Source organism: Gasterosteus aculeatus, chromosome 16 (genome assembly GCF_964276395.1).
Source record: "Gasterosteus aculeatus chromosome 16, fGasAcu3.hap1.1, whole genome shotgun sequence".
Lineage (NCBI taxonomy): Eukaryota > Metazoa > Chordata > Actinopteri > Perciformes > Gasterosteidae > Gasterosteus > Gasterosteus aculeatus.
Window position 1 is genome coordinate 474,104 of NC_135704.1, and position 220,354 is coordinate 694,457.

The 220,354-nt window shown below is 43.0% G+C and overlaps 9 protein-coding genes, 3 long non-coding RNA genes and 1 pseudogene across 34 annotated transcripts; 9 read left to right on the forward strand and 4 right to left on the reverse strand.

The window, feature by feature from the left end:
• Positions 1-3,625: 3,625 nt before the first annotated feature.
• On the forward strand, positions 3,626-18,813 carry LOC120834221 (interleukin-10 receptor subunit beta). 4 transcript variants are annotated; one of them, XM_040202119.2, is made up of 8 exons: positions 3,647-3,998; positions 4,301-4,424; positions 9,306-9,484; positions 9,573-9,614; positions 13,263-13,417; positions 14,371-14,521; positions 15,234-15,373; positions 15,525-18,813. In XM_040202119.2, exons 1-8 carry the CDS (start codon positions 3,767-3,769, stop codon positions 15,702-15,704), a joined length of 1,203 nt encoding a protein of 400 aa, XP_040058053.2. In that variant the 5' UTR covers positions 3,647-3,766; the 3' UTR covers positions 15,705-18,813. The 4 variants fall into 4 exon arrangements, with proteins under 4 accessions (XP_040058054.2, XP_077947381.1, XP_040058053.2 ...); XM_040202118.2 differs by having other exon boundaries at positions 3,648-3,998; positions 15,231-15,373; XM_040202120.2 differs by lacking the exon at positions 9,573-9,614 and having other exon boundaries at positions 3,626-3,998; positions 15,231-15,373.
• A 3,021-nt stretch (positions 18,814-21,834) lies between these two features.
• LOC144388839 (general transcription factor II-I repeat domain-containing protein 2B-like) lies at positions 21,835-23,968 on the reverse strand (annotated as a pseudogene). The gene has a single exon (XR_013453108.1). The product of XR_013453108.1 is annotated as a general transcription factor II-I repeat domain-containing protein 2B-like (transcript).
• Positions 23,969-24,118: 150 nt separating this feature from the next.
• On the reverse strand, positions 24,119-25,634 carry LOC144388847 (E3 SUMO-protein ligase KIAA1586). The gene is given in 3 exon segments (XM_078091304.1): positions 24,119-24,439; positions 24,441-25,138; positions 25,607-25,634. Coding segments are annotated over 3 exon segments (1,047 nt in total).
• Positions 25,635-32,109: 6,475 nt separating this feature from the next.
• LOC120833748 (interferon alpha/beta receptor 1b) lies at positions 32,110-56,435 on the forward strand. Its single transcript, XM_040201167.2, has 8 exons — positions 32,110-32,267; positions 47,370-47,499; positions 48,287-48,489; positions 49,264-49,424; positions 53,405-53,558; positions 54,058-54,212; positions 54,416-54,573; positions 54,783-56,435. Exons 1-8 carry the CDS (start codon positions 32,213-32,215, stop codon positions 54,988-54,990), a joined length of 1,224 nt encoding a protein of 407 aa, XP_040057101.2. The 5' UTR covers positions 32,110-32,212; the 3' UTR covers positions 54,991-56,435.
• LOC144388840 (uncharacterized) lies at positions 32,690-44,634 on the forward strand. Its single transcript, XR_013453109.1, has 2 exons — positions 32,690-35,378; positions 44,397-44,634. It is a non-coding gene; the product is annotated as an uncharacterized LOC144388840 (long non-coding RNA).
• A 3,656-nt stretch (positions 56,436-60,091) lies between the features above and the next one.
• On the forward strand, positions 60,092-70,044 carry ifngr2 (interferon gamma receptor 2). 2 transcript variants are annotated; one of them, XM_040201169.2, is made up of 7 exons: positions 60,092-60,345; positions 61,383-61,497; positions 63,150-63,310; positions 64,008-64,153; positions 65,626-65,767; positions 65,943-66,094; positions 68,015-70,044. In XM_040201169.2, the coding sequence occupies exons 1-7, from the start codon at positions 60,306-60,308 to the stop codon at positions 68,120-68,122; spliced, it is 864 nt and encodes a 287-aa protein (XP_040057103.2). In that variant the 5' UTR covers positions 60,092-60,305; the 3' UTR covers positions 68,123-70,044. The 2 variants fall into 2 exon arrangements, with proteins under 2 accessions (XP_040057103.2, XP_077947382.1); XM_078091256.1 differs by having other exon boundaries at positions 60,119-60,345; positions 65,629-65,767.
• Positions 70,045-75,885: 5,841 nt separating this feature from the next.
• Positions 75,886-76,728, forward strand: LOC144388841 (uncharacterized). The gene is made up of 2 exons (XR_013453110.1): positions 75,886-76,098; positions 76,191-76,728. It is a non-coding gene; the product is annotated as an uncharacterized LOC144388841 (long non-coding RNA).
• Positions 76,729-82,935: 6,207 nt separating this feature from the next.
• Positions 82,936-88,494, forward strand: LOC120833936 (uncharacterized). Its single transcript, XR_005714402.2, has 4 exons — positions 82,936-83,016; positions 83,122-83,251; positions 85,266-85,358; positions 87,944-88,494. It is a non-coding gene; the product is annotated as an uncharacterized LOC120833936 (long non-coding RNA).
• Positions 88,495-92,468: 3,974 nt separating this feature from the next.
• rrp1 (ribosomal RNA processing 1) lies at positions 92,469-107,165 on the reverse strand. 2 transcript variants are annotated; one of them, XM_040201584.2, is made up of 16 exons: positions 106,769-107,165; positions 106,212-106,294; positions 105,468-105,525; positions 103,981-104,066; positions 101,795-101,856; positions 101,593-101,722; positions 100,936-101,000; positions 100,240-100,451; positions 99,834-99,937; positions 99,008-99,105; positions 98,896-98,915; positions 98,679-98,816; positions 96,763-97,886; positions 96,533-96,670; positions 94,814-94,877; positions 92,469-93,083 (listed from the first exon to the last, which is right to left on the reverse strand). In XM_040201584.2, the coding sequence occupies exons 1-16, from the start codon at positions 106,893-106,895 to the stop codon at positions 92,872-92,874; spliced, it is 2,721 nt and encodes a 906-aa protein (XP_040057518.2). In that variant the 5' UTR covers positions 106,896-107,165; the 3' UTR covers positions 92,469-92,871. The 2 variants fall into 2 exon arrangements, with proteins under 2 accessions (XP_040057518.2, XP_040057519.2); XM_040201585.2 differs by having other exon boundaries at positions 92,469-93,659; positions 106,769-107,159.
• A 566-nt stretch (positions 107,166-107,731) lies between these two features.
• slc37a1 (solute carrier family 37 member 1) lies at positions 107,732-142,059 on the forward strand. 6 transcript variants are annotated; one of them, XM_040201522.2, is made up of 22 exons: positions 107,732-107,860; positions 110,356-110,473; positions 111,313-111,542; positions 113,266-113,495; positions 118,335-118,416; positions 119,195-119,312; positions 119,860-119,938; positions 120,607-120,742; positions 120,824-120,900; positions 122,337-122,503; positions 124,135-124,187; positions 125,304-125,357; positions 126,945-127,067; positions 131,248-131,338; positions 134,495-134,557; positions 134,690-134,775; positions 135,063-135,111; positions 136,584-136,657; positions 136,748-136,826; positions 138,233-138,330; positions 139,400-139,464; positions 140,705-142,059. In XM_040201522.2, exons 4-22 carry the CDS (start codon positions 113,440-113,442, stop codon positions 140,718-140,720), a joined length of 1,566 nt encoding a protein of 521 aa, XP_040057456.1. In that variant the 5' UTR covers positions 107,732-107,860; positions 110,356-110,473; positions 111,313-111,542; positions 113,266-113,439; the 3' UTR covers positions 140,721-142,059. The 6 variants fall into 6 exon arrangements, with proteins under 6 accessions (XP_040057456.1, XP_077947385.1, XP_040057457.1 ...); XM_078091259.1 differs by lacking the exon at positions 119,195-119,312; XM_040201523.2 differs by lacking the exons at positions 107,732-107,860; positions 110,356-110,473 and having other exon boundaries at positions 111,381-111,542; positions 113,183-113,495.
• Positions 142,060-145,984: 3,925 nt separating this feature from the next.
• On the forward strand, positions 145,985-189,170 carry pde9aa (phosphodiesterase 9aa). Of its 11 annotated transcripts, none has more exons than XM_078091265.1 (21): positions 145,985-146,434; positions 150,179-150,249; positions 154,058-154,135; positions 155,493-155,536; positions 162,267-162,321; positions 163,310-163,380; positions 171,179-171,263; positions 171,381-171,422; positions 172,998-173,058; positions 174,157-174,231; positions 174,342-174,416; positions 178,303-178,389; positions 179,835-179,939; positions 183,034-183,116; positions 183,240-183,396; positions 186,626-186,739; positions 187,499-187,603; positions 188,085-188,213; positions 188,448-188,543; positions 188,629-188,692; positions 188,780-189,170. In XM_078091265.1, exons 1-20 carry the CDS (start codon positions 146,372-146,374, stop codon positions 188,677-188,679), a joined length of 1,647 nt encoding a protein of 548 aa, XP_077947391.1. In that variant the 5' UTR covers positions 145,985-146,371; the 3' UTR covers positions 188,680-188,692; positions 188,780-189,170. The 11 variants fall into 11 exon arrangements, with proteins under 11 accessions (XP_077947391.1, XP_077947390.1, XP_077947393.1 ...); XM_078091264.1 differs by having other exon boundaries at positions 188,783-189,170; XM_078091273.1 differs by lacking the exon at positions 145,985-146,434 and adding an exon at positions 148,510-148,625 and having other exon boundaries at positions 188,783-189,170.
• A 2,732-nt stretch (positions 189,171-191,902) lies between these two features.
• Positions 191,903-210,813, reverse strand: wdr4 (WD repeat domain 4). The gene is made up of 11 exons (XM_040202101.2): positions 210,638-210,813; positions 209,544-209,612; positions 209,247-209,393; positions 209,007-209,163; positions 207,950-208,062; positions 207,798-207,858; positions 206,555-206,644; positions 205,230-205,291; positions 194,436-194,622; positions 194,022-194,091; positions 191,903-192,267 (listed from the first exon to the last, which is right to left on the reverse strand). The coding sequence occupies exons 1-11, from the start codon at positions 210,733-210,735 to the stop codon at positions 192,089-192,091; spliced, it is 1,233 nt and encodes a 410-aa protein (XP_040058035.2). The 5' UTR covers positions 210,736-210,813; the 3' UTR covers positions 191,903-192,088.
• On the forward strand, positions 210,812-216,839 carry LOC120834205 (uncharacterized). 2 transcript variants are annotated; one of them, XM_040202089.2, is made up of 7 exons: positions 210,812-210,970; positions 211,164-211,230; positions 211,445-211,550; positions 212,877-213,959; positions 215,059-215,122; positions 216,167-216,291; positions 216,595-216,839. In XM_040202089.2, the coding sequence occupies exons 1-7, from the start codon at positions 210,867-210,869 to the stop codon at positions 216,624-216,626; spliced, it is 1,581 nt and encodes a 526-aa protein (XP_040058023.2). In that variant the 5' UTR covers positions 210,812-210,866; the 3' UTR covers positions 216,627-216,839. The 2 variants fall into 2 exon arrangements, with proteins under 2 accessions (XP_040058023.2, XP_040058026.2); XM_040202092.2 differs by having other exon boundaries at positions 210,830-210,970; positions 211,169-211,230.
• Positions 216,840-220,354: the final 3,515 nt, after the last annotated feature.

The following is a 220,354-nucleotide window of genomic DNA, read 5'->3' on the forward strand; positions in this document are numbered from 1 at the left end:
TGTGTTCTGGGCTCCATCATCACCCAGGACCTCAAGTGGGAGCTGAACATCTGCTCCATCGCCAAGAAGGCTCCGCAGAGGCAGCTGAAGAAATTGAGTTCATCCTCTAGTCCTCCATCACCATCTGGTACGCTGCTGTCACAGCCAAGGGCAGGCTGCAGCATGTCATCCGCTCTGCAGAGAGTGTGATCTGCTGCAATCAGCCGTCCCTCAGGACTTGTTCGCCTCCAGGACTCTGAAGTGAGCTAGAAAGATTGTACAACCTGTTTGTGTCCCTTCCATCCAGCAGGAGGCTGAGGCTATTTTTTCTTTTTTGCTACATACTGTTAGAACATCTTTAATGGATATTGTAGGATATTAGAAACAAATTGACGACCCGGTTCATAAAATTTATAAAATTGCATATAGTGTACACCAGAATACAGCCATTATTCTGAAACTGTGTAATTAATAAAGTAATGACAATATTGTAAAACCACTGTAATTCCGCAACTGTAATAGAATAATACCAATGTACAGTTATGATTGTATTTGATGTAATGTAATCAACTGGAATGCATGCATGTAATACTTGAACAACTGATATTGACTATGGGCCAATCGAAATCCGAGTTACATTGAACTCACCAGAAGACTCCCAGAGGTGTGGACACGAACTTTCACACCTTTAAGCATTGTTATAAATATATGTAGGAACCATTGTTCTCGAGTTCGCTGGTGGAGGCAACAAATGGGCACTAGGGATGGTCAAAAGGACTAACCTGGGGCCTGTTGGTTGCTGAGACCAGCGGCTCCTCAGCTGAGATGTTCTTTTTACCACAACACCATCTCTTTTATTAAATACATTTGATTTAACCTTTTGATCTGCGGTGACGTCTGTCCGTCCGGCGTTTCTTCATTTTTGAATACAACAATATTATGAATCAGTCTTTGTTGAAAGGACATTGCAGGGATGGAGCTACCCCCGCGGGTTCTGCTGGAAGTACGGATGGACACAGCTTAACAATATATTTTATTTTTATTCTGCAGTGAGTGCAGGTTCGGGCTTCCTTGCTCGCTCGCTCGCTCCCGTCTCTTTCCGGCTGGGCGTCTGGTCCAGTCCCTTGTGTCCGGCTGCTCACTGTTTCATAGGCGAGACAATCAGACAGTATCTTGTTCAGCTGTGCTTGTTAACTACTTAACTAACCGGCACGTTCCCTGAACCACTCCCCCGCTCTCTGCAGCTGAGCAAACCACACCCGCCACAACAGACATCTACCACAGTCTGTAATCAAACCTCTTCTTAAGAAACCTACTCTTGATCCAAAGGTTTTGGTTAACTGAAGACATACAGTACTACTGAAAAGTTTAGACATTTTCTCATTCAAATAAATAAGTGAGTCCAAACCTTTGACTAGTCCTATATCTCCGATCTTCCCTTCCTCTCTAAGATCTAGAGAAAGCAGTTGCGAATCATTTGTGTGACATTCTACATAACAATGGTTTGTTGGAGTGGTCTCAGGTCAGGATTTAGGGTGCATCATAGCACAGAAAGACCGGTGAAAATGACGCATGATAACTCAAGTCTTCTCTGCTGGCCGTAACAGAATCATAAAGTTATAGCTATTTTACTTGGATTTTTTGTAAATACACTACATGTATTATAATTATTTTCTCATTGCACATCTCCTGTCTGCCTTCCTAAGAAGAGCTTTTATCCAATCAGATTCAGCCCCCTGTATCTCTATGCGAGGCCTGGGGACCTCTAGGTACATTCTAAAAGAAAATCCTAATTTTATAGAAAATAACAAACAGTATCTGTAAATTAACAACCCAGTTGTTCATTTAAGCACTATGCTAATAATGACAAATGATATTTCTTTCTCATTTTTGTACAAAACAAATAATATTTATACAGTATTCTTACAGTATTTTTAATCTTAAAAATACAAGTTTATCTAAAATAAAAATAATTATCTGTAATTAAATATCTAGCCCCTTATAGTGTGTATATCCAACAATTTAACACTTGTTTGTCATTTTAAAGTAAATCATATTGGTTTTATACCAATGTGTACAGCTCTAATTCTGGATCTCGATTTAGCTATTGTTTTGTATTATAATAATGCAGTCTACTTTAAAACTCTGAAGTTGAAACTTTCAGGCATGTTGCACCTCTGGCTACATACTATCTGTGATGTCACAGTGACTAGACCCACATACAGGTTTCAACCTCAAGATGGCAGTGCAGCCTTATCCTTGTGCCATGTTTGATCATAATCATTTATCGTCAATAATGTTACAGTTCAAGGGTGTTGTTACACACCCTTGAACCTGGGGACGGATGCTAATTGCCGTCCTCTATGGATTTCTCCCAATTCTATCCCCAAAGAGGGTTTTTTGGGAGTTTTTTATCCTGTCAGGTAGTAGATGAGCAACTGAATGTAAGACAGCCGATTGAGACAAATGTCTTCAGTATTGGACCACATGGACTGTATTAGATCTCATGATGTAGTGTGATGAACTGTGATAATTTATGATGTGTTGTAATTAAAGTGTACTCATTATAAGATGAAGACAAACTATGCATGCTTTGTTATATTCACACATTGAGGCATAAAGCCAACGTATTGGAATGTGAGGGACAGATAAGGCCGAGAGGTTTCAGGTTACAGCTGCAGCTTCACACCTCGACGTGAAGGGGACAATCCAGGAGGAGAGACACTTTGAAGGAGAATCCAATGACATTCAAATGCACCCAAGAAGACACACCTCAGGAGTTTTCAAATTACCAAAGCGGGGAAAGGACTGTTAGAATTCTCCTGCAGCCGCTTTGATAAGTCACTTGCTCAGAGATTTCACAAAATATTCCACTGTTCGCATTGTATTTTACTATGTAACTGTATTCCTTATTACTTTGTTTAGTTATTAAATACTTTTTGATTTTTAAATTTCAGCAAGTTGACTCTTTTGATTCTTCATTTCCGGCCGGGACGAGAACAAAGGAGTGAGGCCTCCTTCGAGGGCTTTCCGAACCCTTAACAATACATTGGACTGGATCGTTTATTTCATATCCATTAATTAACGTTAATGTTGCTCTGGTATGTGCTTGCATTGTGTCCGCTCATTAAGAATCCACGTTTCCATACTGATGTTCACGTGTATTTTGTGTTGGAACACTGTGAAAACTAGAAAACACAAACAGCTTCATGTACAACAACAAAACGCTAATTTTCTGTATTTCATCATAACAACACGAATAACAGTACTTCAACGAGTCAACTGAATCAACTTCACCATGTTCGCCTGGTAGACCAGCAGTGGATTAAAAAACGGGAAAGAAAAGTTCGCTGCTATCACCCGCCTTTTCTGGTCCTTGACTTCCGTTTAAACATCCGGTTTCAGGCTATTTTACAAAACAAAAGCTTGTCTGTCACCACGCGCAAAGCATGTAAAATCAAGCAAACAATTATCAATTTAACACAAAGTAATCGAATATACAGTAAAAATTATATTATTATAATTGCAGAAATAACATTTAAACAACTAAACTTCAGGTGTTGTCATGGCAGCGTATGTGCCGGTCAGCGTCAGCTAGATGTATCACTTATTCTAGCATACAAATTTTCCATTCTTGTTGACCTTTACCGTGAAAATGTACATACTTCCGGCTTAGCTGCTGCGCTTTGTATTTTGTTTGATAGAATAAAAAGGGGATTAACGAAAATAAAAGTCGGTCGTTTTTTGATTTTGACAAAAGTCATGTTTACAGGACAGTTTTTGTTTCATGTTTTTTATTCACACCGGCCAACGGCCGGCTGATTCCTTTAAAGCTCCCGTTTCTGAGAAGGAAGGAGTTTCGTTTCGCGGAGTTCCCCTTCTTGTTCCAGTGAACGCAAACCAGGAAATACGTTCATTATATTGGAACACGCTGCGTATTGGCCCCACTTCATTAACTGACATGTCAGCTGCTGTTTGTACCTTCATCCTGACGTTTTTCACCGTACTCGGACCCACAGGTAATATCATATGCAATTGTCTGCTTGTGGTGAACCATTGACCTGAGCGTATACAAGCGTGTTATTACTGTACTGACGTGCTTGTAGACGGAGGAGATAGTGGTTGTTTGTTAGTCTCGGACTCTTGTCATCAAAGGGGTTTTTGTAAAGACTTTCAACTGCAACAACACGGACTAGAATAACGTGGGTGTTGACTCCATGACAATGGCAATCATAGACACAACATCCGTAGTTATTATCGAGTGGAGTTGAGTGATTATATTAACTTTGTATCCCATTCTTTGGGGATTTGGACTCTGCAGTTGTATCAGGAGTCCTGAGTCCACCCACAAATGTCCGCTTGACCTCCTATGACATGAATCTGTTGCTGGTATGGGATTCACCTGACGGTGCAGCCAGCGGCCTCGTCTACACAACTCAGTACAGGTGAGTCAACACAATCTAAGCACCAACACAACCTCCGTCAGGTGTTGGTGCTGCACACCTATCAACGCTGTGGATTGTTTTCATTAGCAATTATTAGATGGATCAATTTGTCCAGAAAATGAAAAAATAATTTCCTTTATTATCCTTCCTTTTTAGGGCTTAAGACATTGAGGTTGTCATATTAAAATGGTGTATTTTTGTACAGAAACCCAATTGGCCTTTTGCATTTAAGCTGTTGCACCAGGGTGTTACAGTGAAAAGTGTACTTACGTCACCCACATTTATTTTAATGATCTGACTAGCACCTTTAGGCATGTTCAAGAATATGTCAATAATCTATTACAAATCCATGAGGATTGAATAGTTCAAAGTCTCTGAGGTCATTTATTATTGTAAATTGGTTGGATTGGATGTCATCAAATTCATCTCAATTATTGAAAACCAATAATAATTAAAGCTACTAAGCAGCGTTGGACGGGTCCTCGCTACTCCGCACGTCGGGGCACTGGCCGGAGGGCTAGAAACCCAGCAAAGAACTCGTGCGGCCGTCGGACAGAGCGTCCGAGAGTCAGTCGTCGTTAACCGCGTGGAGCGACGCGAAATCTCATACATTACCAAACCTTCTCTTAAATCTCATTCACCAGCCTTCTAATCAATTTCAGATGGTATTTAAAGAGGAAACTATCAATAGTTAGATGATCATTTCACTTCAGACGGATAGTACACATCCCCAAGGTGTCACTCGGGACATTATGATGTACTAATTCAAAATCAAAGCCTCTCAAAATACCATATATGCGCCAATTTCCTTCAAATTCTCCATCACGAGACTACTTTTGGTCAATTTCAGGTTAGAATTAAAATGAAATCATCAATAGTTACATGATAATTTCACTTCAAACATCCCCAAGGTGTCATCCAGGGATAATCAGGACATTCTGATGTACAGTACTGTTCCAAAATGAAAGCCTCTCAAAATACCGTACATGAGCCCAAATCTTAATCACACAACTTCATCTGGTCAATTTCAGATTAGATTTAAAAGGAAAAATCGATAGCTATACAGTATTTCTACTTCAGGCAGAGAGTACACATCCCCAAGGTCTCAATCAGTGATAACCAGGACATTCTGATGTACCATTTTACAAATTAAAGCCACTCGAAATGCCACCTTCGCTTTTAATTGGATACTAGAAAATGTGACTTCCTTTTACCAGTAGGTGGTGCTATGACTTGATTCAACTTTACATCTCTTTCAGTCTCCTCAAACATGTGTAGATTGGAAATAATCTGATGTGGAGTAGAGTTACAACGGTTTAGTTGTTCTTGGCGAAGGATCGGCTTTGCCGATGCACCATCTCGCCACCGATTTTCAGAGGGATCAGATTAACCTGTGTGCAGGGTGTAAAAAAAAATTTGAATTTGAAAAGAATCGGGTTTAATCCCTAGGAGGAGTTCGGTCTTTTACAACTCTAGGAAATCATGAAAATAGGCCAAAAATAGGCCCAAAAGGCAGATTCTCAATGATTAATTGCAGCGCCCCCTATTCTTCAAATATTCTCAAAAAATTAGGGTCTTTTCAAGGGTTCAATGTTCACATGTGTTACACGTTTGGTGATGGCAGGCCAAATTATTTGGAAGTTATGAGTCTCGCCAGATTAAGCCACACCCCTTGCAAAGTTCATTAGCCCATATCTTCTCAAAACAAGACTATATCAACAAGATATTAATCTTGAGGCGGGGGGACATTGACCCAATAATGATCCACAGAAAATTTTGTGACAATTGCAGATAGCGTTTAGGAGAAATGGCCAAAAAGGTGTTAGGCGCATACCATGATTGACTTTTTTGTAGAGCACATTTGTGCCAAATTTCAAGTCAATCGGACATCGGGTGGGAAAACTGGCCTAGTGGGGTACTTTTTTACCTTTCTAGGGGGCGCTATGGAGACATTTCTTCGTACCCAAATGCGAGACCCACAAAATATCAAATTTTTCACCAATTCTGATATGCGTGCCAAACAACAACTTTTTGAATATGATAAGGGCCTGAAAAAGGGAAAATTCCTTAGAGAAAAAAATAAGAAGAATAATAATTCCTTGAAATACAATAGGTTCCTCTACAACAAGTCATAGTTAAATAAAAGGATAATTAAGGAATAAAGGAAGGTTGGTTTAGTAAAGTGGCTAGTGTAGTGAGTTTAATGGATTATTACATTTGTTGATATCTATTTGAATTGAGGCTTTAACAGACACATTTTTCAACTTTGGGTTGGTTTCAGATATAGAGCGGATTGTTTTGAAGATTGGTGGCTCAATCCCTGTGTCATCCTGTCCATGTCAAATTGTTCTTTGGCAACACACTCCTGATGGGCAGGTGGTAGCTTGAATGGTCCGTGTACCTTTTGATTGTCCCTTTTACTGTAAAAACCATAAAACGAAAACACTGTTTTCTCGTTTTAAACCAAAAGCGGTAAAACTGAAGTGGGCAGTCGTTTTCTTGTTTTTCGTTTAGAAACCAAAAACGGCTAGTTTTAGTTATCTAAAGTGGTTAGCTAATACGTCCTAGTATTATATATTCACGGGAGAAAAAGGACAGACCGCTATCGTCTCTTTGGTTTGGGAACTCACACTGGCCGCATGCACACAATAAACATCCTACCGACTTTGAGACACAGCTAATATGTGGAAAATAAATATCAGAGCCAAGAGCAGCGAGTGTGCGACAACAAACCACTTTGATTAAACTATATGTTTAATGATATTATTAGCCATACTGTATTATTACCTAAATTTTCAACGACCGTATTTTCCGCACTATAAAGGCGCACTTAAAAGCCTTTAATTTTCTCAAAAAACGACAGTGCGCCTTATAATCCGGGGCTCCTTATATATGGATCAATTGATTAATCGGTTGATCCATACTGGTTGTACACGGCGCTCAAGGCGCTCTGCCAAACATGCCAAAGCTCGGTCTACGACGGCGAGATGCTGAGCGGCGCTCAAGCACGTGAGATATGGAGCTTGTTTCAGGGCGCGTCGGAAAAACAAAGCTGTCGTTCTTGCCGAGCACTTAATGAGATTAAAGAGCGAGAGACGGCGCCCTTTTCTCTACAGTAGCTGAACCATCTTATCGGGGAAAATAAGTTATTCTAAAAGGAGCCCTTGGCAGGCGGCGTGGCTGGAGAGCAGCCGAAGATTTAAGGCGTGAATGGCGAGGGGGGCGGCGGGAGCGGCCGCACCTCGCAGCATCGATCGGACCCTGAAAGCACAGTCTCCACCTCCCCACATCCCCCCATCCACCCGCCCCGACGTCAAACGTTTGACTGCAGTATTTTATGCGCCTTATAATCCGGTGCGCCCTATACATCAAAAATGTTCTAAAACAGGTCATTCATTGAAGGTGCGCCTCATAATCCGGTGCGCTTTATAGTGCGGAAAATACGGTATATTGCATCAAACAGTGAACCAATGAGTATCGCTGTGTACATGGATGAATGAAAAATACACCTGCGTGTAGTCAACTACTGTTGCTAACCCACATCCCGTCGGACCCAGATTATTATTTATGTATATACCACTGGCATCGCAGATGGATTTCTAGCATACAAACGTTCTATTGCGTTGACTATGAAGCCAAATCCAGGTCAAAGGTTTTGTTAATTTGAAAAACATATGTGAACCATGTTTTGGTCTTGAACATTGAAAAATACAACAATGTATTCAAAATAAAAATAAGTGCACGAAAAGTATTTTCGGGTTGAATATAGTTTTGACTATTTGAATAAAATATTTTTTTCGTTCTTGTATTTATTATTTGATATTTTTCGGCTACGGATTTTATATTTTCAATTTCAGATTTTTTTTTCGCATTGACCTTCTTGTTTCACATTCACACTTTTGATCCTGATGTGGCGTAGGCGGCGGGGCATCAACTGGGAGGGGCATGTAGTCAATCGCAATAAGCAAATACACATTACACTGTAGACCAGGGGTGCCTAATAGGTAGATTGGCTGCCATTGAAAAAAAAAAAAGTCACTTGCGGCTACCACGCATGCGCAAGTGACCGCGGGAGCTAATGAAAAACTTGCTAACGCTAATTAATACTGACATTTTTTTATGGCGGCAAATCACTGTCAAAATTCGAGAGCGCAAATAGTTAATGCGCGCGCGTAAATCAAACATCTGCGAGCAAATCTCAAGCAAAAGTCTGTCTCGCGCGAGCAGTTGTTCTTTTTGACAGTAAGGAGGCGGAGCCAGTCACCATGCTATCTACATCTAATTGGTTACAATCGCCGTCTTTGGATTGGCTGGAGTGATGCATTCACACAACCATAGAAGCCCATTTCCGCACTAAAAGGGGATAGAAAGGCTAAATTATGAGATAAAACGTTGTCAAAACACAAACGACACCTCTCTGTAACCGTAGTGGACCTTAGATGACAACCAGCTACAACCATCATTTACCATTCAAAAGCAACCTAGTCTGACTCCAATCAGTCACCTGAGTGACCAAGAATGTGTGAAATGGTTGAGATTGCTTCTGATAGGCGAGAGGGTCGTCGTTTTTAATAGCAATTCATTTTGCGTTGTTGTTGGGTTTAGATTCCGCTACTGCTCGTTCGCCCGACTACTAGATTGAAAAGTAGCTTGCGAGCCAGTGAGTCGAGTGTGGACACCCTGCTGTAGACTGTGATGACCGGGCTGGTGACTCTATAGCAAGAATCACAGAAGAGTGGAGGAGAGTGCAAGAAAGCCCGGGCAAAACACAAGATTAAACACAACAGTTCAGAACAACAGGTTAAATTGAGGGAAATGTAAAAAATGCTGTCATTTTCAACACAGGTAGTCCATAATACAAGTACTGTATTCTGTCCACAGAGCCTACTTGTCAGACTACAGAGTGGGCTGTGTGAACATCTCCAGCCTTGAATGTGACTTGAGCCACCTCTCCAGCTCCATATCGGAGTATGGAAAGTATACTGGCAGAGTGCGGGCACAGTTGGGGACAGAGAGCTCCGCCTGGATGGAAAGTAACCAAATTACCTTGGACCAAGATAGTGAGTAAACTCCCTTTGTTATGGCTTGTTACTATAAAACTGCAAGATTATGTTTTTCCATCATTTACAAATAATTTGTTTTTCAAAGATCCTTCAAGAATCCTGCAAGAAATCCTTTTGAAGATGGCCTGTTAGTACTTAAACGATCCTCCTTAAAAGGTCATACCTTTATGTTCACACGTATACCAAATATTTATGTGAAAAAGGAAGTGGAGTTTCTTTCAGAACTTTTGCATCCCGATCAGAATCGCATATATGGAATTTCAATCCAGTTTTAGACTTTTTTTTCCCCTCACATAAAGTATGTGTGCGTCTCCCCTTGGTTTACAGCATAGGTCTCAAAACTCAAGGCCCGCCCAGGGGGGTCTAGTGCAGCCCGCCGGATGACTTTGCTATTGTTAGAATTACAGAAAGACATACATTGCATTTCTATAAAAGTAGTGGCTATTCCTTAAAAGTCCACTGGCGGTCACACTCTGAGTGAGCACATGCGTTAGACCAGGCAGTGTTAATTTTGGCAGCTATTTTTTATTTAGTCTTAGTCTTTAGACGATGCATATTAATTTTAGTCACATTTAGTCATTTTAATCCTTCTTAGTTGTAGTCTAGTTTTTGTCGATGAAAACTCGAATAAAATGTAATTGTTTTAGTCTAGTTTTAGTCACATTTAATAGCCATATTAAACTCATTTTCTTCCCTTCTCAGGCTCAGGGACCCCCTGTGTTGTGTCTACAACTGCATAATAGTCTAGCTTGCAGTACTTGGTTGTCCATTAGATGTCCCTCATAGGACAGGTCTATAGCAGGGGTCAGCAAACGTTTTGACTCGCGGGCCACAATGGGTTGTAAAATGTGACGGAGGAGCCGGGCCAAGAACAAATGGTTGAAGTGTTTGTGTGAGCTAATATAAATGACATGTGAAAAATCATTACATGAAAGGATTTGGATTTTAACAAATAGCAAAGCATTTATTTGCAAGGCAATTTAACAAATTGGCAAAGGTGTAACAACTTCATGAGGACCAGGGACCTAAACGCAACACTTAGTTGTCTTTGTCTGTTTACTTGCAATGCTTTTGACGTGGTCACCGGAAAATTCACGGTCCTTTATTGTTTCCACTGTCCCAACAAAAAAGACCTTAACGTCCTACAATTGCTGCAATACATTATTTTCTTGGCTTCAGAACCTGCAATGAGTTTATTACGTTAGACGTGTTTGGAGAAACCTGTAACGGAGCGTCTCATCCAGCCGAGGAAATGCTGCCTGCGGTCGCCAGAGAACAGAGCAGAAAGGTCCGACAGTCTGTTAAACGGGTCTTCATGTTTCTGTGAAGCAGCGCGGCTTCAGCCTGCTAACAGGCTGCTAAACCGAGACAGCTGAGCTAAACTAAGGAAGCTACATTCAAACTCGCCGAAGCGTAAAATAGTTGTCGCGGTGCGTAGTCGGTGCACAAGAACCACCGCTGCACCGATGCGAGCCGCGTTCTGGGTTCGTGGATGACGTCATCATGGAATCAGGAAACATTTATTAGCCAAAATATGTGACATGACGCGTTAATAACCGCCATACTTGTCTGTTGTCTGTCAGCTGCGTGCGAATTTAGGGGGGAAAAGTATTGTGACTTCGTCAACCACCAACATGTTCGTCTCGTCTCGTCTGGTTAACGAAAGTTAGAATAGATTTAGTCATAGTTGTTATTTTTTAAGATTGTTTTCGTCACGTCTTAGTCATGGAAAAAAGGTTTGTTAACGAAAAATTAGTAGTAATTAAATAGTTTTCGTCGACAAAATTAACACTGAGACCAGGAGGACCAGGTTGTTCACCAACGCCGTGCCAGTAGATCCCTTTCATTGAAAAGAAAAAACAAAATCACGTCTGACAGACGGAGAGGCTCGTGGCCTTTTCTATCCATTAGTTTTGCACTTCCGGTATGCAGCACTGTTGTACCGTTTGGTTACTGCTCAATAATATTATTATTATTATTCGGGCGACCTGCCCAAGCGGGAGGGGGGGTAGATCGAGTTGGATCGAAAAGTTTAGTGAAATGTAGCTTATGAGCCAAAAAAAGTGTGAGGACTCGTTAAACCTCATTCAAGTACTCTGTATCAGGCATATTTTAGCGCAGTTTCCACAGATGAACAAAATAAAATCTCAGTTACGTTAATGACAAAAGTGTTTTCTCGAACATGGCACGTCCTTTTCTGGACGATCCTGTTGATGAAGAAGCGCTATTACTTTGAATATTGATATATTGTCATTTCCAGATAACTACTTGTTTGAACGGTATTGTTTTGCTTTACAGTCCATCGAATATGTACATAATCTCACCCGTCCTCATATAACTAACGTCACTCATCGTGGACGTGCTCCCACATCCGAGCACATTCTTTGTGTAGTATTACGCTTTTTGCAAACGGCAGTTTACTTCACAACATTAGAATATTAGTAAAGCTGCTGCGAAACATGTGCGTCGCTCTGAAACATCTTTTAAGCGTTTTAGTTCCCTGGACACAAACCAGTGAGAGCCATTAAAGAGGAGTTCCATAGGATGCACATGAATAAAACACATTATAGGTTCAGTACCATTGTACCAGTTTTTACCAGCGATATTATTGTTGTGATTAAATAGGAGCAGGGGTGTGTATTTCAAGCCTGTGTGTAGTGCATTCTAACAAACAGTGTAAAAACTGGGAATTAGTAAAACGCATGTACGTTTAATGTGTGTACATTAAATATTAACTGACAACACTATATTGGAACTGGCAGCGATTTTCTCCCAGGTCGTTTCTGTCTTTTCTTTCTAATTATGGGTTCATACTCGCCTTACGCTTGCATTAATATTTCCAGCTCAATAGGGGTGAAGGTTGCCGATTTGTTTGTGGTTATTGCCATGGTAACTCGTAGTATCATGGTTCCATTGATGCTGCCTTCATACTGTGGTGGTGCACACGCTCAACCTACTCAGAGTTGATTGAACCAACTCCAAACAGCTGTTCTGAAACCGAAAACTCAGTTTCCCATCTAAACTCGGCCCTAAATCAACTCGGAGTTTAGGGTTTGACTCAGAGTTTGTTAAACCTCCTACTTGAAACGGACTCCTGATGTGCACCGGAAGGTTGTGCTGCTGTTCTCATCAGCCTCGCTCTATAGCATTATATTTTATTTTAGTCCTCGTGTTGTCTTGTCGTCCATTGGCGTACTGTCTGCTGTTACGCACCAACCGCCAAGTCAAATTCCTTGTATGTCTGACATATTATGGCAATAAATAATAATTTATTAATAATAAAGGGGAAGGCATCATTACAGATTTGTGTCAGCTGAGGATAATTAAGCCTCTCCCACCACCGTTCCCTGAACCACTCCTCCCATCCCCCATCCATAGGGAGCCCAATCATGCCCCGCCGGCCCAAAACCTTTTGAAATGTCTCTAGCTAACCTCTGAGGGGAGCGTATAAGTTGACTCGCCCCAAAAACCAAATGAAGGAGATGTGATCTGAAGCATAAGCGTCTATGGAGCAATGCAACATAGTTGTCAGACCTTTGGCAGAGCTAGTTATGCTACGAGTTACTTTGGTCAGTGTGTGTAGTTGGAGCTTTAAAAAAAAAGGAAAAAGTGGAGAGGTGGCAGGTGTCACACTGTTGGGTGAATTGAAAGTAGTAGAGCTTAAAGCACATTTGTGACAAGAAAATAAATAACTTTGCTGGCACACATTTTTTATTTCAAACCCATTTGCTTTTGACTGAAGCTTTGTTAACTCTGCTCTCTTCTTCCCCCTAAGCCATCATCAGTTCTCCCAACGTCTCTCTCTTCTCCAATGGGGCTGCTATTGAAGTCAGCATTAAAGATCCCGTGTTCGCAATCTCTGCACTCAGGAAGGCTTACCACTCTGCCACTTACAACATCACCTATTGGAAGGATGGCCAGATGGAGAAGGTAGGGCTGGGTAGTACACCAGTTTCAAACTTCCTCACGGTATACGATGTCATCGGTGCCTAGCCGTGACAGCTGTGTCGGTCTTTGACCGGCAGCACAATATATTGTTCACCGCTGAGAGCACAGCTACTTGACTTACGTGTATTGAGATGGAGTGATGGTTGTAACTTTATAACAATAACCCATGTTTCAGCTCATATTGCTCAGTTTGCCAGAAAGCTTTATCAAAAATCCCACCGGCATGTCGCGGTTCACCCCCACCCGTCACCTTTTTCATCCCTCATGAGTTTGCAGGTATGCACTCAAATCAGCTACACCCTTCAATATTTAAACAAAGTGTCACGAACGGAGTAAGCAGAGGCGGGACTCAAACAAAAAGGAACCAGGCACTTACAAGCACGAGATTCAGGAATGACGCGACAAGGGACAAAAGACACACACTGCCTAAATACTCTGGGAAGGTGTAGGTGATTGGATACAGGTGGTGGTGACACTGCAGACAATCACAGGGGATGACAGGACAAGGCAGGAAGTGAAGTTTGCCCAGGGACCGTGACACAAAGGGGATGGCTGCAGAGCCAAACCACGCAGTCTGATTTTCCAAATACAAATGTAATAGTTAATTCATGTTTGTAACATGTTGCTAGTTCATTTAAGATTTAAAGAATTAAATCGCAGGAAAAGTGACGGAAAACGGCGATGGGGAAATATTTCAAAGAGACAAGTGCCGACGCTGTACTGGGCTTTGGGCAGTGGTCTATCACGGATGGAAAGCCCAGTACAGGTGGTGGTAAAAGAAAGACGTGTCTAAGAAAGCTCTCTAAGCTATGTGGCAATTTGTAACTTCTTTTCTCATAAAAAATGTACCACACTCAAAAAAGGTTGAAAAACACTGCAGCTGCTCCAGGCCAGACCAGATCACACAAATGATCACTTCTCCACTCCTACTACAGGCAAGAAGCACGAGCAACATACAGCAGAATCGAGTGGTTCTCAGTGACCTGGACCCTTGGACCAAGTACTGCATCCAAGTCCAAATCAACACCAAGTTGAACCTCAATCCCAGCAAGCCCAACACAGCTGTTTGTGCGAGTACCACAACCGGTAAGTGTCCTTTACGGTGTAAATTTCTACAGTGAAGAAAAGATTACACCGTGAAATGTTGTCTGAAATTTCCTCTGCACCGCTTAACTTTCAATATGTGTGTTTGCTACAGAGTTAGTATGCTACAATAACTAAGGGAGATACATGTGTATTTGCATGATTCCTGCAATTTTAGAGTTATACCCACACGGTTGAATGCACTTATTGTCCCTTCGGACAAAAGCATCAGCCAAATAAAAGTTACATTGAGATCTTTGTATAAAACATTTGAATTTAATCGTGATGTTTCTATATGACCTTAATAATAAAGCGGGACCATCGAAGAGACGATTGTTGCTTGACATTGGTGCCATTGGGTCAGTTTCTGGTAAAATCAGATGAAAATCACAAGAAACTCCTTCAGCCTAGATGCCAGTAGTAGTCAACAGACAGCAGCCACAGACACCTGGGTGTTCGGCTCGGTCTTGCTATCTAGACCAGGGTAGAATATTTTTCCTGGCTGTTAATAGTATTGTTGACTTCTGACACCTAGGTGCTAGTAGCATATGCCTAAATAAAAACAAAAAACATAGCAGGTGCAATGAAGATATTGTGAGTGGAAGTGGACAAAACATTCAGCAGTTGGCACAATCAAAATGCTCCATGGAAAAACAAGTACATGGAAACACTAATTTCTTGGGCTACTCTTGCTTTGAATGTGCTGCTGAAGAAGAGGCTCCTTGGGTGGCAGCCATTGTGACGTTCGCCATCGTGGCAGTGACAGTGGCTCTGCTGGTGGTCGCAGTGGTGTATCGGAAACGCATTACCCATTTTTTCTGTCCAAAAGATTTACTGCCTGCGCACTTCAAAGAGGTGTGTATATATCGATCCTTCTGCATCGCATTGTGTGTGCAGAATTGTTGCTAATATAGTTGATAATTTTGCGTGTGATGTCCATAAAATTGCCATACTGATTCCCACTGCTAGTATTCATGCAGAATGTTTTTTCTTTTGTATTTTTCAGTACCTGCTGGCACCGCTCAACTCGGCCATGTACGTGGCTATGTGTAACTCTCGTCCACCTGACGAGATTTACAATCCGATCATCGTCACAGATGGCAGGACTGTAGAGGAAGGGCAGCCGCTGGAGGCAATAGGGAGAAGTTGCAGCAAACAGACTGACAGCACAGAGATAGAGGCATAGAGAAGCAGGGAAAGGATCCGTTCTTGCTTTACTTCAGAGATGTAATGCAACCAATTCTGTAGCAGGTCCATGTAGGTCCCAGAGCAGCAGTTAGACATTGACAAATTTGGTGCCACACCAAACAACGAGATGTCAACAAGCCAATTACATTCACGACTTTCAGTCAAGTCCTCCTCCCCTGAGGTCACAGACTTTTTACTCTTAGAGATCAATAAACTCTCTTGACCAGAAGAATAGCTCTTGTCTAAGTGCATAGGAGAAAAAAAACTGCAAACAAATGCAAGTGTCCCACGGTGGCCAAATTCAGACATTTCAAAGCAAACCGCAGGTGCAACATTAGGAAAGAACACTGAAAGCCACACACTCCGGACCTACACTCGATTCCTAAGCCTGCATCTCTATCTCTCTCCTCTTCATGTTTATTCTATGATTGACTTGTATTTATGGAAATGCACATTGGTTTCGCCAGCAGCTAGGTTTTTTTGTCGACTGTGTATAATTGTTGGAATGCATTAAGCATTCCAAGTATTGTTCTTCTATTCTTTATACCGCCATCTTCTTCTATTTCTTCCGTTGCACCTTTCAACTCCTTCACACTTTCAGTTATTAAAACTTAAGCTTGAATTTATATAAATCAGTAATCATGAATATTTCTTCACATGGTTTTCCAATGGAGATCGTGTTCAAATCCTCTTAAACTTCTTCAACTTTCAAATGTTGACAAAAGTCTCACTTGTTGATATCTATTCTACTTTTTTCATAATCACTGATTCTGTTTCACTAGTTCTTCGCTCCGTTTCTGAGTTTTACATGAGTGTGTATTGCATTTCTTAGAGCAGTGGTTCTCAACTGGTCTGGCTCCGGGACCCACCATCACCCCTTAATGACAAGCCGCGACCCAAATCGAGGAACATTCTCAACTTCTCAAATGTATTTAATGAAAATATGGTGCAGTTTGAACCTGAGATAGTATGGAGACAGAATACATATGCCAACACAAAAACAAGTTTAATGAAAAAACAAAACAGCCAGCTGGTAGCGATGCTAGAGAGGGAACTATTCCCCTTTAGACTAAATTAGCTAAAAAAAACAAAGTGTATCTTAAGGACACAAGGTATTACAACATACATAACGATCTTCAGCCATTTCAAACAAACTCAACAGCTTTCATGCACAAACAAAAAAGTTGAAAAAAGACACAAATGACCTAACTTTAACAGATCTATGACAAACACTATATCTTGAGGAGCAGCTTTTGCACAAATTCAAAATAAATTTAAAAAAAAGTGCAATTCAAAAGGATTCGGATATACAAAATGAATGTTTCTTGTGATTACCTCATCAGGAGGTAAATCCTGAAAAACATTGTGCTTTACAAAAAATTAAGCAGCACTCACTTCAACCTGAGGTGAAAACTGGCAAACTTGAGTCTGGAGGAATTTCTAATGGGAGAACTGGGGATGTTTTTTTCTCTTGGCAAGAGTCTCAAAGTCTGGAGTTATAGTTGACAAGGCCAGTCTGAGGTCATGCTCAATGTCCAGTCTATTCCTGTGTTTAGTCTTCCGCTGAACCAGAGCTGAGAAGCCACACTCACAGAGATAGGTATTGCTGAAGGGTAGCAGGACTTTTACTGCTCGAGTGGCGAGGGAAGGATACTCGCTGATCACGCTGCTGCACCAGAACTGGGAGAGGCTTACCTCCGCGTACGGTCACATGACAGCTCCATCAGCTGACTCTCCGTTGCTTGGCAATGTGACACTTTCTATGTCGATTCCAAACGGGTCACGTATCCAGTCGTTATCCCTGTTTCTCGGGAAAGTATTCATTAAACCGCTCCATAAGTTTATTCAGATGCGTCGTGATTGTTTTCTCCATTACATTCTTGTCTGCCGTGCCAGAATGGTTTGACCCAACCTGGCACATGCTGCTGAAAACATGGACGGACGAGTCGGCAAAAAACGACACTCCGCTGCATTAAAAAAGTCCCTTCAAAATAAAATCCCGGGATGATTTTTTTTTTTTTAATTATAATTTTTATTTTCCCAGGCAAAGGCCCGCGACCCATTAAACCAGTTGAGAATCACTGTCTTAGAATCTGGTTAAAAAAATATGGAACTTCTGTCCTCAGAGCCAAAGTATACACTTTTGAGGCTTCATTTCTCTGGATTAATGATGGCATGGTTGTGCTGATTGGATTAATGTGTTCATGGAATCCCAGAGTTCTTTAGTTTTGGTTTAAGGAGTGTTAAAGTGACACAACCTCTGCCAAAAGACCCATAGGCTCCCAGTGTTAATTTCGTCGACGAAAATTATGACGAAGATTTTTCGTTAACGAACCTTTTTTCCAAGACTAAGACGAGACTAAGACGTGACGAAAACGATCTTAAAAAATAAAAACTATGACTAAATCTATTCTAACTTTCGTTAACGAGACAAGACGAACATGGTGGTTGACGAAGTCACAATATCTTTTCCCCCCTAAATTCGCACGCAGCTAACAGACAACAGACAGGCAAAGTACGGCGGTTATTAACGCGTCATGATGACGTCATCCACGAACCCAACACGCTCGGTCGCATCGGTGCAGCGGTGGTTCTTGTGCACCGACTACGCACCGCGACGACTATTTTTTCGCTTCGGCGAGTTTGAATGTGGCTTCCTTAGTTTAGCTCAGGTGTCTCGGTTTAGCAGCCTGTTAGCAGGCTGAAGCCGCGCTGCTTCACAGAAACATGAAGACCCGTTTAACAGACTGTCGGACCTTTCTGCTCTGTTCTCTGGCGACGGCAGGCAGCATTTCCTCGGCTGGATGAGACGCTCCGTTACAGGTTTCTCCAAACACGTCTAACGTAATAAACTCATTGCAGGTTCTGAAGCCAAGAAAATAATGTATTGCAGCAATTGTAGGACGTTAAGGTCTTTTTTGTTGGGACAGTGGAAACAATAAAGGACCGTGAATTTTCCGGTGACCACGTCAAAAGCATTGCAAGTAAACAGACAAAGACAACTAAGTGTTGCGTTTAGGTCCCTGGTCCTCATGAAGTTGTTACACCTTTGCCAATTTGTTAAATTGCCTTGCAAATAAATGCTTTGCTATTTGTTAAAATCCAAATCCTTTCATGTAATGATTTTTCACATGTCATTTATATTAGCTCACACAAACACTTCAACCATTTGTTCTTGGCCCGGCTCCTCCGTCACATTTTACAACCCATTGTGGCCCGCGAGTCAAAACGTTTGCTGACCCCTGCTATAGACCTGTCCTATGAGGGACATCTAATGGACAACCAAGTACTGCAAGCTAGACTATTATGCAGTTGTAGACACAACACAGGGGGTCCCTGGGCCTGAGAAGGGAAGAAAATGAGTTTAATATGGCTATTAAATGTGACTAAAACTAGACTAAAACAATTACATTTTAGTCGAGTTTTCATCGACAAAAACTAGACTACAACTAAGAAGGATTAAAATGACTAAATGTGACTAATATGCATTTTTCGTCTAGAGACTAAGACTAAAAATAGCTGCCGAAATTAACACTGTAGGCTCCAATACAAATCTGCCGACATAAAAATTTCGGCAGATTTCTCAAAAAATCCAGAAGGTACACGTTTTGTAAACTGCGACAGGAGCCGTATTTATTACCGGCCAGACATAAAAATCCCATCCATGCGTTCGGTAGAGTCTTGGGTCTCGCAGAAACGTCTTATTTTTTTAGATAGCTGTTATAGTTTTGCGCTAGAGGACACTTGTTTGAGGTGTGGATTCTGTGTAACTCGCTGTCATGTCTCTGCCCTTTTCAGCAGTTCGATAATGAACCCAGGTGCGCCGTTGCCGTGGATACTCACACACACACGCTGCAGTATCTCTGTCTGTGACTCACAGCTGCTCCTATTACCTGATTAGTGGAGTCACATGACGCAGCTATGCTTTCTGTCAACAGACCAACATGATGAAGACACTCGCCCTCCCCCCTCCACCCTGACCTCTTCTCACTGTTAATCACTCAGTCAGTCTGTCTGTCTTCTCCTCCCCTCTCCATCTCTTCCTCACCACCCCTCCCTTCCTCACCGCCTCACCCTCCCTCCCTCTATCTACACCCCCCCACCCCACCCAATCCAATAATTTAAAAATAAAAGCCCCATGGAGGGAATTTTTACTGTAATGTTTGTGATGAGGCCTATTAATTAAAAACTTCTTAGTTTGAATAACAAACATTCTATCTCCCAACCCCCCCTCACCCAATTCAATCATTTCAAAATAAAAGCCTCAATGATTATCTGTACCTTAACCATGAAGCTCAGAATGAAGCGGTTTTGTTGAAATACGTATTGCTCTTTCAAATACTACTACAACCACTACGAAATATTACTAGTACTTCTAGTACTACAACTGATACTTCTACCATACTACTAGTATTTCTACTGCTATTAATACTACAACTACTACTAATGTTATTACAAATACTACTATGACTAGTAGTATTAGTATTCCAGCTGTTTTTACTGCTATTGATACTAAACCGACTTCTACTGCTAGTACTACTAATACCACAATTACAACTATAACTAATACAACTAGTAATATTACTACAAACAATTTAAAACCTCTTTTTATTCATCTCAGCTTTTGTTATTTCTGTATTTTTTTAAATTCATTTAAGCTCGAGCAACTGTATTTTTTTGAAATTGTATTGAAATTCAGCTTCCCCACTTCCTGTATTTTCAGCAGTTCTTTAAAATAATTTCAGCTTTTCTTATGGCTCTATAACAGGAATGTTTTAATATTCATTTCTGTATTTTTTGCAATTTTTCAAATGTGTTTCAGCTGTTTTCAGCAATTATTCTAAAATTTCTATTGAAATTCCTTTCAGCTTCTCCCATTTCTGTATTTTCAGCAATTTCAAATTAATTTCAGCTGTTCTAATATCTGTAATTTAAGCAAATGTATTAAAATTCCCTTCAACTTTCTGTATTTTCAGCAATTTTCTGAAGTTCATTTCAGCTTTTTGCATTCCAACGCATTTTCAGCAGGAAATGCATTTTCTAGTTGTTGTATCTTCTTTTGTTCACACCAGTGCTGTAGTGGTAAAATTAGAGGTGGGTAAACTCTGAATTTTGTGATCATACAGACCTCGACGCGATGCGAAGCAACGCAACACAAAGCGTCGCGACTCTGTAAGGCTGTCCTGGCTATATTGCATTATGTTATCAGTAAAAGTCATATACAATCAATGACAATGAATAAATGTGTTAGTAGTTTGTAGTTTATTAAATTTAAGAAAACAGTAAAGAAAAGTATGTCAACACAACACAACAAGACAATTGCTAGATTAAGAACTATCTACATATGGAGTCTCCTTTTTACAGTAGTGCCCAGAGGGCCTCCTTGTCCTCCACGTCAGGTCCTGCCTTGCAGGGGAGTGTTCTGGGGTTCATGGCTCCTCCGTGCTTCACCAGCCAGGACTTCACATAATGTGATGGATTGAACTTTGTGAGCGGGCCATTCAGGTTAATAAACATCAAGGACGACAATGTGCAGACTGCATCTCAGGGGGCACACTATGACGTTCATTAAGCTGTATCCCCTCTCACACTCAGCAGTGCTAACTGGAATAAGATGGTGTATATTCATGAGTGGTGCAAGGTTTTCTGGAATGATACTTGAGTTATCCTTGAAGTCCCTGAAGCCTTCAAGAATCTTTCTGTCATCAAGTCTGAACCTTTGGTCAAGTTGTTTCACATTGGATTCCCCATACGGTTCCTGTAGGGCAGGGGTGGGCAATTATTTTTCCCAGGGGGCCAAATGAGAAACTGAAAATATTTTGGAGGGCCAGGCCAAAATGCCGAACTCAATTATGCATAATGTACATTTTTTTCTATATTAAAAGCAGTAAATGGCATTGTTTTGACCGCTGGTAAGAGTGTATGTTATTATTTGGCAATTCAAAGGTGAGGTTAGCTTTAAAAAGTATAATTTATTCAAATATAATTTTCAAAATGTGAAACAAAATGTGAAACATTTGACTCATTTTCAGTCACATTAATAACAAAGGGCATTTTGAGTTTCATATACTATTGAAACAAGGATTTTCTTAGCTTTCTAAAGACATCACATCGTTAGTCCCAGTCCCAGTTTCGTAGCCTTTTGACTTTACATGCCTGTATTAAAACATTTTCAGAACTGTGCAAAAAAAGAAAAGAAACATATCAAGTGTCCCATTTCACTTGTTATATTCCCACATTTTAGTGTTCTTCAGTTTTTCTTTTCTCATTCAGTGTGAGAAATCCAGTCTCTGTGGAGCTGTAACAAGTCCATCAAAGTCAGGTTGAATGTCTGAGGTGGAGATGCGAAGCACAGCTGACAGATGTTCATCAGTGAGAGAGGATCTGTACCTGGATTTGGTAAACTTCATGACTGAGAATGTCTGTTCACATATGTAGGTGGATCCACAGAGAACCAACATCTTCTGAGCACGTCTCCTCATGTTTGGAAAGTTCTCCTTGAGAGCAGAGTAGAACTCTGGCAGTGATGCTGACTTAAAGTGCTCTTTCAGTAGTGAATCAGACTGCAGGTCAGTGAGTTCAAACTGAACATTAGTGGGTGCACTATCAACACTGCAGGTAAAGGGAGAGGAAACCAGCTGTATTTCATCCTCAACCTTTTTGAAATCTTGAAAACGCCTTGAAAATTCATCGCGCAGTGCTCCTAACATGGATGAGTACCTGTGCCGGTGATCAGATGATGGTTTGACTTCTTTCAGGGTTTTCATGTGTTTGAGATTGTTGCTGCCTAGTTGCCTTGAAATGATTGCAACTTTGTCATGAAGGCTTTCACATGGATGTGCATTTCATGAGCAAAAAGGCCCTCGACCTGCAGCTGTGTGTTCAGTTCATTCATCACTGCAGTCACATCAACAGCAAACGTTCAATCTGCCATCCGGTCCTTATCAGACAGCTCTGGGATGGTTTTGTCTTTCATCTCACAAAACTCTTTTATCTCTGATTTCAGAACTCAAAACCTTTTTAGCATTTTTCCCAGACTGAGCCATGTGGCAGCTGTGTGGTACCGGACATCACCATGTTCGCTCTCTTGCTCCTCCAATAGTGAAACAAACTGCCTGTGATTCAATGCTCGCGCTCCCATGAAATGAACTGTTGTTGTAACAACATCATCCACATGCCTAAGTTTAAGCACTGACTTACACAACGCTTGCTGATGAATAACAACAATACAATGTATGAACACCAATTTCTGCTCTGCGGTGAGTTCACTCACTTTATCTTGCATTCTTTTCAAAAGCCCAACATTCTTCCCAGTCAAATTTGGACATGCATCCGTGGTGAACCCTGCCAGTCTGTCCCATTGGAGTCCCGGTTTGTCCATGCATGCGTTTACCTCGGTGAACAGATCACTCCCCGCTGTGGTTCCTTTCATTGGCCGCATTGCTGCCAGCTCTTCCGTAAGCTTGAAGTCGCTCGTCATCCACCGGGAGATATGAGCAGCTGGGCCGTGTGACGGACGTCACAGCTCTCATCCAAAGCCAAAGAGAAAAGTTGAAGCTTCACACTTCTGTCACGGTGCGGCGGATTGTTTTAAACGCTTCTTTTTTCTCTGGGAACCAGTGCTGCAGACTCGACCACGCACTCTTTCACAAACTGCCCCTCAGAGAATGGCTTAGTGTTCTGGTCTGTTCTGGTCGCTGCATCTCTGGCTGCATGCAGCTTTGTAAAACAGCCGTGTGGTTTTTCTAGCTTTGCTAGTAAATCCGTTGATCCACGCTCGTTCGGCATCAGTCAAGTTTTTGTATTTATCGCCATGTTTGGTCTCGTAAAGCCGTTTAAAATCGTACTCTTTAAACACGGCGACATGCTCCCCACAAACCAAACACACAGGTTTACCTTTGACTTCCTTAAAGAAAGAAATAGTAGTCCATTTTTGTTTGAAACAGAGAGTTCAGGGGTGACCCGGAGGGACGACAGGTTGTCAATCACACGCATTTCACGTGCACAGTTGACGTGCACCGTGAGATTAAATGGGCTTCAAAATAAAAGCAATGCGGTTTTAGTTCGAAAATATGTTTTTTTTTCAAAATCATGTAGTCTTTCGCTGAATCATCCCGCGGGCCGTATTTGGCCCGCGGGCCGTACAATGCCCAGGTCTGCTGTAGGGGAACAGGCCAGTTTGCTGGATGAAGAATTTTGAAGTGGTCCGGCAATTCACTGTACTGGGCTTTGTTTTCAGCTGACACACTCTGTTGCCTAGATGAACCTGTAGTGAACAATCTGTCCTCCAGGTTCTCAATGAGGGAGTGAAGGAACTCTGATGAGTTTATCTGCCTTGCCCTTGGGGTGCTACTTAGGTGAATTCCATTAAACTCATGTTTTTCTGCAGCTTGAAGGGCCTCCTGCCTTCTGTCACCTGGACAGGTAATCATTGAGGAAACAATGCGAATTGTTCATCTCATTAATGTGTCTGCTCTTGTGAGGGTCTTTCCTCTTTCTTGCTAAATTTAGAGAGAGGTGGGAGATCTCCTCTAATGTGTCATACATTAGGGCTAAATCACATAGGAATTCCACCTGCTCCATTTTGGTCATAAGACCCCTGTACATAGCCTTGTCATTTTCATCTCTTGTGACATCCAATGAAGCAGCACTGAAGTGGTAATACAGGGCCTTGTAGGAATTCCATACAGCTTTCACAGTTCTGAAACTGCTGGCTGCCCATCTGACATCAAGGAACCCCCCCAATCTTTTGCAGATTGACTTCAAGTTGTTGTGCATGCTCAGCCAGTTCCCGGCAGTTTTTTGGTGACCTGTGGTACAGTGTGTACAGTTTGTCTAAGAAAGACTTGAAATGATTGACATTGTTAGTGTGCTTGACTGTGTCTCCAACAGCCAATTCCAGCCTATGGTTTAGGCAGTGCCACCCAATGAGATGTGGATACAGGAGTTGTAGACGTGCAGCTACCCCTGACTTCCTGCCCAGCATGGCACCTGCTCCATCACTGGAAAACGCAATGAAATTCTCTTTGATAAAATGTTCATCCATTCCCCAAGTCTGGAGGCACTAACTCTTAGTTATATTCTCAGCCGACTGGCTTTCCAGCTCCACCAAATCAAGAAAGATTACTGTGGGTACTTCACTTATAATGGATCTTAAATAAACAACCGGGGCTGTTTTCTTGCTTAGAGTTGTGGATTCATCAATTAAAACACTAAACCTTTGGTCTTCAGTTACTATGTGGTTCAGAATTTTCTTTTTCATTTCATCAGTTGTGTGGTCAATTATATTTTTTGCAGTATATCTGGAATGAAGAGTGATACCCATGTCAAGGCCATTTTCTTGCTGGAGCACCACAAGTTTGTGGTAGTCTGTTAATGGCCTGTTCTTCTTTGCCATGAAGTATGCTGTTCGAAACAGTGTCAGGCTGTCTTCTGTGCTTCACTCTCCACTTGTTTTTGCAAGGAAACAGCTATTGTGTGTTTTGTGTTCACTATGTCTTCGGCTGCCTTGTGGCTCTTTGATGTTGCGTGTTTGTACATTTTGCTTCTCAAGCATGATAGCTGATATTTGTGATCACCATTGTGACTGTATGTGACTTTAGTTGCTGTCCATTCATTGGAGAGACACATTCCTGTACACTCCAAGGCCTTTCACTTTTTTGCAAATTTTGCCTCCAAGAAATTCACCATTGATAATAAGCCATGGGTTAGCTTTTTTAAACTGTGTGTGTTGTTTTTCTGTCCAGATATGTGGGTGGCATCTGCTCTCTATTTCTCCTCTCACTGTGTCTTCAGTCTCAGATTCTTCTTCCTCTGTATCTCCCTCTACTTCAGATTCTAATTCAGATTCTCCACTCTCCATCTCTCCCGCCCCTGTTTCTTCTCTTACTCGTCTCTTACTATCTGTTTCTTCATCTCCTCCCTCCATTTCATCTTTCTCTGTCTCCCCTTTCTCTGTTTCTTCATTCTCTGTTGGTCTTCTTTCATTTCCTCCCCTTTCCTCTTCTCCACTCTTTGGTTCTCCACTGTCATGATTTCGTTCTCTCATCAGCCGTTCTCCTCTCTCTATTCGACCTGGTGTTTCTCCTCTCCCTGTGCTCTCTGCATCATTGCCTGTCCTATCACTGCCTGAAGAAATATGTTGAATTTAAGAGTTGTTGGGCTGAGAACACCAGTTAAGCAGCCTGTCAATTACACTGACAACATAAGTTAAAGGAACACTCATGTACTACCTATGTCATCATAAATAGCCTATACAGCAAGCAAGGCTCTGCCTCCCCTGTCATCATGGAAGTAAAAAACTAATATATTTGACTTTGACCGCGAAATTTGAAGATTCTATAGCTAAACTAAAACATTTCACTTAGCATTTCTCTTAGCTATGTCTAACTGGCTTGCACATAATCTGTTGACAATTTTTCAATGAATTAGCCTAATCTAGCCTACTCATTTTATTAGGCCTATTTAGATGGGACCGGGAAGGCTGGCTTGTTACCTGCATCATCGTATTTGAAAGCATGTTATTAATAGCGTTTGTCCCTGTCTTAATGCGATGTTGTGCGAACCAAAACAACGTTTAAAAACGTGAATTGATCTTCTTCAGTCTTACTTTGTACTTGAGGCCTTTTGCGGGCATCTGTGGGAGTGGGAGCACTCGATGGTCTCTTCAAATATCGTCTGATATCCATTGCTAATTACCGGCGGTAATCCATTCTGTAGTATCTTGGATGCTTCCGGTTCAAATGTCTGTCATGTTGTGATGAGATCATCAAGGTGCGCGTTTATGCGCAGAAGTAAATATGCACTAATAAAGATGGACGCATACAGCGCCGACTAAAAGAAACTCACTGGTACGTGTCGTACTTTTAAATGACAATTAAATGTCAGTGCACGCACACGAATATTACACATTCCGAACAGTAAGGCAGGCAGGCTAATCCACAACGTGTATGTGTTTACATACCTCCTGGATCCTGATTGGTGTCGCTGCCCTCGCCGCAAGGCACTGATTGGATGGTCACAGACCATAATACAGCGCAGATGAAAATGATTCAGACTACAGCGTTTATATGTTCAACAATAGGAAACGTAGTCTTAGCTGTTTTAAAATTACACAGGGTTTATTTCGGATTATTCCAACGGAAGAATACAAGGCGCACTTTACACTTTGAGGTGCGTAAAAGCCACTTAGAGGTGGGTAAACGCTATTTAGAGGTGCGTAAACGCTATTTCCAAAATTCCAGAGGTGCGTAAATGGCGTTTACCCTCCACTACAGCCCTGGTTCACACCAGTCACCTTTATCCATTACACATCCAATAGCTCCCATATCTTGTTTCCATTCACTAATGCACACACACACACACACACACACACACACACACACAAATAGACATTCCACTCATTCTCTAAACCTATGGAAAAACACCTTCATCCCCATCTACACACAGACATTTCCAGACACATATAGCACATATATACATGCACACGCAAGGACGTGCACAAAACTTGAAAGGGGTTTCTTTGCACATCTGAGGAAGGTTCTTGGACAAAAAGACTCAATGTTCTCAACCACATGAAGAAATGACAAACAGACACAAGCAAGAATAAGAACACAACAATTAAATAACATCTTCTTTGGACAAAGAGGCTTCTCCATTTTAATAATCCAAAATTGGTGAGATACAACTTTTTACCCGACACAAACACAACTAACTGCTGAAAAGGGTGAAGGTATGACGTGTCTTGCTTTTCATCAATTCGTGCAAAATGTTGTTTAAACCTGTCCCTTCATTTATTATGTGTATGTCTGATAAGATGAGTCAGCATTGCGCTGAGAAAGAGGTGGAGGATATGAGAGAAAGCCAAATACACTGAGATGGGAGAACGCAAATGAAACAAACTGCTGTCCCCAACAAGAACCCAGATGCAGAGACAGTCCCACAGCGTACCCCCCAGCCGCCCATAACTACCTTCAGGTGATAACAACAGATATAAATTAGTTTAATGTTTCTAGGCTAAATCCATTTAAGTGGGATAATAAAACAATCTAAGACAGAAATATTAAACTTCACACCTTAAATCCCAAAAGAATTTGAATGCTACTGTATAATTGCCTCGCAATCTTCCCTTGTGCTTCTCCGACTCTCAAATGCTAAACAGTTCACAAGTGTTTTGAACTGAATTAAATGTATAACCATCAATGATGAATTTAATTCATCAATCCATGATATGAGAGTCATTGATTCTACATCGTCACATGCGATAACAACTACTTGTTTGTGGCTCATTGGCCACTTGGCCGCAGCGATTTCCCGATCCGGTTCCCCGCCTCGCTCCCCCAACTCGACCAGTACCGGCCCCGAGACTCAGGCTCCCTCCCTCCCATCCCGTGGTCCTCTCCCACCCTTAGCCGGCGACTCCGGAGGTGTTCCGTGTCCCCGAGCCGGCGACAACTCCGGAGGTGTTCCGTGTCCCCCAGCCAAGAGACAACTCCGGAGGTGTTCCGTGTCCCCGAGCCGGCGACGACTCCGGAAGTTTCCCGTGTCCCCCAGCCAGCCACACCTTCAACACTCTTTGGATAAGAGAGTGCTATAAGGGAAAACACACCTTCAACACTCTTTGGAGTGTTGAAGGTGTGTTTTCCCTTATAGCACTCTCTTATCCTCACCAGGTGATAAGTACAGTACTGCTCATTGGTGCCTTTTTTGTCATTGATGATCCAATGATGTCTTTTACCCGGCATGTAAACATTAGCTGCGTCTCATTTTGTCAGCTGCATCCTTATGAGGCGGATGTCGCTCCGGCTGCGACTCCGCTGTTCTGTTCCATCCGCCTCCCCCGAACGTGGTCGAGGGATGGTACCCCCCCGTCAGCGGCAGGTGGCACCGGAAGGGCCGAATGTGGCCTGCGGGCTGGAGTTTGAGACCCCTAGATTAGGGTTAACAGCTATTTAACCCACGCAGCCACCAGGGGCCTCATTTATAAAACCTTGCATAGGACATGCGTACGCACAGAAATATTCAGACTTATAAAACTCCTATGCAGTTTTCCCTTAATAAATCACAATAACTTTTAAATGCAGCGCAGCTTTTGAGGCTTCATGTCACACCCATAATTGCCCATATATAGTCTGTAGAACGCCCACAAATTAATATTCATCGATTGCGAAATCATGGCAAACACTGAGAGGAAAACGAAGAAACGTAACTTCACTTAGTGTGAAGTCGAAATGATCATTGGGAGGTGGAAAGGAGAAGTAAACTGCTTTTTGGAGGGCACAGTATGAGCATCACTAATGCCAAAAAGGCACTTGAGTGGCAAAAGGTTGCAGAGCAACGCTGCAGCCTCACAACCTCGGACCGTGTCCGAAATAAAGAAAAAATGGTCTGACATCAAAGTGGATGGAAAAAAGCGTTTAGCGCGCCATCGCCAAGGTGTGTCTGCCACGGGTGAGGGAAAGGAGACACCGGAGCTGTCCCTTCTTTATGAGAGACTGTCGGCAATGATTGGGGATCGGGGACAGCATCTGGGCCAACATCGGCGTCAAGGGGTCGAGGCACGTTTGGAAGCTGTGCCACATTATGTAGCACCGCACATGCAGCACGATGTTGCACACCTTCTCAGGAGTAAACAATAACCTCCCTCCAGTGCAGTCGAGGCCGCGCCATCTGCCCTTAAACAGGCCGACGGTGTGCTACACTACAGCGCGAATCCTTCCATGTGCCACATCTTCTAAGAGAGCAAGATCAGCCATTTCGCATCATTACGCATTGTGACGGCATCATGGCATTTTATTACCGTCCATCTGATTGCATCTGACGAGCAACAGCTGTGTTTTGAGGATGAATTGCATAACATACCAATATTATTGAAGAACATTATTCACTTTTCTTTTTGAAAATGTTTCGATTTGTATTTCTGTTTGTTTTACGCTGCAGATCGATCAATCGGGTGTTTGTGTTATTTATAAGAGGCAGTATTGCCATTTCTTTTACAACAGTCTAGTTTTACACACTTTCACAGACGTTTGTGTGTTTCTTGCATTTGCAGACGGTTCTCATTTCACCCGTTTTGTGCGTACGCATGGGTCCGAGCTTGCGTAAAGGACCGCACATTTTTCCGTCAAGTTTGCTTTTTATAAATACCAATTATTGCGTAGAGAGCGGTGTACGCCTTCTTTTGTGCGTACGCAACGTTTATAAATGAGGCCCCAGGAGAACACACAGAGAGGCTGCTGTGAGGCGACTAGTTTAGTCATAGATAATAGATTTGCATAAATGTGGATTTAGGTATTTTACATCTCCTTTGAAAATGAAATATTTGTTTCATGGTCATTGTTCAAAAGGACGAAAGGAAACTAAAAAGATACGTAGACATACAGTGCATCCGGAAAGTATTCACAGCGCTTCACTTTTTCCACATTTTGTTATGTTACAGCCTTATTCCAAAATGGATTAAATTCTTTATTTTCCTCAACATTCTACACACAACAACCCATAATGACAAAGTGAAAACAGTTTTTTGCAAATTTGTTAAAAATAAGAAAGAAAACATAACATGTACATACGTATTCACAGCCTTTGCCATGACACTCAAAATTTAGCTCAGGTGCATCCTGTTTCCACTGATCATCCTTGAGATGTTTCTACAACTTGATTGGAGTCCACCTGTGCTAAATTCAGTTGATTGGACATGATTGAGAAAGGCACACAACTGTCTATATAAGGTATCACAGTTGACAGTGCATATCAGAGCATAACCAAGCCATGAAGTCCAAGGAATTAGCTGTAGACCTCCGAGACAGAATTGTATCGAGGCACAGATCTGGCGAAGGGTACAGAAAGATTTCTGCAGCATTGAAAGTCCCAATGAGCACAGTGGCCTCAATCATCCGGAAATGGAAGAAGTTTGGAACCACCAGGAGTCTTCCTAGAGTTGGCCGCCCAGCCAGACTGAGCGATCGGGGGAGAAGGGCCTTAGTCAGGGAAGAACCCGATGGTCACTCTGACAGAGCTCCAGCGTTGTTCTATGAAGAGAGGAGAACCTTCCAGAAGGACAACCATCTCTGCAGCACTCCACAAATCAGGCCTGTTTGGTAGAGAGGCCAGACGGAAGCCACTCCTCAGTAAAAAGCACATGACAGCCCGCCTGAAGGAATCTCAGACCATGAGAAACAAAATTCTCTGGTCTGATGAAACAAAGATTGAACTCTTTGGCCTGAATGCCAAGCGTCATGTCTGGAGGAAACCAGGCACTGCTCATCACCTGGCCAATACCATCGCTACAGTGAAGCATGGTGGTGGCAGCATCATGCTGTGGGGATGTTTTTCAGCGGGAGGAACTGGGAGACTGGTCAGGATTGAGGGAAAGATGAATGCAGCCATGTACAGAGACATCCTGGATGAAAACATGCTCCAAAGAGCACTGGACCTCAGACTGGGGCGACGGTTCATCTTCCAACAGGACAACGACCCAAAGCACACAGCCAAGATAACAAAGGAGTGGCTTCGGCACAACTCTGTGAATGTCCTTGAGTGGCCCAGCCAGAGCCCTGACTTGAGCCCGATTGAATAGCTCTGGAGAGATCTGAAAATGGCTGTGCACCGACGCTCCCCATCCAACCTGATGGAACTTGAGAGGTTCTGCAAAGAAGAATGGGAGAACCTGCACAGAAATAGGTGTGCCACGCTTGTGGAATCATACCCAAGAAGACTTGAGGCTGTAATTGCTGCCAAAGGTGCTTCAACAAAGTATTGAGCAAAGGCTGTGAATACTTATGTACATGTTGTGTTTTCGTTCTTTATTTTTAACAGATTTGCAAAAAACAGTTTTCACTTTGTCATTATGGGTTGTGTGTAGAATGTTGAGGAAAATAATTAATTTAATCCATTTTGGAATAAGGCTGTAACATAACAAGATGTGGAAAAAGTGAAGCGTTGTGAATACTTTCCGGATGCACTGTACACACAAACATAAGAACAAGATGCTCTTAATTGTAACTCTTTAATCTTTTTTCTTTTTTTCTGAAAAAGGTAATGAATGTGCTGTTGCTCAAAAGGTTCCTGTTATAATATAATTTGTATTTCTATAACAGACAGTGTTAATATCATGGCAGTGGGAAATGGTTTCATTTGATTATATATTTATACTCATTTGAGTATGCAGGGATTACTGCTGTATTCCCCTATCCACCACCTTTTTTGTTTAAAGTTTTTTAAAACAACGCAATTGAATGCAGAACATCATAAGATTAATTGCGATTCCAGATTGTAGTTGTTGCCCAGCACTATTATATTCAAACACTAAATTAGACTCAACAGAAAACAGTCCTGTCCAGAAGGTGGCGGTAGTGGGAACGTGAGGACCCCAACCGCATGACACCAAAAGAAGAAGAGAACCTTCCTCAGTGCGCCCGGAAGAAGCTCCGTTTTACTCTAGAGACGAGCCTGGACGGACACGGTAATGACTGCATGAGAAAACTGTCAGGACTTCGGGGGATTTAAAACATGTCCGCTGTTTTTTACGCCTTTCTTTTCCTCTGGTACTTCCAAACCAGCACTGGTAGGTTCTTCATTTTAACGTTCGTCGGTGTCTGTGTGTTACAACGTTAGCTGTTGTGTGTATTTACTGTGTATGACTCACCAGACGCTTGAATGTTAGTACACGTATATGCTGACAATTACGGTATTAAACACGGAACCGGAATAAAGGCTATTGGAATAGCAAATTCCGGACAATGATAGAAGTATGCGTGTACAGGACCTCTCTGACTACTCTTGTACAATATAAATATTTTTACTTTACAAATTTGGAGATTTTTCCAAAGAAAGTCATATTTTTAGTCATAGCTGTTATTCCACTTGTTTAATACCGTACATGTCAGCATATACGTGCACTACAATTCAAAAGTCTGCTCAGTTGAGCGCAGTTGTGTATGGCGAGCTACTAACAATTTCCTTAACTGCTAACGTTAACTTCGAGCTTATTTAATGTTACCTATGTAGCTTAAAGTATCTATACATTAACAAGACTGGTGAGCTGGCGGCGTATTGGCCTGTTATTAGCCTGCTGAATGTCTGTAGAAATCAACCAAGTCGCACAGTAATATGATCAACGTTAATACACTTGTATCCTCACGAAGTGCTCCGTTTTGCTGACATTTAAGCTTCACATAACAACAATGGCTGCGAACAACTATAAACGTGACACACACAACACATGGGGACGTTTTTTATCCTCTGATTGAAATGTGATTTTGATTATACAAAATGAAATAGAAAATGCATTTCCTGCAGAAAAATGCGTTGGAATGCTGAAAGCTAAAAGCTGAAATTGATTATAAATTGTTGAAAATACAGAAGTGAGAAAAACTGAAATTAATAAATAATTGCTAAAAATGCAGAAATGATAAAAGCTGAAATGAATTTTAAAAAATTGCTAAAAATACAGACATGGTACTATATTAGTCATAGTACTATGTGTAGTACAATTAGTGGTAGTTGTATTAATAGCATAAATACCACCACCTTTTGCTATAGTAGCGTGACCCGGTGATATTCTACGCACAAGAGACAGAATAAACTGGAGTCAGAGACTACTATTGTCACGGCTGGACAATGGCCCTGAACCCAAATGCACAACTCTGGAGACTGATTTCCGGGTCCGAAATCAATCGTTTTTAACAAAAAGGCAGCAACTGAAAATCACTCTTGGTAGAGGAAACGATAGGATCTAGAAAATAAACACTAGGCAGAAAAACGAAGACGAGCCTGGACAAGGTACAAAAAAATGTGCTAAAGCTTGACGGTGGACACTGGTACGCGCTGGTTCTCTGACATGGAACAAGACGAACTGGCACTGGCAGGCAGACAAACGGACCGGCACACAGGGGGAAGGAGCAAGTTGCCTGAAACGAGAAGGAAGGTCAATCTTCAAAATAACAGGAAATCACGAGACCAGCTGGTTAAGAGCCAAGAGCAGCGAGCGTGCAACAACAAACCACTTTGATTAAACTATATGTTTAATGATATTATTAGCCATACTGTATTATTACCTAAATTTTCAACGACCGTATTTTCCGCACTATAAGGCACACTTAAAAGCCTTTAATTTTCTCAAACGACAGTGCGCCTTATAATCCGGAGCTCCTTATATATGGATCAATTGGTTGATCCATACTGGTTGTACACGGCGCTCAAGGCGCTCTGCCAAACATGCCAAAGCTCGGTCTACGACGGCGAGATGCTGAGCGGCGCTCAAGCGCGTGAGATATGGAGCTTGTTTCAGGGCGCGTTGGACAAACAAAGCTGTCGTTCTTGCCGAGCACTTAATGAGATTACAGAGCGAGAGACGGCGCTCTTTTCTTTATAGTAGCTGAACCATCTTAACGGGGAAAATAAGTTATTCTAAAAGGAGCCCTTGGCAGGCGGCGTGGCTGGAGAGCAGCCGAAGATTTAAGGCGTGATTGGCGAGGGAAGCGGACGCACCTCGCAGCATCGATCGGACCCTGAAAGCACAGTCTCCACCTCCCCAACCCCCCCATCCACCCGCCCCAACGTCAAACGTTTGACTGCAGTATCTTATGCGCCTTATAATCTGGTGCGCCCTATACATCAAAAATGCTCTAAAACAGGTCATTCATTGAAGGTGCGTCTTATAATCCGTTACGCTTTATAGTGCAGAAAATAGGGTAGTAAGAGTAGGGTTGCAGTTCAGTTGCCGTGTCACTACTACTGGTAGTAATAGTATTTTTAGTACTACCACTAGTAGTAGTAAGAGTCAGTTTAGTATTAATACCAGTTGAAATACTACTAGTAGTGGTAGTAGAAATACTCAATACGTATTTCAACGAAACCGCTTTATCCCAAGCTTTTATGGTTAAGGTACAGATAATCATTGAGGCTTTTATTTTGAAATGATGGATTTGGGGGGAGGAGGGGTTGGGAGACAGAATGTTCGTCCTTCAAACTTAGAAGTTATTTATCAATAGGCCTCATCACACACATTACAGTAAGAATTCCCTCCATGGGGGTTTTATTTTGAGAGAGAGAGAGACACCCTTGCGTGCCTTTTCACGCCTCCTTGCGTGCTTGCGTGCGTCGACCCATTTTTCTAGACTAGCGTCAAAAGCTACACAAGCCTCATGCAGCCCGCAAGGCTGTGATTGGTCTGCTAACTACATCCTTTCTGGAGTCTCACATTTCCGATGTTTTTTTTCTGAGAGAATGAATCAGATTGAAGAGCTTTTGTCGGAAGAAATCCGTAAATATGACCATTTCTACAACACATTATTGGCGGATTATAAGGACGCGCGGATGGCCTCCCCGATTCATGGAGGGAGATCTCCGCAAACGTCGGTTTGCCGGTCGAGGGGTGCACAAAGTTGGGGACGAAAATACAGGACAAATGTGTCCGCGATGAAAAGCAGCAGTGGCGATGCACGGGCCACTATAGATAAATAAACAAACCAACCAACGACTTCCACACACAAAGACGGGACTCTCTAGGTCGTCTTCGACAAAAAACGTTACTCCACTTAGTGTTCTGGCGGTGAATTGCTCTGCAACACGCCTTTTTGAACCATGAATTGAAACAAGTGCGTCAACACGACTGCGCGAAAAGATGCAGAAGCATGCGCCAGCCTTAAGGAGTGGTCGGGGGGCGGCAAGCGAGGTGATAATCAAAAGTTATTTTCATGGGCTTAGTTGGGGGTTTGCTGTCTTGTCTTGATTTAAGAGTTAAGTAAGGGGGTAAGCAGGATCTGCCAAGCAGGCAGACACGAGTCTGACAGGATGGGGAGTCAGTTTCTGTCCTGGCTGAGGAATGTAAGGTCTGCGGGTCAACTAGAAGATTTACCAGCCAAAGGGGGTTAGAGACACACCAACACTATTCAACATACACACTCTGTTTACGATGTTTACGTTAAGTCAGGAGTCTGGACATTGGATGTGACCGGATCTTAGATGCGGGAGGTGGAAGGTCCTCCTCTACGCCAGTTTAGGGCCAATAGAAATATTTCCTTCTCTGTCTTTCAAGGGTTATAAAACATGATGTTCTTGCTGATGTTAGTTAGTTGTTCTTCCGGCCTGTGTGCTGCCTGAACTGCTCCTGCCTTTGCAAACGCAGCGCTGATACTTGACCTGTGATCTGACAAATAAATTTTCCAGAACGAGAGAAGTCATTCGGCTGAATTTTTGATAACCCCGACCAGGCTCCAAATCTTGAACACGTATTCTTACAATTTGGTGACCCCGACGTGATTTGCTGACCTGGACAAAGAAAGACGGGGACGTCCGTTTTCCGGACCGAGCCGAAAGGACCGGCGGCGTGGTTCAGCATTGACAACAGGCGCGCAAACAGAATCAGGTGAGCAGACAACCTTTTGTTCTAAATGAATAAAATGTCTGTGATTGGATACTTCTAAAAAGATTTGTTGTCAACTGCAGAATTCGTCTCTGTCCATTGACTGAATAAGGTCGTTATAAGACCATTAAATTTAAAACTAAATTTGAAAATTTCCTGTTGATCACATGTAAAGTATAAGCACATACTCACACTGAATTCAACGTTAGGGAAAGTGAATAAGTGTCCATAGGTTTAGGGATTTAGGTAAAAATATATATAATCTTAGTCGGTAGAAATCCAAGTTGCAATCCGTGTGGTACGTAGATACCTCTGGTAACTGCAGTCCCACGTTTGCATGCAGTGGACTGGCAGTTTAGAATAGTGTAGGGATTTAGGTTTAGGGACTTAGGTAAATACATGAAGAGTTTAAAAAGGAATGACGGGGCTCACTTGAGTTCCCTGAGGTCGACTCTTAGTCTGTAGAAATCCAAGTTACAATCCGTGTGGTACGTAGATACCTCTGGTAACTGCAGTCCCACGTTTGCATGCAGTGGACTGGCAGTTTAGACAGTGTAGGGGTTTAGGTTTAGGTTTAGGTTTAGGGACTTAGGTAAATATATGAGGAGTTTAAAAAGGAATGACGGGGCTCACTTGAGTTCCCTGAGGTCGACTCTTAGTCTGTAGAAATCCAAGTTACAATCCGTGTGGTACGTAGATACCTCTGGTGACTGGGGTCCCACGTTTGCATGCAGTGGGCTGGCAGTTTAGAATAGAGCAGGGATTTATGTTAATCTTAGTCTGTAGAAATCCAAGTTGCAATCCGTGTGGTACGTAGATACCTCTGGTCCTGCAGTCCTACTCGTGTGATTCTTGGACTGGCAGGTTAGAATATTAGATGAAGAAATAAGGACACAGGGAAAGATTTGTTGTTTTTCATACTGGGAAATGTGTGGGTGGTTGGTGTAACTCCTGGTGTTTTACCGAACCTGGAAGCTGTGCGTATCAGGACTTGAAAAAGGACTGAGAATCCGACAGTGAAAAGTGTTTGACCGGATTACACATCTGTGGGGATATGTATTAAAGGGTAAAAGGGAAAATCATAGTTAAATGATGGTGGTATAAATACGAGAGAAATAAAACAATACGAGTGAACTGGTGTTATAAGCCTCAACAATCGAGCGCTGTATTCCTCTAATACAGTAGAAGGTTCTTGATTGGGTTCACAGTATTGGGCATTGAGTCCTTTCTCTTGTGTTCAAAAACCACGTGTGAATAAATAAATAACCTGTGATGAAAATGGAGGAAACCATAACGATATGGGAGAGGTGTAAAGAAGGCACTCTGGGTTTTGCCCTATTTAAGACTTATAAGAGACATATGGATAAAACCCTAGAAAAAGATAGGAAATGTGTAACAAAAAAATATGTGAAGTGGGTTGCACAGATGCAGGAAAGAGGAATGTTTGGAAGGGAGATAGATTCTCAACCAACAGGCGAGCAGCTGCAGGACCATCTTAGGATGGCGAGAAGAGGAAAAGACCAAGCGCATGCGCTCCTTGCCGTTAAGGGGAGATTTTGTGGAAAAGAGAAGAAAAGTGCAGAAAAGGCAGATGAGTTCTTAGCGGACTGTAGAACATTTCTGGGAGAAATAAATGCGGTATTCGTGAGTAAGACGGCAATGCAGTTGCCGCAAACCAAAGCAGGAGAAGAGAAAGTGCATGAGACCGGTTGTAAATCTAGTGCGCCTCCTCCCTACTCGACAGGCCCATATGCGGAGGCTAATCGGTTGTTAAATGAACCACATCAGATGCCACTGAGGCAAGGGAAAGCTACTAATCCAGGAGAATCTCAGGTTTTGGTAGTTCAAAAAGGGTTGTTACAGGTAACCCCATATCCACATGAAGAGAATGATGGGGTGGAGAAGGTTTCTGCTTTTCTCTCAGAGACGGTACAATATTTGGAGGACAGGCCCCAGCCGGAGCCTGTCAATTGGAGTAATCCTAACACACCACAGGGTCACTCGACAGTCGTAAAGAAGCGGCAACCCGAGCACAGACCTATGACCTCATTTAATGTAGGGGGAGGAAGAGTTGCAGGAGAAGAAACTTTGTTAGTCAAAGCCCAGGCAGAGCGGCAATCAATCACCCGGCGTGGATAGGATGAGCGGGGGAGGCAGGTTGAGTCAGAGGAAGATGAGCCTGGCCCTGCAGATGATTGGGACGAGGAATTTCAGGAGCATGGAGCAGCGCTAGAGTCACAAAAACCACAGTCATCTACTCCGATGGAGCGCCATGAGACAGGGGTTAAGAGGTAATAGGAACAGATATTATCAGGGGAATGCAGCCAGAGCGAATGTGCATCAATGTAATGATTTGAAGTCAAAAATCAGACGGGATGCTCAGGCCTCTCATCAACTACCACTGTTAACGGCTATTTGTAGAGACGGAAGTGAAAAGACAACATATGCGCCACTCGCATTGTCAGACCTAAGCATGATGAAGCTCGCATTACCTAAAATAGAGAAGGGTGGTGCAGTGTGGATTCGTGGGTTCCTTGCTCAGTGTGCGGGTAGTGTTCCCGGTTTGGGGGATCTTAGAAGAATTTTTGTGGCGTGTGCCTCACTAGCTGACCTCCAGAAGTTAGAGGGGGAAGCCAGGACCTCTGACCTCCCTGACGGGGAGCCTCTGGCAAATTGGGTGTCAGTGCTCTGGCCAAAGCTCAGACTCCAATATCCTGTGAAGGTGGCTACCACAGAACTCACTTATGTTCCCCCACACGACAGTGAGGGTGGAAATAGTTATTTAAGGAGAGTCAGAGAATTATGGGACAACAAGTTAGGGGAAGATGTCATGGATGATCACAGAACCAAGCTTCTTTTTCGCGGCGCCATAGAGTCATCTGTCTCGGAGACAATGAAGACCCAACTAAGAGGAATAGTGGGGTTGTCTGACATGAATTTTGATGCTTGGTCCTCACAGATTAAACACTATGTGGACCGGAGCAGAGAAAAATATGATAAGGAAAAGGGTGAATTAAACAATATTCAGTTACAATTGGCGAAAGCACAGCTGGAGTAAAGCAGAGAGAAGGTGAACCAGGGCAAGAGTGAAGCCAAACAGATGACCCAAACAACAGCGCCATCTCAGGGGGAAGGGCCACCTCAATATGACCCTTATCCAGACCCCCCTCCCTTCCCATGTGCGCCAGCCTGCCAGCAGCCACAACAGGCCGTGTACACTCCTCCACAGGCTTACTATCCCCAACCTTATGCACCGCAACCACAACACATGATGGGGGCCCCACTGTACGGTGGCTTCAGGCAACCGAAAAGACAGTGGGTAGGGGGAAATCGTGGCCGAGTTCCAAACAATTTAGGGCAGTTTAGACAACGACAGAATACTTGTTTCAGCTGTGGGCAGCTTGGACATTGGTCCGACGCATGCCCCCATCCACCTCAGGGTCAGAGGCCTCAGTCCAACCCAGCTCAATACCCTTATGATATCTACCCACCACAAGCACCACATACACTACAACAGGGTAATAGCCTGCGGCATCAGGCCCCAGGTCATCAGCAAATGCCATAGGGGTGCCCAGATCCGACGGCTGACGGTAACCTGTTCCCAGAACCCATGGTGACTCTGACAATCAACGGAAGAGACATTTTGTGTTCCCAAAATATCATTATGCAAATGACGAAGGGATGTATCACTGTAACATTCCCGGATGGGACACAGCAACGATGTGCCACACCCCACTCTTATGGCCACCAGTTGCTGCAAGCTGAAGTTCAACAGACGCTGAATGCAGAGGTCTGGTGGGGGAGAGTGGAGGACTATGATGGAACTGTTCTGCATGAGACTGTCCGCCGTTGGGGCCCATGGTTCAAGGTATTACACCCGACTGAACCACCTGCGGATCCTCCTCATTGCACGATGAACTATTCGCTGTCTCCTGATGAGAACTATGACACCCTGTGGAGTGGACTTGAGTTTGAAAGCGAGGTCCATGGACATCCTGCTGTTAAGGTCCGAGAGATCTGTGTGGGGAAACAAGGTGTGGCAGCTGCGGTGGAACTAACCTCTGAGTTACAAGTTCTATATGCGCTACAAGAGACCTCTGCTCCTCACATCACCTTGCTCATCCAAAGCGGAGGAGAAGCCAAGAACATGGGGCCAATGGTTAAAGCGGGGGTTGATGCCACGGACTGGGTGCCCACTTAAAATGTTAACTTACATTACTCTCAGGCTAATGACATGTACCATATTGCACATACCTCAGAAGTAAAACTTATACCAGAGAAACACCTGCTAAGCCGCACACATGGTAGGGAAAATACTGACCATGAGAACACACAGCTCATGCTAGTTGATTTTCCTGATACATTTTGGACAAAAGGGGGAGCTGATGTGGGATTGATTCCAATGGCCCCAGTGGTAATTGAATTAAGAAACGGAACGGTCCCAATTTACCGTCCTCAGTACCCCTTAAGGGAGGAACAAATCGCAGGGATAGAAAAAACAATTGAAGTGTTGCTGCAGGCAGGTGTATTGGAGAGGACGGGGTCCCCCTGGAATACCCCGATTAACCCGGTCCCTAAACCCGGAAAGCCTGACTATAGAATGGTGCATGATTTGAGGCTCGTCAACAAAGTTGTAGTACCAACTCACTATGACACCCCAAATCCTTATACAATGTTAAATGCAATAGGCCCTGATAAAAGATGGTTCACCTGCATTGACCTGGCGAATGCTTTTTTCTGTGTCCCTCTAGCTGTGCGCTCGAGACAAATGTTTGCGTTTACGTATAAGGGGCGCCAATATACATATACGCGGTTATGATTTTTAACCATGTTCTGAAGACCATTTTGGCCGAGTTGGAACTACCAGAAGGAGTTGTTTTACTACAATATGTGGATGACATCCTGCTAGCAGGGACAAGTTCAGAAACGATTATGTCCGCTACCAGAACGGTTCTGCAGTGGTTACAGGAAAACGGCTTCAAAGTGTCTAAATCGAAATTGCAGATTGGGAGACAGAAGGTGAATTTTCTGTGGAGAATTGTGTCACCATCAGGGCAAGCTATGACTGACACACAGAAGTCGTCCATTTTGCAACATCCTCGGCCCACGACGGTTAGAGAAATGATGAAATTCTTAGGACTTGTAACATGGAGCTAGAATATTATACCTGATTTCTCGGTGCAGGTGGCTCCCTTGAGGGCGCTAATATTGGGTGCAGGCTATAAAAACTACTCAAAGCCTTTGGTGTGGACCCGGGAGGCGGAGACTGCATTTATTGCCACCAAGCAGGCTATGGCCAGCGCAGCCACGTTGCGCCCCCCTGACTACTCGAGACCCTTCCATCTAGATGTTGATGAAAAGAACGGATTTGTGAATTCCGTTCTGTTTCAAAAGGGGGAGGGTAACATAGATCGTAAGGTTTTGATGTATTATAGTGGCAAGCTGGATAACGTGGAAATAGGGCATCCCTCGTGTGTCAGAAACGTAGCTGCTATTGGAAGAGCGTTGATTGAAACGGCCCATATAACAATGGAACACCAGACTGTTGTGCACACATCGCATGGAATAGTTGCGTTCTTACAGTCAAACGCGTTCACACTTTCCACGGCAAGGCAATCAGTCATTGAAAATTAAGAGATAAGGTTGTGTAAGATTTAAATGAGGAATGAAGGTGATAAGGAATTAGGAGAGTTGTTGTATATATTGTCCATTTTTTGGATTAATGTTTGTAGTTTTTCGAGTTTTCTCCTAAATTCAGAGATGGGCGGTAAATTGTTGAGTGCTGCTATTGAGTGTATAGTGCACGATACACTTGATACAGTATCTTGATGATGGAAGCAAATGTCTGATCAAAGGAACATTTATAGCACCAGTACACGAAATATGGAAACTTGTTACAGACGGTCATCCTGTAATGTTCAACAAGTAGTACACCCTTACATTTGGACACGCTAACCATGAGAGGTTGGTGATCTATCAGTAATGAATGAATAGATTGGATCAAACTGAGCATGAGCTGAGTTGTATCTGCAAGTAACAGACATGTCTCCCACCCTCTGCTTTGCTTTTGGGCTGAAGAGCAATAAAAGTGGACATTAACACTGAAGGCTGGACTTGGAAGTTTCCAAGTTGAGGGCAAGAGGTATTTGTTGGTATGCGTTGATCCTTTTTCTAGGTGGGTGGAGGTGATCCCCACAACATCAGAAAGAGCAGCAGACGTAGTAAAATGGCTGACCAGAGAACTAATACCCAGATTTGGTATTCCAGAAGTCATACGATCGGATAATGGTTCACACTTCTCGAACGCTGAACTACAAGAAATAGAGAAAACGTTTGGGATCAAGCATAAATTTGGGGCAGTTTATCACCCTCAGTCTCAAGGGCTAGTTGAGAGAGCTAACAGAACCATAAAGGAAGGTTTGGCTAAAGTCTGTGCTAAAACGAAGCGGACGTGGGTGGCAGCCCTGCCGATAGTGCTGTATGGGATAAGATCATTTCCTAACTCTAAGTTAGGGATAAGCCCCCATGAGGTATTAACGGGAAGAAAGATGCCTTGTCCGTTAACAACCACTTTGCCTACCACTGTCAGCCCATTGCAGTACCAACATGTGGAAATATCTGACTATATGAGAATGTGTAATAATACTGTGATGAGTATCTCTCAACAGGTGACAGAGATCCTTTCTGAAGAAGAAGGAGAGTGTGCACCAGTGGAGGTGGATGACTGGGTACTACGTAAAGTAGCCAGATTCAGTTGGACTGATCCCCGCTTGGAAGGTCCATACAAAGTTGCAGAAGTAACCACGCTCTGTGTGATAGTGTGCCGAGAGGGGTACCTGATCAATACAAGTTAACGGATCAGATAGCGGCCGGATGGGAATCATTGTTCCCTTTTATAACTGTAAACAAAAATGTGGATCGACTAAATTATGTACATTTCAATATCCAGCGGCTCACCAATATGACAAGAGATGCTCTGGAAGGGGTGCACAGCCAACTATCGGCCACCTCATTGATGACTTACCAGAACCGGATGGCTTTGGATATGTTATTAGCTGAAAAAGGAGGAGTGTGTGCGATGTTTGGCCAAGCGTGCTGCACTTTTATCCCCAATAACACCGCCCCAGATGGATCCTTTACTAGACCATTACACGGACTAAGAGCCATGTCTGTTGAATTAGCTGAACACTCTGGTATAGACGGCACCGTCGGTAATTGGTTTGGTAAATACTTTGGACAATGGAAGGGCTTCTTACTGTCAGTTTTTCTGACCTTAGTAATCGCAATAGTGGTTTTTGTGGATGCTGCTGCATCCCCTTTATCAGACAACTATGTCTCCGACGCATCACCTCTGCAATAGATGCTAAAATACCCCTGCCATACCAGATGGCTTTGTTACATGAGAGGATCCAATTGTTAGGGCCGGAGGAGATTGGAGAGGAGATAGGTATGGTAAGAACCGACTTCGAGGGACCCGAAGAAGAAATCCTTTTAGGTTCAACATTCCTGTCCGCGTGATCTGCTAACTGTTGCACACATCATATATAGTGGATGCATACACGTAGATGGTGTGATATTTCTAGGCTAGGATGTATTCTGTGTCTATTATACTCGGTTTAGATTTTTTGTACTGTTTAGGGATTTCCATGACTGCTGCATTCACCCGTATTCACTGATATAGATATTTAGCGTTTAGATTGGTGGTTTCTTTTGGTTTTTTTTTTTGGTTTACATAATGAATTATGTAAAAAGGGGGAATTGATAATCAAAAGTTATTTTCATGGGCTTAGTTGGGGGTTTGCTGTCTTGTCTTGATTTAAGAGTTAAGTAAGGGGGTAAGCAGGATCTGCCAAGCAGGCAGACACGAGTCTGACAGGATGGGGAGTCAGTTTCTGTCCTGGCTGAGGAATGTAAGGTCTGCGGGTCAACTAGAAGATTTACCAGCCAAAGGGGGTTAGAGACACACCAACACTATTCAACATACACACTCTGTTTACGATGTTTACGTTAAGTCAGGAGTCTGGACATTGGATGTGACCGGATCTTAGATGCGGGAGGTGGAAGGTCCTCCTCTACGCCAGTTTAGGGCCAATAGAAATATTTCCTTCTCTGTCTTTCAAGGGTTATAAAACATGATGTTCTTGCTGATGTTAGTTAGTTGTTCTTCCGGCCTGTGTGCTGCCTGAACTGCTCCTGCCTTTGCAAACGCAGCGCTGATACTTGACCTGTGATCTGACAAATAAATTTTCCAGAACGAGAGAAGTCATTCGGCTGAATTTTTGATAACCCCGACCAGGCTCCAAATCTTGAACACGTATTCTTACAGAGGGGTTTCATGATGTTGGTCTGTTGACAGAAAGCATAGCTGCGTCATGTGACTCCCACTAATCAGCTATTCAGGCATCATTTTAACCTAAAATGAAGCCTGAAAAGTGTATATTGTGGCCGTGAGGGCAGGAGTGCCATGTTTTTTTTAAACCAGATTCTGATGCTGCCCCGCACTCTAAATGTCCAGCCCTCCCTCTAACCAACACAATACACACTAACTCTGTAACGGACCGAAAAACTAATGAAACATAATCAGTAAGTATGAAAAAAGTGGAATAGATATTAACAAGCTGTTTTTTATAAAATAGTTTACTTTCGTCAACGTTTTAAAGTTTAAATGTTGTCTGCAGGTGAAAGATTGGCGAAGCTGAAAAATCAGAAAGTTGAAGTTTAAGAGGATTTGAAAATTAACTCCATTGGAAAACCATGTTTAAAAAGTTTGATTTTAATTTATGTAAATTCAAGAGCTAGAAAGCTGAAAAGACATAGTGCCTCTCTCCCGAATGAATATTTGAACAGTTTTAATAGCTGAAAGTTTGAAGGAGTTGAAAGGGGGCGCGGAAGAAATAGACTAAGTGGAATAAAGATTTGAAGAACAATACTTGGAATGCTTCAAAGCATTCCAACAATTCTTATTACTTAGTACTATATAGCTTAAATATTTTAGTTTATAAAAGGGCTGAAATTGGCCAATTTAGCACCTACAACATGAAGACTTAAATGCACCATTATTCATTCTAGACCTACACCAAATGCTGTGGCGTGCTGAATACTTTTGCTGCTTTAAATATAGTTTTTGATTCAAATACGTAGGTACTTTTACTTAGGGGGGTCATATTGTGAAAATTTCACTTTGGTAGTGCTTCCACTGTTGTGGAATATTTCAATAAAAGCTCTGTAGAAGAGAATGATTTGTCTGATTAAAACAGAGTCTTGATGAATGATCAAAGTTGCAAAATGTCCATTTATTGCTTGCAAGCAGGAGGTCAAATACACAGGCACGTATCACGGTGCTCTGTGGAAATGGCGTCCCCGAGCAGTAACAACGCTGAGTTTTTATACACATGTGAAGGACATTCTCCGTGCCAGTTACGAGAAGCTGCAAAGCAGGTTGAGATAAGAACCCAGGTGAAGCTGAGGGTAGCACACACACACACAAGATCCTCCTCAGTGGCCAGTACAAATCATAATTAATTGACATAAAAGTAAAACTTGGATCCGGAACTTTCGTACCGAATAAGATATGAACCAAGGCCATGAACAGAAGTCCTTTGTTTTGAAGCTTCTATGAGATCGAGTCGACCGCCCTCCCTTCTCAGCGCACAGCTGCAAACTAACATTTTGTATCATGCTGCTCTTTGCACATCAGGGTCAAATACAGGACACTTGAGACACGGCTTTAGCACAAAACAATGTTATAACATATTTTTACCATGCGTTAATGCGGCTGTCTGGCATGTCGACCAACCCCAAAACGCTGATTCCTGTAATGAATTACAACTAATAAATACAGCTTTTTGGGATGTTCTGAGGTTTGCCGACATCATCAGACCGATGGGGAGCCTCCCTTACATGGCCTTGCCCCCACCACATTCCTCCAACACGGCAAATCACTCAACTTGTGATGTAAATCTCTGATAAACGAGCTAGCAGCATGAAGCCGACTCAACCCTCAGAAGTCGGCCACGCAGTTCCGCACATCTCTCTACATGGCGTCCCAGGCTGAGCAGGTACAAGAAGCAAAAGGATTCATTTCATATAGGAAGACCATGTCCTGGCAATGGTTTGCCCAAATAATTCACTAAATTTAAACGAACCAGAACAGGATTATCGAACAAACACGGACCTGGTTGAAACTACTACAACTTGAATTATAAAATATGCAAATTACTCAAAATTGTGCACTTGGCGGTGCTACGCCGTTTTACCAAACGTAATGCTTTTGATTATTTTCTATCACAACAGTTTTCCGGATTTAATGACAGAACTTTGTATATCAACGTGTAAAAGGCCCTTGCAGTTGTTAAAGTATTTCAACCAGGAATTGAATTGAATAGAATCTATTTCTATTAGGATTCAAACAAAAATCCCAATGGCTGACTTCCAAACGGGTTTAGATAATGTTTCCAAGATAGTTATTTAAAGGCTGTAATGTCATATGTTTTCACAGAATGGAAATTTCTTTATATGGTGCAGTATGCGTTAAGAACATACGCAACAAATCTGGTGTTGCTAGGTGAGCTGGATTGAAAGATCTTTGATCGACTTTTTATTACACTACATTACATGTCATTTAGCTGACGCTTTTATCCAAAGCGACTTACAATAAGTGCATTGAACCATAGGGGTACAAACTCAGAAGAACAAGAAACAACGTGCAATCTCCTCAAATAACCCAATTTACAATTTGCTATAGATGAGTGGCGTTACAAGTACAATTTAAGTGCTACAATTTGTTAGTCTTTTAGTCGAGGTGGAGTCTGAAGAGGTGTGTGTGTGTGTGTGTGGCTTTTGATGGGCTCGATCCAATGATTCTTTAAAAGGAATGTGCTAATGATCAGACCAGTGTCTAAACTCATTCAAAATTCGTTTTTCACAAAATTTAAAATGGAAGAAAATTATTGCATGCTGAGCTTAGCCGTCACAGAGCCTTTTTTGTAGAATTGGTGGAGTCGGTCACGTGTTGAATTTCAAGTAAATGCTGGGTGAGGGTTGTTGCCAGTCTAACTGGGGTCGCTAGAGAGATTGTTCTGCCAAGCCTGACATGTCTGCTAAATACGGTAATTATACCAAATATGCGCCCAATGTTTTAAAAATAAAAAAAGAATAATCCTTACAATTTCAATTGGTCCTTGCGGGACCGACGTGGCGGGCTGCTCCGGCCCCGATACCATTAGACTGCTTAGTTAAAATATAAGGTGTTGTGTTTATTAAATATTGTTGTTGTGATATGTGCTGTGCTTGTTGTTTCAGTCAGAGCTGAGCTGAAACACCCCAAAAACTTGGCCATGATTACCTTGAACACCAATTACATGCTGACCTGGGATTGGGACCAGAGTTCATCAGAGAGTGGCGCTGTCAACTTCACCACACAATACGTGGCGTAAGACTTACTCACTCAAACATACATACACACATACATTAGGGTTGTCATCCCAATGTAGCATGTAGCATAACATGCTTTCGTTGAGGTGCTGAATCATCACCGTGCTGCATATTCTGCATTTGATAGACTTTTTTTATTTTACTTAGTGTGAAATGCTCACACACATAGTGATTCACAACAACTGCCGCTTCTCTTTCCTCCACTTTTTGAGCTCTTTTTTTTCTCTGGGACTCTCGAATGGTGTAATAATCGCCACACAACGTTTCGATAAAGAAAATGGTTGCCTTCAGTTTTAATAATCGGTTCCTTGCTGGAAATATTATTGGGTACAAAAACACAAATATTGACATTTATATTATTATTTATCAACTTTTGAGGCTCAAGGGGGGGGGGGTGTAACACCCCATGGCCCTTTATTGGCCAGGCGCTCCTGCTCTGAACACATGGATAATGCCCCCAGCACAAGTCACTCATCTTCTTTACCCAATAAGCTTCACAGAGACAGTGGTATAAAAAGGGTCCATCACGTCTAATTGTGTGTGAGTTATGGCACGTAGCGTCTCAGCTGGTATGATGAGGTCTGAAAGAACTAAAGCCTTTACTGACTAAATGTGAATCCCAGCCAGCAGCTTCTCATTGCTTAAAGAGTGTGAATGATGGATCAAGTCTTCTCTTGATTGGCTTTTGTTACTTCAGAATTGCTTGTAAGCAGATGGGAATTAAATATTTGGTTCAATATTTTAGTTTTGATTTTTTGCCTTCCACTTGTGTCTCATTCCCTCAGGAAGTACAGGCTGACTTCTAAACGACTGTCGAAAAAAAAAAGTCCGGTTTGGATCACGGCGTGTGAGAAGACTTGGCGTAGGTCATGTGACCTTACAAAGTTCAGTCTGTACTATCTGGGCATCTATGTACTTCGTGTACAAGCCAACGTGAACGGGGATGTTTCCGCCTGGGAGCAGAAGGAATTCTGCCCTGATACAGATGGTAAGAGTCAAGGAGACAGCGAGTGGAGGGAGAACATTTCCCCTCTGAATGTTCGTGCATGTATTTAAAGACTTTTTTTTTTTTTTCACACGACCCTATAGCGACTGATGTCGGGGGGGAGGGGTGCACCACAAACTCCATAACAGGCTTTCACTGAGTGTGCAACCACAAACTGATCAGGGGAGGTAACCTTTGTGTAGTGTAATGCAGCTCTGAACTATCAAAACCACAGTGTAGAGTTAAGATCATGTGAGTAGCATATGATAGGACATAAAATAAGGATTTAAAAGGCTATAAAATCACTACGATACACAGTACGAACACAGAAAATAAGGTTACACTAAATGAATTACTATTTTTAAAAGTCTGACTCCCCATTTCAATTCTCAAAGAACCAGAAATGTCAGCAAAGGCGGATTTTTATCACCACCCTAAAAAATTATTTCAACCTTCCCAGTCGGGGGGGGGGGACCCTGGTTTACACCTCTAGTAGATTGCCATGACTTGGTCAGTTGAAAAGTAGCTTGCAGACAGAAAAGGTGTGGTTACCCCTGCGTTAGACCTGTTTGAAAATTACGGGGCCCCGAGCCCACCCCCCCTCCGAACTACAACAACTTTGGGTCATGTGATGAACAGTTTTAGGCCTGTCCCCCAAATGTTCCCATTGGTGAAGATGTGTGATGACGCACCTCCTAAGCCAATAGTAATCAATTGAATCATTAAAATGTTTCCTAATAAAATACCCTGATCTATCCATGTCTCTGCTCCTGGTAGCTGATTTGGGTCCTCCAAACAAAGTGGATCTGTCTCCTGCTGGAAGTGACCTGGACGTTTTTATCTCTGATCCTGTGACCAGCACCAACATCTCCATGAAGGAAAATCATCCCGAGCTGTATTACCACGTTGTTTACTGGGAACGCTCTGCAGGGCAACAGGTGGGGAACTCCGACCCACAAAGGCCTCACTTTACACCCACACTTCCACAGCAGATCTCTTTAATATCAATTGATACTCTCACTGATCCACACACATGTTTTTCAGTCCAATGTCTGAGTTAAGACACACGTTAGATCCCTGAGACTGCAGCAGCTTCTTTTTTCTGTTCTGCAAATTCAGCAGTGTTTTGTTGGTTTTGAGCTGGTAGGCATTTCCTGTCTCTGCTTGTCAGGCAGGTGTCTCTTGCATAAGCAACCACGAGTTCCTTTATGGTGCCATGATTTCCGGCCAGTTGCTATTAATTATGTGTTGAAACATGTTTTCTGAGGAAGATGCAGGTTGCTTGTACATCCTAAAATGAACCGTTTAATGCAGAGACACCCTGTATTTTAGGAGCGTTGGCACTTGTCCTATCCCCCTTACTGTTTTTGATGGTAACGCAGATGGAAAAGAGAAATCATTAGTTTTTAAGTAATTGGAAAGAGCTCCACCATTACTTGTTTAAATACAGACATGCATCAATAATTATAACCCATTAATATAGATTTACCATAAATATAGTATTTGAAGTTGGCCCGTTGTGCATAGTAAGTATGTTTATGGTAGTTAATATATTTTGCACTACGCCCACTGCCCAGTAAGCAGCTCAGAGGAGGAGGGTCATGAGCCACATTCCCTCTCTGAGCCATATAGCCGGTCTGAACAAATGCTTACAGAGAAGTATACAAATATTTACGATGGATTATGGAACCGCTGGGTCTCCGCAGGCAGGTAGTTCGCCTCATGACATGTAGCTTTTATAAAACTAATTTGCAAACTATATCAAAGCATCTGTTTCCGAACGTTTCTGCCATTTCAGTATTTGAGGTCAAAGTTCCATTCTTTGTCCTCTGTCATGAAAATGTGACTGGTTGAAAGATTGTAGTCCAAGCTTTACAAGCATATATAACTCGGTGATATTCTGTGACGGTTACCCTCTGTTGCTGGCTTTATGTATAATAATATTTAACCCTTAGATGCACGAGTGACTGGACCCTACACTCTTCCATAAGTGGGTCAAAAATGACCCATATTAGAATATATGTGTTTTTATGCCATTTTTTGTCATTTTGGTTAAGAATAATCACTAATATAATATTTAGTATTATATTTAGGACCACAGAAGAATGATTTCATGTCTGAACTGCATTCAGTGAAGTCTCATCACTGAATGCAGTTCAGACAAACTACCCGTTTCTGGCTGTGATCATTGCACACAGGTACATTGCATTTCCCACACCTATTGTTGACTTTGCGATCTTTGTTACTTGGGCAGATCTGACACTTCTTTCTCTTTGGTTGGCCCTGTCTGCTTCCTTCCTGTGGCTGGGTTGTGGCTTTTGTCACCCCACACCTTTCCATTGCTTCAAGAATTGGGGTTTGCAGTTGGGGGCAGCCTTCCAGTCGACTCCTCATGTGTGGTGTGACAAGCTCCTTTGAGAGCTCTTTGAGGAAGAGCCGTCGTGCATTGAATTCTGGGTGCTGAGCCGTGAAAAAGGTGTAGGCATTCAGGGTGGCGATGTCAATTATGTTGTACCACAGCACCATGGGCCACCTCTGTGTTTGGCGCTTGCAGGTGTAGGTGCCAACCATCTGGTCAGTGGTATCTACACCTCCTTTTGTCTTGTTGTAATATGTGATCACTTCTGTTTTTTTCTTCCTGCTATTTTCATCCACTTCTTTGTCGTGGTGCATCGTGCTTAGGAGCACAACCGCTTTTCCTTTCTTTCTGACAAAGCTGACCATGGTAAGGCTGTCGTTGAATCCAAACTCTTTGCTGTGAACCTCCCTGGACTTGGAAGGCTTCATCAGAGGAGGGATGTCTGGCTTGTTCTGACGTAGCGTCCCCACAATAGTGGGATCCTTCTCCAGGAGATGCTGCGCAAGAGGCACACTGGTGAAAAAGTAATCATGGTGATGTTGCGACCTGTGTTTCTAAATCTACTACACAACTGCTGGACAATGTTTTCCCCCAGATTCTTCTGAACTTCTTCCCCTGGTTGTCTCCCTGTGTAAACTATACCATCTATTGCATAGGGGATGCGTGCATCACAAACCCAGAAGATCTTTAGGCCGTATTTGGCGGGCTTGCTTGGCATGTACTGTAGAAACTTGCACCTACCCCTGAATGGCACAAGCTGTTCGAAAACAATCTTCCTGAGGGTTGACACTTCTGATATAGTCTGTGTGGTCCACAGTCAAATGTATTCCTGACAGCCACAGTTGATAAGAATCAAAGGTTCCCATTGGATTCCATAGAAAATGCGGGTCATTTTTGACCCAATTATGGAAGCTTGGGGTAGTAATACAAAAACTACAATTTCTTAAAATGTATAACAGGTAAGTTAAAAATCTAAATGGAATTATATCAAAAACATGTTTTTTGAGGAATACCTGGAATATGAAATGATAACAATTTTTCATTACATAAGAAAACAACCTCATCGGGTCATTTTTGACCCACTTGTGCATCTAAGGGTTAAAAATATCTACATTTTATAATTGTTGAAATGCTGTTTTAGAACTATTACTTTTTAAATGCAAAGGAGAAACCTGGAACTATCGTCGTTCCAAGAACCGTTTCGGAGTGCTCTCGCAGCACAAGAAAACCAGGAGTTGTATTTGCGCAAATGATTTTTTAAAACCTGTTAGCAGTGTAAACCAAACCTGTCGGAGTCCACAGAACTACACTACTCCATCCTTGACTGCAGATTCTTCAGCCAACTCTGCATGTCAAATGCTCTTTGGTTCCTGTCATGAGATTTGCAGACATCAATTATTTATCAATAATAGAAATCTGATATTCGAATGCATCTCATAACAGAGAAGCTCGTGAAACCAAGGGCTAAAGCATCTGTTCTGCAAGCAAAGTATGTACATAATATAGTATGTATAATAATCCGTGTATATAAATTATATATGAGAATCAAATCACAATCATATTTGAGCCAAAAATACTTCTCACATCGGCACACGGAGAAAAGGGGAAGAAACCTTAGAAGGGCAGAGTAGCATCCCCCTACCAGGGTGGACCGAATGCACTGGATGTCATGTACAGATTCTAAAGCCCTCTGAGGCAATTTTTTGATTTTGGACTGTACAAAAAACTAATTGTTCTTGTCACTGATCAAGTTTAGCATATGTATACACTGATTCCATATTAACTTTAGGAACCTCTGTCTTAATGATGATGGTGTTCAGCAATGCTCTCTAACAAACTGAGGCCTTCGCTGAACACGTGTATTTATACTGAGATTAAATTGCAGACAGGTGGACCCTGTCTACTAATGCCTGGTTGGTGGGGGACGGCCAGCAGGAGCTACGCCTGGGTTGGCGAACTACAGAGTGGTGCTTCCAACTCACTAAGCCTCGCCTCTAACCTATGAAATGCACTACACCTCTTACATTTACCATTATCCGTAATAGAAGCGGAGGAATGGCTGAACATGTGACACAATCAAGAGTGTCCGGACATCACTTGCTGCTAAGCTAGTAAGCTAAGTAAGGTAGCTACCATTTAGCAGAACTAAACGTTTAAAAAAACGTTGGATCAAATGAATAGTTGCTAAAAGATTGCGAGAGTGATGAGTTTAGCTGGAGCTGTGAAAGTACGCTGGCCACACGTCACAATCACATAATGTGCTGGGACATTTGTGGTCACGCTTATGCACCTGAGCTTTAACCAGTGGACATGAAAGGCTTTTAGGAGCCCCGAGCTAAACCAGGCCGTTCAGTGTAGCCGTCTCAATGTATGTGTTCGCTTTCAAATAAATAAGGTCGCGGTTGAGTCCATACAAGTGAGTGCAATAATGATCATTCACCGCCACAATAGGAGTCAGTCTCAATAAAATATTCATGAGCTCTAAATGAAATGAACAGATCCAGACGTTGGTGTGCTTGTTGACAAATTAAGGTCTCTCCTCTCCTATCTGTCCTTCAGGCTGTAGGAACCCAAACGTTGGATAGCAGTGCCAACATAGTGACTCTGCCAAACCTGAAGCCCTGGACATGGTACTGTGTGAGAGTCCAGTCACGCTACGACTACTACAACAAGAAGAGCATCTTCAGCTCGCCACACTGTATGCAGACCGAAGGTAACCACGATCTGCTGGGAACATTCTGTAAAGTCTGTAGTAGTAAGAGTAAGTACAAGTTACAAAGGCAGGGTATTAACTCATGGGTCATTTCGGCTCTAGTATAATTATTAAGACATGCCATGACCCTCAGGTGACCAAAATAGGGATGCTCTGAGAATCCCGTCGATGAAAGTTGATGCTAAGGTTGTGAAAATGTGATGATGCTACCAGACCCGTCCACGATCACCATCTAACCATGCTTTATGCACGTCGTGATTGAGACGACAGCATACTGTAACGGGGTCATTATGTTCGCTGTTCAGCAAGGCATCTTATGGAGGAGGGATAAGATAAGGGATACAATGTCCCTTATTTGTATTGCGTACAGTAACAATGACGTATCGTATATTCAGAATGGTTAAATAATTGAGACAATACAGGGTACCTGTGTGTGTGAGTTACCAGATGCAACTATAAATATAATCTTACATCATATATGTACGTGTGTCACAAACAGGTGCCACTCCCTGGTGGCAGATCTTCATGTACTTCATGGCCTCTCTCGTGACCTTCTTCTTGGTCATATTGCTACCACTCTACAGCTGTTTTCGGTGCTACAAGACTCTTAAGGAAACGTGGTTCCCATCCGTCCTACTACCCACACCAATCCAGGTACGTTGCTTCAGTCATTGCGGCCTCGGCTGTGTGCACATAGCAGGCCGATCTAGCTCGTTTACCTTTCTGATAATTAAAGAGACATGGGCTTTGCTATTATTAAATATCCACTAAGTGTGTAAATAGTTTGCATTTCAGCGTTCGTTCTTAATATTTATCGCGCTAAACACAGAATGTCTCTTCTCTGCTCCTCCCTCTAGTATCTCTGGGACTCAACTGGGTACGATATTCCTCGCCTCGTCTCCCCAGAATCAGACTCCGAGCTGTTGTGTGATAGGGTGACCGTTGAACCACTGCTCCACATTCTTCCCCCTGAGGCCGTCCCGGCACCCCTTTCATGCCTGGAGCCAGACAGCAGGTCAGTTAATCTCTGATGCTCGTGTTTGGCATTCGTTTACAAAGAAATACATTTTCATGGGCTTCTCAATGTGTGTGTGTGTGGGGGGGGGGGGGGGGGTGAGGTGAGGGGTGGAGGTCTGATTTGGGGGCTCTGGTCTGGTCACTGGCTCAGAGTACTTTACTGCACACAAGTAAATGAATGAATAAATGTACCTTCTCCTGTGTCAGACATAGTCGTCAGGACAGCAGTGGCAGTGGAGACTCAGGAGTGTACTCCACGGGGGGCAGCTCCGGCCTGCGGCAGCCCAACACCAGCCATTCCTCCACATTGGCCGAAGTCTTTGACTTGGTACAAGTGAAGATACAGGACATGGCTCCAGGACTCAAGGCTCAACATGTGAACGTAGACGAGGGCATTGTAGACATGTGCGTTTGAAGGAAAGCATGCAAAAAGATGTCTGTTGAGCAGAGCAGAAAGTGAGAAAGACAGGTTTGTGGTAACATGTGTAGCGTGCCTTTTCTCCAGCCTCACTGTGAAACAAAGATCGGACTATTACCAGTACAAGATGATGTGTGACACACCCAGAAGAAGACTGATCCGCTGTGATGTCATCCAATGTTTTCATTTCTCTCTTCAGATTCTATACGTTTGTCGTTAAGTATGGATTAATTCATTTATTTTGTATAGCTCAAAATCGCAAATTACAAATTTGCCTCAGAGGGCTTTACAGTCTGTACACATGCAACATCCTCTGTCCCGAAACCCTCACATCTGCACAGGAAAACTCCCCAAAAAATGAAAAACCCTTCCATGGGGAAAAAAGGGAAGAAACCTCAGGAAGAACGTCAGAGGAGGATCCCTCTCCTGGGATGGACAGACTGCAATGGATGTCATGTGTACAGAATGAACAACGTAAAATATGTACAATACATTAAATTCCTATAACAGAAATTATTCAAATAATTGCAAGTAGTAAGCCAGGTGTACGATAGGACCACTGCAGGGACATTAGGTTGCAGTGTATTTGTATTGCAGTCTGCATCAATCCTGACTTTTAGCTCTTTGTTACCGGTTACACGGATTGAGTATATTAACAGCATGTAGGACAATTACACTTCAACAGCTCCAGTGGCATTTGAGGGGTTTAGTCCTACTGACGTAGTGATTTAGTTCATGCATCTCCCGTGGATCTTTCCAAGGTAAGCCTGTCTTCATTTTAACAAGCTCTACATTATTTCGGTGGAATTTATGATTCTTGTAGAATCTTGGTACCAAATTGTTTTTTTGACAAGTAGATTTTCTTTTATATTTGTTTGGAAGATATATTATTTCCACCTCCGTCTATTCTCCATGTTTGAGTTTTGAGTAAGAAACTTGATGGTAACTGACCTTGCATCTACACATTGATAGTTCAGAATTCTCTATGTTCACATCGATCAGCAAAGATGGAGGAGGAGTCCTTTAACCACAATGTCGGGGCTTTGATCCCAGCTCCTGCTGTCTGTATGTTGAGGGTTCCTGGCCACTGGTGCTTACGATGGGTTAAATGCAGACATCGTATTTCTTGACATACCTTGATGGATATCAGTGTTGTGTTTTTTGAGGCAGTCAGAAGCTAGGCAAACCGAAATGTTCCAGGTCTATCTAAGCTTGCATAAATCTGTGAGCTCAACTTTGATTTATTTTCCTGAAGCTTGATCCAGTTTTACTCTGACCCCAAGTTCAGATCTGCATTGCCTTATCACGTCCATCTGTTAAACAATGTACTGGTGACTTAAGTGGTAATGTTAGTGTACGTGTCGCCCAACTATTCCATATAAAGCATCCGTGTCAATCCTGTAAATGTAATAAATAATAGCATTGGGTATTCATCATTTAAAGGATGTATATCATGTCTTTTATAAATGCGTTCTCAACAACATAACATTTTAAATATTCATAGATAGAAAAGTATTAATGTCAGTGATAATGGTAGTTATACAACACAATCACACTGTTGGTATTATGGACATGTACAACTGACACTATAATAAGACATAAGTGGAAAGATGATATGAATCCAACTTTACGCACATTGTTCGGTCAATACATAGGTTTGAATCTACAATCTCATCAACCTCATTTCAGTGAAAAAGCATTAAAAAGCCACTTTAGTGGTTGCGCTCCCGCTTAGCGGGCCAATACCGTGAGAAGAAACCAGCTGGTGAATACAGAGGAGCATTTACCAGCTCGACGGTCAGATAAAGAAAACACTCAGTTTTGAATATTTTAGGTGGATGGAACAGGGCGTGAATGACAATTTTTCACATCTGTACATCCCTCTTGTGGTATCTAGCTATGCAGAGGGTGATTAAGATACAGGGAAATATTTGTCTGTGTCATCACGTAGATACATTTTGTTTGAGGTGCTCACCTCATTAGTGTCTCCTTAGCAAGCACCAACATGTTGTCCAGATGTTATCCCCCATGTTCCCACCAATACACCACCATGCAGCAGTCATGAACTTAAAACCACACTTTAATCATCTTTGTATCTGACTGTCTGGCCCATACCCTCTCCATCTCTCTACACACATGGCTAAAGTCAGTCTGTTTTTATTGACAATATTTATATTTTTGGGGGAAGAGCCTCCATTGTGTCCACAGCTCAAATGTCCTTTAAGAAACCTCTTGCATTCAGTCTGCAGTCCCTCTTCGCTGACTTCCCTAACAAAAGCCCACAACCTTTCTGGACTACACATCAGTAATTAATTGTTCCACTTCTGCGCAGTTATCTCTTGACCTCCTGTTGGCTCACCGTGCTGCCCAGGTATTTCTGAAAACCAATTCAATTCATTTTAGTGTGTATTGCCCAAAAATCCCAAAACAAAAACTCCAAATGAAAAAACAGAAGAGATGAGGAAGCCCGAGGCCCCCATCTGGCCCCAGGCCCAAATTAAACCATTGAAGGCGAGCCCATCTGAACCCGAGTGAGAAAAACGAGAAACCAATGGTATTCGCGTTTTATCTTTAAGGTAAACGGAACTATCAAAAGGTTCACAGACAGGAACCCACACTTCTAGTTGTCTCGACCCCATTCCTTTTTCCTATGTCAGAAACTTTTCAATAGTATCTCAAACCCGGTCCGGGAAATGATGACACATCTCTTGAAACTGAAGTTGGCCCCGAGGGCATCAAACCTGCTGTTGTAAAAAAGGGAAATGGGTCTGTCATAATTTGAGCTTGCAAGCTTATGACAGGCCCATTTCGCTTTTTATTTAGCAAGGTAGTTAAAGTTGTTTCTTAAAACACAAAGGGCCCCTAGAACATCATATGGGAGGATTCAAACAAATCAAGACTTTCGATCAAAAGCTAAACTGTTTTAACTAAATATTATAAAAGCCTTGATGATACAAAAACTCAGTATAGTCTTTAGTTCAATTATTTTTATTATGTATAGCCTTCTGAGGCAAATTAGTAATTTGCCTTCTGCAAATCGGTAATTACGTAGATGAAAAAAGGCAGTGCTTGAAGTCTTTATATGAGAGTTAAAAGACGTATCCTGGTCAAAGAGAACTCCAACATTCTTGACTGTGCTGCTGGATACCAGAGCAATTCCATCCATAGAAACTATCATGTGACAGCTGACAAGATATTATTTTTTTCTGAGTTTGGCATCAGGAAGTTGCAGGTCATCCAAGTTTTATAATCCGTCCAAGCTCAGAACCTTGTGGGACTCTGTGACGTACATTGGTGGTCATGGAGGATTCACCGTTTATCAACACAAACTGGGATCAATGTGATTGACAAATACGACTTAAACCAGCTGAGTGCAGTTCCTTTAATACCAGTGACATTTTATAGTCTCTGCAACAGGATACAGTGATCAATGACAGTGGCAGCTGGTCCATAGAGGGAAATGGGGCGTGGCCCTACGTTGAGCCCCCCCAAATTCTTGAGCAATTCACCTCCAGAACAACAGGCGGAGTAACGTGTTTTTGTTGAAGACGACCTAGAGTCACGTCTATTTATTTATGCTTTTCATCGCGGACACATTTGTCCCGTATTTTCCTCCACAACTTTGTTTACCTCTCGACCGGCAAACCGGCGTTTGCGGCGATCTCCCTCCATGAATCCAACCCGCTTATACAACCCGCCAATGACGGCTTCTATAAGCGGTCATATTTACGCATTTCTTCCGACAGAAGTTCTTAAATCTGATCCGTTCGCTCGTAAACATTCTTCGTTTTAATAATGGCGGTATCGGGCTATGAAAGCGGAAATGTGGGACTTCGTAAAGGACGTAGTTAGCGGACCAATCGCAGCCTGGTGCGAGTCTCACATTTCTGTTTTCGTAGCCCGACACCGCCATTATTAAAACGAAGAATGTTTACGAGAGAACGGATCAGATTGAAGAACTTTTGTCGAAAGAAATGTGTAAATATGACTCGCTATAAGCGGGTTGGATTCATGGAGGGAGATCGCCGCGAACGCCGGTTTGCCGGTCGAGAAGTGCACCAAGTTGCGGAGGGAAATATGGGACAAATGTGTCCGCGATGAAAAGCAGCAGTGGCGATGCACGGGGCAATAAAGTCTATGATAAATGAATAAATAAACAAACCAACCAGTTCCCCTCACAGACATACTGATCATACTTAATACTGATCAATGTTGTCAAATGCGGCACTGAGGTCCAGCAAGACAAGAAAAGAGATGAGTCCTTGGTCCGATACAAGTAAAAGATCATTCGTAATTTTTTCCAGTGCGTTTTCTGTGCTATGATGCACTCCAAAATCCTGACTGGAAATCCTCAAACAAAGTATTGTTTTGTAGAAAGTCACAGGATTTCTCAAGGATCTTAGAGCGGAAGGGAAGATCAGAGGTCTGTAGTTCGCCAACACCTCTGGAGCAAGGCACGAGTAGGTTTCTTAAGAAGAAGTTTAATTACAGCTACCTTGAAGGACTGTGGTACATGTCCTGTCTACAAAAAAAGATGCATAATAAGTAGACATAATAAGATTTAGACTTCGAAATTGTCAGTTGATCAAGGTTGATGGAAGAGAAGTCTTACAAGTAGGTATCGGGGCCCACTGCTGCATCCATAGTTCCTACATCCGAGGACGGGTCGGCACTGGTTGAAGGGAGGAGACCATGAATTTTCTCTTTGATAGAATCTACATCATTACTGAGGTCCAAAGAAATACATGGTTCAACAGAGCTGACTGTCAAAAACGTTTCTCTTATACATTGAAGGGTTGGAATGTCAGCTCAAATATGATTGGATAATTGCTTCTGAAGTTGTCAGGAATTCACGGACAAAAACTGTATTATTAAAACATTTATCCATTTTAGGTATATGGCTCCATCTTGTGGAACAACAGAACAATTAATAGGAAAACTATTCATTCACAGAGCCATGGAATTGCATATGAATATATATATATATATATATATATATATATATATATATATATATATATATATATATATATATACACACACACACATACATGACCCCCACGGATCAGGTGACCGTCAGCAAATAGTATAGTAAAAGGAATGTTCTTATTTAACAGATAACAGTGGTGACGTGTCCTTTTAAGGGGCGTTGCAGGAAGTCAAAGAAGCGTCGCCATGATTTCTAGGACTTTTGCCTGTCCCGTTTTGAGGAAGCGACTGAAGCGTTGAAGTTGTTAACAGTAACACTATGGCTCTTAAGAACACCAAACTGTTCCGGAACTGGTCGCTCTCTGTGAAATGACGCGGTCACGATGCTCTTCTGTGTCCTGTGTATTCTACTCGCAGTCCAAGGTAACGCGTATAGTAACGGCTACTTACGAATTGAACATACTTCGCTGTTCTATTTGAAGCAACGTCTTGTGAGTCCGTGTCTGTGGTAACGCGGCCTGGAGTTGGCTAAGGCTACTCCGAGTACCGAGGCGGGGGGCGCGGACGATACGGGGGACGGGGGCGACGAATACGTGTCCGGACAGATCATTGAAAATCCAGACGTCACCCTACATCTTGCGTACGCAAGAAAAGGTGCCGCTACGCTTAAAGCCTAGTTTATGCTTCTGCGTTTTCAGAGAGACAAGGGACACGCAGACGCAAGAGCCCTTTGCGTGCTTGCGTGTCCCCTGCGTGCTCCTTGCGTGCGTGGACCCATTTTTCTAGACTGGCGTCAAAAGCTACGCAAGCCTCATGCAGCCCGCAAGGCTGCGATTGGTCCGCTAACTACATCCTTTCTGGAGTCTCACATTTCCGGTTTCATAGCACGGTACCGCTATTTTTAAAAGGAAGATTTTTTAAGAGAGAATGGTTCAGATTAAATAGCTTTTGTTGTAAGAAATTCAGAACTAAGACCACTTATAGAACCCGTAATTGGCGTACTATAAGGACGAGCAGATGGCCTCCGATTCATGGAGGGAGAATCTCCGCAAACGTTAAAGTAAATGAACAAATAACGACTTTCACACTCAAAGACGGCATTCTCTAGACAAAGACGTCGAAAAAACGTTTCTCCACCTGTTCTGGCGGTGAATTGCTTTGCAACACGCGCAACCCTTTTAGAACCATGAATTCTCAGTCACGAGTCCTTCGATACGACTGCGCAAAAATCCGCAGAAGCTTGCCAGCGCCTTAAATGTGTGTTGACTCCCCACACGCAACGGAAACCTGGCTGCGTTCCATTCCATATCATCTCTATATTTCTAATTGCCCCCTGGTGCCTAAACTTGGTGTTTTCCTTGAACTGCGGGGGTGCAAGTGTTTGCCCAGAGACTGGGCAGATGACCTAATGAACCTAGTCCCTGTAGTGTGGAACGTCATCATCTTATTATCTGTCCCAGTACTGTCCGACGTGCCACCAGCACCGCCACAGGACGTCCATGTGTACAACTGGCAGCTGACATGGCGCCCTGCCCCCGAGGAGGGAAAGGTCACCTACACGGTGGAGTACAGCAGGTGAGGTGTAATGGCGCCAATGCCTCTGCAGTAGGGCTGTCAAGGACGTTCGAATATTCTTTAAAAAAAAAAGACAAATATTCAAATATCCGAAAATCTGGTTGCGCATTAGGCGCGTCAATAACAGGACAAATTTATACAACGAGACATAACTATAGGTGTAAAGTAATCGCCACGCAAAGCGGTTTAAATGAACGACAACAATAAACAAATGCTGAGTGCTGATCAAGAGTTTTGTGCAAGCAATTTAAGGTCGCGATTCTTGTCCCAAACTTATGGCAGGTACACGGACCAAACTGCCGGTTTTATAGTACCGACATTGAACGCTCCGAGCGAGCCGTGCTGGTAAACACGCAACCTTTCATTGGCAGGAAACGGCAAATAATCAAACTAGTGCATGAAGCTGTTGTAGCCGATCTAGTCTGTTTCGAATTGTTGTTGTTTTCAACAACTATTCGAATACATGTTCGGATATAGAATATTCGTTGACAGCAGTATGTCAGTCTGTAACCCGTACCTGACACTAGGGCTGCAACTAGTGATTATTTTTGTAATCAACTAATCTATTCACTATTTTTTCGATTAGTCGACTAATCTAACGATTATTGACCATAGCGTAAGAGCGTGGAAACAAAGAGGCAAATATTCCTTTTGGCTACAACGTCTGGCCGTTTATTTCCATCCAATAACATCTCTCACACATTCCCTTCCTGCTCCCTTTTTACCCCCCAGGTCACCAGGGTTACGCCCCTTTTTCTAGAAGGCCCTCGTTAATTCGGGTCATTTTAGCTCCCTACAATGTTGGATTTTGAACTTCAGATTCATTTGAGTAACAAGTTAATACAAATGTAATCATAATAAATACATTAAATAGTAATACAAAAGTGCAAGAGGTTTCAGTAGGTTTTTATTATGCTAGAAGTAGATCTCTCATAATTGTGTTGATATGAAATATTTTCCACCGTCCTGTGTTTGAAGAGTGCTAAGTGGAGGTTAACGTTAACTATTCAGAATGAACGAAAAGACACAATAATAATTCACCAATTTACTGCATTTAGCATAATAGCTTTACCAAGCATCCTCCACGAGACGTTCTGTTCCCAACACGTAAGTGTAAACCTTACGATAAGCAGGGCTAGCGTTACTTTAGTTAACTAGACTTACCCATGAGGAGAAGACGTGGTGGCTCCAGCACGTTTTAAATGTTCCTGCGTTGCTTTGAAACACCGACTCTGTCCTGCAGGTGCTGCGTTGTCCTGTTGTTGGCTGATGAAATACTAACCAGACTTTTTCGGCTTTCGCACATTCAACTTGATAAACTTCTTCTTTTTCTTGGTGCATGTAGACGTAGAAGCGATGGCGCCCCCAGCGTTTCTTGTGGTTTATTGCAATGCCGAAGGAAAAAAAGACCCGTAACTATCTTTTTATAATATAAGACGCGTTGGCGATAGAAATCTGCGTTGTTGACTAATCGTTGCAGCTCTACCTGACACACGTCTGGCCATTACTGTACATGTATATAATGGTGTCAAACCCAATTTTAAAATCGCACTAGTTTAAGTGTTACTGTTTGAAGTATGATACAAGCTGTAAATAAAGTTTGACGTCATGATTCTGGACTGATTCTTGTTCTTTGTTCTCCTCTTTGACAGCAATATGTGGAAGAGTGTACCAGCATGTGCCAATATATCTTCGAATTCCTGCAATGTTAGTTCCACCAAAGCGGAGAGCGAGTCTGGATGTGTTCTGCTACGTGTGCGAGCAGAGAGACGTGGTCTGACCTCGACACCGGTCGAAGCTTGTAGCCGACATGGTACGAACGCACAACCTGCCATGGAAGCAGGCTAGTATGCAGCTGTATGGCTGCTGTATTCTTCATAGCAGAACCTCCAGATTCATGCTGTGGTATCGCCTTGCATAATATCCAAAATGTTGCACAAAGCTAAAACACACACACAGGAATGACATGTTACAGCCGTTGTGAAAATGAAATCCTAACCAACCAGATGGTTTGTTCTGAGGCGCTTCTCTGGAAAAGGCATTGGATTAACCATCTGTCAATCAAACTTGTACTGAAGTCAGTCAGGAGAAGAGAGAAATATCTTTTCACATAAGCATTTGGTGTCATTCTTTAGCTTTACTTTCAGGGAAGCATTCCTCTCCAGTTCAGATATAACTGATGCTATTGCAGCAGCTACACTAACCTCCTCAGGAACTGCTGTTTATCACATACACATAAGCCCCGCCCTTGCTGCCTGTGGCTACTTTATTCGAATCCTGATGATGGATTTTGTGTGGGATGTGATACTGTAACAGACTCTAGATTCAAAGATCAGAACTAAGCTTTGGCAGAAATACGACCTCTCTGCCATGCTGTGGATTACATGGAGTCTGAACTAACTTTATTACAATCATTGTTTCCAGCCTTCAGCATTGACTGATGACGGGTGGGTTAGATCTCTCCAGATTATGTCAACACTCTGTTATGTCAATCTGTTGTGCCCGTCCAGGTGACTCGTGTAGCCCGGATGTCCGTCTGACTGCAGGGCCGGCCTCCCTGACTGTACATTTGAACAGAACCCACAGATTGGCTCTGGAATATGGGGAGCACGCAAAACGCATTGTTTATTATGGCAAGGAGGGAGAGCCCCTGCAGGTGAGAGGAACCATGTCCGTTTACACAATATACGCCGGCTGCTAAGTTGGTGCATGTTGCAAAGCTGAAACTATTCTTCCTGTCACGGTTGATCAGAGGCAACATGAGGGCAGCAGGGGAAGGACAGGCCGAGTCCCTGGAGGTTAAACTGCTCTTCATTCCCCTCCTGGGCCCTGTTCCTTGTACGTTGTTCAACTAAGTCAATCAAATGTCCCATTATCCAGCTCAAATTAATAAGATGATTGATCTCAGGCTATCTCGGTTCCTCGAAGGCTGATCCGTGCACAAACAGTCTTGTTAATTTGAACTTGACGTCAGTCATCAAGATAATTGCGCCTGTTAGCTAACTAACGTTAAATCATTTCAAAATAATGAATACTTAGTTGTTCGGTACTTATATGTTGCTCGCTCGTCTGGTGACAAAAAGACGTGTTTCTTTGTTTTCGCTCCCCTTAATAAAGTCAGCAGTAGAATGCCGGTGCTGGTTGACAACGACCCAGGCAGTTTGAGTCCCTCAAGAGCAAAAACTGCGGGTGGTTCTCTTGTCGTCTTCCTCCAGCCCAAGCTAATCTATCTTCTATTTTTCGATGGTCGATGTGGAGACTGTGACGGAGGCTGGATTTGTTCTTTGCGCACTCACAGGTCTGATCAAGAAGCGCTCATTTTTAATTCTTAAAAACATTTGGTTCTTTCCGCACGCGCAACATCCGTCAAGGAGAGAATCAAAACATTCTATGGCAACTGGACCGTGTCATTACAACTACGATGTTAATCGAGTTAACTAGATTGTAATTATTGTTGGAGGAACTTATTTTTTGCCCCTCGTCTCGTGATATCAGGGACCAAATTATATTTCTTGGAGGCAATTTTGCCCTTTGCCCTTGTGTATTTCCAACGCTGCCCATGTGTTGTTACCAACCAGGTTCAAAGTATTACTTCAGGAATCAGGAAACATTTATTTGCCATAATATGCCAAACGTACAAGGAATTTGTCTTGGCGGTTAGTGCGCGACAGTAGACAGACAAGACAACAGTGCACAAGTACTAAAATAAAGTAGAATGAAATGCTAATGCAATGGGTTAGTTACTTTATTAACAAGGTAGCAACATAAATGAGCCATGCTAACGGTTACTCGCATAATCTGCGTTTCTCGGTCATGATCATTAATTCTCATGAACGGCCGAATTTTACGTCACCATTTAAATATCGCAACTGTGGAACAAAATGATCTCCTTTCCATAGCAATCGAGAATTCAGCTCTTATCATGGCCCCACTTCGACTACTTCCAGGTCATTTCACTCAGTGAGGAACCTTCCTAAGCAGAAAGGACTATTTGAATCCAGCCACACACTTTCCAATTCTGTGAGGATCGGAGGGTTTGTGATAATCACAATTCTGCCTTTGTTAGTAGCAAGTGTGAAAGTGTTTGTATTTGTTAAATAAATGTCTAATATTGTCCATCCTCAACAGAAGTATGCTGATGTTCTGTCCTCGGTGACCATCCCTGACCTGCAGGAGGGACAGCGTTACTGTGCAGCGGTGCAGTACATAGTCTTTGATTTGCCCGTTGGACTGGCCACATGTGCTCGGTGTGAGCTCATCCCGAAGTCAAGTAAGACCCTGCTTGTAGCTGCTGCAACAAAAAAATTTCAGCCACGCCAATAAATGTTATAGAGAAATAAAAATAGACATTATGAAATTGGACAACAGAATAAATAGGACAGATTTAAATGTTTACACATTTAACCAATAAACAAATATCTTGTGTGTGCTTGCGCTTTTCCAAGGAATATTCTCCAAACAATCCGAGCTAATAGTTGCCGTGGTGCCTGCCGTCATCGTCCTGCTCGTTCTGGTACCCGTGATCGCATACTTACTCATCTTCCAGCGAGGGAGAATTAAGCGGTGGCTGCGCCCTCCATACCAGACCCCAGACAACGTAAGCACATTCCTCACACAGGCCCTTCCATCCAGCAAGTTTACCAGAGGAAGCCGGCTGATCTCAGTTGTCATTCCCCTCCATAAAGCAAATTATACGTACTTCAAGCGGAGTTACTCAACGTGTGTGTGTGTGTGTGTGTGTGTCTTGAGTTTCCTGTTATTTCTACAACTCTGATAGTGATTGGAACAGATTATTTTTTGTCACAAAAAACATTCATGAAGTTTGGTTCTTTGACTTTATTAGGGGTTAACAGAAAGGTGATCAAATCTGCTGGGTCAAAAATATACATACAGCAGTGCTAATATTTGGTTACATGTCCCTTGGGAATTTTCACTTCAATTAGGCGCTTTTGGTAGCCATCCACAAGCTTCTCGTTGAATCTTTGACCGCTCCTCTTGACAGAATTGGTGCAGTTCAGTTAAATTTGATGGCTTTCTGACATGGACTTGTTTCTTCAGCATTGTCCACATGGTTTAGCCATTCTATTACCACTTTTAATGTGTGTTTGGGGTTATTGTCCTGTTGGAACACCCAACTGCGCCCAAGACCCAACCTTCGGGCTGATGATTTTAGGTTATCTTGAAGAATTTGAAGGTAATCAAAATACAATCAAGATACAAAATAAAATGACTTGACTTGACTTAATCCTCCTTCATTATCCCATTTACTCTCTGTAAAGCACCAGTTCCGTTGGCAGAAAAATAGCCCCACAGCATAATACTACCGCCACCGTGCTTGACGGTAGGCGTGGTGTTCTTGGGGTTAAAGGCCTCACCTTTTCTCCTCCAAACACATTGCTGGGCATTGTGGCCAAACAGCTCGATTTTTGTTTCGTCTGACCACAGAACTTTCCTCCAGAAGGTCTTATCTTTGTCCATGTGATCAGCAGCAAACTTCAGTCGAGCCTTAAGGTGCCGCTTTTGGAGCAAGAGCTTCCTTCTTGCACGGCAGCCTCTCAGTCCATGGAGATGCCAAACACGCTTGACTGTGGACACGGACACCGGTGTTCCAGCAGCTTCTAATTCTTGGCAGATCTGCTTTTTGGTGGTCTCAGTTGACTCTTCACCCTCCTGACCAATTTTCTCTCAGCAGCAGGTGATAGCTTGTGTTTTCTTCCTGATGGTGGCAGTGACAAAACAGTGCCATGCACTTTATACTTACAAACAAGTGTTTGCTGTTGTTCTTGGGACCTGCAGCTGCTTTGAAATGGCTCCAAGTCACTTTCCTGACTTGTTCAAGTCAATGATTTGCTTTTTCAGATCCATGCTGGGCTCCTTTGACTTTCCCATCGTAGCGTTTGTGGGCGTTTGTATCCAATGAGCCCAATTTAAATGGCCTCAGATTCACCAGCTGTAGTCACTCATAACCACTCACAAGAAGTTAAGAGGCCATGAAGCTCATTTCATTGACACAACTTTCTAAGTCACCAAAATTGATAATTCAAGTTGCTGTATGTATATTTTTGACCCAGCAGATTTTGTCACTTTTTCTGTTAACCCATAATAAAGTCTGAGGCAACTGCACCGAATGATTGATTGGCTTATAGATTATAGATATAGATGCAATCACAGTGCTCCACATTATCTAAAGTTGTATGCATCTCTTGGCTAGGTTAGCATCAACCTGACTTCATCACTGTGACGGATTTCCTTGGTACTTTTGAAATTAGGACTTTAATAGTCCTAAAGAAATTAGGCCTAAAGAAACTAGGCTGATGTTCTGGAACAGGTCTTAAAACCTACTGTATGCATACTGCGAGACCACCCTGACGAGGTCACTACAAACACAGGAGATCAACCTCCAAACTGCCAACAACTTTTAAGTGCAGAATCACGTGGGGGGGATTCACAATGCCCACAATGCCTACATTGTGTTCAAGGTAACTGTTTTCTAAGAAAAGTTTCTGTTCTCCTCTAGTTGCTTGAACCATTTGGTGAGAACTACATTCCCATCTGCATCAGCGGCCCCACAGAGGAGCACTACCATGTCCTTTCTGCCATTTCCCCAGAGGAGCTTGGAGAATGAAAGCAGCCGCCCTCCACCTACTTCTGCACTACACCACCTCTTTGTGGCCTCGGTACCATGCTGTGTGGTACACACTGCCCATGTTTCTGAAGCCAGACTTTCTGCTCTACCATATTTCATTTTTGCACAATTAATCTGAGTATTCATCTCTGAAATAATTCTAAATTCCACTAAAGTGACACACTAGATATAAGTCAGCGCATCCTAAATAAAATCAATATGCAGACGCCAAACAGGATCCTGTCTTTGAGCCAAGAAAAAGACCACAGGTTTAGTTTTTTTTTTTTTGTAGACTACTTTAAAGCATTTTGCATCCATTGCTATTCACTTTCAATTAATATTTTATCAATACAGACATTAATTAACAAGATTATATTGCTTATTAACCAAGGTCTGTTTGAGATGTCATGAAACAGACACACAACTCAACTCAAGATTCCCCTTTTCACAGCTTGATTCTATTGACTCCATATTTTTGAACATAGCAAAACGCTGTAATGCTTCCATTTTCCTCTACACATCTGAAACAATTAATAGACTTTTGACCTGAAGCCAACAAGATTTAGAGTGAAAACTGAGACATGGGTCGCTCGTCGGTGAGTTCACTGAGGGAAACAACAAAATGGACATAAAGGCTTTGGCAAAGTTTCATATTTCTATATTGTCTGTCTTGCTAAATTTGTCAGCGGTTGTTCAGGGGAGTTTTTTCCTGTACAGATGTCACACAGGGTGTTGCATGTATACAGTGCTCCTTGAAAGTATGTGAACCCCGTAGCAGTTAAGTTTTCTCTTGTTTTACCATGTTTTTTCTGTTTTATCCTCAACAGCTTTACGTATATGAAATGTCATCTTTATGTTTATCAATTGCATGCAACTATTTTAGAGGAAGTTGTGTGAGTAGCCAAAAAACACATGGAACGTGCAAAAGTAAGTGACCCTACATTGGTAAAGTCAAGTAGGTAACAGACTCAGGTAAAACACATTTGGTTTGCTTAATTGGTCAATTAAGGTGAAGCTACGCAAAGACTCAAAGTCCAGTTCCTTATCCGATTCACCGTTACATGCCGCAATAGTCGGACTATCAACTGGATCGGATCGAGTTATCCAGGGGTGTTAGTCGGATCGTAGTCGGACCGCACATAGTCGGACAAAGGTGTTTACATGAAACGGATAATTCAATTTTAGTCCGACTAAGCCAGTTATTCGAATCCATGTAACCACGCTGATTGAATCTGGGTTGCTGACCCTTTTCCCAACAAAGAGAGGAAACCAAGCACACTGCTGTAGTGCCAAGGTGTACAGATCCTCAATGCTGACAGGAAAGGATCTCCATCCATCCACTGTAAGACAAATCAATTCCAAAAGGAGGGCGACCAACATGACCACAACTCTACCGAGAAGTGGACGCCCATCAAGCCCAAGAAGCACCCGATTAATAATAAATCAGGTAAAGCCTAACCTCTAAAGAGCTGCACACATCTCTGGCAGCGTCTGTGGTAAATGTACATGCGTCTATAATCACAAAAATTTTATAGACATTTTAATTTGAGGGTTGCTAGAAGGAAGCCTCTGCTCTCAAGAAAAAACTAGCTGCCCAGAGAGCACTCGAGGAGAGCATTTATACTCTGGATTGGGGTGGTCAAAGTCCGCACCTCAATCCAAAAGAAATGTTGTGCATAGACCTGAAGCGGGCAACACATGCCAGATGTCCCTCCAACCTCTCAACTGGCTGAGTTCTCCAAGGAAGACACAACTCCCCAGCAGCAGATCCGAGAGACTGGTCAGTGGTTACAGAAGGTTGAAGTAATGGCTGGAAAGAAGGGGACACAATCTACTAACTAAAATGGTTCACATACTTTCCCACGTGTCACATTTTCAGCTGTTTTAGATAGACCACTTGTTGAATAAATAAAACAAATCAATTGTCTTTGTCCATTATTTGTTAAAGTAAAGTATGCTTTACAAATTGGTGTTTGGATATAAATAAAAATGAATAAGGTTATTTTGACTGTGTCAGAAGGGTTCACAAACTTTCAAGAAGCGTAGCATAGATTGTGAAGCACCTGAGGAGTTTTAAGCTCCACAATTATATTGCGTTGAACTCTTTCTGGCATTTTGTGTCCAGTCTGGCTGTTCTGACTATTATGATGTTGCCTCTGTCGGCACTACAGTTCTGTCTCAACATTGGCAACAGAACATGATGTAAGGATCCCATGGCATCTGTTAGGAATCAGGAATCAGGAAACATTTATTAGCCAAAATATGTCAAACATACAAGGAATTTGTCTTGGCGGTTAGTGCGCGACAGTAGACAGACAAGACAACAGTGCACAAGTAATAAAATAAAGTGGAATGAAATGCTAATGCAATGGATTAGTAGAATAAGGCTAAGGCTATGGGTTAGTATAAAACAAGGGAATAAAGTTAAACAAATTTAAATATTAAAAAGTTAAAAAGAAAAATATTAAGCATAAAGTGCACTAACGAACAAGTAACAGACAAGAGACAATGTGACGAGTGACGACAAAGTGATGAATTGCAGTTAAAGTGGCATGTGCGGTATGAAGGGGAGTGACCGGTGGAATGTTATAGTCAGTCAGTGGGGGACCGGGCTCTGTTGATGAGCCTGACTGCCGACGGGAAGAAACTGTTCGTGTGGCGGTAGGTCTTAGTCCTGATGGACCTCAGCCTCCTGCCAGATGGAAGGGGCACAAACCGTTTTTGTCTGGGGTGGGAGGGGTCGGCCGCGATCTTTTTAGCTCGCCTCAGAGACCTGGAAGCGAACAAGTCCTGCAGGGACGGCAGATTGCTGCCCTTGTCCTTGGCTGTGGCTGCAGCGTACCAGACGGTGATGGAGGAGCAGAGGATGGACTCGATGATGGCCGTGTAGAAGTGGACCATCATCGTCTTTGGCAGGTTGAATTTCTTCAGCTGCCTCAGGAAGAACAACCTCTGCTGAGTTAGTAGCATGTTGCAGGCTTTTGCTCTTGGAATATTTGCAGTATGACTCTGACTCAATAAAGGACTGAAAGCTTTGGGATTTGGACTCCTACACAACAATATTTTGCTTTGCAGGTCAGCAGGCTGTGTAACATCTACAACTACTTGTGTCTTTGACAGTTTAAACGGCCAGGTCACTGAAGCCACAATTTAGTTTATGGTTTGGCTTGTCAAAATATGATGTATACCTATACCAGATTGATTCAAGATGCGTTTTTGTCAAAACACAAACTATAACATCCAACACACTCAGATTAAACTGTAATTATGGGATACAATCATTTTAAAGTAGTATCTTGGAATGTGAATAGTTCTCTTAACTGGGCTATTTAAACCAAAGTAATGTAAAAAAATAGAAGAGAAAATCACCCAATTATATTTCTACAGGAAACGCACTTATCTGAAACTGAACACGAAAAAATGAAAAAGAGGAGTAACTATACTAATACACAACTCTATTCATTTTGACTTTACATGTCATTTAGCTGACGCTTTTATCCAAAGCGACTTACAAATGAGTGTATTCAACCATAGGGATACAAACTGAGAAGAACAAGAAACAAGAATGTAAATTGGCTTATTTGAGGAAATTGCACTATTTGCTATAGATAAGTGGCGTTACAAGTACAATTTAAGTGCTACAATTTGTTAGTCTTTTAGTCGAGGTAGAGTTTGAAGAGGTGTGTCTTTAGTTTGCGGCGGAAGATGTGAAGGCTCTCTGCGGTCCTGGTGTCTTCAGAGAGCTCGTTCCACCATTTCGGAGCAAGGACAGCAAAGAGTCGTGATCTAGTCGAGTGTTTTGCTCTCAGTGAGTGAGGGACGAGCAGTTTATCAGATGCAGAGTGGAGACAGTGCGGGTCGGGATGGAGGGTTTGACCATGTACCCTGGATGTAAGCTGGACCCGATCCATTCACAGCATGGTACGTGAGCACCAATGTTTAGAACTGGATGCAAGCCGCCATCGGTAGCCAGTGAAGAGAGTGGAGTAGTGTGGGAGAATTTCGGAAAGGTTAAAGACCAGTCGAGCTGCTGCATTCTGGATGAGCTGCAGAGGTCGAATGGTGGTAGCGGGGAGACCTGCCAGGAGAGAGTTGCAGTAGTCCAGGCGGGAGATGACAAGAGCCTGAATCAGTACCTGCGCTGCCCTCTGAGTGAGAAGGGGACGTATTCTCCTAATGTTGTAAATTCAATTCAATTCAATTCATTTTATTTTGTATAGCCCATAATCGCAAATTACAAATTTGCCTCAGAGGGCTTTACAGTCTGTACACATACAACATCCTCTGTCCCGAAACCCACCATCGGCACAGGAAAAACTCCCCAAAAAATGAAAAAACCCTTCCAAGAGGGAAAAAAGGGAAGAAACCTTAGGGAGAACGTCAGAGGAGGGATCCCAGTCTGGGATGGACAGACTACAATGGATGCCATGTGTACAGAATGAACAACATATAATACATGCAATTCCTATGACAGAAATGATTCAAGTAATTGTGAGTAGTAAGCCAGGCGCACAGCAGGACCACTGCAGGAACAACCACCATCAGATAGAACCACCATCCACAGAAGCCTGTGGGAGAGAGAGCACAGAGACTTAAGGAGAGGGTAATGTTGGTTTACGAGTACAGTAATATCATTAATATCTAAAATAATAATCATGATGATGATGGCAGCAGCAGGCGTCAGCATGGCCACGGTAGGTGTCAGGACCAGGATCCCGAAGGAACCACGATCTACGGAGACCTGATAGGGGAGAAAGCACAAAAAAAAACTCCCGGAAAGAAGCTGAATTAGTCATGTGCATTAATAAAATGTGAATTATGGTAGAACGAGAGCGTGAGAGAGGAGCTTGGTGTGTCCTAAGAATTCCCCCGGCATTCTAAGCCTATAGCAGCTTAACTAAGGGCTGGTCCGGGCTAACCTGAGCCAGCCCTAACTATAGGCAGAATCAAAGAGGAAAGTTTTAAGTTTTACTTTGAAAGAGCTGACCGAATCTGCCCCCCGGACTGAAAGTGGAACCTGGTTCCACAAAAGAGGAGCTTGATAACTGAAGGCTCTGGCCCCCAGCCTACTTTTTAAAACCATAGGAACAAGTAACTCAGCATCTATGGAGCGCAGTTGCCTTGTAAGGGCGACTGTGGGTGAGTGGGGAGCACGGTCGTCCTCCAATCAGAGGGTTGTCAGTTCGATCCCAGGCCCGGCTAACCCGCATGCCGTTGTGTCCTTGGGCAAGGCACTTAACCCAACATTGTGTGTGGATGTTAGTTACTGATGGCAGGTGTCACTGTGTATGGTTCCCCTCTCATCAGTGTATGAATGGGGGAATGATGTCATGTAGTGTTAAAGCGCTTTGAGTGGTCGGAAGACTAGAAAAGCGCTGTACAAGTACAGTCCATTTACCATTACCATTTACCTTGTAGGACAATAAGGTGTTACAAGCTCTTGAAGATACAACGGTGCCTCACCAGCAAGTGCCTTGTAGGTGAGGAGAAGTACCTTAAAATCTATTCTTGATTTAACAGGGAGCCGGTGCAGAGAAGTTAATAGAGTGATATGATCCCTTTTCTTAGTTCTTGTTAATACACGTGCTGCAGCATTCTGAATTAACTGGAGAGGCTTAAGAGATTTACAAGAGCAGCCTGATAACAGAGAATTACAGTAGTCCAGTCTGGAAGTGACAAACGCATGAACTAATTTTTCTGCATCACTTTGAGACAGGAAGTTCCTGATTTTTGATATGTTACGTAGATGAAAATAGGCAGTCCTTGAAGTCTTCTTTATATGCGAGTTGAAGGTCATATCCTGGTCGAAGAGAACTCCCAGATTCCTAACGGTGCTGCTGGGTACCAGAGCAATTCCATCCATAAAAACTGTATCACGTGACAGCTGGCTTCGAAGGCGCTCTGGGCCTATCAGGATAACTTCCGGTTTTTTTTCCGAGTTTAGCATCAGGAAGTTGCCGGTCATCCAAGTTTTGATGTCTCCAAGACATTCTTGAAGTCTAACTAGCTGGTCCGTCTCTTCTGGCTTGATCGACAGATACAGTTGAGTATCGTCTGCATAACAATGGAAGTTTATGCGGTGTTTCCTGATAAGATCGCCCAAAGGAAGCATATAGAGCATATATGTCAAACTCAAGGCCCGCGGGCCATATCCGGCCCGGCATGCAATTATATCCGGCCCGCGAGATCATTTTATATTATTGTTACTAATGGCCCGACGATATGAAGCGCTCATAACAAAATAAACTACAGATCCCATAATGCAGTGCTTCAGCTGCCTTGCCGAGCACTTTCCGTGGCGTTTCTGGCTGACATAACCGCACGTCTCAATGCCTTAAACCTCCAGCTCCAGGGACGTGACCGCATGATCACTGACATGTATGACGCAGTGAAGGCATTTCAAGTGAAGCTGATTTTATGGGAGACACAAATGCACCAGTGCAACTTGCCCCACTTTGCCTGTTGCCAAGTAATGCGGCACAACCGTGTTCCCAAATACGCACTTTGCTGATAAACTGAGCGAACAAAAAAATAATTTTGAGTTGTTTCGCAACCCATTTGCCGTCGATGTGGAAGCTGCACCTGTGCAGATTCAGATGGAGCGGATTGAGCTTCATCTGACACTAAAGACAAAGTACGACACTGTTTATTCACTCCATTCCCGCAGCAATGTCCCAGCTCCGTCTACATGCGGCTCGAACCTTGTGCATGTTTGGTAGCACATATCTGTGTGAGAAGCTGTTCTCAGTGACGAAGACAAACAAAACGGCACACAGGAGTCGTCTCACTTATGAGCACCTCCAGTCCATCCTGAGAGTCTCCACAACACGGGACCTCGCGCCAAACATAAACCAACTTGTTGCCAGAAAAAGATGCCAAGCATCTAGCTCTGATAAAATGGCATAAGAGCAAAGAAAACTGAATATTTTGCATCGTTATTTGTTATATCTGAAAAGCACAAATTTTATTTATATTTCCAGGTTTTGTTTTGTTTTGCAGTATGTTCATATTTCTAACTTGTATAATTTTGACAGGAGATATTTTTATGGAGAGTAAAATCATTTGTGATATTTAAAATCTAAGGGTTTTTTTATATAAAATGACAAAAGCAAAGAAACTCAAATGTTTTGATTTGTTATTTTAATGTTTACTTAAAGCACAAGCTGTCACAATTTTTATTTATTTTTTCTGGCCTTTTTTTGCAGCATGTTCATATTACTAACTTGTATAATTTTGACTGAATATATTTTTATGGAGAGCAAGATATTTTAAGTTATTTAAAGTTTAAGTTTATTCATTGCAGAATAACATTCCTGTCTGCTTGTATTTATATTTATGTTAAAAATAACATTTAGTTTTAGTGTGTTCAATAAAAATGGGCGGCACGGTGGCGTGGTGTTTAGCACCGTTGCCTCACAGCAAGAAGGTCCTGGGTTCGATTCCGCCCAGTGGCCTTTCTGTGTGGAGTCTGCATGTTCTCCCCGTGTCTGCGTGGGTTCTCTCCGGGTTCTCCGGCTTCTTCCCACAGTCCAAAGACATGCTCTGGGGATCAGGTTAATTGGTGACTCTAAATTGCCCGTAGATGTGTGAATGTGAGTGTGAATGGTTGTGTGTCTCTGTGTAGCCCTGCGATTGGCTGGCGACCAATCCAGGATGTACCCTGTCTATCGCCCGAAGTTGGCTGGGATGGACTCCAGCCCCCCCGCGACCCTGTGTGCAGGATAAGCGGTTTGACAATGGATGGATGGATGGATGGATGTGTTCAATAAATGTTTATGTGATGGGTAGAGCTCTCCCCTCCCCCCCCTGCCTGTTTGGCCACACCACCTTAATTGGTGATGCCTAACAGGTGTGACCAGGTGCTCTTTAAATGGGAGCTTTTGCCCCACTAGAGCTAGAGGGGGGCTTGCTGTAGGTCTCCCACGGCATAGGCACAGCACTCGCCACGTGCGGATGGGTTTGAGCGGAATCTAGAGGTATGTCAGGGGTTTTCTGTTTCATGTTTTAATATGCTTTTTAGCAGTGAAATGTTTATTGGCGTTATTTACCTTTTCTTTCTTTTATACAGGAAATGATCAGGTGGTGCAACGCTGAGCCTGGTCACTGCTGTTTTTGCCTTTGATTTAAAATAGATTATGGTTACCCGGTTTATATAGTATCTTTGATTATGAATTGCTAATTTGTTTTCTTTCTGGGTTAGTGTCTTTGTTTTGTCCTACATAAACAACCATTACTGCGCCCTATACTGGGGGTCCCTTTAATGCCAGTGCAGGTGGGCATATAGTAGGCCTACAGGGGGTGGCTCACGAGGTGGAAGGCCCTTTCAGTTTATTTTGTTTGTTTGCTGTGTTTTAATTCTTTTTGATTTGCTGTGTTTTCTTTCCTTTGACCTGGTGGTGGCCCCCTTGTCCCCTTTCACTCCCCCGCCCCGGTGGGCCTCAAGTAGTCACCTTGTACTGGTAGGGTACCCCAGTATAGTAATCCTTTTTCAAAGCATAGATTATATTTTGCCATAAAACCGACCAATGTTTCTGGATTGATTATTCCTTTTCTTTTAAATATTAAACCTACTTGTAAATAAAAAAAACATTGTTACAAAACTGGAACTTCACCTCTCTGCTCCCTTTCTTTTTCATTACAACTGATATTCTTTGGGTGAGAGTCCCAAAGTGACGTTGTCACCCTTGTGACCAGGCGAACGGCCGCCCCGGTTACATTTATTCTGTTCGGCCCGCGACCTGAAGTGTGTTTTGAATTTTGGCCCCCTGTGCAATTGAGTTTGACACCCCTGATATAGAGGGTAAATAAAATCGGTCCAAGTACAGAACTTTGTGGGACTCCGTGACCAACATTGGTGGTCTTTGAGGATTCACCGTTTACAAGCACAAACTGGGATTGATCCGATAAAAAGGATTTAAACCAGCTGAGTGCAGTTCCTTTGATACCAATTAAATGTTCTAGTCTCTGCAACAGGATACAGAAGCGTGTATCTACAGAATTGTGTTGTCGCAGTGATGTTGGGAGTCAGGGAAAGTGTGACACCGAGGTTCCTAGCAGTCAAATTGGGCGTTGGCACGGAGTTGCCAAAGTTGACCGTCAAGTCCTGGGTCGGGGAATCTTTTCCCTGGAAATGGAAGTAGTTCAGTCTTTCAGGGGTTGATTTTCAGATGGTGAGCGGACATCCACTGAGAGATGTCAGTCAGACCGAGTGAGGGAAGGAGAGAATTAGTTGAGTGTCATCGGCATAGCTGTGGTAAGAGAAGCCATGCGAGCGAATGACAGCGCCGGAGGAGGGGACCCAGGACGGAACTCTGAGGAACTCCAGTAGTAAGAGGACAAGGTTCTGACACAGATCCTCGCCAGGTTACCCGGTAGGTGCGGCCGTCGAGGTAGAACGAGAGAAGGGAGAGAGCAGAGCCTGAGACACCAAGTTCCTGAAGGGAGGAAATAAGGATCTGGTGGTTGACTGTCAAATGCAGCAGAGAGGTCCAGAAGGATGAGGACAGAGGAGAGAGGCGGCTCTAGCAGTGTGGAGTTGCTGAGACAGCAAGGAGAGCAATCTCTGTGGAATGGCCTTGAAGCTAGACTGGTGGGGGTCAAGGAGGTTGTTATGGTGGAGATAGGAGAGTTGGTTAAAGATCGCACGTTCAAAGGTTTTGGACAAAAAGGGAAGGAAAGACCGGTCTGTAGTTGTTTTCTTCAGGGAAGGTAACTCTTGCCTCCTTCAGAGAATTGGGAAACCAGCCAAATAACAGAGCATTGTTGATGAGACAGGTGAGGAAAGGAAGGTCAGGAGCGATAGATTTGGTTAGGGGACAGGGGGGTAGAAAAAAGAAAAGTGAGGGCGAAAGAGGTGAAGTCAGTGGGACGCAAGAAGTAGGAAGTGGGTTTGAGAAAGTTCCAGAGGCCCCCTGTAATGATGTGCTGGATGTGTGTGGAGCTGGTGGGATAGGTGAGAGAGAAGAAGTTACGATAGAGAGCAGATCTAGCACGAGGCCTGTAGTATCTGCGGGAAGAGATTCGAACAGGTACGGGTAAAGGGGTCAAACACATTATTAAAAATAGAAGGCGCCGCATTTAGCCACCCCGAAAGACTCCCTGGTCTTTGTTCTGCGAGGCTATGCAAACGCTGCTCAACCTCTAGTTAAGTACTCCCTCGTTAGTGGAAGTCGGCTACGGCTGCACTGACCACTACCCCGTCGTTAAGGAGTGTTACGCCTCCACCCCAGCTCGGGAGAGGAGGAGGGCGTAACTACCCAAGACCACGTAACTACCCAAGACCACGCCCGCTGGATGCGGGAACCTGTACACTAGGCAACACCACGCTACTGCAATAAACAAACACACGCTGCTACAATGGATTACTAAACGGTGGGTTTATTTTCCACACAATGATCATGTATAATGACAATACATAAAATACACCAACAATTACACACAAGTAGGTAGACACAGGATTGGAGGACTAACAGGTAACAAGGCCTGTGGAGTAGGGCGGTGCCAGCGGTCTGTCAAAGCAAAGAAACAAAAAAAAGGACCCTGAGCTTCCCTACTCTTAACCTACCTACCTACCACAATCTGACATCACACTACTTACCTCACTGCTACACTGGGCGACAGCCACTGGCTTCTAATCTAGTGTATCTAACAGAGGTTTTTCCTACGGGTGTATGTAGACCCCAGAGTAATCCAAAATGTTGTCTAGAAGTCAAAAATCAGATTTGGGAAATTTATAAAGAAGAAAAAATTCAAGTTTGTAAAGCAAACCTATTATGAAACGGGCCCGAAAGCGACAAAACTTGCTTGCTTGCTAAGAAAATACAGAAAATCTCCCACTCAATATATAAAATAATCCACCCAAAATCAGGCCAGATAAGGAATAATTTAGATGAGATTGACTCCTCATTCCGGACATACTACAAGTCCTTATATTCAGAACCGGAGCAGGAATCTAAAGAGAATATAAGAACATTCTTAAAAGCTATAGATCTACCCTCAAAAACTAGTGCCTCCTTAATCTCTTAGATCTCCTTGACCTATTTGGAACTTACTCGGAATATACGTTAAACATGCAAAAAACAAACAAATATTAACATTTGATCACAATCCACCAATTATAAAACAAAGCATACCCACCAATTGGTCTGAGAAGGCAATTAAATACCTAGGGATATGGTCAACCCAGAGTAATAGGGATCTGTATAAAAAAAATTCAGAAGATCTAAGTAATTGGTCAACACCCCTATTGAGTTTGAGGGAAAGAATCAAAATCATAAAGATGTCCATTTTACCTAAATTACTATATCTATTCATGGCATTACCCGTCAAAATACCAACTAGCCAATTTCAGGACTGGGACCAACTTGATTTTATCAAGCATCTCAACCTTTGGAACCAACTAAAGAAACTCAGATGGCTGGCATATGACACAGATTTCTAACCAAACTGTATAGATGCTAGATTTAAGTACTGGACGAATAAAGGTATCACTGGTTACTGTACAATAATGGTTCAAAACGTATTACAACGTTTTCAGATACTGGAAGAAAAATATAACTTGGAAAAGCACAACTTTTTCGGATAATTACAGGTACGGCAGTACTCTTTCAAAGAAATGAATAAAAGGGGAACGACAGGAAATTGCGAGACGTATAGGAGTGAATACAATATATATTAAGGAGAGATGGGAGAAAGAAATCCATGATATGGAAAGATTGACTTTTGACCTTTTAAGATTAAGAGGAGGTACATACAGTGAGTGAGCAGGATGGATTGAATATATGGCAGAACAAGAGTCAGTTGGATAAGATAAGATTGACCTGACTGACTAACAATATTGTTTGTGTGTTGCAAATTACATTACATTACATGTCATTTAGCTGACGCTTTTATCCAAAGCGACGTACAATAAGTGCATTCAACCATAGGGTACAAACTCAGGAGAACAAGAAACAAGAAAGTGCAATTTCCTCAAATAAGCCAATTTACAATTTGCTATAGATGAGTGACGTTACAAGTACAATTTAAGTGCTACAATTTCTTAGTCTTTAGTCGAGGTAGAGTCTGAAGAGGTGTGTCTTTAGTTTGCGGCGGAAGATGTGAAGGCTCTCAGCGGTCCTGATGTCTTATATATTAAATATTTTGTCACGTGTATATTTATTTATTTTTGTGTAGCACTTATATAGGTAACGGTTTGAGTTTGGTGTGCTTTCTCCTCCCTGTCCTCTGCCAGGTGCATGTGTCAGCGGCCGAGTTTTTTACTAAACTAAACTAAAAGTGTGTTGCCAACAACGCCACCTAGGTAAAACTAAGAGCCTTAGGAACTGGAAATAATTAAAAACAAGGTTCGTTTGTTTGGGGGAGAGCAGTGAAACAATGACCAAAGAGGAGACCGGGGCGGAAATACTAATAAAAGAATATTTATTTTAATACAATGATTAAAATATATAAAGGAAGCTAAAATCGTTCGTACTCTCACCTGTGGTGATGAGTTTGGACGGACTAAGATTGACCGGTAGATCGAGAGCTTTGCCTTCCGGCTCAGCTCTCTTTTCGTCACAACGGTGCGATAAAGCGAGTGCAATACCGCCCCCGCTGCTCCGATTCCCCGGCCAAACTCACACTCCATCTTCCCCTCACTCGTGAACAAGACCCCGAGGTACTTGAACTCCTTCACTTGGGGTAGGACACATTCCCTACCTGGAGTAGGCAATCCATCGGTTTCCTGCTGAGAACCATGGCCTCAGATTTAGAGGTGCTAATCCTCATCCCGACGGCTTCACACTCGACTGCGAAACGCTCCGGTGAGATTTGGAGGTCACAGACAGAAGATGCAATCATGACCACATCATCTGCAAAAACCAGCGATGAGATCTGCAACCCCCCAAACTGTAGACCCTCCTCCCCCCGACTACGCCTCGATATCCTGTCCATGAAGACCACAAACAAAATTGGTGACAAGACGCAGCCCTGGCGAAGGCCAACCCCCACCGGAAACGCCTTTGACTTACTGCCGAGCACCCGAAAACAGCTCTCGCTTTGGGAGTACAGGGATTGGATGGCCCCAAGCAAGGACCCCCTCACCCCGTTCTCCCGCAGCACCTCCCACAGTTTCTATCGGGGGACCCGGTCATACGCCTTCCACAAAACACATATAGGGTGGATGAGCATACTCCCAAGCCCCCTCCATGATCCTGGAAAGAGTAAAGAGCTGGACCGTCGTTCCATGACCAGGACAATAACCACATTGTTCCTCTTCAATCCTTGGTTCAACTATCGGCCGAACCCTCCTTTCCAGCCCCTTGGAGTAGACTTTACCCTGGAGGCTGAGTAGTGTGATACCCCTGTAATTGGCACACACTCTCTGGTTCCCCTTTTTGAAGAGGGGTACCACCACCCCGGTCTGCCACTCTTTTGGCACTGCCCTTTGATGCACCTAAGACCTTGAGGCCACAACTCACTGCTGCGGCTTCAGCAATGGAAGTTTGGAACATACACCAATCTGGTTCAATGTCCCCTACCTCCACAGGAATGTGAGCGTAGCTCCGCCGGAGGTGTGAGTTGAAAATCTTTTGGACCGGGGCCTACTCCAGACGTTACCAGTTCACCCTCACTACACGCTTGGGTTTACCGGGTCTGTCCTGAGTCTTCCCCCATCCTCTGACCCAGCTCACCACCAGATGGTGATCAGTTGACAGATTCCCCCTCCCCCCAAGCAGGTCTCCATTCAGGGTCTCCAAAAAGGCTGAATACTCTGAGCTGCATATGCACAGACAACTGTCAGAGTTTCCCCCCCCCCCCACCACCCAAAGGCGTAGGGTGGCGACCCTTTCGTCCACCGGGGTAAACTCCAATGTAGCAGCACTGGGGGACCGCCGGGGACTTATGAGTATCCCCACACCCGCCTGACACAATGGGCCACTCCGGAGTAGAATAGAGTCCATCCAGAGGTGTGGAGTGTGCGTAGACGTAAGTCCCACCCGATCCAACTGATAATGCTCCACCTCCCAGAAGAGTTTTGGGGTGCCGCGTCACTGCTTCGGGCTGTGCCCCGCAAGCCCGGCCACCAGACGCTCGCCCCAGGGGGCCCCAGGCCCCAGGGGGCCCCAGGCTTCCTCCGGGCCAGGTAATAGGGTCTTTTGAACCATTCTTAGTCTGGCCCCTCGGCTGAGACCACTTTGCCAAGGGAAATCCCACCAGGAGCACAAGGCTCCTGACAACACAGCCCTCAGGGTCATAGGGACACACAAACCTCTTCACCACAATAAGGTGACGGGGCCAAAGCTACTTACATTATATTTTTAACCCATTACATTTTACCCGGGGAGCAATTAGGGGTTAGGTGTCTTGCTCATGCCACTTCGACATGGGGCAGCCGGGGCTCGAACCACCAACCTCGTGGTTCCCAGCGCACCCTCTCTACCCTTGTGCCCTTACATGAAATTTGGGGAGGATTGTGCTGGACTTTCATTTTTCAAAACCAAGCCCGTCTTTAGTTTTATTTGCACTGGCGGATGACCTCTGCAGAACACTATGCCAGCGCTACTGTGTGCCGGTGTGTTGCTTGTTTCGTTGTCTAAGGGCTTAGTTATTCCTGCCGTAACAGCCCAAAAAGTCTGACTTATTTGATAACCATAAATGTCACTTTGAAGATGTTTGGTGTGTTCGTCCCCCTCAGTTTATCTTTTGGATATATAACCACCATGTATTATGCTCATATGTTGCTACAGTGAGATGGCTTATTGAGTGTCCCTGTCTTTATATACAGCTGACTTTATGAGTAGATAAATCAAGTACTGTGATTGGTTGAGAGTGAGTCCTGGGGTGTACTGTATTGAGCTGAGCGTTCCATATCAGCGCTTAAGTAATGTTCTGCTGTTGGAGGACGGCTACCGGTAAGTTCCATACATGCAGGACAAACCTCCTGTTGACTTCTCAGAGCAGAAGGGGTGTGTGTTTGTAAGAGGAGGGATCAACTTGTTATTGAGGAAGAGATCCAGTTGCAGATGACAGCTGAGTACCAACACAGACAGACAAAAACAACATTGCTCCTGAGACAACCCTGAGGAAACCCAGATTCTCTGCTAAAGATCTACAACCTGAGAGAAATGGTGTGATTAATCATCAATGGTGAGTCCATACTGCTTTCTAATCTAAAGTTTTACCCTTAGTTTCAATCGTTTCGTAAAAATGAATTCCACAAGACTCCTGCGTTGTATCCTGCTGCCTCTGAGGCACACCTGTTAACAACCAAATCAAGCCATGAAACCAAATATAGAAACAAAAGAGTCAAAAGGGTAATTTTGCTTGTGAGATATTGAAATCAGCTTTACGAAACCCAAGTACAAACTTTGCAAAAAGAGATTTGCTTTTGTAGGCTGTCAGAGTGACTCAGCGTTTTTCTGTCCAGAAGTGCTAGGTTCACATTTCCTGTCCGGCAACAGGCCCGAGGATTGTTGATCATTATAAGAAAGAAAGAGACAAGCTGCAGAAGAATTTGATACGATCTGGTATCTGAGAAAGTTTTACGCTTTGATTATAAACCTCTTAATACAGGATAGGCTAGTGCAGCGGTTCCCAAACTCAAGAATGCAGCGGCCCACTTTGAAATCAGAAAATCTTTTGCTGCCCACCCAAAACTTTAATCACAACTCTGATCAAAACATAAACTAGGGATGATTAAATGACCTTAAGAATTTAACCAAAAATGTTTTAACCGACAATGTATGTTTTGTATACCATTTTCTCCGGAGCTCATGTGCCGTGTTTTCCACACAATAAGGCGCACCTTCAATGAATGACCTATTTTAGAACATTTTTCATATATTTTTCATATATAGCGCTTCGGATTATTTGACATTGTTTTGTTTGGCGGTGCCTTTTGTTGAATAACGATTTAAATTGTTTGTGCTTCATCAATTAATGTTTCACATAACTAATATGCCGAATCATAAATATTTTTATATTAATTTCAAACTTTTCAAAATTGAAAATTAAAAACATTTTATTTATTTATTGTAAATGACCTCTCGCTGCCCACCTGCAGTACCTTCGCGGCCCACCAGTGGGGAATGCAATGGAACAGCTTTTGTCTGGTTCAAAATAGAAAGTACTCCAGTGACTTTGGCTTTGCACTTCTATGAAGAGATGCTAGGGTACTTTTCCTTCACAATGGTGGTGCGGTGGTCAGCACTGTCTCCTCGCAGCAGGACGCAGATTACATTTACAGTCCAAGTCGGAGATTATACTAACCTAAAGATCATCCCTGTTATGTTTTTCATACTCAACTAAACTAGTTTCATTTACCCCTTCACACCCATTCATACTGTAACACTTGGAGCTGTCCTGAGAACAGGCCTGTCAGGTTCCTTCAGGTTATTTAAATTATTGCACGTCCTTCAGAGCAGGGATCCCACTTAGAACACACTGTGTTAGCTATATAACCTGTCCCAAGAATACCCTGTCGCGGACCGGTTTCATGAGGTAATGATACCACTGTATTTTATTTATTACTGGTCAACGCTACATTTAAGTGTACAGTTGGATCGCCCCGTCGGTTTGAGCCCCTAGATAGCGTTTAATTATGGCGACAGGCCGTCCTTTATCTATTTCTTATACTTTGTAGAATCTAAATGTGAGGGTCAATAGTATAGCTTTCTCGAATGTACCTTTGTGGCTCGTAATCACTTGTCACCCGAGTCAGGTGCCTAAGAGTCACTGTACTGATCTGGTCCCGTAGATCCAGTTGGAGATGGGACACTTCAAATAAATGTATTAACGTAAAATTCTAAATACTGGTGCCAGAAAATACATGTATTTTGTATTTAAAATATAGGAAATACTCTTTTCTGGATTTTCCGTTTTCTCACAATTTGGTATAATACAATTTAAAAAATGGCACTGCAGGCCACCCACCACTGCTTTTCCTTACCATATCTGTAATGAGGAAAGCTTAACAGATACATGTTTATCAGCCAACACAGAACACATAATATTGAGAATCACAGAGCCCATACATTAGAGGGAGGTACAAGTGCAAAACAACATATTTCTGGGTCAGAACTTCTATTCTGACGACAGTTATAATGTACAAAACCGGAAATATGAAAAATATTTTTCTTTTGAAATTGTATTTTTCTTCTAGCCTCCAGGTATGTGGTGTTGAAGATCCGGGCTGCAGTGAGAGGAAATGGGCAGCCACGGAAAACCAGCACCTCCACCTGTAACCAGGCAAAAGGTGGGTTTAGTAAGGCTGCTGTAGGTGTATAGGTAGTTTCATTTTAAGAAGTTTGCGTGTGTAAAAAAGTGGGATGCACTTGGTCAACTTAGTCATGATTTTGCAGCAGTGCTTGAACCTTGGTGACAGAATTTCACTATATGTCCCCTTTGACCAATGACAGAGTGCCGCTGTCTGTACTTCCTCTGACCGCAAGAACAGAGTTTGACTTTGATGTACTGTACATTCTCTCGAGAAAGTGTATCCAAACCTTTGACTGGTACTGTATTTCCAAAGCCCAGACATTTTTAGGGACACAAGCGTTCCGTGTCTACACAGTGCCTGTCCTTGACACCTTTGTTCTCTAATAAACTCTTTAACTGTAAACAAGAAAACACATACTCCCATTAAGGGAAATTCCTAAGGGACATCATGCGTAATTCATTCATCTTTACACATAGTCACATATTGTTATTTAGTATTACATTAATGATGATAACTTTATAGAACACTGTACGAGATTTAGTGGCATCTAGTGGGGTGTTACAGATTTGAACCAACTAAATACCCCCCTGCTGAATCCTCTCTTTCCAAACGATTTAAAGAGCTATCGTGGACTTCAGGTAGCAATAGGATTGTATTACTATGAGCTAGTCTTATCAATTCAATGTTTTTTTTCTGAAAGAATACTTACTTCAAAAAAACAAACAAATACATTCCCAACAGAATTATAATGTATTTATTTCTATATATATATATAATTAAATGTATTTATATTTTAAGTCTCAACCTTTTTAAAGAATGAAGAACACAAACATCCTTCTGTATCGGCTGTTTTGTCTCAGCCAGCAGAAGGTTTACCCCCAAAGAAGGCTTTTAGCTGATGGTGCATGTTGTGCTTGTGTGAATATAGTAGATGCGGACACAGCAGATTGAAGAAGGTTTAATCTATACTTTCAGTTTATTTATACTCACAAATAATGTATTGCATGTACAGTAAAAAACATTATTTCTGTTAGCTCCAGTATCCTTCACCTTGCAGAGTTCACTCGAACACAGCAGCATCTCTGCTGTGCTTTGATGTGTGTTTGTGTCTAAGTGTGTGTGTGCAGTTGGAGTAGCTCAGCCTGACAGAGAGTGGAGGAGATGCGCTGCAGCATGTTTATAAGTCACACCAGTAATGTTGAGGCATATTTATAATAATTCACCAACATGGCTCCTTTATTACTGGGTTCTTAGGACGCATCCCTACGTCCAGATACCATGTGACAGTGTTTGTCTGTTCGGTGCAGCTGACGAAACGGGGCTGTGAAAGATGGCAGGCCTGCTTCCAAAGTAGATATACATCGCTTTTTAACGGTAATGAAACGGTCCGACCGGCGAACGGTACGGACCGTGTAGAACGGTAGAGTGCGCCGTCTTTGAATCAGAACTTCTCAATGTCCGACTCCTCAAGTCCATGTTGATGTGTCTTTGGGCAAGACACCGCAAATTGCTCCTGCAGGCTTTGTCGTCAGTGTGAAATAGGATTAATGTTAGGTTGGCCTGGTGAGCAAGTGGCGCCGTGCATGGTAGGCTTTTTAAAGCCTCATCCTGACTAATGTTCCACCAATGAAGGCTCAGCCAAGAAAGACTTTTTGTATAGTGAGAAATAACTAAAACTGGATAGCATTTTTGTACATTCCAACAAAGTCCAATCTTACATCTACATTGAGGGGAAATGGGACGTCTCTTTTCTAGTCCTCCAACCATTAAAGCTCTTTTACCCTACATGTCAACATTCACGCATCCACTGATGACAGGATCTACCTTGCATAGTGGCACCATCAGCAGGTAATCCCTTAATTAGGTGGTTAAGTGTCAGAGTTTATCTTCCCTCACTCACCTAATCAGCTCATTGAGTGCACCTCAATGCTGTCACAGCACCTGGTCAGCCCCCTCGCTCCGATCCGCCACTCTGATGCACCTACTATCCTTGGACCGCTGGCTCACTCACACCCACTGCCAGATCTTCCTCAGTATCATGCTAGATTTCCCATAGCTAAGCCTACCCGTTTCTCGGATTCCCTCTTCTCGGACTGTATATGGCATTGTCTTTCTGTGTGACTTAAACAAACTCATCGTTGTTCTGGAAGGTTGATGTGAAAGGCCTGACCAATGGTAGCTGGTGACATAATAATTTTCTAATTTTAAAAGTTTAACCTTAGGTCACAGGTAATGGGACCCGAATGGGGAGGGAATCATGCTTAAATAGAGATGCTGTAGAGCATTTCTTTTACTTCTGACACCTGTGTGCTAATAGCATAAAGTATATAATGATTTTATAAAACTATTATTTAGTCTGTTGTAATGTTGTAACTGAATGTAGAGGATACGGCACTTATTTTACTGCTTATTGTGTTGTATACAGTGGCACCAAGAATTACAGCCAAGTAGTGACATGTTTGTGTTTATTAGGGTTTTGTAATAGTCGCCTCAAGTCTGCAGTCTTCCATTATAATGGCGAGCATGCAGGCCTGTTACCCTCCTGCTAGGATTGTCGTTAAAAACAAATCAGATGGTAATTGGAGAGTGACTCATCCTTTTCTCTCTCTCTCCCTCTGCAGGAGAAATGGATGGCAGGCGGAGCGCTGAAGGTTCAGCGTTGGTTCCCCAACGGACACAGACAGCGGATGTCGTGCTGAAGGAAGAGTGTGGCTCGTGAAAATAAAGTGAGCGCTTGAGAGTAGTGTGGAAGGTCTAGAATGAGGAAACAAACACAATTCACACACACATAAAAAACAAAGACAGACTCTTCAAATATAATTAAAATAGAAGCAATTCCACAAGGCTGATTTATCTAAATGTCATCTTCCCCTTTGGATCCCTGGCATGTATGTGTCGGTTCTTTCCGAAGTCTCACCACCAAAAAACCCTGACAAATATATACTGAACTGCATTACACTCCCACCTGCTCCCAGCTCTCGTTTATTTCCACGCTTGTTCTGCATCCAGTGCCAAGATAGTTGCAGAGAGGATGAAAGCCTGATCCTCAATTCCTCAGAAGAGGAATGGATCAGTCTGGATAAATATTGACTCTGCTGATAAAGTTGTGCCAAGTCGTATATTCATGTTCAAAAAATGTTTAAACTATTAATTAAAGCAAAAAGCACAGTTATTCTGTGTTCTCCTGTTTTGTATCTGTCTATATATGTGTATGTGTAAATATATTTCTTTACATTGTCCATTCTGTTCATGTAAAGAGAGGCCAGACTTCCTGAGCTCAGCCACCACCAGTCTCCGATCTTTCACCCTCTGGTAGGAGTTTCTCAGGACCCTTGAAAACGACAGCTTTCTGCTGCAACACCAGAGAAATCCGCCTTCCAAAAAAACTCACGTCCAGGGGCTGGAAGATGTGAGACGTGTTTGAGGAAGGCACAAGAGTATGACCGTCTCCCTCTGTGCTGTGCAGACCAGCTCGGGATCCAGGTGGGACTGATGACCATCCATGACCAGCAGCGGCGGGCACTCCTGCGGCGGAGTTCAGGAAGTGCCCAACAAACCGCTTTCTGAAAGCCCAGTGTCCTTGTACCCTGATGGGGACTTCCTGTAGAGGACATCAGCGATCCCTTCCTTGTTATAGGGGCCCCCTGGACATCCCCCGTTATAAATGATGAAAGGGGGGATATTCTCCCCAGCTGCGTTCAGGCAGGCCAACACAGTGACCTTCTCTGGGCCTGCCTGTAGGCATGTTTAGTCCCCCGGGGCACAATGTCCTTCCTCCTTGTGGAGTCCTGCTGAAACCCCATCTCTTCGCAGTTGTACAACTGACGGGATTTCTCCCTCAACCCGTGCTCCTCCAGGGTGTTGGTGAGGAGCCTGAAATACCCCTCAATTGGCCCCTCTTGGCACAGCATGCCCTCTCACGGTGATGTCTGGGGTCCGGACAGTGAGGCGATGGTTTTGCTGCTCCCTGAAGTGGACCCACCTTGCCTGGCATAGCAACTGTAAATGGAAAAAAGTGCAACCAATCTGGCTGTCGGAGAAGGAAACAGTGATCACACGTGATGGCAATGTCCACTGATCTGTGATGGAAGTGTAATTATTAGATTCCGTCGGATGATTTTTATAGTCAAAATCGCTGAATTTGTGTATTTTCCTGTTCAAATACGGGGAGGCGGCAGCGACGAGCTGCGCCTCCTCTCGGATTGCGCAATCCCTCATAAACCCGATAGAGCTGCTCATGTTTTTGCTCAATTTGATCACGTGCACTTAATGGTCTATATGTCACCAATGTAATGTTTGTACACAGTTTTATCACATGTCCTCACATCCCATGGTCTGGGTCCTGCATTTCACGTATGTTAGTTTTGCTAATCTGACATAACGGCGCAGTTAAAAATCGGTAAAGGGAGGCAGCTGACAGCCTCCCGTCCTGCTTCTCACTGCTGCGGAGGCGGAGTCAGTACCTCTGCCTGCCTGAAGGGGGCGTGTGTGAGCACACGGGCTCGTTCTGCTGTTTTTCCTCACGTATGACGGACTGATGACGTAGTTAGCTATGTGCTGGCTAAACATTCAAGGAGCGAACGTCAAGTACACATTATCAGTCCTTGAAAACTAAAAACATACCAAAGACGACTTTCATCCCGAGCAATAATGTCTTTTGAGACAAAGAGAATGTTGAAAAAAAAGGACTTTTTTTTTTCAACAGTCCTTTTGAAAAAAAAAGTTTTTTTTTTCAAAAGGACTGTTGATGAATGGACTTAACGTAATTTACAAGTAAAGGTAAGAGCATGCATACACGACACAAATAAAAGACCATCCCTATTTTAATATTTTAAATATATTAAAACATTTAAGCAATAAGGTACGGGAGGCTGTACTTTATCGTCAACAATGCACTGTTCGAGGGTGTTGTTGGCAAACCATATTGCTTTAGGTTGTCCGTGGCATTATTAGTATGTAAATAGTTGCCTTTCAGCACAAAACAAGTTGTAACCACCAAACGTTGTGTGTCGCATTTCAGTAGCCTACAGAAAGTCCCCGTACTTGACTGTTACTATGCAACAGACAAACAACATTGGGAACTTCACGTTTTTTAGCCTAGCACCAGAAGTTGGTTGATGATTAGAAAGGAGATCGACATTAATTTGTGAGTCTCATTCATTCACTTCGCTCATGATGTCCAGCTGAATGTGGCTAAAAAGTGCCCCAAATCGGTTGCGAAAGCAAAACTGCACATTTGCGCCGTTTCCGGGCTGTTTTTAGGCAATCGCCACTGAGCTAAAAACTGAAATGACAACTAACGGTCGCGCAAAATCTAACGTTAACTGTAGAGACGCTTTTTGACTGTCAAAAGTTAGGTCCTCCTGGTTTGTGTTTGAGTTCGTTTTGACGCGTTTAAATATTCCTTGAGACATTTCCACTTCTTTGATTGTCCTTTATTTTGTTCTTTATTGACACCTTCCAATTATCCTTTGTACATGCCTCTTCCACCCTGTCACGCTCTCGTTCCACACTTCACCGTCCACACTTCACGGTCACGTTCATGCTCTCCTCACGGTCACGGTCAAAAAACTATTTCGCTTCTCACCAACACCAACCTGTGCCAGGTAACCCACCTGGTAATAATGATCTTGCGGCCTAATTGAAACAACCTCCCACCACCTAAGGGGGTGGAGCTAACAATCAAAAATTACAAAACAAAAATGGCTCCTACACTGTTATTTTGATCACCGCACTGATATGAACGTTCAGGTCAATGTAAACAGGTAACATTACATTATGGCTCAATTCAGTTCCACCCAGTGACTCACTCTCAACCAATCAGAACGCTTGGTTTCATCTGCCCCGTATTATACGAAGAATATACGATACATGATATGAAACATAACCAGTAGTTATGTTTCATAATGTGCAAGCAGCCCGTTGAATGGTGAATTTATGCTACTTTGTGGAATTCATATATTTGTGAATCTGACTTTGGAAGAGGCAGTGCCTCCCCAGCCACGAACCTCACCGCAAGTCGCTGTACTCGATGTAAAAAGACGACAAAAGAGGAAATAAAAGCAGATGGCCCCAACTTGAAAACGTTCTTGAAGACTGGGTGAACACAATGCCGTAACCAAGCATTCTTTGTGCCCCCCCAATGTTGACAAAATACCAATCCGCCCCCCTCCCACAATATAGACAAAGACTTTTCTGCATCCTCCGTTTTGTGCTCTGCGGATCGATACCGGACTCTGCGTCCAGCTGGCGGGCTTCCAGCCGCTCAGAGCGGACCGCGACACGGAGCTCTCCGGCAAGACGGAGCTGGAGCTCCAGCAGCTGGTGCAACGACGTAACGGTGATCCCACAACACTGTTCCCCTGATCTGGAGTTATTCACCATCAACTGTAAACCCTTTTACTCCCCCGTGAGTTCGCTTCATTCATCCTGGTTCGGGCTTACGTGCCGCCGGCACAGCGGACACTCGCCGACCGGATACGGCGTGTGGAGCGGACCAACCCGGACTCCTTGGTTAAAGTCCCCAAGAACGATAACTAAGGAACTCTCAGCCATGTAGAAACAGTACAAACAGTTTATTAAATGCCCAACCACAGAGAACATTCTGGATCACACCACACCAGCCCAATACCCGCTTAAAAATATATGAGGAAGGGTATTCATTTGGACCCCCAATGTCTAAACCATTACGCCCGTGGGCACGCACGCGCGCGCGCACACACACACAGTTTCCACCGTGCAGATCCGACTGAAAGCCAAAACAATCGCCACCGCCGCTTTTCTGCAGGTTTAGTGCAGTGTTACAGGCACTTTTTGGAATAATTCCTTTGTAAATATCTCGTTACAATGTGACACCTGCGGCTTATAGACTAATGCGGCTTTATAGTCCGGAAATTACGTGTTTTTTTTCATATTACCCGCTTTGCTCTGAACTGTCTGGAAACAAATGGCAGACAGTTTGCAATGAATCGACAAACAACCAGAAAAGAGATGCGGCCGTTCTTTAACGTGTTACAGCCTCTGCACTGGCTGACTGCTTTGCATCAAACCGGCACAAATTGCCACTTTTTACAGTTGGAAACTTGTGCCAGAGGGAGCAGCTGTGTCTGTTTGGAGGGTTTTGAAAAAATGAAAATCCGACGTAAGTTAGATCAGAAAACAGTTTATTGCAAAGTGTGGCAAGCCACAACAGCTAACACGCTAACCTGCTGGCCAGTTGGGAGCTGTGGAGGTGATGAATGGATTTACTCGAGGGGAAAAATAAAAAAATACGGTGATATGAATTTTTGGTCATACCACCAAGCCCTGCATGGTAAATTATTTTCTTCTAATTAAAAAGGACAACTTCTTATTTTGACATGTGCTGTATCAAACTCACATTAACTGAAAAGTTAATTACTTTGAATAGTTGCTCATTACAATTTTTCCAAACGTTAACTCAGTGAGAGGCAAACATAACACTGATTTTGGGTACAAATAGAAACGCCACCGCATCGCTCTCCAAAGGGCGGGTGTATAAATCAGTCTATTCAGAAAACGACTACGTCTGTTAGAAGAAGTCTGCTGCCGAGGGGCGCCGTTTCGGTGTACTCTTGGGAGTATTCATGCTGGTCTTCCTGTTTCCCTTCGGAACCTTTCTGCCAGAGAGCGCTGTGGGTGGAGACTTCAAGACCCCAAACTTTGGTTTCTGTTTGGGGTCAAAGGGCACTCGTAATGAGCCGTCTGGACTCACCAGCAAGCTGCGATCAGTCTTCCGAAACTCTACACCATGACAAAGACAAGTAAACAGGAACAGATTTACTTAAATATAACCAGGCGATTAAATGTGTAAAACATCTTAATGTTGGTGGACATTATCAGCTTCACCAAAGGTGGATCACTGGGAAGTGATATCTATAAATGGATCGTACTTTGAATTCTTATTCTGAAATGTTTCTAAATGGCCATGTTCTACAGTTTAAAAATTGTATATTAGCCGAGTTCTGGAATTTGTACAAGATCTGCAATCTCAATGTATTACCAATGTCCTGCCCTTTTCCTCTAAAAATACTCAGTTGCACACAATTCAAAGATGGGAAGGTTTTCTGATGCCTGTTTGTTTTATCTGGCCAGGAGAACACTGTCCTGTGATTGACAGACAAACATGTGAGAGGGTTTGCACAGCACAAAAATAGCTCCAGGTTTGGAGGGAAGAAAAAAAATGCTATAAATTGCTTTTAATTCAAGTGAAACTAAGTAACTCATCTTTTCGAAATTTGAAGCAGTTTCGTCTGTTTGGAAAAAACCTTCTCGTTCAATGTTTTTTCACACCGTAGATTAATATTGAAGACATCAGATCTATGAAGGAACACATATGGATTATGAGGTAAACAAACAATGCTCAACAAACCAGAATGTTTTATTCCTTTAGACCTTTTGGCGGCTTGGCATTCTTTCACCCAGCTTCACGAGCTGGTCACCTGAGATCGTTCTCCATTAACAGGTGCCTCGCCAAGAGTCATTTGTGGAATTTCTTGCCTTAATGTGTTTGAGACATCAGTTGTGTTGTGCACAGTGAACAGGCCTATTCCACACTTAACTAAGTAAAGACAAACGACCGTCCATCACTTAAGACAGGAAGGTCAGTCAATCTGAGTCGATCCTCAAAGTGAAGTCAAACACTGATGAAAGTGGCTCTCATGAGGACCCCCCAAGACAGGAAGACCAGGGATTACCTCTGCTGCCGAGGAGAAGGTCATTCGAGTTACCAAGTAGCCGACGCAAGAGAAGACTGCGTGAATCAGGATAAGAACAAGGAGACTTGGGCCAGGGAACAGAAGGAACCAGTGAAAATCCACTTTGGGCTGATGAGTCTACATTTGAGATCTTGTTGCACCCGCTGTGGTTTGTAAGACAGAAGGTGAGCGGGTGGTTTTCACATGTCTGCTTCCCACCATGAAGGAGAAGGTGTGTGATGATGTGACCCCAAAACACACCTCCGGGCTCTGTAAGGGCTATTTGACAAAGGAGTGATGAGTCACATGACATGGCCTTAACAATCATCCCACATAAACCCACATGAGAGGCTCTGGGACGAGTTGGCCCGCAGAGTGAAGCAAAGCGGCCAACAAGTGCTCAGCACCTCTGGGACATCTTCAAGACTGTTGTAAAACCTTCCAGCTGATCACCTCCTGGAGCTGGTTCAAAGTGTGCAAAGTGTCATCAAAGCAAAAGGTCTTAAGTGTAGAACATTGTTTTGAGCATTTTTTGTCACCCACATAATTCAATGTGTGTTCCTTCACAGTTTGTGTCACACTTCAGGTCTTCAACATTAAGCTGTAATGTAGAAAAATAATGAAGCAAAACCATTGAATGAGAAGGTCCTTAGTGCACAAGTAGATAAGAGTCCATCCAAAGAGATATTACTCCCTATTTCTACATCCTGTAATATGACTTTAAATACATCCTTATATTTAGACTTTTAAAAACTCCTCAAATGTAAAATTTCTTACCAGCGGTCTTATTATTCTTGAGACCAAAGGTCACTTTCTTGGATTCTGATTTGGGGGTTTGACTCTGCGAAATAAAAATAAAAAAAGACATCATGGTTACGTAACAAATTATGGTTTACATTTATTCTATAAGACAAATATTTAAGAAATCAAAATTAGGTTGAATCAGATAAATTCAGGGTTTCCCCCCCCCCATTGCAACAAATTAGGGGTGTAACGATTCATTCACTGAATTGATAAAATCGATTTATATTCCTGCGATCCAACTGAAGCGATCTGTGCTCCGCAAATCGGCATTCCGGACGACATATCGATTACAAAGGTACATAAATGGTACGATTGTATCGATACAATCGCACCAATCGGAAAACTGCACATTGGATTAAAGTACAAAAAGTACGAAAACTATGGATGTCTGTTTGTTTGTTTTTTAGCACTTTAGACACGTTAAACGTTACTCGATTCAGTCTGCCCGTCTGTGACGTCATCAGTACGCAGCGGCAGCCGCACGAAACAAAAAACACAGCGTGGAGGAGACGACTGCGAGCGAGACATTTACAAACCAACGTATCGATCCAGCGTGTGGAAACATTTTGGCTTTTGCAAACACGGAGGTGTTCTAAATAAGTCGGTCGCTGTTTGTAGAATATGTAGAAGACAAATAAAAAACCACGGAAACACACCAAATCTTTCCGGCCGTCTACTAAGGCGCCGTGCGATTAAACAACGCCGACAGTCAGGACCTCTAGCAGCGTCACCGCTGCAGCAGCAGCAGCTAACTGCAGCTCTGCAGACGCCTCAGGCCTCGCCAGCACCAAACTCACAGTAACAATTGCCAAGTTTATCTGTAAAGACATGCGGCCCTACGATGTGGTTGAAAATCCGGGGTTCTGTGAATTGATCCAAACATTGTGTAATTATTGTGTAATGTTTACATTGAAAATAGCACTTGATTCAAATAAAAGGTTAATACATTTGCCATCAATTTTTGTTTGTTATCCATAATTAATTTAAACCTGATTTCCTTAGAATAAACAGGGGTCTCAGACTTTGCCTGCACTGTCCAGTAAAGTTACTGAATCGATTTCAAGTCACTGAATCGAATCGTTCTAAATTAACCCAGATCGTCCATGAATCGAATCGGCAACCATGAATCGCGATTCAAATCGTTGTTAAAATGAATCGTTACACCCCTACAACAAATGTATTGAATCATCGTACCTTCTCACCATAAGAACTCTCAGGTTTGGATTAAGCACTTGACCAAGGAGCATATTTACATTCCAACACCGCTAAAATGTCCCCAGGGGAATCCGATGAGAGCATCGTCTGATATGGTACTATTCAATGGAGTGGACTAGAACATGGCATCACTCTGAAGCTGCCCTTCCAACCATTCATACTCTCAGCCTTGCTCAAGGACACATTGACATGGACAGCATGAGACTGCCGGTTGACCAGTACACAGACTCCACTTGTGTAACGTGGGAGATCCAGTCTACGGCTGTTAGCTAATGCTTTGTGGCATTCGTTCAGTGGCATTGACACAAGTTAATGGCCATTTTATTGGTATGATGAAAATATAACTAATTTGCCTATCTAAATTTGTTCTGAAAAAGGAACCGGACACTTGTCAATCTCTGCGCTACTGCTTATCTTTCAAGGTCACACCTCAAAGTTTGTGGTATTCAGTGTGAAAGATGTCACTGTACACTTCACCTTCTTGCTGGTGCTCCCCTTAGTTTTGCAGAAGAGTGGCTTTGGCACTGTCGCGTTACTCTGAAAGGCGCAGAAGTCTGAAGAAGTCTTCTTCTGTGACTTTTTAGTGCGAATAGGAGTGGCTGGCTCTCCAACGTCCTGAAATGGAAAAGTTAGTCATGTCTCAGTGTCATAAGATAGTCTGGCAGTTCAGTTTCATCCCCCCGAGCCCTTCAACATCATTCACTCACGCAGTCTGGTTCACCCTTCTTGGTGACAGAGTCATCCTCTGCGACCCCGTTGATCAATGCCGCCTCCAGCTCGTCCACCTCGTACTCAAAGACCACAGGGATCTTCCTCTTCTGTGGTTTCCCAGAGGGAGCCAATGTGGGCTCTGCATCGACACGGCAAACTACTTGCAACTCTCCTACTTTATTATTTGCTGGTGCAGTCACAGTGATGTCAAACGGTAACTTCTCCGCAGCCGCGTCTTCCTCCCCCGTCTTACTGACGGTTTGGGGCTTTTTCCTCTTGTTTAGTCGGAGCACAGTGCTTGGATCTTGAGAAGCATCTTCCGGCTTGCTTTTTTTCTTTTTCTTTGAAAGTGGGGCTGTGGTTGCATCTACAGCATTGGTAAGTTTTCCCCCTTCCTCCAACTCAGGGAGGAGGTTACTTCTCTTACTCTTCTTATTGCGTGGGGTTATAGAATCAGTTTGCTTCTCAAGTCCAGTGTTGGAGTTACCTTCCTCTGAATATTGACACGTTGCTGCGGTGCCCACACGGTTCACTTCTTTTCCATTGGAAAATTTAGTTAGGCTTCTCTTCTTCCTCTTGCCAGTGGTGGAACAATCAGCCCTTGGTGCAATGTTGTTTTCTGCAGACTCTAGACTTAATGGAATCTCTGCTTCAGTATTGATATGCAGTTTGGCTCCCACCTCATCTGTGTGTAACTTTACCTTCAGGCCCTTCTTCCCTGAGACCGTAGCATAAGGTTCACAAGACATGTCCGTCTCTGGGACTTCCACGTTAAGCTCAGGAGTCGGACATGGCATGTTGCTACTTGTGCCGTCGGCGGGTTGGCCATTTTTTCCTATGGCGGTAACTGTCGGCCCTTCAGAAAGGAGCACTGGTTCGGTCACAGGTTTCAGGGAGCTTTGCGTTTGTGCTTTTTCCTGTGAACAATGGAGGCCTCCTTCAGTCTCTGTAATCGTCGCCACAGTGCACGTCTGTTCTGATCTGTCTGCACCATTATCCTGCATGGCTTTCTTCCTCCTTTTCTTTTTCTTCTTTTTATTTGCAGTCAGGTCAGCTGCATTGTCATCTTTCACTGAAGCCTTGCTCTGCTTGTCAGGTGGGGACGGCTCCTTCTGCCCTCCTGAAATAGCAGAGTCAGATTAAATGTTTATAAAATTTGACATGTGTCAAGTCAAAACTTGGAGATCACTGTAAAAAAAAAAAAGTAAAACGTACAGTTGTGGTCAAAAGTTTACATACACTTGTAAAGAACATAATGTCATGGCTTGCTTGAGTTTACAGTTATTTCTACCTCTGATAGAGTGATTGGAACAGATAAATCATGAATGTTTTTTGTGACAAAGTATGTGTTACAATCACTATCAGAGTTGTAGAAATAACTGGAAACTCAAGAGAATCGTGACATTATGTTCTTTACAAGTGTATGTAAACTCTTGACCACAACTGTAAATATACTAGACATACCATCAGTTAGCTGTTTGGTACATATTCTGAGTACACAACTAGAGAAGTTATCAGGTCCAGCAGCTTTAATCGTATTCTTTCTGATCAGGTTTACAGACAGTGGCCGTTCCTCTGGAGCCGGGGCATAATTGACAACTGACTCTAGCGAGTGGTCCAGGAATCCTTTTTTAAATGGCTGTGCCAGTTCTTCCTTCCCTCCCCTGAATGTATCCTGACTTGGCGCAGCGTTGTCGTTTTCTTCTTCCCTTCCCAACTAAATAACCCAAGGCTTTGGGTTATTTAGTTTAGTTAGACATGCTTCACGCTTTGTCAAAGGCAGTGTCCTGGTTAAAAGTGTCCTGGAAATCAAACGGCTTGATTGGGCCTTAGAAATTGTTCAACTAACTGCCCATGTCAGTTGTCAGGGAGTGAAAAATGTTGCCTAGGCAGGAAGTAAACGTAGCCTTACCTTTCTTTGCTCCTGGCACCCCCCCATCTCTAGCCTCCGTGTGACCTGCTACTCTTTTCATCCTCTTCCTGCTGCCGAACATGTCGTCATCTTCATCTGTAGAGACCTCCTCTGGATACTCATCCGGAGGAAAGATGCCTAAGAGGAAATCCAGGATAAGAGCGAAAAAGGACGAGGTCAACCAGAAAAAGAAGAGGGTATAATCACCAATGCTTACCTTCATTCAGATCACGCAGTCTGTCACCACCACACGGGAGAAAGAAAAGATATGAGTTCACATGGAGGCAAAGACGACAAAGACGTAGGTGAAGTGTTACAGGTCTACTCACACTTTGACCATCTTGTAGAGTCTCTGTCTGTTCCGGCTGAGAATGCTTCCCCGACTGGCCAGCTCAAACAGCCGGTCTGCCAGGGCGCCATAGTTAAACTACAAAACACAAAGGCCTCATAAGAAATCAAAGTGTCCACCATCTATGCCACTCATTGTACACATTGCATCTGTAAGAATTCTTCTTTGAAAAGAGCAAAAGTCATTGGACATTTCATAATTTAAAAAAAACAAAAAACACTTTGCATTCCTACAAGAAACCTTTATAGAAAACATCTTGTATATCTATAGTACATTCATCAGTCACACGGTTTCTCCAGATCAAGAAATGTTTGAAATGGTGGGTTTAAAAAAAATCAAAGAAATTGAAAAAAGTCCAATGACATTTGCTCTGAACTTGTACCATAATTTAATAAATAGTAATAAATGTACTGAAGAAGACTTGAACAAGAGATTGAGACCATGAACTTGTGTTTATAATGTTCACTGAGGGAATGGATCAAGGAGTCGTTTTCTCATGGATTTCTCTGGTGGTCACAACAGAAGGTTTGAGCAGTTTGAGACACTTTCATTGCCCTCACTCGGCAGAACTGAACACGTTGTCTCCTTCAGCCACTGGGTAGCAAACGGCAGTTTAAGACACGTCAAGTTTCCCATTGTAGGCCAAGTATTTTAACCCTATAACCTTATTTCTGGCAATTAACTTAAAACCATCAACATTGATTTTAAGGACTCATTAGTGAGGTAGTTTGATTTAAATGAAGAATATTAACAGTGAAAGGTGTCTAAAAAGAAAAGCTATCCGAATTGAATGAGAAAGTCCTCACCTGTAGGACATGTCCAATGTCTTCATCGCAAGACACCTCTGTGTCGGAGTCTTCCCCCTGGAGAAGCCCAGCATCATCATCGTCATGGTCATTTGACACATTACCTGAAAAAGAAATTCACAAAATAAACACCAGCTACTGCATGCAGTGAAACAGTTTGCCTTCTAAGCAAACAAATGAGAACCGTGCATGGATAAATAACAAAAGGGACAAATGACATTATGTTGTTTCCCCAACAGCACTGAGTCTGTACCGAAGGCGGCTCTCGCTGCACGGGATGCAGAAATGGGGCCCACCTAACGAGAAGAACAGCCATCCATCCCAAAGGCACAGATACCACGCGGCAGCTTGGCATTAAGCGCTCATTCAGTGTCATCATAGGCTGCTCCACCAACTGGTCAGTTACCGTTCATCTGCTTCCGCGCCCTTTTCTTGCCGACCGGTTTGCTTATGTTCTCATTTAGTTTGTCGTCGAGGTCCTCTCCAGAAGCCTGTCCCGAGTCGGAGTCAGAGTCCTCAGTTGCTTTCAACTCCTTCATCAGATCGTCAATAGCGAAGGGGGCCTGGTCAATAATGGCGCTGAGGAGGCTGTTGCAGATGGCATTGAAGAGACACCGACTGGCGAAAAACAGAAGCAGCAGATATAAAATAAAATACTTCGGAAATACAAATCTGCAGAGCCACATTTCCCGACACCACTCAGAGTTGGGAGGAAAAAAGGCACCCATTCCTCATGGCAGCCAGGTGACGATTGAACAGGCACTGGTACAACTGCCACACAACTCAGAGAGGGCAAAACGGATTACTAAATCCATTGTTAGATTTATTCCAGTGGATTTAAGGCCATATTCAGTTGGAGAAGGTGGGTTTTCGGGTAATGGTGAATACACTGGAGCCGAAGTACAAAATACCTTCTCGGCGATACTTCACCGACACAGCTATACCAACGCTGTACAATGTGTTGAAATTACTTGGGATACGGATCCAACATCCTATTGAGCACCACAGCAGCATTCTCCATTCTCAGGAACTTCATTATTAGCTCAATTGAACCAAAGCAGCAGAATAAATGAAACAAATAGGTGAGCTGACGTGGACTTACTCCTTGGTTTTGGCTGCCGCTTTGCAGAATGGCTCAATGAATATCAAGTTCTGATCGGCCGTGAGCTGCGAAAGGAAAGAAAACATGAGGATCATTGTGCTTGGACAGAGTAGGGGTGTGTGGACGGGCAGGAGGTCCCTGAATCACAATCTACTAGTAGTTCCACACTGCTTTGCACTTGGTTTGAAGTCACTACCAGGAACTTGGGCTTATCGATTGTGCCGCTCCTTGTGCAGGAAAGGGTTACGTTTGGGAAACCTCTCATTTGACTAGGGCTGCAACTGACGATTATTTTGATAATTGATCAATCGGATAAAAATAAAAAATAAAAAGTTGTAAAAGAAAAAGAAAAAATTTGAATTCCCAACCCGTTATTCTAAAACAGAACTGCAAAAGTCCCCGAATAGGACGTTCCTTTAACAGAATTTATAAAAAATACAAATCGGAATATTTAACAGGATTTCCTTTAACATCAGAACATTTACATAACAGGTCATTTAGCTGATGGTTTATCCAAAGCAACGTACATTGCATTTCTTAACCCATGACGTTCATTTATATGTAAAATGATTATCACCACCAAAAACGATTGCACGTGATTTCAGTGTGCGCTATGTCCTTTTATCGCATATTGCGACCGGCCTAGCGGTGCTTTACCTCTGCTGAGCCCACGGCCGCCAGCTCACTCATGTAAAGGTCCAGGACGTGGAGCTGCAGCCCGATCGGTGCCCCGCTGCCGCTCTGCAGGAGCTGTTCCGTCAGCAGCTTCAGAAACTTGCAGACCGCACTGAAGAGACACGGTACATAGTTATTGACTTCGCAAAGGACATGACGTGAAGGTGAAGTAATAGTACATTACCTGCTCTCCCAGTTTCTGCTCTTCAGCATCTCAAAGGTTTGTCTGAACATAAAGCGAACAAGCTAAAAGACAGGGGAAGATAATGGTGTGAATTACTAAAACACCTCATAATAACCATAAATGAATACAGACCTGGGAGCAACACAGAATGAATTCATTGGACAGGCAAGGCTTTTTATCTGCGGATCAGTTCTGGCTCTGTTGTGTGCCTGTGAGGCTGCACGCACAAGACCCTGAACCTGCAATTCAGCACTAGTTACACCGGAAACTGCTGATCACGCAGTGTTTCCCTCACCATTACATTCGGGGGACAATCCCCCCAGAAGGTGAGCTTAGTGTTTAAGAATTTTTATTATTTCTCCACTTTAAATCGCACTTTTGAGGCCTTTATCATATTGAAAAACTCTTGAATTTTGGCGTGCGAATCAGAAGTGCGAAATATTTAGATATTCCTTGGGTTGCGCATTTGGGGATAAAAAAATGGCTCTAGCGCCACCTGGAAGTGCTCCCTCTGGGGACATTTTTGCCCAGTTTCACCGATTGACTTGAAATTTTGCACACAGGTGCTCTTTGTTGTCAAAAGTCAATCATGGTATGTAAATGAGCCTAGTAAGATTTTCCGTCATTTTGAATTTTGTGAAAAACACGTTGTTACTACTTCCAGACTCTGGGTGTGATTCTCACGAAAACCTCAGGAAATTATTGAGCCACTGTCATCAGAAGTTAAAAACTTGTTGATATCTCATTCAGTTTTGAAGTTACGGACCAATGAAGGTTGTAGGGGGTGTGGCCTAAAAGTGAAAGACCTATAAGTTCAGAAGTAACTGGCTTGTCCTCACCAAATCTCTAGGATGTGGTCACATTGAGTCCCTGAGCATATCCTGAGTTTCAGAATATTTGAACTTTAGGGGGCGCTGCAGTCGTTCTCTGAAATTTGTTTTTTGCAATTTCCATCGTATTTTGGATTAACAAACAAACTCCTCCGAGAGTTGAAACCCGATCGATTTCACGTTCAGGAAAATTGATCCTGACAACTGTGGCGAAAAGTTATTAAAATTAAGAGTTTTCGTGAAACTACCTGAGCGTGGCCTGGCATCTATTTTGGTCAATTTTCTTGAAAACGTAAGATGTTATAACTCCAAGGAACATTTTTATTTCTGGCCGGAATTTCTAATTCATGATGCTATTGTACGCCTTAAAGTATTCCCATGCAGTAATTTTCTAAAAATTATAGCGCCACTTATTGGCTTAGCTAAATGCAAAGGTTTTACACTTTAATGTGTATCTCCTAGCCATTTCATCTGATCAACCTCAAATCCTTGAATATAAGCCTTATGGCTTTGAAGGTAGTTCACAGTGAGTATTGGGAGTTTTTGAAAAACCTTGTTGCTGCGACGACACTGTCTTCGCATGAAAGTTTAAGCAGATATTTCGGTGCTTTGGCAAACTCAAAAACTCTTGAAGTTATGTCAGTGTGCAAGGTAGTCACATTACAGATCTGATGTGGAGTTTTGGTTCAAAAGTGGTAAATTGCCTTCATAGCGCCCCCTGGCAGTGTTCAATAAAGTAGCAAAATATATATATATATATATATATCTAATAATAATATATAATATATCTGCCAGACTTCACAAGTTAATACTTCCTGGAGGAGCAGAAGTGGTGATATTATCTCACGTTCTTTGCCTCAACTGAATAGAGGTGATCCTAGATATTTATTTACCTTTTGCATGTCTTTGTACGGTAAGGCAAGTAGCCAAGTGGTGAGGTATTCTTTTTTTTTTTGCCTTTTTGACTGACGTGTCCGGCTGACCGCTGCCCCCACAACATGCAAGGGGAGGCGAAGGCCCGATCATCGCTGCTTGCAGCTTTAATTTGGTTTGTTACCCTAACAGAAGTCCGTTAGGGTTCCCTTTCCTTTAGACATCCTTATGTTATTTATCTCGTGTCATTTCGGGCTCCACATGATCGCATGTTTTACAATTCTCCTCAAACAGAGTTCTCTGCACTAGAGCGTGTCCCTCCCATACAAACTACAGGAGGGTTCCATTTTAGCCATATTCCTTTTACTATATACGTATCTTGCTAATTGTATCAACAAGTACACAAACAAAGTACATTGTCTGAAAACCCCACAAGGTTCTGAGATCTTTAAAACTCTGGAAGTCATCGCTCTTCACACCAACCTGGAAGAACTTGTCCATTCGCAGCCTGTCGATACCAGTCCACTCTCTTTTCAAGGTCAGCAGGAAGCTCTCCAAATACAATAGCTCTGCAGGAAATGGGAGATAATCATCATCATTAACGTCATGACAACTGCTGCACCGTGTTGTCACACTAAGCTTTAAAGTAGTTTAGTTTAATGTAATTTCTTACTAAAGACGTGGCTTGTACTTTTTCTCCCATTAAAAGCCTGTTCTTTGTAGAGATACGAGGGTTCAAAGTGGGGCTGTCAAAATTGCTCAAAAAGGACGTTTTGAATATTCGCTTTAAAAAGACACCTGTATTCAAATATCTGGTATCTAACGAGACATAACTACTTGTATAGGTAATTTATTTAAGTTTAAACCTATTTAACAATATTACCTGCACAAAAAAGCGCTTTAAATGAACAAGTTGTGTGTACGAGAAAGAGTTTTGTGCAAGCAATTTATGGTTGTGATTCTTGTCCCACATACGTCAGGCTTCATTCAGTGATTGAAAAGTTTTACAGTACCGACATTGAATACTCCGAGCGAGCTGTGCTGTAAACACAGAACTTTTCTTGGCATAAAACGGCAAATAATCAAACCAGTGCATGAAGTTGTTGTAGCCTATCTAGTCTATTTTATTCATGCAATATCGTAGTCAGGTGCGGACGCGCCCAATAAGCAGACAGTTGTGTCTTTTTTTTTTACATTTGAATATTAATTTTCACATTCGAATCATTGTTTAAGAACTCTTTGAATTCGAATCTCCATAAAGTGTACATGTAACATGTAAAACACAAAAGTGGGAAGTGGCATTGACAAGAAAACATCTGCTCGGTAACTTAACACTTTGACATAATTTTTCCAGTGTAAGTAATTATAATGAATTCCTCTGCACGTTAATATTGTAACATTGCCGTTATATTACCCTTTGTTGTAATAGATGGTTTCACTCAACTTTTATAACCTGGTGATTCATAACTAAGCCAATCTCAGCTGGGTATTTAGCGACATGCAAATACCACGCAACGTTAAATGAGCATCATTTAGCACCCCCAGTCCGGCCAAACCGTTCGCCAGCCGTCACAGGGCTCTCGTATTTATTTATTTCGATAAACATGTCCCACTATTGTTTTAACGTCGCCATGCCTCTCTGATGATCGCCATGTTCCTATAATATCATAGGAAGTTGCCTTCAGATTTAGCGACCTGCCTATGCCGATCCCACCCGCGGTCAGGAAGATACTCATTTAACGTTACATGGTATTTGCATGTTGCTAAATACCCAATTGAGATCGGTTCGGTCACTCCATTATTTTTAGCAGGAATAGTGCTACAAAAAGGTAGATCTCGTATCACAATAAGTTCCATCTTACGTTATCTGGAGCCCTGATTTCAGAAAGAACTCGTGCAACAGCCTAAGGGCTTTTCTTACATAGCTCACATTAGATATGAGATTATGAAATCCACCCTGGGCAACTTACGTCCGTCAACATGGTGAAAGCTGAGCATCAGGGCAGAGATTTGGTTGGATAGCTCCTCCTAAAAGAATAAAAGGGAAGAGTTTTATGAACAGAAACATAAAATCAAGGAGGAGAGGGCTTAGACATTAGTCACCTTCCTGGATTCATGACAAATTTAAAATCGCTCTGAATCAGAAGGTTTTCATTCTCCATCAAGCTGCAACCAGTACCACCCTGGTGGGAAGGAGGGTCAAGCCACAGACCATTCTCATCTATGCAACCAATGTGTTTATGATTACATACAACTAGAGAACCGGTGTGGAATCCAATCCCCTTAACCCTGACCTCTTCATAGTATACCCTGACCCTTAATCTTGAACTTTCTTTGTGAAACAGTTGATGAATAAAGTAGTAAATATGTCTGATTTCATGGAGAAAGGGTTCATACTCTCCCAGAGAGCCTTAAACGGCGCAACAGAACAAGGGGGTGGGGGGGGGGGGGCGGTGAGGTGGGAGATTGGACCTTACTACCGCGTAACTAAAGTGTCCTGCCACTTTGACTGGACTAGTGCAGGTCCCCACCTTTGTGGCCTCACAGTTTTCATGTTAGACAATACTACGGCGCACAGTCTCGGCGGTGTGGCGGATAAACAGGACAAAATAACGGGCCAGCGGCGGGTTGTGGCCGCTCCCTGTCCGCTGGTGGGTGAAACAAGCAGCCCCCTCCCCTGACAGGAGTCTGTAAGCAATGCATACAAAGCATACCTGGAGCAGTGGTTTGTCCTGCATCCACAGGCAGTAGAACAGACCCTTCCACAGCTTGAGCAGCTCATCCCCAGAGAATCCACCTGAACAAAGGGACAGATACATCGAAGAGAAGTGAGCTTCATGCGAATACTGGTGTCTGCAGTGATTAGACGGCGAACAAAATATTCCAATACAGATCTGCAGGGCGGTGAGGTTAAGCATAAAATACAATATTGCAAAAAACAACAACCTTACTGATGCGGTTATTGTGCCTAGGATACAGAATAAAATGTAAGTTACATTAGCTTGCCAACTTAACTACACACGAAATGCCTTTGAGCTATACGAGTTAACACGTGTGCACTAAGCGGAGCTACAAACACCATCCATCGATCAGACTGGAGCCAATTGGCTTTCTGACTGAAGCTGTTTGAACCAAACTGTTACTGTTACCAATATCACTTCTGTTAACCTATGAACCCTTTTCAAGCAAAGTTAATAATAGCTCTTGAGCGATTGCTAGCATGCTAACTACCGTTAGCCGTTGAATACCAAGGACGGTGTCGCTAGCTCACCTGTCGCGATTTGAGACCTGCTATGTATATATTTCCTCAGCTTCTTCAAAGCCTTAGTCCGGACGAGTTTCTCGTTGGAAGCTAATCTCTGCGCTAGCTGGACCTCTGGTTCCTGAATCGACGCCATGCTCACACCAATTCACGTGTGAATGCACTCTTCACTCGCATACGTTTTATTTCGCTTCCGCTTCTCCCACGTTTCCCAGATGCGACGCGGATTGATGACGTTTGTGGGGAGGTCGCGTCTTCTTTTCTTTCAAAGGACGTCTTTACGAGCCAGTGTTAACCTATTGCTGCCCCCTATCGCGTTGGCGCTGGGACCCGCGTTATCTGTCTGATTTACGAAGAAACAGAGCACACCAAGGACTCTTGAGATTATCTTGACCAGCCCAGAATCCTATATTGGAACCAGAACCAGATACCACCGGTTCCGGGAGAACGGAGAACGGTCATTTCTGCAATTGGAATAGCAGCTGACTTGATGTCACCAGGCACGTGCACAGACATTTTGGCGGGCAGGTGCTCAAACCCAAATGATTCAGGAAATAAAAAATATGAATAATAAAATAAATAAACACAGTAGGATATATTCCCTGTCCTTCTGTTTGTGGAGTCTCCCTTGGCATTTTGTAAATGAGATACATCAAAGTTGTGCATAATAATCAAAAGCTGACAATACACACACATTTTTTGTACTGTTTTCTGACAGAATTGAAGCATAAGCAGCATTACACTAATAATATACTACAATATACCTCACCAGACCGTCATGTAGCTTAATTTAAGACCTACATTTCATTTCAATATTTCATTAAACTGGTGAACTTGTCTAATTTGTAGAGCAGTAAATTCTCTCTCTCTCTCTCTCTCTCTCTCTCTCTCTCTCTCTCTCTCTCTCTCCATTAAACATGACAAACGTCAGTAAACAGCTGGACAAGGCTTTGAAATCCCGGATTTCGTGAGTTTATTGTTTGTTTATTTTTTAGGAAACGTCGGACGAAGCCCCGGTTCCTCGTACGTGGCTAACTGAGTTAGCCGGATCATTTCCATGATGAGATGACGTACATCAGGCATTTCGGTTTCCCAAAGCAGGTTTGTCTAAATCACCATAGGGCGCAGGTTTATTTGAGCCAGCTGGATTAGTTCATCACTCACCCGGAAAAAATGGCAGCTCTCTTCCTCATTGATGAAGAAGCGATATCAGTTAGATTAACGTTTTATAGGGAGAGACTTCTCGGAGATCACAAAGACCCATTATGACATCACGATGACGTCATGTGCAAGCGCTTTAGATGCTGGAGACAGGAATCGTTTATTTACAAGACTTTCCCGAGCAGAAACGTCACGTGATGAACACCGCACGCTGCAGCCGAGCATCCACTGTTCCGCAGACTGTCTCACATACTGTCCCACGGTCTCCCACCGCCTCTCAAACACTGTCGCTCATACTGTCTCACACACTCTCATGTCTCACACATTGTCTCTCATACTGTCTCACACACTGTCTCTCACTGTCCATGTCTGTACAATGTTGCGATGCAGAGAACATTTGGAAAGCCGCTACATCTTTTGCTTTGCAGTGTGTGTGACTTTTCCTTTCTGGTACCTGGTGGTGGCCCCTTTCCCCTTCACTCCCCCACTCCTTTAGGCCTCCCTGATACAGTCACCCTGTGCTGGTAAAACACCTCAGTGTAGCGACATCATTTTTAGCATAGAGAGGATATTTTATAATAAAAGCCTTATTTTTAAACACTGTTATTTAACCAACAAAAAGTAAAGCACAAGATATCCTTCAGAATTCTTAACTCTATCTCCCCATAAATCTTTCTGCCTTTCTTGCCAGTACCACGTTGGTCCCCCCGCCCCCCTCCCCTGCAGTCAGACAATCTCAACAATCTTGTAAACAATGACTCACTCTGCTTGTGTCTTTCTTGATGAGCTGGCTCCCAACAAGATCTTTTCCTCCCTGATCACACTCCCTGGTACCCCCTGAACTTCACCATATGAAATCCTGTAAGTGCAAGAAAACAGGTTTAAAAGTCTCCAGGCCCACTCTCAAGAAGATTCTAACAATTCATAGCCTGGAATAGGACTCAAGCGCAGAACCATTGATTCAAACTAAAAGTAACCTTTAAATAGAGAAAAATACAACTAGACAAAAAGTCAGTAGTACAAAGCCAGGAAAAACAACCATGCGCCCTGATGATGGTAATAGGGAAAAAAACAAAAAATCAGAGGAGTTACACTGGAGAACCGTTACACCGAAGAACAGTAAAGACACAGGATAACAGACGAAGCAACAGTGGGACAAACGAAAACACATGGCTTAAATAAACTGGGAAGATGTAGGTGATTGCACACAGGAGGGAACAATTACGGACAAGGCAGACTATTACAAGGGAGGGAAAAATACACCAGGGGAGGAAGTGAAGCTAACTCAGGCACAAAGACGCTCTCATCTCAACCCGGTCCACTCACTACTCACACGTAATATATTCTGGCTCCTTAAAATGCTAAACAAGCTTCTTAGACCCACGGACAATACCTCCACATTCTTCACAGATAACAAATGCAACACTTTCCTTTCATTTTTCTAAACAAAAATTCACACTCTACAGCTGGGGTGCCGAATAGTTCAAACGCGATCGACCGGTCAAACACCAAGGCCGTCAGATCACCTGTCATTCAAAAAGAAATCACGTTGGGTCACCAGGGATACGCAGTTGACCGCAGGAGCTAACGGAAAACTTGGTAGTGCTATTTAGCGATCCTTGCTTACTAACGGACACACCTATTTTATTCATTCAAAAGAAACCCTGGCTGACTCCAATCAGTGCAAGTCATCCAAGTAACGTAATGACCAAGGATGTCTGGAATAGTTATGACCGTTCCCTGGCTTTTGACAGATAAGAGGCTCGTTTGAGCTTAGGGTATGTACCGTTGTTGGACCGTTACTACACGTTTGCTCGACTACTACCTGGTAGATCGCCACGACTCCACCTGCACACCCCTCTGCACACCCGTCATCCATCCCTCAGCCCTTTTTTCAGTTCTCCCCTGTGTCACCTTTGGAGCGGTCTACCTTGGCAACAGGAACGAGGTGGTCCACCTGGATCCAATACCGTCTAATCTGGTCACAAAATGTCTACCAGCTATCTCACCTCAATGATGATTAACTCCTCCCCCAGCTATGGTTCAGTCCCCGACCCCGACGCACTCACACAAGCTCCTGTACACCCAATCCACACAAAACATGGGCTTGACCCCGACAACAAGAGCAATTTCACATCTTCCCTTTCTTTAAGAAATACTGAAATGTGTTGCTGCACAACTCAAAGCCCACGTCTTCACTAACAATCTGTTCAAGCCATTTCAAATCCGGTTCCGCCTACAGCACAGCAATGAAACAGCTCTCCTCACCTCAATATTCTCATCCTCCCTGACCTCACTGCAGCTTTTGACACCATTAACCACAACATCCTTCTTCTCTCCAGCCTGAATCCTCCCTCAATATCACTAGAAATGCTGTCTAAGAAACAGACAACAGTTAATCAGTATGAATAGCTGCATGTCCTCCTCTGTCTCAGGGCGTAGTAGTGAGCTACTAAGGAGAGATGGGGCTGCAGGTCAGATGGGTGTGGCAGACTGAGGTGAATGAACGTGAGTGAGTGGGAACCTAAGTCCACAGCAGAGAAAGAGAAACAGGTAGGATGGCAGCTGTATATAATGTCAGAGTTATAAATAACATGTCTAATTTAATTTAATTTAATTTTGTAAAGCCAATAATGCCAAATTATTTTAGGGGGCTTCAGATAGTAATGTCATAGTAATATCATAGTAGTGTGATGCTAGTGTGCTAGTAGTTTGATAGTAATGTCATAGTGTGTGCTAGTAGTTTGATAGTAATGTCATAGTAATATCATAGTAGTGTGATGCTAGTGTGCTAGTAGTTTGATAGTAATGTCATAGTGTGTGCTAGTAGTTTGATAGTAATGTCATAGTGTGTGCTAGTAGTTTGATAGTAATGTCATAGTGTGTGCTAGTAGTTTGATAGTAATGTCATAGTAGGGTGCTATAGTTTCATAGTAATGTCATAGTAGGGTGCTAGTAGTTTCATAGTAATGTCATAGTAGGGTGATAGTAGTTTCATGGTAATGTCATAGTAATTTCATATAGTAGTGTGATACTAGTGTGCTAGTAGTTTGATAGTAACAGCATAGTAACATCATAGTAATGTACTAGTGTGCTAGTACTACTGTGCTAGACTCTACCTCGACTATCTTTAGATTGTAGCACTTGTACTTATAACACCACTGATCTATAGCAAATTGTAAATTGGCTTATTTGAGGAAATTGCACTCTTGTTTCTTGTTCTTCTGAGTTTGTATCCCTATGGTTGAATGCACATATTGTAAGTCGCTTTGGATAAAAGCGTCAGCTAAATGACATGTAATGTAATAGTAATGTCATAGTAGTGTGATAGTAGTGTGATACTTGTGTGCTATTAATGTCACAGTAGAGTGATGTTTGACCGCGGCCCACAGTGAAAAAATCTGGTCAAAGATCAAACGACGCTTTGAACGGAGAGGAAGCAGGAGCCGGGAGTGACGTCAGAGCAGCAGAGCGAAGCGTGCGCCGCGACCAGGCAAGCTGTGTGCGCGCGCTGTGTGCGCGCGTGTGAGCAGCTTTGAGGTGGCACCGAACAAGGAAGTGGAGGACATGTCGCTAGACTGAAGCCGCATACAAAGAGGAAACCGTCGACTCTCCCTCCGAGGTAAGTTCACCAGCAACAATGGACTGTTTGCGACTCATTTGGACCGGGGAACGTCACGACGCTGATCGGCGGCTAAACCCGTGGTCCTGCCGCGATGTGGACGGCTTTTCGCCTTCATCCACAGTGTCGAGGGGAAATGCCTTGTTGCCTCCTCTGCTGAGAGGCCTCATCTATGTCGACTGTGTTAATTAATGACTGGAGGTTGTGTACGTGATTTTGTCATTGTCTCATGGTACGTTACGAGCATTGGAAGAGGAAAGAACCTTCCGGTCCGCACAGGAGCGTCGGTCACTGGCACGTCTCGATCTCCTGATGCGCCTCTTAGCCTCAGCAAACCCGGTGTTGAGACCAGGCGGCTTCCTCTGCGTTCATGGCACGGGGCGATGGGCTGTAGATGAGGCCTCGTGACTCATCATGAAATGAATCAGTTATTAATCCAACTGCCTTGTATAATGTGTTAAGTGAGAGTAGATGAACAGGAAGTCCTGTGCATTTGAGCCACTACACCGTATACCGTGCACTGACACTATAAACTACACTGTGCACTGACACTATAAACTACACTGTGCACTGACACTATAAACTACACTGTGCACTGACACTATAAACTACACTGTGCACTGACACTATAAACTACACTGTGCACTGACACTATAAACTACACTGTGCACTGACACTAAACTACACGGACACTAAACTACACTGACACTATAAACTACACTGTGCACTTACACTATAAACTACACTGTGCACTGACGCTAAACTACACTGACACTATAAACTACACTGTGCGCTGACGCTAAACTACACTGACACTATAAACTACACTGTGCACTTACACTATAAACTACACTGTGCACTGACACTATAAACTACACTGTGCGCTGACGCTAAACTACACTGACACTATAAACTACACTGTGCACTTACACTATAAACTACACTGTGCACTGACGCTAAACTACACTGACACTATAAACTACACTGTGCGCTGACGCTAAACTACACTGACACTATAAACTACACTGTGCACTTACACTATAAACTACACTGTGCACTTACACTATAAACTACACTGTGCACTGACACTATAAACTACACTGTGCGCTGACGCTAAACTACACTGACACTATAAACTACACTGTGCACTTACACTAAATGGCACTAAATGGGCTCCCTCAAACCCTGAGAATAGCCAGGATACCAATGAACATGCAACTTGATTCATATCAAATTAAGAAAACAGCAAATAATCTTTGAAACTTTGGAAGCTGTAAAGCTTTTCTCTTGTCAATGTGTCCTTGGACAAGACACTTGACGCCCAGTTGCTTGTGTAGGTTGGTGTCTGAATGTTTTCGGAGGAGCACTGATGGGCGGGTGGCCCTGTGGATCCTAGCCATCAGTTAGCGAACAATCAAAGTTTAACTTGCAGGACCTCTTTCTCCCTCGTACTCTACTCTGGAGGGTTAAAGTGGCGTTTAATGCTCTGATGGACATTGATAGTATGTGGATTTAGCTGAGCTGAAGAAACAAAAGCAAATGAGTCTTTTACTCTCACTTGGAAGCTGGCACTTAATGGTAACTGTGACTTTTCACACTGATCCTCACTGATTTCCCAGTCTCCCTCTTTATCCCTCCAGCTGCCCCTCTCCTATTTCCTTTTCTTCTTCCTCCTCCACACCCCCTCTCCTCTCGTCTACTCCTGATTGTCCTGTCCTTCCAGCTCCAGTGCTCATGGTATCAAGCATGTATCCTCATGTTACCAACCTTCAAGAAGCTTCCTGAGATGGAGAAGATGCAAGAAAGTGCCTCCATGTTCGTGTCAACCCCATCAGCCTCCTCAGCGTGACCCCACATCAGCTGCTCGTCACTGTCATTGCCAATATTGTGCCCAAACATGGCCAGTGTTCCTCCTGGGATCCGCCTGCTGGTGTCCTTCAACAAGGACCAGTGGTGAGTCCAAACTTGATCGTGGGTGTGTGTTTGAGTGGGTGTAGTCTCTTTAAATTGTACATATGCCTTTTCTCTGAATTTTCCTTATATGTGATTCTGCCAATTTGCCAACATTTTGAAGCTCATGTTTAGGTGTCCATTGTTTGCCTCCTTTTTTGGTCTTTGGTGATCAGTTTATCTGAAAGTACTTGTGGAATGTGGGCTGAGCAATAACGTCACTCTCCCATGACGATTGTCACTGTGGATGGTGCATAACAGGTAGGACTACTTTCTATGCAGGGCCTTAGAACCAAGCCGGTCCTTAGGCTCCTGCTCGAAAAGTGCATACACATTATAAAAGCGGTTTTATGTCTGCAACCATAAGGTCTATTTGGAATATCTGGGTGTCATAATAAAGGGAACACTTGTGAGGTCTGTGCCGTCTCATTTTAGTGTTGTTTTCCCACCAGCTAAGACTTTTCATAGCAAACTGCCGAGGTAAGGCGAAATTTAATTTGAGAAAAATGTTTTGAGAAAACTATCTTTTCTCAAACAATTTCTGTTGATGTTCTTTGGCTCTGGTACGCTGAGTTTAACTGTGCCTTATTTTGTGAGCTATTTGGTTTATTTGGGTAATGCCTACATTAGGCCTGTCACAATATGTGATAAAATGACATATCGCACACTATCTGAAATTGCGTGCAATCATTTTTGGTGCTGCGATGTTAATTAAATGAACGTCACCAACATTTAAGTTGATTGCGCTGCCTGTCCTTTTTCCTTGTGGAAAGCAGCGGCGGGGCTTAGGCAGCGCAGACAAGAGAAGCAGTGAACCCAACTAAGCTAAAATCTAACCTAAAACAACAACCATCCGCCCAGTCTTTCAACCTGAACTACTGTCGGTTCCTCCGGACTGCTCGTTCGCCTCTTTGGGCGGGAGGAACGGCGTCCCGGGGCCGCCGCCCTGCGTTCCTCCCGGGCCGGCCGATTGTTAGCAGGACCGGGCCACTCCATCTCGCCCTGCCGGCGGTCAAAGCCCCCGGGTTAAACCTCCCCGGCTGCCGCGGCACGCCTTTCCACTGGACACATTTTCTCGAATCCGACCGCATCGCACCAAGCCCGATACTATTTTTTTTGTTTTATTTATATAGGATATTGTCACGTGGGGTCCTCTTGGGGGGATGGGAAATGGCGAGGATACAGCGTACTGGTTTAGCAATAGTCTTTATTGAACCGTTTTTGGACAGCACACACGATCGCTCCAGCTCCTTCGCCAGCCTTTCTCGCTGTTGCCGGATCTCTCCTACTTAAAGGTAGAAGACACACACTGATTAATCTCAGCTGAGGCCAATTATGCCCCCCGGAACCACTCCCTTCTCCGTCCCCTCTGCAGCTGAGCCAAACCACGCACGCTACCACAGATATATATTTTTTCACATTCCGATTCTAATGTCTTAACTATTCTGATAAATAAAACGTTTGTTCTTCTTTTAAATAGCGTACTTTTATTACTATGCTATTATATTATATATTATAACTTGCTTCATTGACTCAAATCATATCTTGTCTGACCTGCAATCTGGGTTTAGGAAAGGCCACAGATGTACCACCGCTACACTGAAGGGCCTTGATGATGTCATCACTGCCATGGACAAACAAACGTGTGTAGCTGGCTTTATAAACTTAGCCAAGGCTTTTGACTCAACTGTAACATTCTCCTGCAAAGACCAGCGTCGGCTTGTCCAGTGGATGTTGCAACTGGTTGTTTAGCTACCTGGCTGGTCGTGTCCAGCGGGTTAAGACGGAAAACATCATGTCTGAACCTCTTAACATTTCAAAAGGTGTGCTTTAAGGCTCCATTTTAGTCCCTATTTTGTTCTCCAATTATATTAATGATGTAGCCAAAGCTGCTGGAAATTCCTCTATTCATCAGTATGCTGATGACACCATCATATATTCAGCTGGTCACTCCACTCTGCTGTGTCCATCCTTCAACAAGAGTCCAGTGACTTCATTCGGGACATCATTCCAAAAGTCCGTACTGTGTTTGGTCATAACTCCTTTCATTTTGCCACTGCAAATAATTGGAACTCAGTACAAAACACGCTCAATCAAGCTAACAGCCCTCACCTCTCTCAACATATTCAAACATAAGCTGTAATGAGCCATATAGTTGACTGCTGTACTTGCTGACCAGCTCTTCTTCTCTCTCTTCCATTTTTACAAAGTACTTCCAGTAATCTGCCTTTTTTGTACATAGTGTTTATTAATTTAACTATGTTGTTTTTAGCCATGTGTTTGTCATACTGAATTGTGTCTGTGCTGTTTGTGTCACGTGCGTGGAGTGTGCTACTGCCCCTTGGCCAGGGCCCTGTTCCTCGTACGTGGTTCAACTAGCTCGATCAAATGTCTGATTATCCAGCTCAAATTACCGGGATGCTATCTCGGTTCCTCGATGGCGGATCGGCGCTCAAACCGTCTCGTTAGTTTGAACCAGATGTCAGTCATCAGGATAATCGTCTTACGTTAGAAGGCGGAAGAGTCGATCACCGAAACCAGGATTTTTAACAATATAACGGCAAACAAACTTAAAGGAAGAGCGTTCTTTTTTCCCGCTGACGAGCAGGAGATGATCATGAACACATATGATGAGATAATATGTTAATTTGAATAATTTCTGTTCATTCTGTACGTCCATCGCAGTCTGTCCGTCCCAGGGAGGATCGTCCCGTGTCTCTCTAAAGGTTTCTTCCCTTTATTCTCCCCATCAAATACCTTTTCATTGTTTGGGGAGTTTTTCCTGTGCCGATGTGAGGGTTTCTTACTGTAAACACCTCTGAGGCTAATTTGCGATATTGTGCGATACAAAATAATATAAAATGAATCATATAATCATGGCAAAAACTGACAGCCCGACAAGGTTTTGCAGACAAGTTAACGTTATGCGTGTTGGTAAAATGTATAAGCTCATTTAAGTGCCTCGTCACTCTAATCAATCAGATTATATTTCTTTAAATGTGTCTGCTGGCAGGAGGCTTCATGATGATGATGATGCATCATCATCCAATGAGAATAATGATCTCAACTCTTTCAGAATATGTAGATGAAAACAAGCCCAAAGAATCAAATTGATACAAATGAATAGGATCTACGTACTGTATCAGCTTATGTGTGTGAATGTGTATGGGACAATCAGTATATATCTGTTACTCATAATCAGAAATTTGATCAATTGAAGCAGTGAAATGTGGAACATTCAAGTTTATTAAGCGACAAATAAACCAGAACTTTACGAAGAGCACGACATGCAGCGACATGTTCTCTGCATCGCAACACCGTACAGACAGGACAGTATGAGAGACGGTGTGTGAGATACTGTGCGAGACATGAGAGAGTGTGTGAGAGAGTATGAGAGACAGTGGATATTCGGCTGCAGCGTGTGGTTTCCATCACGTAATGTAACGGGGAAATCTTGTAAATAAATCATTCCTTGTCCTCAGCATCTGTAGCGCTCGTACAGGACGTCATTGCGGCTAAACGGGTCTTTGTGATCTCGGAGAAGTCTCTCCCTATAAAACGTTAATCTAACTGATATCGCTCATTCATCCATGTGGAAGTGAGCTGCCCTTTTTTTCCGGGAGTGATGAACTAATCCAGCAGCTCAAATGAATCTGCGCCGGAGATTCGAAGTTTTTCGATGTGTTGCTATGGTGATTTAGACAAACCTGCTTCGGGGAACCGAAAAGCCTGATCTACATCGTCTCATCCTGAAAATGATCCGACTAACTCAGTTAGCCACGTACGAGGAACAGGGCCCTGGTCATCCTTGAGACCAGTAAATGAGAATTGGTTCCCAATGGATTTTACCTGGTTAAATAAAGGTTAAATAAAAAAATAAAATATTATTGTCATTATGTTATCAGTGGCATAAAATGGTCTGAAAATTGCAATAATATCGCATATTGCAATAAATGTTGGTGCAAAAATCGCACAACAAAAATTTGATATCATGACAGCGCTAGCCTACATACTAAAGAAGGAAAATAAAAACCTGATTGGTTTGAATAATGATTACCTTTGGCAAGATTTGAAGCATAATCAAGTGTGAGTTAAATCGTCATGTCCAGCTTCAGCACAGTGTGTATCAGACAGCTGAGCTGGTCTTGCCAACTGTCTGTATTCAGTACTGGTCCTAGTGTCCTCATCTATATGACGCAACAATGACAAACAACATTAGCAGGGTAATTCACCCTAATAAAATCCCAATAATAAACCACAGCACAGTCAAATGTGAACATGGCCCAGACAAATGTAACACAAATCAAAGTACACATTCAAGTATGCTTAGATGCAGAAGGGTGCAACATCGATATAGAGGTTTGGCTTTGTCGAGAATACAGGTAGCTTCGTAAACATTAGAAAAGCAGCAACTATTGTTGTAGCTCTACAACTCATCATCTTTCTTATTTGGATCCAAACAACAGATACGTTTTACAAATATTTCCTATGGTAATACTGGGAAGTAATATTTCCACAGAAAAAATGCACCAAATGATTTAAATTTATCTACCTTTTTACAACAATATACCTCAATACTTTCTATTTTGTCTATTTTGTCTTTCTGATAGCTGTGGATTGTGTTATTTCCTACTTTTGAATGTGAAATATTCTTTGTGAAGCAATGTCTGCAAATATAGTTTCATATATATTTTTGGTTTTGTTTTTAGCCTGTCTCGTTCGCAGAGGTAATGCAAGCTTGTGTAATAAAATCAAGCGTGAGCTGTGTCCCGTCTCTTCTTTTTTAACATGTGTTCTCTCGTCATTAGCTCTCACTGCCGCCCTCTTGTGTTTCCTCTGCAGGTACAGAGCTCTAACTTTCATCCTCACCTTCCTGCTCTACACCAGCTTCCACCTGTCCAGGAAACCCATTAGCATTGTCAAGGTAACACATGCTAATTGCTATAGTATACTATATTTCACATGCTGGTATCACAGGCCCTTTTAGAGATTCGCATGTGTATATTAAAAGCAGTTAAAAATGCAATGACATGCGCCTCAAGGAGAGGGCTGAAAGGAATCTCCATTCTAGCAGAAGTTGTCATGACCGTGGGATGGTAAAGGGATGTTGATGTTTTTAATAATCTGGTTTGTATGAGGCCTTTATCTATCGGTGTTTTACCCCTGTTATCATTCTGTGATTCTCAGTCAGAAAGAGCTGTCTGACAGCAAGGTGAAATATTCTGAACACGACATATTCCTTAGCTAATACGGATTATTTGAGGTGTCTACAATGCACATTGTGCTGGTGCTCTTGTCTGTTCTGGCTCCGGGGTTGAGTGTTTCTGGTCACAGGGTGTCTGACTGGGGGAAATCAGCCTGGGTCTGGAGGGCACTGATGTTCACTGTCATATCTTCCTAATTCTGCTCAACATACATTCTTTTGGTGCACAAATTCACACTGATGTGGTTACATTCACACAATTTGTACAAATTCTCTTTCCTGCTGTTTCTCCGTATCAGAGAGTAGAAGTAGGTCTTCACCTCCATATTGGAGAGAGAGGCCAGGAGCTGAACTGATTTTAGCAGCATGTGTATTTGGTCTAAATACCTTAATTTGACCAGACCAGTGTTTCCACCACCTTTGAACAAGGCCCCCGACTGGAATTTGTATTTATATGGACATATTGAAAGTAGTAATTTCCATTGATTTGTATTGACAGAGTGAGCTCCATAAGAACTGCTCATCAGCCAATGAGCTGGCCACCGTTGCCTCCAGCAGCCAGCATCCCTCACTGCCGTCCCTCCACACAAGCACAGACTGTAGCTGGAAGCCGTTCGGTTTGTATCTGCTTGACTTCTGACATTTTCCAGGGGTTTCAAAAAGTAACAGGGGGTTGGTGAACCTTTTTGACATGAAGGTGGCATCAGCAATGTTCTTAAACGGTGAAAATAAATCTCAAATCAAACCCCCATAAATAACAGGTCACTTAAGATCCCAGTATCAAAGGGGACGTTTGGCTGCGGGTGAGCGAGCACTCTAACATTCCCATTGTGCTATTGGTTTAGCTTAGCTACCAGTCAGTCAACAGGATACAGTTCAGCATCTGGGCTAATGTCCCTATCACCTACAGGTTTGCTATTTGCATGAGCAGAGCATGCAGCGGGGCACTGCTGGTCATCCCATAGACCGATAACACGTCTGAGGAGAAACTGTCACCAACTATATCTATAATATAACTGTACCATCACACTGGGGGGAGGGGGCGCCACGCAAGGCGGAGTTCCGCCCTGGCGGTAACCTACACGTGTCCGTAACCCCCGCAACCACCTTCGGTGTGTCCGTCTCCCTCCACCCCCCCAAACACTGCACTATTTCTATTCTCAGATAAAAGGAACTACAAACAGCTGCTGGGAGCCATGGACTACTCATTCCTCTGTGCCTATGCAGTGGGAATGTACCTCAGGTAAGATGGGCAGAAAAGCTGGGGGCGAAGAAAACGATCATCAAACTCTTTGGATGTAAGAAAAGGCTATAAATACAATAAGCTCAGTCAGTAAATCCACAGGGATAACATGAAAGGGAATTCAACCATCTTCCATGAAGCTAAATGTCTTTGTCAGCCCATTTACTTCTGGCACTAAAACACACTGTATCTGTTTAAAAAGGAAAAAACTACGTAAATATGTAAATGGACGCTGCATTAGACCAGAAAGACAACGTTTAGAAGTGGTCAGGGCTGCTTTGAACTCATTCGGTCCATACACCAAAAACGGCTGAGATTACAAAGCTCAAGCTGGATCAATTTTCAAAATCTAGATATTAAGGTTGTATTTTGATTTATTTGAGGTGTTCATTCCTTCTTCTCATTTTACAAAAAAGAAGGGTCTCCCAAATGCAGTTTGTTTAATTCCAAACATTTTATAGAGTTGCTGGATCTGTATCATTACTGTGAAACAATCACGTGTGCTGTGGCTTTTAATGCAGTTGTTTAGAAATCCTGCTTCCTAGCAGACAGACGAATATAACTGGCACATCATCTCCTTGGTGAAGGTACAGCGCTTAGATTCAGAAACCTTATCGGTTTGAGTAAGTCGCTGCCTAATATTATCTCTCCACTATGTGCCCATGCAGCGGCATCATTGGCGAGCGTGTGCCTATCCGACTGTACCTAACCGTGGGCATGCTGTTCAGCGGCCTGTTCACCTGCCTGTTTGGACTGGGTTATGTCTACAACATTCACAATATGGCCTTCTATATATTTGTCCAGGTGAGAAGATCTATGTACCCATGCATCTACACAGGCTCACACTACTCCTCACTGTCCTCACTCATCCTCCTGTGATTTCAGGTGGCCAACGGATTGGTCCAAACCACTGGCTGGCCCAGTGTAGTGACCTGCATCGGCAACTGGTTTGGTAAAGGAAGGTACGGCTGAGTAGCGATAGAACTGTGAATAGTGCTTTTCTAGTCTTCACTCACACCGATGAGAGCAGCTACCACACACAAGGTCACCTGGGTCACCTGCCCATCACTTCCACTTCAAAGATCATTTGTACTCACAGCAGTATCCCCGCCCACTCCCCTCAAACCGTCTTCCCCCTTTAGTCTATAATCCTAGTATTTCATTCAATGAAATCTCTCAATGAGAGAGAGAGAGAGCGCGTGTCGTGGCCATTAGTTAATTTACTTATGTTTGTGCAGGTAATATGTTGTTAAATAGGTTTAAACTTAAATAAATGACCTATACAAGTAGTTATGTCTCGTTATATAAATTTGTCCTTTTTATTGATGCGCCTAATGTGCAACAGGATATTCCAATATATTTGAATATTTGTCTTTTTTTAAGCGAATATTCAAACGTCCTTTTTGAGCAATTTTGACAGCCCTACATTGGCAGATATTAACAACGTGTCAAACACGTGTTATTTGGTTGCTACCCTTACTGGTTGGAAAAAAATGTAAAGACACACAGCAAAATTCGAGTTAATTTTCTGGTGTTAGGCAAAACGTGCAGAGTTGAGATCACACTGCAAAAAGTGATTCAACTCTTACAGAGTCAATTGTACGAAAGAGCTGGAGTTATTATCCAGTGTCAAGATCTGATTCATTTGCGACACTTAGTAGAGTTAAATGAACTCTTTGATAGGTTTGAAATGTAACCGTACAGTGTCACACTTGGGGTTTGGCTTAACTCTACGTACTGTGGCGCATGGAGTAGAGAGGGTGAGCCGGGAACCACAAGGTTGGTGGTTCAAACCCTGGCTGCCCCATGTTCCATGTCAAAGTGTCCCTGAGCAAAACACCTCACCCCTAATTGCTCCCCAGGCGAAAATGTAGAAACCATGGGTTAAAAATGCAATGTAAGTCGCTTTTGATAATCGTGTCAGCTATGGATAATGTTTTTAACACTGGGCAGATTTATTTTTGACACTTATTCCGAGTTAACTTGTTAACACTTCGTTCAGTGTTGATTTAACACTGACACGGACAATATAAACACCAGCTTAGAGTTAAAATTGAATCTCAGAGTCAATTTAACTCTCTGAAATTATGCTTCTTCTTTCTTTTCATATATGCTAGCTGTAATCTTAAGAAAAAATTATATTAATTATAATTTGAGTAATTAATATTCAATATGTTTAGTTGAAATCATCTTTTCCCGTGGAAGATTATATCATCCTAGTTAAGGATGTTAAGTTGGGCCAACAGAGAGAACGTACTGCGTTTGAGTTTCAAATTACCAAACCGGATGCAAACAAAGGTATTAAACAAATTATATGAGATGTATTGGGATCAAGTCCACCTTTGTGTGACACTGACACGCTGATATCTGTACTGCTGCTGTCCTGTCTGTGTGTCAGGCGTGGACTCGTCATGGGGCTGTGGAACTCTCACACCTCAGTGGGAAACATCCTGGGCTCTCTGATCGCCGGCTACTGGGTCTCCTCCAACTGGGGCCTGTCCTTCATTGTACCGGGACTCATCATCGCAGTCATGGGCGTTGTCTGCTTTCTTTTCCTCATTGAGCGTGAGTTAAGCCTCCCCTCCTCTGGAGGGCTTTTACAGCCAGCATCAGCTTTTAGTTGTGAAACTGGAAACATAGTTGCCATTTTTTGTCGTGCAAGATAAAATATTTGAAGCTTTTTATTTAATGATTCTGGGGCAGAGCAGAAAAAAAGAGGTATTTTACCCGGTGCGAGAAAGTCATAAATGCAGTACGAGTCAGTCAGTAGAAGCAAACAAATCCGACAGGGAGCAGGCAGAGACCCATGAACAAAGTTAAACTGGGGAAACTCTCATGAGAGGGGAATTCTACAAGCGATGAGCACACAGCATGAGACATGGTGGACCAGAACTATGGTGTATATATGTGGGAGAAAACCAGGGGCAGGTGTAGTTAAAAAGCAATCAGGGGGAACGCGGGAACTGAAATGACAGGAGAGGTTAGTGAAAAAATAAGACAGCAAGCATCAGATTAATGTTAAGTTACATTCCTGATCATGGCTCTCAACATGACGACGCCTTAACTGGACACTGTCAGGGATGCGTGGGAATGCAGGACTCAAACGCAGAGTTTGCAGGAAACAAAAACAACTTTAATAGTCAAAAACTCCAACAAAGTAACAGGCCAACGGGCAAAAACACACACAAGTACCGGGGGGAAAAAAAAAAGGCAGGCAGGAACGAGGTCCATCCAGACGGTAGACAGGGACAAGGACCATCCAGGACGACAAACAATGACGCGACAAGACACCCACAGCTTAAATACACTAGGGAGGTGCAGGTGATTGACCACAGGTGGAAACAATTCGACAATCACAGGGGATGACAGGACAAGGCAGGAAGTGAATTTACCCAGGGAGACAAGAAGCAGAAAACTACAAAATAAGACAGGAAATAAAACCACACCGTGACAGACACAAGCTAACATCGCATAGCCATGGATACAGCAAACCAGCTGTGAGCGCTTCCTACTTTCTATTCCTATATATGCAAAAGTAGTGCAGCTGCTGTCATGTTCTTTACAAATCCATTAAAAGTGAATCTTTCTTTCTCTACATATCAAATTTTTCATTTTCTGCTCAGCTCAAAGTTGCTGGGATCCTAGGAATTCCCTTATTTTTATGGCCCGGCCCACCTAGTTAGTTGTCAATTGAATCAACAGGCACTCTCGTATGTGATGTTCTATTTGTAGATTAAAAAGCAACTTTATTTGTTTCGCTATCCTTTCTACAACGAATGCATGAGCACATGCGGATACATGCATCAACTCCTTTGCAGTGTTCCACTTCAACTGCTCAGCGCGACCTGATGGCTGCTTCTCAATTTCTAGACCGGACTTGGGAGAATGGGCTGAAGAGTCCGGTCTCCTGAGTCCATGCGTCTGATGATAGTCCACGAGTCCAGACAAGAAAGCATATTGAGAAAGGGCCTGTGTGTGAAGGAGGCAATTAATGCCTCTCATAGATTGTCCTACCTTATGTTCCCCAAGTGAAGTTTTTCCATTTGTAGCTGTACTTTCCACAGTAATGGTTTGTACAAAGGCCTTTGACTCGCAGAAAGAACATCAAGCTAAAACAGCTCGCATTTTGAGGCCGTATTTTTCAGTTCCTAGGAAGACTACAGGCTGGAAATTATGTGTTTTTTTTCCCTCTCCAGATCCAAATGACCTGAAAATCACGTATGCCCAGAATCCTTCTCGAGGAAAGAGTGTAAGTACAGCAAAGTCCTTCCTTCCTTCCTACCAGTAACATCACACTATGTAAATCATCCAACTTCTTTAAGGAAAGCTGGAATCTTTAGCACTGACGACAATAATAATAACCACAACATGTGAAATATTACTTTTTTATTTCTTTTCAATATCATGACATGTCATTATGATGAACAAATTACTTTTCTATTTGAGTTTGGCACTACAGTAAATCACTAGTTTAAACATATTTTCACTAATGTTGTTGTAATTCACTGGTTACACGTATTATTGCATTTGCGCATGGAGCAGAGAGGGTGAACCGACCCTGGCTGCTCCATGTCCCATGTCAAAGTGTCCCTGAGCAAGACACCTGACCCCTAAACTGTTCCCTGGGCGCCCTGCGGCTGCACGCTAGTCCTGTGTGGGACAGGTTAAAAATGCAATGTAAGTCGCTTTGGATAGAAGCGTCAGCTAAATGTAATGGTGGTGTTGGTAAAGTACTGTGTCAGCTACCTGCCTTGTTGCTTGTCTCGTAGAGCGGCCCAGGGATGCGTCTCCCACTCTCGCCGACTCCTAAGAAGGACCAGGGTAGAAATGTGTGTCAGGGGGATCCTGGCCCACAACAATGAACAAACCAACGTTAGCAAATATTATAGGCAGCTTCCCCTTTTCCACCTGCCAACTGAAAACATGAGAAAACACGTTGAACCAAAAAGAGCTTCTTACCCCTAAACCTCCTGACTCTTTTACAGTTACGTACAATTATTAAGCTCAACTGTGCCCCCTCCAAACACTGCCAACTAACAGAACAGAACACTGATGGGGTTTGACAGCAACAAAATGACCCTTCTTTGAGGGTTAGGGTGCTGCCCCGCCCCCCGGTTTAATGGTAGGAGAAACATTTCTGACTATAAATGTCACTTTATGGTCTTGTTTCTAAAAGAAAATACATTAAAGGATCCAAACAGGAGAGCCAGGAAACATAACAAGAAGTGGGGTACACAGTTACAAGTCAGGACTAAAGATCACTCACAAAAACAACATATGTTTTCTCTCTCGGTCTCTCATACAAACACATATCTGATATATACCTACAAGTGTGAATAAATGATTACTGTTTCTCTTCAAACAGGTTCCGGCCAGGAGTTGGAATGGCATAAATGGACACACAGACAACAAATCCCAGGTCTGTGTGAATGTGTATGTCTGTCTGTCTGTGTGTGTGTGTGTGTGTGTCTGTGTGTGTGTCTGTGTGTTGCGTGTGTGTGTTGCATTTAGTCTTTTTCCAGCTGAGCCCCACAGAGCAGAGCCCTGTTAAAAAGTACAGCCAGTGACATGTAATGGCCGTGTAGCTCTCTACTGATAGTAAGTTTCAGCGGCGTAGCAAAATTCATAAACTATTCAAACCAGGCACCAATTTGAGATAAGACAGAAATAAGTTTGTATTTCATTGCACTGATAATTCTCAATCATGCATGAAGAGGAGAAACAAGCTGGAAGGGCGGCACCAAACAGCTGGAGGCTTTGAGATTTCATTCATCAACATTCAAAGGCTGCGTATCTTTTACTTTTAAAGGTGAGGTTCCAATAATAATATTATTATCATACTATTTTTAAGAACTAGTTTTGCGTAGGATTGTTTTAGACTATTTCCAATAACTCCAGAATCTTATAAAGTTCCAAATTCTCAAAAGTTATTCAGATGTTGTCCTTATCCATATTTGTTGGCGTTTTTCATTTCAAAACAAACTCTTCATTGAGCTCAAAGTACAGCTGTCTGCTCACCAGAGGAGGCATGCGTTATAATGGGGCAGCCCAGCAGCAATCCAACAGCACCATAAATTGCATTTATTATTATTACATTACATGTCATTTAGCTGACGCCTTTATCCAAAGCGACTTACAATAAGTGCATTTCAACCACAGTTAGTGTGTTAGTGGAGGTAGAGTCTGAAGAGGTGTGTCTTTAGTCTGAAGATGTGAAGGCTCTCTGTGGTCCTGGTGTCTTCAGAGAGCTCGTTCCACCATTTCGGAGCAGGACAGCAAAGAGTGGAGATCTAGTCGAGTGTTTTGCTCTCAGTGAGGAGGAACGAGTAGTTTATCACATGCAGAGCGGAGAGAGTGCGGGTCGGGATGTCGGGTTTGACCATGTCCTGGATGTAAGCTGGACCCCATCCATTTACAGCAGGGTACATGAGCACCAATGTTCATACTAGAAGAGTACTCAATGGAATAGATAGATTTTTCTGCCCAACTGTCAGTGAGTTGCTTAAGCAACAGTTAGTCTACCTACCAGCTTTTGGGCTATGCTGGATGAACACAGAAAAATAATTTCTTGGCTGAATCCAAATGTTTGTCTGCTGGACTCGTCACGCATAGATAAGTGTACATACCGTGGACTCTCTGTCTCCTCGTTTTCCCTTGCAGAATATCTGATTTCATGATTTCATGTTGATCCACTATCATGCCAGTCAAGTCCACTGCAAGTGCGTACGAGTTGGGACATTTGGATTTAGCCTGGTGCTTTCTTGAACTTGATGGAATTCTAGTTGGGTTAGGTCTACTACATGCAATTGTTCTTTAAACAAGCATGTTTGTCTGTCCCTTAAAAGGTTCAAACTGTTCCTCTTTCATGTAGTCACGTAATGTATCACAGGTCACCATTCAAATTTTCCTTCGCAAAAACATCCTGGTCCTCCCCAAGTTCAGCTCTTAACTTCCGTTCATTCTCTGTATTCCTATGTGGTCTGATCATAGTCCTTCTCTTCCCCAGAGTTACGACACAGAGTTGTTGTTGCCAAGGGACAGTGTGTGTGTTGCCATGCAGCCGCTCGTGGTGGTGAAGAGGGAATCGGAACCGTCCGCCATCAGCTTCATGGGAGCTCTACGCATACCGGTCAGTGACCCACAGACACACACACACACAGCTGCTGTGGTCACAGATCAGATGCTCCAGAAGGGAAATCAGCTCTGGCCATAAAGTGGAGTTGATCCCTTGCTAATGTTTAGCAAGGGATCAACTTCTTATTTCTAGATAGGTTTGCCCACTGACAAAGAAATGAACGGTCTGTAGTTGTAAGGGCAAATTCCACCAGAGACACACAGAATATAACATAAAAGTACAGAAAGACACATCCTGTAGAAGTTAGACATTGGTTTGCATTTAATAGTGGGAAATAAGCATTTGATCCAACCAGCAAGACTTCTGGCTCTGACAAAACGGTTAGATTAGTCCTCTCGCTTTAAGAAAGTACTCCGAATCTCAACCCATTACCTTTTTCTTACCTATTAAAAGACACCTGTCAACAGAATCAACCAACTGACCAATCAATGAATCAGATTCCAACCTCTTCACCACGGGCAAGACCAAAGAGCTGTCTAAGGATGTCAGGGACAAGATTGTAGACAAGCAGAAGACTGCAAGGGGTTATAAGAAAATAGCGAAGCAGCTTGCTGAAAAGGGGACGACTGTTACACAAAGGGACTGTCAATCGTCCTCGGCCTGGGGCTCCAGGCAAGATCTCGCCTTGTCGGGTGTCGTTGAGCATGAGCAAGGTGAGGGATCAGTTAGGAAGTACTTTTGATAGAAGTACGTTGCACCTTTGTTTGGGACTCGCTGCCATGCATTAGGTCTTGCATTGCCCTTTAATGTCACCAGCTTTGTTCACTTTGGCCTTCGGAGCCCTTTGTACACTGTCCAGTAATGCCTTTTGTGTTACTTTAATAGGGCGTTTCCTGACACATTTTCCTTTCATCATTGTGCACACTGGGATTTGACTGTTTCAGCCGTGGTTGGCTCTTTAACAATAGAGTCTTGATTTGGTACCTTTAGCCCTATACCAAAATCCATCATTGAACAATTCAAAATCAAACTACCTGTACAGATCTTGTATTTGTGCGATAAGCTGGAACCAATGCATCCCATGTATATACAAAATAAAAGTGCACAGTCATATTTAACATGTATACTTTGCTAGCGCTACATACTTCTCTGTCTATTGGTCCAACTTACACATTGTGTTACGGTGGTGATGATCAGTTGTCCACTTATACTTCAAAGCAAACACATCAGGCATCGTCTAGTCCAGTGTTTTTCAACCTTTTTTGCGTCAATGCACACTTAAGACACAGAAAAAATCTCACGGCACACCAACAACCGGAAATGATATGAAAATCAATCCCAAACATAGTTTCAGCATGAGCATAATATACTCTAAGAAATCAGAGAAACGCGTGTTCTATTTGTTCTCAGCAAATCTGCCTATTAATTACGCTGTGTACCGCCACCCACAGGCAGAGTATTGAGCCTTCATACCACCAACAGCGCGACGACACACACAAACACACAACTTTGCTCTTTTTTTTTCACCAATGAAGTGACAATATGTAAAAATGATTCCTTTAAAACCTGTGCTCCGCAGCATAACATTACCGATGTCAATACCCTTGCATTACATTAGATCTTGGTTACAGGTAGGGCTGCAACACCGAATTGATAAATTCAATTAATAAGTGTTGGCAATAAATGTCATTATCGATTTGTTGTGTCGCGCAACTGTTCCACCACTCAATACGTCGCGCAGATATCCAAGTGTAAAAAAAAGTTGAGTTGAGCGTAGAGGAGAGCGTTGAGTTAGTGTGTCTGTGAGTATAGTGTTGTAACGCATCACAGGAGACAGGAGTAGACCCAAGCGCAGAGCGCAGATTTAATGAATAACAGGTACACAGGGATTAGGCTTAGTCGTAACCAGAAGACAGGCAGGAGACAGCAAGGAGATCATTGCTGCCAGTCTCTCATCAAGAGGGGACAGCTCCGGTGTCTCCTTTCCCACCCGTGGCAGACACACCTTGGCGATGGCGCGCTAAACACTTTTTTGCATCCACTTTGATGTCAGACCATTTTTTCTTTATTTCGGACACGGTCCGAGGTCGTGAGGCTGCAGCGTTGCTCTGCAACCTTTTGCCACTCAAGTGCCTTTTTGGCATTAGTGATGCTCATACTGTGCCCTCCAAAAAGCAGTTTACTTCTCCTTTCCACCTCCCAATGATCATTTCCACTTCACACTGAGTGAAGTTACGTTTCTTCGTTTTCCTCTCAGTGTTTGTCATGATTTCGCAATCGATGAATATTAATTTGTGGGCGTTCCACAGACTATATAAGGGCAACTATGGGCGTGACATGAAGCCGCAAAAGCTGCGCTGCATTTAGAAGTGATTTTGATTTATTAAGGGAAAACTGCGTAGGACGTTTTATAAGTCTGAATATTTCTGTGCGTACGCACGTCCTTCGTTTCATCCGTACGACACCTCTGGTGCAAATCCTAAGGTTTTATAAATGAGGCCCCAGATATTAAAGGCCTCAGTACACCGGGGAAGGGGAGCGCTGATCGTGACAAGTGTAGAGCAGCGGTCGGCAACCTTTTTGTCTCAGGGGGGCTTGCGTCTGCGTCGCTCTGAAAACGCAGAAGCATAAACTAGGCTTTAGCTGCTTTAGCATAGGAACCGCTGGGACTTCCTTTATGAAAAATGAGCTAATTCCGTCCCACAATTCCTTGCAGCTGCAATATTTAAATGGTGACGTATCATTCGGATGTTCACGAGTAACGATCATGACTGAGAAATGCAGACCATGTGAGTAACCGTTAGCATAATTCATTTATGTTGCAAACTTGTTAATAAAGTAATACTTTAAACCTGGCTGTTTATGTTGACTGCATGAATCAGCACTGTAACAACACATGAAGCCATCCAAGATGCTTCTTTTGTCGTCCATCTTTGGAGAAATTGTAGTTTGGCCGCTACAGACTGATGTCACTAAAGCCTAGTTTATGCTTCTGCGTTTTCAGAGCGACGCAGACGCAAGACCCCCTTGCGTGTGTCGAGCCATTTTTCTAGGCAAGCGTCCCGCAGCGCACCAGGCTGCGATTGGTCCGCTAACTACGTCCTTTACGAAGTCTCACATTTCCGCTTTCATAGCCCGATACCGCCATTATTAAAACGAAGAATGTTTACGAGAGAACAGACCAGATTTAAGAACTTTTGTGGGAAGAAATGTGTAAATATGACCGCTTAAACAACCCGTCATTGGCGGGTTGTTTAAGCGGTCATATTTACACATTTCTTTCGACAAAAGTTCTTCAATCTGATCCGTTCTCTCGTAAACATTCTTCGTTTTAATAATGGCGGTGTCGGGCTACGAAAACAGAAATGTGAGACTCGCACCAGGCTGCGATTGGTCCGCTAACTACGTCCTTTACGAAGTCTCACATTTCCGCTTTCATAGCCCGATACCGCCATTATTAAAACGAAGAATGTTTACGAGAGAACAGACCAGATTTAAGAACTTTTGTGGGAAGAAATGTGTAAATATGACCGCTTAAACAACCCGTCATTGGCGGGTTGTAGAAGCGGGTTGGATTCATGGAGGGAGATCGCCGCAAACGCCGGTTTGCCGGTCGAGAGGTGCACAAAGTTGTGGAGGAAAATACGGGACAAATGTGTCCGCGATGAAAAGCAGCAGTGTGGATGCACGGGGCAATAAAGTCTATGATAAATAAACAAACAAATAAATAAATAGACGTGACTCTCTAGGTCGTCTTCAACAAAAACACGTTACTCCACCTGTTGTTCTGGAGGTGAATTGCTCTGCAACACACGCAAGACTTTAGAACCATGAATTGAAACGAGTGCGTCGACGCAGACGCAGCAGCATGCGTCTGCGTCACATCACAACTACATAGCTTAGTGTCACTTCCTTACTCCTCATGAATCCTCTTAAGCATCTTTCCTTAAGCCAGTGACGGTTTCTCACAGAGGTCAAGGAATAGACGTTAAGAATAGACGATAGGAATAGACGATAGGAATAGACGTTAAGAATAAACGTTAGGAATAGACGATAGGAATGGTGGTTTGGAATAGACGTTAGGAATAGACGTTAGGAATAGACGTTAGGAATAGACGTTAGGAATGGACGTTGGGAATAGCACACAGACAATATGATGGTAGGGGAACAGAAAGACGGACTTTACAATCTTCTTCACCAATAACCTTGTATTGGCATGTGTTTGTCTCTGTAGGGAGTGATCGAGTTCTCTCTTTGTCTGCTGTTTGCCAAACTGGTCAGCTACACCTTCCTGTTTTGGCTCCCTCTCTACATTACCAAAACAGGTGAGGTCCAAACACAACAATAACCAATAGTGTTCCTCATTTTTCTATCTCCTCAGAATTCGCATCTAAAAAAACAAACAAAGGAATATCAAAATATTGTTTAATTGAATCCTTGGAGAAATGAATCTGCTTGTCTTCAATTCTTAACTCATACAATATTGGTATTTTGAACACATCTGAACCGGTCAATGGCAAAACTGTAGCAAGAAGAGTTTTGTGTTTACACCAATGATGCTGATAGTAAAAGTTGAGTAAAAGTCTTTTGTTGCTGCTACAAATAAATGCAGTGCAAGAATCAGAATTTTATTATGATGGTCTGTACTTGTTGATCTCTTTTCAAGTCTTACTTCCACTCAAAGCTCTTTTACACATCCTGTCATCATCCCCCGTTCACACCCATCTCTACACCGATGACAGGTGCTACCATACACAGACACACCTGCTTAACAACGAATATTCACACAACATTCAAACATGCCAATCAAAGCAACAACAATGTTGGGTTAATTGTCCCGTCCAGGACACATCGACATGGACACTTGAGGAGCCGGGATCCAACCACTGTCCATTCTTTGAAGGACGACCCTGCTCTCGACACTCAGATCAGTTTTAGTTTTCCTACAGCATGTCCACATCTCCAGCAGAATAACAACACACTGGGCCACTATGTTTACCCAGATATTTGTGACCGCTACAAAGCCATCAGATCATATATCCCTTCTGATTAAACGGGCATGCTGCCACCCAGGAGACTGACATGAAGAGTCAGCTGTCAATTATGCCCCGGCTCCAGAGGAACGGCCACTGTCTGTAAACCTGATGAGAAAGAATACGATTAAAGCTGCTGGACCTGATAACTTCTCTAGTTGTGTACTCAGAATATGTCAGAATATATAGTTATATATTATACAACTATATATAATAGTATATATAGTTGTGTACTCTATAATATTCTGATGGAATAGACATACCATCAGAATATACTAACTGATGGTATGTCTAGTATATTTACAGTTGTGGTCAAGAGTTTACATCCACTTGTAAAGAACATAATGTCATGGTTCTCTTGAGTTTCCAGTTATTTCTACAACTCAGATTTTTCGCTGATGAAGTATCTGTTCCGATCACTCTGTCACAAAAAACATTCATAAAGTTTGGTTCTTTTATGGGTTAACAGAAAAAGTGACAATCTGCTGGGTCAAAAATATACATACAGCAGTGCTAATATTTGGTTACATGTCCCTTGGGCATTTTCACTTCAATTAGGCGCTTTTGGTAGCCATCCACAAGCTTCTCGTTGAATCTTTGACCGCTCCGCTTGACAGAATTGGTGCAGTTCAGTTAAATTTGATGGCTTTCTGACATGGACTTGTTTCTTCAGCATTGTCCACATGGTTTAGCCATTCTATTACCACTTTTGATGTTACCTGAAATTTTATATTACATGTCATTGAGCTGACGCTTTTATCCAAAGCGATTTCAACCATAGGGATACAAACTCGGAAGAACAAGAAACAAGAAAGTGCAATTTCCTCAAATAAGCCAATTTACTATTTGCTATAGATCAGTGGTGTTTCAAGTACAATTTAAGTGCTACAATTTGTTAGTGTTTTAGTCGAGGTGGAGTCTGAAGAGGTGTGTCTTTAGTTTGCGGCGGAAGATGTGAAGGCTCTCTGCGGTCCTGGTGTCTTCAGACCATTTCGGAGCAGGACAGCAAAGAGTCGTAATCTAGTCGAGTGTTTTGCTCTCAGTGAGGAGAAGCAAGCAGTTTATCAGATGCAGAGCGGAGAGTGCGGGTCGGGATGGAGGGTTTCACCATGTCCTGGATGTAAGCTGGACCCCATCCATTCACAGCATGGTACGTACAAGAGCCTGAATCAGTACCTGCGCCGCCTTGTGAGTGAGAAGAGGACGTATTCTCCTTATGTTGAAGAGCGTGTATCTACAGGATCGTGTTGTTGCAGTGATGTTGGGAGTCAGGGAGAGTTGGCTGTCGAGTGTGATGCCGAGGTTCCTAGCAGTCAAAGTGGGCGTTAGCACGGAGTCGCCAAAGTTGACTGTTAAGTCCTGTGTAGGAGAATCTTTTCCCGGAAAGAGAAGTAGTTCAGTCTTGTTGGGTTGATTTTCAGATGGTGAGCGGACATCCACTGAGAAATGTCAGTCTGATGTGTGTTTGGGGTCATTGTGCTGTTGGAACACCCAACTGAGCCCAAGACCCAACCTTCGGGCTGATGATTTTAGTGTTAGTGTTCCAGCAGCTTCTTATTCTTGGCAGATCTGCTTTTTGGTGGTCTCAGTTGACTCTTCACCCTCCTGACCAATTTTCTCTCAGCAGCAGGTGTTGGCTTGTGTTTTCTTCCTGATGGTGGCAGTGACAAAACAGTGCCATGCACTTTATACTTACAAACAAGTGTTTGCTGTTGTTCTTGGGACCTGCAGCTGCTTTGAAATGGCTCCAAGTCACTTTCCTGACTTGTTCAAGTCAATGATTCGCTTTTTCAGATCCATGCTGGGCTCCTTTGACTTTCCCATCGTAGCGTTTGTGGGCGTTTGTATCCAATGAGCCCAATTTAAATGGCCTCAGATTCACCAGTTGTAGTCACTCATAACCACTCACAAGAAGTTAAGAGGCCATGAAGCTCATTTCATTGACACAACTTTCTAAGTCCCCAAAATTGCTAATTCAAGTTGCTGTATGTATATTTTTGACCCAGCAGATTTTCTCACTTTTTCTGTTAACCCATAATAAAGTCATAAAAGAACCACACTTCATGAATGTTTTTGTGACAAAGTATCTGTTTCAATCACTCCATCAGAGAAAAATCAGAGTTGTAGAAATAACTGTAAACTCAAGAGAACCATCACATTATGTTCTTTACAAGTGTATGTAAACTTTCGACCACAACTGTAACATATCTGTCACCCTGCTTCAAGACAGACGCCTGTACTAAACAAGTATGGCCCTGTGGCAGTTATAACCATTCTGATGAACAGCTTTAAGTTGTTGAGAATCAGCATTACAAACCTCCTGAAAAACTTCTGCAGACAGCTTATCGACTGTGTGAGGTTCCTAAAACAGTACAAACTGTCATGGGCTGTGCACACCCACGTTGCCAGAACGACAATTGAATCGGGAATCTATCTATCCTCCTACAGCTCACCTTGATGCCAAGAAGGCTGGAGATCTCTCCACCTTGTTTGATGTTGGAGGAATAGTTGGTAGGTGCTTTTTTCTGTTATCTTGCTGTTCTGCGCATGCACATGTCTGTTCTTCCAAAAGTCTTGCAGTCAACATTATTACATAGTTTAGTGCTTCATGGTTAGTATGACAGATCGTGCATTGGTCCACAGGGGGGATCTTGGCAGGTGTGATCTCTGATAAGCTGGGGATGAGAGCCACCACCTGTGCAGTCATGTTGCTGCTGGCTGCTCCTACAGTAAGTTGCCACTGCGCTGCCGCTGTACTCGCCAATTGTAACCAAGACATTCACAGCTGTGTTTTCTACAGCCTAAAGATTCCTTGATGGTGGAAGTTTCCCTTCACTGTCTGCATTCAGTGCTCACTGAGGCTAAATGTGTGTCTTTGTTAGCAGTAGACCGATCAGTGTGTTCTGTTTTAGACAAATCCTCTTTCCGCTCTTCAGTATGATTAGTCTGCCGCTGGTTTAGTTCCAAGTGTGAATTGGGAATAGTGACAGACTGTTGCTTTCTCTTCGCCCTGCAGCTGTACGGTTTCTCCATGATCAGTGACTTTGGCTTGGGGCCAACCATCGGTAAGAGCAGTTCATCCTCTTCACCCTGTCCTGGGGCTAGTGCTGAGTGATCACATGATCAGTTTTGTATTCATTTCCAACAATTGTTCAGATTAAGTCATTATATAATGTAGTTTGTCGGGATCTCCGATCCCCCCGAGTTGGTTGATGAGAAGAATCGGAACACGTTGATCAATTAAAGTCAAAAAGTCAACATTTATTTAGAAGAGAAAAAGATTACGTGAGCACTATTACATGCATCTCACAAGTCCTATGGGTTCTTGGGTCCACTGATCAAGGATCAAACTGTTGAGTAGGCAAGTAGCAAACCTAGTGGTATTGGTTCAATACGTCGCGTTGTTTCTCTCCAGTGTGACGGGCCGGTCTAGGGGAAACTCTTTGCTCACCCACCCACGAGCACCAGTAAACAAAATAATCTTTACCAAATACTCGTTATTATCTTGACTCCACAGGCTCCCTCAACTGTTCCTGCTCCTCGTCTCAATATGCCGCTCGCAGTCATAATACCAGCTCATTTGTCATTATGACAATTATCTGACTTGTTAATGACCGCGCCACCGAGGGGTCATTCTTGCATAACTCCCTAGTTCAAATTATATTATGGCCCAGATGGACATATTTAGGCTGGGCCTGTTTTGTGCCACTAGCTGCTACCTCGGGTCTGTTGTTCAGTCATCAATTATACTGAATCTATAGAGACAATATTTTCTCCAGCAGACATTTTAAGTCCAGATTTTCTGCTTGCTGCTAAATGTACTTGGCTCTGCTAAACTTCACTCCAGATGTGACACTAAATGGTCACATCTGGTTCCTAAAACGTAATATGACTCAAAGCATCAATCCACAAAGTGACTCTGTCTACTTTGATATTCAATCTGTTTTTTACACCCTTTCATAGGACTCACTAACATCATCTCTGGGATTTACCAGTTTATAGAGCATTTATTAAAATATTTCCCTGGTTTAAAAAAATATTGTACTTTCAACAATTGAGCGACTCACGCGGCTTTGGAAGGCAGCAAAACACTCCCGTGCTGAACATGTGGAGGACAGTGTTGTGCTCTAGTGATTATTTAAATGATAAAAGCGGCGGTTGTATAGCTATAAGTCATAATTTTGTGGGCCGTCAGTAAAGACAGGCCCGAAGTCTAAAGATAGGCAAAGAGGTGAAAGGTCGGTGGAGCCGAGACAAGTGTCCATTTAATAAGTACTATATAGATAAACTATTAGTATTACCAACCACACAAGGTATGTTTGTTAATGGAATAAACTTTCATTGCACAACATGAGAAAACTGTGCTCATTAGAGTGTGCTTATCATAACATGCACGTCATCAGTGTCCGCAGGGTTTGCTTCAGACAGAAGTAGTACATAGACTTGATCGAGTTGCCACGCATGTTGAGCAGGAGTGCAAGGGTGTGAGGGGCTGTGGGTAATAGCAAGAAACGAGGTGGCTGGTGTGTTTCCTCAGGCATGCTGTTGGTGTGTGGAGGCCTCGTCAACGGGCCGTACTCGCTCATCACCACTGCCGTGTCTGCTGATCTGGTAACCATTTGGTTGTCTACAAAATGTTATTTAGGCAATCTTCGCAAGCACCCTTTCTCATTCCCTCTCTCCTTTGACCTTTGACCCTAGGGGACCCACAAGAGCCTGAAAGGCAATGCCAGAGCTTTGTCTACTGTCACTGCCATCATCGATGGCACAGGATCTGTAGGTCAGTACCATGGATCAGCAACAATACTGTATGACTTCTATCATGCAACAGGTCAAACATTTAACTTTAACCAATTAGACCAGCGATTCCCAAAGTGTGGGCCACGAAGGTACTGCAGGTGGGCCGCGAGAGGTCATTTACAATAAATACATTTTTTAATAAAAAGTTTTTTAATTTTCAATTTTTAAAAGTTTGAAATTAATATAAAAATATTTATGACGCGGCACATTAGTTATGTGAAACATTAGTTGATGAAGCACAAACAATTTAAACGGACAGATTAATAAAACAAAAAGGCTCTCGCTCGAAACGGCTGCTCTTGTCCGCCTGTCGTTGTTCAACAAACGGGGCGCCCTCTTGTGGTATTAAAGCAAATATACCGCACTCCAAGGCGCACTTAAAAGGCTTTAATTTCCTCAAAAAACGACAGTGCCTTATAATCCGGAGCACCTTTATATATATGGATCAATTGGTTAATCGGTTGATCTATACTGGTTGCACACGGCGCTCAAGGCGCTCTGCCAAACACGCCAAAGCTCGTCTACGACGGCGAGATGCTGAGCGGCGCTCAAGCGCGTGAGATATGGAGCTTGTTTCAGGGCGCGTCGGAGAAACAAAGCTGTCGTTCTTGCCGAGCACTTCATGAGATTAAAGAGCGAGAGACGGCGCCCTTTTCTCTACAGTAGCTGAACCATCTTAACGGGGAAAATAAGTTATTCTACAAGCAGCCGAAGATTTAAGGCGTGGATGGCGAGGGGGGCGGCGGGAGCGGACGCACCTCGCGGCATCGATAGGACCCTGAAAGCACCGTCTCCACCTTACTGTCAGAAAGAACAACAGCGAGCGCGTAGAAAACTCCTTTGAGCGCGAGCAGAGATTCTCCTCGCGAGCAACGAAGTTCACGTTAGGCAAGCGCAAATACCTCGCGGAGACAAACTTTTGCTCGCGGATGTTTGATTTTAGTTAAATTCTTAAGGTCATTTAATCATTGTTTTGATCAGAGTTAAAGGTTTGGGTGGGCCGCGAAAGATTTTCAGATTTCAAATTGGGCTGCGGCATTCTTGAGTTTGGAAACCGCTGAATTAGACTATATAAATGTTTCCAATGTACTACTGGTTACTTCCCTGCCCCATATGTAGCACTCTGTGTGCCAACAATTGGCTCCTCTCTGTAAAGACAGTGGCTCACTGTATTTTTCAGTGAAAGTGATTCAAACAGCAGTAAATGTGGCACAGCCGAGCTGATCCAGTATTCATTAGTGACGTGTTTTCAATGAAAATGAAATATTACTACTGTTATGTTTTAATGTCCATGTCCACATATCTTCTGTTATTTCTTTTATCAGTGTGTTCACCATGCCCCAGATATCTGTTTGTCATTAAAGTGTTGACCCCCCTGTGGTGCAGGTGCAGCACTGGGCCCTCTGCTGGCCGGGCTGCTGTCTGCAGGCGGCTGGGATCAGGTCTTCTACATGCTGATGACTGCTGACTTCTTTGCTCTGTGTGTGAGTGCTTTAAAAACTCTAAACTGCTTAATCAGGCTCAATATTACTGAATGCACACAAGTAGGGATTCTATCATTTATATTAAAATGACTCCCCACAAAATAATATTTATGATGCACATACAAATATGTCTGCTTATACATACATTTGATAGAAATCCGTAAATATATGAATTTAAAACGATTTAAAATGCTTATAAACAAACTGTTTTTAAATAAACAGCTTGCCATGTTTGACCATTACTGTATTTTCTGATGTTGATTGACATTTGTCCTAGCCAACCGGATGTCTCCTACATTTTCAAGCTGGGACACAGTGGAGCATTTAGCTGCTAAAGAGCGCTAAAAGGAGAAAGAATATAATATTTAATCTAATATATGATTATTAAACGTGTCACCTGGGCACAAACAAACTCCAAAGGTTATGATATATCTTTTGATATCTAATTTGTATGCATCTTTTGATACCAGCAGCACACAGCAGAGAAATTTGTATGTATACAGTGATCCCTCGCCACTTCGCGGTTCACTTATCGCGGATTCGCTATTTCGCGGATTTTCATAATGCATTTTTTATTTTTTTTGGTGCATTGTGCTCTGCATTCTGATTCGCTAAAAACTCACTCCCGCTTCTTGTACTTCCACCTGCTTCGATGCAATCGATGGTGGCATGTCGGTGTACAAGGATCTTTTTGCAAAGAAGAAAAAAGAGCGACAACAGCTGCCTATCACTATGTTCTTCTCCCGAACAAACACACCTGCACCGCGGGCTTCAGAAGAAGAGAAAACTGCAGAGCGCAGTCAGGATGCAGCGGCCCAGTCTGAAGAGCAGTGAAACGGCCTACACGCGAGTCACTGTATTTGTATACATGTAATAGTTGCTAATTGTAAAAAAAAAAAAGTTTTCTATTTCGCGGATTTCACTTATCGCGGGTCATTTTCGGAACGTAACCCCCGCGATAAACGAGGGATTACTGTATACGTAACTTTAAGACCAGCTGTAGTCAAATATATGAAGTAACGTGTGTGTGTGTGTGTGTGTGTGTGTGTGTGTGTGTGTGTGTGTGTAGCTTTTGCTTCGCCTTGTGTCAAAGGAGCTGACCTCCAGCCAGTCCCGTCCCACCTCGACTGTAGAGTAAGTCCAGTTCATGGTGTGACTTGTGTCTATTGGATGTTCTCACTGTCCTTTCATTCCCTTACTCTTTATTTCTCACCGATTGTGAATCCTTTAGCTTTCATATTCAAATTGTTTTCTTAAGTATTAGTATAGTATTACTAATGTTTTGGCAAAGTTGTAATTCGGCTCTGACAAAACTGAATAGTAATAGAATAACATAATAGAAGTTGCCATTGTGGATGCATTTCCGTGACTCTATGAACACTTACAGTACGTTATAGTTCTTCGTGTTCTCGCAGCAGCAGTTTTTCTGGATTTTTTTTTTTTCTATTAACATTATTGTTATTATTTTTAGTAGGAGACATGTGGGATTCAATGGAGGCAGTTGGGCTTTCCGACGTTCCAATCCAAATTCTAATCTGGCAGATCTGTTTTTCTGTATGTGGTAAAGAGTCCTTTTTGGATCTCACTTCCTAGAGATCTCCACTACTTGCCACGGACAGTTCATAATTCTGCTGATGCATCATTCATACATCGATAACTTGTATCACAGTATACATGTATATTACAGTACATGACAAATCTGCATGTGCCACTAGGTGGGGATTCACTCCAGCTTGATATTGTATTTTGCAGTGTTACTAATAAATACCGGGAACCAATTAGATCCCAGTGTTTCATTAATAATCCCAATGGATCATTGTGTATGTGGAAGGCTTCACAGAACATTGTATTGTATATAAAGCAAAGATTTAGTTTAGGGAGAAAGCTTGATCTCATTGTCGGTGTATCCTTAGTTCTTAAAAAGGTTATATAAGAAAACATGGAAGATGAACGTAAAACCTTAAAACACTACTAAGTTAAGCAAAGGCACATCTTAATGGTAGAAATGTGACTGCATGATGTAATAGTAGCCTTGCCAGTTGTATCAAATAACTATAAGCGTCCAGATTTATCTTATGTGAGGTTTGTATAGTTCCACTAAAAAGGGTGACAGCGTTTACAATCCTCCACGCTCCCACCAGCAGACATCAAATAAAAGAGTCTGTGTTTAGACTGCCCCCCTTATGTGCTCTGTATGACTGTTGAGTGCAGAACATCAAATCAACCAATGATCTGAAGCCAGAACACAACATCATGAGAATAAGTTTGATTTATATGCTCAATGGGAGAAAGAGTTATCTTAAAGCTTATTGCTGTCAACCTTAATGACACCCGACTGATCAATGTGCTGTTAATGTTTGTCTTTACTTCACAGGTTGAAGGAGCATTGAGCCCCTGGATCGCTCTCCCTCTGTAGGAGGGAACAGTGCACGCTGTGCCATGCCCTCCGTCCCTGAGGAGGAACAGCAGCAACAATCTCTGGAGGAGTCATCTGCACATAAATTAACTTTCTTTGCCTCTTTCTGAACTCTGCGCTGTTGACCTATTTCCTATTGCAGTTCTTTCCTATTGAGCTTGAGCACATTGCCAGAGATGGCCACACATGGGAATCCAGCCTTACTTTGACCAGTATACCAGAAGTGACAAACAGCAACTTCCATGACTGTGTCATTATAGAATCTAGTTATCCTCTTATCCTTCTCCTTGTAAACACTAAATTGTGACCTAACCATAACCGTTATGTTTGGACCAATTGGATTTCTACCAGATATATTATAGTTCTTGAAAATGTCTAATTTATATTGACTTTATTATAGTGGAGGCAGAAACCTTCAGCTGGACAAAAAGTTAATGTTAAAATGTTTAAGATTCACATTGAGTAGGTTCACCCTTAATAGAAGCACTTGTGGCATCCTGTGGTGCTTTTAGAATTCTCACAAGAAGCTCTGTTAAAATAACTAATTTAACTCTGTGAAAGCAGCACAAAGTGAGACCACTACAATGCTCCTTTGTGTGGAAGACTCATTTGCCTTACTGAACCAAAGATATTGTGGGTAAGATGTTAATGTACTTTCATTCATTTAAGTTATTGGTTTTGTGGCAGTTAGATTTTTCTCTGATTTTTGTAATGAAATGAAGGCACCAAATTTGTATTTTTTTATATAACACAGATGCAGATATTGATGTAGGTTTTTTTGTGGGTTGTGATCGAAATATATTAATATAAATTATTGTCAAACGTCAAATGAATATGTTATGCAGTGCAATGTTGATTACTTTGGTTTGTGTTTAAGTGAGTTCTTAATAGTGACTTTTTTTCTTCCAATTTATGATCCTTTCAGCATGAATAATTCTATCTATGGAAATCTGAACACTAAGCGACAAAGAGCTCACAGTGATTCCTTTTTTCACCCAAACATTTGATTAAGTTCTGCAAGTTTGCAAGTTTAAACTTGGATAGTTTACAGACGGTAAACCACTATCAAAGTAAACCCACCAAATCCAAAATGAATGTATTCATCCATTTTTCAATTGCTCCTAATGCCTTCCTCACAAGACCACATGTTGTGTATATTTATTTGGTGTCAATGGTAGGCGTAGTACTTGAAACATTTTGTGCCTTATTTCTTCTTTGACTTTTAGTCAGGCACTTGATTTTGTAAGGAAAAAACATTTCTAAATGTTTTGTTTTTCTTTGGGAATGAACAATAAACATATTTCTTTCCTTCACCCAACTGTTCCAGGGTTGTGTTTTTGATGGCTCTCTTTGCAGCGTTCTACGACAGGTCAGCTAAATCGGTCTAATGCATGGCATGGAGTGGCCTTAAGCTTCAGCTGCAGGTGGCAGGTGTCATCCAAAATAATAAGCTCAACAGACAGAAACCCACTCAGTGACACCGGCAGACAAGACGTACCTCGCACACGCAGGATTGGGAAAGGCGCGGTAACGGTAACTAAACAATGCTGAATTCCAAAATGTAACGTCTGCTTTTGCTTTTACCACCTAAAGGTTTCAGAAAAGAAATAAAAGTTCCAGGTCCAGTCCATTGAGAGCCCAAGTAGCTTGAAGGAACAGCTCAAAATTGAAAAAAATAACACAAGTGTTGGTAACAGTCTTGTTCATGCATCAAAAGACAAGGTTTAATTTGATCTTTTACTTCCATTGTGATGTGTACTGTATGTTTATGTTGTCATTGGTACCATGGCCCGTAGTGCCACCAAAGCCTGAATTCATCTTATCTGGTTTTGAAAAACACAAATTTAGAGATGAGAAGTAGGATATATATCTTTGTCATACTTCTTCAGAAATGAAAACCGGTTAAAGAGATGAAAATGAAATGAAGGAGCAACACTGTCGGTGTAAAGCCAGGTATTTGGCTTTGGAGCTTGGAACAGACTCAACAAGCTGCTGAAGAAGGTCGGCTCCACTATTGGCTGCCAACAGGAGCATCCAGAACAGGTGGTGGAGAGGAGGACACCTAAAGAACTATCCACAAACTATCCACTGTCCATATTGGATAACCTGGACCACCCTCCTCACCCTCTACTGCAGGGACATGGAGCACCTTCTCCAACAGGATGATGCAGCTCCGCTGTCACAAGGACAGATACAAGAAAACATTCCAGGCAACTGCAATAACACTAATTTCCTCAGGCTTAATCCTTGTTGAATTGAACAATTACTCAATAACCACGGCAGTACTGTTTAAATTTAATGTAACAGCAATAACCACTGCACTACTGTTTAGATTTAATGCAACTATCACAACTCAGACAGAGACCCAAACGCAGATACGAGGAATAAGGTTTAATGAAGAGGAATTCGGGCAGGCAGTGTCGTTGTCGGAGGCAGGCAGGGGTCAGTACACGGGGATCTCAAGAATCGACTGGAAACTACGGGGATATAACGCTGGTAAGACCTGGTGAAACACACAAGACGAACTGGCAACAAGAACAGGGAGAAGACACAGGTTATATGCCCAAAGGATAATTGACAAACAGGGAACACCTGGTGTGGGAGGAGACAGGTGAAAACAGGTGAACACAGGTGAACACAATTAGGGCGTGACAGCAATACCTTTTCCACTCCACTGTACATGCTTCTATTTCACCACTATTTCACTAATTGTATTTTGTGCACTTTCTTTTCTATTTAATTCAAAATTTTAATTTCATGCTTTTCTGTATTGTTTGTATATACATTATGCATTTTTTATTCCATATGGAATACTGTTTGCCATACGTTATAACCTTAACGGCTGCTGCTTCTGGGGATGCTAATGCTATTTAACCATATGTACAAGTTATCTGCTAATGTTGGCTATACAGGTTTTACATGTACAAGTGAGTTCAATTCAATTCCATTTCAATTAATTTTATTTTGTATAGCCCAAAATTGCAAATTACAAATTTTCCTTAGAGGGCTTTACAGTTTGTACACATGCGACATCCTCTGTCCCGAAAACCATCAGGTCGGCACAGGGAAAACTGAAAAACGCTTCTATGGGGAAAAGGGAACGAAACCTTAGAGAGAACGAGGAGGAGGATCCCTCTCCCGGGATGGTCAGACTACAATGGATGTCATGTGCACAGAATGAGCAATGTAAAAGATTTGAGTGCCACAAGGTATGCCAGCACATTTGATCTACTAAAAGAATACTGGCAGGTGCCCTTGTGCAAAGGACACATTTGTCAGCTTTTATCACTCAATCTGGGCTGTATTCCTATAAGTGATGGCATCGGCTTATCAACAACTAGATACAACGTTAGGCAACTCCTCGCAGGTGGGAAACTCTTTTCCATCCATGAGGGCTATTGTAACGATTCCAACTGGATGCTAACCCGTCAGGAACCTTTTGTATTAGCTTTAGCTTTTGTGGCAGTGACTTAATATTTCTAGACCTTTTAAATGGACCATGGCGTGCAGAAAGTCGGAATGTTCTTAATCAATCAGGAATGGTATATGAAAGGGTTAAAAGGTATGTCGTCTGTCGTTGTGCTGAATCAGTTTCCTGTCTGATTTCTCTCTTGTATATCTCCAGTCCAGAGAGGGCTTACAGTCTACACCCATGCAAAATCCTCTGTCCCAAGAAACCCTCACATTGGCACAAGAAAAACTCCCCCAAAAAAGAAGGAACCTTAGGGAGAACGTCAGAGGAGGGATCCATGCACCAGGATGGACACACTACAATGTCATGTGTACAGAATGATCAATGTAAAAGATGTACAATGCATTCAATTCCTACAACAGAAATTATTCAAATATTGAGAGCAGATAACCAGGTGAACAGCTGGACCACTGCTGGGACAACCACCATCCACAGAAGCCTGGGGAGGGAAAGCACAAGACCAGAAAGAGGCAAAGTCTGTAATGTTAGTCTATAATGACATTGATGACTATAATATAAATTGAAAATGTACCTGAACCTCACCTGAGTCTATACATTAATAGTGATTAACCTCATAGTATTTTATGTATACACGTAATATAGTAATACTGTAAGATAGGTGACATCATTTGTGATTAACGTCATAGTATTTCATATCTATGATACAGTGATCAATCAACCTTGCCCACAAATCTAACCAGCTTCTGATCTGCATCTGATGCCTAATTTTTGGTTCTGTTGAAGCACTTTATTTGTTGCACTTTTTTGTTTGATGCAATGTGTGGTGGGAGACCTTGAATAATGAAAAATGTTTCTCCCAAATTAATCTTGTGTAATTTTCTGCTGAACATAAATCGGCTCTTAAGAATACAATTATTCTTTTCATTAGGTTTAGGTTTCAGTTAACGATTAGTTGGGTATCATTGTAATCATGGGGTAGAGAGGGTGCCGGGAACAGCAAGGTTGGTGGTTCAAACCCCGGCCTCTCCGTGTCCCTGGGCAAGACACTTAACCTCTAATTGCTCCCTGGTCAAAGATGTAAAAATGCAATGTAATTCGCGCAGGAAATAACATCTACTTAAACCAAATGTCCTGGGGGTGAACCGTCATGTCTTTGCTTCACAGAATGTAACCAATGTTGTCCGTCTCCAGGCCGCCCCTATCAACCACCAGATTGTAGGGCACAACGTGGCTACAACGGCAAATTAATTCCAATTCCCTGATATTTGAGTCACCATTGGCAGGGTGGCAGCACACACGTGTGGGGCTGCGCGCCCGGCAAAATTTTGGTCACCACCGACAAAATCTCACTCCAAGGCTTTTTGAAAAGTTGGCAGCTCTGCGAACATGTTCGGCCGTGTGTTCTGCCACAAATAAATTGAGTATCTTTAAGTCATCATTAATCCGTGCTCCACATATAATTACCAATGTCCATTTGCTTGATTGCATCACATGTTTTGGTCACAGGCACCACACAGTATAAGACTCCATCTCGATGCACACAAACTGTCTGCTTTCCATCCGCCTGTGCTCATTAGCAGGCATCTAAATACATTTGAATGGTATTTAGATGCCTGCTAATGAGTGTTCATGTCTAGGAACTGCATGTCGCAACTGCCCCGCTGTTTCCCTCAACATTACCAAAATCACCAAAACCTGCATTATGGTTCCATCAATCGGATTGTTACTTTTACTCTAAGAAACTAAACCAGCCAATCCAGCGTGAGGAGACTGGGGGGCGACACTCCAACTTGTCTCTGATTGGCGGAGATGGAGACTGCGCTGCACTAGCCATCGTGCACAAAAACCAACTCATAGACGTTGTGTCATGGACCCTTGACAACTCTGCAGTGTGTGTATTTTCTGTGTGTGTGTGTGTGTGTGTGTGTGTGTGTGTGTGTGTGTGTGTGTGTGTGGCACCGTGTCTGTAGGTGAGCGCGAGGTGCGAAGGTCTGTAATGAATGAAGTAGGCGTGCACGCGCGTCGTCGCGCTTTATGAGATGCTGCAGATAGTGACGCACAGAGACCGGAAGACATAGTTGGACAACTACTTTGTATCGAACGAGCAAACAGGGATGTTGTGAGAGCGTGGACTCCATTCCGCCAGCATCGGGCACAGCGGACCACCAACACCGGGAAGAAGAGAGGGGGCCATGGGCTCCGCTTCGTCCTCTTACCGGGTCATTCACCTGGACGTGGACGGCAGGATTCAAAAGGTACGACACATAGACCCGTTAGTAAAAAAAAAGGAAAGGAGAAAACACAAGCAGCGTTTAACCTACAAAGCCCACTTTTTATTCATAAAAATCAAACTAAATGAGCAGCATTCAGTGGAGAAGCTGAGGGAATCTGGTTGGTTGAAGGGATTTCTGTCACCGACACGCTCCTCTAGAACCTAAATCCCCAAAGCATATAGGGCTATAGATCTAAAATTGATTGGATGATTTACATTAATATCAATAATTATCTATAATTACCGATGCAGCATGGCTATTTGCTATTGAATGTTTTGATTTTGTTATACACATTTATAATTGATACTAAAGAAACTTTATGTCACCCATCATTGAGTTCCATAATAAGTCTTGTGGATTATAATGCCCCTGTGAAGTATCACTAACTAAGACCTATTAGTATCACACAAGTAGCCCAGCAGGTCAAATCTATACATTTACATATACATATATATATCTGTATGGGTAAAGCTAACATCGTATTACGTCGTTTTAATTGTAATATTGAGGGCCAGAGTGTAGACATGTTACTGTGATGTTTTAACATGTGTATGCACATTGGGCAGCTTGCAAGTCCATACTATAGAAATCAGATGTAGTGAGTCTTGGTTTGTTTGCAGAACATCTTGGACCCAACTAACTAAAAGACAAATGTCCATATGAAACAATTGAATGAATCTGTGATGTCACAGGGAGATGTAAGGCTGGCTTCAGTTGATAATCACAGGGAGCTCCAGTTGGCTTTCATTATTTTGTGCTCCGTATTATTAATGGTGGATTGAGTTGATTATGCACACACGCTGGTACACCCTTTAGTCTAAATGTCATGGCGGTTTATCACAGTTAATGTAATGCTACTGAGCACGTTATTGGCTATAAATAGACATAAGTAGAAACCACAGTTCTGATGATGTGTCTGAATCATCACCATTAACTAACAAGCTAACCGTTGTCCTCTTCTGTGTGTGTGTGTGTGTGTGTGTGTGTGAGATGCAGAGAGAAATAGATAATCTCCGGTATGAAGAGCGCTGAGCTGTGAGGTTGAAGAATAACAGGCTTCTACACTCAAGCCATTAACCTTTTCCTCCAACATGAAAGTCCCCTACTGAAGCTATAGCGTATTGTTTTACACCAGCCTCCTCTGCTTTTGGATGTTAATGGTTTCATAATGAATTGTGCAAATATTGAAGGAATTACACAGACATTTGGCCACAAGTCAGCTGCAATAAAACCAAACATAAGCAAACTACACTGAGTTGTATCTGCTAAAGTAGAGTAGAGTGAACTTTATTGTCCCTGAGGGGACATTTGTCTTGGGCACATTGATAAAAAAATAAGATAACATGCCACTGATAGGTTCTATGTTACTGCTTGTAGTTTAGTGTTGTGCAGATTCAGCAAGACTGGGAAACAACGGTGAACTAAAAGCATCATTATGTGACGCTGTATCGGAACTGAACTAATGTCCTCTTTGCTCGATAAAGCCTTTGAACGGACTACATTCTTTCATCCATACATTTTCTCTACCTGTTTTTTCAGGCGAGGGTCCACAGTTCAGTTGAAAGGAAAATCTAAATAACTCTCCACCTCAGCCACAAAAACATCCAATCAACATCCAACCAATCCCACTGGGAGGTCCACATTTAATCTTGAACCATGTCCGGCTCAGTACAATACAACATATGAATCACCGCCCTAATAGGAAACATCATTACTTAACTACCTAGTCAGTACATGGTGATTTGAGTCAAATTGTGCACTTAGACCACAAGAAACAGCAGCTCATAAAAGGCCATATATTGATGTTGTAAAATACTTCACTGGCAGTGTTTATTCTTTACGGAGCACATATGTGCTGCAACAATGTAGTTTAACTAAGCGACAGGGAGGTGGGAGGATTGGCTCTTTTAAGCACCTGTGCTTTAAGCATCAGACACGTTTGTCTCTTAAAGAAAGAGAGAGAGAGAGAACCGATTCCCTATTGGACATCTTACAGTACATACAGCCATGTTACGTGCTATAGAGGCCAATCAGGTCATCTTTGTCTGGATTTGTTTTTTGAATGTTCTGTTTTGTGTGTGTGTGTGTTTGCTGCAGCTCTGTGGATGTATTTAATGCCTCACAACCAGCCAAATCTTCTCTACACACGTAGTTGGTATCGAGCGGTTTCTTGGTGAGATCAATGGTCACTTGTCGTTTAGGTTCAACAAGCTGTGAAAAGGACTTCTAAGATTCGTATTTATAGTTAATGATAATTGACTATTGTATCAGCATAGCGTTATCAGCATTGATTTGGCCAGGAAAGGATTTAACATTGGTAAGGAAATTAATATAGACAGGGCAGTCGAGTGTGCATAATAGCCTCAATTGAACTCATATTTAAATTAGTTTGAAATTACAAAGCTGTTGCATATTTAGCTCCTTGTATTACAAAGCCCCGTTCTTACTACATTGTGAGCTCTGCCCCTTTCCTTACCATCATGTTGACTGTGTTTTTTCTCTTCTTGGTGTCTCATGTGCTTCTTCAGGCTAACCAGATTCTGGTTAGTTGGGTGATTAGGTTGAATGCTGCAGCTGGTTTGTGGTGTGAGATCATCAGGGAACGATTATGATAACGGGGTTTGTTATTGATATTGGTTGCAGCTCAGTAAGCTCCAGCTACAAACATGTAGAGGACTTTAAATCCATGTAGACGTCTTGAGAGCAGAATATATTTTAGAGTGCTACTCTTCAATTTCCAGAAAGCTTCACCAAATTATTCTTTCTGGTGATAAGTTTGGAAAATATCTGACTTATTTCTCGCCACAAAGTCATGGCTAAAATATATAATGCAGCACCATCAGCTGTTGAGACACAGTACACGACAGGCAGACAGGTAGGAACCGAAATCCTTCAACTGTTACTTTAACTTACTCACCAATATGGTATTTCTCTCTTCCAAATAATCCAGTAAGAGTAGTGTAAGAGTAGCATTCAGGAATGGAAGTAAAGCAGGCCGGTCCTTAGCACATGGCCATGTTCCAATGATGAAATCCATTGTTGGGATATGGCCTGAAGGATACCCTCTTGTTAACATTTGAATTCTGAGTAAACAAGATTGATTAAAAACAGCAAAGGAATATAAGTAGACTAAAGTGAAGCATGGTATTGTGGCAATCCATCGAATATCCCTTTCCTGCTCCGAAATATTGTTGTCAGCTTCTATTTATTGACCTTTGTACAATGAGAATCAACAATATAAATGTCAAAATAATAGCAGCAAGTGTAATGGATCAAAGATAGTATTTGTGTTCCTGAAGCACTGCTGTCAGTTATCTGACCTGCACAGTATCTTGTCTCTTCCACCTGGTATACATATACATACATATATTAGTTGAAAAGGTGTCTGAATGCTAAGTGTGCTATATAATATATATATATATATATATATATATATATATATATAAAAACCTGAAAACAATGACTTAAAATTCTGATGATTTAAGTGTAAGAAAACAAAATGAGATTACAAGTCCTAATAAGCAGACACTGCACTTGGAACTGTTCACATTTTGGATGCTGCTTGGACAAGTGTGTACAATGTTAAAAACTGCTATTGAGAAGTAATCATGGTCATATGGGCCTTAAGATATGACCGGTTCATGTTTTAGATGCAGTGAGTTGAGTGGTCATCAATTTTAAATCATACCCTTATCATGTATTATTGTGTGTGTTGTTCTCCCTCAGGTGGTGTTCAGTAGATTCTGCAGCCCATGTGACATTAAGGAGCTGTTCTGTACTGCCTTGGGTGTGCCAAGGTAAGCCCCCCACATGTTTATAGGGCAGAAAGGATCACTGAAGGGACATACAGTGCATCTGGAAAGTATTCACAACGCTTCACTTTTTCCACATTTTGTTATGTTACAGCCTTATTCCAAAATTGATTAAATTAATTATTTTCCTCAACATTCTACACACAACCCATAATGACAAAGTGAAAACGTTTTTTTGCAAATCTGTTAAAAATAAAGAACGAAAACACAACATGTACATAAGTATTCACAGCCTTTGCTCAATACTTTGTTGAAGCACCTTTGGCAGCAATTACAGCCTCAAGTCTTCTTGGGTATGATTCCACAAGCGTGGCACACCTATTTCTGTGCAGGTTCTCCCATTCTCCTTTGCAGAACCTCTCAAGTTCCACCAGGTTGGATGGGGAGCGTCGGTGCACAGCCATTTTCAGATCTCTCCAGAGATGTTCAATGGGGTTTAAGTCAGGGCTCTGGCTGGGCCACTCAAGGACATTCACAGAGTTGTGCCGAAGCAGCTCCTTTGTTATCTTGGCTGTGCGCTTCGGGTCGTTGTCCTGTTGGAAGATGAACCGTCGCCCCAGTCTGAGGTCCAGTGCTCTTTGGAGCATGTTTTCATCCAGGATGTCTCTGTACATTGCTGCATTCATCTTTCCCTCAATCCTGACCAGTCTCCCAGTTCCTCCCGCTGAAAAACATCCCCACAGCATGATGCTGCCACCACCATGCTTCACTGTAGCGATGGTATTGGCCAGGTGATGAGCAGTGCCTGGTTTCCTCCAGACATGACGCTTGGCATTCAGGCCAAAGAGTTCAATCTTTGTGTCATCAGACCAGAGAATTTTGTTTTCTCATGGTCTGAGAGTCCTTCAGGCGGGCTGTCATGTGCTTTTTACTGAGGAGTGGCTTCCGTCTGGCCTCTCTACCAAACAGGCCTGATTTGTGGAGTGCTGCAGAGATGGTTGTCCTTCTGGAAGGTTCTCCTCTCTTCATAGAACAACGCTGGAGCTCTGTCAGAGTGACCATCGGGTTCTTCGTCACCTCCCTGACTAAGGCCCTTCTCCCTCGATCGCTCAGTCTGGCTGGGCGGCCAACTCTAGGAAGACTCCTGGTGGTTCCAAACTTCTTCCATTTCCGGATGATTGAGGCCACTGTGCTCATTGGGACTTTCAATGCTGCAGAAATCTTTCTGTACCCTTCGCCAGATCTGTGCCTCGATACAATTCTGTCTCGGAGGTCTACAGATAATTCCTTGGACTTCATGGCTTGGTTTATGCTCTGATATGCACTGTCAACTGTGATACCTTATAGAGACAGGTGTGTGCCTTTCTCAATCATGTCCATCAACTGAATTTAGCACAGGTGGACTCCAATCAAGTTGTAGAAACATCTCAAGGATGATCAGTGGAAACAGGATGCACCTGAGCTACATTTTGAGTGTCATGGCAAAGGCTGTGAATACGTATGTACATGTTATGTTTTCGTTCTTTATTTTTAACAAATTTGACAAAATTTGCAAAAAACATTGTCATTATGGGTTGTTGTGTGTAGAATGTTGAGGAAAATTAAGAATTTAATCAATTTTGGTATAAGGCTGTAACATAACAAAATGTGGAAAAAGTGAAGTGCTGTGAATACTTTCCGGATTCACTGTACCTGTGTGGTGGAAAAGAAGTTCAGACTCTGCCTTGGTTTTTCTTCTTAACAGGTGCCTGCTATGTCTATTCAATAATTATTTTCTACAGAAGACTTTGATCCTTACTACATCAAACAAGCTGTATGTTAATCCATTCAGACCATACTATATTCACACTAGATATCAAGATATCATATAGTTTTAATCATTTTTAATTTGAATATATATAAATTACTCTGCCGAACTTCATGCTGGGTACAGCTCACAACAAGAAGTAACTCTGTTGCTACATGAAAACACGAAAAAGAGTGATACAGGAGGATCAAGAGACCAGCGATGCACCAATACAGCTTGTGCCCAATAGAGGATCTGTGTCCGTTTCTATTATTTTTCCCGCCCGTGTCAGGTTGCTTATATTCTCTGCTAAACAGATTACGCGATATCTAAAGCTGTGATCAACTGACTGTTATTTATACTACTCCTCGCAATCTGTATTCACACTCATGGTTTCCATCTTCTTTACTCATTTAGTCTCTTCCATCAATCTAACTTTATTTTAGGTGTCTGGCTCGCGGAACAATTATTTTCTGCCCACAATTAAATTTTATATGTCTATAACTGGCGTCGGTCAATAGGACACAGCTGATACTAAAAGTCCCAAAAGGCACTGCAACAGCTACTCGCAACAAATCTAGCAACTTCTCCACCACAATAGGAGGCAGGGCTGCCCAGAGCCCTCAGATAGCTATCGCAGGGGAGACATGAAGGGGGAATTGTATTAAATTCTGGTATTGTAAGTATCGGGTATCTTGATATTCATGCAAGTTTTTAATTGTGTCCCACTATGTGATTGAGTTTGACACTAATGTTCTCATCGGCTGCAAAACGTGAATCCTTTAAGAAATCCTGAAAAGCTCAGGGAGAAAAAAAAGATGTGTGGAGGAAGTTGAATCAAAATATTAAAAATCTCACTTATTTGTGAAACCACGGACCAGTGACACAACTTATTGTTTTGTTATGCACCTTCAACATCCCCAACTTACACACAATCACACACCCACAATGCAACAACGGATACCACTGATGTCCTCACCCCATCGTATCTTCTGTGCTGTTCATTTCTACAATATAGCTCATAAGTCATTGATTCCAATGTGTCTTTATTGTATGATCTTTCTCTGCTGACATTCATTCCTTAAGGCTCATACGTATTACCATCTCATCATATCCCAGAAAGAAGCATATTCATCTAGCAAACTATGCCTGCTTTGGAGTGTTACAATAGTCAGTATAATTTTATTCCATGTGTCCATCCAGGCAAATTGGTGAATCCAAATGTTATAAAAAAAACATATGTTGTAATTTCTCATCCAAAATAGTGTATGGGTATTTTTCCAAGTAGGCCACTGACTGGTTGAAATTTCCGGTGCATTGAGTGGGAAACACGGCATGTATTGAGTGGGCCGGTGTGACAGTAACTCCCGGGACACTTTCTTCTCCCAGTCCGCCCCTGCCAACAGGTGCTTCATGTCCCTTACTCCCGTATTGGTCCATGCTGGATCTGTGGATTCTGAGGTCAGGGTGATCTGGGCTCACTTGTTTTACCTCTAGTTTCTCCGCAAAATGTCTTATTCCCTCAAACGGGTCTTGGAGGAGAGATTTTACAGAGTTTGGAATATCTCGTGTTCGGCATTGTCATGTCATTAAAACGCCGCCTTGCGAGACCAGCCCTGACGAGAACGCAGCCTGGGACCATATGATGGCGGGTCCAAACAACGGTGGGCCAACGCTAAATATATTTTAGGACGCTGGTTGGCTAAATTATATGTCACTTATTTATATCTTTTAATCAGTAATTGGCTAAACTGCTTCTTAGACCTTCCTCTTTTGGGCCTGGCCCCAGCCCAGCAGAGACATGCAGACAGGCAGAGGGACTGGGTATATGCCATACTTCAAAAACACATACATGACACATACTTGTGTATTACTAATATAATAAATAGTGACGCCATATGCCATACTTCAAAAACACATACATTTGACACATATTTGTGTATTACTAATATAATAAATAGTGACGCCATATGCCATACTTAAAAAACACATACATTTGACACATATTTGTGTATTGCACATATACACATGGCTTCTAGGAAAATATGTGTTTTTGTCTTTGTACAGGAACACTAATCTGTCCCTGTTGGATTCTTCTGGAGCCATGGTGTCAATTGACCCTACCATGCCACACAACACAGAGAGGTATTGGAAATTCTATACCCCATTGATGACTTCATTAATAAATTGATTGTTTGACAGAACAATTGTTCGGTCCACCTTGGCTGTTTGATCAAAAGATATATTCAATGATTAAATATAAATGTTGGTGTCCCCTGCTCCTCCCTCAACTGTAACCTATTGCTTTAATGAGCTGCCATGACAAGTGATTTTTATGTCTGCATTGGAAGCCAAACTGATTTCACTTGGAGCATTTTATTAAGTAATCAGAAAAACTCAGCTCAGAGTACATACGCCTAATACTTTTGTAATACTTAGTAATACAGTTAAAGATAATCTACTAGTATTGCCTTTCTTTGTTGATTTGAAATGTACTAGTTTGTTGAACATTCTTCTGCAGACGGATTTTCAGTAAACCACTAATAATTGCCAGCCTCTGATTGGTCTTGCAGTAGTTTTCCTATGGGAAAGATGGACTTTCTATATATATGTTTCCCTCTAATTACTAATTGTACAGGACATTTTCTCAGGATTAGCAATAAACAAACTTCCTTCTCACAAAGACTTGGCTCACGTAACGGCAGCCGCCGTTTCCTCACATTTCATTGGATTGGCTTTTAACTGCTCTGAAGGTTGTCTGATAGCAGTGTCTAAAACAACCAGAAGAAGAAATATACTAATTTTTTGTGTACTCTTGATTAACCTGCATGACATCTTGGGACAATTCTATATGTGTAAAGGTATCCTCTTTTTATTTTTTATAAAGAAGCACACTAAAACATATGTAGTGGGCTTTACTTGAGTATGTACAGCTTTTCACAGTTTAGTTACCAATTTACCTCCAAAGCAGCAAAGGCACTATTGTAGCCCTGCAGAGTAGAATGTACATAATGCTACATTGAATTAACGCAATTCTCTACAGATCTGATATCTGTAGTTATGACAAGAGCACCCTTTATCATTCAACTTCTTAAGCAAATAAATCAACATCTTGCAAGTGGCCATTTAGGTCATTCAGTACCCAAGAAAAAGAAAGGACTGGCCGGTAATAGTTAATACTGTAGGTAGCAACGCAACAGGGTGACCCAAACTGTAGCCGAGGCTCATGGCACCGGGATCCACGCATCCATCCATCTTATGTCGTCTGCCCACGTATGTTGTGTACGTCGTCTACTTGCCTCCTATGAACCAACCACGTTACAGCACGCTTTTCCGTATGCTTGATATCTTTTCATAGGATGAAATCTGAAACACGTGATTTTAGTGTTGTTAATCTTCCTCGTAATTGTACTTATGTATAGTACAAAATTGAACTCGTATGTGCAAATCACACCACCTTTGCTCTCAAACTCACCAGTGTGTATGTCCGGTTGTGTTAAAGGTTACCGTATCGAGTGGTGCCTATGACTGGAGGACAGCTTGCTGGTGAGTTCCAGGGACTACAAACACACACACAATTCCATTCTGATAAAGTCATTAAATGACATATTATGAGCTTTGAACAATATGTGTAGAAACTGTGCAGAAATTGTATACATATGAAATGTAGTTGCCGTGATATACCCTTTAATGTCCCCTTGAAGAGAAAAGTAGTGGAAAAAAATATTTCTTGGCATTTTTATTTTTTGAAGGGCAATAATAATAATACCTTCAAAATTATTTTTGAAATAACATAGCTCAATCAAGACGTAAAGATGGCTCGAGAAGTTGGGTTATGTTAAGGTAAATATATTTTTTAGTAAGATATAGTGACTCAAAATGTAAACTACCAACTGGTATAGCAGGGCCTTAATTCAATTCAATTCAATTCATTTTATTTTGTATAGCCCATAATCGCAAATTACAAATTTGCCTTAGGGCTTTACAGTCTGTACACATACAACATCCTCTGTCCCGAAACCCACCATCGGCACAAGGGTACTGATTGTAAGAGTCTATATGTACATAATGATTTCAGACTGGTTGCCTTGACCCCTGTGATGACGAAATGCATGGAAAGAATAATGGGGAGCAGGCAGTCCCACAGACCCAAACCATTTTACATACAAACAAAAGGCACTTGATACTAAACATCAAGGCCTTGACCACAGGGAGTTTTTTTTACAGCCTAGAGTGGCTTGTGACCATCTTATGGTACATGGAATGTGAGTGACAAAATGTACAATGTTAGTTGATTGCCGTTGAACTGTCCACTGTCCACAACAGTGGAGCTGTTAGCCAATGGCAGGGCTTTCTTTGTGTGTCCAGCCTGTTGTCAGTGTGTGGGGAGAGGATTCAGAAGTGGCTTGTTAACACATCAAGCTGTCAGCCCATTCCTATCCACTGCAGATGCTCTGTTGATCAGCGAGGGGCAGACTCTTCAGACTTTTGGCCAATCGATGCTCTCCGACTGACTTACATAACCTCTGCATGTGTTTATGTCTGTGTGAGCCAGTGTATTTCACAGGGCTCTTGATACACAGCACCACTAATTCTTCCTCATTGGATTAATCTGTTCATCCTACTATGGGGTTAGATTAGTCTCAATAATTCCAAATGCACACAGAAAGACTCACAAATGCAAAAAGAAGACCCACATATGCGCACAGAGAAATTAACAAATATATTTGATTTACAAATGCACACAGAAAGCTTTACAAATACATTTCAATGCACACATAAATAAATTCTGATTTATATTCATATTTGTCAATGTATTTGTTTGCGGATTGCTTCACATTTGTGTGTAGATTTTTTGAGACTCGTCTGACGGGAGAAGATTCATAAATGCGTTGTTTTCTGTAGCCAATCAGATGTCGCCCTCATTTTCAACCAATCACAAGAGCGCAGCTCCCCCCTCCCCTCCCCACGTGCCGCAACTTGCGAAGCAACGGGTCCAAAGTAAGCAGACAATGGCGCGTGGTAGCGACGACGCTCCGCTTCAAATATAAGTGAAACAAGTTTAAAGTTTCATGGCGTCCATGATTAACATTAATTACGTTTGAGTTGTAAATTATTGCTATGTCAAATATGTTTCATCATGGATGTATTTTGCGGTATTTTAGTACAAGCGTGAGCTAACTGCTTTGCAAGGTAACGTTAATGCAGACACAGGGCTCTGAAGGGTTGTGCATTGAGACAGTCACTCATTTCCAGTGTTGGGAAAGTTACAGAAAATGTGTAATTAGTTACTTCTTTTAAAGGTAATTGGATTATGGTAAAAAGCACTTTTCTAGTCTTCCGACCACTCAAAGCGCTTTAACACCACCGCCAACCCTCTGATTGGAGGACGACCGTGCTCCCCACTCGAATTACCTATCAGTTACTATATATTAAAAGTAATTAGTTACTAGGGAAAGTAACTTTTATGTCTGCTTTTTAAATGTAATGAATATGAACAGTACTGAACAGTCAAACACAATAAACATATTTTTTAGAGCTACTGTAATCAACAGGGCAACAGGCCTTCAAATTAAGCAGTAGTACAAAAGTCCCTTTTAATACTTAACTTAATACAAAATAACTGTCTCAGTTATTTGCCTAAAGGCAACTGACTCAGTTGACACAGGATGCACATCGACAACATACCTAGCAATCAATTTATTCAGCTCTGCCTGGCTTATCGAGTGTAAAGTCGAGCCTTAGTTGGCAGCATGTGTAGGTCTGGGGTGTCTTGCTACTAAATTTGTCGAAGCGTGTTGTTTCAACAGGTGCTTCATAAGATTTGAATTGCTTCTCTTAGATGTGGATAGCTTCTTTGCACCTGCACATAATTTACACCACCACATTTTTGTCTTTATTTCGACGAGCGAAAATTAATGTCCATACTTCCAGGAGAGAATCTATCCGCACTGTCGGCCATGATGTGATTTATTTATAATACGGGTAGATGAAATCCAGCGTTCTGATTGGTTGAGAGTGAGTCACGGGGATGCATTATTCAGCGATAATGCACAGTTGCTGTTCACATTTACCCGATCGTTCCACATCACTGGACACTCAAAGTAACAGGTTAGATTTTGCGCAACATTTGAGCTTTTAGCTCTGTGCCGAAAAGACCGTGAAATCCCACAAATGATCAGTTTTGTGCAATGTGAGCTTTTGCAACCAGACAATTAAGGTGGACGTCATGAGCAATGTGAATGAATGAGATGGTGCGAGATCTTGCAAGGAGACCCAATGCTGTTACGTATGGGAACTACTTTTCTCTAGGACTACTGAAATAAGATACACAACGTTTAGTGGCCACAACTATTTTGTGCTGAAAGGCAGCTATTTACTTGCCGGCCCTCCGCTGCGCATCACAAAAGAGAGTAACGCGAGTAACGAACTCATTTAAATTTCAGTAATTGTAACTTGCTGTGACGTGCGGTCCTCTGGGGGAACGTGGAATGACGACTATACAGCGAATCGGTTTTAGCAACAGTCTTTAAAACAGTCTGCGCACAGCACGCGTCCGGCTCCAGCTCCTTCGCCAGCCTTTCTCTCTCGCTGTCGCCGGATCTCTCCTACTTAAAGGCAGAACACATACACTGATTAATCCCACCTGAGGCTGATTATGCCTCCCCCGGCACCGTTCCCCAAACCACTCCCTTCTCCGTCCCTTCTGCAGCTGAGCCGTCTGCTCCCCCGGCCTATGGACCACCTTGAAATTAAAAGGCTGTAGAGCCAGATACCACCGAGGGATCCGGGCGTTGGCATCTTTCATGCGGTGGAGCCATTGGAGCGGGGCGTGGTCCGAAAAGAGGGTGAATGGGCGTCCCAGGAGGTAGTAGCGTAGGGAGTGGACCGCCCACCGGATTGCCAGGCACTCCTTCTCCACTGTGCTGTACTTGGCCTCCCTCTCGGACAGCTTCCGGCTGATGTACACCACGGGGCGGTCCACCTCCTGGGACAAAATGGCCCCCAGCCCCCTGTTCGACGCGTCAGTCTGCAGAATAAAGGGGAGAGAGAAGTTAGGGGTATGAAGGAGTGGTTCCCCACAGAGGTGGTGCTGTGGATAATGACGTCGTCCAGGTAGGCGGCAGCATATGCAGCGTGCGGACGCAGCACCCGATCCATGAGGCGCTGAAACGTGGCCGGGACGATGGGGCGGCACCAGGCACTGTTGGACTCTTCTATTACCCCCAACTCCAACATACTCGCCAATTCCCTCCGAACCGAACTTGTTGTCGCTCCTGGGCCTGCAGCAAATTCTCTCGTTACATCCGGCCCAGTGTGTGGAGTTTTGCTCGCAGGTCCAGGACGTACTGGATCTCATTCTTGCAGGGGCTCGGACCTTCCTCCCAGCTTTCTTTAATCAGGTCCAGTAGCCCTCACTCTATGCTTTTTCCCCAGATACCTAATTTTCACCGATACCACAGGATACTCGTGAACATCCCCATGCACACACCGTATTCTTACCCGCGCTGCCTCCACTAATGCCCCCGGGCGAACCAGGCTCTGGTGATTTATAGATTGCGTGCAGCCCGAATCCACCATCGCCTGTCGTGTACCCCCCTGGATTCTTACCGGAATGCGGTACGTCGCTCCCGGACCGGGGGAGGGTGCCGGAGCGCCGGCCACTCGGATCACCTGTCCCACCTCCATCAGCGGGCTCTCTCTCCGGAGGTGACCGAGCCGCCCGCACCTCCAACACTCCTACTTCCGACTGCAGCCACCTCGCCCATTGGCGTTGGGCCAATGGGCGTTGGGCCAATTAGGCCCCAGCCTGGCCTCCGGCAGTGGTCCTCTGGCGTTACGGCCCGTTACGGCCTTTTTGACGTTGGCGTAATCGCGCCGCCGGTGACAGCCCCGTGGCAGCCCCATGGCTGCGGTCTGCGCCTCCCCAGTCAGGAGAGGCAAAAGCCGGACTGGCCACTACCCAGCCGGCCAGCCGCAGGCCTCCGCCGTCGCCTCGAAGGCCTCCAGGAATGCCTGGACGTCGTCCCCCCCCCGCCATTCGCCATTAGGCTGTTGTGTCTCTTTCTATGCCGGTTACTTGCATTTTGCAAGTGTTCTTCCATGATCAAGAAGCTCTTCTAGGCCAGGTTCAGGTTCCCTTAGCGCTTTCCTGCGCAGCCTGGATGATGCACGGCTTTGTATGATTTGCGGCTTTGTCTCTGCATACTTCATCTTCAAGTAACAATGTTTTATCTCATAATTTTGACTTTCTATCCCCTTTCTTTAGTGCGGAAATGGGCTTCTATAGTTGTGTGAATGCATCACTCCAGCCAATCCAAAGACGGGGTTTGTAACCAATTAGATGTGGAGATACCATGGTGACTGGCTCCGCCCCCTTACTGTCCTTTTCACACCTCCTTGCGTGTCTCGACCCATTTTTCTAGGCTTGCGTCGCTTTCGACAAGGCTGCGATTGGGCTGCTAACTACATCCTTTACGGAGTCTCACATTTCCATTTTCATAGCACAATACCGCCATTATTAAAACCAAGAATGTTTACGAGAGAACAGATCAGATTGAAGAACTTTTGTCAGAATAAATGCGTAAATATGACCACTTATACAACCCGTCATTGGCGGGTTGTATAAGCGGGTTGGATTGTGTTACGTCCCCAGAATTCTGGGTTCGTATAATGATTCCGATTTGGGGATTGCTTGTAGTTGCGTGTCTGTGTGTGTGTGTTTGTTTTCCAGGTAGGATTGGGACCCAGAGCTCCACCCCCTCGTCAGTGGTCGCAGCTGGCTGGGCTCTTTAAAATGTTGGTCCGTCCAGCCCTGCCCTTTTCCCAGAAAGTTATTGTTTATTTATGCATATTTATTTTTGTGTTTAGATAAAAGCGTTATACGGTATTTGGTGTTTGTCCTCACCGCGACTCCATACCCCTTTTGCTGGCATCGGTGGGCCCGAGCAGTGGGTTGCCATGTTCCCCTCCCTTTTGGGAGCTGGAACGTAACAGATTCATGGAGGGAGATCTCCGCAAACGTTGGTTTGCCGGTCGAGGGGAACAAAGTTGTGGAGGAAAATACGATGAAAAGCAGCAGTGTGGATGCACGGGGCAATAAAGTCTATGATTAATAAATAAACAAACCAATGACTTCCACACACAAAGACGTGACTCTCTAGGTCGTCTTCAACAAAACACGTTACTCCACCTGTTGTTCTGGAGGTGAATTGCTCTGCAACACACGGAAGACTTTTAGAACCATCAATCGAAACGAGTGAGTCGACACAGCGGTGCGTAAAGACGTAGAAGCATGTGCCAGCCTTTACTGTTCTTGTACTTCCTGCTCACGTGTCTTACGCGTCTATATCCGCAGGTGACGTGGTTACATCATGAACATCAGTTTCCTGATTAAGTTTTTAACGTGGAGAGGATCACACAAGTGCTGCTAGGTGACAGACCCTGTCAGTTATTTTCAATAATTGTATCTTAGTTTCAAGAAGTTACTTCGCGGAAGAAACAAATTAGCATGCAGAAACTAGACAACACTAGCTAGGTAACTAAGCCTATGGAGCTACACAATTAAACTGAATAAGTTGCAAATAATTCACAGAATTTACTCCGCTAACGTAACGTTAACCTAGTCAGCGGGAGGGGAGGGGGGAGCTCCGCTCTTGTGATTGGTTGATTGAGGGCGACATCTGATTGGCTACAGATCGGTCCATGAGGAAGAAAAAGCATTTGTGGATCTACTCAAATCAGACGAGTCTCAAAAAAACACTCACAAATGTGAAGCGATCCTTAGACAAATACATCTACAAATATAAATTTATTCATATGTGCATTGGCATGTATTTGTAAATCCTTCTGTGTGCATTTGTAAGTCGAATATATTTATGAATTGCTCTTTGCGCATTTGTGAATCTACTTTTTGCATTTGTGAGTCTTTCTGTGTGCATTTACAATTATTGAGACTGATCTGACCCCATAATCCTACAGCCCATTTTAGGTGTGTGTGTGTGTGTGTGTGTGGACCAATGGTCCATCCTTGGTGGACTGGCCTGGGAAGAGGGGTGAACACCCTCTTCATGTTAGAAAAAACTTAGCTGCATTCTTGGATGATCCCACATGATGATGCAGGCTGCCTACATGCTAGAAAACCTTCTGTGCGCTAGTGCAGGTATCATTTACTGTGTTTACCTCTGGCCCATCAGACACACCAACATGCTGTTGACAGTGTGTGTGTGTGTGTGTGTGTGTGTGTGACAAAACCTCCTCCTTGCTCTCTCCTCAGATAAGGAGGAACTCTTTCAGAATGTACTGACGCAAGTAGCAGAGCAGTTTTCAAGGTAAGCAGCTGGCTGAATATACTCGGCAGAAGATATTCACTGTTAAGTTAACTCATTAATCCCTTGCAGGGAGTCAAATCTCCACTAAAACATATTTTTTCATGTTTCTACAAACTGCTTTTATCTTTTATTACTCTCTGTTGGGTTTCTTCCTCTTTTATGAGGTTGCTATTTCTTCAGAGTTTTTACTAGTTTACTGAATTTTTGGTCTTAAGACAAAACATGATAAAAACACCTGAAGCTTGATGATAACATACCTTTTGACTAATGCAACTCCAAGAATTTCATTGTCTGAAGAAGCAGGCGGACTGCCTAAAGTTGTATGCAGGCTGCATGGTTTCCACCGAGCAGCTGTGACATGTGAATATTCTTGTGTCTTGTGGTGTTTCTGACTGCAGCGTGTTAAGATTGTTTGCTCTTATCACTAATCTTCGACATTGGCTCGTCTTGGACTCAGTGCTCCTTCTCTTCTTCAGCGTTCGTATGTTTTTAATATGATACATACGTATGTGTGTTCATGAAACGGTACAAGAGTACACGGGTGTGAGGGCAACAATACATAAGTGTTGCTTAATGTCGGTCATACAGTGCAGCCCTAGATTTGACTACAGTGTTGTATGAATTGACAGATACGATACAACGTTATGTAATATAGTCTGATCAGTAGTTGCAGCTACTGTGATTAGAGTAATTTTAAAAAACATATGAGAATTATTTGTAGGACTGCAATAATTATTTCTTATTTTATTATTATTTCTTTCGACTGAATTCACTGTGATTGTAAATTCTTAGGGTTCATACTTTTTTTTAAAGTAAGTAATTCAAATGTTTTTGATTTGAATTTCCTAAAACTAAAAACATTTTAAATTATGAAAGGCCAACTACGTTAAGTTGTAGTTATCAGGGGTGTAGTTGGATCTTGGAGGCAGAATCAGATCGCTGCTCTCTCTTTACTAATTTCTCCTTCACTGTGGCCGTCTGTCCGCAGGGCGTTCAAGATCAACGAGCTGAAGACAGAGGTCACCAACCGTCTAGCCATGTTGGAAAAGAGAGTAGAGCGTAAGTCTGTTCCCACCACCTCATTCTAGTTTTTCTTGATTGCTTAAGCACAATTTTGTTTTTCATTCGCACACCCACAAACTCTATTTGCAGAACACCTCAGATCCTTTGCAAAATAAGACCCTCTTGTAAAAACTATACACAAATTTATCAAAACCATATTTTGTTACCATATGACCCACACGTTGTATATGACTTCAATCTGTTTGTACCAGTTATACACTGCTGTTGAAAACCTTAAATACTTTTAGCTTTTAGCAATTGTACTTCTCAGTGTTTCGAATAGTGTAAGTGAAGTACACAGAGAAAGTGCAAAACATAGCCCACATTGCCCTAAAGATACTTGCATACATTAGACACCACACAAGACCAATGCTGCAGACTTACGAAAATATAGTTTGTTTTTCTCCATAAACTCAAACTAGTCAACATGGAGATTCACAACAAGAAACAAATCCCAGTTGTCATCCTTCAGACAAACATAACATTGTATCCAGTACAAAAACAAAGAGAAAATACAATACAGAAAATGCTACATGTTGTCCTTTCATCTAGCTCGATCTGGCCTCCTCCTCCTCCACCTCCGTGGATTCCCTCTCACCCTCACTTTTCTCCTTCCTTCCACTTCAGTTGAAGATAGATGAACTTGCTACATTTATAGTGCTTAAACCTGATTGGTGTGTCTCCAATTAAGCAATCTTGTGTTTGAGCACCTGACGGCGGTGTTAAACCAATTGGCAATTTGATTTTCAGTGCTTTGGAATTGAAAGGAAATGAGATCTTGAAATATTTCTGTGTGTAATGTATAGAAGTGTGTTTAGTGTTTTGCAAATCACTGTGTGTATTGTTTTGCAAACAGTGTGAGGCTGACTTTGTGGTCATAGTGGTGCAAATCTGGGTTGAGGTTTTGCTCCTTAAGTGTACGGTTTGGATAATTGCGTGATATTTTGATTTAAGGGGATATATTCAATCGTATCATATGTATAATTCCATAAAGAAACATTTGATAAAAAATTAATGCAGTTTAATTAAGCCCTCTCAGGCCAATTTGGGATGTAATTTTGGGGTAAACAAAATACAATAGATTTTTATTTGATTACAGTCACAGTTGTATACATGACATCTCAATGTAGCCTTAAGCCTGAAAATACTGATTGTTTCTAAAGGGCTGTTTTGAGATTCATGTCATAAGATTCCCGAGAATGAACCGGCAGGGTCGGGAAGAAGAGATTCTTCTAGGTTCTGAAGATGCTGTTTTGTATTTTCTCATATCACAAAGAAAATCAATTGCATATGGCTATCTTTATCTGACAGAAGGCATGCTTAGCTTAGTCTTTTAACTCAGTAACAGTAAAAAGTGACAATGCATGGTAAACACTGACCGCCATTTGCACCACTGTACAGCATTATTCTCTTTACAGGAAACTCCAATACACCCCAGGTTGGGGTCCCCAACCTTTTTTGCGCGTTTGGGAAATACGTCAAGAGGGACAAGCGAACGTAGTTGGGAGAGAATCCGGTCAAATTTTCAATTTTCAAAAAAAAGAATTCAGAAAAAAAGTCCAGTGACAAAAAGAAGCATTTTGTCTCTGTTAAACTATGTATTGATTTCACAGAGTTCACTTCAGCTGGCTTTGAATTAGCTCTTTAGAACTAAAGAGAAAGTAGTGTGCATGACTTCAATGCATGCCGCCTCAACTTGTTCTCCTCCACAGTTTATGAGGCTGTGATTAGATAGGTTACAGCGTGCGTTATTTGCTCTGCCAACCAACCTTTAGAAGCTGTTAACCTGATGCTGTTATTGACATCTACTAAACATTGACCTGTGTTGAGCGGAAAGGAATGTGTGATCTTCACACAACCTCTACCCTGGGGTAAGGCACCAATAGTCTTTCCTCCTCACATGTATTGTCCGATTCTAGGTTTTTTGCATTTCATTTACTGCCCACTATGCTGCGGAAGATTTCCTGGTTTGGACCCGCATTTCAGATGCATATTGGCACTCAATCTAGTCAGTTCATTTGTCAGTTCTCTCAAGATAAAAGACAGTTATAAAATATGATAAAGCTGTTGTGATAGCCAGGCTCGCTGTGCTGATCTGCCATGATGTTTTTTGTAATATAAATCTTCTTAACAAGTCAACTGCTGTAATAATTACCTACAGGAACATTTGATCAGTGATGTTTTTGCAATCATGAAATGCCTCCCATCAAGACTGTGATTAAAGGTCAAGTAGATTATATGAGCTCAACATGGAGTCAGAGATTATCATGAGCAATAGAAATCTGGGAGATATCAGCAGTGAGGCTCCCAGAGTGGTGTAATTAATCGGTGTTTAAACTAGACCATCAGGTGTTGTAGTTGTTGCTGTGTAGCATTAATGAGCAGATTTATTATCAGATAACGTAAAGGACTGATTGGTGCATACGTTTGCTTACTCACAAATACCCAAACCGCTTTTTTGGGCATTTTTAAAATATGCAGTTGGTGTACATATGCTAAGAACTGGGAATGTACTTTTGTAGATAATACAATCAGACTTCTTCTTGCTCACAAAAGCAAACCTATGTATTGCCCCCCCTCTACTTCCCTCTCGCTCTTAATCACTCACTCAATTACTTAATCACTCCCTCAATAGTCTCTATTTGTCTGTCTATCTTTCTCTCTCTTATTCCCTGTTCGTCTCTCTGTCTTCATCTCTGTCTCTCACTCTTTGTTTGTTTCTGTTCATCTATCCCACATACTCTCTCTCCCATAAAAGCCCCATGGAGGGAATTCTTACTGTAATGTTTGTGATGAGGCCTATCAATTAATAACTTCTTAGTTTGAAGGAAAAACATTCTGTCTCCCAACCCCCCCTCTAACATTTCAGAATAAAACCCTTAATGATTATCTGTTCCTTAACATGAAGCTCAGAATGAAGCTGTTTTGTTGAAATATTTATTGCTCCTTTAAAGCTTTCTACTACAGCAATTTTACGACTAATATTACTAGTACTACTATAACTGATATTACTACTGCTAGTTTTTGTACTGCTATTAATACTAAATGTATTCCTACTACCAGTAGTAGATATTACTATGGGAAGTAGTAATACTACAATTACACCCACTACTTAACTAAACTACTACTAAACTACCACTACTAAAACTACTACTGGTATTTATACTGGTATTTATACTGCTATTAATACTACTCCTACTAATAATAATATTACTACAAATACTACTTTTAGTTTTTCTGCAGGAAATGCATTTTGTAGTTTCAGCATTCGCTCTCTAGTTATACTAGCCACTTTAGACAAGCATGCCAATTGCCTGGATACCTGGTTGCTATGGAAACAGTGTAGCGCCCACGCTCTATCTATGACTCTGGTCGCCGTGGTAACCTATTCTAATGCACGCTGAAGTGTTTTCGGAGGCAACCTTTCTGATTCAGCAGAAAGAGTTTGATTGGATTAATAAAGGAGCCCGACGATGATGCATAGTCAGATAATTGTGATACAATCCGATGAGAGACAGGTTTTAATATGATATCATTACATTAGCTCAACATAGCTGAGACATGCTAAACTATCTTGTCCTCAATGAAAACGTTTGGGATATTGAAAATATACAATTTACAAGAATTTGTAAAAATGGACAAAAGAAAAAAATATTCTAAATGTACCCCTGTCACACTCACTCCCTAACATCAATGTTTTATTGTTTTTTTTTGTTGAGGAAACAGCTTCAAAAAACTAATTAAATTACTCCATGAGTAGGAATTATAATACGGCTAGTTAGTTGTTCAAGTGGTTGCTATGCTGTTAGCTCTGCTAGCTAGCAGGACCGTGCTGCTTGCTGATCTTAACAAGCACGTATAGCATTATCATTATCTGATCTGATCACTACAGTAGCCTACAATAAATGACAATGCGGTTTAATATAATTTCTTCTCTTATTTGGCTCTCTTGTTCAATGATAGGGGAAACACTAGGGTTTAAAAAGGTACCAAAGGCATTTTAGTCACGTCTGAAGTGATGGAGAATAGTTCCAGAGGAAGGGGGGCAGAAAAGAGACAAAGGAGGATGAAGGAGATCTCTGGTGCGGGAGTGGGAGAGCAAACTGCAGCTGAATTCTGGATGTGTTCTGGTTTGTTGAGGATTTGGATGAATGTGCCGTCGAGGATGCTGAACACAAAGGACAGTTTCAATAAGTGAGTATTCAACTGCATTCTAAAGGGTTAAAAAGAGATCACAGATTAAATGCCACAACAAGAGCATTACACAGAAAGGACCTCAGTATTTGTATGTGTTTGGCTGTAAATAATTATTAGCCATCCAGTCCTTAATGTCAGTCAGACAGTTGTGCAAACTGTCCTTTTTTCAGTGTCCTCTGCGCAAAAGTGGCAAGAAATAAGCCATGGGGGAGAAAACACATAAGGGTGGGTCACGGACTGAGCCGTGGCGTGCTCATGCAGTGTGCAGCCAGCCAAACGCTGGCGCTAACAATCAACCTGGTTTTGAGTGGGGAAGCAGAGGGGATGTTCCACTCAGTAGAAATAGAGGGGATTTGCGGGGAATGGTGGTGGGAACCATTATTGCGGGGGTGTTTTTGTGTTTATCACTAATATGGGGTTCTCTCTCTACAAATGTGATTTTGGTAGGGGGGTAAACATTTGGTATGTTTTTGTATATTTGTTGGTTGGTTGTTTGGTTTATTATTTGGTTATTTTTGTGTGATTAGAGGGTTAATTGCTTTGTTAGCAATGGGACAATCTAGTGGGTGGGGCTACAACTATCTTCCCTGACTCCGCCATCGGTCATCTTGCCACAGGTAGGAAGTGAAGTTAACTCAGGAACACAAAAAAATAAAACGAGGACAAACCAACACCGGGACAGCTATGTAAAGAGATAGCAGCAAGATGATCTGGTAACTATGTCTTTGTTTCATTGGTTACATTACAGGTCATTTAGCAGACGCTTTTATCCAAAGCGACTTACATTACATTTTAAACCCATGGCTTTTTCACATTTTTGCCCGGGGAGCAACTAGGGGTTAGGTGTCTTGCTCAGGGACACTTCGACATGGAACATGGGGCAGCCTGGGTTTGATCCACCAACCTTGTGGTTCCCGGCTCACCCTCTCTACTCCATGCGCCACAGTACGTAGAGTTAAGCCAAACCCCAAGTGTGACACTGTACGGTTACATTTCAAACCTATCAAAGAGTTCATTTAACTCTACTAAGTGTAGAACACAAAAGCACGACTCGGACAACAATGAACAGGACAGCCAGACGCGTTCCCGAGGCGTAACTAGGTGCGGGGGTTCGGTGTCTGTTGGTTGACCGTTGGTAGCGGTCAGAGGTACGCAGAGCGTGGAGCGAGCCTGCCTCCAAGTGGACTGGCACCATTGAATAAACACCTGGACAGAAAAGACGCTTGCCTCCAATTCCTGGTCTGGAAAAAGTGGAGGCTGGTATCCCCAGGTGCATTGAAAGGGCGAGAGACTGGTGGCTGAACTGGGACCCATAGGAGTTGCTGAGACCATGAGTGAGTGTTGCGAGAGGAAAGGCAGCGTAGTGTGGTCTCCATCTCCTGGCTCATGCGCTGACCATTTGACTGCAGTTGGAATCCAGAAGACAAGCCGACAATGGCCCCCAGTAGCCTGCAAAACTCAGATCAAAAATGTGAGGTGAATTTGTGGTCCCCTATCGGAGACCACATCAATGAGACCATGGAGGCAGAACACCTTCTACAGCAGTAACTCTGCTGTCTCTTTAGCAGAAGGCAACTTTGGTAGTGGGATGAGTTGAGCAGATTTAGAGAAGTGATCAATGACTGTCAGAATATCTGTTACCGTCAGAGGGGGGTAGTCCGGTTACGAAATCCATTGCGATGTGGGACCAGGGGCGATGAGGGATGGGCAGAGGGTGAAGAAGACCGGTCTAATCAGTCCAGCATATTAACGACCAAGGTGTCTTTGTCTCTGGAACAGACACAGCTGTGTCTCAGTCGCTAAGCTGCATCCGTCGACCGCATATGTCACCTCCGCTGCGACTCGCTTGTCCCAATCCATCGGTTCCTCCGAACGTGGTCGAGGGATGCAGCCCTCCAGGAGCCGATTGGTGGTAGTGAAGTGGCCCGAGCCTTGTTGAACACCTCCCTTAAGTCATGATAGTCCTTGGGAACGCCGGTGAGATCTGGGTACACGTACAGACTGAGAGCAGATGCAGGAGGCTTTAGACAGACAATGAGAACTCCACCCTAAAATTGTTGCAGTAGCCCAGTGTGGCACAGAGATCCCTGTCGAGAAGGTTAGCATCTGCACCAGAATAAATGAGAACAGCAACAGTGTAACTCTTCCCCAGACAAAACATCTGTGCATGCACTAAAGGCCGAGAGGGCTTTTCCACGTTCACGTAGGGCGACTGTGGGTGAGTGGGGAGCACGGTCGTCCTCCAATCAGAGGGTTGTCGGTTCGATCCCAGGCTCTGCTAACCCGCATGCCGATGTGTCCTTGAGCAAGACACTTAACCCAACATTGCTCCTGTAGCTGCGACTACAGTGTGTGAATGTTAGTTACTGATGGCAGGTGTTACTGTGTATGGTTCTCCTGTCATCAGTGTATGAATGGGTGTGAATGGGTGAATGATGTCATGTAGTGTTAAAGCGCTTTGAGTGGTCGGAAGACTAGAAAAGCGCTATACAAGTACAGTCCATTTACCATTTATGTTCTGGCTCACCAGCGCTCCCATTGACTGGTGAGCCATGTATTTGACTTTTCACATCAGGTCAGAACAGCGGTAAATCCAGCTAACTGAGAAACCGCTGTGAAACACACAAGACAATCCGGTGGTGAATGTGACTGGCTTAAATAATGATTTGCTGATGAGGGTATGTGCTGCAGGTGAGAAGGGCAAGGAGAACCAGGTGAGGGTTGATGATGTGGGAGGATCTGAAATGACAGGAGAGTTAGATAACATACAGGTAAGATAAAAGGCTCCAGGCTTAGGCATGCAACAGTATAGTCTTCCTGTCTGAACTTGGGCTAGAGCTTTGTTTGTTTTTAATTATGTGGTGATACTAGTCCAATTAAACATGTGCATTTCTATAAGCACTGTGGTTTGAGTGAGATACAAACAGACTTAAGGGACTTGACAAAGGACCGGTGTAACTGAGATACCTTCCGTATGCTAGTGAGATTTCATTCATACAGACTTGTACTACCATTCTTCATTCACTAGTGAAATGACTAGTATGAAACAGTTGCACATCCTCATGTAAGAGCATGCTTACATATAACATACACATTTTGAAACATATATGTGAGACACTTATGCATATGTGTCACGGTTTGGGTTTATTTCCTGTTTTACTTCGTAGTCCTGCCTCTTGTGTCCCCGGGTTAACTTCACTTCCTGCCTTGTCCTGCCATCCCCTGTGATTGTCTGCCGTGTCTGATTGTTTCCACCTGTGTTCAATCACTTGCACGTTCCCAGTGTCTTTTGTCCTTTGTCGCATTATTAAATGTCTTTGCTATTCCCTGTCTGTGTTCCTTTTCCCTCTACGATTTTGTTCCAAACAAAATACTTCAATAGTCAAAATACAAAATCGCAGAGGGAAAGGGAACACCGACAGGGAATAGCAAAGACATTTAATAATGCGTCAAAGGACAGAAGACACACATGGCTTAAATACACTGAGAAGGTGCAGGTGAACCATTAGCTCTTCTTGCATGAAGAGCTAATGGTTTGAAAAACTACCCTTTTAATATAGGTAGTGGGATTTTAATAAATTACTCTTTCTGTCTGCAGTTGAAGGGATGAAAGTGGTGGAGATTGATAAATGTCGCAAAGACATCAAGAAGCTCCGTGAGGAGATGGCATCCAGAAACAACAGGTAACAGCAACAAAAGATACACCTTTCTCATTTGGGCTTTGAATGAAGCCTCCGTCTCCACCTGATCCAATTCACTACCAGTTGGGGACCAGCTAACAGCTCTACTTCTCTCTTCAGCTCATCTGATGATAAAACCAAAGTCCATCATCAATCTTCTGTGTAGGTTGTTTTGGTCCAGAGGACACTTACAAACTGCCCTGTGTTTGAACATGGTGTTAGTAATGGCCAATACATACATACATGAAAAAGCACCGTGTACATTCAGATCAGGTGGGACATTCCTCCCAATGAGCCTTTTCAAAGGCAAACCCCTCACAATGAACTTGGTTCAAAGACCACTGCTGTCATGGAGGTCAGCGTGTGTAACGCTACACCTCTCGCCCCGGCTCCTGCTCCCTCCAAGTCAGAAAGTTGACCTTCCATATTCAGAGAGACGTTTTGCGACTCTAGGGATCAGTGCGTCTAGTTCCACGCCTTTGCCTGACAACTTCTCACACTGCACCCTACCTCAATGCCTAATCCTGCGAGTAGTGTATCCACAGGGCAGTGGTCAATGTAGATTTAAGGTTCCGTGCCTGGCTGAGCCGCATGTGTCAAGTCTTACAACAACTTATTCAGATAGAGCGGGTCGGCAGTTTACTCCCCGGCTCCGCTAGTGTCCTATAGAAAAACACTTAACTCTATTTAATTGCTACCACAGGTTGTGGCTGCAGTGTATAAATGATTAGATATATGCCGCTTGCTGGCCAACTCGCTCCAACCGTGTTAGCTCATTAGCGTGTTAGCTTGTTGTGGCTGCTAGCGTTGCCACTAGAGGCCATACCAGGGGCTCGACAAACTTTGCAATAAATCGTTTTCTGATCTAACTTACATTCGATTTTCCAAAACCCAAAACTCTCCAAACAGACACAGCTCCTCTTTTGGGCACACGTTGTTTTGGTGCACCTCTGGTCTCTCGTTGTTCCTCCTGTATCGCTCTTTTCTGTGTTTTCATTTAGCAACAGAGTTACTTCTTGTTGTGAGCTAAACTCAGCTTTCAGTTCTGCTGGGTCATTTTTAGAAATGTACAATTATTAGTGTTACAAATTGTTTATGTGTCACAAGCTGTTGTGTTGTGGTGTTTTACCCTGTTAAAGACTGTTTGTTGTGGGTTATTCATTATCGTTATAACCATGACTCAATCTCACGTAACACACGTAATACAAGTAGCTCCATCCGCTCGGCGCTCCGTGATGACTGAAAAAAAAAATCTGCCGCTTGCCGAATAGCAACGTCTGTTATTATGGTGTAACACCGGTATAAACGGTATGTGAGAAAATCATACCATCCGGAAATCTTTGCCCAGCCTTTGTATCATGTACCTACATCTACCAAATGTGGAGGTGCTAGACTGGAGTGAGTTTTTGAAATGGTAGTATACTTTGATTGTACTGCTACACGTATAATCAAACAAATATACAAACAAATCTAATTAGTTAAAATGAACAGAAATTAAAACTCAACTCAACCCAACATAAAGTACTTAATCACATTCACACACAGCTACACAGATGTTACTGATGGTGTATATGGGTGAATTATGACATGTAGTCCTAAAGAGCTTGTAGTGGTCATACTATTAGATGAGTACAATTCAAAATACATTTGCCATTAATGATCAAATGAAATATTATCTTAGAATAAGTAAAACATGAATTGTTATTTCGTCATAGTTTCAAGCCGTTGTTTTTTTAGTAATTTCCTTGAAGACACCAAGAAGCTTACCCCTCGCAGAGACGTGCCCTCCTACCCAAAGGTAAGGTTTTCTACACCTCACTGCACTTCGTGTTTCTGTCACCTGCCACCGAATCTGCTGTCAGGCATACTAAGAAATGTCATGCTTTCACTGTGATTCCAGGAACCAGATAGAGCAAATATTGGTTTTTAAATTTGTGTGTCCAGATGTATTTTAGTCAAGATGAAACGTTGTGAAAATGTAATTGGCCAGTCGTAAAAATGATCAGGTCCCAGACAACAGTAAGTCGGGGTCAATAAACTGCCGTACAGAGATGATATATTTTTGTGGGCTAATCGGTAAATTAGCAGTGAACTGCATCCCTCGACAAAAAGCCATTGGGTTACATCAGAAAATAAGCTGTTTGGCAAACAAATGTGCATTACACTTACGCACAAGATAATCTTCCCAAATGAATACCTTTCTGAAACGTGAGGGCTATAATGGCAGATTAGTTGGCATGATGGCGTAAAGTAGTTCCATTAAGAACCTTTTTAGCAATCTGCTCCTTTAAGACAAGATACAGCCTCAAAATTCACAAGCAAGGCATTCAGTGAAGGATTTAATGAAAACATTCAAATCTTCTAACCTTGTGTTTACCCAAGAATGTATTTAAGAATTCTAAACTAAAACCCATTGAAAAATCATAGACTAGAGAAGAGGAAACCGGAAACACAAAATAGCAGACTCACTTCAGCCGTCTGTAGGTCACTGCGAGCAGTGGTGTAGTTTATATTTTTGTAGTGAGTATACAGGGATTTTCCCCTTCCAGAGCGACGGAGGGGGGGAAAGGGACCGGCCGGCTAACAGAGGAGCAGGGCAAACGAGTAGTAGCCACTGAATTGATTACAAAGTTGCTCAAAGGCACAAGTTGTCTATCTTAGAAATACATTTAGCTTTTGACCGCTAGTGTTCCCTTCAATGTAGCTGCTGATGATGTTTGTAATAACTGAAAGTTACTGTCTTTGGTGGGATACTGCAAAAATAATTAAGGAAAATAAAGTAAAATGGCAATGGTATTACGTTATATACATGAACAATACAATAGGTGTCTGTAGTGGTCTAGCGCCAAACCAGTCGGAGGCAGACACGGTTAACTGGGAGCTCTGTTGCCTGCAGTACATGCTGTCAGAACAGACCATTGATGCCCTCAAAAAACCCGCCTTTGACGTCTGGCTGTGGGAAGCCAATGAGGTAAGATTGAGCAGCTTGCAAACCTGTTTCACCTACAATTCTAATTTTCTCTCCTCTCTTTGTCTCTGTGGTTGCCCCATGTGTGTGTGTGTGTGTTTGTGTGAGTGTAGTACCATCTGTCTAAAGAAACCGTAAAAGCTCTTAGATTGCCTACATTTGATGCTTGGCAGTGGGAACCTAATGAGGTGAGACTAATTGATCCATTGGTTCAATTTCAAGTAAAGACTTTGAAAACGTATGAGATCCCAATGTGAAAAAATCTTTTGATGGAACTAAAAGTTTCAGCCTACAGAGGGCTTCATTTTACAGATACCCAGTAAATCAAATCGAAGAAATAATGTGTCAGCCTACTCTATTTGGCCAAAGTATAAGAAATCTGGTGGCGTCTGATGAACAGAAACATCATGTCCCAAAGGTGTTCAATTGGGTTTAGGTCAGGTGATAGTGAGGGCCATTCAATAGTATTAATTATTTCATCCTCCATATACAGCCTGCATACTCTTGCCACATGAGGTTGAGCATTGTCGTGCATCAGGAGGAACCCAGGACCTACTGCTCCACCGTAGGGTCTGACCATGGGGTCAAGGATTTCATCCCGATCCCTACTTGCAGTCAGACTGCCATTCTCTAGCCCGTAGAGGTCTGTGCGTCCCTCCATGGATATGCCTTCCCAGAACTGGGTAGAGCACAGGGCACACTACAGGATGCCCCTCATGAAGTGTGTCTTTGCGCAAACAATCCAAAACATTCACACCAGTGGTCTGCTGAAGGTCATTCTGTAGGACTCGGGCAGTGCTCGACCTGTGCCTCCTTGCACAAAGTAGCAGATATCAATCCTGCTGATGGTTTGAGGACCTGCTAAGCCCTGTCCTGCTCTCCTTAAGTAACTGCCCGTCTCGTGGAATCTCTGGATTGTGCTGGGAGACACATCACAACTCCTTGCAACGGCACACATAGATGTTCCACCCTGGAGGAGTTGCACAATCTGTGCAACTTATGCAGGGTTAAGAAATGGCCTCATGCTCCCAGTAGTGACGACGACTCTAGCTAAAGCCAACACTAATGGAAAACCAGTCAAAGAGATTAAGAGGGAGAAACTTGAATTGGCCTCCACATGCAAAACCGAGTGTTAGACATGGTAAAAGAAATCCTAATTTTACGGAAAATGGCTATATTTTTACAGTAGTTTTTCTGTTTTTAAAATGGAATACTCCAACTGTTAGTTTAGGGGAAAATACATATGATTTCAATGTATTCAAAAGAACTAAAGAACCGAGTCAACTTTTTATTTTGAATACATTTTATTAGATTATGTAGAATTTTTTAATCATTTTTTTTTAAATGATCAAAACGTTTGGCCTGGATTTGGCTCCATAGTTATGCTAATAATAATTATTTTTTTATTTATTTTTATTTGTGGCCCACTAGGTAGAGGTTGTCTTGTAACCACAGGGACAGGGTTCGATTGCCAGCTGATACGCGTCCTATGTTGGAGTGTCTCTGAGCAAGACACACTACCTCGAACTGCTAAGTTTTTGGATACAGATGTCAGCTAACTGATATGTAATGTAAACTGCATGAATGTTACAACCTGAGGAGAGCAGTGCATCAGAACCTTTTGCCATAATTGATCTAATAATAAAGGAAAATCTGTAAAGTAAGTTTTTCTCTTTCAACTTTTAGGGATATCCCTTTATTGAAGGTGTTTGATTGTTATGTTACAGATTTGCCCTGTGTTAGTACAATGTTCTCCTCCTAAAATATGTTTTTTCTTATGGCGTTATATTTGTGCCACAATCCTGAGCGCGTGATTGTAAGTTTTGAGCACAGAGAACTATGTTGTAGCAAAGAAAAACATCCCGGGCGCGCAGTTTACTCAGGTGCCCTCTCCACAAACTGGTTTTCTGCGCGCAGGCAGCCGTTGCTGCGCTCTCTCCACCTCTTCACGCTGCGCTCGCTCGACGTTTCACTCACGCGCTCGCTCGACTTGCAGCAGCTATACATTTGTGCCACAAAACCAACCAATCAGAGAATTAAAGAAGGTCAATTGTGATTGGCTGTTGGTCTCCAATCACAACGCTAGTAGAACTACCTACAGCATCGCGGAAGCTCAGCAAGTTGTTGAAGTTTGCAGCATTTGTGCTAAATGCTAATGGCCTGGATTAAAACACTTGCTGTTCTCATCATTTGCTTCGGTCATGTCTGATGGTGGCTAGCCGGACTTCTAATATCACTTTTTTTCGTCTTCTTTAGGAAGCGTTGTGATTGGAGACCAACAGCCAATCACAATGGACCTTCTTTAATTCTCTGATTGGTTGGTTTTGTGGCACAAATGTAACGCTGCTGCAAGTCGAGCGAGCACGTGAGTGAAACGTCGAGCGAGCGCAGCGTGAAGAGGTGGAGCGAGCGCAGCAACGGCTGCCTGCGCGCAGAAAACCAGTTTGTGGAGAGGGCACCTGAGTAAACTGCGCGCCCGGGATGTTTTTCTTTGCTACAACATAGTTCTCTGTGCTCAAAACTTACAATTACGCGCTCAGGATTGTGGCACAAATATAACGCCATATTTTCTCGCTTCATTTAAATTAAGATATTTTATTTTAATTTTACGTTTTTTGTTTGGCAGCCATTTGACCGTTTTTGTTTTTTTTACAGGTTCTTTCACAGTGGCTACTTGCACCATCTACACATTATGAAACAATTTATTTATAATCTGAATAATTAAAGGAGGAATTAAATATTTCAATAAAACATTTATATTATTTATCTGTACCTACTAATTATTGAACAGTAAATTGCATTATATTGGCTAATACATCTCCAGTGTGAAACATGGATATATTTAAAGGAATGTGTGTTATGGATTTGTTTTAGAAATTAACATAACATGAATGATGACGTTCATTCATTTTTGCCAGTTTGTCAACAATCACAATGCAAAGGCTAGGTGTCACTGTGTATTGTAGCTCCTATCATCAGTGTATGAAAGAGTGAATGCGGATATGTTGAAGCACTTGACTGGTCAAAAGAATACAAAGGCGTTATAGTTAAGAGTAAATAATCAAGCCAGGCTTTTTGGATTTAGTTGTTTTGGCTAAGACTAAACTATTTTTAAACTATTAAAAATATAATCTTATTTCAAATACTGCCATTTAAGATATTAAACATTTCGCATGTGTACAGACTGGAGCTGGGCAAGTTAACATGCTATTATGACCTTAACGCATTACTTAAAAAACGACAACACAGGAGTGCACATGAGTCCTAGGCAGAGGAAGAAGGAGGAAATGTAAATACAAAGACTAGATTCACTACCACTGTGATCAAGGAATAAACTGGCAATGAGTGCAGAGGAACTCAGGGCTCTTAAGCAGTGCTGATTGTCAGCAGGTATGGAGATGCACCAGGTGCGCGCCCAGTTACACAGAGACAGAGACAATAGAGGGAGGAGACATAACAGGAGCTGGAGTCACAGCATAGCCATGACAAGACCATGGGTCACAGGAGGGGGGGATGTTGATCAGTATTGGCTTGGGAGGGGCGTCATCACACGTCTCCACAACGATTTTTCGTAACAATTTTTCCAAATTTTCGTAACAGGATTACATTCAAAGTTTATATACAGTCGTGATGAGACTGGAGTGACGCACATCTGCAAAAGTGCGCCGCGTTTCTTGTGTTTGTCACGTCAAGTTTGCGGCAAAGTCAATCCAAATTCAGGCGAAGTCGCGTCAAACAGCCTAATGCAGCACACGCAATAATGGACATTTTTCAACTTCGGTGAAAAAATAGCATGATGCTGCGGCGCAATGAGTTGCCCGTCCTGCGGGACAGACAGACCCGAATCAGAAGAAATGGAGGATAAATTAATAGTATGAGATTTACAGGAACAATTTTTACTGCTACTGTGTAAAGGGTTTTAAAAAATACCTTAAGTGTTTGCACAAATAAAAGTGTGAAAAACACTACTTTTGAATTAATGATTATACAATTTGATTAACCGCAATTACATTATTTTACCGTTGCCCAGCACTAGTACAGGCACATCAATGAAATGTTCCTTTGTTCTCCCAGATGCTGAGCTGCCTGGAACATATGTACCATGATTTGGGCTTAGTAAAAGAGTTCAACATCAACCCCATCACACTCAAGAGATGGCTGGTGAGACCTGCTCCTAGTGTTATCTGCAAATTTGAATAGAAACCGATACATAACTTTTCCATTGATTGTACCTTTTCCCGACCACAACAATATCTCTAACTAGGTTGATACTGTAATGGTGTGGACTTCCTCTTTTATTTTGTATCTTCCTGCCTCTCGTGTCTCTATTTTAACTTCACTTCCTGCTCTCCTGTGTTTTCTCCCCCCCCTGTGATTGTCTGCCTTGTCCCTGATTTTTTTCCTGCTGTGTTCAATCACCTGCACCTCCCAAGTGTATTAAAACCATCTGTGTCCCTTGTCAGTTTCGCTTGTCATTTTTGGTGAGTCTTTCGGTTGTCCCTTTTTCCTGGCCCCCGGTCGCCCCTAGGCATTTCGTATTCCACTTAAATACAGTATTTCTGTTTCTGGAAATCTGCGTTTGACTCCTCCTGCCCCCTGTCTCTGGGACTTTTTGTGACCGAATCAATCGGGCCTCGGCCACTGAAACCTGGCCGAGGGGGGTTCGGTGGAACTGTGGGATTGGGTGCTCCAGCTTGGCTGCCCGCCTCCACGCCATCGCTCATTTTATTTCTCCAGTTAGCTTTCTAGGCGATGCCTGCCCTACCTGTCGGTGTTTTGGCGCCTATCCTAGGGCCTCTGGTTGTTGATGAGTTGATCCAGTCAACGTTACGGCCTGCGTTTTCGCCTCCCCCAAACACCACTCCGCCCGACCGCAAACTTCAGTTGCCGGCCAGAACAACTGCTCCTTCCCCGCTTCCGGTTGCCGCCTCTCTCGACTGGCTCGGGCTTCCTGTTGCTGGATGCCCCGACTCCTGAGATTGGTGGACCCGACCCTTCGCCGTCGGGGGCCTTCCTAAGTTCACATCCAGGATGTCCCCCGGATATTCCCTGGGAGTTTGACTGACTTCCCGGCCGCCCACGGCAAGTTCCCCCCGAAAACTCGCAGCCACCCGACCGTCCTCCGGGTCGTCGCGAGAACTCCCGACCACCCTCCAGGCCATCCCCTTGAGTGTCCCCACCCCCCCACATGCCCGGCCCTCTCTCTGTCTCACTGTGTCACTGGGTTACCTTCACTTCCTGCCCTGGTGTTTCTTCCCCTCTGATTGTCTTCCATATCCCTGATTGTTTCCTCCTGTGTCCAATCATCTGCATCTTCCCAGTGTACTTAAACCATGTGTGTCCCTTGTCTCCTCGTTGGTTGCCTGCGTTTTCTGCTGCAGTCATGCCTGCTGTACTGCAATCCCGTGAAAAGTATTTGCTTGTTTCTCATGGCTGGTTCCTTACTAGGTTTTTTTTTCCTGACCATCAGCATACTTGTTTTCAGAAAACTTTGTTTTAAGAAAAGTATCTTTTGTATTTGGAAACAATGTCCTTTTCCCAGCTGGACACTGTTACAGATTCACAAAGTTCGAAGATCTCAAACTTCTCTCTCTCTCTCTCTCTAGCTTTGTATTCATGACAACTACAAGAATAACCCTTTCCATAACTTCCGCCACTGTTTCTGCGTCACCCAGATGATGTACAGCATGATCTGTCTCTGCAGCCTGCAGGTAAAAAGCTTCTTTTAGACCTTTCAATTATGAGAACTAATGAGGACGTGGTAACCTAAGACTTGAAAACAAAGTAACCATAAAAGGCCTTGTGTCACTAACCAAGTCATTATTTTGACTTTCTAACCCTTCTTTTTTTTTTTTGTGGCGGAAATGTGCTTCCATACAAAGTCAATGTAGTAATCACTGTGTCCAACTCAGAGTTTAAAGTGTGTCATAAAACAACAATGTGGATAGGCAATCTTCCCAAAATGTAAGTATATTTTGCAGCTCTGTTAATTTGAATTAACCCTCAATCGGACTGGACAGCTGCTTAAACCTAAACATGTAAGATTCCAATACATCTACTGTAAATAAAAATAAAACCCCTCATTAGCTTTTTATTATACTCATTGTCTTAAAACAGTATACACATCCAACAATTTTATTTGTTAAAATATATGAATTAAATTAAATATGTTAATTAAATGTGTACTAGATTCATTTATTTTTTTCGTAGGACAATACATTTGAATAATCTTTGGTGGTGCGATATTAATTTTCCATATAAATGAACGTCACCAACATGTTAGTCGTTCGCGCTTTCCTCTTGTCTGCTACGTTGACTTTGTTTTAAAAACAGTGGCAACGGAAACAGGCAACACAACTAAGCTAAAATCTCACATGAGACGACAACCCCAGTCTTTCAACCTGAACTACTGTCGTTTCCTCCGGACTGCTCGTTCGCCTCTTTGTCTGGCGGGCATGCAGGGCGACGTCCCCAGACCGCCGCCCTGCGTTCCTCCCGGACCGGCCGATTGTTAGTGGGTACGAGCCGCTCCGGCTCTCCCTGCAGCCGCGGAGCGCTTCACCCTGTCGGCGGTTGAAGCCCCCGGGCTTTAAACCTACCCGGCTGCCGCACACCAAGCCCGATGCTTTGCCCGATTCGCCCGATGCTTTGACGGCTCCGTGTCCCTTGCACTTTTTTTGTTTGAATCATCCCTACATCCATCTTCAGCCGCTTATCCGGGGTCGGGTCGCGGGGGCAACAGCTCCAGCAGGGGACCCCAAATTTCCCTTTCCCGGGCCACATCTACCAGCTCTGACTGGCGGATCCCAAGGCGTTCCCAGGCCAGTGCAGAGATATAATCTCTCCACCTAGTCCTGGGTCTTCCCCGGGGCCTCTTCCCAGCTGGCCGTGCCTGGAACACCTCCCTAGGGAGGCGCCCAGGGGGCATCCTCAGCAGATGCCCAAACCACCTCAACTGGCTCCTTTCGACGCAAAGGAGCAGCGGCTCTACTCCGAGCTCCTCGCGAATGGCTGAGCTTCTCACCCTATCCCTAAGGGAGACGCCAGCCACTCTCCTGAGAAAACCCATTTCGGCCGCTTGTACCAGTGACCTAGTTCTTTCGGTCATGACGCATCCTTCATGACCATAGGTGAGGGTAGGAACAAAGATTGAGAGCTTTGCTCTGGCTCAGCTCTCTTTTCGTCACAACGGTGCGGTAAAGCGAGTGCAATACCGCCCCCGCTGCTCCGATTTCCCGGCCAAACTCACACTCCATCTTCCCCTCACTCGTGAACAAGACCCCGAGGTACTTGAACTCCTTCACTTGGGGTAAGGACACATTCCCTACATGGAGTAGGCAATCCACCGGTTTCCTGCTGAGAACCATGGCCTCAGATTTAGAGGTGCTAATCCTCATCCCGACGGCTTCACACTCGACTGCGAAAAGCTCCAGTGAGAGTTGGAGTCACAGACAGAAGATGCCATCAGGACCACATCATCTGCAAAAAGCAGCGATGACATCTGCAGCCCCCCGAACTGTCCTCCCCCTGACTACGCCTCGATATCCTGTCCATGAAGACCACAAACAAGATTGGTGACGCAGCCCTGGCGAAGGCCAACTCCCACCGGAAACGCCTTCAACTTTCTGCCGAGCACCCGAACGCAGCTCTTTGATTCATTTAAAATCATTTTTTTCAAGTTCCGATTCTGACGAATAAAAGCATATACAGTATTGTCATTGTTATCAGTGGCATAAAATGGTCTTAAAATTGCAATAATATTGCATATTGCAATAAATGTCGCTGCAATAATAGTCGTTGTAATAATCGCACAACAAAAATCTGATATCGTGACCGCCCTACCAGGACATTGTGATTACCTGTATCAAAAGCCTTCTTGAGGTCAAGAAAAAACACTGCTACTACATCCCCTTTATCCATTTTTAGCTTCATTCTCTACGAGGAAGCAGTTTGCTGTTTCAGACGAATGTTTAGCCCTGTAACCGAACTGCATGCAGCTGAGCTAAGATGCTGAGATGTTTAATAAGTTGCTCTGCAACATATTTCTCAACCATTTTGGAAACGGCAGGAAGAATACTGATTGGCTGATAATTAGAGACATCTGTTGAGTCACCTGACTTAAAAATTACTTTTACTATGGCTGATTTCCATCCTTTTAAGAACACACATTGCCTTGGAGAGTTGTTGACAATGCTCGTGATTGGGTTGAGCGAGTGTGCCTTTGTGTTTATATATTGTCAATTAGATAGACATGTGGTTCTACCGGGGCAATACTTAATATGTCTATGCTATTTTAATTTCTCCAGACCAGAATGCACATGAATAAAGTGTAACTTGGGGTTAGACCTTCACTGCAGCATCTTAATCTTTCAAGTTATGCTCCAAACTTTGTTTGTCCACAAAGATATCCCTAAAGCCTCCGCTATATACCTGCAGAATGGTTGTTTGGTGAGATGCTCAAGTGTATCGCAAACATGCAGTCATGATGTAGTTGTCACAGGACAGGTGGTGGGAGAAAGGAGACGCCAGGACGTCAGAAGGTGAAGCTGGTGTGTGAGGAAGAGGAGATGAATGTGTGAATAAAAAAAGAGAATCTTGTCAGAGTCTCCCTGTCAGACATGAATATTCACTGGAGTTTTACTCATCACATGGCTAATGGTGGATTATGAAGCATCCGCAACAATGATGTGCCAACAGGGTCACACACCCTCACAAAGCATAATGTGAGGGGGGAAGTTGGGGTTACACACACATTAGCACATATACATGCTTGGATGTCTGGACTTCTGTGTGTTTATCTTGTAGGAGAAGTTCACTCAGGTCGAGATATTGATTCTCATGACCGCTGCTGTGTGTCATGATCTCGATCACCCTGGATTCAACAACACGTACGTCAATTGCACACACACATACACAAACCCCTCTTTATTCTCCTTATTGCCATTTCTTTTTACCCTTTGTCCTTCCAGTTCATTAGCGTTCTGTGTCTCTTATCTGTCTCTCTCTTCCAGTTATCAGGTCAACGCCAAAACAGAGCTGGCAGTTCGCTACAACGACATCTCCCCGCTGGAGAACCACCACTGTGCTGTGGCCTTCCAGATATTCTCACAGCCAGACTGCAACATATTCTCCAACTTTGACCCTGAGGCCTTCAAACTGATACGACAGGTACGCCTGTTTGTGTGTGACATCATAATGGTTTGTCATAAGTGCTTATGGTTTTTACTGGCTCATAATGACATCACTAATTGTGACCAAAGAGGGATGATGGTTGGTGGTAATGGTATTATCAGTGGTATTCTACAGAAATCAGTTTAGAAATCAAGTGGAATAAAAGTAAATAATTAATTTTCACTCGCGTAAACAATACCTTTCTATTTGCAGAAAAATAGATGATAATTGGCCCAGAAGTTCTAACAAAGGCATCACAGAAATGCCAAACTAAGTTTAGAAACCGGTTCACAATTAGAGTTTGTCCACCAGAGAGATCTGAAAAGGTGAGGCTGCAGTCGGATCAGCAGGACTGCCCCCCCCCCCCCCTCCCTCCCCAGGGATGTGTGCCCGGACCACCGGCTCTTTTTCTCGGCTCCAACTACTGGATCTGTTTGTTCTACTCCTGAAATTTGCATAAGACACATCGGTCATCAGCCTGATCTAGGATCAGGGGTCTGGACAGGTCTGCATACAGACATGCACACTGCATAGAACCTGGATCTGAAAGCTCTTAAAACTGTGGAGACTGTGGAGCCCTAGCTATTAGTATATTTAAGCTCCGAAATATTAATGAGTATTATCCTCATATCATTTAATGTTTTACAAAATGCGGTATAAGGATGGAGTGTCTTGGAATGGTGGAAAAGCTTCAGCCATGACAAGTTATAAGAGAGTCAATATCATCATAAGGTGCCTTTGGTATCCTCGTCAGAATCACTCAGTCATCATGAAAATGTAGCAGAATAATGAAACTCTGAGGTCATATTATAAATGACCAAACATTTACACACATCAGTACAATCATTAATCTCTTGAAATGAGTTTCCTTCATTTTTTCATTGGATGTACGTGATATTGGCATGTCCCACACACTGCTCTGCTTACTACAGTATGTAATAAGTGGTTAAATTAGACTACATTTAAAAAAAAAAGATATAGTTTTATGGTCCAACAAGTTATTTGATTAAATGAGTCATTTTGGTCATGTATATTCTATTTTCATAATCATATTGAACATTTTACATGTGTCCCTGAAATTGCTGTCCACCCTGTCATTATGGGGTAACTGCCCCTTTAAGACACCCCGCGATGTCTTCGGTGACATTATTACCATCATTTTGTCTTTCTTCAATGAAGACTGAAACAGTGGCTTGTTGCAGAGTAAGTATCAACACTTCATATCATCATATTATGTGTGTAGTCAGATTTTGTCAAGTTTAACATGTCCACTCTGTCATAGTGAAATATCAGTTACTATAAAAACTTTTCAGAATTTTGAAACATATTTGTAAAACAGTACACTGTCACCTTGCTAACTGAAGGTCCAACATGTGCTCATTAAATGTCCACCCTGTCATTGTCCACCCTGTCAGCAAGCCCTCTATGACAGGGTGGACATGTGCATAGTTTATGCCACATGCTGATAATTGTGTGTAATAGCTCTTGTGATATGTATATTACAACACTTTAACAGCCAATTAAAGAGTGTACGGGAACATTTTGAATTGTCTTTTAGAAAGGAATGCGCTCAAAAGGAGCTGAGATAGCAAGGAGATATTGGGAAGGTTGTGATGCAGACCAGGATAGAAGAAATTACCTTTAGAAAGAGAGGGACAAATGGAATGAAGATGTCATTGAGCCCAGTGAGAGAGAGAAGAGGGCAAAAAGAAAGGAATGGATAGAGTGAAAAAGACAAGCAAAGTCAGAAACACTGACATTGTTTTGCTACAGTCAGAGACACCACCCAACTCTGCAGTTCCTGAAAATCCGCCTCAGCCAGGGCCCTGCAGCTTAGATCATTGGAGGTTTAGCTGATGACTTATTAGAACGTTTAGATTTGAAGGACAATTATCAACTGTTTATGTCCCCATAAAATGACATGTCGATAACTATAATTCGCTAAAATCATACTGAAAATCCTTACAAATATTTTGTGTTTTAGGCAACGGTGTCATGGGGAAAGCATTCAAAGGAGTTTGAAGAGGAAACTGAAAAAACAGATTGAAATATTGGAGGCACAGCTTGCAAAAGAGAAAACCAAATCTGAGAAATACATAAGATGAGGTTCCATAGGAGCAAGAAAGAAAGTGTCCAAATCATCACGTGCAAAAGTCAGTTCTTTGTTGGGACGTCAAAAAGTAAATTCACCCATTGAAGACATTAGAAGTAAATATGAAAATGCTAAAACAAAAATTGTTTTCTTTTCTTCTTGTTCTACAGTTGAATGTTTGACTTTCACTGTGCAAAATGATGTACAAAGTTTACCAGTACATTTGCCACATTAATGGCTCATTTTCGGTATTTAGTGTCCGCATGCAGGTAGGTCCGATCAAAACCAGTTTGTTCAACTGGTCATTTCCCCCTACATGGGAAAAGGACCTGTGACATTATTTTTCTTTTAGATTTATTGCATTCATAAGGTAATTCAATGACATTTCACAACGTGTCCATCCTGTCATGTCCAAGGTCCACCCTGTCATGTTATTGTCCACCCTGTCATTTTCATGTTTTATGAAAATAAACAAATTATTTTCACAAGTTAGCAAAACCTTTTGTGTGATTCCTTTATAAACAAATGCGGGCCAAACTGTTTTGTTTGAAAGTTTGACCAGATATCTTTGTTAGTTGTAATTTCTTTTCTAAATAAAATCTATCGCAGATTTTATAGAGAAACAAATAGTTTGCCATAATTTCATTATTATCCAAATACTTTTCCCATTAACTAAAAGGGACCCAATAGCTTTCTGAAAATGTACATTTTATAACCACTATGTATTTACAATGTATTTTTACTCTGCTTTGAATTTGTCCATGACAGGGTGGACATGTTTTGCCGTTTGTATAAATTAACCGCAAGCAGACAATGTACATGCAAAGTGTTGGATGTTGACCAACATCCATTTCTAACAGCATCACATCTACTTTATAAAATAAATATGATTTTCAATGGAAAATATCACCTTTTTTTTGGAAATGGGCAAGTCTCAAAGGCCCCTTATGGTGATATTGAGCTAATTGTAGATACATACAGACAGCGTGGAATGAATGATTTCATCAACTTCGAGGTTCCTTAAAGGAAAACAAGCTGTTTACAGGGTTTTCTGTTTGGAAAAGTATGTTGAAACATCTTAGTCAATGTGTTTGTGTCTAATGATTAGTTGTTTTCGTTTTGTGCGGGTTTCAGGGAACCATCACACTGATCCTGGCTACAGACATGGCACGGCACGGTGAGATCCTGGACTCCTTCAAGCAGAAAGTCGACAAATTTGACTACGCAGATGAAGAGCACATCACCTGTGTAAGAGCTCTTTGGTTTAGAAACAAGCCTTTGGTCGCCTCTCAAACCTGCCTTCCCATTCACTGGTCCCTGGTTCAACACAACAAAGACACATTGTATCCTTTTAGTTCTGTTTGATTTCATGTTCATTTGACTTAGCATGAAGTTATTCACACTAACAGGACACGTATTCATTGGACAGTTTTGATGTCCCCCAGACTAAATAAACCGACCTACAGGGGTGAATGTGTCCTGTTCCTATCTGGGTTGGATGTAACAAGAGTCGGAGACAAGGCTTTATTTCAATGGGAAAATTTGATGTACTGTGGTGGAAAGTAACATTTACTCCTTTTCTATAAAGGTCTGAATCTGTTAAAATGTGCTCTACATGATCCGCTTACACTAATAAAATTCTCAATCAATGGAAGTAGAGCATTGCTTTACTGTCGAGGTGTTTAGTAATACATATATAACACCGTTTTGTTACTTTAGAGATGCAGCCTTTGACTTAAAAATAGTCTGCATTTTGCAAAAAATATATTGGCTCCTTTAGAAAAATTGAGTGCAGGACACAGTGGGTTCCCACTATTGTTACGGAAGTAAAAGCAGACTAAATGTATTCGCCTTTCAGGAAGGTTATTCAAGATGAGCAACAAGTCAGGCATTTAACCTCAAGTGGCATCTCATTTCATCATACCAAGTTTCCACCTACTGTGTCCTGCCTGGACATATAAGAACCCTCTATTCATGTTGACCTTTGCCCTGCGGCCCTATGTACAGCTGAAGATGGTGCTGATCAAGTGCTGTGACATCTCCAACGAGGTGCGGCCCATGGAGGTGGCTGAGCCTTGGGTTGACTGCCTGCTGGAGGAGTACTTCATGCAGGTCAGACCATTGTGGACCAGATGGACCTCAAAGAAGCATCTTGGATGCCTTCACGTGTTGTTAAAGTCATGCAGATGACATAACAACCAGATTCAGTATTAATTAACAAGGCTAGTCACGCTAACGGTTACTTACATGATCTATGTGTCATGATCGGTATTTCTCACCCAAATGCTACGTCACTCTTTAAATATTGCCGCCGCAAGGAATTTTGGGACTGGTGGCGCCACTTCCACTACTTCCAGGTCATTTCACTCAGTGAGGAACCTTCCTAAGAGCATTTGACGATTTGAATCCAGCCCAGGACTCACAACACATTTAAATTATTGTTGTGGTCCTTTTAGACAGGGGATGATTTTCTGCTGAATGGTCAGACATGAAAGCTGTATATAAATGTGCAAAGAATACAATTCTCCTGTTTTTTATGAAGCATGTTGATGGTGAACCTGTGTGTGTGTGTGTGTGCATCTGCGCTGCTCAGAGCGACAGGGAGAAGGCTGAAGGGCTTCCTGTGGCTCCCTTCATGGACAGAGAAAAGGTCACCAAGCCGACAGCTCAGATCGGCTTCATCAAGTTCGTCCTCATCCCGATGTTTGAGACTGTGATGAAGGTAAGTAAGTAGCACAGTGATGATGAAAATCATCTTCAAGTCAGTGAAGTAGCATTTAAGTAATAATCAGCGTTAGTGTGAGCTTCGCAGGTCTTTGAACCCTGCTATTATGATATGGTGCTAAGCATTGATGCGCATACCTCTTACAGCCCAGCATAGTCACTGCTGCTTCAGTTCTATGATACAAAGTAGAGCGTTGTTTGCACTGAGTGTGTGTGTGTGTGTGTGTATTAGCTATTCCCACAGATTGAGGAGGCGATGGTGCAGCCACTCAGGGAGTCAAGAGACCGATACGAAGAACTCAAACAGATCGATGACGCCATGAATGAGGTTGGAGGATTCCTTTAAGTGTGCGAATTCAGATGCTGTGTCCATGGTGCAGATTGTGACTAACAACAAGAAATGTTCCCTTCAGGTGCAGAAAAATAAAAGTGAGAGCTTGACCATAGGAGGGAAGAAGAAGTAAGACGTTTTGGAAGGTAGGGAAGAACAGAACATGCTGAATTTGGTTTTCGTTGGTTGTCAGAGTATGGCCATGTTTCTGACTGAAATGTGTCTTGTTTCAGCAGCAGTGAGCGTAGGACGAGAGAGTGAAGCACTAAGACGTAGAGTTGTGGAGTTGTGAGACACATTGGTCGTTTCCATCCCTCACTTCTTTGTGACGAAGAGCAGAGGAGCAGCAGGATGTTTCTGCTTCGAAATCCGGTGATTTCTAGTCCGTCAAAGGAATGTGATTAAGTGGATTTGAGGAAGCAGCTCTAAGACAACGTTACAAGCTACTGATGAACTCAAGGACCAGAAGGACAATCTAAAGCCCCTTTTCAGGAAATGTCACTTTGAATACTTGAGTGAACATTTTTTAGATTTTGTGTTTTTTATTTAAATGTGTTTTTTACAGATTTTTAGTGATTGTTCTTTCCTACAAAAAAAAATAAAAAGGATTCATTATATTAAAAATCTGGACTGTTAATGTCACTGCATAATTTGTTATCCACAGCACAGGCTCTTAGTTTCAGTTATCCTAACTTTCTCTATATGGCATGTCCACACGGCTGGGTTACCAAACAATGGTAAATGGTAAATGGTAAATGGCCTGTACTTGTATAGCGCTTTTCTAGTCTTCTGACCACTCAAAGCGCTTTAACACTACATGACATCATTCACCCATTCACACCCATTCATACACTGATGACAGGAGAACCATACACAGTGACACCTGCCATCAGTAACTACCATTCACACACTGTAGTCGCAGCTACAGGAGCAATGGTGGGTTAAGTGTCTTGCCCAAGGACACAACGACATGCGGGTTAGCCGGGCCTGGGATCGAACCCACAACCCTCTGATTGGAGGACGACCGTGCTCCCCACTCACCCACAGTCGCCCACACTCCTCTAGATCTAAAATATGCTTCCTCATATTGACACCAATCAGTTCTTGTATGTTAACATAAACATACCAATTCCAATGCAATTTGTTTAGTGTTCAAAAAGCTGGGCAGGAACTAGCTGGTGAAAAAGGGAACCATACAGATGTTTTATTACTACAATAGTGGAATATTTGTCTATTGTATCGTATTTGTGTTATTCTATCAAATTCTGGTATCGTAAGTATCGGGTATTATGTACAGAAGTGGGTATGTATTGTGAAAGTCCTACACTGAATATCACTTTATAGTGTCAGTAGACAGATATAAAACAGTAGTGCGTACAGGTGAACGTGTCCGGATTATTTAAAGGTCATGGCAAGAGGAGGAGCTTGTGAGCATTTGGGCTGTAAATTCTAATGACTGGAGAAGGGTTGTGGACAAAACCATTCCGGTATGTCAGCATTGCTTACTGAGAAAGCCATATGATTACAGTACTTCATGGAGGATGGCCACACATCTGAAGCGGCACCATCCTGTTCTATCGGGCGGGGGAGGACAGAGTTGAGGAGAGTCTCTGCGGCAGCGTTCGGATGTGAGAGTCAGTTGAGGGGAGAATTGATAGAACAGAGGAGGGAGAGAGGGAGCGAATGTTGCGACAAACAGGTAGAGAATTAGTTGATGGGTTGGGGTCGTTAGTTATAGAGTGGGAGAGAGTAGGAGATGATGGGTTGGGGTCGTTAGTTATAGAGTGGGAGAGAGTAGGAGATGATGGGTTGGGGTCGTTAGTTATAGAGTGGGAGAGAGTAGGAGATGATGGGTTGGGGTCGTTAGTTATAGAGTGGGAGAGAGTAGGAGATGATGGGTTGGGGTCGTTAGTTATAGAGTGGGAGAGAGTAGGAGATGATGGGTTGGGGTCGTTAGTTATAGAGTGGGAGAGAGTAGGAGATGATGGGTTGGGGTCGTTAGTTATAGAGTGGGAGAGAGTAGGAGATGATGGGTTGGGGTCGTTAGTTATAGAGTGGGAGATGATGGGTTGGGGTCGTTAGTTATAGAGTGGGAGAGAGTAGGAGATGATGGGTTGGGGTCGTTAGTTATAGAGTGGGAGAGAGTAGGAGATGATGGGTTGGGGTCGTTAGTTATAGAGTGGGAGATGATGGGTTGGGGTCGTTAGTTATAGAGTGGGAGAGAGTAGGAGATGATGGGTTGGGGTCGTTAGTTATAGAGTGGGAGAGAGTAGGAGATGATGGTTTGGGGTCGTTAGTTATAGAGTGGGAGAGCGTAGGAGATGAAGTGGTCAGAGACGTTACAGGTAAGGCAGTTTCTAGTGAAGATGTAGTCAAAGTGAGTGCCTTCTTTGTGAGTAGGAGGACTGAGAGAGTGCAAAAGAAGAAAGGAAAAGGTCAGATGACTTCTCTGTCTGGATGTTAAAGTCTCCCAGGAGTATGTCCAATTCTTCCATTAAGACATCATCACTTTATTTAAGACGCTATGTTTTGCAAGATTTTTTTTTCCAGCAAACCGCAAAAACACTCATTTATATGGAACTTGCATGAGGCGGCGGCGGCGGGTCCATGTCACTACATGCCCAAGTGAGATTGGTTTGTGCCGTTGTAAAATGGGAATGTGCCCTACTGGAAAGGAACCTTCCACCCTTCGCTCGTGGTGCTACTGGATTCCTTGGCCCATTTCTAAGTCTTATGGAATCGAGGCAGACCCATGTGGAATAGAGCGGAAGCTTCCTTAGCAAGTAAAAAGAGGATACGTGTAGATTGAGAAATGACGCTCCGCTCTGAGGGTGAAGGGCAAAAGCCCCCCCTCCTCCCATGAAAGTGAATCTTTTGGAAGAGACTTAATGTGATTTGCTGGGTTGGTCTTTGTGCTTTCTCGCCTCAAGTTTCCATGGATCATGGTTCTCTGGACCCTGTTCTTTCCTCCTGCAATGGCCCTCCTGACACTATCATTATAAATATGTGGATGGTGGTTCTATCTGACGATGGGTGTCCCTGCCGTACACCTGGCTTAGTACTCGCAATATTTGGATCATTTCTGTTGATGTATTGTACATTTTCGCTGTTCATTCTGTCCATCCTTGCGTAGGGATCCCTCATCTGCCGTTTTGTTCCTTGTTCCTTGTTCGGTTCTCCTGTACAGATGTGAGTTACGGGACAGAGGATGCAACAACGTGGACTGTAAAGCCTTCGGAGGCAAATTTCTAATTTGTGATTTGGGGCTATAGAAAATAAAATGAATGAATTGAAAAGCAGTAGTTACAGTGAGGAGTGGAATTATTCAGGTATGGTGGCAGAAACCAAGAGCACAGTTGAATTAACTGCAACGTTTATGATTCAAAATCAACCCAATCTAAGCCAAACATAAAAATGCTTCTACGTAGACCATGTGGTAGAGGACGCGCACTCCACGTGCTTCATCAACACATATTCCACTGAGATACATCATTCAAAGCATGAAAAATAAAGGCAGTGATAGCTCTAAGTATGTTCAATGACTAAATTCCAGCTCCCGATGTGTCCTTCTTGGCCTTCTTGTTGCCATTGGCTTTCTGAGCCGTCCCCCTCTTCAGCTGCTGCTCCTCCAGTCTCTGCTGCTTCTTCTGCAAGTATGCAGTCACGTTGTCGAAGCTCACCTTGTGCAGATGCTCGAAGCGGCTTTCGCTCCTGCTGGAGGCTGTGTAGGAGACAGGAACCACATCCACATGAATTGTACATAAACCCAAACCTTTATTGTTCAGGTCATATGTGACGGCATATGTTGAGGTCATCTGGATTGGTCTTGGAAGAAGATGGAAACATATTATATGCTGCCCATGCAGGCAGAGGGGGATCACAGTGAGGTTTGCTTCACGTTGCGCTGCAGGTCAGCATTCCACTGCTGGCTTTTGCAGTGTTGTCCAGCTGTCTGGGCCGCGGCCCGCTGGTGGGCCGCGAGAGAGAGGTCATTTACAATAAATAAATAAGTTTTTAATTTTCAATTTTGAAAAGTTTGAAATTAATCAAAAAATATGTATGATGCGGCACGTTAGTTATGTGAAACATTAATTGATGAAGCACAAATAATTTAAACGAACAGATTAATCGGTTGATCCATACTGGTTGTACACGGCGCTCAAGGCGCTCTGCCAAACATGCCAAAGCTCGTCTACGACGGCGAGATGCTGAGCGGCGCTCAAGCGCGTGAGATATGGAGCTTGTTTCAGGGCGCGTCAGAGAAACAAAACTGTCGTTCTTGCCGAGCACTTCATGAGATTAAAGACTTAAGGTCATTTAATTATCCCTAGTTTATGTTTTGATCAGAGTTGTGATTAAAGGTTTGGAAAGGTTTCGCAAAAGATTTTCAGATTTCAAAGTGGGCCGCGGCATTCTTGAGTTTGGGAACCGCTGTCCTAGACTGATTAGGAGCAACAGTTTTCACCCCTCTTTGAATGGAGTGGATCTTATATCTAGAAATTTGAGCGCGTATTAGTGGACCTAACACAGAACAATCCAGAGCGGAGACCAGGAAGCAGAGTTGAAGTCACTTGTTTGAGTCATAGAATATAGCTACGTATACTGAATCCTAACAGGGTGTTTATGAAGTTTAGTCTTTAAAACAGATAAAGTATAGGTAGTAGGGTGCACAATTGCATGGGAAAATTCATTTTGTTTTCTTTGAATAAAAATAAAAATTATGGCTCCAACAACGACCTAATGTCACTGTCGCCTCTTCACATTCCAATGATTCTCAATTGTATCGATTAAACCAGACGAGACCAACCAGCTTGTTAGACTTGAAGCATATCTTAAGACCATCATGACTGGATGACCTGATTCCTTCTGATGTTGGACTCAACACATACACCATATGGTGATGGTGTGGTTTCTCTAGATGGCATTGGCTTGGCCTTACGCCCCAACGCAAACATTTTTGGCCTTATCCTTTGTTTATCTTTAAAGGGCATGTCCTGTAAAAAAAAAATAGTTCTTGCATTTTTACTCCTAGATTACTGAATTTTTTTGTCAGGTTGCTGCAATGAGTCTCTTTCCAGTCGATCAAAAATGTTATACTGTGTACTGACAAAACTGTGAAAAGAGATCATATGACTCCATCTGTGTGCATGTCACACACACACACACACACACACACACATTTCAGGGAGGCCATGTAAAACTGCAGGCTATCGCTGTGCACCAGTATTAGTATCAATCTGTAACACCAATAACACATGTACATTTCTAAAATTACCCGACCGAACTGCATGCTGGGTAGAGCTCCCCCACTTTCACAACAAGAAGAAACTCTTGCTACATGAACACTGAGAGGAGCGATGCAGAGAGAACAGAGGTGCACCAACACAACTTGTGCCCAGTATTCCCTCTGGTGGCAACACTAGCAGCTACAACAGCTCTGTGTGTGTGTGTGTGTCTGTGTGTGTGATGACTCACCCTCCAGTGTCTCCCAGTGTGGCTTGAAGGCTTCAGTCACACCGTTCAGTTCGGGGCTCTCCGCATCACACTAGATGGAGCAGGGGTGTGTGCGGGTCAGGCAGAGTCAGTTTAAGATAGATTATAATAGTTATTGTTCAATTTATTGGTATAATGTCATGTGCAGCAAAGAGTGAACAAAGTGCTCAGGGTCTTTGATGTTTGTCAAAGAAAAATACTGTTTAAAATTCTTCTTGTTCCTCCCAGCAGTCGCATCACACAGTATGTTGTTGTAAATATCTGACCGACAAGCCAAACTCATGATTTCATTGCAAATGTAGCAAATATTTCATTTTTAATAATGTCAATATCTTCAACAATTTTTTTTGTGTGTGTGTTCAGTGAGAACATGTGTCTGAATGTATCACACTCTACCTCCCAGAAGTCTCGCCTGTGTGTATAGATTTTGAGCGGTGCATCAGTGGAGTCCATCAGCACCCAGAGACGGCCCTCTGGGTCAAAGGCAATGTCCAGGGGACAGTGGGGCAGGGACAGCCGGCTCTGTGGCACCAGCTTCTCTTTGCCCTCCAGGTCCAGGGTAAAAAACTGAAGGGTGGACACTCTAAGGACACACAGGACAAAGTGCTGAATCAATTGAGTGTTCATCCATCCCCATTTTAAATGTATTCTAAAAGTGAAGCATCAAAAGGGGCAGCTTCACTTTGACATTGACCGAAATGTCATCTACATATACAGTTTAAGAATCCCCATGACCCAAGTATCATCTATATGTATATTACATATACAGTATATGGTATAAATGGTAAAAAATAGTAAAAATAACATTAATTTAGAGCGACAGAGGGGAAATTGAATTAAATTTAAAGGGAAAAGCAATGCAGGGATGTATATATTTCAGCGTTGAAGATGAAGACCTTTAAGGAGATGTGGTGCATGGCTTGTATGTGTAACAATTCTGTCTCCTACTTCCATACATCCATCCATCTTCACACCGCTTATCCTGCACACAGGGTCGCTGGAGTCTATCCCAGCCAACTTCGGCCGAGAGACGGGTTACACCCTGGACTGGTTGCCAGCCAATCACAGGGTGTCTCCTACTTATTAAGTATTATTTAATAAATGTCCTGTCAAATGATTTAACACCAGTGTCGAGTAATATTTTTCGGACAAATCATCTGTGTCCCAACACCACTAGGCTGCATCCTTAAGGACACATTCGTCGGCCGCGTACGTCACTTTGGCAGCGGCTCGGCTGTCCCGTTCCATCGGCTCCTCACGCCGACAAGGATTTAATTTATTCAGGACGAAGTGAAGTGAATCTACTCGAATATCTACCGATAAAAATGTTATAACATAGTTTATGAAATCGCAGCCCCCCTCACCTGAACGCCCCCAGGCCCACGTACTGCTTCTCATAAACATCATTGGACCAACACACATTTATTACAAATACACAACGGGCAACTCACGTTACCAGGAGCTCAGCTGAGTTAGTGACAAGTCACTTTAATGCCTCAACTTTCAAACTTTAAAGGCTGACTAACATCCTGCGGAGGCTGTAAGGGTTGTATAGATAATTACATAATATTATGAACAGAAACGGATCAAAGTGAGCTTAAGATATGAACCTGAAATATCACTAAGTCTGTAACATTAAACATAATCAATACAAAGAAACTGCTTTGCTCCTATTGTTGTGTGATTATAAACTAACTTTACATTTAGTTGTGTTTTATGGAGCAGGAGGAAGCAGCATCACACTGAAAGAATGATATGGAGGATGACATTCAGCCCCTGTAGCTTGGACACATTCTGGAATATCTTAAATTACAGTTAAAATAGATCCTATGCAAGAAAAAAAAAAAAGTCCTTAATAAATGCTTTTGCTGTTGTGCTTTTTATTGTTGGAATCTCCTCTGCTTTAAGATTACTTTTAGCTGAAAGTACATGGCTTAACTGATTTAATTTGAAAGATTATCTCCTATCTGTACCTTTTTCAGGTTTTAAGGCTTTTACTTTCAAGCCCAGCAGGTTGCTCTGCAACCAGTAGAGGTAAAGCGGATGACGCAGACAGGAAGTTCCCCCAGAGACATTTCTGTGCACTTAGTGCGGTGCGTTTGGAATTTTGTTTATATTACATTACAGGTCATTTAACTGACGCTTTTATCCAAAGCGACTTACATTGCATTTTTAACCCATGGCTTTTTTACATTTTGCCCGGGGAGCAATTAGGGGTTAGGTGTCTTGCTCAGGGACACTTCGACATGGGGCAGCCAGGACTCGAACCACCAACCTTGTGGTTCCCAGCGCACCCTCTCTACCCCTGCGCCACGACGACCCAGTTGTTGTTGTTGCTGCCACAGGATCTGAAAAGGCACCTACATACCTAATTGGTTGAATGCCAGCAGCGAACAAAGCTCCGCAATGGCCATTGCCATAGAACCATTGCACGTTTGCATTTATCCACTTTCTTAACCAACTCTGCTAATGTAGATTGTATTGCAGTGTTGTACGCAGGGCTGCACAGTATGGCCAAAAATCCATATCACGGTATTAAGAAAGATTGACGGTATATCCCGGTATTGCTTTTTCAAGTAAACACATAATTCATTGATCATTTGTTGTCCTTGCTCCGAAATGGTGGAACGAGCTCTCTGAAGACACCAGGACCACCGAGAGCCTTCACATCTTCCACCGCAAACTAAAGACACACCTCTTCAGACTCTACCTCGACTAAAGACTAACAAATTGTAGCACTTGAATTGTACTTATAACGCCACTTATCTATAGCAAATTGTAAATTGGCTTATTTGAGGAAATTGCACTTTCTTGTTCTTCTGAGCTTGTACCCTTTGGTTAAATGACATGACTGGCCGGCGAGTTAGCTTGTTAGCGCGTTAGCTTGTTGTGGCTGGTTTTCTGATCTAACGTAACTTACGTCAGATTTTCCAAAACCAAAAACCCGCACAAGCTCTATTGGTGCATCTCTGGTCTCTAGTTGTTCCTCCTGTAGCCTATCGCTCTTTTCCGTGTTTCCATGTAGCAACAGAGTTAACGTTACTTCTTGTTGTGAGCTGTACGCATCATCCAGTTCGGCAGGGTCATTTTTATAAATTATTAGTGTTAAAAATTGTTTATGCGTCACAAGCAGTTGTGGTGTTTGTTGTGGGTTATTCATTGTTGTTATGAAGTTAGAACCATGACTCAATCTCAACACACGTAAGACAAGTAGCTCCGACCGCTGAGCGCTCCGTGATGTTGCGTAAAAACAAATTCTGCCGGTATGAACGGTACGTGAGAAATTCATACCGCACGGAAATCTTATACCGGAATACCATATCCGATCCATTAAACTCAAAAGCTGCAGGCACCTGAATTTAAGCAGAAGAGCACGCCTAGTGGTAGGAATTACAATATGTGTGATCATGACTAACGTTTGAAATGTAGTTTGTGTGTTATAAGAAATTAGTAGGTTGGATTAATAACTGAATGTGTATGTCAGGGTTTTTGGACTGAAGTACCCTGAAGGACCATGTGGGGTCCTCAGTGATCCAGTTTTATGTATGGCACCTGTCATGAGTCTGTGTGGTGATGATTATTCTCATTGCGTTCACCTGTGCCTCGTTCTCTAGCCTTTAAAAAGCCAACTGTGTTTCTCTGTGTTTGCAGAGTCTTGGATCTTACCACCTGGAGCTGAGCTGTGTGAGACACTTGGTAACTCTTCTCTGTTAATACCCTTTTGTGGTTAAAGATCTTCTGTTGCCTGTTCTTTGGGACACCCTTAGTTTCCTGTTAAATGCTCTGCCTTTGTTTTTAGTTGTCTTGGAATATTTTGAGTTTTGTCTACGACCTGGAACTACTTTTTGCAAGTAAAGAAACCTTTTTGTGACTCAACATACAACTTGTCCGTGTCTGTCTCTGCACCTGAGTCACCCCCACCTAGAGCACAGTGGTAGACAATCTGCCTGCTACACCGAGACCCAGGTTTGGATCTTGACGATCCTGATAGCAAGACTCGGCCATGGAACCAGACTCAACAGAGACAAAGGCTTCCCCGTCACCTCGGCAACCCCGGACACCAACTGCGGCGGATCAACTCTACGCGGCAGTGGCTAGTCACGACACCACTGTGTCTCGCCATGATGCTCGCCTAACCCTCCATGAGGCTGCCTTCACTCGCCAAGAGCAAGTCCTGCAGGGCTTACAACAGACTTTGACCGATGTACTAGCTTGTTTGCCACCACCGGCCCCCTCTGGAGCTACAGCACCATCACGTGATTCCCTTCCACCTGGGACCCTTGCAGAACCACGGCTACCCGCTCCCGAGAGGTATGACGGCAACCCCAGGGACTGCCGGGCCTTCCTTACTCAATGCTCTCTCACCTTTGAACTTCAAGCCTCCTCGTTTCGCACTGATCGTGCTCGCATAGCCTACGTCATAACGCTTCTGACCGGAAAGGCCCGGGCATGGGCAACAGCTGTTTGGGATCAGCAGGGCCATTCCTGTGATGACTTTAGCACCTTCACGGGCGAGATGCGCCGGGTGTTTGACCATCCCTTGGGAGGTAGTGATGCAGCTAATCGCCTTTTCCAGCTGCGTCAAGGCAGTGCTAGTGTTGCTGAGTATGCGGTGCTCTTCCGCACGCTGGCAGCAGAGTGTAAGTGGAACGAGGAGGCCCTGATGGCAGCGTTCCGGAAGGGGCTCGCTGGCATTATCAAGGATGAACTGGCAGCTAGGGATCCTGTTGGGGATCTGGAGTCCCTAATTGACCAGACTATTCGCCTCGACAACCGCCTGCGAGAGAGGCGTCGTGAACGAGGGCCATACAGCGGTTCCAGTTCCGGAGCCGCCGCTTCAACCTTCAGTTCGCCACAGTGGCCTTGTAGGCCTCACTGTGACCCACCTTCTTCGGAGGAGCCGATGCAGCTTGGTGGAACTATCCTTTCCCAGGCCGAGCGGGACCGAAGGAGGAGGGAGAGAAGCTGCTTCTACTGTGGAGCTCCTAACCATTTCCGCGCCTCGTGTCCTGTGCTTGCGGGAAAAGCACTGCCCCCTCCAGTAAAAGGAGAACTGTGACGGGGGCAACTCTAACTCCTTCAGACTCTACTTTGTGCCTGCAGCTTCCTGTCACCATTTCCTGGGAACACCAGCAACACGCTGTTGATGCACTTGTGGACTCAGGTGCTGCGGGGAATTTCCTGGACCTCACCCTCGCCAGGCGCCTTCACCTGCCCATGACCGGCCTGGACCACCCTCTCTCAGTGACGGCCCTTGATGGCAGGCCCTTGGGCAGAGGTACCGTAACCCATATTACAGCTCCTGTTGTTTTGTCCATTTTCGGGAAACACTATGAAAAGATTCAGTTTAATCTGATCCACACTCCTGAGTTTCCGGTTGTGCTAGGGTTCCCTTGGTTGTCTCACCACAGTCCCCATATCAATTGGTCTTTGGGAACGGTGGTAGAGTGGGGTCCAAGGTGCAAATCCTCTTGTCTCCTCACTAGAGCCGTGTCCTCAGTTCCCAAACCTCCCAGTCCTCTAGATTTGGCCCATGTCCCCTCCATGTACCATGAGTTGAGTGAGGTATTTAGCAAGAGGAGGGCCACTGCCCTGCCCCCTCATAGGCCTTTTGACTGTGCTATTGATCTCCTCCCAGGGTCCATCCCTCCACGAGGAAGGATCTTCTCCCTGTCACCCACAGAGACTCAAGCTATGGAGGACTATATCAAGGACTCCCTGACAGCTGGAATTATCCGCCCCTCGTCCTCCCCTGCCGGTGCCGGATTCTTCTTTGTCGGGAAGAGGGACGGCGGTCTCAGACCTTGTATTGATTATTGGGGCTTGAACAAGATCACGGTGAAGAATCGTTACCCCTTGCCCTTAATGTCCTCAGCTTTTGAACTCCTACAAGGGGCAACTATCTTCACCAAATTGGACCTCCGTAACGCCTACCACCTGGTCCGGATCAAGGAGGGAGATGAGTGGAAGATGGCCTTCAACACACCTACAGGTCATTATGAATATTTAGTTATGCCATTTGGGCTGTCCAACGCACCAGCGGTTTTCCAAGGACTAATTAACGAGGTTCTCAGAGAGATGTTAAACCATTTTGTTTTTGTCTATTTGGACGACATTTTGATTTTTTCCAAATCCCTTCATGAACACGTCCATCATGTCACAGTCGTCCTCCAGCGCCTGCTTGAGAATCACCTTTTTGTAAAGCCGGAGAAATGTGAGTTCCACGTCTCTGAGGTATCCTTTTTGGGCTTCATCCTTTCCAAGGGGAGTCTTCTCACAGATCCCAAGAAGACTCAAGTTGTTCGGGATTGGCCCCAACCATCCTCAGTCAAGGAGGTACAGCGGTTCATTGGTTTCGCCAATTTTTATAGGAAGTTTATCAGGAACTTCAGTGCTGTTGCCGGACCTATGACCGATCTCACAAAGAGGAAGCCTGGGCCCTTTAAGTGGTCTCCAGAGGCAGAGCGGGCCTTCTGTGAACTGAAGGTGAGATTCTCCTCCGCCCCTATCTTGACCTTACCTGATCCCTCTCTCCCCTTTGTGGTCGAGGTAGATTCATCGGAGGCAGCAGTAGGGGCAGTGCTTTCCCAGCGGCCGGCAGATGGGAAGCTACATCCTTGTGCCTTCTTCTCCGCTCGCCTCTCAGCTGCTGAAAGGAATTATGATGTGGGGGATTGTGAGCTTCTGGCTATTAAGATGGCCTTGGAGGAATGGCGCCACTGGCTGGAGGGGGCCCAACACCCTTTTGTGGTTTGGACGGACCACAAAAATCTGGAGTACATTCAGAGGGCCAAACGTCTCAACCCCAGGCAGGCAAGGTGGGCTCTTTTTTTTAATAGATTTGATTTTATTTTGTCCTTCCGCCCTGGTTCAAAGAACCAAAAGCCTGATGCACTCTCTAGACTGTTTCACAGGCCAGAGGTTGATAAAGTTCCAGCGTCCATCCTCCCATGCTCGAGGATTGTAGCTCCGGTCCGATGGGGAGTTGAGACATTGGTGCGCCAAGCCCAGAAGAGAGAGCCAGATCCCGGGGATGGACCCTCCAACAGGGTATATGTTCCTACTGTTGTGCGAACCAAGGTTCTGCAGTGGGGCCACTCTTCACGTGTGACCGGCCATCCAGGAATGGGCAGGACTCTGGAGTTCAAGAGGCGGTTCTGGTGGCCAGGGATGAACATGGATGTAAGGGCTTTTGTTGCGGCCTGCTCAGTCTGTGCCGTAAATAAGAGTTCCCGTACCCCCCCCCCTATGGTCTCCTACACCCTCTCCCCATTCCCAAGCGACCCTGGTCCCACATATCCATGGACTTTATTACAGGTCTTCCCCTCTCCCAGGGAAACACTGTTATTTTGGTTATTGTCGACCGCTTTTCCAAGGCGTGTCGGTTTGTCCCCCTGCCCAAACTCCCCTCGGCTCTTGAGACTGCTGAGGCTGTGTGTGAGCATGTCTTCAGGGTCTTCGGTCTTCCCCTTGATGTGGTCTCGGATCGTGGGCCCCAATTCACGGCTCTGTTTTGGAGAGCCTTCTGCAGGCTTATTGGGGCTACGGTCAGCCTCTCCTCTGGGCACCATCCAGAGTCCAATGGACAGACGGAGAGACTCAATCAGGACCTGGAGACCACCCTCAGATGCCTGGCGTCATCTAATCCTTCGTCTTGGAGCAGGTATGTGATCTGGGCGGAATATGCCCATAACACCTTGTGCTCTTCTGCTACAGGACTCAGTCCCTTCGAGTGCCAGTTTGGGTTCCAACCTCCACTGTTCCCCGACCAAGAGGCGGAGGTTGGTGTTCCTTCGGCCCAGAGCTTTGTCAGACGGTGCAGGATTGTATGGCGCAAGGCCCGGTCTACCCTGCTAAAGTCTGTCCGTCAGTATCAACATCATGCCGACCGGTGCCGCAGACCTGCCCCCACTCTACGTCCGGGACAGAGCGTTTATCTCTCAACACGAGACCTTCCTCTGCGGGTGGAGTCCCGCAAGCTCGCTCAACGGTTTGTGGGGCCCTTCAAGGTCGTGAGGAGGGTCAATCTGGTAGCCTATTGCCTCCAACTCCCCCGATCCATGCGGATCAACCCCACCTTCCATGTCTCCCGGCTACGCCCAGTTGCCACGAGCCCACTGGCCCCTCCAGCCAAGACCCCTCCTCCCCCCAGGATCATCGACGGGGGTCCAGCTTATACGGTCCGACGCCTGATGAACTGTCGCCGGGTGGGGAGGGGCTTGCGATATCTGGTGGACTGGAAGGGCTATGGTCCAGAAGAACGGTCCTGGGTCCCTTCCCGGCATGTTCTCGATCCAACCCTCATCAGGACCTTTCACCAAGAGCATCCAGATCACCCTCGAGGGAACGTCAGGAGACGTTCGTAAGGAGGGGGGTCCTGTCAGGGTTTTTGGACTGAAGTACCCTGAAGGACCATGTGGGGTCCTCAGTGATCCAGTTTTATGTATGGCACCTGTCATGAGTCTGTGTGGTGATGATTATTCTCATTGCGTTCACCTGTGCCTCGTTCTCTAGCCTTTAAAAAGCCAACTGTGTTTCTCTGTGTTTGCAGAGTCTTGGATCTTACCACCTGGAGCTGAGCTGTGTGAGACACTTGGTAACTCTTCTCTGTTAATACCCTTTTGTGGTTAAAGATCTTCTGTTGCCTGTTCTTTGGGACACCCTTAGTTTCCTGTTAAATGCTCTGCCTTTGTTTTTAGTTGTCTTGCAATATTTTGAGTTTTGTCTACGACCTGGAACTACTTTTTGCAAGTAAAGAAACCTTTTTGTGACTCAACATACAACTTGTCCGTGTCTGTCTCTGCACCTGAGTCACCCCCACCTAGAGCACAGTGGTAGACAATCTGCCTGCTACACCGAGACCCAGGTTTGGATCTTGACGATCCTGATAGTGTATATAAAATATGTTTAATTCATATTGCATATACATTTTTTATTTTTGTCAATTACTGTACACATGACATCCAGCCACAATTAAGTTACAGCCTAGGGGAAGCATGCTTAAGGCTACGTGGGTGGATTTCTTCTTTGGAAGTTTTTTCTTCTGACAGGCAAAGGACGTAGGACTGCCCTGCGAGGCAACTGTTTGGATTTTTGACCATATAAAATTACTTAAACATAACTATTACGATGTTCTGACTTAAGGCGTGTACCATCTATTAGATAGTGATATTATGCATGCTAGGTTATGTTTACGTGAAGCTCTAAACCAAAGGTGTGATCATTGAATGTACTGTATTATTAAGTGAATAGGGTCAGTGAGGGATTTCCGATTCGGCCATGACAGTAGGGCCGAGCGCGAAAAGTGGTCGGTGGAAGGTTCCTTTGTCAGAACGGCAGGTGCCGATGATCGGTGGCAGGTTCCTTTGCCATAACGGCAGGTTGCATGGTCGGTCGGATCCTTTTTCAGAACGGCATAAGCCGATCTCAGTTGGGTATTTAGCGACATGTAAATACCATGTAACGTTAAATAAGTATCTTTGTGACCGTGAGTGGCAAACCCACGTCACAAAGATCCTCCCACCGACCACGCAGCCTGCCGTTATGGCAAAGGAACCTGCCACAGACCATCGGCACCTGCCGTTCTGAAAAAGGAACCTTCCACCGACCACTTGTCGCACTCGCCGTCACACTCAGATAAAGCCTGGAGGCAGAGAGGCATGTCATGGTGACCAGCGTGGGAGGAGCCACGTTTGAATGAGCAGCCAATCACATACGGCTGTAAAACAATGCACACCCAATCAGTTTTGGAAAACCGGCACCATAGAAGAGACAGGCAGAATCTGTGGAGCAGGGGTCTCAAACTCATTTTGCATATCTGGCCCACGGGGGCATCCGGTTAGTGTTAATTTTGGCAGCTATTGTTGATTTAGTCTTAGTCTTTAGACTAAAATGTAATTAGTTTTAGTCACATTTAATAGCCATATTTAACTCCTTTTCTTCCCTTCTCAGGCTCAGGGACCCCCTGTGTTGTGTCCATAACTGCATAATAGTCTAGCTTGCAGTACTTGGTTGTCCATTAGATGTCCCTCATAGGACAGGTCTATAGATGTCCCTCCTAGGACAGGTCTATAGCAGCGGTCGGCAAACGCTTTGACTCGTGGGCCACAATGGGTTGTAAAATGTGACGGAGGAGCCGGGCCAAGAACAAATGGTTGAAGTGTTTGTGTGAGCTAATATAAATGACATGTGAAAAATCATTACATGAAAGGATTTGGATTTTAACAAATAGCAAAGCATTTATTTGCAAGGCAATTTAACAAATTGGCAAAGGTGTAACAACTTCATGAGGACCAGGGACCTAAACGCAACACTTAGTTGTCTTTGTCTGTTTACTTGCAATGCTTTTGACATTTCATGGTCCTTTATTGTTTCCACTGTCCCAACAAAAGAGACCCCTTAACGTCCTACAATCAGTGGAATACATTATTTTCTTGGCTTCAGAACCTGCAATGAGTTTATTAAGTTAGACGTGTTTGGAGAAACCTGTAACGGAGCGTCTCATCGAGCCGAGGAAATGCTGCCTGCCGTCGCCAGAGAACAGAGCAGAAAGGTCCGACAGTCTGTTAAACGGGTCTTCATGTTTCTGTGAAGCAGCGCGGCTTCAGCCTGCTAACAGGCAGCTAAACCGAGACAGCTGAGCTAAACTAAGGAAGCCACATTCAAACTCGCCGAAGCGTAAAATAGTCGTTGCGGTGCGTAGTCGGTGCACAAGAACCACCGCTGCACCGATGCGAGCGTATTTCCCTTTGAACGGTGTTCCGTTTATTAAATTATTTTATAAAACTATTTTTTGGGGCTTTTCGCCTTTGGCTGGGGCAAGAGGAGAAGAGAGCGGAGCAGTGTTTTGCTGTGTAGAGCCCCACACCGTAGGGACCCGCATGGTGTCACAGTAAAACATGGCTACCATGAGCTAGGAGGACTAGAAATCAGCAGTGGTAGGTTTACTGGCTCTTTAGAGGTCAGTTTGGTGTACAGTGTTGAATTCAATTTGGTTTCATATTTTTTATCACCATCATGATCATCATTATATTACAAGTGTTTTGGCACAGGTAAAGAGGTGAAATGACATACTTTGGTCTGTACATTTTTTACTACCTTGTTATTTTCAAGTGCCTTCTTCACTTCAAGCGTTGATTGTTAAAATAACGAGTCAAATGAGTGATTTCCACATTCGGCCGTTACACTCACCTTTCACACTGCACTGCTACGTGGCAATTGTCAGGAGAGCTGGTGATACGGCATACAGTAGACTTGGAAAGGAAACAGAAAGAGGCATTGCTTGTTTTACATGTTGATGTTTAGAGGTTACATACTAGTACTTAATAGGTACCAGTGTGTGGGGGGGGGGGGGAGCGCTAGTGTGGTGAGCGCCACGTGAAAGAAATACCTTTCTTCGGGGGCATGGTTTCACTCAGGAAGCGGGGGTCGGGGCCCCTCTGATATAGTAGTAGGGAAACCCTGCTGTCTTTGTCACATTGTGTGACTTTTCTTTAGGAAACATGTGACCTAAACTAGTCCAGGGTGGCAGCTGGAATCCCTTGTGTGCTTTTATTGATCATTTCCCTTCCGTCTGTTAAAACGTGATTGCCTGGGTCACATTGAGGAGGGTTAGGGGCCGTTTCCTACCACATCAGGGTTTCCTACTGAAATTCCTTTCCCAGTCTCAAGCTTCTGATTGGACAACACAAACCTCTCTGAAGTGTATTAAAGCTCCTGTTCTCCCCAAGAAGCTTGTCAGATCTTCCTGCTCCTCTGAGGGAGAACAATCTGTCCCTTTTCAGCTGAATTGAGTCATTTGACTTCTGTCTGTACTTACGGCTTGTGTTGATGTATTCTGTATTCTTTATATTCTAGTTAGTGATAAATACTTAATCACAAAGCAAGTTTAAGACTTTTGATTTCTTAACCCACAACTTTCCATTACAGTATTAAAGCACTATGAGTGGTTGGAAGACTAGAAAAAGTTCAGTCCTTTTAGTGTACACAACACTAAAGTAACACAAATTTGAATAGCGTGGAATGATCATTTGATGGAGAAAAAACAACATAGTGGCCATACAGCTGCACATGTTTACAGATTACGTTCAAAATCTTTTTGACAAATACAAGGTGAACTGCTCAGTCACCCGACGGACGGTAGAAGCGCATCGAGTGACAAGCAGCGCGGCAAATCCTCAGCAAGGAAAGCCGCTATTGGCTGTTTTAGACGGCGTATCCATCTCATTTGCATAGTTTTAATGGAAGCTGTAGAACATGCTCTGTGATTGGTCAGTTGGTCAGCAGAACGCTGCAGTGCTCTTCTGTAGGTCTGTAGGTGTTGCGCTTTTTTTACCAGGGGTCTGGTAAGGGAAACCAGGAGGGGTGATCCATACAGGAAAACAATTTTATTACAAAAGTGGTTGAGAAAAATCAGGGATTCATCACAGTCAGTGGGACTCAACTCTGGGGACCATGAATGTCTGATCTATTCATGGTCTAATCTAAGTGTTGGGGTGTGACGGGGACACGCTTACCTTGTGTTGTGCCTCAGGGTCAAGCTCCTTCAAGTCCCAGCTCTGTAGCTTACGGCCAGACTCGTACTCCCACAGCTTCATGGTCCCGTCCTGATGGACACAGTTAAGCGTCCTCGATGAATCTCTGGATCAGTTTGATTGTATGCTGTCAAAGTTTCACTGCACAGTAGATCTTTGCTGCATTTAAATACAAACTTGTCACACAAACATGGGCCTGTTTGAGTGTTTAAATAGTAAGGTTTTAGAGAAAATGCATTATTGAAGTAGTGAGTATAAAGCCTGCAACTCCAGATGATTTGAACTCTAGCAGGCAATACAAACATAGTTGAGAATATATGGATCATTTCTAATACTTTGAGGAAAGTCCATTGCAGTTAATGGCTGCCTGAAGTCTGGCACCCATACTCATCCCTAAACATCACATGTCCTCCCTTGAGATGCTTTGTCAGGCTTCTAGTGCAGCCTCCTTCAGTTGCTGCTTGTTTGGGACTCTGCCTCCAGTCGTATCCAAAGTCAGTGAAACGCATGTTTAATTGGGTCGAGATCAAGTAACTGTTTCCCCTGAGAAGCTCTATGGTTGTTTCACTATCCATCTGCACAGTGAAGAGCCGCCCCGTCAGATTAGCAGCATAAGGCTGAATCTTCGCAGATTGTTTAGTCCTGTTTTTCCAGAGTTCACCCCAGTGGTCTGCATTCTTGACTTGGGTAAATGTAATGGAGGGGTCTTTCTTTACCACGGACATGATTCTCCATCAGCCACTTCAGATGTCTACTGGGTCTTTTCATTCCTTCTTTTCAAGAATGTACCAAACCGTTTGGCCATTCCTAATGTTTTGGCTGTCTGCCTGAAAGCTCTGTTTAGTTGTTTCAGCCTAATAATGTCTTCCTTCACTTGCATGCGGAGTGTTCCAAAGATCAGCAACCAAATGCACTTTTTACTTTTTTTTAAAACATTTTTAATTTAACTTGTCATGGAAAAACGTTGACTGTCCGGTCGATTTACCAATTACTTCCTCTGAAAATGGGGGTGACTGTGTAAAGATGGCTGTAATTCCTGAAGTGTTAATGTGGTGTTTTTGTTAAATTCATTGAATCAACGCTGAAAGTCTCCACTTCAACCAAATATTGACTGCTTCAGTCCACATCATCAGGAGTTGCGCAGAGAGGCAACATTTTGAAGATATAATCCAAATACTTCTGGCCCTGGCAGGACGTTTGTTAATTTAACACAATGATCACACACCCCAGATCCAGAGAGCAGCCAGTCTGGATGAGCCGAAGGGACCAGCAGAGCACTGACAAACCTAAAAAACATGAATAGCATTTACAAAACCTCAGTGCACACATGCGCACGCAAACACACACGTTCCCCTTCAGGTAGCTTCAGTTACTCACTGTTGATGTCCCAGGCAGAAGGACTGGATGTTGTGAGGAGACGTGAGAGGGCTCACTCGAATCTTCTCATCGCGGTCTGCTGTGATGATGTACTTATCATCTGGCGACATGCTCTGAGAAGCAGCAGGAGGGAAAATGCCAATTAGTGACAAGAGGATTAATACGGCGGCAATGTTTCTAGCTACGAACAGAAAAAAGGAATCCGGTCTGGTTTCTTGTTCTTTTTCAGTAGCCAAAAACAGGCGCACTGTTTTACCCCAAGTTGATCCCTTTTCACCTCTCAGGGCCCAAAAGAAATGGTGAAAAGCTCAGTGCCAAGAGAAAGAGGACAAGGAGAAAGCGGGCAGTTCAGAATACTAAGAATTACGAGCAGTAGCTGTAACCAAAGGGTACAACACCGCTACATACCGGGAGCGCCAAACGATTCGATATAAAAGAAACAAAACGAGTCTGTCGTCTGTCAGAAGCGGCCGCGCATGCATGGTGACCTGACGGGATTTTTTTCTTTCTTTCAATGACAGGTGATCTACCGGGTCCCCCTGGTCTAACGCATGCGCTGACTCAGAGTGAAAAAGCAGCAACTTTTATAGAAATTCAATTTATAGCTTTCTATAATTCTCACAATAGCAAAGTCATCCGGCGGACCGCACTGGACCCCCATCCGGTGGGCCGGATTCGGCCCGCAGGCCTCGAGTTTGACACCAGTGTTCTATAACAAACTAGATAACATGTTGATGCCCTGGAAGTGGGAAATAGATTTGGGTTTATATTTGAATCCATTCTTTTTTGAAGGTATGAAATTCAAAGGAAATGTGTTAACTGCTAATGTGTAAAAGGAATAGCATGTGATTAGCAAAAACAAAAGTGCACCATGCACTACTTTTGAATTGTATATTGAATTGTGCGCATTACAATACAAGTGCACCAGAAATAATAATAATACACACACACACACACACACACACACACACACACACACACACACAGAAACAGCCCAGTGGCTCCTGAACTAGGGTGTGTGAAACAAACTTTCTGCACACTGGTTGGTTTTCCTTACGACAGCTAGCAGCATAGACAGGTGGCCCATCTTCAGCTCGCCCTCTCGCTGAGGCGTCTCCACTGAGAAGGAGTAGACATCGCCTGATTTGTCAGTCGCCAGCAGCGCGTCCTCCGCCTTATTGAACATCAGCGAGGTACATCTCCTCACCACCCACCTGTGTAACGCACCAACAGCAACTATTAACACGGGACACCGTCATCCGAGCAGTAAATGAAGCTGCTGTGGAAAAGATTGTACCTGATACTGATACACTGCCATGATGGCTCACAGCGGAACAGGACCAGTCTCTTGGAGTCATCGGTCAGCGCCACCAGCTTTCCAGATGAAGACACGGCAAAAGCAAGGACTTTGTCCCTTCCCACTTCCTCCGAGGCACCGGCATCACTGAGGACAGCAGCGACAATTACAACTAAGATTCCAGGTCCATTCTACACAGCTTCTTGTCATTCCAAAAAATATCATGTTCTTCTTCTGTATGCGTTATTGTTGCATGTGTCGTCCTGTATGTCAATAGGATCATCTGCTAGTTCTTACCTGCTGTTATCATCCTTCCCATCCGCTGGCTTCTTCTCAGCTGTGCTGCAGTCAAAGACAAACCGTTCTCTGCAATAAAGTACAAATTCAGATGAGTTACTGCAGTGAAGCCTTTTCATGTAGTTAACCTGTATCTTTAAATATCTGGGAAATACCAAACTAGGACAGCACACAACTTTACCATCACACATCACAGTTTTTCTAAACAATTATGTCTCCATCACAATATTGCTGCGGAGTTCTTGTCATGTCGTACATTATCTCATATCATATAATGAAGTTCCAAAATTTGATGTAAAAAGCTCTATAAAATAAATAATAAATGTTGTGAATATAAGATAATTACAATGTATAACTACAATTACAGGGGTTACATGTGACCCAGTAAAAAAAGTGCCTCATATTGATTCATTCTTAGCAATTAAGTTTGATATTTACCAATAAATAATATTCATTTAATACATGTATTGTTGGGTAGTAACTGTGACGATTATAACATTATTTAATTTAGGTATCAAACTTGCAACATACGGTATCTTCTATTTTGCATAGAACGCACTGTATCTTTTACATTGTTCATTCTGTACATCGGATACGTATCACTCTTGTGTCATCCTGGTAGAAGGATCCTCCGCTCTCCAAGTTTTCTTCCATTTTTCCCCCCGTTAAAAGATTTTCTGGGGAGTTTTTCCTGTACTGATGAGAGGCTTCTGGGACCGAGGATGTCACAAGTGTAAAACCCTCTGAGGATAATTTATTATTTTGGGTTATACATTCTTACATTAAGTGTAACCTTTATTCTCAGTTAACTTGTTAACTAACATCTCATCTTCGACCACTCTAATCAGGACCCTCAAGTAGCCAATAACCCAGGAGGGTCTTCGACCCAGGACAGCGGTCAACACAGGCAGTCTTTCTCAGCTCGGAGGACCCTGTCCCTTGTATTAAGCCGGTGTCTGTGTCACACAGATGCCAACAACATCCGCACGTTTCCCAACGCTTACACATGACGTGCGTGAGGCTAACGTCCGTCCACAGCCCGCTAGCGTTAGCTGACGTTCAACATAACTTATCAGAGTATCACAGAATCAAACCTGGCCTGTTTGGTGTTGATGGCTACGAGCTTCTTGTCGCATGTGACGATCAACCACTCTCCACAGAAACCAACGGCAGTCATGCTTGTTGTGTGCATGGGACACGCAACGGCGGCCCACGCGAGGAACCGTATTTTGTCGCGCTCTAATTGCGTCACAAACCACACAACTCACGCCCCCTTTTGAAAGAGTACAGAATGTCCACAAGAGGGGGGCGTGTCTCCCTCCAATGTGTTGTATAACTGTTGTCGATCCATGTCCATGCTGCTGGGAGCTGCTCCGGGAGTCCTCACCTGCTAAAAAGAACAACATAAAGGCCGTATTACTCGAAAGGTGACCTCCAGTATCCATTCTATTATAATGTCCTCATTATATAAGCTGTATTCACTGCGCGCTGAGACAAGCTAACAGACGTTACTCCAGCTGTTGCATTTTATTACTTGGTCTTTTTTGCACAATGCTGATGGAAACTTTACAGTTACAGGTTGAAAAACATGTCTCAAGTGTTAATTCCTGTCTTTCACAGCACAGACTGCCTGCACAGAAAGATGGCGGCTGCCTTGCTGAGGACAGGACGACTGGGCTCAGTGAAGGTAGAGCCTAGTTTATGCTTCTGCGTTTTCAGAGAAACGCAAGGACACGCACACGCAATTGTGCAATTTCACCCATTCTTTGTCAGTAGAAAGAAGGTGTATGAAGTATATATGTTTCATCCAATATTTAGTAATTTAGTGTAATATATTTTAGTACAGTTATTCTAGGTCAAACGGACCATGAATGAATAAAAAGGTTTGTGTGTGTTGTCAGTGTTTGCTGGCTGAGAGCTGGATCACTCTGAGTAGAACACCTGCAGCTGTGACTCTTAGCACAAAATCTGGAGGTTCCAAGAAGTCATCGAAAAAGAACAGCTCAGGTAGGTCTCAGAGTCTCTGCTGCTGTCACAAAAGCGCTTTTATCAAATAAAGCTCACGTTTGTGGTGCCGTGATGCCATCCCACTATATGACTTTATTATGTGCACCTTTTTTAGATTGTACCCATAAATTCTCAATACCCCAAATGAGTGGTTAAGATGAAAAGTTGATCTGACAACGCCCTAGTTGATACCTGTCAGTCACCGTGTAGCCCCGCCCCAAAGCCTGCCCTGATTTCTGGTCTGTTCGACTCTAAATGGACCAATATTTACTACTCAATTTACTGTATTGAAGACTTCACTATATGCATGCTTTTCTCATAGTCATCTATAGAAGGGCTATTCAACTCAAATGTAAAGAGGTCCATTAGAGAAAATCTCTAAAAGCAAAGGTCTGGAAGAACGCTAGACTATTTTGTGTGATTAAATGGAGGTATAGCGCAACATTTGCATTTAATCAATACACAACTAACAAACCAAATTAATTCCATACGATTCAAAAACTATTATAAACTAAATATTTATTGTCACATACCAAAGAACTGAACATGTGTGTGTGACTGAAAATATAAATAATGTTCTCTCAATAACTAAATAAAAGTAGTGCTGCATTTCAAAGTAATACAATAAATTATATGTAGTGTCAAATAAAGTGCTTCAAAAAAAAATCCTGCCTGGAATGCAAATACTTGATTGGTCAAGTGGTTTCACGTGGGAAGCTGCAACGATTAATTTACTCAGACATTCCCACTTAGCATTATTTTTCCCTTCTAACTTTCCTTCCTCAGATTTTGACTGCAGGGCTGAGATCCTCCTTGTGGCACTAGCACGATATGGCAGGTCTGGCGGTCGTCAGTAAATCTGTTGCATTTGTTGCAAAATCAAACTTAAATAAAATGAATGAGAAACCAAAAAGTACACCGTGGAAACTCCTAAGAGAACAAGAAGGATCTCTCTGTCTCTCGGTTTTCAAGAACACTCTGCGGCAGACCATTGTTGCAATTGGGTTGTTTTGATAATAATGTGTTCCTTTTTTATCTCAACATAAAGCTGCTGTAGTCAAGGTCACGGTTACACTTTTCTGTTGAGCCTTTTCTTGAAATGTTCTACAGTACATTATCTGTGTCGTTTGACTTGAGATTTTGTTTTTTAAATTTCTTTATTTTGCTGTAAATTGGTGACCAATACCACCTTTCAGTATATTGTTGAATTTTCTGTTTAGAGTAGAATGTGTAGGATGTATTGAAAGTTGTCATTTTGGCATTGCACCTAATACATATGTTTAAAAAAAATCTGTGTTCTCTGTTTGCCCTCCTCCTTTGTCCTAGACAAAGACCAGACTAAAACATACTTTGATGTAGAGAAACTTATCCAGCACAAGTCATATGAGTTTCCCAAGAAAGGATCAGCAGCGACTGCATCAGCTCAAGCTGCAGCTTCACAAGTTGCAGAGTCCACGCCCGCTGCTGCTGCAGCCAAGACTGTGGCAGCCACCCGTGTGGTAGAAGCGCCTGCCCCAGAGGTTGAAGCCAGTCCTGGTGTAGAGTCACTCTCCCCTGTTGAAACTCTCTCTGAAACTACCTCTGCAGTTGAAGCCACACCTTTTATTGAGGCTGTTGCTGAAGTAGTTGCCGAAGCTGCTGCGCCGGTGGCTGAAGTAGTTGCCGAAGATGCTGCCCCGGTGGCTGAAGTAGTTGCCGAAGCTGCTGCCCCGGTGGCTGAAGTAGTTGCCGAAGCTGCTGCCCCGGTGGCTGAAGTAGTTGCCGAAGCTGCTGCGCCGGTGGCTGAAGTAGTTGCAGAAGCTGCTGCGTCGGTGGCTGAAGTAGTTGCAGAAGCTGCTGCGTCGGTGGCTGAAGTAGTTACCGAAGCTGCTGCCCCGGTGGCTGAAGTAGTTGCCGAAGCTGCTGCCCCGGTGGCTGAAGTAGTTGCCGAAGCTGCTGCCCCGGTGGCTGAAGTAGTTGCCGAAGCTGCTGCCCCGGTGGCTGAAGTAGTTACCGAAGCTGCTGCGTCGGTGGCTGAAGTAGTTGCCGAAGCTGCGGCGTCGGTGGCTGAAGTAGTTGCCGAAGCTGCGCCGTTGGCTGAAGTAGTTGTCGAAGCTGTGCTGGTGGCTGAAGTAGTTGCATCTGTTCCTGGAACTGCTGCTCGAGCTGTGGAAGCTCCTGCAGCTGAAACTGGTGCAGTTCAAACTGCTGCTGTTCTAGAAGTTACTCCAGCAGAACCTGCAGTCAAAGTTCCTGTTGAAGCTACACCTGAACCCTCTGCTACTGAGGCCGCCCCAGTAGAAGCTGAGGCTGCGGCTGAAGTTTCTGCTCCTGTGGGGAGGTCAGAGGAGCTGGTGGACCCTGCTCCAGTGATAGCTGAGGTTGCAGGAGAGGAGCTACAGGCGGACGGCCCAGTTGAACCGTCTGAGGGTACACACCACAACCTCCCCCTCCACAATCCTTCTATTTTCCTCCCTGGACTCCGCAGTCTACCAGCACTTATTTTCATCACATTTCTATGAATATATAGTTGTTGTTTGTGATGAGTGTAAGGATAAACCCTAAAGATACCTGGCATCACAAACCCACTTCTTTTTGTTCTAGTCAGGTTGTTGCTTATGGTCCTTCCGTACTGCTCACTTACTCATCCTAGCCCATAAACCTCAAAAATGTCTTCCCCTCGTCATACCTACATTCCTGCCCCACATGGCTGGGTAACCTTTCAATGGTTGTCTATTTGTTGCATGTCTTTCCTGCATGGCATTTTGGCATAGTTGCTTTCAGTAGCCTGTTTATTTTTCACTTACTAATGTCTGCCCGCTCACTACACTCATTTCTTTTGTTTTCTAGAAGATCGTTTTACCATGTTGCATATGTCACTGTGATCTGTTCTTCCCACCCTTTTACTCATGCAGATGTTTTAAGATCCCAACTTTCATTACGGTCTTCTTTTTTTAAAACATCCTCAAACGTCATTCTTAGCCGTGTCCATCTCCCAAACTTGTGTTATGGTTTTATGGGACTGTTATACTTTTGTATTGGTGGTTGTTGAAGACAACGATAATGTTAAAGGTATGTGTCCAGTGGAGAAGGAGTTGCAGCTGTCACTGTATTTATTTTATTCCTTTAACCTTCTCTCCTCCTCATTTGACCGTTACACTTCTCACATCTTGCATAGTAAAATGAATACACAATCTGCCCCTTTGTGTGTGATCCTATGGTTGGGTGTATTTTGGTTGTGTGTAAATGTAAACTTTATTACATAGTAAAAGCAACCTGGTTGTTGTGTGTTGTGCCAAATATGAAGATTTTCTATTTGTCCTTTGAAATTGTTGAGATGTTTTATTTGTTGGCAACCTTTACCTTACAGAAGCTCTGTTCAGCATGACACACAGCAACCTTTTTAACTTGTCAATTGACTTTTAAACCTTCTTTCCTATCTGACCCCTGTATTCTGCTTCTCCGTTTCATGTAAAAAAAAAAAGGAATTACCTTTTTATTTATTTATTTACTTTTTTTTCTGACTCAGGTCAAATGGACCCAATCCAGAAGCTCTTCTTGGACTCCATACGCGAGTACTCCACGAAAAGCCAGTAAGTCTCACCGACTCTACCAAGTAGCTTTCGTGTCCTCCCAGTTGGTTTACAGCCTGTAAACTGAGGTTTGAACAGTAGCTGCTTGATCAAAGCAAGCACAAGTTCAGCTGGAAGGCAATGGAGGTCTGCCCCACCAACAGGACTCCGATTAACGCTCTATATGCAGCATTCAGAAAAGGAATAAAGGACATGTGATACACCTGTCAGCATTTCATCAGTGGAAGTGAAAGTCTATCTGAGCAAACAATGCATGCTTCAATATCCGTCAGATGTAACCACCGTCAGTGGTCGTTGTAATAATCACAGTAGTTGTAGCAATAGCTGTAGTGTCTGTAGAACCAATTGAAATAACAGCATCAGTAAAAGTAGTACTAGTTGTTGTAGTGGTGGTGGTAGTAGCAGCAGCAGTACTTGTTGAAATAGTAGTTTGTGTAGAAATAACCTTTTGTAGTACTAGTTTAAGTAGATGTATTGGTATTAATAGGCACTGGAAATACTATTAGTAGTAACAGCAGGCGTATTATTAGTAGAAACAGAATTTTAGTAGTGTTTAGCAGTAGTATCGTTTTGTGGTATCAATATCAGTTTGATAGTAGTTTTTGTAGTAATCACAGTAGTATGCGTTAGCAATAATTGTAATACTAACGGTTGTTAGCAGAATGTGTGGTGGTAATACTTTAAATATGATCAATAGTTGTAGTATTGGAGCAATAAGCATTTCATGTTTAGACTTCATGTTTAGATTCTGTTAATCATTGGGACTTTTGATTTGAAATGATGGGATTGGGTGAGGGGACAGTACAAAGATTTTGCATACACACAAAGAGGTTACATGGTACTTAATGGTACTTAACAATCGGCATGGACTGGAGGAACTGGGGATTCTATGATTACTAGAACAAAAACTTGATAACAAAGCCTGGTTCTGCGTTTGCCTCTTTGTAAAGAGTCAATGTGGACGGATGAGTCATCAGAGTATGCCCATTTGATGCTGTCATTGTGGGACAGAATGAGATGCTAACTGGTCTGGTCCTGCTGTAGGGCTGCTGGGGGACTAGTGGATGCAGGTTCAGATTACGAAAAGGCTTTGGCAGAGGAGGTGGCAAAGCTTCAGAGACTCTATGGTGGTGGAGACCTTGCATCGTTTCCACAGTTCACATTCACAGGTGAGTTGAGTTATTCAATTCTTCATCACCCACTGCAGAGTACTCTTTGATTGTTGTGTAGTACACTTCCAGCTGGTAACACCTAAACTGTTTTTGTTAGTGTGGTTTTTTCATCTGGAGGGTTTGTGAACTGATTTTATTGATCAAAGTTTAAAAGCTAGATCTGCAATCTGTCGGCACTTTGGCCACAGCTGTTTTGGATAGTCGTGGTCCCCAGAGGTTTCAAAGAAGGGACTTTGAAAGTAAAACACGTGTACATAATCAAAGATGCACTGGAGTAATATCTTTTTTGTTCTTTCTCAGAGCCCAAGTTGGACGAAGTTGCTCAGAAATGAACATCGGTGCTTTTCACTGGAGATCTTCGAGTTAACTATCTGATCGAGTTACGGTCTAAGTTCCAACAACCATTGGCTTTAGGTTTGTACATGACAAACTATATGGCTGTGGCAAGATATTTTATCCGAATGGATGTACTTTGTGTAGATTGATCTATGGCTGAGCTAAATGTGAATTAATATGATACATTCCAATAAAACATATTTGTTGTATTCATCTGTATTTCTGCTGCTGTTTGGGAACATCACAATCATGACTCTGTCTTTGGATGGTATTTCATTTGAACAAACACACATTGAATATTGTGCGTGAGGGCAAAATGGCATAATTGTTAGGCCAAGCGAGTCCCACTGGAGATGAGATTATCCAGCAGCTGCATCCTCCTAAAGCTGCTCATCATTCCCCGGCCGCATACGTCACTCCGGCAGCGACTCGGCTGTGTGTTCTGTTACATCTGATCTATCCTTTGCGGCCCAGCATGTCCCAGCATGCAGTGCGGGCTGACAGGGATTCCATTTATTCAGACTGGAGACAGGTGAGCAGGAAGTGGGAGTTCCCTGGAATAGCAACAGATATAATACATCACATCTTAGTTTATAAAATTGCTTACGTTGGTAGCCGATGTCGTGTAAGTTACAACTCGGTCATGTCCCCCGCCCAATCACTGAGTCTATTACGTTAAACGGTTGCTTTTCTCCTATTGTGTTGTGTCGTTATAAACTAACTTTACATTTAGTTGTTGTATGGAGCAGGAGGAAGCAGCATTAAACTGAGAGAGAATGGTGTGTGTGGTGACATTCAGCTGCTGTAGCTTGGACATATTGTGTAACATCTTAAGTTACAGTTGAAATAGCTCATATCGTGTACAGGGAAAATAAGTCTCCATAGAAGGCAAGGCAAGGCAATTTTATTTGTATAGCACTTTTCATACACAAGGCAGACTCAAAGTGCTTCACATTATAACATTTCATACAATAAAGTGAAATAAAATGCAGGAATTAAAAGACTATTATAAACATCAAATAAAATTATAAATTAGAATCTTATTTAAATTGTTTAATTAAAAGCAGAGGTTAAAAGTGCAATGTAGGTAAAATTTAGCAGAAGCCGAAGCTGAACATAAAAGTTTTCAGTCTTGTTTTAAACGTGTCTGAGTTGGGGCAAGTCTTAAATCTTCAGGAAGTTTATTCCAGCTGTTTGTTGCGTAGTAACTAAATGATGCTTTCCCATGAATTGTATTTACTCTGGGAATCACTAACAGATTGGTGTCAGAAGATCTTAGTGATCTTGAAGGCTTATGTAGTGGAAGCATATCAGTGATATACTTTGGCCCTAAACCATGTAGTGATTTATATGTGAGCAGTAGGATTTTGAAATGAATTCTCTGACATACTGGGAGCCAATGTAAGGATTTAAGAATTGGTGTAATGTGCTCACATTTTTTGGTCTTTGTTAGAACTCTAGCAGCAGCGTTCTGAACAAGCTGGAGCTGCCTGACAGTTTTTTTTGGAAGACTTGCAAGGAGACCATTACAATAGTCTAGCCTACTAGTTATAAAGGCATGTACAAGTGTTTCTAAGTCTTGAGCTGACATGAGCCCTCTAAGTCGTGCTACATTTTTGAGGTGGTAGTAGGCCGATTTTGTTACTGATTTGATGTGACTCTCCAAGTGTAAATCTGAATCCATAACAACCCCCAGATTTCTGGCTTTATTTGATGTTTTCAGGGACAGAGAGTGAAGGTGTTGGGTTACTTTAAACCTTTCTTTTTTAGCACCAAATACAATGATCTCAGTTTTGTCTTCATTTAGTTGTAGGAAATTTTGACAAATCCAGTCTTTGATTTGCTCAATGCACTGGCACAGAAGATCTATGGGGCGATAGTCGTTTGGTGATAGCGCTACATAGATTTGGGTGTCATCAGCTCAGCAATGGTGGTCAATTTTATTTCTTTGCATGATTTGTCCTAGTGGGAGCATGTAGATGTTGAATAAAGTCGGCCCTAAGATCGAACCTTGGGGGACTCCATACGTTACGTCGGTTGTTTCTGATTGGAAGTCACCAATGGAAACAAAATAGTTCCTGTCTTGTAGATATGACCTGAACCAGCTTAAGACTGTGCCTGAGAGCCCCACCCAGTTTTCCAACCTGTCCAAAAGTATTGAGTGGTCGACAGTATCAAATGCAGTACTGAGGTCTAATAGCATTAATATTGAAGTTTTGCCAGAGTCTGTGTTAAGACGGATGTCATTTACAACTTTAATAAGGGCCGTCTCGGTGCTATGAAGAGGTCGAAATCCTGACTGGAAGTTGTCGTGGCAGCCAGTTGAAGCCAGGAAGTGATTAAGTTGTTGTAGTTTGTGGTGGAAATTTGTGGATTTAGCTCATGTGAGAAATCAAAAGTATCTTGAGCTTGCTTTGTGATTAAGTATTTATTATTAACAAGAATATAGAAAAAAGAATACAGAAATCATCAGCACAAGTCGTGAGCACAGACAGAAGTCAAATGACTACAATTCAGCTGAAAAGGGACAGATGTTCCTTCCCCCAAAAGGAGCAGGAAGATCTGACAAAGCTGAAGAGGAGAACAGGAGCTTATATACACTTCAGGGGGGTTTGTGCTGCCTCAGGACAGGACAGCCCACCTCTCAAAGAGGAGTGTTGGAAAAGTACCAGATGATGTAGGGGTGACCCCGTGACCCTCCCTTTATGGACCCAGACAATCAACAACATCTAAAAGGTCAGTCAGGGCACGTATGGTTTCATCTGTGTCTTATCTCACCCTGGACTGCCTTAAGTCACCGGCTCACATCAAAGGTCACATTCCTGAGAGCTTCACCCCACGCAGGCTCAACAATTTTCCCCCAACATAGGACAACTTTCTCAATTAGTTTACTTATGAAAGGTAGATTTGAAATTGGTCTGTAGTTGTTGATAATAGAGGCATCTAGGCTCTGCTTTTTTAGGAGAGGTTTAATAACTGCAGTTTTGAAAGCTTTTGGGAAATGGCCTGTCTGAATAGAGTTATTAACTTTTTGCAATACGTCTGTTGCTAGGCAGTCAAAAACATTCTTAAAGAAAGTGGTAGGTAGAGCATCAAGACAGCAGGTGGATGGTTTTAAATGTGTCACCATTTCCACTAGAGTTTGAGAGTCTATGGCATTAAAGCTTGTCGTCATTGCTGTGTTACTTTTGCCTAAATAGGGTGGTGATCCAACATTTTAGTTTGAGATATTAATGGCGCGTCTGATGCCTTAAATTTTATCAGTATAAAAGAACGCAAACTCGTTGCATTTCTGTGTGGAATGGAGTTCAGGTGGTATTTGTGTCGGGGGGTTGGTCAGTCTGTCAACAGTTTCAAATGGGGTTTTTGCCTTATTAGTGTTGTTGTTAATGATGTTGGAGAAGAATGTTTCCCTAGCACTTTTTAAGTCTAAATTGTAGGCCCGGAGGCGCTCTTTATAGATGTCATGGTGAATGTGAAGTTTTGTATTCCGCCAGATTTGTTCAGCCTTCCTGCACTCTCTCCTCTGGGCTGTTACAAAAGCAGCTTTTCTCCAAGGTGCCTTTTGCTTACTAGAACTGGTTTTAACCATAACAGGTGCAATGTCATCTATAACATTCAAAAGTTTGGAATTAAAGTTGTTTACAAGATTATCAGCATGACATGGGATTAGAGGTGGTAACGAGGAGATGACATTTTTAAAGAGTACATTAGTATGTTCATT

Coding starts and splice junctions, on each gene's coding strand:
- wdr4 (XM_040202101.2), bottom strand. CDS start 210,735: ATGCACACAACAAGCATGACTGCCGTTGGTTTCTGTGGAGAGTGGTTG. Junction 209,613..210,637: donor ATCAACACCAAACAGGCCAG/GTTTGATTCTGT, acceptor ACTTTATTGCAG/AGAACGGTTTGTCTTTGACT. Junction 209,394..209,543: donor GGGAAGGATGATAACAGCAG/GTAAGAACTAGC, acceptor TGCTGTCCTCAG/TGATGCCGGTGCCTCGGAGG.
- ifngr2 (XM_040201169.2), top strand. CDS start 60,306: ATGCTCTTCTGTGTCCTGTGTATTCTACTCGCAGTCCAAG. Junction 60,346..61,382: donor TATTCTACTCGCAGTCCAAG/GTAACGCGTATA, acceptor TATCTGTCCCAG/TACTGTCCGACGTGCCACCA. Junction 66,095..68,014: donor CATACCAGACCCCAGACAAC/GTAAGCACATTC, acceptor GTTCTCCTCTAG/TTGCTTGAACCATTTGGTGA.
- LOC120833748 (XM_040201167.2), top strand. CDS start 32,213: ATGTCCGCTGTTTTTTACGCCTTTCTTTTCCTCTGGTACTTCCAAACC. Junction 47,500..48,286: donor TTCACCACACAATACGTGGC/GTAAGACTTACT, acceptor TCATTCCCTCAG/GAAGTACAGGCTGACTTCTA. Junction 54,213..54,415: donor TACTACCCACACCAATCCAG/GTACGTTGCTTC, acceptor TCCTCCCTCTAG/TATCTCTGGGACTCAACTGG.
- pde9aa (XM_078091265.1), top strand. CDS start 146,372: ATGGGCTCCGCTTCGTCCTCTTACCGGGTCATTCACCTGGACGTGGAC. Junction 163,381..171,178: donor GTTGGAAAAGAGAGTAGAGC/GTAAGTCTGTTC, acceptor TTCTGTCTGCAG/TTGAAGGGATGAAAGTGGTG. Junction 187,604..188,084: donor TGGAGGAGTACTTCATGCAG/GTCAGACCATTG, acceptor TGCGCTGCTCAG/AGCGACAGGGAGAAGGCTGA.
- LOC120834221 (XM_040202118.2), top strand. CDS start 3,767: ATGTTTTTTATTCACACCGGCCAACGGCCGGCTGATTCCTTTAAAGCT. Junction 9,615..13,262: donor AATCCTTTTGAAGATGGCCT/GTTAGTACTTAA, acceptor CTTCCCCCTAAG/CCATCATCAGTTCTCCCAAC. Junction 13,418..14,370: donor AGGATGGCCAGATGGAGAAG/GTAGGGCTGGGT, acceptor CTCCTACTACAG/GCAAGAAGCACGAGCAACAT.
- LOC120834205 (XM_040202089.2), top strand. CDS start 210,867: ATGTGTTGTATAACTGTTGTCGATCCATGTCCATGCTGCTGGGAGCTG. Junction 211,231..211,444: donor GACGACTGGGCTCAGTGAAG/GTAGAGCCTAGT, acceptor GTGTGTTGTCAG/TGTTTGCTGGCTGAGAGCTG. Junction 215,123..216,166: donor GAGTACTCCACGAAAAGCCA/GTAAGTCTCACC, acceptor GTCCTGCTGTAG/GGCTGCTGGGGGACTAGTGG.
- slc37a1 (XM_040201522.2), top strand. CDS start 113,440: ATGGCCAGTGTTCCTCCTGGGATCCGCCTGCTGGTGTCCTTCAACAAG. Junction 120,901..122,336: donor AACTGGTTTGGTAAAGGAAG/GTACGGCTGAGT, acceptor TCTGTGTGTCAG/GCGTGGACTCGTCATGGGGC. Junction 131,339..134,494: donor TCTCTACATTACCAAAACAG/GTGAGGTCCAAA, acceptor ATCCTCCTACAG/CTCACCTTGATGCCAAGAAG.
- rrp1 (XM_040201584.2), bottom strand. CDS start 106,895: ATGGCGTCGATTCAGGAACCAGAGGTCCAGCTAGCGCAGAGATTAGCT. Junction 105,526..106,211: donor AGGACAAACCACTGCTCCAG/GTATGCTTTGTA, acceptor TTATTCTTTTAG/GAGGAGCTATCCAACCAAAT. Junction 98,916..99,007: donor CTCTACAAGATGGTCAAAGT/GTGAGTAGACCT, acceptor TGGTGGTGACAG/ACTGCGTGATCTGAATGAAG.